The sequence below is a fragment of the Mytilus edulis genome, chromosome 2 (assembly GCF_963676685.1).
Source record: "Mytilus edulis chromosome 2, xbMytEdul2.2, whole genome shotgun sequence".
Classification (NCBI taxonomy): domain Eukaryota; kingdom Metazoa; phylum Mollusca; class Bivalvia; order Mytilida; family Mytilidae; genus Mytilus; species Mytilus edulis.
In genome coordinates this window covers 15,875,534-16,163,891 of record NC_092345.1, presented here as the reverse complement: position 1 = coordinate 16,163,891, position 288,358 = coordinate 15,875,534, and the positions used below count along the sequence as shown (strand labels likewise).

Below are 288,358 nucleotides of genomic sequence, written 5' to 3'. Positions count from 1 at the left end.
GAGGTAAAATATTTACTGCTGAATTAGACCATTTATTCCAATGCGAAGATATGCATATGAACGTTTAATCAGATATTATCATTTTTGATTTCCATTAATTACAATTTGATGGTACATTTCAAAATCACAATTATCATTTGGCTGATATGTACTTTTAATGGAGGTCATTGGGTTTTTTTTCAACTTCTATATTAGTTAATTAATTTGATATTCCCTAATAATTGATGTCATTTTAAATACAGAGGATTATCAATGAAAAAAATAATTTCACAACGGCTTTATTTTCTATCTTCAGAGCATCATTTTATCAAATTGCTCTCTCTTATGAAATTTAATCTAAATATGATTGGACTTGCAATTATCCGCATGTAGCACAAAGAAAGACTTAAGTATAAAACAAATGTTTAATTGATCTATATTTATTCAAATTCTAAGCAAATATACATTTACTTTCCTCAAACTAATCTCCAAGTCAAAATAGTAACTAAATCTACTAGTTGATACGAGTTTGTTTCGATAAGTAAGCAATGTAAAATTATAATACATTTGTACATAGAAGGCTTTTATTTATTTATCTAGATGTAGTGTTTGTGTCACGTCACATGTAAGATATTGAGTGATAATTTGTGCATATATTTCCAGAGGACAAACATAAAAAGTCAAATGCAATCAGATACAACAATATTCCTTCTCTTACAAGGAAAATCATTTATTTTCTTTAGATTTCAAAGGTCAACAATGATATCTAGTATAACATTTCTAACTTCAATCCAACCATATACTAAGTAACCTGATGGCACACATCGCGTCAACCTTTCCTTTTGGTTCGTTATTTTAACTTATATTTGAGTGATGTAAACGTTTCGCGAATGTCAATCAGATATATATGTTAAATTCATATTTTTGTCGGACAAGGTTAAAATGTGATGTTTTCTTGTAACGCAGATATTTTTTTACCAAACCCAAAAGATCGCCCATTTTGTACCATAGTCTATTCTATTTCATTTTTCATGGTTTGTCAATATTTGTTAAAACTTTAAATTATTAGCATCAATGTAAGTCTTTTTCATTCGCGTCATTTTTCATATACGCATTTTAATGTGAAAAGTTTGAAATTCCAAGGCAATGGAAGTACATCAGGGATTTCATCGTGCAGATTTTAAAATTCTACGATACACATAATCCTGACAGCAGAAACTTCTCCAATTGAGACGAAAACCACTGATATCGATCCTTTATGATAAGTTCGGCAAAAATTACAAATGTGTTGCCCGCTACGATGTGCGTGTCTTAACTCAAAAATTATATATTTTGTGTTTTTATATCTATAGGTACTAGATCTATCGTTTGAATTCAAAATGTTCCGATGAATTCTTATTCCTTATATTCCAATTTAACTAAAACGAGAACTGCCGACAGACGATTCATGTCAAACAGAAGAAGCTTCCAATATCGACGCACCGTTTTCGAATCGTTTTACCATTTTTGTATATAAAGAGTTAGTATTGTTGAAGATCAGTGAATTACTGTTTTTACTTATTTTTCATTGATAACTGTTATCACCAAACTTCTCATTGATAAGGATTGCTGTCAGATTAAACAGTAAGAATGATGAATACATATCAAAAATTGAATTGGATTTGTATACATCATTTTAACTGCTCCCGTCTAGTAGCTTTGTCAATTGATAACTATAATTTATCACAAATAATCGCTATCGTTTCTTCAGAACGGTCGGACCTTGGGCAATTTTCTTTCATGTAAAGGATTTTAATTCCGACTGCCGCTTAAGGCTAAGAATCAGATTAACTTCTACGAGATACTGAAATTAGATTTGAATCTTTCAAATCTAAAAGTAATTGTTTTTCTCTGTTATGATATTAGATTGAACCATAACTGTGTCAAATATATATTCAATTTTGAAGGCAATATACCTTGTAATTTGAAATTTGCGAATATTTATTTGATTATCAATTTTTTAATCTTTCTCTTTAACATTTTTGTCTCCTTTGTTTTATTTATTGGGACTGGTTTATATAATAAACATTTCACAAATAATGACATCATTTCATTCGAATATACAGTCACACATTCAGATTTTAGACTTGTATTCGAAAAAACATTTCCATTTACCAAATTATAGCCTGACAATAATATAAAGATCTCACAATTTCCTACTGTTCTAATATATTTTAATGTATTCATATTTATAGGAGTAAGTTGAAGAAAAAACAAACTTTTTCTAAATTAAACTTTTCTCATAATTCCTTTACATTTTTTAAAAATTATATCTAAGTTTTAACTATGCAATTAATGTATGCTTTATTGGTGACTAATTCTTCTTTTAAATAATACAAATTTGTTTTCCCCGATATAAAACTTAAGGTTCATCAACGGTTTTTTTTTTATTTGTACGTCCAACATCTTTACATTTAGTACTTCAAAGTTCTCATTTCAGTTTTTGATCAAACATCTTTAAAAGTGTTTTTTTTTCATTTGTCGTCTTACTTTATTTAAACTTGACTTTACTTACAATGTTATCTAACTCTTAACTTGTTATTGTTTGTCTAATAGAAGTGGATTTGTTCATCACGTTCATATAGTCATTCATTGAAGGTTATAATCTTCAATCTTCCTTAATTCCGGATTATTTTTATCTGTTTTCATAAAATACATAAAGTCAAGTTTGGATTTTAGAGTAAATAAAGGGAACAAACTACGGAAACAAATTACATACCTCAATTTAACTTTCTAATACTTCCCAAAGATAATTTAGTCCTTGTTATCTCTCTTCTTTTGTTCTGCAGTGAAGTTTGTCCATCAATGTGATGTTTTAAAACTTGTGTCCTCCCTCCCACGGTACACCTCTTAACAGGTGGGATCATCCAATGATTGCTGTCGACGTTTGAACAATGGCGTGTTAAACACAATCAGATATTGTATTTCTCTTTAGCTACTTAATGTTGATTACCAGAATCGATCTCGACAGAAATTTGTCAAACCAATGGATTTATAGATAATACTAGTTAAGGAAAAAGTCAAATATTTAAGTTTAATTAATGAGGTTTCTCTAAATTGACGGATTAATTATGGGAAATAAACACGTGTGAAAGATGCTGAATAAAGCCTTAAGATAATACTACTATTACAATATTATGTGCGGTTTGCTACAGTGTTAATACTATGGAAAATGATTTTTATCATGGTGATTTATTTGATTATAGCTATACAGAACAAGGATAACATTGTGCTGGTCATGTTAGAATGGAAGCTCGTTGTATCGTCTTTTTTTCAATATGATTCTTACTTATTTTTTTCATAATTCATCAAAAACTTTTATGTTTTCGTGAGGGTTTAACCAAGTATCTATATATCAATTGTACTACTTTAAAATTGTTTTGTGATGATGTTTTGTGATGAGGAAAATGATAGATTAATAGAGTTTTATAGCTAGCTAACCCTCTCACTTGTTTGATAGTCGCTTCAAATTTCTTTATATTGAAATAGTTTATCTATGTTCATATATTAAGAAGATTCAAATCAATGTAGCATAAAAATAACTAAGAATCACAATGTACATGTATCATAAAAGGTGCACAACTGGGCGCGTCAATAGTAAAAGCGTCCTCAGTGTACATGAACATGTATGCATCACTATCTATACGAGGTAACAAACAGTAAAATATCATAATCGGGAAAATCGAAGATCAGTCCTCCATTCTGATATCTAAAGATCCACGAAAACATGTTTCTATTTAGTTTAGACTCGGGCACTTCGTATCGTATGGATCGATTTACAATTTCGTAAAAAATGGCCGTTAGTTTTCTCATTTGATTTTTTTCTCGTTTTGTTATATCAAATCTTTTTAAAGCGCTTTTGGTATTGGTTTTCGTCAGAGTTGAAGACCAATCAGTGCCCTTCAGTTGCTAACATCCACGTAAAACTGGTGGATACATGTAGTTGTTTTATTATCAGTTATACCACATCACCGTGTTCTAAATCTCTATGTTTGAAAAATGGGATATTTATGAATTTACATAATAAAGGTATACAGGCGATATTGCTGCTTAAAATATCCGAAATGCTCGACAACAACTTGTGTAAAAGAAGTTATGAACAGATGTTTATATAACACTTTAGTCAACGTACCAGTTTCTTTATTATAAATCACGTGATCTACAAGAAAGTAGACATTTCATTTTGGTCTCTTAATATGCCAAAAGCCAAAAAAAATTAACTCAAAAAGAATTCAAATGAAGATATATACTAAATTGTTGTAAAAATAAGACTTATAAGATAGTTTTATTTTTACAACAATTTAGTATATATCTTTACTTGAATTCTGATTAAGTAAGAGGTCCATTTATCATAATTAAATTAAAGGCAAAGTTCTTCTAAAGACGCATCAGTACACTTACGTTGCAAATAATACTGCTGTAATATTACACATCATTTCCATCGTGCACCATTTAAAACTATTTCAGCATCAATAAAACAGTTTTTCAATAAATCGTTTCATAATATCCACAGTAGTTTTGAAATATTCCTTAAATATTAGTTTAAGATGATCACCTTAGCCGTATTTGGCACAACATTTTGGAATTTTGGGTCCTCAATGCTCTTCAACTTTGTACTTTTTTGGCTAAATAACTATTTTGAACTGAGCGTCAATGATGACTCTTTTGTAGACGAAACGCGCGTCTGGCGTACTAAATTATAATCCTGGTACCTGTGATAACTATTTACACCACTGGGTCGATGCCACAGCTGGTGGACGTTTCGTCCCTGATGGTATCACCAGCCCAGTAGTCAGCGCTTAGGTGTTGACATGAATATCAATTATATGGTCATTTGTTAAAAAAATTCCTGTGACAAAACTTTTAATTTTTCAAAAAACTAAGGATTTTCTTATCCAAGGAATAGATTACCTTAGGCGTGTTTGGCACAACTTTTTGGAATTTTGGGTCCTAAATGCTCTTCAACTTTGTACTTGTTTGGCGATATAACTATTTTGAACTGAGCATCACTGATGAGTTTTATGTACTAAATTATAATCCTGGTACCTTTAATAACTAATTATAACTAACATAATCGTCCGAACCACTTGGGATAGCGTTATGTAAGCTCTGTCTGGAAAATGTTGACAGTATAAAAAATAGGATTTTTATCTTGGAGATGAGTCTCTGGTGAATGTTGCTTAACTTGTACTCAAACAAAAGAATAAAAACGTCACATTGTCAATTATTTCGGAGTACTCTCGTATTCAGCGGGGACACATTAAAACATATCGCGTATTACAGATATATTAAATGTTTTATATTTCTTGTACGTGTTAAACTTTCATATATTTCATTCAAATTATTGATATAAGGCAAAATTGACCTAGGTGGAATCATGACAGTACTAATGGTACCATTAAAAAAAAAAAAAAAGTGATATCGATATAATGCTTGAAAATTAAAATTATATCATCAGTTTTATGCGTCCGAAGTGCGTTTCTAAATAGAATAGTACAAGACCATGTAGAAAAGAGGGACGAAAGATACCAAAGGGACAGTCAAACTCATCAATCTAAAATACACTGACAAAGCCATGGCCAAAAAATGAAGAAGAAAAAAACAGACAAACAATAGCACACATGACACAACATAGAAAACTAAACAACACGAAACCCACCAAAAACTAGGGGTGATCTCAGGTGCTCCGGAAGGGTAAGCAGATCCTGCTCTACATGTGACACCCGTCGTGTTGCTTATGTGATAATAAATCCGGTAAATAGTCTAATTCGGTAGGTCACATTCATGAAAGGGAAGGGGATTGTAGTTACGACGTAAGGAACATATCCGATATCATTTGTGAAACGGTTATTCCATAACGGTCAACCAACTCGTGATGGCGTCCGTAAAATTTACGAAGGGATGATTTCAACTTCACCATTTGAAACTCTTGCTTTTATGGCTTCCTTGAGTAGCAATCCTCTATCAAGGAAATCATGATAGGAAATACAAGCCTGGGCATATCGTATCAATTGAAAGATATATACTCCATATGCAGGCGCTGCTGAAATGTTGCTACATAGAAATGGAAAGTTCACAATTGGGAAGCTGAAATCATCTCTTTTGTCGTAGAGTTTTGTTTTTTAACCGACCCTCATTGTCAATTTCTAGATATGAGACAGACTGAGCTGTATCTGTAGTATCCTTTATCTCTAGTTCGATGGAATAGATTCCTTCAACACAGTCATCAAATTTTGTATTATTTAGTGAGAGAGCATCATCTATATAGCGGAACGTAAAGTTAAAGGATATTGCTAACTTTTTATCTTTCTTTATAACAAGTTCCTGTATGAAGTCAGCCTCATAATTATACAGAAACAAGTCGGCATGAAGAGGGGCACAGTTGGTTCCCATTGGAAATCCAACAGTCTGTTGAAAAACAGGTCCACCAAACGTAACAAATATGTTGTCAATCAAGAAATCACGCATCTTGATAATGTCAGTTTCAGAGAATTTTTTGTTTGAATTAGAGTGATTCTTTACAAAGTAGGATTTCTTCCTCCCCAAGACAAGATACTTTAATCTACGTTCGCCATTCTGTTTGATTAAACGAAGTAATACCAACTCTTTCAATTTGTCTTTTAGTTTGGAATGGGGAATACTTGTGTAAAGTGTAGAAAAGTCAAATGTTTTAATACTATTCCAAGATGAGAGAGTCTTAGAGTGTATGTACTCTAAAATATCTTTGGAATTTTTTAGTATCCACATCTGATTCACGCCGACTCTAGAAAAGGCAGCTTCACAATAATTTTGGAGCCCGGATTTCATTGCTGTCTAACCCGAGTTATGAGGAAGAATGACAAAAATCAGGTTTTATGTAACGATCACAAATTGATTTACCGGTACGACGTAGAGGTCGAATATCAATATAATCGTCTCATTTATAATTTTACCGAATATGACATTTTCACTGAGTGTAAATTCGAATTACAGACGATGCATGCATATATTAGACGAGTATCTTGTGGAAGCACCAGTCTTGCTCCATTTAGATTTCGTTCGATTTCCCTCAATTTTTGTTTTGAGAAGAAGAACAAAATATGCTTTATAGTTTTACAAGATCTGAGGTAGGTTAATGTCGCCTTAATTTATACGACATGCGAATTGTAAAATAACGTTAATTTAAACGAATAAGTCGAACTTTGAAAAAAGCTGGTAAGAAAGAGCTAATTGTGATAATAATCTCGTTGCTATATACAGAAAAAATAACTAAATAACGATAAAAAAAACAAACTTTTGTTTCAAGTATTAAAATGCTTCTTTCTTCGGTTTATTCCTACGATAAAAATTAGTATTTTATATATATCAATATCAAAAGAAAGGTTAACCCATTACATAGAAGATGTTTGATTAATTTCCGCACAAAAACAATATTCTCAAAGTAAAAACCACCTTTTACATAGTACCCAGTTGACCAATTTCCCACACTCGAGAAAATCTATATATAATAGATATCAATTAAAAAAATAATACAATTTTCCTACTTTTCTGTCTTTTAAATCCCCAAGTAACAGATCAAATATGCAGATTAATCATTCGATACCTTCACAAAAAGTCAAAACATTTAATTGAACAATTGAATGTTAAAAGCAATAAAGTTAAACATTTGGCTGATCGAAGGCACATGATGTCAATTCCTATATTCAATGCTCATCATGAAACGTTTCAATCAATCTATCTACACCCCTTTCCTCTCTGCAATAAATGGCATAAGACATATTTGCCACAACGATTTGAATGTTTTGGTTTTCAAGTGCTTTTGGTCGTGTGGATATGGAAAGTGTTGTAGGTGCACTAAAGTGTAAAGACGTGAAACAATAGTATACTGGTGTTCAAAAGTCATAAATTGATTGAGAGAAAACAAATCCGTTTTACAAACAAAAACCGAGAAGAACGCATCAACTATAAGGGGAAAACAAAGGAACAACAGAACAATGAAAAGCAAAAACAAAAAAGCCACTATACATAGAAACGAATTATGAGAAAACAACTGCCTTGGTATAGAACATTTTAAGAAAAACATGGTAGGTTGAACATGGTTTAATGGCTAGCCAAATCTCCCGCTTTATGATAATATTAAAACAATATCGCTAAAATGACAACAGTACGTGACAGAAATACAGAACACACACACGAACATTCATCACAGAGAAACGCACAAACAAATTATAAAATAGTCGACACAGCTTGAAAACTTCAAAACAACAACGAACATATTTCATCAACGACAGGATATCACAAATAGTGAAGTGCCTACGTAACTAACATGCTATCTCGAATTTTATACAATTATTTTCACAATATTCGCCCAAACAATTTTCATGATTATGATGGTATCGAAAGGCATTTCTACAATTATTTGGAATATAAACGATACTATAAACACACATTATCCAACTGAAACGTATCAGAAACATTAAAATTAATACATGCATTTTGGATGTATAAAATACCAAGACAAGTCGTATAGCAATGCATACTCACACACTGTAAAACATTCATATTCGAGAATGACAAGACTATTTCATAATTATTTGTTGAACAAAAATTAGTCATAACACATTATTCAACCGAAACCATAATAGAAGCATACACAATAAGTACATGAATGTTTGATGTACAAAATACCGCGACACGTCGTTTAGCAATGCAAATTCACACTCTGTTTAATTGTAATATTCGGGAAAAGGTTACGTTTGGTACTTAGCAGACAGACGACATCGATGTTAAACCAAAATCTAAGACGTGGTAAAAATGTTATTGTCTAGTTTAGAAACAAACATATTATAAAGATCAACCTTTTCGTGATGGTGTCCATAAAATTTATCAAAAGAGTATCAATTTTAATCTTCTCTCCTCATAACTCTGTTTATGAGATCAGTATAGTGTAAACATGCTTGAGCATAATGTATCAGATGAGATATGAAAACACAATAAGATGGAGCAGAGGGTATGTTACTGCTGAGAAAGAAAAAATTAATAATTGGTAAGTTGACATTATCCGTTTGTCATAGATTTTAGTGTGAAGTCGTCCATCTGTGTCAATATTGAGAAAAGATCAAGGTTTGAAGCAGTCCTTCTTGTATCTGTTGAATCCTTAATTTCAAGTTCACTGGGATATATTAGATGGAAGTTCTGACTGAAATATGGGTTATTTAGTGATAGGACATCATCAATATATCTGAAAGTAAATTTCGCCAGGTGCTTTTTCATTATTTTTCTTTTTGTCTTTTAGAAGGTTCTGAATGAAAGGCTGATACCTTTGACTGCTTTTTTCTATTGATAATATTAATTATTAATGTGTAACAAAAGTCTTCATTCATATCCGGATTGCATTCCATTTTTAGCATTTATTCTTAAACAATATATGCATACTCAGCGTCAACATTTTGATTCCATACGTATTTCATTTTTTGTGGGATAGGGGTATGTTATGCTCTACAAAAAAAGCATTTTTTATGATATTCAAAATATTTGTAACAATAAAGAGATTGTCAAGGAGACAACTATACACCAGAGCCAAAATCACGTGCACGCTATCAAGTAAAGAACATCGTACGACCTTTGACATTTTGAACAATTAGAAAACTCATACCATATAGTCAGTAATGACAACAGGCCGTGACACGACAAAATGCTAAATAATTAAAAACGTAAAAACTCAATACCGAGTTTTTGACAAAACAATTAACAATTAACGAAAAATAAATATGACAGATACCAACCAATGAGAACAACTACTGAATGTTAGGCTCCTGCAATAGGACATAAACTTTTAAAATATATTTATAAGCACTCGATCCCAGCCTCATAGCCATGCACAATGGTAGATCACCGTTGCTGTGTCTGTATACATGATCAGATTCCAATTATTTGCTGTTCGTAGTATGGACATTTTTTTAGAAATGTAATTACTCTGCATGTATTGTGATGAAACATTTATTAAGATGTTAAGTCGGGCAATCCAAGTAGTCAAGAAATCCATTATTGCTGTTTGAACAAACTTTTTTTTTATTTTTACAGCGGTTTATAAATCTATAATAAAATTTGTTTTACTACATTTACTTGCAGAAAATCTTAATTTGTTTTAATAAATTTTTTTTTAAACAATTTTGATTTTAATATCAAGTGAATATGAAAAAAAAAGATAAAGCTTGATATAACTGTCATTTTTTATATTACTTAAAAATATTACTTAAAAAGAAATACACAAAATACTTAATCCTAAGATAGTTGTTTTGATTCCCAATAAAATATTATAGGATCATATTTGAATCCTATCTTTTTTCCTTGTTCAATTATAAATATTAATTACAAGATCTCAAAATGTATTATAATTCGCAGTTTTGAGGTTTGTTATCAAGTGTCTCAAGTTGGCACGGTAGTATTTCCTGGCCCATAAGGGATAATGATAGCCTTTTTAGAATTTTCACCACTTTCTAACACTGCAAAAATTCTACATTCACAGTTAATTGAAGTACTTTCCTTTAACTATTCAGAAATGAATTTGAATGTGTATCATGACCGTTTACTTTTTTTTGCGATTTTTAAAAACCTAAGGCCCCTAATGTGTTTAGGTCTTTTATCATGCAGTGAATACACAATTTTAAAAAATTCTCAAAAATGCATTTTCATCTGTTTGTAAAATTATTTCATATTTTTCTACACCTGATTCATCCCTAAGTTTGGGAAAGTGTGTTCAGTTGATACTGTATTTTTTGACGAATCACACTGTTTAGATATATTGACTTAGGTAGGGTACACAAAAGAGCAACCTAATTTCTGGAATGCAAATACAACCGTGCAACCTTCAGGAGTGGATCGACTATGATATACAAAAAATGTTACCCAAGTTAACAATTTTACAGAATTTTGTATTGCGAACACCTGTTGGATGACATTCGATAGAATTATAATCTCTTTTGATACTATGGATGCATTATCATGCGTTGGATACCAATTTTGGTGGATTTCGTGGGAACAGTTGAACCAGGAAATTCTATATTCAACGAACAATAAATTTTCTGTTTGTAGACTTTGGCAAAACCACAAAATAAAATATCAGCAAACATGTTATTTTTCTTTATCCACGAAAATTTGTAACCACGAAAATAAATGAATCAACAGTATTCCGAAGTTAATAGACTTACATGGTAACAAATATTCTATCATAAATTGAAAAGTGCAATGTAAAATTGTTGAGGTCGATATTTAGGATAGTTAACGAAGTGATTGTTGACAGTGAAAAAAATGAAATAATTGAGAGCAAACTTAAGTATCTTACATATGCAGGAAGGTAAGTTGCATATCTAGAATGTTTTCCCAAAAAAACAAACATGCTGATACGTGAGGAAAATCTATATCGATTTTTCTGCGGTCAACGTTTTGATAGTGTACATAGTAGAAACATGACACCAAACAAAAATATTGCATTTACCAATACCAGTACATAAAGATAAGACAGAGCTTTGTCTCATCACACTTTTATCGGTAGTCACTATAAATTGGTTTAAAGTAAGAAAATGCCTTAGTTAAAATACTTCAACGCAGATCTTACATGACCAGTAAGGTCATTTGACCATTTCACCGGTGTTGTCATGTTGCTGTCTTTGACACTTTCTACTCGATTATCTTTATAAACATCTGACAAATTATTCATTTGTAGCAGTAATTGTTTCCTCTGCCAAAATAGTTTGACTAACCCATTCATGTAATTCAGATCTTTTTCGCAATCTATTTTGCCTGCTTTAATAGCTTAAAAATAGGTGAACAATACCAATCGAAAAATAAACCGACAACGAAATGGCAAAAAGTAAAAGACAAAAGGACATTAAACAGTATACAGTATACACAGCACACAACAGATAAAACTTTAGATTGAAAAACACAAAACCCAACCAAAACCAGGAATGATCTCGGGTTCCCTAAAAGGTAGATAGATCCTGTTTTTGAAAGAAGAAAAAAATAATTGGAGGATAGCGTGAGAAAAAAGTAGGATCGCAAAAATACTGAACTCCGAGGAAAATTCAAAACGTAAAGTCATTGATCAAATGGCAAACTCGAAAGTTGAAACACATCAAACGAATGGACAATATCTGAGCACAAATCATCGTTTGATTTTCATATGATAGCTTAAGTTGTTAAGTAATTCGATAACATATGTATAAATCCTCTATATTTGACATAGTTATGTAAGAATTTCGAAAAATCCTTATTTATTTCTTATGTACAGGAGAATGCTTCAGAAACATTGTTTTTGCTCATATCTTTTCAGCATTTTTCCCGTGAGTTTTTTTTAAATGTGTCTGTTACCCCAGGTACAACCTTTATATTTTATTGGTTACTTATAGTCGTATTAATGGTATGTGTTTTTTCTCATTGTTTTATACCGTAAAGTTGACTATAACTGATCACAACCATTGTTTCGTTTGAGATGAAAATATATCACATCTCCTTATGTATACTCCCATCAGAATATGATTGACTGATATGATGTGTCTCAACTCAATATCGAAAGTTTTTATGGTTATAGTATTAGATCTTTCTATACGAATATAGTCGTCTGATCTTGATATTAAGCGATATTGTACTAATCCCAATTGTGACGTTTTGCTTCGTGTTGTTTCGTTGGGAAGGCAATTGTTAAACACTTCCTTTTTATACTCCCATCATGATTTGATTGACTAATTCGATGTGTCACAACTTGCTATTGAACGTTTTGCATGGTAGTATAAAATCTTTAGATAGATAAGATTTTTTACTTTTTTTTTTAATTTTCTTACATTTTCTTTGTCGTCTGATCTTGCAATTTTGTCCTAGTTCATAACTGACATTTTGATTTCGTTGGAGGTGCAAGTTCAACGAAAGACGCAATCGTACAATGTCGAAGTACCAGCTCTTGCTCCTTTTGGAGTTCATACAATTTCCCTCAGTTTAAGTTTATTCCCTTAATTTAGATATTGAATATAATGAGATTTGAATATCAATACTGTTGCATCAAATGTTTTCCTTAGATTAGGAATCATTTCATCGCTGCAGAAGATAATTACATCATTGTGTCCTTTCAGTATTTATGTCTTTTAGATACAAAAAAGGCAAAACTTCTATGCGATCTCCATGAAAATATTTAGCACAATGGTTTCCATTAATGAAAGAGCACATTGATATAAAGGTATAAGGGTCAAATAAAAGTATTCCTTTGTGTCTTATGTTAAGCTTAAGCCATATAACGTATCTTACATCCCTTTAAACTTTTTAAAATAGTCTCGCTGAAATGATATTTTGCAAATGGTAACAGTAGGGTCATCGTCCAAAGATCAAAGACATTTTAAAGCGCTAAGGGCGTATTCAGATTACTTTGTGTGGTGATGACGAAAAGCTTCAATTTCTAGTACTTCATAGATCTATATGTTGTTACAGTAATGCATGATATACTACAATATTCTATATTTTGCAATCTCCTTCTTCGTGTGCGTTCCCTTCCTGCAGTTTACCCCCACAACAGCAGTTAATAATAACTATCGTTATATTAAAAGAAAGGTTATATCATAAAATTGAAGTGCTTAATTGCTTTTACAAGGACCTTTCCGTGTGTTACAAAAATTCAAATTAAAAAGTACAATGATTTAAGAACACAAAGGTTGATTAAAATCAATGAACATGTATTGCATTTCGTTTTCATCACTGATTCATGTCAATGTAAAATCCTCAAGTTTAATCTTGAAGTACCTGTCTCAAATCAAGATCATACACATGGCTGTCATTATTTCTATTTATATCATTGGGTATGCCTCTTAAATGTATAGAACTACTTAGAAGTCAGAAATAATTTACAGGAAAGTAGTACATATTTTTTTAATCCTTACGCATAACTGAAACTTATTCAGGTTATTTTGTTTTTAAATGAAAGCTAAGGGCCTCGAATTACTGTAGAACATGTGCTGAAAGTTTCTTATGCAAACTCATACAAAAAACAAATATTTGGAATAGTGATAAAAACAATATGTTTAATTTCAAAAGCAATGCATAGTGTGCCTGTTCAGATCAGAGGTCTGTGCTTTGTTGTATTACCAAACGCCCTGGAACCAGAACGATATTACAAGCAAAAAAGGTATGGTCGTGGTGGGGTTACTTTTTAACTTGTTGTTGTTATGTAAATGAAGAAGACCGTTTTAGACATCTAAATGCCTATTGTATGTTGCATCGTTGTTGTTGTAGCATTCACTTTCACCCCACATAGTATGTACTCCTAGATAAATTGTATTGGTATTTTCAAATAAATTTTGTATCAAGTAAGTAATATTGTTTTTAAAGAGGCGGTGCATACGTAAAGTGATTTGTGTAATAATTTTAATTAAAATTTTCCACTTAAAAAAAATCCTACAGGACAAAAATTGTTTTAAATGCCAATGAAAAAAATCACAATCTATTCACTGACATTTCTGCCTATTGTTCTTTAAGATCTTAACAAAATCTTTAATGATGTCAATCTTATGACTTCGCAGACAAAATGTATCATTTATAATGAAATTGGAAATGGAAATGCGGAATGTGTCAAAGGAACTACAACCCGACCAAAAAGTTAAAAAAAAAAAAAAAAAAAAAAAAAAAGGCGAAGGCCACCAATGGGTCTTCAATATGTTTAGCAAATACACGCATTTGTTTAAAGCCTTTCCTTTAAACAATAAATAATTTTATTAGTAAAGAGTATGCTACAGTATTTGTATACTAAGTAAATGAACTTGACCTAACTAATTCCAAAAGTATAGCTCTACTTTTTATACATAAATTGTTGAACTAGTGTTGAACTATTGTTTTTTTTCAAATTCCATGTAACTCAGAAACACGAAGCAAAGCTGTTCATTTGACTAAATACAAGTAAATATATTTTATTACAATTATTTACTGTTTTACAGTTGTTTTGCTTTCCTGTGGTTAGTTTAAATCTAACATGTGTATTCTTTTTAGAATTTAGCGTATTTCTATTTTATATTTACCAGTTGATCCGTTTTGAAAAAAACAACCATGCTGCAACACAAAAAGACAACAAAAGGAACTGCCACGTTATTAGTGATTTGAAAACATTAGTTTGCTGATAATGGTAGATAATATCTGTATTGCATGGGTTTATTTACATAGTTACATGGTTGATTAAAAGTAAAAACTATGATTGAATCGTCTGCTGCTTTAGTACATACGGTCCATTGATATTCATCCTATATTGTTATATTTTATTGTTAGATTTATACAAAGATAACAGCAGTTCTTTGTGTGATAGAATGTGTGGAAGGTGAATAACCTTGTGTTTCCGTCAATCCTAAAAATGACTCCATAGTATTTGTGACGTGTGATACAAAAAAGTTCTTGTATTTTATGAGATACACCATATTAAGCAATGTTGCTTTAGAATTTGTAATCATTGAGCAATTAAAGTGCTAATGTACTTTATATTAGTCTTTTCTATAAGGAACCTTTAATTATGCAACAAGTATTGGCTTTGGAAGAGCTTATTGAGACAATAAGTCAAGTGGTTCCGACATAAAAGGTCCATCATCAATCAATTGTCAGAAAACCTAGAACTTTATATTGTTATAACGGTTTCAGATTGTATAAGCAGAATACATCTGTGTAGTGAAGTGAAAATAAAAGGGGGTGTAGAATCAAGGTGTGAATAAGGGTTTGAACTCGACCCCTGTTGGCTAAGTAAATTTAAATGTGCATGTACATGTATCTACATGGTAACTACAGTTAGAAAAAAAACAGATGTACTTTGTTCTGCATATTCAATGAGATTTTTAAAAAAATCAAACAATAAACAAACAAACAAATGATAATAGCCCAAGTCCAATTGTCAGAAAATCTAGAACTTCTTGTTGTTATAACGGTTTCAGATTGTATAAGTAGAATACATCTGTGTAGTGAAGTGAAAATAAAAGGGGGTGTAGAATCAAGGTGTGAATAAAGGTTTGAACTCGACCCCTGTTGGCTGAGTAAATTTAAATGTGCATGTACATGTATTTACATGGTAACTACAGTTAGAAAAAAAACCAGGTGTACTATGTTCTGCATATTCAATGAGATTTAAAAAAAAAAAAAAAAAAATGGCCAATATTTTCAAACAATAAACAAACAAACAAATGATAATAGCCCAAGTCCACTCTGCGTTTGTGTTAGTTGTATTTCTATTTGTATTCTTCTGATGAGTTCAGCTTTTGCAACTGTTTTAAAGAGCCTGTAATTCAGTGGTTGTCGTTTGTTGCTGTGTTACTTACATATTTGTTTTTCGTTCCATTTTTTTACATAAATAATGCGGCAGTTTTCACGTTTGAAGTGTTTTACATTCGTCATTTCGGAGCCTTTTAAAGTTTGCTATGTGGCAAAGGATTTGCTCATTGTTGAAGGCCGTATGGTGATCTGTAGTTGGGAATTTCTGTGTCATGTTTAGAGGGTTGTTTTTCTTAACAATTACACCACATTTTCCATTGTATACCACAGGCACTTGTCGCAAAGTAAAAATCCTCTATACCTTAATATAACACAAGGTACTCAACTAAAAATTTTGAAAAATGTCACCCGGTCGCGAACTTCCGTTTTATTCCGATTTCTCGGTTGCCAAATCTTCTTTAACTTATTATGCCGTAAATCTGAATTGATGTATCTCCTGAATGGTGTATGACATAACTACCATTGTTGTCGGGATCATTCGTAGCATGCATCAGAAGCAGATCAACGTGAGATTTTTTTTTTGTATACCGACGCCAAATTGGAAACACTAAGTCCGTAGTGATTGATTTATTATAAAAAAATATTTACAAAAAACTTGTTTATAGTAAAATCAAAAAATGCAATAAAGGGTTAAATTAATGTCTTTTGTTATGTACAAAGTCAGGAATAAATTGTTTTCAAATAGTCTGTTTCTATGTTTATTGGCGTTTGTTTTTGTATCTGTTTCAGTGTTTCTGTCGTTACGTTGTTTTCCTCTTAAAAGTATTTTTTATCTTTATTGTAAGTTCGTAAAAGATTATGTGATGCAAACCCTAAGAAGTGTTGTTCGAGGTATGTCTAAGGGTCTAATGTGTCAGGAGTTTTATTTTTAGAACTAGGATTTTACAATTCTATTGATTTCATTCAGACTCTCCCTTGACTTAACGTATGAAACGAATTAAGATCAGATAACTCCGAGAAACTTAAGACCTTGAGAATGAGGAGATACCTTTTACTGCGAGACGTTTGTTTCCAAATTGCCGTCGTATCGGTAGACAAAATAATTACGATAGCCATACTTGGGTAAGATTGTTACGGGTTATTCTGACAACAAAAGTAGGCGTGTTATACACCACGGTGAAGAAAAATCAATTCAAATTTACGACATAACAAGTTTTAGTGGGGTTGGCAACTGAGAAATCGGCATATAACGGAATTTCGCGACAGGATGACATTTTTCAAAATTTCTAGTTAAGTATCTTGTGTTATATAAGGTATATAGGAAAAACATTTCAGACAAGTGCCTGTGTTGCATACTTATGACATGGTACCGGTACAAAAAATTATTCGCCCGATATGCATGCAAACGCAGTAGACGGTATGTGCATATACGTATTACACGTTGCACACAAATTAAACACGGTACATGCATATGCATCGCAAGGTACACATTTTTTTAATGTACTATATCAATCATTAAGATTTCCGATAGAAAAGCGACAGGTGTAAACATAGGTGTTTGCAAAAGGAGTTGACGTACATGCATATATGATCATATATGTAAAAGAAAATGATATTATTACGGTATTTTCACTAACTTTAAAGGAAAACTTCGCTTTTTTAAAATTTATCAGAAAGATAATACTTACTAGTATCTATTAAAATATCAAATTTGGTGGCTTGCTTATATTTAAGACAGACAGCTAGATACCATAAACATACTATGTAAACAGGCCAGAGTCTGAGCTTGCTTTGCTATATGATATAAAAACTAAACTGACGAAAAAAGGTCATTTATTCAAAATCATAAAATGCAAAAAATAATTTTTGCAAATAAAACATTTGACATAAAAGTTCATATTTAATATGAAATATTAATACATAATTAATACGAAATTACATCAACTAAATATATAATATCATATCAATTGAATAAATGACAAAGAATAGCAAAGGTGGGGAGAAAAATCTGCCCAATAAATAAACATATATACTTCAAAAGATAACATTAAGAGAGGTATGTGGGTGGGAATTTAAAAAAACATTGTTTGATAAGAATCACAAGTTAACACATCAAATGCCGATGATAAAAGGAAGTGACCACAATGCACTTACACGTGAACTCGTGCTGACCCGCAAGATTATTGACCAATGAGAAAGATGAATTCCATTATGCATTGGTTATAAGTGAAATTTCTCTGCATGTGAAAACATTTATTGTTTAATTAAGTAGGACACTTTCACCCTTTGACCAGACTAGAGACAGCATAAATTTACAGTCCAAATAGCTCACTCTTTAATTAAGTCGGTTAGTAATAACCAATTAAAACAAAATTACCTTCTCTGCTGTCTTAAATTATTTTATTTTCAATTAGCAATTTTACTATTTTTCTTATCATTGTTGCATTTCAGAACAAATTCTGAAGATAATTTCGTGGTATGTAAACACGTTCGTAAATAGCGTATGTGTTAAAACGGTTAATTATACGTGACGATGCTACTACGAATATTAACTCTAATTAATATTGACTAATATATAAATTATTGAAATCTAATTTGTTCTCACTTCTATGAGTCATTAGGGATAAACAAAAGAAGGGAAAGTATGTTTTTAGTGCATATCAACTATGAATGTAGGTAAATGTACCATCTGATATATATATTTTTAAAAGGTGCATTGTTTATAGTAAAATCAAAAAATGCAATAAAGGGTTAAATTAATGTCTTTTGTTATGTACAAAGTCAGGAATAAATTGTTTTCAAATAGTCTGTTTCTATGCTTATTGGCGTTTGTTTTTGTATTTGTTTCAGTGTTTCTGTCGTTACGTTTTTTTCCTCTTAAAACTGATGTACATGCATCTCGTTTTTAGATTGTGATCCGGATTTGTCTTCGCTGAATCAATGTATCCCTATTGAACAGTAGTATACTTCTGTTTCGTTATTCATGCATTGTAAAGGTAATAGCATTAATGTTTATTGTATACTTTGAAAGCGAATTTAACAACGATATTTATATAGATAAAAACATGCATGTTTGAATGTTTAACACTACCCTCACCTACATGTTGGACAGTGATGTACAAATATAGCAGCAGTAAATTAAAATAAACGTGAAAAACCGGTTGAAAAGGGATCAAACTGATTAGATGGTCACAATAAAACACATCTAATAAGCAGACTGAAGACACAAAGTACCTAATAGTACTTGCAGTTACTTACAAGGATTTGTATAGAAAGTCTTACTATACTTATCACTGCTTACAAGTAAAATTACAAAAATACCAAACCTACGAAAATCCAAAACATAAAGTCCCTTTAAGAAATGGCAAAATCAAAAGCTCAAACACGTCAAACGAATGTATATAACAAACGTTATATTCCCGGAAGATGTTTTACGTTTTTCTTATCTTATCTTAACGTCAGTTTCGTTTAGTACGAAGAATATAAGTTTCAATATCTTAACAATTATTTTAAAAGTCAAGAAAAGAATATGTTCTGTAAATGTTTGATGCGTTTCAATGGTTTTCAGCATTTGATATTAAAATGTGCAAATATAGATATAGAAAGATGTGGTATGAATGCCAATGAGGCAACTATCTATTCAGTTCACAATTTATAAAAGTAAACCAGTATAGGTCAATGTACGGTCTTTAACACGGAGCCTTGGCTCACATCGAACAACAAACTAAAATGGGCCCAAAATAATTACTAGTATAAAACCATTCAAATAGGAAACCAACGGTCGAATCTATATTGCTTTGTCTTTGATTACATGTCTTTGACCAAATTTAGTCAATATTTTGATCATGTCTAATTGTTTTGTTTTTAGTTTTAAAAAAAAACGTTATTTGCCAGACTTTCATAAGAAACGAAATCGGTCAATGCGTGCTTTGTAGGAAGAAGGCCATAAAGTGTTGGTCAGAAAAATGTTTTCCGGTTGTTTCAATATAACTTTTCATCAATATGAATGTTAATTTCCTGTCATACAAGGAAAACTCTTGACATCAATCATATTCAAACCAGGTTAATGAATACACATGTTGTTTTGATCTTTTCTATATTCGGAAAAAGCAAAAAGGCTTCAGTAAATCAAGCACTCCGGAACACTTATGAAACAAAAAAAGAAATAGTTGAGGAAGGTTACCGTATAAGTTATGTTCAGAGAAAATGTCAGATGCCACAACGCAATCGTAAGTATTACATCAAGTATGCCTAGGTCAAGTGTCGTGGACATTCCCAAAATAGAGTCAAATGCCAAAGTATATTGATGCTACATTAACTATTTCACGCAGATGAGAAAAACGTAGTGGTTAGTTCAAAAGGAAGTCAGTTTTTATCGGTGAAGAAAACCTGAGGTCGTAGAGAAAATCACCGTCTTTTGGTAGGAAATGCAAATTTAATTTTGTGTAACGCAAAATATTACGTAACTTTTCTTATTTAAAAAAATATAACCCTAACTAAAAGAGGGGCGAAAGATACCAGAGGAATAGTTAAACTTATAAATCGAAAATAAACTGACAACGCCATGGCTAAACATGAAAAAGACAAACAGACAAATAATAGTACACAAGAAACAACATAGAAAACTAAAGACTGAGTAACATGAACCCCACGAAAAACTTGGGGTGATCTCGAGTGCTTTCGGAAGGGTAAGCAGATCCTGCTCCACATGTTTAACCCGTTGTGTTGCTCATTTTATAACAAACCCGGTAAAAATTCTAATTCGGTAGGTCACATTTATGAAAAGGAAAGAGTATTGTAGTTCCGACGTAAGAAACATATCCGCTGTCATCTGTGAAACATATATTCCATAACGGTCAACAAACTCGAAAGGACGATTTCAACTTGACCATTTGGAACTCTTGGTTTAAAAGCTTCCTTGTGAGCAGCAACTCTCTATCAAGGAAATCATGATAGGACATACAAGCGCGGAAATATCGTATCAATTAGGAGATATATAATCCGTATTTAGGCGCTGCTGGAATGTTGCTACATAGAAATTGAAAATTCACAATTGGGAAGTTGAAATCATCTCGTTTGTCGTAAAGTTTTGTTTTCAACCGACCCTCTATGACAATTTCTAGATGTAGGTCAAGATATGAGGCAGACTTAACTGTATCTTTAGTATACTTTATCTCTGGTTCGATGGGAAGGATGCGCTCAACATAGTCACCAAATTTTGAATTATTTAGTGAGAGAACATCATCTATATTTCGGAAAGTAAAGTTAAAGGATATTGCTTATTTCTTATTTTTCATCCTAAGAAGTTCCTGTATGAAGTCTGCCTCATAATAATAAAGAAACAAGTCTGCAAGACGTATGGCACAATTATTTCCCATTGGAATACCGACAGTCTGTTGAAAAACTACCCTCTAAACGTAAAAAAAATGTTGTCAATCAAGTAATCAAGCATCTAATGGAATTTTGGATCCTCAATGCTCTTCAATTTTGTACTTGTTTGGCTTTATAAATATTTTGACATGAGCGTCACTGATAAGTCTTATGTAGAAATGCGCGTCTGGCGTACTAAATTATAATCCTTGTACCTTTGATAACTATTTAAACTACTGGGTCGATGCCACTGCTGGTGGACGTTTCGTCCCCGAGGGAATCACCAGCCTAGTAGTCAACACTTCGGTGTTGACATGAATATCAATAATGTGGTCATTTTCATAAATTTCCTGTATACAAAACTTTGATTTTTTTCCAAAAATTAAGGATTTTCTTATCCCAGGCATAGATTACCTTAGCCGTTTTTAGCACAACTTTTTGGAATTTTGGATCCTCAATGCTCTTCAACTTTGTACTTGTTTGGCTTTAAAAATGTTTTGATATGAGCGTCACTGATGAGTCTTATGTAGACGAAACGCGCGTCTGGCGTACTAAATTATAATCCTGGTACCTTTGATAAGTATTAACTAAGCTAAATGTGCTTTTTAAAACTCAGAATGCGAATGCATGTGTTCAAACTCTTCTATGTCATTTTTTAGTAGCAACAAAAGAACTTTGCAAACTGTTATCAAAGGAACCTGGTTTATAATTTGATGCGCCAGACGTACGTTTCATCTACGAAAGAATCACCAGTGACGCTCATATCAAAATATTTAGAAAGCGTAAAAGAAGTACAAAATTGAAAAGCATTGAGGACCCAATCTTTTTTTTTGTAAGACCTGCTTTGATACTATAACTCCCTTAAATTTTTCTTATATCACATTTTTGTTCGCTGTGGTGTTTCCGTATAACGTTCAAGTGGTCGGAATTCCAATGGGAACCAACTGTGCACCACTTATTGTTGACCTGTTCTATCTATAATGTAATAAGTTACAATTTGTGACTATAATCAACAAACACCTATCGAAACAAAATTTGATAAAAAAATTATATCACTATTAGATATTTGGATAATATATTCAATGTGGCTGTCAATAATGACTTTAATTGTTAAAATTATTAAAAATAAGAAAATAATAACATAGCTAAACATTAACTTCGACAGTCATACAAATTTATAAATAAACAAAGCCAGCAACAATGTAACTAATAAATTTAAAGATATTTGCTAACGATCTTTGTATTGAATCTTCATGAGGTTCATTCGAAAGGGAAATTTGAAAAAAAACTAATAAATATATAAAAAGTTGATACACTTTGAAAAAAAACGGTTGAGGCGTATGCAAATGAGACTTCATTTTAGATTGAAAATAAATATGAAAACTCATTTCCTGTCATACGCTGACTGACTACTCAAGACAAACATAAACAAAAGTGGTCAATTAATATAGTACATATACGTCTTCTCTGTCGACCTTTACCTCCGACATATGAAATACACTTCATTTATCAGACTTTTGTTTTAGTTTGGCTTATGATATGCAATTACTTGTAATTGTCTTGTTGCAAGGTTTGAATCAATTTCATTAAATTTTGTAAAGATCGCGTAATTAATGTGAAAGTTTTTAAAATCATTCTATATGGAAGCCTATATCTCTCTAAAATATGATGATATCGATTATGTTCCTTATGTCGTAACAAATCTACTTCCCTTATCACCACGAATGTGACATACCGATTAAGACTATTTACCAGGTTTGTAATAAAATGAGCAACTTGTTACAATACGGGTGCCACATGTGGAGCAGGATCTGCTTACCCTTCAGGAGAACCTGAGATCACCCACAGTTTTTGGTGGGGTTCGTGTTGCCTGGTCTTTAGTTTTCTATGTTGTGTCTTCTGTACTATTATTTGTCTGCCTTTTAAGTTTTAGCCATGGCATTGTCAGTTTATTTTCGATTAATGAGTTTGACTGTCCCTCTGCCCTCTGGTATCTTTCGAGCCCCATCCTTTCAAGACTTGTTGGACGTACATGCATCACACTTAATCAATATTAAAAGAGATGTAGCATGATGTTATCCCGTCTTCACTTATTTACCTTTATAATCAGAAGTTTATCAAGCTTGTCTTAGATATTTTTATAGAAGACACGTCTGGGAAACAACCATATAAATACAATTATACTGGGATAATTGGTAAGATCAACGGATAACACTTCTCATTCATAATTAAACACAGATTGTTATTACATAGATCACTGCTGGGTGTAGAAAATAAATCTGACATATGATTAGTCTGATTTGATTTACTTTTAACAAATATTCATTTCTTAAGATTCTTAGATTGTCTCGAATGGGATAGAGTTTATGACCTGAAAACCTAATTACAAAATTTCTCCTTCAATCATTTCATTGAAAAGGAAAAACATTGATTATATAACATTGTATACACCTTTGTGCCCTGTAATTTTTATTTACTTGGTTGACAATAATAAAATCAAGAATGACGTCATATGACCGGACTTCAATTGGCTATTTGTAAATAAAAGTTCAAGCAGTCATTTTATTTGATTAATATTTACAGTAGATATTGGTGATTATCAATAAATAAGTTTTTATCGTTTTACTCTTCAGAGCTTCGCCCATATGGATCTGTTAGTAATATTATTGAACACATATGTTTGAACGTACAATTCGATAGTGTAGGTATTGGATTTTAAGATAAGGACGGGCTCGTAAGCAAACTTCTTCCAGAAACAAATATAAGCAGACAAAAACATGAGAGCTGAAAACATAGGTAATCATATTGCATTCGACGGAACAAATCATTGTGCGTATGATAAAACGATTACTTTAGCCTGCAATTTCATTGTGTAGATATTGTAGGTGAAGAAGTTAATTTAACGGTAAGGCTGAGTTCTTAGCAAACATCTGCCGAAAACAAGTCAACAGAAAACATAGGAGAGAAAACAGTTTTGGAATCAACGAGCATTTCCTTCGACGTATGCTCCAACTGCAATACATTGTATGTTGCACTTTGCAAATACATCAGTTTCAGATGACTCGAATGGTGAATATTAACAGAGTTGCAACCTACTAGGATCTAAATAGTTGTGAATATAAATCAAACAGACACTATCAAAACTTGCCACAAATATCAAATTTACCAAATGACAAACAGTTTTAACACTTGATAAAATACAGCTACTTATGAGGTTCCTGGATTCGGACATGCACTTTATTACGTCTACAAATACTTTAATATATACCGCTCGAATAAAAAAAAAGATTGAAATATACCAAATAAAGTAAAAAGTTGAAGGGCATCGATGACACAAATATTCCGAAACGTTTTGCCAAATACAGGTTATTTGACACAAGAGATTCAAATCACTGAGACTTCTAATCATTTACTACAGTTTACATTTTTCCGCTAAATACTTTACACTAAAGTTTAAGAAAAATCAATTTGCTTATAACTGTATTATTATTATCGCAAAGTGCAACTATCTTTGACTTATTTGTTATGTTTTGAATAAACTAACGGATCTGGTTTCACTTGGAAAAAAGCATAGTACGTATATGAACACTTTAAAAAAAAAGTATAAAGTTCTAACAAAGAAATATCTCCAAGTCATTTAAACTATTCTCAACCTTAAACAAAAACATGAAAATTACCAAATAATCATTATGGTTCTCTATTTAAAGAAACAACGAGCTCCAAGAAATAAACGCAAATTCGATTAAAAAAATGGTTAAAAAAAACAAAGGCTATTTTGAACTCTATTGTAACATAGAATATCATTTATCTTAAATTGCAGGACATAGTCTGTTTTCCCGTAGAACATACTTTTTCTTCACAATAAGGTTCTTATATAGTTAATTGTGATGCATTCTTTTTTTAAATGCCTGAAGTGATAATAAGAATAGCAAAATTTTCTAAATGAGTCAATATCAAAACTGAAACAGTAATTGGATTAGTATTTCTTACCATACTTTTGCGGTTTCAAACAATTATTACAGATACAAATTTAGTAATTTCAAATGCCATACCATTGAATGATCATATAAGACACACAAGTTCAACCGAAACCAATGTTTTTTTAAATAATAAAGGTCGATCTGTTGTAAGAGAGTATAATAATATGAATGAGCTCCAAGGCAAATTTTAAAAAAGTGGAAGTCCATGAAAACAGACCAAATCAAACGCTTTCAAGCAACGGAACAAATGGAAAACAAATTCCATATTCCTCATTTAGCAAAGGCATTGTCAGATTTGGATTTTTTTTATTTGAGAAACGGACGTCAATTTTAGTGCGGTTGTCGATCTGAGTCATTCATACATTGTCAAATATATACAGATATGTTACTTGTTACAAACGCGCGCACGGACTCTTTCTTTTCCTAACACAACTTCTCTTACTAACTATAATCGCTATATCTTCCTGTTATTCTGAAATAATTTGTTTCCATGCAAACTATTGGCTGGTGTTGCGTTTTTCGGTCGCGCGTACAGAAAAACGTTTCTAAAAAGGTAAAAATTATATATTTGTAAAATATTGATTGCATTATAAAGGCAAAAATTGATGATACATGTAAGGCGCAGGAATAGTTTCCGCACAATGCAACTAAATATTTCTTTTTCTTTTCAACATACTACTACACGTTAGACTCATAAAAATTGAACCGACGACCAAGACAACGTTGCCACTCAATTTTACACATACTACTACCCTTCTCCGAGACTATGTTTTTTTTTCTAACAGTTAATAGCCATTCTGTTAGGAACTTGATAATAAACCATTATCAAAACAATTGGTGTTAAATACGTCGCTTTCTTGACAAAATCCATGATTATTCTTTTATGTCACTGTCACGTTTGTAGACAATTGTGGCACTGTGCGTTTGATGCCGTGCTATTTGTAGAATTACTACCGTGGATATTTAATAAAAGGTGTGGCAAAGATAAACACAACAAAACATTCCAAAGCTTCTAATAGAATCAAATCATTACAAATAAGGTTTAACCTCCACCAACACAGTGCATTGTGCCTGAAATCATAACACACTTCCGGAAATATTCTTTATCAATTATTCCTTTTTTTGATGATGATTTTCGTTGCTGCTTGTCTTAAACAAGTTTCCTAGTAAAAGTAATAACTATTATCTAAACTATCATAAACCTACATGTAGTATCTTGTTTAAAAGTAAGAACAATTCTTTCTACATGTTCGATAGCTTTTTACGGCATTAATGAAACATATCTAGGAATCTTCCAGGGCAATGTCCTTTTTACTTTTTCATTTCAAAAAAAAATTCAAGAAACTGTCTTATAATGATCACGCTTAGTGTTTATGGCATCTACACACTAAATCTGTTGGATGTGAATATGATTAAAGAAATAATTCTGTCATACCGTGCTCTCTACTCATTTAAACATTGGTTTGCATTATATTTGTTACTAACTCTAAAAAGTTGAATGTATTGCCTACTTACGTATAATGAGCAAAAGTACGAAATTGAAGCTTATCAAAAACACAACAAATTCCAAATCTGATAGAGATCATCTAATAAATGTGTAGAAATCTTAATAATTCGAATAATTTTATGTTTAGCGAACAGTAAATTAAAATAAGATATGCTCATGTCAGCACAAAAATGACAACTGCGCAGATGATACCTTAGGAGACCATGCCAAAAGTAGTAATAACTGAGGTTGCAAAACCTCATTATAAGGTAATTACGATTGTTACATCTATTGCGAGTTTTTCTTTTGAATACCTCTCACCAGTTTTTGGTTTTCAAATTTGAATATTTTATAAGTAGTTAGCAATATTCTTTAATTCTACTTTCCGCTATATAGATGATGTTCTTTCACTAAATAATTCAAAATGTGGTGACAATGTCGAATGCATCTATCCCATTGAACTAGAGATAAAGGATACAACAGATACAGTTAGGTCGGCCTCATATCTTGACTTACATCTAGAAATTGACAATGAGGGTCGAATGATATCGGATATGTTCCTAACGTCGTAACTACAATCCCCTTCCCTTTCATGAATGTGACCTACCGAATTAGACTATTTACCGGATTTGTTATCTCATAAACAACACGACGGGTGCCACATGTGGAGTAGGATCTCCTTACCCTTCCGGAGCACCTGAGATCACCCCTGGTTTTTGGTGGGGTTCGTGTTGTTTATTTTTTAGTTTTCTATGTTGTGTCATGTGTACTATTGTTTGTCTGTTTGTCCATGTCATTTTTTGCCATGGCGTTGTCAGTTTATTTTCGATTTATGAGTTTGACTGTTCCTCTGGTTTCTTTCGTCTCTTTTCTGTAGTAAGGAAACAGGAAACACGTTCTAGAATTATAAATCTTTGAAATACTGTCAAGCTTTCATATTTTCTCTAATAAAATGCACATCAACAGCTGATTAAGACTTTGATATTGTTTGCTGGTTCAGTGTAAAATTTAGATTCGTCAGCGTATTTAATTCAATTTGATATGAAATATCTTGAAATTAGAAAAACATTTTCGCACATTAAATATTTGAATGAAAGCGTTTCTGGATATATGATTCTATATATAAATAGAAAAAAAAACATTCGACAGGTTTATTAAACAGTAAAATCACAAAAATACTGAACTCCAATTAAATTTCAAAACGGAAAGTCCCTAATCAAAAGGCAAAATCAAATGCTCAAACACATTAAACGAATAGAAAACAATTGTCATATTCCTGACTTGGTACATGTGGAAGGGAATATCCGCCAAAATTATACAATTCTTAATTTGCGAAATGCAATTTCTTAATTCGTAACATGCAATTTCTTAATTTGTAAAATGTAATTTCTTAATTTGTAACTTTTTTTTTTCATCCGTTACATGAATTTCTACATTTCTTGATTTGTGAAATGTAATTTCTTAATGTGTAAACACAATTTCTTAAATTGTTAACGTATTTTATTCATTCGTTACATGAATTTCTACATTTCTTAAGTACATTTCTTGATTTGTGAAATGTAATTTCTTAATGTGTAAACACAATTTCTTAAATTGTTAACGTATTTTCTTCATTCGTTACATGAATTTCTACATTTCTTAATATGTGAAATGTAGTTACTTTGTTTGAGTCACGTTTTGTGAGATTTGTCTGTGTATTTGTTACCGCTGCCAGACAATGAGAAACTCCGTTTCTAAAGAAAAAATACAAGTTACAAATCAACATGTTACAAATCAAGAAGTTTGACAAGTCTCGAAATTTTACAAATCTAGAAGAAAATAGTACACGAGGTGGCTGTATAAACTCGTACCTTCGCAAACTCGTACCCAATATTTACCAACTCGTATTTCTACCAATGCAAAACAAGGAGTACAGCAGTCTACATTGTGTTATAACAATCTTAATCACTACACAACAAAATAATATGTCAACAACAACACAAAATGACATACATACATACAAAGCACATATTAAGCAAAAATGTAATATAAAAATATAAAAACATTTAACCCCGGCACATCCAAAACATGGCGGGATGCAATAAAAACGGAACCACACCAAAAAAGATATTACCAAACAGTAGACTAAACAGTAGGGGTAATTATCTCATTCAAGGTAATTACGATTTATTACATCTGTCTCGAGTTTCGTCTGAATACCTCTCACCAGTTTTTGGTTCTCGAATTTAAATACAGTTTGATACCCAAATAAATTTATCAGTTGTAGAAAAGCAAAAACTGAAGAGTATCAAAGTTGTGCCTAGTCGTCTTTATATGAAAATCAAACCAGACATATGACTTATAACAGTGTGTAAAAGCCATATAAAACTTCAAAATTTAAAAACAAAGTTGAAACATATTTTATATACTCGAAAAGCATTAAACTTGCGCTTTTTTTTTAAATCCTTTATATTATGAAATCTTCATAAATGTACCGATACATTGAATCATTGGTTTCCCTGCAGACACTGTCGGTCGAAATCACTTATATTTTCCCGTATGCAGTGACCTGAAATGCGAGATCTCTATTTATCGTATCGGCCAAAGCACAGCGCAAGTGCGAGGTGAATAATTTAAAATAACAAAGCATTTAACAACTGTCAAGGAATAGTCAAATTAACAAATAGGAACACACCGAAAATATACAAAATAAAAAATGACATGACTGTTTCAGTTCATTTATCTGTTGCGCTTTCCACGTACTTTATTTTTATTGTTTATCCATATCGCGGAAAACTTCGTCAAGAAACTCGAAAGTCAATCAGATTGCGATCGACAACCACTGAATGAAATATTATTTCTCGATAATCATTATAGAATCTGTTCTCAATAATTCTTTCAGGTGTGTGATAAGAAAACCGTGTTGTTGAAAATTACTTCATGTATGCCATCTTGACTGGGAATATTTAAACGAGTTCTACAATTACAAATTCTGAGTTATACAATGCATTTGATGATAAATCTTATATATGCATAGTAAGGAAACAGGAAACACGCTCTAAAATTATAAATCTTTGAAATATTGTCAAGTTTTCATATTTTTCCTAATGAAATGCACTTCAACAGCTGATTTAGACTTTGATTGTTTTTGCTGGTTTAGAAAATATGTCAAATTTCAAATTTAGATTCGTCAGCGTATTTAATTCAATTTGATAGAAAATATTTTAAAATTAAAAGACATTTTCGCATGTTAAATATTTTAATGAAAGCGTTTCTAGATATATGATTCTGTACATAAGTTGTCGTTTGTTTTATGCAATTTATACGTGTGTCTCGTTTCTCATTTTTTTATATAGATTAAACCGTTGGTTTTCCCGTCTTAACTGGTTTTACACTAGTAATTTTGGGGCCCTTTATAGCTATTTGTTCGGTGTGAGCTAAGGCTCCGTGTTGAAGGCCGTACATTGACCTATAATGGTTTACTTTTATAAAGTATTATTTGGATGGAGAGTTGTCTCATTGGCACTCACACCACATCTTCCTATATCTAAGTAAACATTCGACAACTTTATTCAAAAGTAAAATCACAAACATACTGAACACCGAGGAAAATTCAAAAAGGAAAGTCCCTAATCAAATCAAAAAAGCTCATACACATCAAACGAATGGAAATGACTGTTTTTCAATTTAAATTAAAATTCCATTACAGCAATGTGTGAACAAAACAAACAGACATAATAAGTAAAAATGTCAAAAATAGGAGTACAGTAGTCTACATTGTGTTATAATAATCTTAATCACTATAAAACAAACAAATATGTCAACAAAGAAAAACAAAATGACATACATACAAAGCACATAAGCAAAAATGTAAGACCAGAATAAAAAGCATCACCACCAGCATATCCAAACAATGGCGGGAGGCAAAAACAAAAACGGAACCACATCAAAAAAGATATTACCAAAAAGTGGACTAAACAGTAAGGGTATTTATCTTTAAAGACAAATAAAAGGACATCATAACACATTTAAGATCTCACTTATAATATGACAGTCATATAGCATTCCATTTTTTCACAACTGTGTGTGAGCAACAACAAAAAAAGACATAAGTAAACATGTCAAAAAATTAGGATACAGCAGTCAACATTGTGTAATAATTTAAAATGCACTATAAAAACAAACATCTTTTTAAAGAAGATAAACAAAATAGCTTATAGGCACAATGCATAGGCAAACATGGAAACAAGAATATAAAAATGACCATAGCACATTAACACAATTGCGGGATGTACAAAAAGTAAAGTATAGAATAGACAAAGAACACTATAACACTATTAACATGTGATTTAGATGATAAATAACGTCAGTACCTAGAATCTATACTTCAAGAATATCATGTATTATGATTGTGTGAAGTCGATACGGAACAAGTTCTTGGTATCTGACTATGAATTGTTTTAGAAAAAGGATGATCGTTCTTTGACATAATCTTGGTTCATAAACTTTCTGTCCAGACATGTCTTGAAGAATATTTTGGAACGAGACGAAATCTAGATTCAAATGCAATTATATAACATTTATATCGTGAAACTTGGTTTGGTTTGACATCATAAAAGATATTTGTTTTTCATTTTTGGGATTAAAATAAAGAATTAAACCGTTTATTGGTGATGCAACATTTAATGTTTTCCTCATAGAAGAATTTCGTGTTTTGTTTTCTGCATCTGTAGTCTGTATAAAGTTATGTAATACAACAATTATAAAAGTCGTTCTCCATATAATACATAATCTGTCTTAACATAAGCTATATTCTAAAGGGTAGTGATTAGATATTATGAAATATATTCTTTAATAAGGTTATTAAAGCTACGTAGTCTAGACATGGTTTTTAATATAAAAAAAATGAAAATTAATAATGGTGTTATTAGTAAGAGTTTAAGGGTGTATTTGTTGATTTTAGGTAAAATTGAATAAATCAAGAATTTAAAATTGATACTATATATAAGCTGGAGGAGTAATCATAGTTTAGGATCAAAATAAGTTGAAAATATTGATAGGTCGTGGAGCTTCTTTTCGGGAAATTTTATTTTTTAAATATGGCGGTAAAAGGCACTCGTAGTTTTACCTTATATTTGCATTGGTATGATTTGGAACTCAAATCAAAAGAAAGAAAATCAAGAATTTGCTAAAATTTAGTCAAATGACCTTTTATGAACTATTAAGTCTTATAATACAAGATAAATAGGTGTCATGGGGCAACATATTTTACCTTGTACTGTATGAAAAAACATCAAAAAGTTCGAACATCTGACACAAGTTCCAAAACATCACCTAAGTACATCCTTAAAAAGTAATTTTAAAGATTTTTTTTTTAAATTGTTGTTTTTTAAGGGAAAATACACAAACGTTTGTACTGTGTACATAAATAAACTCATCATAGATTGGTGGTAAAACTAATTTTCCTCAGAAGGCAAGTATATTTTTATTCTTGTTTTTCTATGTAATACCGTAATTTTCAAATAATGCTAATTAAAAAAATTATATTTTCACAAAAATAAGATACTTTTGCGCTGATAACTTTTATGTACTACATAATCAAGAAAAAAATCAACACATGAAGTTTTATGCTTGATGACCTTGAATTAAAGACAATAACCTTGAAATGACATTTTTATAAACTGCTTTCATTCATTCAAATTGCATGTTTTAAACTCCATATATTTCACAAGTTATATCAGTATGAATGTCATTCCTTACTGTAATTTAAGACAATCTATGGGGTATGAGAGATAAAATGTGACATAATTTTCTAACATTTCATTAAAAATAAAAAATTTCAAATTTCTGTAAAAAAAAAACAGTAAATTTACTCATGCTAAATTTTTAACATATAATTGTTGAATATCTTAATTTTTACTGGGATATATAATAAGCAATTTCGGTGGGAAAATCCCGAATTTTTTTTTTTTTTTTTTTAAATGTGTTTTTTTTTGGGGGGGGGGGGGGGGGGAATTCGGAGGTTCCCTATACTTTTTGAAAATCTGCAAAATTCACTGAAAAATTTCCTATTTTTAGCTTTCCATATTTCTTGTTGTTTTTTGCATGTTTCAGTAGACCTTATCTTATTCTTTTCATGTGCAAACAGTATATTAATATTTCAGCTCAATAAAATATGATAATTTTATCAAAAAAATACCAGTTTTTTGCTTCTTTGTCCATTTCCAAGCAGGTTCAAAAGGCCAAATTTGTGACCGTGCGTAACCATGGCAACAACTTAGAATTATCAAATTTAATTACTTTTTTATATTTAGGTTTAGTCTAACATATAAAACAAATATTACTTAAATCTGAAAATATGAGTGGCCATCAATATTCCTTATCCTTTGAATGTCTCTTAAGCATTAATGTGACGTGATGTACATGTATCTGTAAAAAAACACAGAATTTGAAACTTAGAAAATTTATGTCGAAGGATAAAGATATAAACAGATTATATTCATTCAAAAATGACCGGAAACAAAAAGAAGGATCCATAAATGTTAAGGATTGTATTCATACAAGGGGGACTGTGTGTAAAAGGAAAAATTCACTCAGATCGTTTATGATTGTGATGTAGGTCTAGTAGTGCTCTTGTGGTAGCACGGTAGCCTCGACTGCATCCAAGACAGATTAGTACGATTTAGTTTTTCTGTTTTTACCAATGAAATTGTATTTAAGCCATTGCATATACTTAACCGATAACTGTCAGCCATGCTCTTGAACAATTGTGAATCTTTTGAGTTTAACAACCAATGTTTTGAGCTTTTGAAGAATTCAAATAAGAAATTAGTTGATGAAGGTATCATTTTAATGATATCACCTGGTTAATAATTCAACACAGACAACAAGACTGACTTTAATATTCTAGTGCTCTTATATAGACTGTGACATTTGATCATTGTATTGATCTTAACTAGGCGGCTTTGATCTTCTTTCTCAGGGACACAAGCTTTAAATACCAATGCCTGCTACAAGTAAAACCATCGCTTTGGTTTATTTTCTTATCCAACCAAGTGTGAGTGTTCTCCAACTTGAGAAACGTATATGTACATGTGAGTTTAATGTTTCCCTAGTACTTGGACATAATTTCATGGATGTTTTATTAAAAATATTTCACAAGGGACAATTTTTAATAGTGCAGCTATTTTTTTCTGTCCCAAAAGAAAGGAAATAATTTAGCAATCATTGAAATGTTTTAATCAATTAGTTTAATCATAATTGAAATTTAAATCAAGACAACACTGATATAAACAAAAATGGATAGTGGTGAATAAACAGCTTTATGACTTTTTGTGTGATGGTCATTACCCTCCAGAGTTTAATAACAATGAAAGAAGATCATTTAGAAGGAAGGCCAAGCACAATGAAATGTTTTATATACATGTTGACAAAAAAAAAACACAGAAGAAAACATTAAAACTTGTTATTCATAAGGACAAACTGAAACAGGTGTTGTACCTATGACATAATGAGAGTGGAAGCATATTTTGCATTAAACAAGACTTTTATGGAATTTGGACATGATTTTATTACGAAAAAATACCCAACAAAAACCAAAATAGAATATCTTTTCAAGGGACACTTTTACACAGAAGTGGACAATATTTTATAATAAAATTTTGTCCATGAAACATCATTTAATGGGAGACACTATTTAATCCTGCAATCCTGTGTATATCAAAACAGATGTTTTATCAACAAATCTATTTACATATTTTTCTGTGGAAATACTTCATCTAAAATCACGAATCGTTATCAATTATAAAGATGAAATTAAACATGTAATCAACATACACATTGGTCATATTTACGTTGATAATCCCCTAATCTCGGATTTACACTTAGGATCCAATCATAAGAAATTAGTTTTTTATAATTATTATTTACCAAAATCATAGAACAAATGCATGCATATATTATCAAACTAAATCATATAGGGAAGTTTATTTTTCTAAATTCTTTACGAATTTATAAAGTCGTATTGACTTATAACATGCCATTCGGTTATTGTTGATCACAAGCTTTAAAAGTAAAAATTCGTGTTTTTTGCCAAAGCTCACCAGAACGTGACATTTATTTAATAATCGACACAGAGCACGTGGCACGCGTACAAAACAAGTCAATTGATAGAGCCATGATGCCCTTTTATGCTCTTCAACTTTGAAATTGTTTTGCTTTATAAATATTTTGATATGAGCGTCACTGTTGAGTCTTATGTAGACGAAACGCGCGTCTGGCGTACTAAATTATAATCCTAGTACCTTTGATAACTATTTATGCTTTTATTACACACCTTCTCATCTTTTAATCAAATTGTTCTTGACAGATGGTAAATTATTTGCTGTCTTCAATTTCTTCTTTAGGAATCAGGTAGTACTATTTACATTTAAGTTCACTTTCACTTATAATCTCTTCATCATGGTTTTCCCCTCTCACTTGCACTGTTCAACGGCCAAAGTTCTAAGCAGAAGTCTCGTAGTTAAGGACTCTGCTTTCGGGCAGACATCGAGAAGATTAAATCAGATTTTACCTAATTTTGCACTGTTGTGTTGAATGGACACTTTAATACTAAATTTAATTAAACCGTTTCAACCAGAAATGGCTTCGAATTTATACAATCCTTACAGCAAAATTGATTCCCCTTAGCAGAGGTCTTCCTGTCTAATCACCTTTGTGTTACACCTTTTAGCATATTTCTCAAATGTGTTTCTGTAAGCTTTAAAATATTGTGTTATTTTTCCTATTAATGTGCATGGTAAAGAGCATTTCATGGTCAGAAAAAGTATAACTATTGAGTTTAGTTCCAGTAAACCTGCAATTCTTCCAATTCTCATGTGATAAACTTTATTCTGTATACGCATTTACATCATATTCTGTTGTCTCATATATTCCGTCCTAAAATTATGTTTGCAATTAAAAACACATACTGTGAAACAGGCTGCAGAAATAAGAACTCATAGTTTTACCATTTTCTGCTTTTCTTTTATTTTCTGCCGCCTGTGTGATCAAAGGTTTTTATAATTATTATTCTGTCGATAATTAATACGTCATATCCTTTCTATTCTTAGACTTTTATGTTTTAAGATAGTTACATCCTTGCTTTGAGATTTATATTGAGACACCGAATCGTGTTCCTACCTCGTTTGAATCAGTACGCATAATTTAATTGATAAGAGTATACTATCTTGTATGATCTGCCTACATTTCGTTTTCGATACTAGAAATTAACATGAATTATTATATCGCACATTTCCGTTTTCATAATATAAATCTTTACAAAATTGAAAACTGATATTCCAACTTAGTTCCAACGGAAGTTGATACTTTCTTGCCTTCGTCAATGTTGGCCATCTAATTAATATATCTACTTTAACATTTCGTGATCCTCTAAGAAAATTTCAAAAATAGCGTCGGTCAAGAGGAAAGGTCCGGTTGTCATCTTCAGCTAATGTTTACTCAGTAGTGTTTGTCAATGAAGCATTAGGGAACTGTCAGATAAATAACAAACAGATTTTAATCAATACAGGTATAAATACAATCACCGCTCTTATTGATGTTCATGTAGGAATGTTCCAGCTTTATGACAGTGGGAGCTAGGAAATTGACGCGTTAAGTCTGTCTTTAATGCATGGATAGTGCTTCAATAGAAGCTGCACTAATTAACATAATGAACAAAGCCGAATCGGATCATAATATTTATATTTATATCTACTATTGCATCTCGTGATACTTTCAGTCCTTTTCAAAAATAGCGTCGGTCAAGAGGAAAGGTCCGGTTGTCATCTTCAGCTAATGTTTACTCAGCAGTGTTTGTCAGTGAAGCATCAGGCAATTTTCAGATAAAAAACAAACAGATTTTATTCAATTTAAGGAATGACTGTAAAAAAAATTCTATTAAGAAATGACATCAAAAATGTGGTGTACACAGAATAACCCGCGTAACGTGTTATTTTAAAGTGTGCACCACATTTTTTTATTTATTTAGAATAGACAGAAAAAATACTATAATCATTTCTTATAATTTAATTCTAAATTCCATTTTAAACTGCAGTAACCATGAAGAAATGTTGATGACATCACGGTCACATGACAAAATTATGTCTATGAGCTGATGTGAACAAAATAACCGATGATGTCCTCTTACAAGGTCAATATATAAACCCGGTTGTATGAAGGTGACACACACATAATACAGGTACACTCAATAAAAGAAAAACGCAACACATAAACACAAGGTGACTGCTGCTTTCTTTTTTTTTTTTGATAAAGTCTGTCCCTGTCTTGTAAGAGTGTAAGTATGTTTTGCCGAACGAAAATAAAAGACTTCAACAATTACAAGCACTTTCAAAATAAAACAAAAGTTAAAACAATGGAATTATATACGTATCGTGTCCGTCCCACGTCGAAAACCTTAATATGTGTTGTCGTGTGAAGTACTTTATTGGTGTTTTCTTTATCTTAATTCTTTATTTGGAGAATTTTATGTGGTTATCAGATCTTTTATTGCTTCATTTTAGACTCTGGACAATTTGTAGCATAATAAAAAAATTAAAGGATATTGGATATTCATCCATGAAATAAAATCAGTATACAAACACATAAAAGGCGAACAGTTCTTGAAGTGCTCCTCATTATCTCAAAATCACTTACCTTTTGGGTTGTTTTTTATTTTATTTTTTTATTTTTTTAAGGGGTCTTGTGTGTTATAGTTCTGTTGATGTACTTAAACATCTCCTTCTATCAATATATCTGTTCAATATCAACACATATCAAGTTTCAAACTTTGATCATTACCGATATGTACATTCCAAGCTACAACAGGGCATTATAATAATTAAGGTTTGGATTTTGATTTTTCAATTTGATTTAGATCCTTAACATATTTAATAACTGGAACTTCCAATCACACCCCAGTACGGAATCAATAATGAATATGTTTTTGTTAATTCTGAAAGTAATGATTACTTAACCTTGATATCTAAATTTATAAGTCAAAGACCAACTGACAATGCCATAGCAAAGACAATGAAAATCGACCATAGATAAAACATTCTACAAACAAATCATAATTCAGAATTTAGAAATGTTCCAGCTTTATGACAGTGAGAGCTGCTAAGTTTTTCTCTCGTTACACACTTCGTAGCCAATACGTTAATACAATATGCTTTTTTGCATCATTCTTTTCCATATAGATAGAAGTACGATGTGACCCCTGAAAAACAAAATAGGGAAACTTAACTTTATATACTGAGTTATATATGACGAAACAGAAGCCTAAGTGTAGTTTAATAATTTGCCATTATGCAAGTCTTACAACATATATAGCTAATATATCTATATATCTAATATGTAGCTATACATGTATAATAATGTTTTAAAATGACAGTGCTTCGTAAGCCTATAAGGCTGGCTGAAAATAACAATGTTCATATCATATGTATTATATAATGGCAATTCAGGTTGCACTTTAATAAATTATTTATTCATTCATTCATTCATATATGCACAAATTGGTCACATTATATATCTATAGATTAATTATCTCGATAAAGTATTACAATTTACGGAAATCTCCACAAAAAATAAACTTTAAAGATCAGCAATTTATTAGTGTCCGATGCATCATTTGCTTACAAATTGAATAGAAATCAGGTCAGATGTCAAACTGTTGGTAAAATGTAGAGAAATAAATCAATGCATCAGTTATTCGATTCATTAAAGATTTGATTTCAAGGATGGATTTAATTTAGTTATTTCTGATTAAAGAATCTTGAATGTTAGTTTAGACTACATTTTTTATGATTAAATATTAAATTAATTAATTTGGACGAACTACATGTATATGGTAATTAAAGATAAATTAACAAAATGAACACAGAACAAAACTTTTTAAACGTGGATTTAAAAGCTGTCACCATAGGAGTTATCTTAAAACCTATTACCTTAAACATGTATAGTTCTCAATTTTATGTAGATTATCTTATTGTCTGCACACTTTGAAATGTCCATAATCGTGTAAGCAAAAAATATCAATTTATTTATGATAAGGTTAAAAGCATAAATATAAAACAGAATAACCAAAAAATATCAGATTTCAGGTTTGACCAAAACGTAATACAGCAACATTTTAAGCTAGTTGCCAGAAACTGCGAGTACTCTGAAATTTGTACTAAGTGTCTTTGTGTTGTGGTGGCGTATAAGTACCTAACTACGTTATCTCTTTCGTTTTTAATATATGTATTTCTATTTGTATTCATCTGATGAGTTAAGCTCTTTTCAACTAATTTTTATAGTTCGTTGGTATCATGATATATGTTGTACTTTTTCACCACTGTCCCAGGTTTGGCGTAAAGTGGGGATCCTGGTAACATTTTAGTAAAAATATAATTTTTTTATAATGTTAAACATTGTGCATTTTTTACAGTTATAATTTTCTTGAAATGTTTACAACATATATTTCTATATTTTTACCGGGAAAGTTAAAACACAAATGTCATTAAATGTTATACAAAAAGGCTGTTCCACGGTAGTTATTAACAAGTAGAATATTTTTTTCTTGGTCAAAATGGCTACCATAAGGACAATTAATCCCATGTTCTCCTCCTAACAATGGACGAGCATGCTTTCCATCTGGTGAAAGTACCACGACATTGTCATTCCCGTAGGATACCACATACACATTTGAATCGTTATCGTTATCAATTGTAATTCCACGAGTCCCTTTCAAAAGTAATTCGTCTTTGTATTCCCAAATCTTCTGTCCTGTGACTGTGTAGCATTTGACGGTACCTGTATTTAGGTCTGTACGGTATATCTTGTCTTTTGATGTAGTGACATAGTTCGAACTTTGTTTGCATCCAATTTTAATCACTGTAGTGACACCACTTTCATTAGTGACGTCTACTGTTTGAATACCACTTCCGCATTCATAATATATCAATCTGCCATTCTTATTTGTAATGCCATAGCAGAGATTGGACGTTTGATCTTTTTAACAATCTTTTTATTTTCGATGTTGATAATTTCTATACGATAAGGTCGTGACAGCGACGGTGTTTTCATCAATACATATGACAACAACAGGATGCTGTAAAATACAGGTATTTCACGATCAGTATTCCGTTTTCATTGTGGATTACAAGACGATGGTTTTCATTATCTACAGAGACTACTTTTTCTTGATGGGACGATAGTGCAGCCTGTTATTAAAGGACAATTATCACATAAAGAACCTACCATGTATAGACTTGTTTTAGAACTTGTCTTGCTGATCACTTTTTCAATTCTCTCTATCTATCATAGTTTTCAAGGTAATAGGCAAATGGGAAAAAAATGTAAAATTTATTGTGTAAGGGTAATAACTGTTAGAAGAAGTCGCTCGAAAGTATTGACGGATATATACCATTGCAGAATCAACATACTGAACAACTAGCTTCGGTCGGATTTTTCTATCTATAACGGTTTTTAAAGTAATAGACAAAACTAACATTTTACCCCTATGTTCATTGTTTAGCCATGTCGGCCATCTTGATCAGAAGGCGGGTTCATCGGACACATTTTTGAAACTAGACACCCAAATGATGATTTTGTGAAAAGTTTGGTCACATTTGGTCTACAGTTTCAGAGCAGAAGTGGTGAAAGTGATAGGACGACGGTCAGTTGAGCTAAAAATAGAACAAGATCTTTGAAATGTGTGATTAACAGAATACAACATTTTTGTTATGAATAAGGAAAATTGATATGATTGCAAATGAGACAACCATACACTACAGCTCAAATCAAGCGGATGTTCATAATATTAGGAAACCGTGAGGCCTTCAACAATGATAAAAACCCATACAGTATAGTCAGGATGAAAAGGCATCGACATGAAAAAAATATTCAATTGAGAAAACTTGAGGCCTATATACACAGCTACTTTTGCATAGGTACTGTTTCTGTACTAAAACTAGTACTGTAGTACTGGAAATCTACTTTTAATATTAGTACTATTTTGTTACTTTAAAATTATTGTAATATTTAGGTACCTGTATGTTACAGTACTTAATTTGTACTTGAAATTTAGGTACTACAGATTTTTGGTTACTACCGTTACATTTTCAGCATTTTGAGAGTTTTTCTATTTCAAATCTCTTAAAATTATGATTTTCAAACATGGAATATTGTATAATTTATGTACCAAAATATTTAGTACAAACCAAGTACTGTAAAATACAAGTACCTAGATATTACAATAATTTTAAAGTAAAGAGATAGTACTAAATATTAAAAGTAAATTTCTAGTACTACATATTTTAGTACAGAAATAGTACCTATGCAAAAGTAGCTGTATATATATATATATATATATATATATATATAAAAGGAGATGTGCTCTGATAGTTCATTACAAAACAATTTACAACATAAAAATATGACGGACATGAATTTAGTATGAGATGCATGATTACTATTATTATTTGTCATTGACTTTTAACTAGCTGTCAGTAACTGAGTTCTCTCAGATCTATACTTAGAGGAAATCCTGGATAATCATAGGTCTGTTGTATGTTCCTTTGGAATTTCAACCTTCATACAGGAAGTTCTTAGGAAGAAAGATAAGAAGTTAGCATATAGTTTTAACCTCTCATCGAATCATTCAGAATCTGTCAGGAGAACTGTTCTAGGACATTATAAAGAACGGTCATCCTGACACCTTTAAGACAGTTCTAGCAAGAACAGTTCTAACCTAGAACTGATTTAGACAGTTCTACCTAGAACTGATCTAGAGAGTTCTACCCTGGAACAGTTTTAGATTATAACTGTTTTGGTCAGTTCTACGGCGAGAGTTGATTTAGTCAGTTCTATTCATAGAACAGTTTTAAGAAATATTTGTTTTAAATATAAATAAGTCATGGATAATGATAACACTGAATGTTGACCAGTGAGATTCCCTAACTGCAGTGACGTCATTAAAAACTGTTCTACAATCCTGACAGGTTTGGTCAGTTCTACGGTTCGAACTTATTTAGTCAGTTCTACTGATAGTTTTACGGTTAGAACTGATTTGGTCAGTTCTGCTGACAGTTCTACGACTATATCTGATTTGGTCAATTCTACCTAGAACAGTTTAAGACAGGTCTACCCTAGAACAGCCCTATACTTGGCTTAATAGATGTAAAAATAAAAAATACAAAGTAATGCACAAAAGTGGTGTGTTTCTTGCGTTGTAGTAGTACATTTTACTGAGTCACAATATTTCATAACATTTAGTACAAATATGATAAGTGAGACTGTAAACCAGTAATTTTCGCAGTAAAATTTGAAGAAAATGACATGTGTACTGTCTATTATACAAAATATTATTTACAATTTGATTATAAAATGTTTCAATTAAAATATAAATACTGAATTTGGTCAAATTTTAATACTAAAAACTAATAAATTAATTAGTACAGTGCACTTTTATATTTTGTAATTGCTTTTAAAAGTCTACAGACTGTTTTCAAGTATGATTTCTATATTTGCATTCGTCAGAAATTAAAAAATGTTGTCATGAAATTTTAAACAAAAATGCTTTTTCATATAGGTTAGTAACGAGTAGAATATTTCTTCTTTGGTCAAAATGGATACCAAGAGGAAGTTCAACTCCATCATCTTTTCCTAACAATTGACGGGCAACCTTGCCATCTGATGAAAGTACGACGACATTGTTATTATCCTTGGATGTTACATACACATTGGAATCGTTATCAATTGTTATTCCCCGAATTCCTTTGAAAATTGATTCGTCTTTTAATTCCCAAACTTTTTGTCCTGTGACTGTGTAGCATGTGACGGTACTTGTATGTTGGTCTGTACGGTATATCTTGTCTCTTGATGTTGTAACATAGTTCCAGTAATAGTCGCCTTTGACTTTAACTACTGTGATGACAATACTTCCATCAGTAACGTCTTCTGTTTGAATACCACTTCCCATTTCATAATATACTAACATACCATTATTATTGGTAATGCCGTAGCACGGTTTGGATGTTTTGATCTTGTTTGTAATCTTTTTATTTTCGATGTTGACTATTTCTATATGATAAGGCTGTGCATTATGGGTAACAGCGACGGTCTTTTCATCAATACAAGTAACCTCTACAGGCTGCTTTGATACAGGTATTTCACTATCCAATAATCCGTTTTCATTGTAGATTAGAAGACGATTATATACATTATCTACGAAGACCATTTTTCCAGAAGGCATGATAGTGCAGCCACTGATTACATTTCTTCTTTCCCCTTTTAGTACCTCAATTTTTTTCAATAAAGTAGGATTAATGTCATTAATTGTTTTTGATGTCGTCGGTACTATATGTTGAGCTTGTTTGTCTCTATCCATCGTCAAGGTAATGGTTGGTGGGTTTGTGGTAACTGATATCTCTCCAATCTTTGTCATGGACAGTATGTCAGATATCTTGTCATCAATTCTGCATCGTAGGCTTATTTGTTGTAAGCTCACATCTTCTATTAAAGACTGCATAAATTTCTCTTCTTTGTGGATCTCGGCTTCAAACATTTTACAACCAAAAAATGTTTGGAGGTCAGTTGCAAAACTTTTCGTAGCGGAAATATTCTTCTGTAGCTCATCTAGTGTTTCCCCATGGTCGGAAACTTGAGACAGAAAACTTTCTATTTGTGATTGCACTTTTTGTTCCGCTGCTTGGATATCCTGCTGTATTTCATTTTCAAGCTTATTTAGGTGCTTGTTTATTTTCTCTCGTATCTGTTGTATGTCTGTCTGGAAACTCTGTCGCTGTTTTTGAATTTTCCCCAAATTCTGCTTCTTGTCTTTAACTATTTTAGTCATGTTGCTCTTCATATCTTTTAAACTTTGTTCCATGGTCTCAAATAATACCGAGGTCTTTGACGTTTTCACAATTTCCTCAATTGCCATCAAATCACACGTTTTGTGGTTTGTCGTAATGCAAAGCGGACAACAAAGTTTTTCATGTTGGGGACAATAGTGCTGATATTTGCTCTCATGGTCAGAGCAGTATTGGTTAATACTTGCTATTTTCGGTGGTATTTGTTTATAGTCATCGACTGAAGTAACCTCATGATTCCTTGTTGCCCTAGAAGCTCGGTGATGTTTTACACATGATGAGCATAAGCCTTCATCGCATTCAGGACACCAAACGTCGGCGTCTCTCACCACATGTTGGGTTTCACACACACCACAAAATGTTTCACTGGCTGATGCCATTCAAATCTGAAAATATATTGCAAAAAAGTTGTTACTGAATTCGAAATAAGATAAAGAATACTGCAAATTCATTTTCATATATCTGTGACTCAATTTTGGACTGAAAATATTTAAACAAGAGGCTCCCATGATCCTGAACCGCTCGCCTGTAAAAAATATGTTGTTTTGTTACTATTTTTACTTTTATTGCAATCAGTTATGTTTGCTTATTTGTAAATGTTATTTAGTGAAATAACCTCAATTAAAGAATGCTTATTAATTATCATTTCACTGTTGAAAGTTTATACAGATCTATCATATTTTTTTAGATAATTGGCAAAATACTAAATATAAAAAATCTTAAATTTAGAGCAACAGGTCATATAAGAGGACTGACAATAAGGCCATGCTGACTTGCTTGTAGATCTTTATTTTCAGTCTGCTTTTTCTTTCTCTCAACCTACATAAGGTTTTGTTTATAAAAACGCAAAAAACTCATAATTATAGGGAAGTACAGATACAATTACACTCTTCAAATTGTCGGTGACAGATGAACTATTTTTCTAATTTACTGTTTCTCTCTATTTATTTAGTTTTTGTAGCAAAACGTTAAAATGGGTAAATATCACGCTAAAAGGTGAATTACTCATGTAATTATAGTTCAATTGATGATTTCAATCAGTTAGAAAACTTTGAATTTTTGAAATTCTAAGCCGTTTCCAACTCGGGAATATATCATCTAACCTGAATTTGGCAAAATTTTACTAATTTTTTGTCTTCAATGCTCTTCAACTTCGTACTTTTTTTTTAGGAAAATTAAAATTCGTTCCGTTTTATTGTAAATTATTAACCAACCTGGAAAGTGCCCCTTTTTATTTACTTGAAGGCAATATAATAATGTATATAGCTAAATATAACTTAAATAAGGACTGACAGTATAATTGGAACGTATCGCGACCCCAAAACGACATGAGCAAAAAAAATGTAAAACCATTCTCAAACAGATCGATATATGAGTACCAGGGTATTTTCATAACAGGCCATACAATGAATTCAAAAGTGCTTTTGATTTACACATTAATTCCTTGATTAGAGTCATTTGCTAACACATCCATTTGTAGATATATAAAAATTATCAGTGATTTTACCTTAAAATGTTTATGTCATCGTGTTAAAATCCCTAACATCCATATCTTCTTACAAGGTCAATATATCAATCCGGTTGTATTAAGGTGATACACACGTAAAAAAGGTATACTCTACATAATACACATGCACCACAACTTGACTGCTGCTTTTTTTTTTTTTTAAATATAATCTGTCCCTGTCGTTTAATAGTTTAAGTATGGTTTACCGAACGAAAATAAAAGACACTCGGCAATAACAAGCACTTTCAAAATGAAACAAAAGTTTTAACAATGGAATTATATACGTGTCCTGTCCCAGGTCAAAACCCTTAAGATTTGTTGTCGTGTGACGTGTGTTATATATGTTTTCTTTATCTATATTTCGAGAATTTGATGTTGTTAACAGATTTTTTTATTGTTTCATTTAATGACTCAGGACAATTTTCAGAATATTAGAAAAACAAAGGATATTGGATATCCTTTCTTGAAACAAAATCATTTTATATTCGCAGCGGCAAAAAACTCACAAAAAGCAAAGGAAAGTTTCTTGAAGTGCCCCTCAGACTATGATGACGACACATATTTGAACTTAGTTTTATTAAAAAGATTCTATTGCACGCTAACTGACCCCATACGGATCCATAGAGGGTTAGTAAAATCCATAGGGGGTGAGGCCGGATACGGCCATGTCTTGTCTTTCTTCAATGATCATTTTCAAAGTACGTTTTACACATTAAGTAAAATTATTTTTAAGTAACATGCAACTCCTCCATAGATGTCACTTGTCTGTTGCTACTTTACCACGGCTTTGTCAATTAAATCACTGTTTTAAATGACAAGGTTCTTGTGTTAAAACCGATATGGATTTCCTCTTTGTTAATTTGTACCGGAACATTTAACCATGCGTTGCATGTCACACAGCCTGTTTCATTTAGAACATTCTTTTTTTCTTCTTTTTCTTCAGAGTTCATTCTTCTTTTTCACTGTCTGTAATAATTTCATTGCCATGTGTGTCAGTCAAGTGGTCTGATGAAGGCTTAGAGTAGCTGAAACAAAGTGTGTGACTGTGTTAAATTTGAGTTCTAGGTAATAAGGTTTCAGATCTGTTGCAATCAAAATTATACGTGTGATATTTTCAATTCGGTTTTTTTTTTACATTCAAATTTGTTCTTAAAATGAAGGATAGTAAGATAAATATAATTTGTGTATGCATAATTTCTGTTGTGAAGGCAATATGATTCTATGAGATATAATAATTACAAGAGTCGACAGACTACCTTTCTCTAATTTTTTTTGTGTCTATTTTTCTGGAGATTTGGCCCATTATTCACTATTCTATAAACCCCATCTAGACCCCAATGAAAGTTCTATCATACGGAAAGATATACATGTATACATCAAACTACTGCAACCTTACAAAACTTTCATCATTTGCCCTTTTACACCGACTGGGAATTTTCGAAACGTTAAAAAAATGTATATTTAGTTATCGTCCTTATATCTTATTATTTTGACAGTTTTTTTTAATCAAAATACATACAACCTTAATACACTAAGACAATGTTAAACCTTTTGAGTGAACATTATTCATTCTATAATTATTTTGTGTATACCATTGAAGTATTAATTAATATAATACTTCCACGTGTATACTAATTTGAACAAAAATTATTGTGTGCAGTTATTTAAAATTCTAAATGAACTAAGAAAGATTATACATTTTTGTCTAACCTCAAAACGTGTATTGGTGGTCAATTGTTGCATTATCTTAGCACAAACAATATTGCTTTTCTATATCACAGCGGTCAGTTTTAATAGGTATTACTTAGCGAGAACCACCAACCATTGGCAGAAAAATTACCATTTTCTGGTAGATTAAAACTCGAGCAAACGTCGCAACGAGAGGATAGTGGAATTTGTTTGGTTTGGGGGGAGCTCGGATTTACAAAACGGAGTTGACAATTATGCCACCGATGCCACCAACAAAAGTAGTTATCTCTTCTTGAGTCCATCAATAGGCATTTTTGGTCATATTACTTGCGCACGACGTCTATTGTTGGTATACTGACTACGACGTGTGTAGTTATTTATCTATTTAAACATGTGACAGTGAGTTGATTTATTTGAAGGTAAATACGTCTACATGACAGGACAAAGCAGATTAAGGTTTGTATTACATGCTGAAGAAGATCATTCCAGCAATTAAATTAACGATTGGAACTATTAATAATGAGCATACAGTTCAACAATGGTGTCGTGTTGGGTTTTTTTTTTGTTGTTGTTTTTGTTGTTGTTTTTTTTTGCTATGAAACAATGTTGAATATTATTCCCACATAATGTTACAACTATAAAGAAAAACGTAAAAAAAAAGATAGTCCATAATGATTCCCAAAACTTCTAACCGTATGTCTAACAAGTTTAAGTTTCTGAATGTTCTTCATAGATTTAATTGATTAATATAATTCATATTTGAATCAATGTTATAATTGTAATACATGTATTAAACTATTTACAAAAATCTTACATGATTAAAATGAATGAACAAAAAATGTATGCTAAAAGTACGGTTGCCTTTAATTGCTTACATCACATTCATTTGATATTTAGTGGATAATTGTCTCGTTAACAATTATACCACATCTTCTTACTTTTATACTGTTATGTTATCGTTAAAATACGATAGCCTTCCCCAATCCTGGGTAATATAAATGACGTCTGTGTAGAAGTTTTCATTCTTGTTTTACCGGAAGTTAAACATGTAAATATTTAGAGTTTGATTGAACATTGATCTCATTGATAAACACACAGAACACACACCGAACTTCTACTTTATTACATATTCATGTGTATGTGCCAGACAATTTAGAAACTAACTAAAATAGTTGTTATAGTTTTGCACTAAATATTACATGAAAATACCTTCAGCACAATACATATCTAATGAAAGTAATACTAAAGAGAAGTAAAGGCCTCGATGACAGCCGTCAAACGACAGAAATTTCCAGCGTCAAAATCAATCAACGTTTTGTTTGGTCAGTTTATTTTCCATGTATAGTTTACTTATATTCCACTTTCATGTATATATTTAAACTGTCCTCTAAATAAAACTTTACTTGTTCTTCCTGTCATTTAATGTTGTCATTTTAACGGCATTTTTAACATTTTCATATAAGCGGGAGGTATGGCTAGCCATAACATCAGGTTCAATCCACCATTTTTACTTAAAATGTCTTGTACGAAGTCACGAATATGGCAGTTGTTATCAAATATAGTTCCTTTCTATGTATGTTGCATTGGCGTTTGCTTTTGTTGCTCTTCAGTGTTTCTATTCTTCCGTGGTTTTCCTCTTATAGTTGGTGTGTCTGCCTTAGGTAGCAATAAACAGTTAAGAACAAATACTAAAATTTGCCCTTATGAATTTTACCATCCCCTTTTCATTGCTTTCTTGCAATATCAAGCTTACTGTTTGTGTCATATATGGGCATATGTATGTAATCAGAATCTTCCATAGATTTTATATCCAGTATATTAAATGGTAAAATATAATTTCTTGTTGGTGTATTCATGGCAATAATCTGCATTTATTTGTTATAAAATATTGCAAAAAGGGGAGGAAAGATGTCACATATTTCCCCAAAATTTGGCTAAAAGTAGCATTTCAATCGCTTGAAGTTATACCTTTTCTGAAACTGTGTACATATATCATTCAGCAAATCCAATGAAAATCATATGTCTGTCATCTCATTTGTTTGTAAAATTGCGTCAAAAACTTCACGTAGAAAAAGAGTGTTTGTAAACAGTACATTAATTTCTGGACCGATGGCCGGTCTAGCTATGAAAATACGGATTGTCAAACAGAAAACAGCCCAGAAAACATGTAAATAGTAATCTTGATGAACTTATAAACCATATTTGAAGGCTAAATTAGCACTCATCTGTCTAAAAATGAATTTTATTACACAATAACTTTCTTATTTTAAAAATCCACAGGGGCCAAAATGCGAAACTAAACTCCTAACTGTGTATTGCTACCTAAATAGTAAATATTTTTTTCAAATTCTCCCTTTTAACTTATTTTCTGAGTTCTGCTTGCTAGCTAATACGAGTAAAACGGCTTTTTATTTTTGAAAATTGGTTGAGTAATGAATATTTTATGAAGTTAGCAGTTGACACTGAAACGTGACAAAAACTGATTTTAAAGAACGGTGCCAAGTCAAAGTGTAAAATCTTGTCTCTACCTCAATTTTTAGCCAAATCTTAAAAACTGTACCTCTTTTGTCAGTTTTTTAATGTTGAATATCTTAATAAGATCTCTGATGATGCAACATTGTATAAAATTTAGCAATTTCAAGCATAAAAATGTTAATCTTTATGCTTATTGCATACCAAAGTCTTAATTAAAAAACTTGGTGATAGGGAATCAATTTCTTACATCTGATTTAACTATATATTTAATATATGCCAAAATGTAACATGAAATCTTGATAAAAACAATAATTTGATATATTCGCAAGAAAAAAACCAACGCGTTCAATACTAAGGCTACTACATGCAGCTCAATCCATCAGAAGCAAGCGTTAAGCCGATAGAGTACAAATATAAGCCTTGTGTCAAAATAACTAATTTTGGTTGCTAAGGACTGTAAACAATAAAAATGACATATATATTGTCATTCTTAAACACTTAATTTACTCAGATATTGATTTAGAATCTAAATATCAATAGATTTGTGGCATGAAAAGTCTTAAAAGAGGGACGAAAGATACCAGAGGGACAGTCAAACTCATAAATCTAAAACAAACTGACAACGCCATGGCTAAAAATGAAAAAGACAAACAGAAAAACAATAGTACACACGACACAACATAGAAAACTAAAGAATAAACAACACGAACCCCACCAAAAACTAGGGGTGATCTCAGGTGCTCCGGAAGGGTAAGCAGATCCTGCTCCACATGTGGCACCCGTCGTGTTGCTTATGTGATTACAAATCCGGTAAATAGTCTAATTCGGTAGGTCATATTCAAGAAAGGGAAGGGGATTATAGTTACGACATAAGGAACATATCCAATATCATTTGTGAAACGGTTATTCCATAACGGTCAACCAACTCGTGATGGCGTCCGTAAAATTTACGAAGGGATTATTTCAACTTCACCATTTGGAACTCTTTGTTTAATAGCTTCCTTGTGAGCAGCAAACCTCTATCAAGAAAATCATGATAGGAAATGCAAGCACGGGAATATCGTATCAATTGAGAGATATATACCCCGTATGCAGGTGCTGCTGGAATGTTGCTACTTAGAAATGGAAAGTTCACAATTGGAAAGCTGAAATCATCTCTTTTGTCGTAAAGTTTTGTTTTCAACCGACCCTCATTGTCAATTTCTAGATGTAAGTCAAGATATGAAGCCGACTTAACTGTATCTGTAGTATCCTTTATCTCTAGTTCGATTGGATAGATGCGTTCCACATAGTCACCAAATTTTGAATTGATTAGTGAAAGAACATCATCTTTATAGCGGAAAGTAGAGTTAAAGGATATTGCTAACTTCTTATCTTTCTTCCTAAGAAGTTCCTGCATGAAGTCAGCCTCATAATAATAAAGAAACAAGTCGGCGAGTAGAGGGGCACAGTTTGTTCCCATTGGAATGCCGACAGTCTGTTGAAAAACACGTCCTCCAAACGTAACAAATATGTTGTCAATCAAGAAATCAAGCATCTTGATAATATCAGTTTCAGAGAATTTTTTGTTTGAATCAGAGTGATTCTTTACAAAGTAGGATTTATCACTCCCTAAGACAAGATACTTGTATCTACGTTGGCCATTCTTTTTTATGAAGCAAAGTAATACCAACTCTTTCAATTTGTCTTTTAGTTTGGAATGTGGAATACTTGTGTACAGAGTAGAAAAGTCAAATGTTTTAATACTGTTACAAGATGAAAGAGAGTTAGATTGTATGTACTCTAAAAGATCTTTTGAATTTTTAAGTATCCACATCTGATTCACGCCACCTCTAGAATAGGCAGTTTCACAATAACTTTGAAGCCCGTCTTTGATTGCTGATAAAATAGATGTTAATAATTTAGAAAGAGGTTTCGTGGAGCACTTGGAAGACCCAACAATATATCGTTGTTTGTAAGGACACTTATGTAGTTTAGGTATCCAATACAGTGATGGAAGATCCAGTTCTTCCTCTTTGGTTGAAATTCCAAAGGAACATAGAACAGACCTATGATTATCCAGGATTTCCTCTTTGGTAAGTGTCGTGAGGGTATATGTTGAGTTTCCATGTGAATTGTCAATACCTAATTCGTTTATCAAGCAGTTGATGTAGTGACTTTTACACACAAAAACGATGTTATTTGGGGCTTTATCTGCGGGGACAACAACATATGGAAGTCGGATAGGTGTTTTGCAACATTTGGGTCTTTAAAGATTGACGTAGCATGGGCATTGATGGACCCATTCAGTTTCTTAATTCTGATTTGTATCAACGACCTCACTGCCTTAATCCATTCGGAAAGAGTGTCTACGTCTTCCTTCTCGCGATTAGCCCATTGCCTGGCATAATCCTCGACAGAATCCATCAAAATTTTAAAGTTGTATTTCCAATTGATGGATTTAGGCTCACTATATTTGGGACCTTTCGATAACACATTTCGTAGAGAAGTGTTATTAACAATGTTAAGGTCACCGGTAATAACGTGGCCAGCAGGATTATATGTGAATTTGGAACTAGCACAAGTGCAATCAGGAGATTTAGACTTGAAGACGTCAATATCGAGATCCTGCAAAACGCGTTTGTAATTGAAAATTTTTGTTGCAATAGGTTTGGTATAGATATAAGAAATTATTGGTACAGACTGGTCTTTGAAATAAGGAGGTATTTTCGATTGCACTAATTTATGATGAAGGATATTGCCTAGGTTGACGCCATCGAGACCTTTGTTGGCAAAGGAAAGATTAAGAAAAGATCTTTTCTCTTTTTCATCTTTTCCAATGCGAACTGGCTTGAAAAGTCTGTGACTTGCAATATCCGAAATTATAGCTTCAAGTTTGTATTGGTTTGAATGAGGGTTTGTAACAGTGGATTCAAAATATAAATTGAACAGAGAATGAAGTTTTGAAAGAAGAAATGAATATAAAGTTTCGTGCGAATGTGATGAATACCTAACGGCTTTTGTATGAATGGCAGCAAGTCATTAATAGAGACATCATGCAGAGAAGGTGATGTATAATGACGATGACCATGACTGCGTCTACGTCGAGGAGTCGAGTTGAAAATATTCATCACATTCACCGAGTTACACGAAGGACTAGATAGAATACCTATACCATCAATTTTGTCATTGCAGCCATAAGGTGTTGCAGTTCCCAATTGTCTAATCCAGTAGTCTTCTTTTTGTCTACGGAGAGTCGTTGAAAGATAAGAATTGTTAGAGCTATGGTACATCTTTTCGATAATGCGAACTGTCATAGAAACGATGGAATGATCGGGCTAATTGAAATGCTGGTAAAAAATGTCGTTAGCATTAAGGTTAATGTCTGATCTATTAAATTATACAATTCTGAGCTTGGTAAGTATGCCATAAGGTAGCAATAAACAGTTAGGAAAAAATACTAAAATTTGCCCTTATGAATTTTATCATCCCCTTTTCATTGCTTTCTTGCAATATCAAGCTTACTGTTTGTGTCATATATGAGCATATGTATGTAATCAGAATCTTCCATAGATTTTATATCCAGTATATAAAATGGTAAAATATAATTTCTTTTTGGTGTATTCATGGCAACAATCTGCCTTTATTTGTTATAAAATATTGCAAAAGGGGGGGGGGGGGGGGGGGGGAAGATGTCACATATTTCCCCAAAATTTGGCTAAAAGTAGAATTTCAATCGCTTGAAGTAATACCTTTTCTGAAACTGTGTACATATATGATTCAGCAAATCCAATGAAAATAACATGTCTTTCATCTCATTTGTTTGTAAAATTGCGTCAAAAACTTCGCGCTGAAAAAGAGTGTTTGTAAACAGTACATTAATTTCTGGACCGATGGCCGGTCTAGCTATGAAAATACGGATTGTCAAACAGAAAACAGTCCATAAAACATGTAAAAAATAATCTTGATGAACTTATAAACCATATTTGAAGGCTAAATTAGCACTCATCTGTCTAAAAATGAATTTTATTACACAATCACTTTCCTATTCTAAAAATCCACAGGTGCCAAAATGCGAAACTAAACTCCTAACTGTGTATTGCTACCTTAGTTTTAGTTTCTAACCCGGATTTGCTTTCTCTCAATCGATTTATGATTTTTGAGCAGTGGTATACCACTGTTGCCTTTATTTATGTCAATGGCGGGACAAAAGCAACGATATTGGCTATAAATTACACGCTGAAGTGTTTATGTCATAAGGATAATTGATGTTTTCAAAAAATAAACGCAGAGTATTTCATGCGTATAATTGAAGCATCTTAATCTAACAAAATTAAAGTATAAGTACTTAACATCAATATAAAAGACACGAAAGCAACCTTTTGATATGCTATACGGACGAATTTATTACTCATATTTGAACACATTTAAGAGCTGTATACGTACATGTCTAAACGTAATAAAGCGGGGGCACAAGAAGTACTCGAACACATTTGCGTCATTGGAAGAATTGTAAGCAATTTTAACAGGGAATCTATATTTGCTTACTTAGAAACCTTACATTTAAGTCAGGAGGAAGTCTACCAAAACATTAAATCATTATTGTTTTGTTTATGATTGTAGATGTCGTAAATTTGTTCGAATTAAACACAAGTATATTTTCATTTATAAGATAAAACAAGATAAATGAAATGTTATTACAAAAAGATGTCTAGAAATTGAAAAATATAAATTAAATATGAAAATGAGAGAACACCATCCCGTTTCGCATTAACAGAGAGTCTATGTCCTTATGTGTTTAAACATGAGAACCATGCTCTTAATTTATTTTTCGAATGTTCCTAGAGGCTATTTACCATGTGTTGAAAATGAAAATGTTTATAGAATTCAACGATTAATCAACCATATGGTGTATATAATATTAAGACAGACCAAAAATTTAGAAACACCAGAGAGCCTCATTACTAACTTATTATAAAATATTTTAAAATATATAGCATCAAAGATTTACAGCATGTAACAACAACAATTAGTTTTGAAAAATAAAAGATCCAACAAATAGAACTAGTAAATCTAGCGAAGGCCATCTTTCCTTCGTATTAAAAAACCGGTGTGTTTTAGAATGAAATTGACCAAAACGAAAGTACAATGTATAAGTCAGAATGCAATAAGACTTGATCAGACCAAATGACCGTTTCAGACTTAATTCTGGCTACTAGTGTTCCCAATTACAAAATACAAGATTAATAAACACCTTGAGATAAATATTAGTATAGAATTAATTGCACATAAGTGAACAGGGGTCGAATTTATGCTTTTTTACGTACTGGCCAGCCGGACCAGTGGAAGGAAATACATACTGGTCCGGCTCTATATCTACTGGTCCTGCTAAAATGACATTCTTTTGACAAATGATAGATGCTTATAAAATTCCTTTCATTTACAAGTATTTATATGTATACAATTTTTCGACGTTTAACTTTTGCAATGAAATTAACAAAAGTTATAACTTGCTTGAATTTCTGGTGTGTCTGTCCAATATCTAAAAGGGAACATGTAAACATGGGAGGATTTTTGTAAAATTTTGATAATACGAAATAGCATGACAACTTCCAACATTCTAGCAGCCCCTGCATACGGAATATATATCTCTCAAATGATACGATATTCCCGGGCTTGTATTTCCTATAATGATTTCCTTGATAGAGGGTTGCTGCTCACAATGAAGCTATTAAACCAAGAGTTCCATATGGTGAATTTGAAATCATCCCTTCGTAAATTTTACGGACGCCATCACGAGTTGGTTGACCGTTGTAGAATAACCGTTTCACAAATGATATTGGATATGTTCCTTATGTCGTAACTACAATATCCTTCCCTTTTCACGAATGTGACCTACAGAATTAGACTGTTTACCGAATTTGTAATAACATAAGTAACACGACGGGTGTCACATGTGGAGCAGGATCTGATTACCGTTCTAGAGCACATGAGATCACCCCGGGGGTTTTTTTTTTTTGGTGGGGTTCGTGTTACGTAGTCTTTAGTTTTCTATGTGGTGTCTTGTGAACTATTATTGTCTGTTTGTCTTTTTATTTTTAGACATGGCGTTGTCAGTTTGTTTTCAATCTATGAGTTTTACTGTCCCTCTGGTATTTTTCGCCTTTTTTTTTGGAATGAGACAAAGTGCCACGAAACGTTTACAGCAAAATGCATTAAGTGTGTAGGTAACGGTAATATATTTGACTAGCTTGCTTGCTAGCTGGACAGTGAAGTTGTCAGATAAGGTGTGCTACCTTCCTTTCGGAGTAGTCTGTCTAGTCCTACAAAAAGCCAGATTAGTTACCTGTCGGACTAGTCTACACACAAATGAGGGTTTTATACCTTACCTAATAATGACTTCACGATTCAGCTAAGCAAACAAGCTAGTCATAGGAATTACCTTTACCTATACACTTAATGTATTTTGCTGTAGGTGGTTGGTTTAATTTTTTTTTATCTTCCTCCGACACCTGTCTTGATAATACCAAATATCTTTTAGTACATATTTTGTGTGTAACAGTAAATAGATTGATAAATTTGTGCATGTAGTTTTTAAATGATTCCTCATTTACCGTTCTATTAATATTTGAACTTATATCAATATGGCTTCGTACTTCTTAACTTGATGCCTATAGTTTGTTAATGTTTTACTCAAACTCTGTTTACAGATACAAATAAAAAAATAACCATAAAATAAAATCGTGTAAGAGCTCAATGACACTAGTTAAAAACAATCATTTTTCCCCCAAGGGTTATATTTGTTAATATATTTGGATTTTTCGCATTTCAGACACACTGATAGTTAAAACTGTCTTCGTTTTTGTATGGTACTTTTTATTTTTTTCATCAAAGTATACTGTTGCAACCACTGGCAGTTAAGTTTACGTTGTGTTGTCTGGCCAACTATGTTTTTGTATTTGATAAATTGAACTGTTGCTGTTATTTTTTCCCTTCGTGATATTTGATGTTTTTATATTTGCTCATGTACATTTTCCAAATGATTTTTTTTAGTTTAAAATTTGTAGATACCCTGCATGTTCCTCCAATTAATCATTTATACTAAAAAAAAATCACTTGCACATTTATTTTCATTGATGCTTATGAATGTTTATTTTTTATCAATTGGAATTTTGTAAAGTTGAAGTCTTTGTTCAAATGACAGGAAACTATAACGTTTGTTAATGGCGCAGAAGACATGTCAATTGAAATGGCGGGAATCAATTGAAATGGCGGGATTATTTTCTGTTAAAGATTTGACAATTTCAGTGTGTCGTCCTTTCCAAGCCATTTGCCATGGAAGCATACCATCATTATCCGGAATATCAGGATCCGCCATATACTCTAAAAGTATGTGAACTATTTCTAAGTGTCCTTCTCTTGAAGCTACGTATAATGCTGAACGGCCATTATTGTCACGTTTGTTAGTGTCAGCGTTTTTGTCAAGTAAAAATTTAACGATATCTGTGTGTCCCGCTTTGCATGCTAAAAGTAATGGCGTCTGGCCAGATTTATCTTCTTGTGAAATTGGGAAGTCATGTTTCAGCAAAAGCATCACAGGAGCAATATGACCTGAATAACAAGCTATATGCAATGCTGAGTAACCTTTGACGTCATGTAAAACATCAGCGTTTCTTTTTCTCTTAAGCAAAATATCGACCACCTCTGCATGTCCCCATGCACAAGCTGTATATAATGGAGATCTTCCAATGGGGTCGCACTGTGTAATGTCGGCATTATTGTCGAGAAGCATTCTAACCACCGATGCATGACCGCCTTCACATGCAGTATACAACGGAGAACGTCCACTTCTATCACATTTGGAAATTGAAGCTTTTTGTTGCAACAACAGCTTAACAACGTTCGTATGGCCCCCTTCACATGCAAGATGTAAGGGAGAACGCAGATTATGTTCACACTGGTGAATGTCAAAGTTTTTTGCAAGTAGCTGTTTGACTACACTTGTGTGTCCCTGTTGACATGCAATGTGCAGTGCCGAAAATCCATTGTTTGAACACTTATATACATCGAATGATGACTCGAGTAATGTTTTTGCTATTTCTGAATGACCGGCTTTGCATGCAACAAAGAATGGAGATCGACCAGCATTATCGCAAAGAAATCCAACATCTTTTCTTGTGAGAAGTAGCTTCAGTATCCTTAAGTGACCCTCTTGGCACACAATATACAATGGCGTTCGACCAGACATATCACACTTTGAAGAGTCAACATTTTGAGTCAATAAAGTTTTTACTATTTCGTAATGTCCGCCGTCACATGCTGCAAATAAAGCGGAATGTCCCATACAAGTACTTAGAGACGTGTCTGCACCTCTATCGATGAGCAGTTTGGCAACTGGGGAATAGCCCAACATGGCCGCCACGTGTAAAGCTGAACGCCCAAATTTGTCACAAAGGTTAATGTCACATTGAAAATCTAGAAGCATTTCTACGATGTCTACGTGTCCTTCAAATACAGATTCAATTAATGGTAATCGAATACTCCTGTAATCATTTTCCTTGTAATTTCGTGCTGATAGTTCTTGTCCTTGCTCTTCAATTTGTCTGAGGAGTTTTTCAACAACACTTTGTCTGGTTTTAAAATAAGCTATGAATTTTGAGCGATAAATATTATAATGTAGTTGTTGATTATGAAAAGCACTGTATGTTATGCCCCTCTTTAAATCTTCTATCAGTCTATCGAAATATGTTTCTTCTTCGTCGGAAGAGATAAATATTACATTTTCATCAGACGTAACTGCTTTACCGTTTTGATCTTCGATTGTGTCTTCGTCGGACGAGTAATCTTCTAGATCGTCAAATTTATCTTCTTTTATCGACTCGAATCGAAATCGGTCACCAATAAATGTACTGTCTGCGTGAGTAATGAAGCATTCTGATAAATGTTGTCCGCAGACGACAGCACCAATATCATATATTTTGTCATGTATCATTCGGTAAGAGTTGTCGGACTTTTTTATGTAAGTTTTTAAAAGCGAATCCAGGTGTTCTTTGAATTCTTTCCTATTAGATTGAGTCCTTAGATCTACAATGCACTCTCTGCAAATGTCTGAAATAACTAAACTAACTTCTTGTGAACTTGATCTTGGTTTTAACCACTCAAATTTAAACCGGTTATTGAATATGATAACCATCACAATGGCACAATATTGAAGCTTATTAAATTGTTGTATGACTTTAAGGTCTTCCCGAATACCGTCGATTGGTTTTGTGAAAAACATTCGTGCGTCTACAGTTGGTCGTCTATGGTAAAGTTTACAAAGCAAAGGGAAAAAGTCGTACGTTTCAATTAAGTCTTTGATGTAATTGACAGTACTTTTTGGGAAGTACTTGTCTGCGATTAAAAGTCTTTCTTTCTGAAGAACTGAGAAATCGGTTGACAATAGATTGCATTCATTATTAAAGAGTTGCTTGAGTCTTCGAAATTGTGGGTCGTTGTAAATTTGTAAACGACAGGAAGCTAACAGTTTGATCGTTCCTTTAGCTAAGATTTTTTCTATTTGGCCTAGATGTGTGTACCACCAATCAACAGTCTGCACATTTACGGTAACTTTTCCACAAATGTCATCAATAACAAAAACCTGGTGCTTTCTCGGGTCACTGTATCGAATTATGTCTGACAAATCTACCACAAATGGTATAATTTCATATTTTCTTTGTTTGTGCATTTGAAGTGCTACGTGATGAATAAGTGCAGATTTGCCATTGCCTGAACTTCCGGTTACGACGATACAGTTGACTGATTCTACAAGCTGTTGCACGTGATTTGTAGCTCTGGTTACACAATAACGCTCTTCTTCGTGTTCCCAATCTGTGATACATTCTTTAAAGTGTTCTAAAATAAGAATTAATTGATTGTTGAATTATAAAGAAGCAAAACGTGACAGTTTCTGCAATATAAAAAGTTGTTAATTGTTCTAACATGTCTTCTTCATAAGACAGAAGCCTTAGTTTTAAATAATATGATATTTGATACAAAATATAGCCCATCTTCTGTCTACGTATATATTAGTTTAAAGAAGGATGTACCTAACAAGGAAGTGATTATTAATTAAATACATGATCTAAAATAGCAAAAAACTACTCCTTCTTATCGTAGTGTAAACATGGAAAACAATAAGAAGGGGCTAGATGGGGTTTCCTGAATAGAGATTAATGTAAAGAAAGGAGAGAAAAAGAGCAAAAATTTCGTTTGAATCCGTATTAAGGCGAGTTCTATTTTACTTTAAGCTGTAAATAGGCTGCGACTGTTTAGTTATTGAAAAAAAAAGAATATCAACATTGAAAGCAAAATAATATGAGAGTCACCAAATTCAACCCAATTTCGAGTATATTACCTCTTATGCTTGAAGGAATTGGATCTCTCATTGTTTCCATCTCTGACCTCAATCTTTGGTTTTCGGACGACAATTTTTCAACTTGCTTCGACAGTTTTACCATTTGTTGTTCTGTTTTATCTGAAAACAAATTAACATATTTATCAAATATATTTAAATATACTTAGAATTATATAAAATTATAAAAAATCCTGACTAAATTTGATAACCCGTTTTGCGCAAGGATTCAACAGAAACTCAGTTTTGAACTGACGTCATATAAAAATCCGCAAAATAAACACAGGTTACATATAGTTAGCTGGTAAATATTCGTTGATGTGAAAACCAATCAGATAAATGAGATGTGAAATTATTTCAAAATATAGAAATATGGAGATGAGGTATGATGCCAATCCGACAACTATCCACCAGAGTTCAGTTGACATGGCTGTAAGCAATTATAGATCTTCAACAATGTCTTCCTTACCTGAAAACTGTTCAGCAAGTCGCTTTCGTTCTTCTTTAGTGACAACAGTTGTTTCGATATCTTCAGCAATGCTGAGACATTTATCTCCTAGTCTTAATGTGTCTACGAACTGTTGATAAGCCATTTCATCCTTCAACATCAGTATGTCAACTAGTTTTCGGTTTTGTTCTGTTAATGTTGCTTCAGACCGGATGTCGTCATAATCTGTGAAACTGAGTACGTCTTTTGCCAGCAGAAAATCAAACATGCAATGGAACTTCACACTGGCAATCTTTTTATAGTTTTTTTGAAGCCTGACCTTATATTCTGGTACCAGATTTTCAAAGTTTGACTCTGTAAAGATATAAGTTCTTAAAATTAGTCGTTTTCTTTCGTTATAAGAAAGCATAGCACGATATAAACAAACCAAATAGCTAGAAGTGTACACAACACGAGTTTGTAGTATAACCGTCATCAAATACGCTTGAGACTAAACGTGTATATTGTCAAACATATAATTCCAAAGGCCGTCAGTCGGCACCAGAAGCGACGAAGCAGCGCATCTATTTTGGGTGGGCAAATATCCACTTTTTGATATGGGACGAGCTCTGACGTCCCACGGCCCCAGCTTGTCTGGCAAAACAGCCGTTGGACGTCAGAGTAATCTCGGACTAAGAATGATATTGATCTTTTTATCATAATATACTGCCCACATACAACTAGGCTGTTAGCCCGACCAAGTGACGTCACATAAAGGCTAGTATGGATTATCAGTCTGGTGTGAATTTATGGCTACTTTACTTCTGCTTATTACAAATACGCAAACAATATCATAGTATTGCTAATTATATGATAAGGTTAGATTATAATCTTCATTATTGGGGTTCGAACTTTTCTATTCTTACCTTCTGGTAAATTCATAGGTGAACTATCAAATTCATCATACGCCATAGCATGTCGGTCAATTTGTTCTAGAAGGTTACTATAGTGGCTGTTTTCTCTTAGTAAATCTACGAATACTTCGCATGCTATGTCTCCTCGGCTAATTATTACTTCTAAGAACATTCTGTTCTTCCTGGCAAGGGTAGGCTGAGCATCAATAAAGGCTCTGTCGTCGACGGTCAAGGCACAGTACGACACCATGTCATCTAATATGTCGGCCAAATGGAGAGAATTGATAATTGTCTCAGACATTTCCTTTATCCGGGTCTTATAGTCTATCAAATGACCATCTGCCGTTGCCACTGGAATGACAAAATAATATCATGTGTTTTACGTAAGTATTATATGTTCTTGTGCATATAGATATAACAAGTGAAACTGCGAGCTACTGCTCACTGATGATACCCCCGCCGCAAGTGGATAATATTAATAGTGTAAAAATATGCAAGTGTTCAGTAAACAGGAAGTTGTCGAGTGATGAATCTGAAAACGCATCACACGGTATAGCTGACTTATATAAATCCTGAAACCAAATTTCAGAAATCCTTGTATTGTAGTTCCTGAGAAAAATGTGACGAAAATTTTCAACTTGGCTGTCATGTGTAAAATCATACAAGTGTTCGGTAAACAGGAAGTTGTCTAGTGATGAATCTGAAAACGCATCACACGGTATGGCTGACATATATAAATGTTGATACCAAATTACAAAAAGGGTGGATGTGTAGTTCCTGAGAAAAATGTTACGAAAATTTTCAACTTGGCTATCATGTGTAAAATCATACAAGTGTTCGGTAAACAGGAAGATGTCAAGTGATCAATCTGAAAACGCATCACACGGTATAGCTGACTTAGATAAACCCTGAAACCAAATTTCAGAAATCCTTGTATTGTAGTTCCTGAGAAAAATGTGACGAAAATTTTCAACTTGGCTGTCATGTGTAAAATCATACAAGTGTTCGGTAAACAGAAAGTTGTCAAGTGATGAATCTGAAAACGCATCACACGGTATGGCTGACATATATAAATGTTGATACCAAATTACAGAAAGGGTGGATGTGTAGTTCCTGAGAAAAATGTGACGAAAATTTTCAACTTGGCTATCATGTGTAAAATCATACAAGTGTTCGGTAAACAGGAAGTTGTCAAGTGATCAATCTGAAAACGCATCACACGGTATAGCTGACTTAGATAAACCCTGAAACCAAATTTCAGAAATACTTGTATTGTAGTTCCTGAGAAAAATGTGACGAAAATTTTCAACTTGGCTATCATGTGTAAAATCATACAAGTGTTCGGTAAACAGGAAGTTGTCAAGTGATGAATCTGAAAACGCATCACACGGTATGGCTGACATATATAAATGTTGATACCAAATTACAGAAAGGGTGGATGTGTAGTTCCTGAGAAAAATGTGACGAAAGTTTCATGGGACGGACTGACTGACGGACGGACGGACTGACGGACTGACGAACGGACGGACAGACAGAGGTAAAACAGTATACCCCCCCCCCTTTTTTTAAAGTTGGGGTATAATGATTATGATTATGTCGGTTAAAAGCTCATTAGAGATTTCCAATAAAATGACTTTACTCGACATGTCATAACCGACCTAACTCAACCTATTTCGTCCTATTGCATTGAAGCATGACGGAGGTGAGCATACACTGCATGCATGTTTTGCTCTTTGAACACGCATTGTTTTCTGGAATACACTTTAAGTAAAAATCAACCCCAACTATTTTTTTTAATCTTTAAATATTTTGTCTTTAAACTTTGAATGATTTTATTGACACACATATTTTATAATGGAATAAGTAAGTTAGCAACTCGTAATCAAATACACCGATCATTCTTGTCATTTCACTTGACCCATATTTTAGTTCTTCTCAAATTATGAATTTTTAAAACTACCAAGACAAAATTTAGCATGTGAATATTAAAAAAATGAATTCCGAACCGAGAAGGTTGCCTTTTTATTGTTTTTACAAGTTTTAACGTTTAAAGTAGATTCCAACACACCGAATGTAAAAGGTGTACTCGAATATTTAAAAAAAATGTTTTTCTATAATTTAATTCGAAGATAATTTGATGTGGGCAGAAATTCTTATCATTTATATATTACTCAAATAGTACTTTTTCGTCTTTACCTATACTAATGCATGTGACGAGGTTTTTGTCCATGTATACCTTAACGTGCATTCTATGATACAGGGGTAGATGGTGTACTCCCCCTCCCCCCCCCCCCCCCCCCACACTTTTGATCGCCAGATAATTTTGAAAATCTCATGCTTTCCACAATATGTATACACATTTTAGCGTATACTCGTCTAAATTATTTTTCGCATCGCTCCGCTCGTCAGTATAAATTATTTTTTTGGGAACTACACCCTCTTTGAAATATCTTGGATCCGGCCATAATCACAAATTGTATTGCACGAAAAAAAAAACTTTTTGGCGTTTGACTTTGATAAATACTTTTTAAAAACAACAATGTCTGAACATTAGGCATCTCGCATGATATTTGAAAGTTTAAGACAACATACTGAATTGGATTCCGTGATTTAGTAGCTCACTGAACACAGAAATGTGATACTGACGTGTAATCTAATGGACACATGGAAACTACATGTAATCTGCTATAGAGTTATGACCATTAATGGTCCTACATATACTATCTGCTTTTGACATGACAAAAGGTCTTACTTTTCTAGATTGTCTATGAATTTTTTATACTAAATTTGCGATACATGTATGTACAAACAAGAATGTGTCCATAGTACACGGATGTCCCACTCGCACTATAATTTTCCATGTTTAATGGACCGTGAAATTGGGGTCAAAACTTTAATTTGGAATTAAGATCATATCATAGGGAACATGTGTACTAAGTTTCAAGTAGTTGTGACTTTAACTTCATCAAAAACTACCTTGACCAAAAACTTTAACCTGAACTTCGCACTTTCATTTTCTATGTTCAGTTGACCATGAAATTGGGGTCAAAACTATAATTTGGCATTAAAATTAGAAAGATCATATCATGGGGAACATGTGTACTAAGTTTCAAGTGGATTGGACTTCAACTTCATCAAAAACTACCTTGACCAAACACTTTAACCTGAAGTCGGACGAACGGACGAACGAACGGACAAACGAACGGAGGCACAGACCAGAAAACATAATGCCCCTCTACTATCGTAGGTGGGGCATAAAAATAAAGAGTAGTATGATTGCCAATGAGACAACTCTTCACAAGAGACCAAATGACAAAGAAATGTTAACAACTATAGGCCACCGTACTGCTTTCAACAATGAGCAAGGCCCATACAGCATAGCCAGCTATAAGAGGCCACAAAATGACAAATGTAAAACAACTAAAACGAGAAAACAGCAAAATTCATATGCGAAAAAATGACTGAAAACACAACAACAAACGATAAGCACTGGATTACAGGCTCCTGACTTGGGACATGCACATCCATACTAGGACAATGATGTAACAACATAGTTGATCAATTTTATAAACTGGATAATTATTTTTTATTCATTTGTTGTTTTTGTTTTTAAGATAGCTTTCAGCAGATGTGGATACTATCAGATCGGTACATTTATTTAGAAATACTAGAAATTGCTGTTTTTATGCTTCGTTTTAGTCTCACGAGTCATTCCCTTTCTTACTGTTTTAAATGTTACATGATCATTTGATATACACACTTTATGATCTATATTGGCTTTAACACTTCTATAATCTTTATTGGCTTTAACTTGGATATTTATAAAAACTATGTAACATAGAGATGCATGCGTAAAATAAGTTCTCGATATAAATTGGCTAAAATATCAAATAAGATTTAAGCCTCGCGTTATAATACTAACGACGAAGAAGCCCAAAGCTATATATAATACATGTACTTACGACGGAGATTTAGCCTCAAGCTATAGTAATTATGATTATGATGATACTGATGTAAATCTTATATCCAGCGACAAGTATTACATAAATATTAAGGATGATGAAATGATAATGATAAATGCAAATACCTTTTTATACATCATGCCCAACACTTAAAGTCACATTTCAATATGCTAGGTAACAAGAGAGCGTAACCACTATAAAAACACACTTGTCTTTCTACGAGTAAACCAATACCTGTTCTTATGATTGGTGGAGAAGCCGAAAAATACAGTCTGACAATCATGCGATCAGGGGGTCCAACAAAATAATTGAACCCGTTTACGAGGCTAGCCTGCTACCAGTCAATCCCATATACAAGTATATAATCATGAATATAAAAAGTTTTTTTCGGTCGTGTAAACCTTCAATGGTGATCCTGTCCATGAATCCGTCGCATAGTTGTCACTTTTATATATATACCTCCAAAGCGAGACAAAAATTGAAACTAAATATGTTCGCTAACTCAATTGCATAGTTTTTACGTAAAAGTAAAAAAAAAAATCCCATAAAGACTGAAGTGACATTATAGTTGTCTCAAAAATGTAACAACTATGTTAATTGGCATTCTTACATGTATCTACTTTTAATCAGAGATCTTGGGGACAGGATATTTTTAGCCAATTCACTGGGGTAAAGCTGATGACCGTAACTGCATTCACGGTCAACTCAAGATGTCGGATGAAAAATTAGGTCAGTATCTGTTATGTCTGTTACAGTGTTTCTATATCATTTTCTTTACAAAGGAGACATTGATACGATGTAAATTTATAAAAGAGTCACACAGAAATCACAAATTACTACCGAAAAATGTTCAGGAAACGGGAAATTCAATTTGAAAAAATCGCTATGATGTCCGTAAATCATTATCAAAATATTTTCAAGATGACCGTATCATAAAACAAGGATGACCGTGATTGGTAAACAGATGACCGTAACTTGTTAAAGATGACCGTTATTTGTAAAGAATGACTGTAATTTATAAAGGATGATCGTAACTTTTAAATGATGACCCTCAATTCTAAGAATATCCGTATTTGTATTCATAGCTTTTTGTTGTGTTTGTTTCAATAGGGGCTCAGTTAGCGGATATAAACATGTTTCATCATTTATTTTTAACTATTTGCCACATTTTGAGTTCATGACAATTTTAGTTAATTGCAAATTTCTCGTAAACAATGAAATATTTATTGGTAACGACTTTAAAATTTTAATACAAATTGACTGATAGAGACACGACGAAAAGTTGAAGAAACAAGAATGTGTCTCTAGTACATGCCTCATCTACACTATAATTTTCTATGTTCAGTGGACCGTTAAAATGGAAAAAAAACCTGCAATTTGGCATTATGATTAGAAAGATCATATCATAGAAAACATGTGTACTAAGTTTCAAGTTGATTGGACTTCAACGTCATCAAAAACCTCCTCGACCAAAAACTTTAACCCGAGGTGGGACAGACGGACGAACGAGCAGACAAACGGACGAACAAACGAACGGACGCACAGACCAGAACACATAATGCCCATAAATAGAGCATAAAAAACACTTATTAAACATACGAATATCCGGTAATCGAGCCTGTGTATATGGTTCCAGAGGAAGCAGATTAAAATCTTAGTTTGTCTTTATATATGAATAATATTGCTGTATATACAAATTGACAAGGTTCACCTCAGTGGTGGATCCAAGGGGGGGGGGGGGGTCCGGGGGTTGAAACACCCTTTTTTATTTACCGATCAATGCATTTGAATGGGGACATATAGTTTTAACCCCTTTACCCTGGGTTGGGACCCCTTTTTAAAAAATGGCTCAATCCGCCCCTGCCCCTTGTGATACGCTATACGCACAAGACTATTTTAAAGATCTATTTTGCTGGAGCTCGCCTTCACTAGTTTGATCGTAGTATTTTAAAAACAGGTTCTGTTATTTTACTTGCAAGACAAAACAGAAGACAAATCAAAGACGATATAATATCAATGGGTGTACATCCATTGGCATTTTTAAAAAAGTGCATTTATTATATGTCATTATAAGGAATTCCAGAAATAAAAAAAATCTTTTGGCTTTTAATTGGAGGCTGTGCAGCACATTTTTTTTTTATTAAAGAATTGAATGCTTCTTTTTGTAAATTTATTGGGGTGTAAAAGCGTTGACCGAACTACATTTTGTATGAAGAGCGGAAGTGCTTCATTCTAAAAATGTACGCACGGTCAACGCTTTTACAACCGTATAAAGTTACAAAAAGAATCATTCAATACTTATAATTACATTTTTTAGCTATGATCATGAAAACACGAATTTTATATTTTTATTATTTGATTCACCTGTGCACTTTATTGTTGGAGCACGTGTTATCATGAGTGAAAATTTGTATTGAGCAATGCAACTGCTTACGGAATAACACGTGATGTGCAGTTAGCCAATCAGAATAAAATATTATAATGAAACATACATCTAATGTAATTATTTACTTGTAAGGTGTCATTTAATCGCGCTTTTGTTGCATGTTTTCCCCACTTTTTCATGTACATGTCTTGTTGTATGTTCATTTTAAAAATTATACCCTCTACCGTAAAAAAAAAGATATATATGGTGAACTATGTATTTTTAAAAAGCACGTCTTATTTTCTCCTACCTATAGGATAATACTCTCATATAAATACGTTTTATATCAACACCATTAATCATTTGATACAAAAAAGGTAGTTCTACAAATACGGATATTTCTTAGAATTGACGATCATCCTATAAAAGTTACGGTCATCCTTTAGAATTTACGGTCATCCTTTACAAATTACGGTAATCTTTTAACCAATTACGGTCACCCTTGTTATGAATTGCTGATTTTGTAACGGTCATCTCGATTGTGATCTACGGTCATCTAAGCGATTTTTTTAAATCGAATTTCCTGTTTCATGCACATTTCTCGGAAGTAATTTGTGATTTCCGTGTGAATCTTTTATAAATTTACATCCTATTAATGTCTCCTTTGTAAAGAAAATGATACAGAAACACTGTAACAGACAATACAGATACTGACCTATTTTTTCATCCGACATCTTGGGATGACCGTAATTAATAGTTATCCTTGGACGAGGTGTGTCAGTGTGAGATCACCCCGATGGTCGTAGGCCAGAGGCTGATCTAACACTGACACACCGAGTCAGAGTGGGATAACTATTTTACATCCTAGCTCTGTTAGATTAGACGAAAAACCATTTACAATTTATAAAATCTAGTTTAGAACGCCACACAACCATTACAATATACCTTATATATTACTATTTAATGTATACCCTTTATGACCCCCAAACACGATGAGTATATATCAAACAATGTCAACTCGCCCCACTTGCCAATCGGCCCTCACTATATCGCCACTTTATAAAAAAAAATCGCCCCACTCTTGTTTACCGACTCGCCCCACTTTTGAAAAAGTGTAAAATCAAATTGAACAATCAGTCTGAAAACTCACTTATTAACGAAAAAGGTTTAAACCCCACTGAATAAAGGTCTGACAGCTCGCCCCACTTATAAAAAGATCTTGCTTCCTTTAAGTATGTCAAATTACTGGTTAGGCGTATCCAATTGTCCTGGTGTGGTGGTATGTGTCGTGGCTTGATATGCTAAAGGTCTTGAGTTCGAATCCCAGCATATACACTGGCTTTTTTCTACGTGAATTTTGATAGATAGTCTTTTCCGTACATTTAATTATAAGTTTTATAGTGGATTTTACATTCCCGCCAAAATGTTACAGAACAAAGGAAAGCATGCGTAACAAAGAAACTCAAACTGGGGTGATCTGGTAGGGGTGATCCGGCCCTGTTAGAACAAAGGAGCTGGGATGTAATTAAAGTTTTGACCATGACTTTGTTTTTCCGATATACTAAAATGCTAAATTTAATTTTATTATTTGATATTTACATTGTTTTTGTTTGTCGTTATCACATACAGATAAATGTCCCTTCTTCTTTTCGTTTTTAATGTTTTATAATATTTAATTTCCGTGGGTAGTATTATTTTATAGGTTTTTTAGCCATTTAGAAAAAAATGAACTCAAAGTGTTAATTAGAATAAGTCTCTGTTAAAGTTGATAACTGGGATTGCATCATATTTTATTCAGCATCATTTCAAATGTTCTCTTCTTCTGCAGTAAATCTCCCGAATTTTTTATTTCCGATTTTTTATTTTCAACAAGGAAAACGTACATCAACGGTAAGTGTTTTTTAAAAAAAAAAATACAGGTCTTGTACTTCTTAAATTTTAATAGTTGATATATTCTTTTCTTTCAAATGAAAGTCAACGAACATTAAAAACAAGAATATTGTAATCGATAATAATGTATGTAAATAAATGTGTATACCAATTCATTATAAAGATTGTAATTTGGAAGGTGTACTTGTTTTGCGGGAATGTCAAATCCACTATAAAACTTATAATTAAATGTACGGAAAAGACTATCTAACAAAATTCACGTAGAAAAAAAGCCAGTGTATATGCTGGGAGTCGAACTCAAGACCTTTAGCATATCAAGCCACGACACATACCACTAAACCAGGACGACTGGATACGTCAGAAATCTATCAGAAATTTAACATAATTAAAGAAAGCAAGATATTTTTATAACTGGGGCGAGTTTGCAGACCTTTACTCAGTGGGGTTTAAACCCTTTTCGTTAAATAAATGAGTTGTCAGACTGATTGTTCTATTTGATTTTACACTTTTTTAAAGTTGGGCGAGTCGGTTACAAGAGTTGGGCGATTTTTTCATAAAGTGGCGATATAGTGTGGGCCGATTGGCCAGTAGGGCGAGTTGACATTGTTTGATATCAACTCATCGTGTTAGGGGGTCATCAAGGGTATACATCATGCAGTAATATATAAAGTATATTATAATGGTTGTGTGGCGTTCTAAACTAGATTTTATGAATTGTAAATGGTTTTTCGTCTAATCTAAAACAGCTGTGATGTAAAATAGTTATCCCATTCGGACTTAGTGTGTCAGTGTAAGATCACCCTCTGGCCTCCGGCCATCGGGATGATCTTACACTGCTGACACACCGCGTTCTTATAGGATAACTATTAATTATCCCACTCTGACTTGGTGTGTCAGTGTTAGATCACCATCTGGCCTCCGGCCATCGGGGTGATCTTACACTGACACACCAAGTCAGAGTGGGATAACTATTAAAGACAACTCAAATGAATCGTATGATAGATAAAAATACGTATATATACGTGGTCTTAAATTGACAGTTAAGTTTAGGCGTAAATCTCAATAATCACGTGATATATATAAAAAAATATGATTTCTTTCGCTTTTTTTTGGTATTGATAAAATTTATTATGAATGGGTTTCATAGTTTAGGAATACTTAGTTAAAACTTGAGTAACGCATTTAACCAAATTAATTGGTTAACAATAACTGGTCCCGTTCGTGCGTATGTCGAGTACGTATGTCATTTTATTGGAAATCTCTATTAGAGCTTATGTTTGTCTATGTTTGTATACCTTGCCGATTCTAAATAAAGCTTATTTATTATTATTTATTATAAAAAAATATATATGAAACCACAGTGTAAACCTGCATTGTATAACCTTATAGCCTTCTAAAAACTGAATATTTGACTTGAAGACCCTTTCATTTGAAGGATACGACACAAAGTGTTACCCACATTCCCGAATATTTCATCCTTATTGATCAAACCCAGCACCTATAATCTATTACAATAAAATCATAGTCCAATCTACACCCTCGTGGATGTATCGGTAGATAATAAACCGAAGGTTGCCGTTAAAACGGATTAAAAGGTCGAAGCTTTAGGTTTCTACCTCGCAGTCATAGAGCAAAAAGCGAAAACTTTTTTTTAAAGATATTGCTATTAATAGGAAGTACAAATCATTGCTGTGCATTAGTTTTCATCATGTTGTTCATGCCGCGCGAAAAATATTAACGAACTTAAGACAGTCAGAATTACCCGTCGTCAACCGGAAGCCATTATTTCAACATCAAATATATGTACAAACGACAGTTTCTGATTATCGGAAATCTAAGTATAGAAATAAAACGACTTACTGCCAGTAGAAATTTGAAATTCCGGGAAGAGAACGGAATTATCACTGTTAATCTCTAATATAGTTGATGAGTTGTACTAAAATCCCTGCAATATTTGCGGAACACGTCTGACACAGTCAGGTGACATCTCGAACGCTTTTTTACTGGTTTTTCAATAATGTGTCATATTATTTCTCATATGGTCAAAAGTGTGTAGAATTTAACGATATCTAAAGTTCATAAAAATAATTTAAAGCTGAGATTTACAAGTATATAAAGCTTAGCATGCAGTATTTAGTGTCTTTGCAACTGTCCCGTAAATAAAATCATTATTGTGAACTGAGTCTCCTTAGGATATTTTGAGGTCAAAGATGTGTGTTGTCCTATAACTGAGTCTCCCCCAGACAAATTAGGATATTTTGAGGTCGAAGATGTGTGTTGTCCTGTGGCCTTATATCCGGTTCAATTATGTTTGGTTTTTTTCTAAATGAACCTAAAAGTAAATAAGTTCAGTCATATCATGTCAACTTGACCTGTTTAAGTTAAAATCTTTTCTTAAATTACAAAAATGTATCAAAATGGATGCGGCGTACAACACTGATCTCAGAACCACCTATGTATACTAAATCAATGATGAGTGCTCCTTAAAAAAAGAATGTTTAATAACCTAATTAACAATGAACTTGTATCCCATATCTCTTGTTTATGTCAAAATAGGTTCCGTCCATCAAAAGAAAAATGGCGAACAACTTCCTTTCCCTGTAAAAAACACGCCCACTTTGTCTCGTTCGGAAAACACTGTTATAGACCATAAATGAAACCCAAATAACAGCCATTGTGCTACGAATGTAAACCCAAACAGCCTCCAGTGTATTCAAAAAAAAAAATTACAAATAAAAAACAAAAGAAAGCTGGATCTTTTGTCCAACGTTATACTAATAAAACTTCCGTTCCTCTGTTCTGAACCTCATATTGTTCGGAGGATTTTTTTTTAATCATGGTAAACTGGAGGAGATAATATTCTGTTTTGACGAACATTCTCACGTTTTGTTTTTGTTTACACCATTGTCATTGATTATGCTTACATTGGTATAACTGTAGGCACCAAATAAGGTAAAGCTTTTGGTTTGCTTTCAATGTGGTTCTCTTGAAAAGAAACAGCAGTAAAGGAAGATGTGAGTTAATATGTTTTCAAAGAGGATTATTCATACCTGAAACTTACAAAAACTGTATTTGCTCAAAGAGTAGGAGGTAATGGGTTCAATTTTCGTTTGGCTCAAACCAAGAACGTTGACATTAATATTTGCTGTCTCACTTTTGAGCACGTGGAATCTCACAGGGATCCGTGTGAGGGGTTTAAAGAAAAGAGAGTAACTGGCAAAAAGTACAGATCAAAGGATTAAGAATATAAAGAACAGAAAAAATAGGTCAAACTATGAATAATTGAGAATAATGGGGTGCTGAAATATAAATCTTAGAGAGTAAAGGTCAAAATTATACGAAGAAAAGAGAAAAAATGGTTTAAAAGGTCAGAAAATAAAGAAATGAAGGACCCCCTATACACAGATCCCTATTTTCAGAATAAGAACAGGGATAAAAGTCAGCATATTAAATGGAAGTGGTAACAAGAAATAATGTTATATTCATCGCTTCGTCCGATGTACAAATGTATGTCTCTTCGACCAAAAAAAAAACAAAACATATTTCCATTATTGATATCTATTAGAAACATATTGTCGTTCTAATTTATGTGTTAACTAGTAAATTTGGCAGCTAGCAATCGTTTAATAAATTTAGACATGATGATGCTCAATTATTCAACTTGATACCTTATTTCGCTTTTTGACAATTTTTTTATTCTAGCATCACGTACTGACGAATAGAAACGAGCGTCTGGCGTACATAATTGTCAGCTTGATCATGTTGATATCTTGAATGGTTGTTTGATTTTGTGTTTTGCCATTGTTATGTAACGGTTGACAAACGTGAGGACATGCATATTGAGCGTTCAGAAACAGAAAGCAACAGTCAGTTGTAGAGACTAACATTTACCCTTCAACCTGCCTAATGGTTTAATTCCTTTTATTTAGAAATGTATGTTGGACAACAGAAAGTGGGCTTCCGCATCACACAGCATGTTCATGACAAAGTAGGGAGATTTGACTAGATATGATTGACTATAAGACAAGTGTGATCTACACCACTGACCAAAGGAGGATAATGTTAACAACAGGAGGTCACTGTAAAGACTATAAGACAAGTATGATCTACGCCACAGACCAAAGGGGGATAATGTTAACAACAGGAGGTCACTGTAAAGACTATAAGACAAGTATGATCTACACCACAGACGAAAGGAGGATGATGTTAACAACAGGAGGTCACTGTAAAGACTATAAGACAAGTATGATCTACACCACAGACCAAAGGAGGATAATGTTAACAACAGGAGGTCACTGTAAAGACTATAAGACAAGTATGATCTACACCACAGACCAAAGGAGGATGATGTTAACAACAGGAGGTCACTGTAAAGACTATAAGACAAGTATGATCTACACCACAGACCAAAGGAGGATAATGTTAACAACAGGAGGTCACTGTAAAGACTATAAGACAAGTATGATCTACACCACAGACCAAAGGAGGATAATGTTAACAACAGGAGGTCACTGTAAAGACTATAAGACAAGTATGATCTACACCACAGACCAAAGGAGGATAATGTTAACAACAGGAGGTCACTGTAAAGACTATAACAATTAGCAAAACACATCCTGTATTTGATTTTTTTAAAGTGAGCTATAACATGGTCTTTTCATGAAAAAATGAGAACCAATTAAAATGGGAAATCTTACAGTCTAAGTTGTAGTTAAAAACAACCATAACCTTTGAATTACAAGCTTCCAAATCTTGTAGTCATTGACAAAGAATCCTGCGAACTAATTTCTATTTGAGTCTGACAACTGACTAGTCTCGGTTTGGTAAGTTACAGTGTCATACTAGTATGACTAGACGAATAATTGTATGTTAGGGAGACCGAAATAAACAATTTATATCTTTAACAGTTGTGTCTCTTTAAAATATAGATGATCTTAGATAAGAAATCAACAAATCTTTGTTTAACTTTGATTTTATTTTACTTGACAAGGTTTATCAATGATGTCATCATGTATTTGTTATTTAGAGTATCAAGCATACATTGACTTGCAAGGTTAGGGGAATAATGCACGGTTGTTCCAATTCTGTTTCAGAGTGAGGCATTTTTGTAAGGAGAACTCCGAACTTCCGAAGTCAATGCAATTTGACAGGGTCACTTTAAATAAGACAAGTAGATCATATTGACCTAAATGTTCGGAGTGTCTTTTAAAAGTGATACACCATCTTGAAAACAATTGTATTAAATGCCTCCATTGAAATGGATCGATGGGTCAGGTTTAAGAACGATTTTTGTTGCGAAACAAATCAATAGAATATTTCACTAGGTGAATGTTTCCATAAAAAATAGTCCAAATTATTAAATAAAAACTGCATTTTCAAACAAATTTACAGCCAATACTAATATGAGTATGTCTATATTTTCATTTCTAAAGAGTTGAATTGAAAGAAAATAACCTGAGGGTCATATCTATGAGTGTCTACATGTTTCGTAATTTGTCACAAACTTATTGTTTAAAGTTTTAAATTATATGGCAATACACATTGGAATTAGAATTTGAAATTATAATATGAAGGCAGCTTCGCATAATTATAAGGTTTTTTTTTCTATAGAATAAAGAAATACATAATCATGTTGGCAAGTTTGAAAAATAACATTTTGTGTTCGTGATTGGTAAAGTTTTGTATCAATAATGTTTTCCTACAAGCGGTCATGACATATATGTCATTTCCAAAAACATTTATAAAAAACTTACTTTTAGTTAATGAATTTTGAAAATCAGAACAGCATAAGGTTCAATGTATTGTAAGCCTTGGCACTAAGGAATTTTACACAAACGAGTGTGTACGTGAATAACGGGTAAATAAACGTGTGGACATTTAACAGGGTCGATATTGGAATATGTGTGTGTCAAATATAATCACATACCAAGATTACATGACGTCAATTCAAAATGAGATTCTATTTACGGCTATTCATATATATAGAATCAGAATAATATAATACAGAATAAAGGGGAAATCCCGTATTTACCCTGCATTCCTCTCTCTAACAAATTACGTGTGAAATAATCAAAATACTTTAGAGGATTGTTTTTTTTATTATTATTTCTCCTACTCATAAACTACGCAAAGATTTGAAAGAGAAAAGTTAATTAGTGATTGTGTTGTATAATAATTATCTAAACATTATAAATATTATTAACCTTTCTCTTTTCTAAACGCTGCACGTTCTTAAATGTTGTCAAAAATCTTTGGTGGGTCGGTAGATGTACCATGGCCTAGTGCAATGCTAAATTCATCTCTCTATCCAATATACCCTCATTATCCAGTACCTTTCTTAAATTTCTCCAACCTTCATCCGAGACGTCCTCTATTACAGCTCACCTTTCTAGAATAATTGCATTTATTTATAATGTGTTCTCGACCTAAATATTTATCAAATATTTGTCACTGGACGTAAAGCTACCAACAATCAATGATCAATCAATTTTGAACGAAACTCCGAATGATCTCCGTTGTTTTCTAAATCAGAAATTGTGTTTTTAAATAGTGCTAAAGGTCTTATCGACAATAATACTGCTGAACTGTACAAACTGGAACGTTCGAAAGTCGCTGGTCTTTTCATTTTGTAGTTTCAAAGATTTATGAAAACTATGCAGAAAAACGATGCATCTCATAACGCAATTATGAGTACATCTGATGTTATCGGAAACAGTCAAATGATTTGCAGCATATTTCGGTCGTAAACAATATAAAACGACATATCTTGGTCAAACGAGAAAATCTTGAAATGTTGCTTGCAGTTTGTAGATTTATATGTTTAAGTACATGAGCTACATTTATATAACGTTCAACAAAATTTTAGTATATAAATTACAGTTCCATTCCTTTGTAAAGAGAAGGTTACTCAGTGCATGTACACATGCACTGTGTTTGAACCTTATGAATTCAGTTCGTTAATAGCAAAATCTTGTTATTTAAAATAGTTTACCATCGTTTCAAAATATAACGGAAGTTCAGGAAACGGGCGATTAGTCCAGGAACATCGTCATTAAATATTTATCACATTTCTTAACTCGAACTTTCATGTTGGAAACCATTTAATTTTTAAACTGATAAATCAAAAATTGTAATTAGTTGTTTAAGAAGTAAACAATTTCCTAGAACAAGAATAAGATTGGTGTCTCACGCAGCAGAAGATAATGCATTGTCCAATGGCCGATCATTGAGGCGCGCTGAATTCTTCTTAACAATTACGTGAGTAAACATTTCCGATCCACGCCGGAAAATGTCGTAAATATATATTTATAAGATACTTTTTTGTATCATGATTTTCAAGGTAAACAGACAAAGAAACATCAACAAGAATTATAAGTTCTGTCACGAAACCATGAATGACGCACACTACAATGCCTGATCATACGTTAAAGGGAAACTTAGCAAAAAAATCAAAAATTGATATTATGTTCATTCTGTATAAAAATGCTCAAATTCAATCGTACGGTTGTTTTATCTAACTAACTTGATACGGAAAATATTCTTATTTTTTTAAATTACCATGGTCTGTTGTTTTTAAACTGTTGATAATGGAATTAGGTAAAAAAACAAAGTTGAAATCATAAATAAGTGTTCCGTGAAAATTGTTTTCGAAAATCTAATTTGTTCATAATTCTTTAAAGTAATAAACTTTTTTCAAATAAACTCTGATCTTCCCTCATCTGATCACCAGCATGGCTAAAGGTATTACTTCCAAAGGTATTGTGAGGGGTGTGAGGTGACACGTCCAGGTATTCAAGCGATTTCCTGTCGGGCTTGCAAGTTCATGCATCGTTTCACTTCTGCAGGTATTGATCAGTGTACACGGCCGATAACTTATAACTTTCCATTTTGAACTATCAGATGTATAATATACAACTCTGTCTTACTTGTCATTACTAAACTCATACGCTTGTTTATAAATAACATTTCTGGTGTAAAGAATATTATTCTAGCGCAATTTAAAATATATACAGCCCGTATCAGAGTAGTGATCGAATTCGCGTTTCTTTACCGTCAGAATAAGTTACGTTATCGACACACTTATTTCAGAAGTGACATAATTTAATTTTCTTCATCGACAAAATATTTCATGTCCAACGTGTAAGTTTTCATTGTTTAAGTCGAAGTTTTTTTAACACAGTAAAACATTTTTTATAATCAACCTCTGTTATTGGCATTTTCATTTTAACGGTAAAAGATCAAATACGGGATCTCCGAAATTTCTATCATTTGTTACGAGGAAATCATTATTCAATCGAACATATGTCTTTGTGCATGACAAATATTATGAAATACAAAGGAGTTGAAATGATCAAATCAGTGGCAGATCCAGATGGGGCGTAGAGGGCGTACGCCCCTCCCCCCTTTTGCTTGGACTCTTTTTTTTGTAAAAGTTTAATGATTAATCAGACTAGACGACGTGAACTTTGCCATTTCCCGTGTATTTATTTTATGTGCCAATTCTTTGCTTATAAAGATATTTTTCGCTGGTGTATACTAACTGAAAGTCATGTGATTCACTATGGTGGAGTTGACCAGTGCGTCGAAAAAACGTCACTCAGTCATTTTGAAATTTAAATTACTGTCACAAAATTGCTTAGGCTGAGCATGACAATCATAACACCTTCAAGGCGACACAGGATTGAGCAAGAACATATTGACTTCTATTTCATTAGTCCACAAAACAGTAATACTAGTTATATAAGTACACTCTCATGAAAATAAAATCCTCACAATATTATTTGAATGTAGGACAGAAAGTCACAGGACAAAAAGTCACAGACAAAAAGTCACGGACAAAAAGTCACAGGACAAAAAGTCACAATTATTTTTTTCTGATTATTTTCTTGGAATAAAAAATGTTCATTTTTACAAAAACATTTTTGTATTTTTCTTGAAGTATTGTATATTACCAACTTTGTAAGCAAAATTTATCAAAAAATATCAAAGATGATTAAAATTATTGTTAAGAAAACAAAATGTCAAAGTAGATTGGCACTTAAATGGCTTTATGGTGCCAAGAAATATGTCCTTTGCATGATTAAAATTAAATAAATCTTCATTATTCAAGTAAAATGATAAATATCATTAACTTTGATAGGAATATATGTATTAAAAAGTAAATATTTCTAGATATTTCTCTTATATATTCAAACAATTGTCAAAAAAATCTTTGTGACTTTTTGTCCTGTGACTTTTTGTCCTATCAAATTTGTGACTTTATGTCCTGTGACTTTTTGTCCTGTGACTTTCTGTCCGTTTACCTATTATTTACCTACGAAAACATGTTCAACTCGTAGCGCCCCATGATCGGCATCCTATTTTAAAATAACAGCTGAATAATGATCCCCAGTCAGTATAATCTCTAGATTTAAATTCTAAGGTACGAACTATTTGATTTGAGGAGGCAGTCTGAGATATTTGAGAGATAAAAAATTGACTCTAATTTTTGCATTAAACAAAAATTCTGGCCGTATCTGGATTGAAAACAATAATCTTGTCAATTCTTTTGCTATAAGAAACGAATATCCAACAGAGTTATTGAGCATTAAATGAACATGATAGATAAACACGGGCGTATTTTTTTTGGCCGGGGTTTGCATGTCTGACTGGAATGTCTGTTTCGCCGAACTGATATATTGAATACTTTTTTCAAGACCAGACTATAACCTTAACAGACTTAATGTCTACATTTTTCGACCGTCATTTATGTATTCGTTGTCCGATGATTTCAGACTCATTCGTAGCTTTTGGTTGATTTGGAATCCCTCACATCCCTTAATTTTGTTGGGTGAAACATATCAGCCAAACATTTGGATAAATATTGCTTGTTTGTCTTTTTTAGCTCGTGTCCGTAGTATTGTAAATTTTATCGAATAGCCCGACGTATATCTTGTTTACAACAAGAAATTTGTGAGGTTATGATAACTTAACTTACAGCAAACCAGCGAGAATTTTCCATGTCTTTTTTTACTGAAAAGTCCCACATCAAATTTATCGGTAAATAGCTTGAAATCCGTACTATCATTTAATGATAGACAATTAATAGGGAGAATACAGCATTTAAAATGTCCAACCCTTACACCTTTCAGGAACTACAAAATATACATGCGCCACGCCAGGAATCGTTTTAAAAGTGCATATTACACTTATTTCATGCTTTTTAGCCAAAAAAAGGTCCAAAAAAATTTTCACCTCGCTCCGCTCGGCAAATTTAAAACTTCGCCCCCCTTTCCACTCCTGGATCCGACCCTGGCAAGCGCAGTTTTCCGGACGATTTTCATTTGTACACTGCTAAAAACCTGTCAGGTCCTGGCCATGGTATATTTGGGAGAAAAAAAATTTACTGCTTTTTACTAATCAAAAATATTCTCTGTGCGAAGAAAAAGTTTTGCTCGTTATTTTGTCATATTAAAAAAAAATCTCAACAAAACTTTCCCGTTTAAACTGTACCAGAAAAAGTTTGGCATGTGAAACGGACGAAGACATATTCTAACAGAAGTACAAATACCAGTCCTCCCTTTTATGTATACATATGAGAAAACATTTCAAAGTCATTGATTGAATTCAAATCCATCACACATACGGTACACATTGTAGTCCGAAAAAATAAAGAACTTCATTCCTATCAAACAACTTTTTAATTGTTAACCAGTATATTTCTTTTAGTTTTGGGTAAAATTGTAAAGGAAATAATACTATTATAGCTGGGTGAAATGGCGTTCCAGCTAAATGTAAATCAAGAAGGAAGATTTCGCTCCTTAAACTTTTATTTTAGCAGTCCGGAAAGACCGAACAACAAACTCTAAACTAAATGTAATGTAACATACAAACAATAACAATATATATAAGCACAAGCAATTAAAGGATTAAGAAGATTAACAGAAGACAAATTAGAAATAACAATAGATTAAAAGAGTAATTAGTGTCCGACACGTATCTTCTTATTGTAAACATGCTGTGTGTTTTAAAACTAAACAGGTTATGATGATTCGAAAATGTTAAGACACTCTTTTGTCTGAATAAAGAAGTTCCTGTTTATACACTAATATATGCGAATGAACTTGAATTTAAAGAAATTTATTCAAAAATATTTACTAGAGATAATTTTATAGGAGTTTAATTCAATCAATACAAAACGGTATATGCATATTCATTTTCGTTCATTCGTATATTGTGGCTAATAACTACGACCATTCGTAAGCTGTGCGCTTTTAATTACGTATATTGTCGATAAGCTATAAAAGTTAAACAGATTTTATTTTTTCCCCAGAATTCAACACATCGGGCTAAAACGTCACGACCCACTCGAGAATTCAACCAAAAAAGTTACAAATACTTGATTTTCTCCCTTATTAGAAGGAATATAAATTTTAAACTTTGCAAATGTGTTTTTTATGTTAAGTTGAACATAATTAGATGATAAGTAAAAAATCGCGGAATTTCCCTTTAACCACTGATCGAAAAGTATATGGAGAAAAGTTCCACTATAAAATCTATACAGGAAAATAATTTTAAGTGTTTCGATATTGCGAAACACAATTTTAGACTGAAAACTCCATTCCGCAGACACACAACACACATGTATATGAGTCTATGGGGGCATAAAGACTTTGAACACACATAAGCTCAAAACAGAATTGCCACACATTTTAGTATGACTCCGAGATTACAATTTTTCACCCTTACTCCGTAATACTTGTTGCTTAATGGTGTTCTACAGTAAATGCCTTTTTGTGGAGTTTTTTTAACTGACGGTGGTCGAACCAATATAGTCTCATGCAAAAGAGACGAGCACGCTACCACGATACTAAGTATAAAAACCAGAAGATATGCGGATTCATTTATGTTCGTGAATATCAATTTTCGTGGATTGAGTGAAAATTGTATTTTCATGAATATTTGATTTCGTGGTTTTGCAAAATATTGCATATAAGCCAAAAAAGCAAATTTGTACGTTTTAGACATTTCAATTCTTGGCCTTCCTATACCCACGAAATCAATAAAAATTGGTACAGTAAGGGCTCTCATTTCTCCAAATATGTAGTCTTCTATTTTTGGCGATTCATGTCGATGCACAATCAGATTTATGAAGATGTAGTATGAGTTCTAAAGAGACAACTCTCCATCCAAGTCACAATTTGTAAAAGAACAACTATTATAGGTCAAAGTACGGACTTCAACACGGATCTTTGGCTCACACCAAACAACAAGCTGTAAAGGGCCCCAATAAAGACTAGTAAAAAAACATTCAAAGGGGAAAACCATCGTCTAATCTATATAAAAAACGAGAAAAGAAAAAAACACTTATGAACCACCTCAATAAAAGACAAAAAGGATGTTAAAATGTAAAAAGGTCGATTTAGTTATATATATGCCAACAGCTACCTTTATGTTCTTTCCAAATAAAGGTAGTAAATCATAATAAAAGCGCCTCGAACGCATTCAATTAGCGCCATTATCTGTTGTTCTCTCATGTCTATTCCCCTGTTTATGTAACTCTACATTGGTATATATTATTAAGATATCATAAAAGTAAACATGATTTTTGTGGATACAAAATCAGCATAAAAATGTCTAAGACTTTTTTATGCCTGCAGGTACCAGTAACTCAGACACAATTAATTATGTATAACTTCAATACGGTAAAATATTGTCGTCAACCAATTTGTGAAAAGAGCATCTGGACTTTCATCATTGCAGCAGATTGTGAGATTGGCGCAATCTAAACAAGAGTTCAGGAGTTCAAGTCGTCTCCAGTCTAAACTGGTACCCGGTTGTTATTGAAATTCTACACAATACCGAAGGCATACTGAATATTTTACGAAGGGAACCAACCTATCTTCAGTCTTGCTAGACGGGAATTTATATTTGTACATATAACATAAAATACTAAACAGATACCCGGTTCTCTTGACAAGTTTAACAATCCCTAAATTACTCGATCTATTTGTATATTCCAAAGGCATAGTGAATAGTTTACGAAGGCAACCAACCTTATTTCAAAAGAATATTATCTTATTGTAAAATATCAGTTCAAAAGGAGAGAAGTTCAGAGAACTTTCAATTAATCATTCAAATGAGCATAATACCCAATATCATTTAAATTAAATATAGATCAGAGATTTCGTTATACTGATAATAGTTGACGAAGTTAAACCAAATAGGATTAATGCTCCCCAATGAATTTCACGTTTCCATTTGAGGCTGGGAGTGCATTCATATTGGGGACGTTTTATTTTGCAGAATATTTAAGTTAATCTAGTCTTGGGCAATCTCTGTGCCACGTACATGTACATATTGCAAAACCAAATTTGACGTCAATTAAATAAAGAATAATCGAGGTGAAGATAAAGATACTACTATAAAAATAAGTAAATTAATTGACATATGCAGCATATAGAAACTGTCCGAAAATTATAAATTTTATGATTTTCGACAATGTACATGTACAATAATTGATTTTATTCTATAATTTACACCCTACACATCTGAATGTAAACAGTTGCCTGATTTTTCTAAGAAATGGGCATTGTTTATACGTGGACCGCGAAGAGAACCACAAAATGATATTTTATCCAAAAAGAAATATTCACATTACCATTTGACATGTCGCAAGCGAAACATATAAGAAAACAAGAATGTGTCCATAGTACACGGATGCCCCATCCGCACTTTCATTTTATACGTTCAGTGGACCGTGAAATTGGGATAAAAACTTTAATTTGGCATTAAAATTAGAAAGATCATTTCATAAAGAACATGTGTACTAAGTTTCAAGTTGATTGGACTTAAATTCATCAAAAACTACCTCGACCAAATATTTTAACCTGAAGCGGACTGACGGACGGACAAACGAACGATAAGACGAACGAACGCACAGACCAGAAAACATAATGCCCATAAATGGGGTATAACAACACCAAGTGAGAGGTTTTTTTATTAGACTGGTGAAACCCCGACTAAATGATTTGATTTATCGTTATACAAGATTATTTTCATTGATTTTCAACACTCAACTACAGACACGGATATAGTGATCGAGTTTGAAAAATAAACACCGTAACAACAGTAGTAAGGAGAACATCCCCTAAAAAAGGAAAGATAACAATGGATAATTTACTATCGCCTCTTTTCACGTTAATTTTCATTGTGAAATATGCGACTTTTGAACTTTGATCTTTATTTCTGTATTTGAAACACATGAAATGCAAGTGCAATTCATGTGCCTCCAAGGGCAATATATAGAAATTGGAGTCAGGACCCAGTTCTCCAATCGAGATGAACGACCCGAACATTCTGCCAAAGCATCCGCTCAGCTGTGCGGGATGCCTTACTCAGCAGTATCCGGCCGCAATAAGGACGATATATTGGTTCTGTGGAGCCTATAGTGTCTTGTTTCTTCGTAAAACTAATATTCATGAAACATTAAATAACGTTCGGAATTAACAAAACATAATGGTGCGGACGAACCAGTCGAGTTTCTAACAAATGACGGTAATCATTTGACTAAAAAGCCAGTCAAAGGGCGATAAATCAAATCTTGTTAAGCATAAAATCTTTCCCAAATTAAAGTAAAATCATACAAATTTTCACAAATTGGTGGCGTTGTGCAAACAAAATGAAATATAAGAATTTTCGGGAAGTATTTTAGAAGGTTTGTCATAGGATGTGAAAAATGAATGGCGCCAAACCATTCTCCTGATCTTTTTCAAATACCATTTTCATGGCCAGCGAATATCATCTCGTTTGAACTTTGATCTTTATTTCTGTCTCTGACCCTAAGCATGCTCATAACATATTAACAAGTTTTTAATTATTAATTGTCACCCGTGTTGAAGGCCGTACATTGACCTTTAATGGTTTACTTTTATAAATTGTTATTTGGATGGAGAGTTGTCTCATTGGCACTCACACCACATGTTCATATATCTAACAAATATTAACGCGAAAGTAAAGTCGTATATCTGCATTAAAACAAACAAATGCGGACATGCATCAATTGAAAAAAGACAAAAAATAGTAGGAGGACAACACTGTCTGTGCACTGATTGACATGGAAAATAGGTTTGCCCACTAGGTAACAATTTAGTGTTTGATTGATTTACCTACCATCTTCTGCAAGCTTGAATTTTTTTTTATTTCAAAATCCCCCCACAAATAGTTTCCGACACACACAGTTTATGTAACGTTTATATATAGTTCCTGTCATTGGCTTAATAATGTTTAAGGTACTCAGGTTTGTGTGTAATCAAGAGTAAATTTTGTAGTATTACCATCGCTTTATTTGCAATTTATTGCTTTCTAATATGAACTAAAAACTGGCGACATGTTTGCTATCTAGACAAAAATTCAAGCATTAGACAATCGTATGCAGATATTATTCATAGATCTCTGATTTCGTAATCCTTTGATAGATCTGAATTTATTTAGGTTGAGAAGGTGAAATGATATTCTCCCCCTTTTATTTTCTGTGTTTATTTTATTTTATTTTTTTGACCCACCGTTGATAATTAGAATAAATGATAGCACTAACGGCACGAATTATATTGTCAATGTATATTAGTTCCTCTAAAAAAGAATACCTGTGGAAAATTATTTATATATTTTAAATGAAAAAAATTTCAATTTACTAACAAAAATTAAACTCGGGAAAGCAAAAATGGGAATCCAAGGTCCCATGCCCCATGTCCTCAAATGGGCTTACTTTTAAAAGTTAAATTAATTAATAGATGGATTTATCATGCATGACATATCATTATAGATCGATAGGTCAGATTTTAGGACGATTTCTGTTGTGAAACAGATCAATTCTAGCACATTTTACTGTGTGAATATATCCTTTTACAATATAATTGCTTATTGAAAATAATGCACTATTAAAATATGAATTTGAAACAAGTTTACGGCCAATTAACAACATCTCGTTATGGTCATTTACAAAGACTTTAATTGAAAGCTAATAATGTGCATATATGTAGTAACAAGGTTGGTGAAGCATAACGAGGTTTAAATCCTCGGACTAAACTTATGTGTAAATGTTTGATAATGTGGCATGGAATTAATCAATAATTAAAACACGTTTTATGGTATGAACATGTTCATGGTACGGGTAGATATTCCCTGGTGATGAAAATATTTACGTGAAGACAAGGAAAAAGATCAGATAAAAACGCCAAATAAGTGAGTACATCTTTATTTAATAACAATCCTTAGTAACCACCTTTTAGATATTTTGAAGAATCCCAGGCGTAAGATTCGTAATGAAGTATTGACCTCGAAGTCAATGTTTACACTCAATACAAACGACCCAGCCTACTGGAATACAAGGCACGACTAGTCCATTCTTTTTTTCAACCTACAATTTTTTAACATAACAATATTCACACAAATTTCATTTGATACGCTCTATTTAGTAAAGCAGTTTAAAATACACATTATTTTGTATCGTACGTATGTAATATTTAGTTTCCTTCTATCATGTCTGTTGTCCATGTTAATCAAAACAACAAAACAATTTACAACAGTCATTTATTTTTACTTGAGAGAACATTTCTAGAAGCAGATATATTGAGGGGGGCATTTATAGAGGCAGATTTATTAGGGTGGAAGAGAGGCCGGAAGGCCTTTAAAACGCTTCATTTACAGGATTAACAGGTTACATGTCCAGCTTTAAACGTTTACTGGTTTGATCGCCCCCCCCCTTTTTTTTCAAATCCTGGGTCAATATCTGATTTTAAACATGTTTTCCATATTGAAGTTACCACAGGACAGGTACGAGAAAATGCACATCAAAATCCAGGAACTTATTTATTTTCTGAAACACTTTTTAAAATACCTTTGAATGTTATTTACAAATGTCCATCCATGCATTCAATATTACTCTCCTAGTACAGACAATTCTGAACTAGTTCACGACGAGTACATCTATTTCAATTTAATGTATCTGTGTTTCATTAAAAAAAAAATCAAATATTGGACACAGTATATGCAGAGACTAAGTTGGCAAGTATTTATACTTAGTCCTAAATACACACCTGTATGCATTGTACCTATAAAAAATATTTGCAGGGAAATGCCATTTATATCATTTCCATATTTTTGTTTGGTTATTTCCTAAAATCATAATCTTCATGGTATGCTCATGTTTTATATTACTATACTCTTAGGGTACCTCTGTGCCAGGAAACCAAGGGAGATGAGAGTTGTACAGTTAAGGTGAGAACTTGATCCAGGATGGGGCGTATAGGGTGTACGTGTAAAGCAAAATATTGTCCTATGAAATATTGTACCACAAGACAATATTTCATAACTATGTATCATGAAATATTGTCCTCGTCTATGGAAAAATGTCCAGAGAAGGACAAATTTTCATAGTGAAATTTTGTCTTTATATAGACAATATTTCAGAGATGAATACTATGGAACTTTGTCTTGTTAAAGGGAGATTATATTTTGTGTGAATTGAGACAATATTTCACAGATGAAGATGAATACTATGAAATTTTGGTCTGTTAAAGGGAGGTTATATTTAAGTAATATTTTGTGAGTATTGAGACAATATTTCATAGACAGATTGTCATGGAATTTTGTCTCATGAAGGGGAGGTTATCAACATATATATTCAAGTTAGAGAAGGTCTATAGGAATTTTTGTGTATATATTTACAAAATAAGTGATTGTCAGTACATTTGATACTTATATTTGTACAGTATAATGTAATACAATGAAACATGCAATGGAGAGTTGTCTAATTGGCACTGATACTTCATCTTCCTATATATTTGTTAATTCTTTATTCTATAATAAACCATTTGTAAAGTATCTATGCAAATTTGAAACTCACTATTAGTGATAATATAAATTCCTTTCTATACAAAACCATTTTAGTTATAAATCTAGAAATGTGCATAATGCATGCTTGTGTACTATTTCTAATTGTGTAAAAAAAATTGATTAAAAAAGATTTTCAAAGCCAATATTGATCAGTATTTCAAAGAAAAGTATTGTCATGAACAGAATTTCATAGTGAAATATTGTCCAGAAGGAGGTGACAAAATTTCATGGACAAAGACACTATTTCATAATAAAATATTGTCAAGGACAATATTTCATTATGAAATACTGTCAGTGGACAATATTTCATTATGAAATACTGTCAGTGGACAATATTTTATATGAAATTTTGTTGGAAAGACAATATTTCATGGAGGACAATATTTTATGTCACATACGCCCCTCAATATTTGATCGCACCAAAAATGATTATATGTTTTTTCACGTTTCATTTTTATCATAAAATCGTCCAAAATCATTTCGGTATATGATCCGTTTTATAGAATTACGCCCTTTTCTAAGATCCTGGATTTGCTACTGCTGAAATACATGTATCTATTCCAAATAGTCACAATTGTTTACAGCAAGCATTTTAGATATCAATTGGTTTTGGTTTTAATCATTGTAGAAGACCATACGATGTCCTATAGTTCTTTACACCTTTGTCCTTTGATCTCAATGGATAATTGTCCCATTGACAATCATTCCACTTCTCCGGCTTATTTTTATACATAATGTTAAAGAGAGCCGAAAGATACAAGAGTGACATTCGTCAAGGTATTTGACTTTGATAAAGATGAGAAAAAGGTGTGGAATGATTGCCAATAAGACAGCTATTCAACCAGTCGTGATATATATCAATGACGTAAATTTGAGTAACTATATATCACTGTGCGGACTTCAATAATGAACAAAATCCGTACAGTTCAGAAAGTTATTAGAGGCCCCGACATGAGGATATGTTAACACAATTCAAACGACTAAACAAACTTTACTTATGAACAAATCCATAAACATGATCAGACTTCAACCTAGCTGCGAAACCGTAGCTCTTTGGTCTTTTTAATATTTTTTTTACTTTTTGCTAAGCAAAGAGCTACGGATTTTTATTTTTTTTCTCATATTTTATTCTCATTTCTTTTTCTCAGAATGGTTTTCCTATATATTATAAGTGCTCGTAAATAATTACATGCATGTTAATGCTTATCTTAATATTTTAAACAGGAAATTCAAAGGTTTCCGAAGAGTGTTTGTTATTGTCATTATCTGTTTAGTTGCCTTGGCTACCATGCGCAAATTTTCTACAAGAAATATAACAGTTCAGAAAAATCCGGTACCATATGGCAGGAACGAAAAGAAAATCACAGTAGGGTTCCATGGGAGAGCAGGTAATCAGATGTTCCAATACGCTTCACTTATAGGGATTGCTAAAATGAATAACATGACCCCGGTCTTACTGGAGATTACAGAACTATGGAATTTGTTTGACTTGCCTATAAGTACTGCATATATGGATAAATCAGGGAAATATACTGAGGTAAAGGAGGAACATACGGCCGTTTACGCTCCAAAATTCGAAAATATTATAAGTAAGACTGATGTATATCTTAATAGGTATTTACAATCTTGGAAGTATTTTGAAAATGTCAAGATGGACTTGAAACAGCGACATTACAAAATAAAAAATGAACTTTTAGAAGAGGCATCGCCTTACGTTGAAGACATAAAGAGAAAAGTTTCTAAAGAGGCAGTTTTCGTTGGTGTTCATGTAAGACGTGGAGATATAGTGCACGAAAGAAAACCAGTAGGTCATATTCCTGCGCCAATACCCTATTTTTATAGGGCGATGAACTATTTCCGGAAACGTTATTCTATCGTTGTGTTTGTCATGATTTCTAATAGTATGATGTGGTGTCAAGATCATTTAGACGATTCTTCAAATGTATACCATGTTGAAACTGGCGACCCTTACATAGATTTTGCTATTTTACATAAAATGGATCACCTTATACTTTCGGTTGGAACATTTGGCTGGTGGGCAGGATATTTGTCCCCTGGTACCGTCATTTTTTATAAAGGCTACCCTAAAGCAAACACCACTATGAGCATTGAGATGAAACAAACAGATTTTATCCCACGTCACTGGGTCGGACTTTGATGATAATTCCCATATAGATAGTACAAAGCAAACCTATCTTCAAAGCCACGGAAAGATTCAAATTCCAAATAACTACTATTGTGGTTATAATAACTCGGCCAACATGACATGTTCCGTATGTTTGTGCTCAATGTTTTACAGCAGATTTCAGTGAGTATGAAGCTATAGGTAATGTCTTTGGTTAGCTTGCATGTTAGCTGAACCGTGAAGTCATTGTTAGGTTAGGTAAACTACCCTCCTTTAATAGTAGACTAGCCCAACAGATAACCAATCTATCTCTTTGTAGGACTAAGCTACTTTAAAAGGAGGGTAGTATACCTTACCTAACAATGACTTCACGGTTCAGCTAACAAGCAAGCTAACCAAAGATATTACCATTAGCTACATACTGACTGAAATCTGCTGTAAGTTGCACAATAGAGAGGCGATTGTAATAAACAATGTAAAGTGGCAAAAATCGAGTAGGTTGACCAATGGGATGGACGGGTTCGCAAACTCTGAGATGAACAGTATAATGCATCTAACAATTCACTGTCAATTGGCAGGACATGTTGAAAGACTACAAGAGCAATTCCGTTCAACATTGATCGTCATTCCAAAAAATTATGTGTTTTGCATTCATCAAGGCTTCGATTATTCTCTATATGTAAAACTAAGTGATAAGGCAGTAATCACGTTAATTTCTTTAATAATATCAGAGGTTACAATGTGCATATGCAGAAGAATACTTGATGAGTGTTACAATAAATAATCTGTTATATTTTAGAATATCTAGAATGATTTAATTGTTCGTTACAGTAAATGTGACGAAGCACTGAAGTAATTATACTTGGCCAATCCTTGTCTGATGCAATAGCATATGATTTGGAAATGTTTGTCTTGTAAGATTACTACGTAAATGTATGGATAAATATGTATTGAAACCTTTGATAACACCGGGTATTTTCATTTCTGATTTTTGTCTCTCCTTCGACCTTCGCCTGTAACGAAAGTCGCAGTATATTAGACTTAGATTTTACCATCCAGTGGTGGCGGCGGTTTAAACTTTTTGTATAAAGCTTTATTCAACAGACTTATGGATGCGTCATACCTTTTATGCAGATACCTTATGTTACGAATTAAGTTTCCATCTGTCATATCTCCATTTTCTTTGACCTCATTTTCATGGCTCAGCAACTGCTAAATAAAATATAGTTTCTTTGTCATGTAAAATTCCCGCTTATTTGAGTAATATGGTAACTATAATTGATATATGGGTTCCTTTTGAACGTCTACATGTTCACAGACAGGGTTCACCTGACCTCGACCTCATTTCATTGGTCCGTTATTAAAATTTAAGTTACGCGACTTGGTATGTTTCTCATATACCATAAGCAGTAGATGAACTATTTGTTTGGAATGATTGTAAGGGGTACATGTAGGTCTGTCAGGTTTCTTCGGACCTTGATCTCATTTTCGTGGTTCATTGGTCAATGTTTTGTCTTTTAAGTTTTTAAAGCAATCGGTCAACTATATTTGTAGTCCTATAATATATGCCTTCGCATTATGTATTCACTATTTAACATTTTCATGCTGATATTTTCATTATTCTTTTAAGGCACATTGATAATAATTTTTAGCAAAATCAGTAAAAATAAAACAGAAATAGAAAATAACGCCCCAAGTTCATAGTTGATGGGATAAGTTATAGATATTTCAGTGTATGGATTGATTGTAAGGTGTACATACATGTCGGTCTATGCGATATTAGTTGAAATGACCTTATTTTCATGGTTAATTGGTCAATGTTAAGTTTTTGTGTTTTTGTCTGTTTTTCAAATCATTAAATCAATAGGTCAGCTATTTTTAATTATGGAATAATAAGTTGTATAATTATATGTCTGTCTGACAGGTATCATCCGACCGTGACCTCCATGTCATAGTTCGTTGTTCAATGTTCATATCTTGTGTTTTGGTCTGGTGTTTAATTGCCATAAGCAACAAGTCAACTACATGTATAGTTGGTGTATATAATAATTGGTAGTGACTAAGTATGTCTATTTGAGAGGATTTATTTGACCTTGACCTCATTGTCATGAATCTTTAACCATTTAAGTGTATGTGATACCTGTAGTAATCTTTTTTAAGACTTTCAACATACATGTACAATCAATGGTCAGTAAGCAGGCGAGATATTCCAGCGTGTGCACTCTTAAATTTGGTGTTAAGGAAGTTAATTTTTCAAAACCTACCATGAAAACCAGCAAATTAAACCAAACGTAAAAAATAAAAGAGTGCACAGAAGAATTTAACTACAAGTATCAAGCAAAATCAATTACTATTATCAGCGATCAAAAACTAAATATATAATACTTGCAACAAATAATAAAATAATATACATTTGGACACATCATGCACTATAGGTGCAGTTTTTTTATTTACTTGGTTAATTACTTTCAATCATCGTGGACGAGGTTATGTAACTTAGTCGTCACTAACATGTTAGCAAAAGAGATGAATTGTAAAAGTGTGATACAGCAACCCAAAGACCCATCTGGCCAAGTGGACAATTAGAGGTAATCGTGTTTGGGACGTTTTGTAAACTACACAGTTTTCGCATAACCATAACATCAAGATAAGGAAACAAATTGAATGACGCTTTACAATTTACACGATAATTTATTTATGACATCTGGTAATTGTCTGAGGGTCGCTCTTAGTAAAGACAGAGAGTGAAGTTATTATACAACCGAGACCATTACAGAAATGAAATCACACAAAAGACAAACATTCGAAATTAAATCGACGAATCTAGCTTGACCTACGTTATAAGAAAAGTATAAACTGCGGAAATAGTATACACGACCGTATATATTAACTTTTACATGGCAAGTTTTAACGTACATACGTTAAATCTTCTTTAATTAATAAATAAATGTAGACAAAGAGCCGAATATTTGATTAATGAGCAAGTAAAACCGTACCAACTAGATCTTTTGTGAAAATATCTTAGATTTATTAGTTTATGTAGGTCAGAACTGCATTGTGTACATTGAAGCTATACGAATTGATCCGGCTTATTTTCAGATATTAAAAATAATGTGACCATAGCATTATCATAGGCGGATCCAGGGGGGCCTGAGGGACCCGCCTCCCCATTTCATGGTTAAAATTTGGTTGATTATATTGGAATCATTGAAGCATGGCTGGAGCGCCCCTTTATGAAAAGTTCTGGATCCGCCACTAATTACATTGGATGTGAAACACCCCTCCCTTGAAATTATATCAATACTGTCGAGGTTCAGATATGTAAGTACGTCATGCTGGATAATAGTCGAGACGGGTGTGCTGAAATTTAACGGGCTTAAACTATTAACCAAACTCATAATGTAGTCGGCTATACTAAGCCCGGACATGACAAAGTTTGAAACAATTCAAAAGAAAAAAAAAATGCCTGATTTGTATTAAAATTTTTTACAAATAACGATAAGACAAATATAGCAGATAGCAAACAACAACAATCATTGAATTATCTGCTCCCGGCGTGGTACAGACACAAACATATATTAATGTTAAATAACCAACTAATAAAATCAGTAGTAAATAGCTTGACTCTTATGATCGTCACAACGTACACACAGATCTAACATAAAGACCAACGAAACAAAATATCAATCTAAAAGTAATTGCAATTACTTAGCTAGTCTAAAACAAAAAAACAACTATATAACTCGATAATTCAGTGGTTGTCGTTAGTTGCTATCTACTTTATCTGTGATATTTGTTTTTCGTGAATTGTTTTATTTTAAAATAGGACGTTAGTTTTCTCAATTGAATTGTTTCATATTTGTCTTGTCGGTGCTTGTAAGTGCCAACCATACGGTTTTGATTTTTTCTCATTGTTGAAGGTTGAAGGTTGTACGTTTGCTTACATTCGTTTTATTTCAACTCATTAAGTTGTCTCATTGGCAATCATACCATATCTTCTTATTTCCATATAAATAAATCCTGTTCTCTCAGTCTTAACCATCATTCAGTATATACCCAACGGATTTAGTGAAGAGACATCATAAACATTATGAGTTAAGTATGGCTTTGCGCAATACATCTCTTCTCTTGCTGACCTACGGCTTGGAAATACATAGTTCTCCACTAGATGTCATATTTGATAAACTGACTCACCATCATTTTACTTATAGATCATTAACGACAAATCAAAGAATTCAACTCTATATAGAACTAATATAGGGCAATGGTGTAGATTAAACATTACACCACTCCAGACCCTTTTGTTTTCCACATAATTAATATTGCCAATAATTAACAAGTTCCGGGACGAATCCGATACCGATACCAATAGTATATTCGCCTGTTAGCTATAACCTTATCTGTACGTTCCGCATTTGACAGGCGCACCACCAAACGGTGTATTTAGGATTTTGTTATAAACACGGGTCATAATCAAAGGGCTGACACTACTAAATTCAATCATTGTCAAATTGTTCCCTATTGTAGTTTTTTTCAGCAATCAACAAGACTTTCTAAGATAACTAATATAGGACAATGCTGTTGATTAAAAAGTACTCCATTCCTGGATAGCCAAGACCTTTTGTTTTCCAAATAATTAACATTAATTTACCAATAATTGATAAGTTTCAGGTCGACGGGTTCAAACAGCAAGATTTGAAAGCAGAGAAAACTCTGTATCTTATAATCGACATGACTTTATCAGATGATAATACCAATTACTAAAATAAGGCTTAGGCATAGTTATAAACTTTAATTCAGTCACGGACCCGCGATATCACGGGCATGTACTTGTATACATAATAATCGTATGTACAATACCTCAGATATCTATACTGTTGCAGTACCTAATCTTGTAAGTAGGACGGCATTTGTCTTTTTCACTTACCATTTTGTCCCCGTCTGGTTCCATTATCTAATAAATTAAGACTTTTATCGTCATTGATCGTTAACGTAGAGTTTTGAATCTTTTCTAAATCTTTTCTTGATTCTCGTGACGTCATGACGAGATTCAATATGGCCGAATAAAATAGACGGAGAATGTATACAAATGGAAATAATTAGATAATAATGTTAAGGAAATGAATATTCAAACATAAATAGGTACGCCATATCCTAGAAAAATATCTAACGAAACGAACTATATATATTGACAAGTTTTGCATGGATTATAAACAATATTTTTTGAGAAACAAGTGCGACCTGAACCTGGGTCGCAATTCCGAACGTTTTGAAATAGGAAAAATCCGTAGCTCTATGGTCCGCAAATAGTCAAAAAATAACATAAGGACCTTAGAGCTACGGTTCCACAGCTAATCTGTTATTAATTTTCGTCAAGAATAAACGAATTATTTGCGTGATTATTCTATTATATCTCTTTTCTTGACCGTTGGAAGCAAAATGCTCTTGTCTTGGATACTTCGAGAAGAGCACACAGTTATTTTATTACCCTCCCATCTACACGTTTCTCTCAATCTGTATGAAACTCCATGGGACAACCAAATCATGAAATAGTGCTATCCATTAAAGCTTTAGCTACTATTTCAACATTCTGATATGACAAGGGACAACATTCCAACCACTAGGTGAATTGATCTATAGTATCTATATGTAGAACATACAAGTACTTATAATGTTGTTTAGTGACTGGTAACGGTCAATGTATATCCAAATGAATATGTTTAAAACGAACGCCCGAGAGGTACCTACACAATTCTTCTTTGGCTCTTTTCAGATGGTTTTTTTAATATTTTTTACATAGCAGACATGTGGAAAGTAAAATCACAAAAATACTGAACTTAGAGGAAAATCAAATCGGAAAGTCCATAATCGCATGGCAAAGTCAAATAACAAAACGCATCAAAAACGAATGGACAAGAACTGTCATATTCCTGACTTGGTACAGGCATTTTCAAATGTAGAAAATGGTGGATTAAACCTGGTTCTATAGCGCTAACCCTCTCACTTTAATGACAGTCTCATCAATTTCTGATATATTTATGTTATATTAAAATTTTGTCTTTGGCGATTCACAATTTTACTATAACAACTCGTTATAGTAAAATTGTGAATTGCCAAAGACAAAATTTTAATATAACATTTGCATTGATGCGTTAAATAAACAGACACAATAAATAAAATAGTCAAAATATGGGTACACCAGTCATCATCGTATAACAAATTTAAAAGGAACAATTTAACAGAACACAAAAACATCTACCATCTACGAACACATTCATTGATTTGAGTGTCTGACGTCAGAAAATTTTATGCGTCACATAAATTTGTCGTTCAATGTGCATACAAACAATTTTAAATTTTACATAGGAATGTTAGCATACAGGGTTAAAAAATTAAAAGTATGTAAGAATAAATTTCAGAAATAGACCGAGCTTTTTAAACTAGTCCAAAAGTTATATATAGAATTTATAAGAATCCAAAAATAGTTAATTCCACTACGCGATTGAATGATTTTGACGTATGTGGTTCAACGTATATTGTAATTCATAATAGAAATATATCATAATGACTTATAATAGAACAATATCATACTGACGGGATCTTTTAAAGTACAGAGTCACGTTATAAGAACAAAAGAAATACAAAAAGTCGCATATACAAAACAAACCACCAAAAAATGAAAGCCAATACAAACACATTGACGAGATGTATAAGTACTGAGCCACGTGAAAAGGATATCACATAAAACCATTCAACAGTAAACGTAATATTAATAATAGAACAAAGACAAATGAAAGAACTATAAAACACGTTGTTAGAATGACTAAACAACATCAGTACGCAGAATCTGTACATCAAGACCATCGTGTATTAATATTTGAAAAGTTGATACGGAATATTTATCAACAAGGTCTTGGTACCTTTCGATGAACTTTTTTAGAAAAAGGACGAGACGTTCTTTGACATACCCCTGGTTCATCAACTTTCTACTCAGACACTGATGACGTTTTACAAAGTCTGAGTAGGAGCTTCAAGCTCTTGAATATCGAATAAGTTGGGAAATATATATGCAGGTGAAGTTGGTATATTGCTACTAAGGTTGGGGAAATTTATAATTTCAAAATTACAATCGTCTCGTTTGTCATAGATTCTGGTGCTGAGATGACTGTGTAAGTCAAATTCGAGATATAAGTCTAAAAATGAGGCGGAGGAAGCCGTGTCTGTTGTTTCTTTAATCTCTAGTTCTGGGGGATATATTAATGGAACCCAATCAGAAAAGTTCGGATTGTTTATGGAAAGAACATCATCAATATATCTGAAAGTGAAATTAAATAATCTGGCTTCTTTGATCCTCTTGTTTTTGACAAGTGTCTGGAGGAACTCCGATTCATATGAAAATAAGAAGAGATCGGCAAGAAGAGGCGCACAGTTTGTTCCCATAGGAATGCCGACAATTTGTTGGAAAAGTCTACCGTCAAATCCAACAAATATGAAACCATTTGTTTACAATCCATTTATATTCCTTACCAATTAACTGGAAGTCTTAATTTCGCCAAAGTTTTATCTTGTCCTAAATGCTCTGCTAATTGTAAATCTTGCCAGAGATGTAGCATTTCATGTTTAAGTTTGTTTGGTGTTGTAAACAATAATCTTGGTGCAACAGCAACTTCGGAAAAAAGTAAAGTATTAAATTCTGAATTCAAGTTGAGATCTAGACCGCCACAAATATCTTACAAACAGACTACTCACCTGTAGGTCTTCTTTTGTAGAAAAGAAATCGGCGGAAAACCAGGTATTAATACTCATTAGATCTATGTAATTCTTTCGCGCATCTCTCAGTTCAGCTTCAGTATAAAACTGTTGCATCTTAATCTCTAATATTTACTGAATGAACTGATAGTGGTTTACACCAAAGTCTGTTTCTTCTATAAATGTGGACAATGATTTATAAGGCTCTTGTACAGTATTAACAACCTCCACACGGAAGATCATTAAGATAAGATAAGATAAGATAAATTTATTTTATTAAAGTCACGTATTGATCTTACACAATAGTAAAATATTTACACAAGTACAATCACATAAAAAAAAAGATCAACACCCAGCCTAAAAAGACTTATGAGGCACTGTTATATACATATAAAACAGCTCAATCACACAATGTAAAAAATGGAAATAATATAAAAAAAAACTTGCAAACCTGATAAATTAAACGGACTAATAAAAATTGGATTTTAAAGAAATGTAAGAATATTAAATACACCTAGTTTAAAAGTTGCGTCTAACGACTAAAACAAAATTATGGGTAAAACTGCGATAAGAACAAAATATTTCTATATATTATAATTTAAAATTAATAAAAGTGATAAAAAAAAGAGAAAGTAAATTGAATCATCAGTACATTTAAACCACTTTCAACAATTTTCAAAAAATATATTTAAAATATTCTATCGACATATTACTTAAACTTTTACAATACATATACTTTCATTATTTATGTACCAAAAGTTATTTCCCTTAATTAATATATATTTTCTTTAAATTATATTTTAACCCTGATAAAAAGAATACGCTTTATAGACAATTATATGTTATAAAAAACGTTTTCTCCCGACATAAAATTTGTGAATAGAGTAGAACAGTGTTACTTGAATGTCATTACATGTCATTAAAGCATTGAACTTGAGCTCTGTACTTATGTTTTCAAAATTTTCAATACATTGACGTGCCTTTTGAAACAATTCATATCTAATGTCTTCATACAGAGTGCAAACCATTAAAAAGTGAGTTTCGTGTTCAATATCATTCAATTTACAAAATTTACATACTAGTAGTCTATTATTTAATGGAATCTGCGGTCTGGTGTATCTCCCTGTCTCTACAGCTAGGGGTAGCGATCCACTGCGGAATAATGCCAAAGTTCGAGTTACGTTTCTTGGTAAAAGCGAAAGAATATACTGTTCTGTTTTAACACTTTGCTTGTAAATACGGTAAGTCCTTAGCTTGTTGCCGTTAGCATTGTTTCTGTCATTATATAAATCTTTCTCGAAATCAGCCTGGTCAAAGTTCGTTAGTTTTTCACTTATGAGGCGCATCGCCGTTTTAACACTGATAGTGGCGTTATGTTCATTATCAGCAACATGTACTAGTATATCGTATGCAAGTTTGTCTATTTGATGATGCCACCTTTTTCGTCGCCGCGAGGCCCACGCTGCTACTTTTGATATAAGTCTATCATCGTTAACTCGTATGATCTTACATTTTAGACGTAGGCATTGTTAATTACTCTGTGGGATTTGTATCCCCAAACAGCACTACCATAGAATAGAACTGGTTCTACCATCGTCGTATAAAGTTTGTGATAAACCTTCCAAGTCATACCACCTGTCGCTATGAATTTATCAAAAAGGGCTCCCAAAGCTCTACTGGTTGATTTAGAAAGTTCTGTAACTGCCTTTTAAGTGAGATACACGAATTGCACTCATTGAGTGTATCCGGGATTCGGTACAGAGCATCTGTTTTTACGTGTTCTTTTACCTGGTCTATGTTAAACTATCATATTGCATTGTGATAATTCGTCAATTCACTGGGCCAGATGACCTTAGTAATCTTGAAATGTAATAGCCAAGTAAGACTATTATGGTCTGTACGCATAACAAACTGATTACATAGAAGATAGTGGACGTATTGCCCTGTGAAAGTGATAATTGCTAATTACTTATTTTGAGTTGTGCAGTATTTCTTTTGAGCTGGTGTAAGAACTTCACTTGAATAGCTTATTGTTATCTCTTTACCCTTTTATAGTCTTTAGCTGTCTGCAGTTTTCTTCGGATTTATCAAAATACCATCTTTGTTTACAATTTTTCCTAAAAACGTGACTCCTTTTTGAAATAGGAAGCATATTTACGGTTTAAGTTTGTAGAACTCAATCTTTTAAAGAAGTTATCAAACTTTGTCAAATGATCATCATAGCTTTGACATTGAACGACTACTAACGCAAAGGTTCCTGGTTCGATTCCCGTCTGGGATGATTTCAGGGACTGAATTTTCGGCTCTACCTTGACACCATTTGCGAGCATGGTCTTTAGGAAACGATGATAGTCCGTCGGAAGGGGACGATAAATGGCTGACCCGTGTTATGAGAGAGACATATCTCTTGCACGTTAAAGACACACTTGTAGATTTCGAAAAGGAGCAGGCTAATGCCGCTAAAAGGCAGCGCTCGCACCCGTTTAAGTGGAAAGGGATTAATATAAGTTGCAAAACTTGTTTCCCAATCCATTATAAATAAATATGTTTAAACTAACGATGACATCATCAAGATATTGAAGAAGTACTTTCCATAGAACTCCTTTCGAAACTAGCTTATTGCCTCTGCTTAAATTGCTGTTGAGTCCAAAATGCAGTCGAACACGTTCGAAAAGTCCATATTTCGTTACGACAACTGTCTCATCGACTTTAATTTGCCAGTATGTACCTTAAGTACTCAAAAGACTCTTCCTCTTAATGTATTCAAGCAGGACTCAATTTTTGGCAAAGGGAAGACATCCTTATTCGTTAATTTATTTAAAGGACGAGAATCCATACAGTATCGCAGACTGCCACATTTCATTCTAAATTAAACAGGACAGGAACACCAATCTGACATTCATAAGGAAGGTTTGATAAACCTCGTATCCATATTTTGATTAAGTTGTTTTTCCCCTTCATTTCAAATTTAAATGGAGTTCTACGCATTTGTTGTTTAATGACTGCTGCTTCTCCTAAATGTATTTGATGTTTTATTTTTCCATTAAACAATCCTAGATTCATGAGTATTGTACTCATGCAGAGTGTAATGTTTTTTTCAAAGGTACTATATGTATTTGATTTTCATTGTTGTGACTTATTTTCATTTTTTAAACTTACCGCCACTATATCCGTAAACATCGAGTCTCTCGAATTGTTTTAAAGTACATTCGAACCGAATTCTGACACTAATTTTGTACACTCCTTGTAATGTCAAACTTAAAACCTTCTTCATTCGGGAATCATACGTACAGCTATCGGGAATCGTTCGTATATAGTTTTGTCATCGGTACACAATTGTTCATTTCTTAACTTTCAGTGGAACATAGTGCATACATGTTTAAAACAATAATAAATTTACAATAAAATAGTAGGTTAGATACTTAAATAAAGTTAACATAAGAATATATTATAAATCGATTGAGAGAAAATAAATACGGGACAAAAGAGGCCGTTCGGGATGAAGGTCAAGAAACTTAGATTCCTGTAACTGAAAACTTAGAATATATTGAATAGAGGCAGACATTTTGCCTTGCAACCCACAACCTCCGGGCATCTCAAAAAATTTACAAGAGTTCTTTTATTAATGTTGATTAATGAAATAACGATAGAACGCAAATATCATCAATTATTCCCTCTATTACCATTTTTAGATCTTTTTCCGTCATAAAATTTCTGTTTCAGATAAGAACGTTTACAGAAGTCTCTTAGATCATTTCATACTGCAAAATGAAGCCGCATCAGATGAGATGAAAGTTGTATGATCTCTATTTATATATTTTTAAGGGGGTACCCAACACTAAACACCAAAAAAAACCTGTCGTTTAATTTTTCTTGTTTTTATCCCATTGATAAACTAGGTTAAGCTAAACATTTTGTAAAAATTTCGAAGGATTTGAACCATACGTTAAAAAGTTTTGGCAACTTGAATATGACATATTTTACATGCTAATATTATCATAATTTTGAGGTTTTAGAAATATGGGTATAGGGGTATATATGTTAAAAAAAATTAAAAATGATCCTAAATTGACAAAAGCATAGTTAATAGTGAAAACTAAGGCAAATATTAGTTCACCAGTTCCATTTGCGTGTATTTTTTTTGTTCTGGATTTAAATTTTTGTCCGATTTAAAAAAGGGGGGTCTTAAATTCAGCCCGCAAAAGTGACTAAGTTGGGTCCAGTATTTGAAGACAAAATTAAAAAAAAAAAAAATGTGTCGTTTAATTTTTTTTAAAAACTAACCATTTGTACTGCTATATTAGTTTGTTAAATTTGTAAAATATTATAAACTTTTAACCACCAGATTTTTTTCAATTTTATTTTTTTATAATACCACCACCCTCAATAAATAAGAGCAATTTCCATTCTGATAGTATATTTGGGGCATAGTTTTCTTGTCTTTTGACCTAGGGCTTAGATATTTTGTATGTTGACGTAATATCATGAGGTAGAGTGTCACATTTCATGATGACTTCATGTGACCTTGTAATTTGACCTCAAGGTCAAATAAATGTATTTTTTGATAGAATAAAAAAACAAGGCCATATGCATTTTTTTGTCTTTTGACATAGGTCTTGCATCTTTCGTATGAGGATGTATAATAATGAGATGGAGTGTCCTGTGTTGTGATGACCTTCATGTGACCTTATATTTGACCTCAAGGTCAATTTTACTTTTTACTATAAACACTCTACCATGCCATGTTGTCTTTTGACCTTGGCCTTAGATCTTTGGTATGTAGATGAATCATCATCAGATAATGTGTGTTGCACCATGATGACCTTCATGTGTTCTCAATTTGACCATAAAGTCAACTTAATGTAGTTTTTTTTGCATGAAAATTACCAAGCCATAACTTTTGACCTTGTTCTTACATCTTTGGTCTATTAGATGGGTTAACATGAAGTGGTGTGTTCCTTGCAATTTTGACCATCATGAGACTTTAAAGTTTGGTTCTTATTTTTGTTAGTAGCTTCAGAGAAATAGTTTTTGGCATATCTATATGATAGGGTACAATATCCAACCACTAGTAATAAGAATGTTTGACTTTGGCAGTCATTTTTTCTGCAGACGAAAAATGGCAAATTCTTTATTATTCAGTGTCAATAGAACTGGGACAATAACTCAAAATATAAAATTATAATGCAGGGAATCAATTTTTCATATAACTTTGTTTTATGTACACACTAATTGCATTCTTACCACCTTCTAAGTTTCATTAAATTATGTTGTGCCGTTTGAACTAACAAGAAAAGGACAGACAAACTGACAGACTAAAACATCTTATCCCTGGCAAATGCATTGTGTTGGGAAAATAATAAAACAAGTATTCGGGTTGACACAGTCAGGTTATAAGAAAACGCAGACAGATATTTATTTTTTGGCCATACAAAATTCATTCCTCAGTCTGAAAGTAGTCCTGAATGCATTTCACACTCTTTGGTGGTATCTTATGGTCCTGTAAGACAAATTTCAATCCATTTACATCTCGTACAGATGCCAGTTTGAGGTGTTTCAACGATATACCATCTTTCGCTAGTTGCATGCAAACTGGCCTTGAAACAATTTTACTACTTAGTAAGCCAGAGTAGGAGTCCATGCAATTGTGGTATGACATGGCAAATACATCATCATCAGATTTCACTAGTAAAGCAAGTTTACTGTCATATAATGTTTTTAATGAATCCACATCCTCTATTGCATTGTGGGCGAGGTAATTTTCTCCTACAAACTGTTTGACAAGAGTCTGCTGCTTAAAATTTTCTACATCATGTTTGGGAATATACTTTCTAGCCACTTTCATTGTGTCAATAAAACCTTTCACTGTTTCACAAAATGTCGAAAACAAATTATATTCTTTCAATTTGTTAACAATTACAGGAATGTCAAAGTTACAAATGTTATGACCTAATATTATTGGCTGATTCTGTTCCTTTAAAAAATGTATGAAATCAAGTAGAGCTTTATGAAGTGATACCGGTTCAACTATTTGTCCTCGAACATACATTTTATTCGTTCCATGGCTGTAAGTTATACCAGTTATCTTACTGGCCTCAATCTGAATGTCCACTCTTGGAATGACATACCTATTAAAACTATTTGAATATGACTTAGCTGCTATTTGAATGATGTCGCTATTCCTTCCAAAGCCTGTTGTTTCTAAATCAAAAAAAAAACTTTGCATTCAGTGCCATCAATATTAAAAGGAAGTGGAATTTCTGTGGTAAGCTCAGGGTCCTGTTGTTGATCAAACTCCATTTGAGATCCATAATGGGTATATCAGCATCAGTATCATATGATCTATCTTAAAGTGGAAACACCGAATAGGACTCCTTTAGTCCATGACATCATGACTTTGAGTGCTTCTAATAACGGTGGGCATCTGTAAACAGGATATAAATTATTAATTATTATTTGCTTGCGTTTGTCTAGATGGTGATAGGGCTATATGTGATTTTAAATGACTGCATTCATTGACGGTCGTTTGCTTCTCTATTTCAACAACTTCTCAGTGTTATACATCAAGTTAAATGAAGCAAAACATTCCGTTGGGTATATTTACACTTTTGTAATGTATGTTTTTGGTTTTGTTCTTTTTCAATCTGTGTATATTATACATCCAAAATAATATGAAAACCCCTCTTATATATCGGATTTTTTTTTTGGCAAAAATAATAGTACTGACGATTATGTTTGACATTATGAAATATGATTCTTAGACTGATCTAAGATCAAGAATTTCTACTTCTATTGAACATGAATACATAGTATTGAGTATTAGTCTCAGACAGGACTGAACAGAAAAAGTACTGAAACAAGTATCTGAAAAGAAAATCACTTCAAAAAATTATCTTGACTCTTTCATATATCTGTGTTTCAAATTTATCAGATGACAATTTGAATACAAAATAGATTAATACTATAAAAAGGGAGTTTTACTATTTATCTAAGACAGGACTGAAAGGAAAAGGAATCATAATCATAATTAATGGAATTTCTAAAAAAAGAATCTTATTTTTCATCGCGAATACAACAAAATGTATGGAAAACGTCAACGAAACAACAACCTGACAAAGCAAGAAACAAAGACATCTTGGTGTATCTTTTGGTAAATGAAATATATGAGATATTAGAAAAGACTTGTTTTTTTTTTTATATATTTTGTTGTTATGAATGATTGGGGTCCTACTTACGTTAAGGAGACATCAAATGGTTTCTGTCATATAAACACTTTTGAAGATCTTGTTTATCTGACCTTTTTTGCAGTGGACAGATTCTACTTATCTATCATACTTTGAAATACAGTTTGCAAAAACAGTAATAGACAAAGTTTGTCGTTTTTGTGGATTACTCCTTACAGAATCGGCATCGGTTTCATAAGCATGATAGTGGCTCTTAATTTACTGTTTATTTACCGGTTTATAGTTGCTTCTTATCTTAGATAGGATTCAAGATGCAAAAATTTGCCAAAAATCGTCATTTAGGTACCGTATTTTTTTTATAGATTTTGTTTCGATGATCAATTTAAAGTTTTACATATCAAATTTTACTTTCGACATTATTGACAAAATATGAAATTTAGACAATAATTGTCCTTTAGCTATCCAAGGTGCCTTCCTATTGTTTCAGCAATAAGACATCAAATTCAAGATCAGAAAAAATAATATTTAAACATCGTCATGCAAGTGAAATTATTCCTATAGGGAGTCGATCAATAGTTTTATTGAAAACAAAAAGCAAATAGATCTTGACATTCTGACATACAGATAGAAGAAGATGACATACATTGTATGAGTGCCAATGAGAAACCTCTATCAAAATGGTTTTTTTTTATTTTAAAGTTATCTCTTATAGGTCAAAGTAAGGCCTTCGACCAGTAGCTTTGGCTCACACGCAACAGCATGTAATGAAGGGCCTAAATTTTTACGCTTTTTCTCCAAATTTTTTTGTTCTCTATCTATCATAGAGTCAATTGATGCATTTAAATGTAGAGTCAATTGATGCATTTAAATGTAGAGTCAATTAATGCATTCTATTTGTGTGTTCTCCTTTTAGGCAACGCGGCCATATGTGTTGAATGACAGGAATAAAATCACAACCGTTATTCTAGATACCATACGATTTAATTTATAAATGTAAACCACTTCACCTAAAATATCAGCTTTTTGCAAAGCATGAACACATCTAGAATGGTTATAGATGGAATTGAAAATTCACAAATAACGCCTTGTGAATGTTTTATTCTATGACTGTATCTGTCTTTATATATTCATAATCACTATAGGATATATGTGTGTATTTTTTCGAGTGTTGTTTTATTTTTTCTTCCTTTGTAACTTATTACAACTATATTGGAAGAGAGTACTTAAATTAAAAAAAAAACAGCCATACATTGTTACGTGTGTTGCGTTTCTACTGATCAAAAGTATAAGTACATGACGTGCTTTTTGCTTTATACATCCGGGTACAAAGGTATGTTTATTGACCTTGTGAACAAAGGAGGATTGATTTGATAACAGCTATTAGTCTTTATGTTGACTTACACATTTTGAGGTAAATAACGTAATTATCCCTTATATTTACAATTGACGAGAAAGCATGACGCATTTTTGGGATTGAATGCATTGTTACTGCTAAAGAAACACCTTAGAATATAAATATGTTAGTTATTTATAGATTTTGTTAGCTTACATAAAGCACGTATAATGAAGTTTTTACATAATCATACATTTTTACAATATTATATGTAGTTATACATCATACCTTTACGATGGGAAGTATGCTTTCGTGAAATCAACTGGCACCGTATGACAGAAATCTTACAAATTTGGCAGGATTGTGCTACCATGAGTGATTTACCATAGTATACTGTTGTATACAGCTTATGCTACATATATATAAAGTAGAATCCAAGTAAATACTAATATTTATTATACAACTCAAACAATCGAACTACAGTTACAGAATGATTATAATCCTAATAAAAGCCTTATTAAACTATGTGCAGAAAATGAACCCATGTGTGGTCAAAATGGTAGATACATAGAAACTGTCACAGTATCAATTATCAGCGGATGTAACTGTTTATATATATTAATGTCACTACAACTGTCTTTTTGATATGACAGTTTCTACGATAGTAATTGCATTGGCCTTTTCATATATTTTGGACTCAATTTCCTGAATGACTCCTTGTGAACTCAATTCCCCCGAGACTATTTGGCAAGATCGTTTGCCATCATAAGTAAGAGACCATATTTTAACGCCATGACGATTTGACAAACTTTTATGGGAGAAATGAAACTAACAGTAAGGTTTCTACAATACCTTCTGCAATCCATTTTACTGTGGTTTATGTTTTGCCGTTTGTACTGAATCAAAGAGGGTGTATTCTAATATATTTTCCTTGATCGAATGTAGTATCCAATTATAACCAATGATGAAACCGAACTGCTAAGGTGACTTCGAATTCTTATTCTTTTTTATATATGTGTTTCAAAGAATGTTGCTGCAAACAGATTGTTCCGACATACTAAGGACTGTCTTCCCCAGGATTATTAGCTTTGTTTGATATCATCGACACATACACTAAGGTTGTGTTTCATCAGTCGAAGTCCCCGTTCCGTCCTCTCGATTTTCTGTCACTTTTCATAAAAAAAAATAGCCTTAAGTTCCTTTAATTTCAATAATTTTAAATTTGTATTACAGATAAGAATGGCTTCATCCAATAAGACATTTTGTGGTGTTTGTGAAACTCAGGATGTGGTTAGAGACGCCATTTTCTGGTGTCCTGAATGCGATGAAGGTCTATGCACATCATGCGAAAAGTACCATCGGGCTTCTAAATCTTCAAGAAATCATGAAGTAACTTCAGTGGATAATTATCAACAGTTACCGTCATCCATAGCAAATATCAAACAATACTGCTCTGACCACGAGGAAAAATATCAGCACTACTGTTCCCAACATGAGACTCTTTGTTGTCCGCTTTGTCTCACGTCAAATCACAGGAAGTGTGATTTTTTAGCGATTGGTGAAATCATCAAAACGTCCAAGACCTCCGCATTTTTCGACATTATGGAACAAAGTATTAAAGATATAAAAAGCAACCTAGAAAGAATAGCAGACGATCGCAGGAAAAATTTGGAAGATATTAATCAACAGCGACAGAGATTCCTGGCAAATATAAAAGAGATACGAGAAAAAATAAAAAAACATCTAGATAAACTTGAACAAAACATACAACAGGATATCCAAGATGCAGAACAAAAAGCCAAATCACAAATAGACAGACTCCTTTCAAAAATAGCCGACCATGGTAAAACAATAGATAAGCTACAGAAGAACATATCTGCGACTAAAAATTTTGCCACTGACCTTCAGACATTTTTGGGCGGGAAAATATTTGAGGCCGATATTCAAAAGGAAGAGAAGTTCATGCAGTCTTTGATAGAAGATGGGGATTTACAACAATTAAACCTACAATTCAAAATTGATGATAAGTTGTCAAAAATACTGTCCTTGACAAAGATGGCAGAGATGTCCATTATAAAAAATCCACCAACCATTCAAATGACGACGGTAAGCGACAAACAAGCTCAACAAATGATACCGAAGATATCAAAAACAATCAAAGACATCACTCCTACTTTACTAGCGAGATTTGAAATACCTAAACAGGGGAAAGCAATCACAGGCTGCACTATCATGCCTACACAACAAATTATCTTTGTAGATCAAGCCAATGATCGTCTTTTAATCCACAATGAAAATAATTCATTTCATAGTGAAATACCTGTATCAACTTGTCCTATAGATGTTACATGTATTGATGAAAACACCGTCGCTGTCACTCATAATGCAGAGCCTTATCATATAGAAATCATCAACATCGCCGATCGAAAGATTGTTAAAAGGATCAAAACGTCCAATATGTGCTACGGCATTACAAATATAGAAGGGAGATTGTTATATTATGAAATAGGAAGTGGTATTATAACAGCAGACGTAACTGATGAAGGTACTGTCACTACAGTAGTTAAAGTCGATGGCAAGAATAACTGGACTTATGTTACAACATCCAAAGACAAGATATACTATACAAACACATTCCCAAATACCGTCACATGCTGCACAGTCACAGGACAGAAGCTTTGGGAATACAAAGACGAATCAATTTTGAACTCGATTCATGGAGTAACTGTTGATAATGATTCCAATGTGTATGTGACATCCAATGAGAGAAGCCGTATCGTCGTTCTTTCACCAGATGGAAAGGACGCCCGTCAATTGTTAGAAGGAAATGGGATTAAACAACCTTGTGGTATACATTTTGACAAAAGAAGAAATATTCTACTAGTTACTAATTTGTATGGAGCAACCTTTTTGTATAACATTAAATGACATTCTCCTGATTTTTGTTGGTTCAACCTTTTTTAAATTTGTAACTAAATTCTGAATGTAAATATTGCATTGTTATTTGACATTACCGAAGAAATAACGTTTTTAATTCATTGTATTTACTCTTCTAGTATGATTTTTGCATGATTTACTCTAATCATTTCACATAGATTAAAGTACGTGTGACTGACTTCATGTTCGGTTGTATGTGATAATGCATGAATTTTAGTTTTTAAAACACTTTTAAAGAATGGTATTACATAGAACATCTGAATATGAAATATGTAAATCATCCCAACTCATACAAATGACATCACTAAAAGATTGGAGTCAACAAACGGTTAATATAAGATTTCATATTTATTTTAAACATCTGGTCAAGTTGGTTAAAAGGCCACACGAGCTTTTATATGACTGCATCAGCATACATTGACAGTCGTTTGCTTCTCTATTTCAACAACTTTACGGTGTTATAAATTCAGTCAAATGAAGCAAAACTTCGCTGTTAGTTACATTTCTATAATGTATGACTTCGGTTTTGTACTTTTTTAATTTACATTCGAAATGATATGGAAACTAATCTTATTTATTGGTATTTTTTGTTTGAAATACGTAAACGAAAAATCTATCTGACAAAGCAATAAACGAAGACATCTCGGAGTATCTATTGGCAAATTTAATATATGAGATCGTAAGAAAAGACTTGCTTTTTATCATATTTTTTTTTTGTTATAAATGACTGCAATCCTACTTATTATATATTAACTTTTTGGGGTGTTATTTAACTACGTGACCATATTAAACCAAAGAAAGAAACTCAACACTTCTGTGCATTACTTTGTAATTTCAACGCGAATCGCTCACCTGGTGAAAATATTCATTTTGAAATGTATCTTAACATTCATTGCATTCAGTCTAAAGTGATCTTATTGAGTTGAACTTTAATTGATGGTCCTTCAAACAAATCAATTATTAATATATCTTACATTTTTTTCATAATTAATTATCATTCTAAAAAGATATGTAAAAGCAATCATCATTTTAGGGCGACTTAACTCCGATAAGAAGTCATCAAATGGTTTCGGCCATCAAAACATATTTGAAGATCTGATCTTTTTTGCAGAGCACATACTCTACCTATCTATTATAGTTTGTAATATAATTTGCCAAAACATGAATTATACAAAATTCGTCTTTTTTTGGGATTACTTCTTACGGAATCGGCAGCGGTTTCATTATCGTGCTAGTGGCTCTTAATGTACTGTCTATTTACCGGTTTATAGTTTCTTCTTATCTAAAATAGGCTTCAAAAGACAAAATTATGACAAACATCGTCATTTAGGGATTAGTTTTTTATAGATTGTGTATCGATGGTCACTACTATTGTTTAAAGTTTCTAAATTTATATTACTTTCGAGATAATTGAAAAAAGGTGAAATTTAGGCAATAATTTTCATTTAGCTGTTCAAAGTGCCTTCCTATTATTTCAGCAATTAGACATTTTTGTAGATATTGCTTATTCTTTTTTACATGTAAAATTTCAATTTATCTTAAATCATTTGTGAGATCAAAGGCAAAATCAGAAGAAGAAAAATAAAACATCGTCATGCAAGGGTAATTAATCTTATAAGGAGTCGCTCAATACTTTTATTGAAAACAGAAAGCAAATAGATCTTGACAATCTGATATACAATATGAGTGCCAATGAGACAATCCTTAATCTAAATAACATTTTTTTTTTAAAGTTAACCCTTATAAGTCAAAAGTACGGCCTTCATCCCGGGGTTTGACTCGCATCCAAAAGCATGTAATAAAGGGCACAGATTTTGAGGATATTTTTCAAAAACGATGTTCTCTATTTATCATAGAGTCAATTAATGCATTCTATTTGTATGTTCTCTTTTTAGTCAACGCAGCCACATGTGTTGAGGTACAGGAATGAAATCACAAACGTTATACTAGATATCATACGATTATTTTTATACCCCACCTACGATAGTAGAGGGGCATTATGTTTTCTGGTCTGTGCCTCCGTTCGTCCGTCCGCTTCAGGTTAAAGTTTTTGGTCAAGGTAGTTTTTGAAGAAGTTGAAGTTACATCAACTTGAAACTTAGTACACTTGTTCCCCATGATATGATCTTTCTAATTTTAATGCCAAATTATAGTTTTGACCCCAATTTCATGGTTCACTGAACATAAAAATTAAAGTGCGAAGTTCAGGTTAAAGTTTTTTGGTCAAGGTAGTTTTTGATGAAGTTAAAGTTACATCAACTTGAAACTTAGTACACATCTTCCCTGTGATATGATCTTTCTAATTTTAATTCCAAATTAAAGTTTTGACCGCAATTTCACGGTCCACTGAACATAGAAAATGATAGTGCGAGTGAGGCATTCGTGTACTATGGACACATTCATGTTTAAATATAAACCATTATATCTAACACATCAGCTTTTTGCAAAGCATGGTCACATCTAGAATGGTAATACACAGCTACTTTTGTATAGGTACTATTTTTGTACTATTTCTGTACTGAAAATCTGTAGTACTGGAAATTTAGTTTTAATATTTAGTACAATTTCTCTACTTTAAAATTATTGTAATATTTAGGTACTTGTATTTTCCAGTACTTGATTTGTACTTAAAATATTGGTACAAAAAAAATACCAAAAATGATACAGTATTCCATGTTTGAACATCATAATTACTTTAAGAGAATTGAAATAGACAAACTTTCAAAATACTGAAAATGTAACCGTGCAACCAAAAATCTGTAGTACTAAAATACAAGTACAAATCAAGGGTGTCTTCCTCGAATTCCCACATTTTATTTGTTACCTATTCCTTGAACGCCAACAAAAATATTTCAATAGATGTTTATATAATAATAATAATAGGTGTCTTTATAACTATTTAAATGTATTTATAAGTATCAAATTGTTAAAAATAATTAGTAAACTTGATAAAATTGCAACAATTTATCACTTTTTAAAATGAAAAATAGTAGATTTTGGGGTTGAAATCATTATTAAATTTAAAGAAATAAAGAAAATTAAAACATTTTTATTACTTTTTATTAAAAAAAAGATATTTTGGAAATAGAAATGTTTATTAACTTAAGACGTATTAGAAATATTAATGAAATTAGATATATTCAATGATTTCAAACTTAAAAAGGGATATTAGAGATTCATTTAATTCCATATCATTTTAATTAATTAATGAACTTACAATAAAAAAGGGTGTAATATTATAACCAAGAAAAATATTCTGAACAACTGGACAAAATAAAACATAGTAATTTAACACGAGATACAAAGTTTCAAGAAATTCGATCAAGTAATATGGGAGGATATTACAGCACACACAACTATAGAAACAAGTCCAAAGAGTCTAATGTAGAATTTGTGCAAAATGGAATTCCTGACAATATGCACATGTTGACTTTGTAATGTAACACTTTGAAAGTTTCACTTTAAGAGAATCCATATTTGTTCAAGTAGCAACAGCAAAAAATGATTTTCAACAACTTGACAAACACGAACTAGATTTAGCTACCTGTAATTTGCCTATCTGTGAATTAGTATGATTGTTTTGATAAGCATGCATTTTTGTTGTGATAACTACCTACACCTATTCCTCGAACACCAACATAATTTTACAGGTAAATTGTCGGTAGATCAAAGAATGTTGGCATTCAAGAAATAAACCAAATCAAGTACTGTAAAATATAAGTACCTAAATATTACAATAATTCTTAAGTAACAAAATAGTACTGAATATTAAAAGTAGATTTCCAGTACTACATATTTTTTGGTACAGAAATAGTACCTATGCAAAAGTTGCTGTGTAGATGGTATTGAAAATTAGCAAATAACCCCTTAAAACTGTTTTGTTTTATGACTTATTTATATATTTATAAACACTATAGGATATATATGTATGTTTTTTGTCGAGTGTTGTTTTATTTTTTCTTCCTCCGTAACGTATTACAACTATAGCGGAAGATCAGTACTTAAATAAAGAAAACACAGTCATACTGTGTTGCATGTGTTGCGTTTCTATTGATCCAGAGTATACCATGTATACGTACATGAAGTGCCGGATACTTTATACATCCAAGTACATTTAAGGAATTTGTGAACAAAGGAGGGTTGTTTCGATTGCAGTTATTTTTCTTGATATTTCCATACACATTTTAAGGTAAAAATCGCTTGTTATCTTTTATATCTACAAATCGATGCGTAAGCATAATGTCTTTTATTTAGGGCGAATGCAGATCTTGTTACTTTTATACTGGGTAATATTGACACCGTAAAATACACATATATTGGTTTCTTTGATATATTTGCATATATATCTAGATATATATATGCGAAGATTTCGTACATACTTATTTATTTTACATTATTATTCATATTTGTTTACAGCGTTCAAATACAATTGGGGTGGACTTTCCACATTGTTCATTAAGTACATAATTTAAGAAGAAACACGGAATGTAAATGTTACTTTAAACACCCGGGTATATGTATTGACCTTGTGAACAAAGGAGGATTGCTCTGATATCAGTTATTTGTCGTGTTAATTAAAGAATCAAGTTTAAGGCAAAGCATAACAAACAAGCAATTTATGTGGAATTAACGGCCACAGTTCACTTTGAATGACGAGGTCTGACATGATAACAGAATGCCGACATGATTGATTTAACTGACAAATCTGTGCACCATTGGTAGCAATGGATGCTCAAGTTCCTCCAGGTTAAATCCTAAAGAGAACGAGGGCCATGATCCCCAAATACGTCGGGTCTTATTCGCATCACCCCCTGGTTTCAGGGGAGTAAAGATTAACAATTTCTAGATTAAACAAACAGTTAAGCTCGAACTGGTACCAATTCAGAACCGGCCACTCAGGGTAGACATGAGATGGTCTCAACAGAACTTCCTGCGGTAACGCAGGAAAGTAAAAAACTAATATGATCCGACGTACAATACAGGAACGGATCATGACCCCTTAATCTTGCCAGACCCCGCCAAACAACCTTTTACTGTGACAAAATATTTTATTACCATATAATGAACAATTATACTAGTATTGGAGATATAAACTCTGAAAGTTCATAACAAAAATTTAAAGTTCTATATGTGTTCCAGGTGGATAAACTAAAATCATACTGATTGTTCCAATCGCAATGCTGGTGGCTGATTGTCCTGGTAAAACTGTATAACACTCACTCGAATATTTAGAATACGATAGTTCTCAAAAGTTTGTTCAGCAAGCAATTTCATCGGCTTAGTCTAGTCATCTTTAATTTGTCCAACAACGTATTTAGTATCAGGCTTCTCTCTGAACAGCCTGAAAAATGAATAAAAACAGCAGCAGACACAAGTAATTGTTGATAGAGTGTGAGGGGAGGTGGGTGGGTTTTGAAACTTTCACTTATCCAGAGCGGCTAGTTCAACTGTGAGGCTGAAGTCACGTGATGTTTATAAGCCGGAAGCGAGATGCGGATCCGATAAAATATGTCAATTAAGGAAAATAAATATATTAATCAAATCTCTTTCATTAAATTGGTTTATCTTATAAGTGATAAACCTTATTATGTTGACATACATATTTTAAGGTAAAAATTGCTAATTATCTTTTTATATTTGCAAATTGATGCGTACGCATGACAACTTTTATTGGTTTCAATGCATCGTTACTTCTAATTTGAAACACCTTGGAATACAAATTACTAATAGAAGTTGGTAGATATACTAGAACACCTTTAGAACAGAGAATTTGTCCAATTTGTAAGGATGGAATTAAAGATGAGTTCCATTTCCTCTTTCAATGTAAAGCGTTAGAACTTAATAGAAATGTACTGTTTTGTAATTTAATTGATATAGTTCCATCTTTTGTTAATATGTGTGAACAAGATAAGTTTAGTTTCATTTTGAAAAGTAATGATACGGACATTAGTACTGTAGCTGGAATAAGCGATATGTATGGTTTGAACATTCATTTAAAGCAAACATAATGTTGTTAAGAGCTTTTATAGTATTAAAGCTAATTGTAATAGCTTGAATTAATAATATTGTATGAATCACACCTCCACGCAATGTAAATATAAAATATGTATCTCTTATCATGATCATTGAGAAAATATGTTTGGTTGGTTTTGTTTGTTTGTTTGTTTGTTTGTTTGTTTTTGTTTTTGTATTTGTATTTTGTAAATGTCGGCTGGTATCATTTCTTTATAATAGAAATTTACACCAATAAAATTATTTGATTTGATTTATAAATATATTAAGTTATAAATAGATTTTGTTTGCATACATATAACACATATAGATGAAGTTTCTTTCATATACATATATTTTGTATTATTATATGTAGTGATGGAACATAGCTATACAATTGGAAGTAAGCTTTCCTCAAAGGTTCATTGGCTATATTGTACACATAAACACGGAATGATAAAACATAAAACTAGTCAAGAATTCAATAAAAGTTATTTATTTTTGGAAATCAATGTAAATAACTCATCCTAGATACCAGGATTAAAATTTTGTATTTACGATTAGCACAGACGCGCGTTTTGTCTACAAAAGACTCATACATTGCAACCAATATAAAAATATGTGTTATCATTAATGACATTCCTTTCATTTTGAATATAATCGTTCTTTTAATCGTCACAAAACTATATCAGGTTTATAAATCACGCACATGAACCGCGGTGGATATGGTAATGGTCTTAGTTCCTATGTCTGAAACACATCAATATCCAGTGACCGTTTGACAGAAGGTGGCATACTTGGTAGAATCAATTGTCATCATATTCTTTCAACAATATTTTACCGTAATCATGGAAATTTTGATTGTCCATTTCGTTTTAATAAGATATTTTAAAAATGAAATATTGCAAACATGATATCAGACGTTTTCACAAAACGATATCATACGTTTGTTTGTCATCCTGTGAAGTTGACAATGTTGTATCACTATTCTTATCTTACAACTTTTTCAGGAGTTTCAAACCTTTGACAAATTTGAAATACACAGGTATGATGACAGCTCGTAAAAGCAACTCAACAGACACCCTTTGACAGAAAGCTCTCATAAATGTCAAAATTGTTTGCTTCGATGAATGATTTACCATATTATACTGTCTTTTTAATATGATAATTTCTACGATTGTTATTGGACTTTTTCATAATGATATCTTGTGCACGCAACTTCCCAGAGACCATTTAGCAAGATCGTTTGCCCCCATAAGTTAATTACCATATTATGACGCAAATTTGATTTGCCAAACTTTTATCGGAATTATGAAACTAATAGTAAGGTTTCTACAATACCTTCTGCAAACCATTCTCCTGAGATAATTGGTTTTATATTTTGCAGTTTGTACTGAATCAAAGAGGGTGTATGCTAATATATCTTCCTTGATCGAATGAAGCACCCAAGTATAGCCAATCATGAAATTGAACGGCACAGGTGGCTTCGACTTCTTATTCTTTTATATATATATATTTTTTAAGAGGCTTGCCGCTAACAGATTGTTTCGAAATACTAAAAACTGTCTTCCCGAGGGCTAGATTATCGTAGCATTTTTGATACCATCGACACTTATACTAAGGTTGTGTTCCATCAGATGAAGTTCCCGTCCCGTCCTCTCGATTTACTGTCATCGCTTATAAAAAATAATAGCCTGTAGCTCTTTTTAATTTCAATATAACATACTTTTAAATATTATTACAGATATAAATGGCTTCAGCCTTTGGACCATTATTTGGTGTATGTGAAACCCAGGATGTTGTTATGGACGCCATCTTCTGGTGCCCTGAATGCACATCATGCGATAATTACTATCGAGCTTCTAAATCCTCAAAAAAAATCATGAAGTAACTTCAGTGGATGATTATCAACAATTACCGTCATCCATAGCAAATATTAATACTGCTCTGACCATGAGGAAAAATATCAGCACTACTCTTTCCCAACATGCAAAACTTTGTTGTCCGCTTTGTCTCATGTCAGATCACAAGAAATGTGATTTTTTAGCGATTGGTGAAATCATCAAAACGTCCATGACCTCCTTACTTTTCGACATTATGGAACAAAGTATTAAAGAAATGAAAATGAACATAGGTATTTAGGTGTAATACCACCAAATCATGGTACGTCACATCCAGTTGTATACGAAAGTAGGTCGAAAAATATATTCCCTTGAATTTGACTGTTGTAGGTAATTAATCCTAAATTTTATTGCAGTAAAACCATTTCTGTGTGATACACATATGTCTTGGGTATTTCAAAACACCATTATTTTTTATTTGGGATTTTTATAGAAAATTTTGTAATCTTGAAGTTACATGGTGACTATACCTTGTACACAGATAAAATAAGGGGAGAAATCTGATTGGTTAACTTCCAATAATGGTTATTTTCTTATATAATTATATGCAATGAAATGTTATGTGAATTTTTTTCTATAGAACTGGACAGGATAAAACTTTACTCATGCCAATTATTTCTTTATTTGAAACAAAGATAAATTCTGCACATTTTTTGAAAAGTGCAAATTTAACAAAGACTAATAGGGGAAAAACAATGGTGGTATTACACCGAATAGCAGACAATCGGGGAAAGAATTTGGCAGAAATTCAACAACAGCGACAGAAATTCCTGTCAGATATAAAAGAAATGCGAGAAAAAATAAACAAACATCTAGATAAACTTGAACAAAATATACAACAGAATATCCAAGCTGCCGAACAAGAAGCCAAATCACAAATAGACAGACTCCTTTCAAAAGTATCAGATCATGGTAAAACAATTGATTTGCTACAGAAGAATATATCTGCGACCAAACATTTTGTCACTGACCTCCAGACATTTTTGGGCAGGAAAATGAATGAGGCCGAAATTCAAAAGGAAAAGAAATTCATTCATTCTTTAATAGAAGACGGAGATTTACAACAAATAAACCTACAATGCAAAATTGATGACGAGTTGTCCAAAATACTGTTCTTGACAAAGATGGCAGAGATATCAATTATAACAAATCCACCAACCATTCAAACGACGACGATAAGCGACAAACAAGCTAAATAAATGATACCGAAGATATCAAAAACAAATCAAAGACATGAATCTTACTTTACTAGCGAGATTTGAAATACCTAAACAGGGGAAAGCACCTGCAACCAGAGGCTGCACTATCATGCCTACACAACAAATTATCTTTGTAGATCAAGCCAATGATCGTCTTGTAATCCACAATGAAAATAATTCATTTCATAGTGAAATACCTGTATCACATTGGCCTATAGACGTTACATATATTGATGAAAACACCGTCGCTGTCATTCATAATGCAGAGCTTTATCATATAGAAATCATCAACATCGCCGATAAAAAGATTGTTAAAAGGATGAAAACGTCCAATATGTGCTACGGCATTACAAATATAGAAGGAAGATTAATATATTATGAAAAAGGAACTGGTATTATTACAGCAGATACCATTGATGAAAGTAAATTCACCACAGTAGTTAAAGTCGATGGCGAGCATACCTGGAACTATATTACAACATCAAAAAACAAGATATACCGTACAGACCCAAATACAAATAGTGTCATATGCTACACAATCACAGGACAGAAGGTTTGGGAATACACAGACGCATCACTTTTGGAAGGGATTCGTGGAGTTTCTGTTGATTATGATTCCAATGTGTATGTGGTATATCCTGTGTCAGTTACAGTATCGTCGTTATGTCACCAGATGGAAAGGACGCCCGTCAATTGTTAGAAGGAAATGGGATTAAAAGCACTTATGCTATATATTTTGACCCAAGGAGAAATATTCTACTTGTTACTAACCTAAGAGGACCAGCGTTTTTATATAACATTAAATGACATATTTTTTTCTGTTTTTGTCGGTTGAAATATGAACAAAAGAACTAAGTATTCTAAATGTAAAAAAGTGTACATATTTGACATTACTTGAGAATTTAAAAATATCCTCTTTTAGACAACTCATTTACTAGTAAATAAAAAAAAATCCAACAAATCTACTAAAGAAATACCGTCGCCAAGCTGTCAAATGTTTGTCTTTTCTTTTTCTATTGTCTGATTTAGAAGTACGGCCATGTCAGCCTTATCATAAACGATCCGTCATCATAAACTGTCGTTCACTCTTCTATTTTAATTTGCATCTCAGTTGGCAGAAATGTTCCCATATCTTAATCAAAGCGCTAATATGTGTAAGAAGAAACTTAAAAGGAAAACTCGAGTAAAATAAAAACAAACTAAACGAACCAAAACTGTTGTATGTCATTCTTGCTTTAGACGTTATTTAGTCTTCCGCAAACTATATACTTACTGAAGTCTCCACCAAAACAGATTTAAACAAACATAAAATCTACTAATCCTTTGAGTGAAATCAATTTAAAAAAAATCATACATTACATCTCAATTTGAGAAAAGCTATATACAAGAGATTGATTAGGATTCACTTGAAAGGTTTTTTTTGTCTATGGTAACCGTAATGTTCGACTTGATATCTTTATTTACCAAAGATTATTACTGGCTTTGATAGTTCAAACAAAACAGTGCAGCTAAGTGATCATTATTTAGATCCTATCATGCAATTTATTGATGATATGTTATACTTTGATATTTTAGTTGCACTATTGTGTGTGTTAGACTAACCATACTAGTCAAGAAAACATTTTTTGTTGAATTACATATGTAACGCATGGTGTACGAATCTGTTAAAAAAAGGTTCAACTACAAAATATACAATCATGAACAAAAGAAGATAACTGCAACTATTTTTTTTTTCAATTTGAAAACCAAAAAATAATTCAATGTTTTATATACAAATTCATAAAATTGTAAAATGATAGCAATTTTTACCCTCACAAGCCTTCTGATTTCATACTAGTTGTATTCTGATGCTGTTATATAATTGTCCCTGATCAGGGGTTGGGTTTGATCGGTAATTCGCTGAAGTGCATATATGGGTTTTTTTTCATTTTTTATTCTAACACATAAATTTAAAACACCTTATCATAAGTGTGATGGCACTGTAGTTTTTTTCTTGATTTGCCTTCATCCGAAACACTCATACAACAAGAATGAAAGCCAATGGAGAGTTTTTCAAAAGAATGTTTATCTTACGTGACATTTGGACTGACACTCTTTGTAGATAGATTACCAAAATACATTTATATCAGTCTAATTCTATTATTTCATTATTAAATTAATTTACGTGTGTCAGGCAGTTGAACTAACATTGTAACATTTGTCAGACATTTCTAATGTGTATCGTCAAATAATATGGACTGAGTATTTATGGCGTTGTACTGTAGCGTAAGACCTAAGATGACAAATGAATAAGACAATACCAATCAAAACCAAGGAGTAAACAAAGACTAAAAAAACCAAAGGACATTTACATCAACAGTTATAAATAATAAATAAGAAACAACACAAACTCCACTAAAAACCGGGAGTGAACTCAGGTGCTCCGGAAGGGTAAGCATTTCCCGCACCGTATACGGCAACCGTAGTGTTATTTCTAAGTTGTTCAGTTCGGTAATGATGGAAGGTTATTATGACTGAGGAAGAACTAATAATCTTAATAGAGGATTTATTTCAGGGACTAAGCCTATATATACTCTTGATCGTTAAAGGGAACTGCTATCTACGAACGACTGATGAAATTCCGGTTCTATAAATACGATTCATGTGCAGCTTCAGAAGGTAGTTTTCTACTCGTGAACTGGATACTAGTATAAAAGAGGGGCGAAAGATACCAAAGGGACAGTCAAACTCATAAATCGAACGCAAACGCCATGGCTAATAAATAGCTGCCCACTGAGCGTATGATACGTCTTTCGTCTCGTGTGAGAAGTTTTATGCCATAATCATAAATAGTTTCTAAGATACTGCGCACCATGTGAAAATAATTTTACAAAAAACTCAATAACTCTAAAATAAAATTTTGAATCATCACCCTAAAATTTCAGATCTTTAGGTTAATATTACTAAGAAGTGTGTAATGGTTTTTAAAATACGATGTAACATGTAAAACACCCCTGGTTTTTTTTCACAAAAAACTCAATAAGTCCAAAATAAAATTTTGAATCATCACCAAAAAGTATACATATCTTTAGATTAATATAATCATGAAGTGTGTGAAGTTTAAAGCAATAATCAGAAATCGTTTTTGAGATACAGCGACATGTGAAAAATACACACCCCTAGGCCTGTTTTAATTATAATGTCCCGCAACTCAAAAAGTTTAAATCTTATTTTCATCAAAAAGTATACAGATCGTTTGACCATCATAAGAAACAACTATGTTAAGTTTCATGAAATTTGGATAAGCGGTTCTGAAGTTACGGTGCAACATGTGGACTCCGGACATTTGTATACCATAATACGTCCCGGTATAAAAATGAAAAAGATAAACAGACAAACAATAGTACACATGACACAACATAGAAAACTAAAGAATAAGCAACACGACCCCACCAAAAATCACTGGGGGTGGTCTCATGTGCTCCGAAAGGGTCAGCAGATCCTGCTCCTAAAGGCACCCGTTGTGTTGCTCATGTTATAGCAAATCCGGTAAATAGTCTATTTTGGTAGGTCACTTTCATGAATTGGAAGGGAATTGTAGTAACGATGAAAGGGACATTTCCGATATTATCTGTGAAACAGTTATTCCATAACGGTCAACCAACTCGTGATGGCATTTGAAAAATTTGCAAAGGGATGATTTCAAGTTCACCATTTGGAACTCTTGGTTTAATAGCTTCCTTGTAAGCAGCAACCATCTATCAAGAAAATCATGATAGGAAATATAAGAACGGGAATATCATATCAATTGGGAACTATATACCCCGTATGCAGGTGCTGCTGGAATGTTGCTACTTAGAAATAAAAAGTTCACAATTGGAAAACTGAAATCATCTCTTTTGTCGTAAAGTTTTGTTTTCAACCGACCCTTGTTTTTCTAGATGTAAGTCAAGATATGAGGCCGACTTAACTGTATCTGCTGTATCCTTTGTATCTAGTTGGATGGGATAGATGGGTTCAACATAGTCACCAAATTTTGAATTATTTAGTTAGATAACATCATCTATATAGCGGAAAGTAAAGCTTAAGTATATTGCTAACTTCTTATCTTTCTTCCTAAGAAGTTTCTGTATGAAGGCAGCCTCATAATTATAAAGAAACCAGTTATAGGTGTTGGTTTCAATGAACATATTCAAGGCCAAGAGCAGCCACCTGGGCAAACAATAGTTTCCAGTAGTCAGCACTTCGGTGTTGACACGTATGATGAATATCAATTATATGGTAATTTTTATAAATTTACTGTTTGCAAACGTTTAAATTATTCGAAATACTAAGGATTTTTTTTTATCCAAGGCATAGATTACCTGAGCCGTATTTGACATAACTTTCTTGGATTTTTGGGTCTTCAATGCTCTTCAAATTTATACTTGTTTGGGTTCCTAACTTTTTTCGCTGAGCTTCAGTGACGAGCCTTATTATGGTCAAAATGTGCGTCTGGAGTAACAAACAAACTCATCATAGATACCACGACTAAATTTTATATATTCGCTAGATGCGCGTTTCGTCTACAAAAGACTAATCAGTGACGCTCGAATCCAAAAAAGATAAAAAAAAAAAAAAAAAATGCCAAATAAAGTACGAAGCTGTAGAGCATTCAGGACCAAAATTCCAAAAAATTTTGCCAAATACAGCCAAGGTAATCTAATCCTGAGGTAGAAAAGCCTTAGTATTTCAAAAAATTTTGTAAACAGTAAATATAACCCTATCAATGATAATTCATGTCAGCACAAAAAGTGCTGACTACTGGGCTTGTGATACCCTCGGGAAAATAAATCTCCACCAGCAGTGGCATAGACCCAATTATAAGCCTGGTACCTTTGATACCTATTTACGTCTTAGTGTCAGTGATCTGATCTGGTGGCCCCACATTTATTGGTATGTAATGCAAGTTAAGTCTTGTGATGTTTTAGATATTACTGAATCAGCTCACAGGAGAAATGTTTCATCACGAAAACAAGAGAGCAGACACGGAAATATCTCACCTGCTATACTGACCACTGATTTTAAGTTGAATGTGTATAAAGTTTTTACTACAAGCAACACATAAAGTTAAATTCATAAAGATCCATAACAATGAGGTCAAGGTCAAACAAATCCTGTCAGCCAGACATGTGTACCCTTACAATTATTCCTTACACCAAGTATAGTTGACCTATTGCTATACTAGTTATAGAACAGATTTTCAATGTCCCCCGCTTTGCACATATTTTATCTATCCAAGGTACAAGGGCAATACTTAACAAGGATGTGTCCATAGTACATGGATGCCCTACTCCCACTATCATTTGCTATGCACAGTGAACCGTGAAATTGGGGGGTCAAACCTCTTATTTGACAATAAAATTAGAAAGATCATATCATAGGGAACATGTGTACTTAGTTTCAATTGATTAGAACTCAAAATAGCAATACTTTTAACATGTAAGTTATGCAAATATTCAAAGTTGATGAACCACCACTGAAAGTACATGGCTGAACAATCTCCATGGAAACGAGATGTGCCAATATACAACTACATACCAAATACCATAGACTTATCATACATTTTGTAAGTTATTACCTTTAAACAAACCTAAACAAAAACATTAAAATTGAGAATGGAAATTGGAAATGTGTCAAAGAGACAACAACCAGACCCGAACAGAAAACAGCAGAAGGTCACCAACAGCTTTCAATGCAGTGTGAAATTCTCACATCCAGAGGCGTCCTTCAGCTGGCCCCTAAACAAATATATATACTAGTTCAGTGATAATGAACGCCACTCCAAATTTTACACAAGAAACTAAAATTGAAAACAATACAAGACTAACAAAGGCCAAAGGCTATTGACTTGGGACAGGCGCAAAAATGCATTCATTCAAGAGAAGGCCGAGTCTGATGTCAGATGATGTAACCAAAGAAAATAAACAAATGACAATAATACATAAATAACAACAGATTACTAGCAGTTAACTGACATGCAAGCCCCATACTTCAATTAAACTGATTGAAAGATTATGTCTTCATCATATTAACTTGTTAATTATGTAAAAGTTTTAAGGTCAATGAAACTTGATGAGGGTAAGAGGCTGTATAATCTACATGGGAATAAGACTTGCAAATACCAATAAATTAGCATACCAAATATCATTCACTTTACATTAGCATTTCATTTAAACTGATTTTATCACAAACTAATACATAGAAACTAAGCAAAAGTTTCAAAGTCAATAAACATGACTGAGAGGACAGGGCCAAATATCTCCATGGAAATGAGATGTGCTGATGCTTATACAACTGATTTCCAATAAACATTGGCCTAACACTAATGGTGCCCCTTGAACTGACATAATCACAAACTTAATACATACTAGAACACACCCGTGATATCGCGGGTCCGTGACTGAATTAAAGTATATAACTATGCGTAAGCCTTATTTTAGTATTGGTATTGTCATCTGATAAAGTCGTGCCGATTATAAGATACACAGTTTTCTCTGCTTTCAAATCTTTCTGTTTGAACCCGTCGACCTGGAACTTTTCAATTATTGGTAATATTCAGGTCCTGGAATTGAGTATTTTTTAATCAACAGCATTGTCCAATAAAGTTCAAATCTTTGATTCGCTGTTTTGCGTCATGCCCGCTAACAAATTGAAAACTGTACCTATACGCCTTAGTCCAAATTTTTAGTATTCGTATTGTTATCTTAGAAAGTTTTACTAATTAAAAAACTACAATAGGGAACAATTTGACAATGATTGAATTTAGTTGTGTCGACTTTGTGATTTATATGACCCGTGTATATAGTAAAATCAAATACACCATTTGGTGGTGCGCCTGTTAGATGCGGAACGTACAGATAAGGTAATGGGTAACAGGTGAATATACTTTTGGTATCGGTACCGGATTCGACCCGGAGCTTGTTAATTATTGGCAATATTAATTATGTGGAAAACAAAAGGGTCTGGAGTGGTGTAATTTTTAATCTACACAATTGTCCTATATTAGCTAAAAATAAAGTTGAATTCTTTGATATGTCGTTTATTCCTGATGCCGGCTGATAAATTGGACCTCGTAATTTTAGTATTATAGATAAACTAAATTTTCAAAGTCAATAGACCATGACTAAGGGGTAGTCAAATAACTTCAATGGAAATGAGATATTCCAATACTAAATTTCATAATACACTAGATATAGTTGTGAAATCCGTTTCTCTAATGATTTTACCATTGAAATCTAAGTTTATCCTTTCTATTCAAAGATTTTCAGAAAATTGTGTTCTTTGTATGTGATGTTATCAGACATGGTCGCCTTTTAAGACATCACAACAGAAAATTCAGATGAAATCTAAAAAAATTGATGTCATTTGCCAAGAACATAATTTTTTTTGTCAGCTAATGTTCCTTGACACAGATAACAACGAGAAAACCTTGTATAAATGACCAAGATCAAAGAGTCTGAGCTATGTTTGCTGTTAATAAAATACAAGTTGAGTAAAATGTCATTTATTCAGAAATTAATTTAAATGCAACTTACATCTTAACAATTATAATAGTACTGCATAAATGACAATGACTTTAATAAGCAAAGGTGGGGTTGAAAAAGTGCCACACCGTAACAAAATAAACATAAAAAAAAAATGACAAAAATAAAAGTGAGTTGAAAAATTAACTCACCAACATATGTATATACAAATTATATAAACAAGTATACATGAATATTGTAATTAATTCATGTTTAAAGAAAAAAATAAATGTCCTATATAATAACACTTAAAAGGGAGGGAAATGGGAGGGTTTTCAGATAAATTCAAAACGATCTTTTCTTTCTCCCAAAACAAAGGCGAATGACCGCATGTCCAAGCACATGTAGAAATTTGATATTAATTACCGATTTTAAGAACTGACCAATCAGATAATGTAATTAGATGATCATGCATTGAACATGATGTAGTCCTTGACCTCATGTTGATATACTTAAACAAAGAAATGCCTTCTACACACATGGCATTAATAAAATCAATATTATCGGAAATTCCAGCCAAAAAATCTTTTATTTACAATAAATGTTATTTTGTCAGCTAATGTTCCTTGACACAGATAACAACGAGAAAACCTTGTATAAATGATCAAGATCAAAGAGTCTGAGCTATGTTTGCTGTTAATAAAATACAAGTTGAGTAAAATGTCATTTATTCAGAAATTAATTTAAATGCAACTTACATCTTAACAATTATAATAGTACTGCATAAATGACAATGACTTTAATAAGCAAAGGTGGGGTTGAAAAAGTGCCACAAATCCCAAGAGGGATCCCCAACCGAGGACTCTGTATTCAACTTAGGAACTCCAGAATTAGAAAATTGAGCAAGCCATGTTGACCTCAATAAAAAACACCCAAAATTGAATAAAATATACTCTTTTTAACTTTAGCATTTCAGTAAAAGTGTAGAGCAAACCATGTTGACCTCTACAAAAATAATAACGCATATTATAAACAAAACAAAACAAAAAAGAAATGATATATAAGTATACAAAATAATCATTGATAATTAAACTTGTAAGGAAAGGTAAAGCAAGCCATGTTGACCTCTACCAACCCAATAAATACCATTACATATAGTAAATGACTGAAATAAAAAAAAAAAAAAAAAACTTAAATTTGCAGAGCAAACCATGTTGACCTCTCTAAAAGTAAATACAAAAAATCACAATAAGGTAAAGCAAGCCATGTTGACCTCTACCAAAGTACTTAATAAGCGACTGAGATTATATTAAATCTAAGTGTGAAAATTATCAAGTCGAATATAATGTTGAAAAGCGTTCGACTTCCATCTACCCATGCTTTGGATCAAGGCTAACGGCACACCTCTGGCAGCTGCAGATGTCGCAGCTCCAATTCGGAAACTGTGGCCTTTATAAAAATTAGTGTCTAATCCTACGAAATTAAGCAAACTTTTTAGTGAAGAATTGAAATAAAAACCCGAAACAGGTTTTCCACATTTAAATCGAAATAAAGGACCATGTGGACAATTTTGTAACCTTAGATATTCCTCAATAGCTTTAACAGGACATAAATAATTTTCAGGACGTCTAGCTATTGATAATGTCTTACTTTGTAGATTACTATGTTTGTAGAACTTCATAGTAATTGTCATATTGCTCACATGACCATTTACGCTTTCAAACTTTATATCTTCCCTTTGAATTACTCTATAGATTTCAGACTCAGTTTTAACTGCAATTTCTCCAATCCTTAAGAAACAAAAATAAGCTGTAGACATCATAGCTTTTAACAAAACTTGATTATAAATGCCTACTATTACTTTTGATAAAGCCTTAACCAATTGTAAGAATGTCATAGGTTATTGGCAGCCGTGTATCAACAGAATGTCTCAACTGTTTTGTACCTTTTAACATTTTTTTAATAAAAAATGTGTCTGTTGGATCATGTAAGAACTTAATTTTATGCATAAAACTGATGGCTGATATGTAAGACGCAATTGTAGATGGTTGATAATTTTTTATAAATAAATGTGAAATAAAATTAGCAACCATGACATGAGTAGATGGAAGTACATTAACTCCTGGAAAATATTTCTGACAAAAATTTGAATACACACTTAGCATTCTATTATATGATGACTGAGTAGCAGCAGATAATGATGCACTAACAAGCTTATCAGTCATAGATGCAAAAATTGAGGTGGAATGGCCACAGGAGTTGGACTTAACCAAGGAGCAATCTGATGAGCTTCCTGAAATGAAAAACGAGACAACAAGTCACAAATAACGTTTGTTTTCCCAGGAATATGTTTGGCTCTAAAATAGATATTGTACTTTAATGCAGCTAACACTAATCTTCGGATCAGTCTCATAATATTCTTTTCCCGAGATGATGTCTTATTTATAATTTCAGCAACAGCTGAATTATCTGTTAAAAACAGTATTTTATGATTTGCTAATAGAGGGCCCCATATATCAATAGCTAACACAATCGGGAAAAGTTCTTTCACTGTAATGTGTAAATCAATAAACTCCGGTGGCCATTTCCCTGAAAACCATTTGCTGCCAAAAACTGCAGCAAAACCACCATAAGTACCTGCAGCATCAGAAAACAGTTTTAAAAAATCTGATGAAACCCATTCTTTGAATAAAAAACAAGATTTACTATTGTAATTTTCAATAAAACTGTACCATAACTTAAGATCTAATCTTGCATCAGAATTCAGATTGATTCTATAATGAGGAGATGTATGACCTATAGTCAGATCAAAAAGCCTACGTAAAAAGGCTCTCCCAGGTATGATAACTCCACATGCAAAATTTAAAAGACCCAATAAGGATTGCAATTCTCTGAGTGAGATACTGCGTTTACATTTGTATTTACTTAATAATTGCAAAATTTTTTCTATTTTCTCCATAGGTAATCGAGCTACCATCTGAGTAGAATCAATTTCAATACCGTAGATAGTAATGCAAGTAGTAGGGAGTTGTGTTTTTTCTGATTTGATGGGTACCCCCAATTTATCAGCAAGACAAAGAAAAGTTTGTAATGCACTATAACATTCATTTGAGCCAGCTTTTCCGACAAAGAAAAAATCATCTAACAGGTGTGATACGCCATATATTTGAAATTTAGCATTTAAAATCCAGTGGAGGGCTGTAGAAAAAGCCTCAAATAGCTGACACGAGGACGAAGCCCCCATGGGGAGGGATACATCATAATAAAACTGTTTGTCCCAATGAAAACCTAACAGATGATGATCTTTTTTAGCTATTGGAATTAAGCGAAATGCATGCTCAATATCGGTTTTGGACATTAGACAGTTTGATTCATAAGATTGGACTAAATCTATGACTGTTTCAATGTTTTGGTATTGTACTGCCGAAAATTCTGGGGAAATACCAGAGTTTACAGAGTCACCCTTAGGATACGACAAATCATGTATTAATCGATAAGAATTGGGTTCCTTTTTTGGAACTAAACCCAAAGGGGAGCATACAAAAAGAGGGAAAGGGGGCTTTGCAAATGGACCCTTAACTCTGCCTGCTTCAATCTCTTTATTCAGTTTCGATTGCACAACATGATAATTTTCCCTTGCACTTTTATGATTTGGAGGGAAAATCTTCTTATTAAGAGATGTAGAAAAACAAGAATTAATTGAAAATCCAAAAGAAAAACCATGAATCAATTTATCTTTCAACTGGGTTTCATAACCTACTAAAAAATGTTCCAAATTTTCAACCTTTATTGGTGTTGGAAGTTTTGATAAAGTTTGCCTGTTTTCCTTTTTGCTCTGGACATGTAAGGGTACAGTGTTTCTTGCTGCAGTGTACACATTGGTGTTTGAGTTTACAAAACTTTGCTGTGCATTCCCCTGATTTACAGAAGGCCCAGCAATAGCCATTTGGGAATTGATACTGATGCTGGGCCCTCCTTTGAAAAGAATTTGGGGCTGAGTTTGAGGTTTTAGCATACGACTTCTTATTTTGACCTGAAAAATCAGATTGTCTTTCATATAAAGCAGCAGATCGCCAAAGTTCATCATTGATTTGATCCCATTGTAACCCTAAAATTTTTCTTATCTTTCTAAATTTCTCATCATATACTTTAGCGGCTTGGAAACCCAAGGACTTGCATAATGACCGTACATTAAAACCATATTTAATCAATGCTCTAGCCGACCTCAAATTCTTTTCAAGATATATAGACATAAATATGTCAAAAGCATTTGTCCATTGGTGAACGGACAAAAGCTCTTTGTTAGACTTCCTATTTGAAATTGTTATATTCAAATTCTCAAATAATGTTGATTCATTACATGTATCATCAATGTTAGAAGGTAATAATAAAGCAAAATTTACATAGTTATCACACCAAACATCAGATTTAACCTTATTGCTGACATGGTAATCTAAAGGTATAGAATGTCTCATTATGTCACAAGCATAAGGATTCTCGGCATACGAGTTAGAGTTTAACAGCTCACCATCAGAAGACGTGTTAATATTAGGATCTGAAGACAATGGCGGTTGGAAGACAGCTAACATTTGTCCCTGAGAGTCATTATTTGATGAATTTTCTGGTTGTGTGGATGATGACGACAACATACCAGTTAAGTCATTAATTGGAACTGCTGTATTGTCTTTTACCAGTTGCACGCCGGAACTTTCAAACTTTCGGAATAAAGCATCAGCAATGTCATTTGCTGTTGGAACAGACGGCTGTTCAGTAATTGTTTCAGGAACAGCTCGTCTGGTCTTGCGTCTCCGCACTGGTGGCCTGTATAGTGGTGGTATCTCACTTTGTTCCTCCACTAAATTTGGAACATCTTCTTCAATGCTTTGAGGAGCAGCCTTTCTTCTTGTTCGGCTCTTCTGCTTTGGCATTTTGCTATAAAAACATAAAACAAAAACAAAATAAATAAAAATAGAAATCCTGTATATCACAGAACTTTAAGAATGTTACTACAAATGTAAATAAGTATAATTTTTAAACCAAAATGCTTGTCAATAAAATTAACATAGTTGATATGATGATATATCTAGCAAAATGTACTCATGTTAAAAGTTAAGTTTGACTATGATACATGTATGCTAATTATTACTCCAAAACCAATTTTATAAAACCAACCAATATGAATAAAATTCTTTAATAGTACCAAAATCGATCCCTATTGTGACACAACCATTATAGGGAAAGACAGGATTTATTCTCTGATTAAATAATTAACCTAATAATATACTAAAATAAAAGTATATAAACCATGATTATGGATAATCAATATTTAAATATAAAAAGAGACATATTATATTATATAACTCTGATATAAATGATGTAACCAACCATAATTATTTACAAATAAGACATCTTTCATGTCACCAGTGTCACAACCATGTGCGTATAAGCACAACCATGTGCATATAAGCACAACCACGTGCATACTAAGCACAACCACTCAGAGATAATTTAGATTATAAATCGTTACAAAAGGTGATGGAGTAATAATATGCAAATAATTCATAGATAACTACATAATTATAGTGTATGCTTCTTTTCTTCATATGTCCAAATAGGGACAATAAGTTTATAACAATCATAAACGGTAATTTGCAACGCATGTTTGCTCGACATTACATGTTCGTGAAAGGCTACCAACAGCAGCACGGACACTTCTAGCGTATATTTCCATACCTTCATCATTAAGATGAACTTTATCTTTTAATAACAAATCTGGGGTGTTCTTCCACAACCCCCTATGATGCCAGAAAGTCGCATTGTCTCTTTCTTTTACTAAATGACTAAGTTCTTTGTTTACAATGTAAACCTTGTTGTTATAATAAGCTTCCGGTCTTTCGGAATACCTCGGGAGAAGTTGACCAATAACCACGTGGTTAACATGATAGCAATTTATTATGTAATCGGCAAAAACACTGATATCTCTTGCTATTTTCACGGGCTCATTTTCAGAGGACAAATCGTTGCCTCCAACCTGAAGAAAAACCGAATGTGGCATATATTCTTCAATTATATGCATATATTGTTGCTTTTGAACACATTTATTACCGGGGCGAAGAGTCCCTCCCCCCAAACCAAAAAATTCCACCTGGATGTCGGTTCCGTCTAAACCTAAATTTAACCAACCTCGATCACAGTTTTCATGAGTAAAAGTTTCTAAACGACGAATATAAGAATTACCAAAAATTAAGGCACGCCGGACCATGGTTCAAAAGCAACAAACAATTCAAAAATAAATAATAATAAATTAAAAATTAAGTTATTAAAAATATATAAAATAATAGTTAAGGTTCGCTTTTACCTTCTAATCTGTGGATTCTTCGATGAATGCCTTTCTACAGTTTATTCGGTTTTTCAGATAAATTCAAAACGATCTTTTCTTTATCCCAAAACAAAGGCGAATGACCGCATGTCCAAGCACATGTAGAAATTTGATATTAATTACCGATTTTAAGAACTGACCAATCAGATAATGTAATTAGATGATCATGCATTGAACATGATGTAGTCCTTGACCTCATGTTGATATACTTAAACAAAGAAATGCCTTCTACACACATGGCATTAATAAAATCAATATTATCTGAAATTCCAGCCAAAAAATCTTTTATTTACAATAAATGTTAATCTGGAAATGAGAAATAATTTGTCTCACATTAATCCTGAAATGTGAAAAAAGCTTGAAAATAAGATCCATGTATTGGGCAAGGGTGAATCAAAACTTTTAGATAATTAACATCATTTATTTGTTCAAGCCTCCTGTTTTTGTAAATACTTCTAAACAAGAGAAAAAAGTTCTCATATATTCATCAGCAACAGGCTCTGTCAATTTTTCCTTCATACAGAACACCTAAACTTAACTTTTATCAAGTTTAGTAATAGAATATTACTATTTTATAAAACTCTGACTCTAATTAACTGTTCATGATATGTTTTTGTTGTAACTTTAGTTTTTAACTGTCTTGTCAGATTACTCTGTAGAGTATAAGATTCCACTGTTTCAACCATCATTCCATTGTTATTTCTGAAAAAAATTAAAAATAAAATGAATAACTACAGAACTGTATGCATACCCATTTATTATACCGGTAATCATACACATGGATTTTATGTTATTACAAGAATTTTACTAATGTTAACAATATGAAAAACTGTGACCTAGCTTGCCCAATATAGAGAAGTGTAGCAGGATCAAGTTTTTCTTTTTAAGACAAGAAACTATGCTTATGTCCCTTTCACTTTAAACTACCCCTCTGCTCATAAATCATAGAAAGAAAACTGAAATTTATATTTAGGATATCACCAACCCATTAGTCAGAAATTATCTGTTCACATGAATTTACACTGATTTTTTCATAATTTCAAATTTACTGTGATACAAACTTTTTTCTAAATGCTAAGGATTTTCTATCCCAGAAATAGATTATTTTAGCTGTATTTGGCAAAACCTATGTATGGCTGGTCCTCAATGCTCTTCAAATTCATATTTTATTTCGTGTTTTTAACTTTTCAGATTTAAGAATCATCAATGAGACTTTTGTAGACGAAATGCATGGCTGTCGTAAAAACTTTTATTCAAAATGGCATCAGATCGACACCTGTAAATGCACATGCATTGAAATAAAAGACTTGACATAGATATTAAGATAAGCATTTACATATAAAGCCTGTTCAGAATGAAAATATTGGTTGGTCACAGTGACCTAAATAATGTAGGTCACTGTGACCAACCAATATTTTCATCCTGAACATTCATTTTATTGCAAGCCCAATGCAATCATGATCTACATAAACCATATGTTCATGGACAGCTGGGGAATAACAAAATGGTAAACTGGACTTTTTACATTTAAGAATAACATTAATGGATACTCAGAATCAAGTGGAAAATATGACATGCATTTGACAATTAAATGAAAATGAACAAATTCATGAACAAATTCAGAAATATATATGTCATACAAACCTTCATTTGAATCATTTTAGGTTTTAACTACTGTAGCGGGTGATTGTTGTTACCATCAACATGCTTGAGATCCAAAACTGTGATATCTTCAAAGAATACATCCCAAGTATGGCGATACTTTTCTATGCTTCTTAACCACACAAGAAACTTTTTTTCTGAAAGAAAACAATCATTTCAGCATTTTTTTTAACTAAAATGTGCCATTAAAAATGTATTTTCCTTCCTACAAGCTTGCAGTTGAATTTGTACACTTGAGGAAATTTTATTGAAATGAACTTCATTGGTTTGATTTCAGCAAGAAGAAGAAACTAGAGGCTCTAAAGAGCCTGTGTCGCTCACCTTGGTCTATGTGCATATTAAACAAAGGACACAAATGGATTCATGACAAAATTGTATTTTGGTGATGGTGATGTGTTTGAAGTTCTTACTTTACTGAACGATTTTGCTTCTTACAATATTATCTATATTGAACTTTGCCCATTAGTAACAGAGAACTATATTTGGTAAAAATTTACATAAATTTACCAAATTAATGAAAATTGTTAAAAATTGACTATAAAGGGCAATAACTCCTTAAGGGGTCAATTGACCATTTAGGTCATGTTGACTTAATTCTAGATCTTACTTTGTTGAACATTATTGCTGTTTACAGTTTATCGCTATCTATAATAGTATTCAAGATAACCAAAAACGGCAAAATTTCTTTAAAAATTACCATTTGGAGGGCAGCAACCCAACAACCAGTTGTCCAATTCATCTGAAAAATTCAGGGCAGGTAGATATTGACTTGATTAACAATTTAACTTCTTGTCAGATTTGCTCTAAATGCTTTGGTTTCATAGTTATAAGCCAAAAACTGCATTTTACCCCTATGTTCTATTTTTAGCCGTGGCTGCCATCTTAGTTGGTTGACCAAGTCATGCCACACATTTTTTTTAAACTAGATACCCCAAAGATGATTGTGGACAAGTTTGGATTAGTTTGGCCCAGTAGTTTCAGAGGAGAAGATTTTTGTAAAAGATTACTTTAATTTACGAAAAATGGTTAAAAATTGACTATAAAGGGCAATAACTCCTAAACGGGTCAACTGACCATTTTGGTCATGTTGACTTATTGTTGATCTTACTTTGCTGAACATTATTGCTGTTTACAGTTTATCTCTATCTATAATAATATTCAAGATAATAACCAAAAACAGCAAAATTTCCTCAAAATTACCAATTCAGGGGCAGCAACCCAACAACGGGTTGACTGATTCAACTGAAAATTTCAGGGCAGATAGATCTTGACCTGATAAACATTTTTACCCATGTCATATTTCCTCAAAATGCTTTGGTTTTTGAGTTATAAGCCAAAAACTGCATTTTACCCCTATGTTCTATTTTTAGCAGTGGCGGCCATCTTAGTTGGTTGACCAGGTCACGCCACACATTTTTTAAACTAAATACCCCAAAGATGATTGTGGCCAAGTTTGGATTAATTTGGCCCAGTAGTTTCAGAGGAGAAGATTTTTGTAAAAGATTACTTTAATTTACAAAAAATGGTTAAAAATTGAGTATAAAGGGCAATAACTCCTACACGGGTCAACTGACCACTTTGGTCATGTTGACTTATTTGTAGATCTTACTGTGATGAACATTATTGCTGTCACAGTTTATCTCTATCTATAATAATATTCAAGATAATAACCAAAAACAGCAAAATTTCCTCAAAATTACCAATTCAGGGGCAGCAACCAAACAACCGATTGACTGATTCATCTGAAAATTTCAGGGCAGATAGATCTTGACCTAATAAACATTTTTATCCCATGTCAGATTTCCTCAAAATGCTTTGGTTTTTGAGTTATAAGCCAAAAACTGCATTTTACCCCTATGTTCTATTTTTAGCTGTGGCGGCCATCTTGGTTGGTTGACCAGGTCACCCCACACATTTTTTAAACTAGATACCCCAAAGATGATTGTGGCCAAGTTTGGATTAATTTGGCCCAGTAGTTTCAGAGGAGAAGATTTTTGTAAAAGATTACTTTAATTTACGAAAAATGGTTAAAAATTGACTATAAAGGGCAATAACTCCTAAACGGGTCAACTGACCATTTTGGTCATGTTGACTTATTTGTAGATCTTACTTTGCTGAACATTATTGCTGTGTACAGTTTATCTCTATCTATAATAATATTCAAGATAATAACCAAAAACAGCAAAATTTCCTCAAAATTACCAATTCAGGGGCAGCAACCCAACAACCGATTGACTGATTCATCTGAAAATTTCAGGGCAGATAGATCTTGACCTAATAAACATTTTTATCCCATGTCATTTTCCTCAAAATGCTTTAGTTTTTGAGTTATAAGCCAAAAACTGCATTTTACCCCTATGTTCTATTTTTAGCAGTGGCGGCCATCTTGGTTGGTTGACCAGGTCACGCCACACATTTTTAAACTAGATACCCCAAAGATGATTGTGGCCAAGTTTGGATTAATTTGGCCCAGTAGTTTCAGAGGAGAAGATTTTTGTAAAAGATTACTATTTACGAAAAATGGTTAAAAATTGACTATAAAGGGCAATAACTCCTAAACGGGTCAACTGACCATTTTGGTCATGTTGACTTATTTGTAGATCTTACTTTGCTGAACATTATTGCTGTGTACAGTTTATCTCTATCTATAATAATATTCAAGATAATAACCAAAAACAGCAAAATTTCCTCAAAATTACCAATTCAGGGGCAGCAACCCAACAACCGATTGACCGATTCATCTGAAAATTTCAGGGCAGATAGATCTTGACCTGATAAACATTTTTACCCCATGTCAGATTTGCTCTAAATGCTTTGGTTTTTGAGTTATAAGACAAAAACTGCATTTTACCCCTATGTTCTATTTTTAGCCGTGGCGGCCATCTTGGTTGGTTGACCGGGTCATGCCACACATTTTGTAAACTAGATACCCCAATGATGATTGTGGCCAAGTTTGGTTTGATTTGGCCCAGTAGTTTCAGAGGAGAAGATTTTTGTAAAAGCTAACGCCGGACGACGCCGGACACCGGACGCAAAGTGATGAGAAAAGCTCACTTGGCCCTTTGGGCAAGGTGAGCTAAAAAAGGTAATTGGAAAATCAATGCTGATGGTTTAGTAAGTAAGTACTAGGGCAATAATAAGGTCACATATTGATTCAGACAAATCATGGTACAAATTATCAGTTTTAAATTGTTTTGTAATTGATAAATGATGGTAAGAAGAGTGCACACGCTAAAATGTCTTGCCTTCTTTACTAATCATTGATACTATCTTGATAGTCCTTGTTGTGAACGTTAAATATCGCGGCAGTACCTTTTGGTAAACGTAACGTCGTTCCCAGCAAATTTGACAGTTGCCGATTTAACGTTACGAAATTCCGCCAACATGTGGCGTTCGAATAACATCTTTGTTTTCTAGCTTGTTATGAATCCTTCATTTCTTTAGTTACTTGTATTTACATGCTTTATATTGTTGAATTGGTGTAGAGACGTATGAAATTATGCTTGCTTTCTTTATAATTCATATGCATGTACGTACTGACAGTTATTTACATGATTTAACCTTGACCGGCAACGGACTATATTCTTACACGCATGGATAAGGCGTGCTAAGTGTTATAAAAACCGGATTTTTCTTATAACGAAACGAATTTGAACCAAGCTTGAAAGAATACAAGAGGTAATAACGCATACACGAAAAAGACATTCAAACGTTTTAACATATTGTATTTCATTTACCTGTATTTATTATTTTTGATAATAATAATCTCTGATACTTTTAAAAGTTGTTTAGTCATTATTTAATATCCAGAAACCAAAGATATTGTTTTAAATTAAAGATTGGCAACAATCTTTACAGTCCTAAATATAAACTTTATTACAACTGTCACATAAACCTAACATTAACCACAAAAGCTAAACATTGACCAATGAACCATGAAAATGAGGTCAAGGTCAGATGAACCATTCCATGCAGGAATGTACAGCTAATAATTCTTCCATACAACAAATATAGTTGACCTATTGCTTATAGTTTAAGAAAAACAGACCAAAACACACAAACATAACACTGAGCAATGAAGCATTAAAATGAGGTCAAGGTCAAATAAAACCTGCACTACTGACATAAATTTGTATGGAGAGTTGTCTCATTGGCACTCACACCACATCTTCCTATATCTAACTACTGACATAAAGATCATAAAATATTTTCATACACCAAATATAGTTGACCTATGGCATATAGTATTAGAAAAAAAGATCAAAACTAAAAAACTTAACTTTGACCATTGAACCATGAAAATGAGGTCAAGGTCAGATGACACCTGCCAGCTAGACATGTACACCTTACAATTATATTGCATACAGTATAAGAAAAACAGACCGAAACAAATTTTTTTAACTATAACCACTGAACCATGAAAATGAGGTCAAGGTCAGATGACACCTGCCAGTTGGATATGTACACCTTACAGTCCTTCCATACACCGAATATACTATAACTATTGCTTGTAATATCTGAGATATGGACTTGACCACCAAAACTTAACCTTGTTCACTGATCCACGAAATGAGGTCTAGGTCAAGTGAAAACTCTCTGACAGGCATGAGGACCTTGCAAGGTACGCACTTACCAAATATAGCTATCCTATTACTTATAATAAGAGAGAATTTAACATTACAAAAAATCTGAACTTTTTTTTCAAGTAGTCACTGAACCATAAAAATGAGGTTAAGGGCATTGGACATGTGACTGACGGAAACTTTGTAACATGAGGCATTCATATACAAAGTATGAAGCATCCTGGTCTTCAACCTTTTAAAATATAAAGCTTTTAAGAAGTTAGCTAACACCACTGCCTCCGCCGCCAGATCACTATCCCTATGTCAAGCTTTCTGCGACAGGCTCAACAAAAATGAAGGAAACCTAAAAAATCTTGCGATAAACTTAGGTGCTCTGTAAGGGCAAGTAATTACTGCTCTTGTCTTGTCTTGTTGGCTTGGCAAATAAAAATCTGGTTATAAATAGCAATTAAATCATACCTTCCTATGCAAGATTTTTTTGTAGGTATTTTTCCCTCACCCTTTCAATGTCTGTATTTTGTTGATATAAGAATGCCCGCCAAAACATTGTCCAATTTCTTTTTTGTATATCCTCTACTCTACAAGTCTACTGGTATACTGCAAGTTCCATACGTACTGTAATAAAACATTTAACATACTATAAATGTTTTTAATATTGCTTGTTATAGGTGGGACTGAGAACATACATTTTAATTCTTTTTTTTTATTTCAAATTAAAAAATTCTATGAATGAGATTTTTTAAAGGGGCAAGTGTCATGAGTATTTTAAGCCCTATAAAACTATATAAACAAGAATGTGTCCTCAGTACATGAATGCCCCACTCGCACTATCATTTTCTATGTTCAGTGGACCGTGAAATTGGGGTAAAATCTCTAATTTGGCATTAAAATTAGAAAGATCATATCATAGGGAACATGTGTACCAAGTTTGAAGTCGATTGGACTTCAACTTCATCAAAAACTACCTCGACCAAAAACTTTAACCTGAAGCGGGACAGACGGACGAACGAACGGACGGACGGATGAACGGATGCACAGACCAGAAAACATAATGCCCCTCTACTATCGTAGGTGGGGCATAAAAATGTATAATTAAAGGCAGTATGTCCATGGCTTTTAATTTCCCCTTCCCCCCTCTTCTAGATCTTTAAAACTGCTGAGTTCTCAGTGTGATTTTGTACTGATGTGCAGAGGGAACTATTATGTATTAAAACATTTGTTTTATCATTCATATATTTGTAATAAGTATCTATGTATCAGGCATGGGGTAATCGTAATCAGCTGTAATCGATTACATTTTGCAGTGTAATCCTATGTAATCAGTAATCATGCCATTTCTGATTACAAGTAATCGTAATGTAATCGATTACATTGCAAACCAGGTGCTCTGCAGGGCACAGCTTTATACGACCGCAGAGGTCGAACCCTGAACAGTTGGGGCAAGTATGGACAAAACATTCAAGCGTGATACAGCTCTGAATTTGGATTGTGATCAAATTTTTGACATTACATGGTTTTTTTTTACACAAAACAAATGTCAAGATTTTACAAATCAATTAAAGATTTCTTCTTCAAACTTTTTAAATCTAAAATTAAATAGTTGACACAGCATAGGTTTCTGACACAGAATGAATGTGGTCTAATGAACTTAAAAAGTTTTTTTTTGTCTTTGAGCAATTCACTATGCTGTTGAATATTAATCCTCTCAAAAAAACGTTTGAAGAAATTTTCTTTTTATTTATGAAATCTGAAATGAGAAAAATTTAAACCCCCCCCCCCTTTTTTTTCACATCCCCGTTTCCCTTTTTCCAAAACTGATATCAATTCAAATTTCTAATGGAGTTTGCAACAATAACTACTCTTTTAAATACATCATAAAATATTAAAATGTAAAATAAAGTGCTTGTTATCACTGAATGGTAAAGATTGGTTGGTAGTAAAAGTGAATATACATTGTTTATTGTATAAAACAATAAAAAAAACTTCATCAGCAACATTTTATATTGGCAAATTACCAATGAAGTTATTTACATAAAGTTATTGGCAAATAAAAATAGAAAATGACATCATAGTCATGTCTGGCAAATGTCCAACATACATTATCTAAAAACATTTTAAATAAGATAAGGAAAAAAAGCTTCATCAGCAACATTTTATATTGGCAAATTTCCAATGAAGTTATTTACATAAAGTTATTGGCAAATAAAAATAGAAAATTACATCATAGTCATGTCTGGCAAATTTCCAACATATATTATCAACTACTATTCTATACAAAGAAAGATAACAAAGTTCAATTTTGGACCCTTTGGGCCCCTTATTCCTAAACTGTTAGGACCAAAACTCCCAAAATCAAACCCAACCTTTCATAAACCTTGTGCTTAAATTTCATAGATTTCTATTTACTTATACTAAAGTTATGGTGCAAAAACCAAAAATAATGCTTATTTGGGCCCCTTTTTGGCCCTTAATTCATAAACTGTTGTGACCTCAACTCCAAAAATCAATCCCAACCTTCCTTTTGTGGTCATGAACATTGTGTTTAAATTTCATTGATTTCTATTTACTTAAACTAAAGTAATTGTGCGAAAACCAAGAATAATGCTTATTTGGGCCCTTTTTTGGCCCCTAATTCCTAAACTGTTGGAACCAAAACTCCCAAAATCAATCCCAACCTTTCTTTTGTGGTCATAAACCTTGTGTCAAAATTTCATAGATTTCTATTAACTTAAACTAAAGTTATAGTGCGAAAACCAAGAAAATGCTTATTTGGGCCCTTTTTGGCCCCTAATTCCTAAAATGTTGGGACCAAAACTCCCAAAATCAATCCCAACCTTCCTTTTGTGGTCATAAACCTTGTGTTAAAATTTCATAGATTTTTATTCACTTTTACTAAAGTTAGAGTGCGAAAACTAAAAGTATTCGGACGACGACGACAACGTGATAGCAATATACGACGAAAAAATTTTCAAATTTTGCGGTCGTATAAAAACAGGTGTAATCATGATTACTTTTAGATTACTTTAAGATTACATTCATATAATTACTTGCTGATTACAAATCTTGTATATATATATGAAAATAGTTTTTGATAGACAAGATGAAAATAAGAAAATGTAAAGCTTGACCGAAAATTATAAAACTAGTATTCACAACTATGGGAACTTGTTTAATGTGATAAATTGTATCATCTAAGTATCTGTGTCATTTTGGTCTCTTATGGTCAGTTGTCTTATTGGCAATCATCTCACATCTTCTTTTCTATATATAAAAAATTTATATAACCAAATGTTTTACTTTGTTAACAGATAACTAAAGGAAATTGCCTCTCCAATATTTTGTTGTAAGATTGAGCTCTTTAATATGATACAAGAATATCCCTTGAAAGCATTTTTTTCCTTGTTTGAAAACTTCTGATATTAACTCCAATTTCATATAAGTTTATCCAATATTTTTACATAACTACATTGAAATTAAATGCAGAAAACATTTAGTTCCAATTTGACTTTGATGGTCGACATAAATACATGTATTTGAGCCCACTTTATTCAAAATGGAAGTAAAAACCAGATTTCATTTATTGACAAATTGAATAAATTTTGTTTTCCATAAATTCGTGTATAATATGTGCTTTCTAGTTTTTTTTATTCTTTATCAACTTTGAGCCTTACTGCTCATCAGTATAAACAAGTACATGTACAGCATAAACATAATGGCATAATATTACAAACAAAAGGTGACGTCAGAAGTTTCATGAATTCAAAATACCCTTTATTACAATAAACTGTTTCTTAATTTAAAGAGAAATGTATATATCTTCCTAAGTTACAACGCTGTTTTGTGCTTTCACCTGACAATAAATTCTAGTAATTATTAATTAGATCAAGTATTAAAAATTTTCAAACAAATAATGACAATCAACCACTTTTAACTTTATTGATATTGTTATTAAGACAATAAAATTTTAATACCCAATGCTCAACTATAGTTAACGATCTATCTTAAAATTCTATTGTTTTTATATGCAGACGATACTATTTTGTTATCAGAATCAAGCAAGGATTTACAGTTTATGTTGGATACGTTTTCAAATTATTGTGAAAATTGGAAACTGAAAGTTAATATTGAAAAAACAAAAATTCTTATATTTTCTAGAGGAAGAATTTCAGAAAAAGAAAAATTTTATTTTTGTAATAAAGAAATAGAAATTGTCAAAGACTACAAGTATCTTGGTGTATTTTTTGCAAGAAGTGGATCTTTTTTAACCACAAGAAAATATTTAAGAGACCAGGGAACAAAAGCAATGTATAGTTTATTAAAAAAATGTCGAAGACATAATTTATCAATTGAATGTCAATTAGATATGTTCGATAAAGCCATTTTACCAGTATTACTTTACAGTTCAGAGATCTGGGGTTTTGAAAATTTAGATGTTTTAGAAAAAGTACACTTGCGTTTTTGCAAGCTCATATTAAACCTAAAGCAGACAACGCCAAATAGCATTATTTATGGAGAACTCGGACGATTTCCGATCTCGCTAACAGTTAAGATGCGAATGATAAAATTTTGGTGTAGATTAGTAAATGGTGAAGAGGAAAAAATCTCCTCAATTCTTTACAAATTGCTGTTTGTATATTTTGAGAATTATGGCTTTGAAAGCAAATGGTTGAAATTTGTTAAAAGCATTTTTGATAACTGTGGTCTATCAAATGTATGGAGATCCCAGTCTCATTTTTCAACAGAATGGATAGAAAACTGTGTAGAACTTAGATTAAAAGACCAATTAAAATATTCTATAACAAATTGTTTTACTTGAATTAAAAATGTCAGACGACCAAACAATTTGTTATAGAATATTTAAGAATGAATTCTGTTTTGAACGTTATTTATCGTTATTACCCACATATCTTATGTACTATATATGTAAATTCAGATGTGGCTGTCATCGTTTGCCAATTGAATCGGGCAGATGGCATAAAATTCAAAGAGACGTAAGAACATGCATTATATGTAACTCAAATGAAATAGGTGATGAGTACCATTATATTTTAGTTTGTAACTTTTTTAGTCCCTCCTGGTTAGTTAAATTGTGTTTAACATACACAATTAAATGAACTGTCTTTTTCCATATTTATTTACGCATGCACTATTATTATATTATAATTGTATACTAATTTCTCTGTAACTATGTATGTTTATGAGAATAAAATATTCGTATTCGTGTTTGTTAAAAAAAAATGAAAGAAGGGATTAACACCTGTAAAAACATTAAACAGGCTATTATTTGAACTTGGAATTATTTTTAATTATGGAATTTGCATAATTTCTTGTGTTTAAAATTTTTGATAAATTCCATGTAATATTTGGTATTATGATCTTTTGAGCGGTTAATAACACTTTCCATACAATGTATTTTGGTTAGATAGTGTTGTGCGCGGCACAGTACATTCTATTGAAAAATACTATTTTCTTTGTAATAGAAAGTGTTGTGCGCAGCACAGAACATTTCAGTACAGAATAAACATGGAATTTATTGAAAATTTCAATAACAAGAAATCAAGCAAATTCCATAATTAAAAATAATTCCAAGTTTAAATAATAGCCTGTTATTAATGGATGTGTCAATTATGTCCCAACAGACAATAAAACTATACTTAATTAATTTTTCCTTATTTCTTCAGGTTTTTTGTTAATAAGGCTGTTGGTTAAAATTTGTAGAATAAAATATAAAAGTTATATCTTTTACATGGAGAAAGGACTTGTCTATAGCTATTTTATCAAATTACACATGTTACACTGTACTTGTCTATAAATTGTTTTAAATAAGATGAATTAATTAAGGCTTTTCAAAAAATCACCAAAAGTAGCTTTTTTGTGAGGATATAAAGTTATAAAAAAAACTTTGATATTGTAATATATACAATGTAATCATAAGTAATCTAAAGTAATCGATTACATATGAAATAGGGTGTAATTGTAATGTAATCGATTACATTTTATTAGCAAAGTAATTGTAATTTAATCAATTACATTTTAAAGTAATCGACCCCATCCCTGCTATGTATGTGAGACAATAAGATTTCTGAAGTAACTTCTAAATTAAATAACAATGTTTATGTATTATAATAGATAAACAATGTTTCAATCTGTCAAAAGGAAGATTTTTATAAGGCAAGTTTTAGTAATTAGTATATTGACAGACTAATAAAAACAATTTTTCTTAGAAATTAAGGACCAATTCAAAAGTAATCTTTTGTCCTCCTAAGTTATGTTGCACAGTCTCAGCCTAGTCCTTTATGACATTTTGGTCAATCAGAACACCTAAACGACCTTCCCACAATGCAACACAACTTCTAAATTGGTAATTTACAAGTTTCAACATTTTAAAAGCGAAAATAATTCACAAATCTAACACATGCTGACATTTGTAAGATATATGTTCTATAATATATACAAATAACCTTTACTGAATTTATAGTAAACACATACCAACCAGGTTCTTTTTCTTGTAAACTGTTATCTTTTTTACTCTAGAAATGGTATTTCATATATTAAATGATCATAAAAATGATACTTCCAGTTATCTTTGAAATGTCTTCAAAACTAAATTCTTCTTCCAAACTGTTCTTGACTGCCTACAATTTATATCTAATCTGAAGACTGGTCCAGCTGTCTTTTTTCTGTTCTGTTATATCAGCTATTCAGATCACAGGGGAGAAAACTTTACTAGTTTAATTGGTTACAGCTTTTACACTCTGGATATATGTTCTCTTTTCAATATCTTGTCAAATCTTTATTTCTACTTTCTTTCTTGTCTTGATGAGGTCATAATATCCATAAAGTTCTCTCTTAAATCTTATTAGTAAACAAATATTACCTTCCCCAGCAACCATTAGCTGGGTGAGGCATAGATCAAACCAATCAGAACTAAACAAGCTAGAGCTTGTCCAAACTTTAATCTGCTATTTGGGCATTTTTCCCACATGCTAAAATTTGCCTATATTGAGCTGCAGTTCAATAACAAAAACCTCACTGAATGTCCAAGCATATTATTTGATGACAATGCTAAAAGAAGTTGTATAACAGATGATTAAGAAACTAATGGCGCATATGAAATCCTTGGGTAAATACCAGACCAAGAAATTTTAAAATAGAAACAGAAAAAGATTTTGATTTTATGTGATTTAAACTCGACTTTTAGGGTTATTTCGTGGCAGCCAGTTTTTATTGGTGGAGGAGGCTGTGTGCCTGGAAAAACCACCAACCTCCAATAGGAAAACTGACAATCCTAGTCAATTAAGATTAGAGTAAAGTGCACCCGCATGAACGGGGTTCGAACTCACAACCTCAGTGTTGATTGGCTTGGTGATTACAGTAGTAACTACTTAGACACCTTGACAACCAAGGTCCCAACAGAACAAGAACAAAGAGTACTGTTATCAAGTCATCCTCTCACTGCATGTCCAGTACAAATTCATTTAGAGTTTTCTCATATGGTACAACACTTGTTCCCCTATTTTAATCTTTTAGTCTAAGATGTCAATTGATAAAAAAAACTGGCTTGGGTTGCTGTCTAATCTCTGTTTACCCCACATCTTCCTTTACTCAATAAAGATAAAAATAAAGATAAACAAAAAGGAATAATTCAAGAAAATAACCAAGAAACATCCCAGAATCAGACACTATTGTTCTAGGATTTTTAAAGAAAAGTTTGCTGCTAAAAATTCAGAAAAAAAAGAAGCTCAAACCAGACGTAAACATTTTATCACAAAAATGAACTTCTTTGAAGAAATGGATACAATTTTTCAGAAAAGTTGGTCTCCATATAAGTAATGGGTGTATATATAAAAAAGAAGATGGGGTGTGATTGCCAATGAAACAACTATTCACAGGAGACAATTAATGACACAGAAATTTACAACTATATACATATTTTGTTATGAACTTAGAGATTAATATTCTTTGTAGGATCGCTTCTGAAAATCATGACAAATAAGAGATTATGTTATGAAGTTCATAAAATAACTTGTGTAAGCATATATAAGTCTTGTTGCAATAAATATATGATAAATTTGAGAATGGAAATGGGGAATGTGTCAAAGAGACAACAACCCAAACAAAGAGCAGAAAACAGTTCCATGTTTGCTTCAAGAGTAAAATCAGCAGTTGTGTCTGTCTCCAAAAACAATCATCACCACAGCTGAGAAGGATTAGAAATAATGAGTTATAAAATAACAGACATCTAAGTACTTTATAATCATGTGGTAAAAATCACATGACATAGCCAAGAGGCCATTGTGTTTTGAAAGCATAATATAGATTATAACAAATTGTCTCGATTTTTTCCCCAAACATGTTGATGAATGAATAAGCTATGTGTGTGCTGACTTGTTTCATTTGCTGTCCTCTCTTTCATAAGTAGGATCCTTCAATTTGACAGATTGTTCATCAGTCAATAAGAATTTGTATGTCATTTAAGAAATATTAAATGAATTTATGTCATTTGTTCACAAGCACATGAAACAGTGTCAATTAAATTCTTCTTGAAGTTAATGATTGAATACAGAAGAATCAGTTGTGGAACTGGATGTAATCAAAAACGGTAAAGCAATCAGAAATATTAGTAGTTTACACAATCCACATACACTTCATTAACCTGATGATCATTATCCTTTAAAAGATCTCACAATACTATAGAATATCATATTGTCATCATTTTCATAAGAGACAACAAATGGAAGTTTTTAACGACCTTGACTGGCTATACAGCCCTTGCATGGTCGGTTCATAAGAGATCTGTTACTGTTACATTTGTAGTAACAGTTTTCTTTGCTTTCAACATGTTTGTGCAATAATCTTCAACCTCTATGCTGGATTAAAAGTAAGAACTGTCAAAACCAATGAACTACTGTGATGATATGTTTGTATACTTGATGTCTATATATATTGATTTTATGGAAAATTTCTAATTTAGAAATGTGTGATAATACAGGTTTCAACTATAAACTCCTACAAATTTGATATTAGATGGATTTTGGCTATTATTTTGATGTCCTTTTTGGTACTACGGTATATACATGTAGCTCTTCAGCTGTTTTAGTTCTAATACATCCATGGCTTTCAAATATTTGGCTTTGAGTGTTCCTGATGAAGGTAAATCAAGGATAGCGCTTCTGATGCATAAAATTGATAAAGTGTTGATTTGATTTTTTTATCTGATTCAGATACTTTGGTGGAAATTAGTCTCATACCATGTAACCTTTCTTATATAAATACTTATTTTCTGGGAAACTGAGTATGCAATTTGAAAATCTTACAGAAGAGGGACGAAAGATACCAAAGGGACAGTCAAACTCATAAATCTAAAACAAACTGACAACGCCATGGCTAAAAATGAAAAAAACAAACAAACAACAGCACACACGACACAACATAGAAAACTAAAGAATAAACAACAGAACTATCTATGCAATGATTGAAGACTGCATAGCATCCAGCAGCAAATATTACATGCATACTCAGGATAACCACTTAGTAGAGAGATAAGTATATCATTCTTCGCACTAGACCTACACATCAAGTCTCAGACTAAACTCCTAGTTACAATGAATACACTAACTCAAAAGGTGTCAGCCTCGGTTGATTTGAATGCAATTTTCAGTTTTTAAGTATCAAGTTGAACCCAGCTTGAAATCACAAGCTACCAGAAAACTGACAAGACAGGGAATGTGATATCCTTAAACAAGGCATCAAAGTGTTATGAAATAAAGTATATATATCATGAATGTATCTATTGAATCATTAGTGTTAAATATACCTTACTAAATCTATTGTTCTCTGCTTACAAGCAGCAGTAGGGACCAACTAGACTTTTATTAGTCAATGTCAGTATATTTATTCCATGTGGGAATATGTCAATAACATTTAAATGTAACTAAATTATTGTGTTTACACAAGCACCCATAATTGTTTAAATATGGTAACTTTTTATCCTTGAAATATGGTTATATCCGGAAATGTTTCCTTTGAAATTCAAACCTCATCCATCTTGCTCTGCCATCAGTCATGTCTGTCAGTTGAACTTATATCAAAATGTCTACCAACCACTGTTGAAATATTTTCCAGCATTTCTTTTATAGAAAACAGCTACTTTTTGCTGTATACCTTATATCTCAACAAATCTGTATTCACAGATTGCAAATATGTTTCCAAATAAGCGTAAATGTTTATACTCATAGAATTAATTGTTTTCAAAAAACAATATTAAGCTAAAAGATTTTATACAGAAGCAGATAATCGTAAAATCCTATATAAATCTTTAGATGTTACACATTTTTTACTATGCATCCATAAGGAAATGACATCATGATTTTTCTTTATTCAGTCTCTGAAATGCAAAAACTATTGTAATACACAGAAGAAATGTGTTCAAAAAATCAGAGTTTACAAATTAAACTGTTTACCCTAACTTTTTGAAAGTAACCCAATCATGCATGAAGAACAAGCGCTCCAGTGTCATCAGGCTTCAACTTCCTGTCTATATAAAAAATAACCAATGCTCCAGTGTCATCAGGCTTCAACTTCCTGTCTATATAAAAAATAACCAGCGCTCCAGTTTCATCAGGCTTCAACTAATCCTGTCTTTATAAAAAATAGCACAGTATAAAATAGCATTTCTAGTGAATTAACCTTAAAAAATGTTTAATTATTTAAAGAAAGAGATCTCAGGTATACAGGGATGACACAGATGACACAATGTCTGTTACAAACTGAAGTTTATGGTTTGAAGGGGGTTTCTACAACAAGTCTCAAGTCTCTGCAGAATTAATCACAACACATCAAAGTCAAAAGGATGTTTTGGAAGAAAAACTAGAAAGCAAAATTATTACATCAGAATCATCAAAATCAATCATCATAAACAGAAACCTTCACGTCTTGCATTTTAAGATTCCAAATCTTGTAATCAGAAATACTTTTGCTGAAAAAAATACAGCAATTGAACGATACTTCATTCCCAGGTTTCATCCTATGTTTTTCTATGGAGAAAAATGAGACCAGATCTCCTCTTCAATTACATAGCACAGTGTCAGCAACCTCATATCTACATCATTACCGGTAATGTCTTTACAAAGTAAGTCACCCAAATAGGACTTTCTCAGACTCCAAATATAATTTCTGAAGTGGCACTTAATATTGACAGATCATGACCATCTCTTCTTCCTTCAATTTTCAGAATGTTCACAATCTGGTTTAATCTTCACTCTCATTTGAATCTTCAAAATTAAATAGTGAACTAACTCATTGTAACGTAACATCTTAGTAGGATAACCTCCAGTTCTTTTATATCACCAAGAAATCCATGAAAAACACTATATAAATGGTTTAAGAATATTTCTGTTTTTTTCTTCAATGGCTGTCAGTTTAAATCCTCTCACAGTTTGTTGATTTAACTACCACATTAATTGCAAAGTTTATTTTTTCAATTCAAAATCCAAAAAACATAAAGAAATAAACTCTGTCTACATGCCTCCTTTCTTTTATAGTATCTAAACAAGATTCCAACTGTGCTGCAATTGGACTGGTGGAGTTGCAAGTTACCAATTATGAATTACCTCCTACTACATAAAACTTTCGTATTTCCATATAAAATATAAATCGAGTACCTGTACTAGTATAAGTAATTTAATATTCTGATTGACAGATTTCTTATCTACTTTTTAAAACAAAAGCTATTCTTCAAAATTAGGTTCAATCAGAAAAAAAAGGCTGACGTATATGTGTCAAAATAAAGGACTCTAGTGTATCAGAGAATGAGTTTGACATCAGAGTGTCAGAGAATGAGGTTGACAGTGTATCAAAGGATGAGGTTGACACTAAAGTGTAAGACAATGAGTTTGACACCAAAGTGTCAAAGAATGAGTTTCACACTAGGATGGCAGAATGAGTTTAATACCATGCGTATCAGAGAATGACTATGACACCAACATGTAAGAGAATGAATTTGACACCAGTGTCAGAGAATGAGATTGACACCAGCATTTAAGAGAATGAGGTTGACACCAGAGTGCAAAAGAATGAAGTTGACACAAGTGTGTCAGAGAATGAAGTTGACACTAGAATGTCAGAGAATGAGGTTGACACCAAAGTGTAAAAGAATGAGGTTGACATCAAAGTGTCAGAGAATAAGGTTAACACCAAAGTGTCTGAGAATGAGATTGACACCAAAATGTCAGTGAATGAGATTGACACAAGAGTGCAAAAGAATGAAGTTGACACCAGAGTGTCAGAGAATGAAGTTGACACCAGAGAGTCAGAGAATGATTTCCATTCTCAATTTTATTGATACCAGTGTATCAAAGGATAAGGTTGATACCTGAGTGCAAAATATTGAATTGACACCAGTGTGTCAAAGAATGAGGTTGATACCAGTGTGTGTCAGAGATCTATTTTGCATTTTAAAGGTAGATAAATAATGAAAATATTTTCTTGTTTGTAGTATAAGATAACTATTTTTATTAAATGGTACAAGCAAAACACATTTAAACAAGCAAGCACAAGAAAATATTTAAATTCAAAGGGCATGTTCTAGGTACAATGATTTTGAAGGGTTGGAAGACACCTTGTAAAAATGGAGTATATTGGTAGTTAGTGTGAATTTAAATGGCTCTTTGAAAACAAACTCTTCAAATTTCTATCATGAATGATTGATCTTGAGAGGATGAATGACTTCCAACCCTTTAAATCTTTACATTTTCTTTTGGAACAAAAACCTTCAGGTGGGTGATACAATGGTTAAAGTAAATTCTGAATTTAACAATTTTAAAAAGATTTCATAGGAATAACAACACATAATAAATACAAATACATTAAACTTAAACATATAAGAAATATATTTGTAGACATATAAGTAAATTTTATTTTGCACCATGAAAATAAATCAATCATAAAGCATGATTCTTCTATTGCATTCTTCTTTTAATTTCGAAACTAAATAGAGAATTTCAAATAACTTATGCTCCATAAAAATTCATTCTCTATGAAAAAATATTGAAAATATTGCGCTAAAAGAAAAGCCCTTTTACACAAATAAAAAACAAAAATTCAGATAAAAAAATCTACTGGCCTCATTTTCAAATCTAAAAAAGCTACAGTTAATCCTTTAAGCACATAAAGCAATTTTTATTATTAATAAATGCAATATATATTTACTAAAAGTTTATCTCTGACATGAAAATCTGATAGTGAAACATGATGTTGTATTCTATTTTGAAAATGAAATAATTATTGCTGTATGAAAAACTATATTTATATTGATAAAAATAAAAAATAAATACTCAGTCTCTTGCAAAAGACTCCTAATAATTCAAACGAACATAATCAGTTTGAGTATAAGCAAAAGGAGACATTTCCATATAACATGAAACTTTTTTTCTCCAGCAAAATTATAATGAAAGAGAGCAACAAAAAAAGTTTAAACAAAAATCCTCTAAAAGCTTACTGACGTCGGAAGCATAGTAATATCAAGAGAAAAGTCTACAAAATATTTCTAATCAACAAGAAGGTATTCTATATTTGTAAAATATGCATTATACCCAAAGTAGTTTTCACTTTTCATTAATAAAGGGGTTTGGTATAAAATATATGTATACATGTAGCTAGCAATAAATGATTATTTATTTTTTTATCATTTTCCTCTGTAAAGCTGATGTCCAAAGTGAAGATAATGAATGATCATATTTACCACAATTACAAACTAATAAATACCTATTGAGTTGCATTTTATAGTTATATTCATGATAAAAAATGAAATATACTACAAAGAATCATATAATAAAACAATCAATGTCTTCAAATTAAGGTGATACAATGAAAATAAATACTCAACTTGGACTTCAGCTTCAGAAAATATAACATTCTAAGTTATAATAAGTTTTTTTTCTGGTTGTAAAGAGTGATATGTGACTTGTATGTCTAAATACTTTATGTAAGACATATAACAGCCATATAAAGGCTTATATTTTTTGGGCAAAAAAATCTACTTTCAATCAAGCTTTCAAAGAAAAAAATCCAAATAGATATAAAATCTGTGTCCTGAAAAATGTTATCATCTGAGATTCAAATTCCACTGTAAACAAATACAGCATCCCTTTACAAAATCTATGTACTATGTACAGATGCTGGATTTATAATTTCAACACAAAATGTCTTCTTAAATGGTGTGAGTGTTCTTGATCTCTAATGTACAGTAGCATGTATACTGGAAAACGATTTCTTGTGAATGAAATGCTTTTCGCATGTACTTAGTTCGTCTTTTCCCTCCTCTTACAAAATGTAAGAAAAACATTCAACAAATCTAGAAAAGTATCTTTACACATGTGTGATCCACATTCATTCTGACGGGAGGCTAGTTTCTTTAAATAAATATTCTTCTAGATATTCATTGAATCAAAATATTCTTATTTTACTTTTGAGTATAATTTATCCATAAAACTCAGAAGCTGCCTATTCATCCATCACTGTTTCCACCAAGTAAAGTGTTCCTGGAAATTTCATCATTGTGGTATTAAATAACTTTTTTCTATCACTGTTTCCTACAAAATAATCTTTTAAATCATTTTTTTCCATCAAATTAACTGGTCACATCATTTTTTTCCATCCTTTTAACTTTTACCATCCCTGTTTCCATCAAATAATTCCTCAATCACAGTTACCAGGAAATTACTTTCTTTATCACTGTTTCCATCAAATACTTTTTCCATCATTGTTTCAACCAAATATAACTTTTTCTATAGTTTCTACCGAATCACTTTTTCTGTTGCTTTTCCTTTAAAAAAATAATTTCCAACACTGTTACCATCAAAGAACTTGTTTTATCACTGTTTCCACAGAATCACTTTTTCAATCCATGCTGCCACCAAAACATTTCTCCAACATGGTTCCCATCAAATTACTTTTCTGTTCCTTTTCCATCAAATACATTTTCCATCACTGTATCCACCATAATAACTTTTTCCCTTGCTTTTTCTTCAAACAGTTTTTCAATACCTGTTTCCATCAAACACTTAATCCACCATGATTTTCCACCAAATTATCTTTTTCCATCACTGTTTCCTTCAACTTAACTTTTTCAATCATTTTTTTCCATCACTGTGAAATATGTCCAATTCTGGTAACATATCCTAATCCTGCATATTCTCTTTAGTATTTAAAAACACATCTAGCAGAAATTCTATAACTTCATCTGTAGATGCATCAGCAGGTTAAAGTGTAGAATTAAACAAATTATTTAATTGGTTGACAAAGCCTTTCCTCTTCATCTGATGTATCAAAAGGTTGTAGAGCGTTATTAAACCAACTATTTGATAGTTTCCTTTCGAACTTCAATTTTATATCTTGCCTTTAAAATGCATGCCAAACTGTATGTTACAAAATGTACATCAAGTAGCTGCACTATTATGGCTCTTTACAGCTTCTATTTCTATAGCATGGTTGCAGAGGGAAATTGATGTTAGAATACTAATTCCAAAAAAAAATATTGTCTGTGACAATTATCCAACTGTCTTCATAGTTTTTTTTTAATCTACGACCACCAGTTCATCATTTTTGTATCCTAATCTTTGGCACTTTAAATATGGAAGATTTGTTTTGATCCATCTATTACTAAAACCACAAGGCAGATTTACCAATCTGAGGAGAATTGAGATAAAACCCTGATTGTATATTGTAAATTATGAATCACTCTATATGATTTCCCCCTAAAAAGCTAAGAGTTAGTTATATATGTAAGTGTCTTCTTCGAACTACTATAACTGGATTTAGTTTTCTGGAACTACATGCCACTGATCAATGAAATTCATGTGTTTGAATCTGAATAACTGTAAATATTTGTATAACATGTCATGTTAACTGTTTGATTCTGGAGAAAATGATCTTTTATAAAAAGTTACAAAAGTACTTTTTAAATTTTCTATTGATCGTTTTGAGTTCATAATTCTAACCCTTCTTCATCCAATTTTCAGCTGCTGGTTTCAAATCAATATTTTCCTTTCTGTTTCAACTCTAATTTCCCCAAAAATTCTTAAAAGCTTCATTTTCATAAAACAGTAATCAACAACATGGGGTATTTTGCAGCATGATGACTCTCGTTCTGTTGTCTTCAGATATATCTGTGATCAAATACTGATGCTTGAACCGTCAGCTATAATAGCAAGTCTGTGTCCTTCCAAATTCCATGCCTACACTGGTCTAGTCTACCAGCTTAGAATATAGCTTCTAATAAAATAACTTTCAAACAAAAAATTATCTTTCATTTGTTCTATTGCTGATGAAGTTCATTTTAATTCAAACATTGTACATGTACTATATATTTTCTTTGCAGACTTCTGGTATTTTGTGGACTGTGTTCAAAGATATTTCATGTGTTATAGCATATTCTTGTTCAGGTGAATCATAGAAAACCAGTTAGAAATGGCTATGCAAAATTTCTATTAGGATTTCTGCCTCTAAATTTACACCTTATTTTAAATTTATGTATAAGCTTTATATTTCTTTGCTTCTATTTCTGGTCTATCTAAGGAAAATATTTGAAAATGTATGTAAAATTGAAAAACTCTAGTCTAGTGTCCAATGAGAGAGCCATGTTTTACATCTTCATAAGAAATTCTGGTTTGGTCATCATTATTTTGTTTCTCTGGACAGTTCTGTTCAATGTGTTCCGCCAACCATCCACAATAGTTCCACATGGATTCAATCCATCAAGCAATTTGTCCATTCGATACTTGGTCTTGTTCTTTTCTCTCTTGCAAAGGTGAGAATGAATAAATGGTGTTAGTAACTTCTGTCTTGTATTGACCCCTGTAATGGTATGGTTAATCTGTTTCAGCAAGCGATGGAGACTTTCCTGCATTTCAGCATAACTTTTCTCAAACCTGAGTGTGTATGTCTTTCGAAGCTTTTTATTGTTAGCATTATAATCTTTTAGACTCATGGTCGCAACGGTACCAAAAACAACATGACAATTATGAATTTTTAATGCCGCCTCTGTCTGCCTCATCTGGCTATAGAATGTGTCGAACAGATTGCGATCTTCAAATATAGTTTCCTCATAACCAGGTGATGTGAGAGTTGTCAAAAGGTCAGGTATACCTGTAATGAAGTAAACTGTCTTGTGACCTGGGATTTCTGAAGCTCTTTGGCATGCCTCATTGGTCAATTGGGAAAGAATGGCACCAGGAACCAGATGAAATTCATCACAATCCAGTCCAACGTGTAAATCTCTTCCTCCGATGCAGGCATAGATTAAAGTTGTATCTTTAAACATCTAAAATAACAAGCATTTTTTTCTTAGATCTTATACAGAGTACTGTGGATTCATTGTAATTTATAAGTTACCTATTCTCATGGATTTACAAATTTTCTATAGGCTTCAATACAAACTTCGGCAAAACCAAGAAACCAAATAGCCATAAAATTTGATTTTTACCTCAATTTACAAAGAATTGGTACCCATGGAAACTATTGAATCAACAGCATACTGAAGTTTTTACAACTTCTCATATTTCTACAAATTATTTACATTTCTGAAAATATATGTACTAAGCATTTGTCAAATAAAGCTGCATGCTAATAAGCATGTCATTCATAAAACAGATGATAAAGAGGAAAAGCTCCTGTTTTCCCCTTTTGGGCAATTACACTGGCTCCTGCCAAAGATAAAAGAGAACTTATACATGGCATTGGTATATTTTCTATTTTAAGCACCTTTTGGAAGTTACATTTCAATCAATTGTTAGTTTCTTATTCTAAAATAGTTGTTTTTCACTTTCCTATTGCAAATTATCCTATACAAATATGAACAATGTATGATTGCCAATGAGACATTTTCTGGCAAGTGTCCACCAGGGACCAAAAAGACATGGATGCATTGTTCCAAACAAATTTGCATATAATAATGATAGTAATTCATGCTGGTGTTTTTTTAAAGATAACTTTTATCTTTTATTTAATTTGTTCATAAAAAAACCTTTTTTAATCAAATTCAAAATTACTTACCGGTAATGCACAATGAAATAAGTTATATATATAACAAATTCATAATGCAAATGTAATATTAAAAGCTAGTCCAAAAACTACATAAGTTCATTCTGAAACTAATTTGGATTAATAGTAAAAATGTACTTCATTACAAACAGAAACACCAAACAAGTTAGAAAGCAAGTCTGAATGTCTGTAGCTTTATCAATGTCCTATAAAATTCAGTTATTTCATTTATGGTATAATTTAGAATGGGTTCGTCTACTTATTATTTTTTTTTATACCTAACACTAAAACATGATAATCAAGTATTAATCAATCATAGAAAGGAAAAGCTGTATGTTTAAATCAAATAATATGTTTTTCTTTTTTATGTTCACAATATATTTTTTTAGGGAGGAGCGGGTTGGAGAGCTGACAACTATGTTCTTTTTGTCTTTTCTCCCAAACTTGAAAATAATAATAATTTTGAGTACCTTTTTCAATTAAAAGAGAAAACTCTCATTGACTTTTTTTCTTAATAAATGTATGACTGATAAGTTAGACAAGAATGTTTGTCATTAGGTAATTGTGGCTCTTTTTCACTCCACTATCACTCCACTATCATAAACATGAAGCTGTTCAATCCACTCATTTCTTTAATCTTTCCATACAAACCTGCAGTATAACACTCTTCAAAATCAAGCCAGCACCATCCCTACTGACCAATACTCGCATTAAATGCCTTCAGAACTCATCAATACTCACAATTCAATGAGTTCAAAACTCACCAGTTTATCTCTGTTGAATTGAGCATCTGATGGAGTGCACCGAAGCCACTGTGGAATTTCCTCTTCTAAATCATCATAATATTCATTGAAGTCCGTATCAAGACCACTGTCTTCATCGTCACGATGGTATTTCTGTGAGACCTTACCACTATCCTTTGTCTTTAATTTCTTCCTTTCTGGGCTGTTAGGGTGAAAATTGGTTTGAAGAAAATTTCATCAATGTAACTAAAGTATAAATGTTATTTGTGTTTGGAAATTTAAAATGAACAAGAAAAATGTATAAAACTGAAATTTTAACAGAATAAATTATCAAAATCCTTGACTGAAACCTAAATACAGTTATCTGAGCGTGCTGCTCAATTACAAGGCCAATATATTTTAAATTTGATAACCCAATAAATGCATGGAAAATTTGTAATAACAAAGTTCTGTAGTATAAATTCTAAATAGTTGTTCTATGCTGTCAAGGCCATCCTAAACAAACTAAAGGGGAATAAGATTTGTTTTAAAAATATAATATTTTTTGTATGATAAGACTCAAACCTGTTGGTATGACGTTTGTCTCTGCTTGACTTGTTGTATATATTATTTGTGTCTCTGTCATCATCTCTCCTCCTTTTATCATAATTGTCATAATCTGTTCTGCTGACTTTTCTTGCATCTTCCTGTAATCTAGATCGATTATCTCCCTTTGGTTTTGAAGAATCATTTCCTCTTGTCCTGTTGTGTAAACAAACAATTTTGAATTTAACTATCTACTACTTTAATAATGCATATACAATGTATATATTTATATATTTGAACATATTTGTACATTTGTTTGCACCTGTCCTAAGTCAGGAACCTGATGTTCAGTGGTTGTCGTTTGTTGATGTTGTTCATATAAATTGTTTCTTGTTTCTTGTTTTAATAAAAATTAGACCTTTGGTTTTCTAGTTTGAATGGTTGTACACTAGTAATTTTGTGGGCCCCTTTTAGCTTGCTGTTCGGTGTGAACCAAGGCTCTGTGTTCAAGGCTGTGCTTTAACCTATACATTCTATAATGGTTTACTTTTACAAATTGTGACTTGGATGGAGAGTTGTCTCATTGGCACTCATACATGAACCACATCTTCTTATATCTATAAATAAAGAAGTCTATAAAGTTGCTATCCAAATGAAAACTTTTATGTTGTCATTTATGTGATATTGTGGTTTTTGAGAAATAATTTACTGAATAAAACTCCTGATAATCAAAATTATCAACCTAATCAAGCTAATAGTACCCACCTTGTCTGAAAGTTTGAATTACAGATTGATCATTAAAATATTCACCATTTTTTATGTAGGCATTATAAGGAATAAGTATTTCTAAAGGGAAAATAGGAAAAATATTTAATGACACACACACATTAGAAATTAATGAAAATTTATATTGAATTTTGACACTTTATAGGAAACATAAACTTTAATAAATTACAAACCAATTTTCTTCTCTCCAGGTTGTTTCTTTTCTTTCATCTCTTCTGTCTCTTTCATCTAGTTGATTAACTCTACTTCTATCAACAGGATCAGTATGTCTGCCTTGCTGTTGAGTATTTCTTCTGTCAACTTGTCGATCATCCAAACTATCATCATATTTTCTAATGTCATACCTCTCAACTTGCCGATTAACCCTCCTGTATTCTTGTTTTTTGACATCATAATTTCCAATTTGACGATCATCTTTTTTGTCATCCTGATTTCTGATGTCGTATCTCTCAATTTTTCGATCTTCTTTTCTGACGTCGTATCTTTCAATTTGTCGATCCCCTTTTCTGTCATCAAATTTTCTGATATCATTTCTCTCAATTTGTCGATCATCTTTTCTGATATCTTTTCTGTCAATTTGACGATCATCCCTATAATCATCTTGTTTCCTGATGTCATATCTATCAATTTGTTGATCATCCCTCCTGTCATCACGTTTTCTAGTGTCGTATCTCTCAACGTGTCGACTGCTATCTTTGTTGTCCATATGCTCCTCTTTTCTAAAACCTCTGGAATCACCGACCATATCTCTATGTTCGTATCGGTTGACATTTTTGTTGTCCATGTGATCACCTATATTCAAATCTCTATAATCATTGACATTATCATAATGACATTGATTTTTGTTGTTCCTATGATCAATTTTTCGATAATTTCTTTTAATGTCTCTATCATCAACATAATCATCTCTTCGATCAGTGTTTCTCTTGTCTTTCAATTCTTTAGAATAACTCCTCCTGTCCCTAGTATCATGATAATCATCCCTTCTTTCATCTCTTCTATCATCTTTTCTTTCTACTGAATAGTTTCTTCGGTCTCTAGAATCATGATAATCATTCCTTTCATCATCAATTCTGTAATCTTTCTTTTCGTCAAAATAATTTTTCTGGTCTCTAGTACTATAGTGGTGGTCTCTTCTTTCATTGCTAACAAAATCTTTTCTCTCTTCTGAATAATTTTTCCTATCTTTACCATCACTTCTTGGTCTATCATATGACCTATCCTGTTTATTGGCTGTTATATGGTCATGTGATTTAGAACTGGATGTTCTTTTACTAGTATCATGTGACTGATAATCTTGAGTTTGATTGGATATTCTGGAATATCTTTGATTGGTACCTGACTTTGGTGATAACTGTCCACTTCCTCCTAAACCAGTTTGTCTTTGAGTAAACTGTTCATTCACAGCTGCTTTACCAAGTATATTAGCATTTGAATAAGTACCCTGCAGATTAAATTAAGATCATTAACTTTCAAGTATTATATATATAAAATATGACATGTGCATGTGTACATTTAAATTTTCAGCAATTCTAAGCACTAAGTCATAAAAAAATGTATCACACCAGAAGGTATCATGTGTATATATATATATATTCTAAATCTTTAATGACTGAATAATAGCAAACGAAAAAATCTTACATGGCAATTGCAATGGATCATATAAATATGATACAGTTCATTACAAAATATAATATATAACCAGTCTAAAAGGTCAAAGAATCTCTTTGGGTCGTGTTTTGGAAATTTTTAAATTGTATTTGCGTCTCTATATTTTAGTTTGATGTTTGAGTAAAACTGTTTTACTGTTTTATTGTATAGAATTCAAGATTGTTATGATGCAATTTACATCGCAATCATACTGAAGAAGGATATCTGTTATCCCAAATATTTAACATTTGTTCATTTAATTGTTATATTTTGGTGACATTGTAACCTTTTAGACTGGTTATATATATATAATGTATACACATTCACATATATTTTACTGCAACTAATATAGTCACTAAGTTCTATGGAGAGCCCCTAAAACAAATACTTGATAAAATAGCTTCCAAGAACATGTAGTAAATTATAATGCTTTATTGACAAACTTTATTATTTCAGATATTTTTAACACTGCAAGTTGTAAGACATTAAATTGTCAAAAATGTTTTTGAAGGTTGGAAACAGACAAGATATTTTGTGGCGGTTTGTTCTGGTAAAAGCGACATTAATATAATATTCTGTAAAAATTCTGTGACTTCTATTGGTACATGTACATGTAATATTCTCTGTGAAATACGCCTCACACAAATTAGTGACTTAGTGTCCACATTTATATAATCACAATTTGTTTGTATACACAAAATTAAAAAAAACATTGTAACTCAAAAGGCATCCATGTACATGATGTATTTTCCATAAAAATATAAAACAAATTGATTTTTACCTGAGTTCCAAGACCTGTTGTTGCCATTACTCCTGGCTGCAGGAATTGCTGACTAGGATAGAATCCTGCAGAGCTAGCAGATTGAAGATAAGGGTTGGCATAGCTTACTACACCCGCTGGGGGAACATTCGGCTGCATGGGAGGGGGATGAATAGAATGTTGTTGTCCAGTGATACCAGTGGTCCAGGGAACAACAGCACCTGTAGCAGGGGCCAGCTGGGAATCCAATGCATGCTGTGCCTGGGCTATTACTCCTTGGATATGAACTTTACCCGATGATGATGAGAATGATGGCTGAAAGGTAGAGGTAGCTGCAGCATTATCCTGAAATCTGTTTGTTCTGACTGGTTGCTGTAGATGATTATATGAGGTTGTTGTTGATAATCCTATATTCTTAACTGTTGGCTGATACTGAAATATAATAGTACAACTGAACTAGTCTATATCTTACATGATTTTTTTCTTCAAAATACTGTAAATTCAGAAATTATTGCATTGTATTAATGCAAATAATGTGACAAGCTTAGTTTTGCAATAATCCAAATTTGCATTAAGTCATAAGATATCTGATACATACATCTGTACGCAAATTTTCATGAAATCGCAGTAATTAATAAAGCATTTAGCATCATTCTACAGAAATCGCAAAAATAAATGAATGCATTCTGAATTTACAGTATTCTGTTGTACCTATCCAATTGGTATATATATATGGGTATATTCTTATATCCAATATTCCATTACATAATGAAAAACATACATGTAGATGTGGGTTTGGTTTTTTGAAGTGATACTAGAACAGCTGATATAGCCATTTAACCGATATCAGATTAATAGGTGGAGTCTACTGTACCATTTTTGTCTTATGAACTAATATGATGATCAGCAAAATAAACAATTATTTATGTCTGTGCATGTACGTAGATGCCAAAAAATTTATTTATTTCGTGGTGGTTACTTTTTTATTGGTTGAGGAAGCTGGAGTGTCTGGAGAGAACCACCAAACTTCGATAGGAATACTGACAAGCCCAGGTAGCCAAATACAATTTGACAATAACATTTGTATGTTGCATTGTATGAACTTTTATAGCCCTGATAGAGTATAAATGTACATGTTCATATTTGACATATGTTTCAATGTAAAGACTTTTGACTCATATTTTACCCTGATAAGGTATTTAACATATATGTTACAATGAATTTTGACTTGAATTTTGTTATAACCTTAGCCTCTATCTAGTATTTTTAATTAGCATAAAACTGACAACCATAAAAAATAAACGTACTATTATGAGGTCCACTTTACCATCATATACAGGTCCCCATGTGACTTGATATGGGGTGTTTGATATGCACAAGCTTTTAACATCATCTTCATGGCTTCCGCTTGATAAGCGTTGATGAAATTTCCATTTCTGAACATGAGTCTGCAGCTGTCTTAAACGGAAACATCTGTACCCACAGAGAGAACAATAAAACGGCACTGTATGAATAGGAGCGTGTTCTTTGACCACATGATATATAGCTTCACCTTTAACCCCATCAAAGTTACATCCTTTCTTAACACACTTGAATCTTGCTGTTTCTTCATTCATTTTATATCTAAAATAATATAAAACATTACAAGCTTATGCAGAATTTTCTTGCTGGATTGAAGACCCATTGTTTCCTGAGGCTGTTTTCTGTTTTTTTGGTCTGGTTGTTGTCACAATCCCTGTTTCCTTTCTCTACTCTTTTAAGTTTAAATTGCATGAACAGAATACTGTTGTAAATTGTACATATAGTATAATACATTGTATCCAACTAACCGGTAGATGTCTTAAGTGTTTTTTAGGGGTTTATTATAAGTTGGTGAATTATTCCCACCCCTGTAATACTTCTATTTTCACTCTTTCATTAAAATTATGTAGTTCATAGTTCACATAAAGACATAGCAAATAAAACTTGATATATGTATAAGTGTTAATTTATAATCTCAGGCAGTTTATTACAGTATGTAAACCAGTATACATGACTTACCTCAATAAATATATACGTAGGCTACCAATGTTCCCCCTTCCCCTCTCCAAGTTAAACTGAAAGTTGTGATTTGGACTTAAGTGAAAGAAGTAGAGAAATTAGAATTCAGTATTTATTCAAGAGTGAAAATTCAACTCCTACCCAAATATGGGTCCTTTCGCCCAAAAACATCTTCGCACCTGCTTACAATCCCCTCCCCCTTTTTCTCTTTCACACCCTGCACGTTCTCAACCTACAAGTTTGCATCATTTTTGTTTTTTAAACTGCTTTGTAATCAAATTTTGGTATAATTATTTTTTTGTGTTGAATAAATCTTAATCATGCAGGGTTCTTGTTAAGACGTGTATATGTGTCCTGGGTGCATCATTTTGAACCTGTGAATCCCTGGGTCACACCCTGATTGTACAAATGTATCTCCCGAGTCCCAAACACATCGTTTTGCCTAGAATATTTATGTTTCTACATTGTTTTGACAAGAAATTAAAACTAAACTGGAAGTCCATGTCGAAAAATCTATGTGATGCTAGATCAATATTTTTGACAGCTGATTGATTTATAATTTACATTGTCTGCATGGTTGAACATGATATGTTGATTCATGCTTTGTTTAGTGTATTGCTATAAATATCTGTTTTCAATGGTTCAAAATAAAGTTACAGAGCATAGGGGTCAAGCTGTTTAATACAATTATCTTTCGTGTTTTTCATTTAAAATCTTCAATGTTTTTATATGCTGATGCAGTACAAATGTACATGTATTGACATCAAAGCAAGTTTAAAATTCAATAATCATAATTTTCAAACACACAACAATAATACCAAATCTAGCTACAACATGTAGCTGTGTATAAATACCAATTAGCAGTTATAATTAACATTTTATAACTGTAATAATCAAGTTGATAAAAAAAACCATTTCATGATAATTCCCTTATTTATATCCAAGAAAATATTTTGTTTGGGTATACATCTGTACCATGAATGGCATGATTGTATATATGAGGGTTTGGATGGGGTTAAATGATTCAAGAATAATGCCCTTAAAAAATGAAGATTAGAGAATAACGGGCAAAAAAAATGAAGATTAGAGAAATGTGTGGTCTAATTTTTGAAGATTAGAGAAAAAGGGGTTACTTTTTGAAGATTAGAGAAAAAGGGGTTAATTTTTTGAAAATTAGAGAAAACCAGATGCTCCGCAGGGCGCAGCTTTATACGACCGCATAGGTTGAACCCTGAACGATTGGGGCAAGTATGGACACAACATTCAAGCTGGATACAGCTCTAAATTTGGATTGTGATTAAATAGTTGACACAGCATAGGTTTTGACACAGTATGAATGTGGTCTAATGGACTTAAAATATTTTTTTTGCCTTTGAGCAATTCACTATGCTGTTGAATATTAATCCTCTCAAAAAAATGTTTGAAGTGGAGTTTGCAACAATAACTACTCATTTAAATATATCATAAAATATCAAAATGTAACAAAAGGTGCTTGTTATCACTGAATGGTAAAGATTGTTTTAATTTTTATCAGTTGGTACAGGTAGTAAAAGTGAATATACATTGTATATTGTATAAAACAATGATTTAAGTTGACTCAACTACTATTCTGGACAAAGAAAGATAACTCCACAATTAATTGAAAATTTCTTGCTATTGCACAATATTGTGCAATTAGATATTTCTGGCTATTGCGCAATATCGTGCAATTGAAAATATTTGCTATTGCACAATACTGTGCAATTGAAGATTTCTTGCTATTGCGCAATACTGAGCAATTGAAAATTTCTTTCTATTGCACAATACTGTGCAATTGAAGATTTTTTGCTGTTGCTGAATACTGTGCAATTGAAAATTTCTTGCTATTGCACAATACTTAATACAATAATTTTGGATCCTGATTTGAACCAACTTGAAAACTGGGCCCATAAACAAAAATCTAAGTACATGTTTAGATTCAGCATATCAAAAAAGCCCAAGAATTCAATTTTTGTTAAAATCAAATTTAGTTTAATTTTGGACCCTTTGGACTTTAATGTGGACCAATTTGAAAATGGGACCGAAAAATTAAGAAGCTACATACACAGTTAGATTTGGCATATCAAAGAACCCCAATTATTTAATTTTTGATGAAATCAAACAAAGTTTAATTTTGGACCCTGATTTGGACCAACTTGAAAACTGGGCCAATAATCAAAAATCTAAGTACGTTTTAAGATTCAACATATTAAAGAACCCCAAGGATTCAATTTTTGTTAAAATCAAACTAAGTTTAATTTTGGACCCTTTGGACCTTAATGTAGACCAATTTGAAAACGGGACCAAAAATTAAGAATATACATACATAGTTAGATTTAGCATATCAAAGAACCCCAATTATTCAATTTTTGATGAAATCAAACAAAGTTCAATTTTGGACCCTTTGGGCCCCTTATTCCTAAACTGTTGGGACCAAAACTCCCAAAATCAAACCCAACCTTCCTTTTATGGTCATAAACCTTGTGTTTAAATTTCATAGATTTGTATTTACTTATACTTAAGTTATGGTGCGAAAACCAAAATAATGCTTATTTGGGCCCCTTTTTGGCCCCTAATTCCTAAACTGTTGGGACCTCAACTCCCAAAATCAATCCCAACCTTCCTTTTGTGGTCATAAACCTTGTGTTTAAATTTCACTGATTTCTATTAACTTAAACTAAAGTTATTGTGCGATAACCAAGAATAATGCTTATTTGGGCCCTTTTTTTTGCCCCTAATTCCTAAACTGTTGGAACCAAAACCCCCAAAATCAATCCCAACCTTCCTTTTATGGTCATAAACCTTGTGTCAAAATTTCATAGATTTCTATTCACTTAAACTAAAGTAATAGTGCGAAAACCAAGAAAATGCTTATTTGGGCCCTAATTCTTAAAATGTTGGGACCAAAACTCCCAAAATCAATCCCAACCTTCCTTTTGTGGTCATAAACCTTGTGTCAAAATTTCATAGATTTCTATTCACTTTTACTAAAGTTAGAGTGTGAAAACTAAAAGTATTCGGACGACGACGAAGACGCCAACGTGATAGCAATATACGACGAAAAATTAAAATTTTTGCGGTTGTATAAAAAGGGGTGAAAATTAAATGTTTACAGAATAACAAACCCCCCCCTCCCCCCATCTAGACCCTCAAAAATATATATAGAGAATTTTTTTTAATAATTCAACTAGAATTTGAATAAAATTGAGTGCAAACGACTTGGGGAGCTATTAACATCTATTGGGCCTAAGCGAACCTGATACCCTTCTAGGGTGTTCTACCCCTTGCATGTTTTCAGCAGTGCAGAGCTCTCAATAAAGAGAAAACAGTGATAGTTTGTGCTGGGACAAGCATATTTTATCAGAATAGACGTTAACTATACACAGTCAAATTTATCTCATGTTTGAAATGCTGATTTTATTTAAATTCAATTGGACATTTACCAGACATAAAATTTTGTAGCTAATGGTCAGAGGCCTGACGAGAGAAGCTCTACTATGATAGTCGAGTTGACATATTTATAGACCCTCATTGATAGGATTTCAACCTCCTGTGACTCATCCAACGTGTGAAAATACCGGATTGATAAAACATAAACAGTCAACCCGGTATTTTCACCCCTTTTTCAATGTTTTTGTTGTAAATCAGTCAGAATTTTTATTTTTTAAAAGCCAAACAGGGTTTACTGAAGACTAAATAGTAACCTTAAGTATTTGGCCTAATACTTTCTTATCTTTTGTAAACATAAACTATTCAGGCTCTCTTTTCAGCAAGCACAAACAAAAATGAAAAGGTGCTATGTCCATGATATGGTCGCCGCCATTGTTGGAATATTAGGAGTTTGGTAAAACACGGAAACGTAAAGGAAATGTTTTATTGTCGTATAAACCTGAGACTACTATAACACAAAACAAAAGCAGAGACATATATACATGTCTCTGATAAAATCAAGTTGATTAAGGATGTACACCTCTGAGGAGCCAAAAATTTCTAGAATTAAACTTTTTTTCTTAACTTGAATTTTGGGTTTATACAAGGATTTGTATACTCACTGGGGTAAAGCTGATGACCGTAACTGCATTCACGGTCATCCCAAGATGTCGGATGAAAAATTAGGTCAGTTTCTGTATTGTCTGTTAAAGTGTTTCTATATCATTTTCTTTACAAATCATACATTGAAACGATGTAAATTTATAAAAGAATCACTCGGAAATCACTAATTACTTCTGAGAAATGTGCATGAAACGGGAAATTCGATTTGAAAAAATCGCCAAGATGACCGTAAATCACAATCGAGATGACCGTAACAGAATCAGCGATTCATAACAAGGCTGACCGTAACTGCTTTTAAGATGACCGTAACTGCTTTTAAGATGACCGTAATTTGTAAATGATGACCGTAACTTTTAAAGGATGACCCTCAATTCTAAGAAATATTCGTATTTATATAACTATCTTTTTGTATCAAATGATTAATCGTGTTGGTATACACATATTAATATGAGAGTTTTATCATATAGGTAGAAGAAAATAAGACGTGCTTCAAATGCAAAGATTACCATATGTATCTTTTTTACAGTAGAGGGTTTAATTTTTAAAATGAATTTGCCAAAAGACATGCAAATGAACAGGAAGGGAAAACATGCTACAAAAGCGCGATAAAATGACACCTTACAAGCATAATGAAAAAAATTGCGGTGCACAGTTCAACTGCTCGACATAAGATTTTTTTTGTTTCTGGGATTCCTTTTAATGACATATAATAAATACACATTTTTAAAAATGCCAAAAAAATGCATGTACACCCATTGATATTATATCGTCTTTCATTTTGTCGTGCAAATAAAATAACAGAAATATTTTGAAAATATCATTCGAATAAACTAGTAAAGGAGAGCTCCAGCAAAGTAGATCCTTAAAATAGTATTGTACGAAAAGCGTATCCCAAGGCGGAACGTTGTCAATTTGTATATACAATGTATACAGAAATGTTATTCATACAGTCAGGATTCTACTTCTTCAAAATTATCTCCCCATTACGCCAGTTCATGCTCACAATCGTAGAAATGGAAGCCATTGTAGGGATGACGCTCTGCCAATTTTGCTCTTGAAAACTGATAAATTTATCCACATAGCACCATTACGATCGATCGTTATATGTCAGTTATATTTTAAAAGACAAATGTATATACTAGCTAATGAGCATTAGTTAATGATCTTGTCTGCATTGATTCAACTTAAAAATATTGTCTGTTCGGATGTCAGATGGAAATTTTGAAAATTCTTCAGCATTTAAAAAAATTCTAATTAAATATTTCGTGGAAGGGCAGACTAAACAATTTTAGTGGTTGAAGATTATAAACCCTAGTTATCACACTCAAGAAAATCATTTTTTTTTTCGAAGATATCCATTTTCATCATCCAAATTAAAAGACTGTCGTCAAGTACTTTTAGAAAAAAATAGCTATTCGAACACACCTACTCTGTTTTTGTGATTCATTAGATAGGTATCTCACTTGACCCATATATTTCATCTTTTCGTACTGTCATTTTTTTACGTTATAAAGTCAACCTGTAGCTTTGATATATAATAATGATAGAATCTGAAGCGAGATGCTATATAAAATACTCTTGCTTTGTACGTTTTAAAGACAAAATATACACCCAAACATGCCCTAACATAAAAAGGTGCACTCGATTTTTCTCTTAGATACAATCGTTACCTGTTTTGGGGAATTTTTTCTTGATTCACATAATGGAAGGGCAGACACGAAAATTTCTGAACTATAAGATTGATATGTTCTCCGTCCGTGATAAAAAAAAATCGGAGGTTATGCATTTTCTACATCCAACTTATAGATACTATATATAAAAAAGAAGATGTAGTATTATTGCCAATGAGACAACTATCCAGAAAAGACCAAAATGACACAAACATTAACAATTATAGGTTACCGTAAGGCCTTCAACAATGAGCAAAGCCCATACCGCATAGTCAGCTATAAAAGGACCCAATAAGAACCATGTCGTCGACTTGATATCTTATTGTTTTGCATTACTATGTAATAGATACATTGAAAACTTATGCAAATGGTGTTTTTAAAATAAGAAAATTGTCGTTTTATTTGTTTCTATTAACTTTTTAAAATTTTGTTACTATATCAAACATTACAGTTAACATTTATCGTTTTCTCGATACACACAGAGCTTCGATTCTTTTGTTCTATTTCAAAAGTGTTTCCGCCTGCATATACCAAGACAAATTAAGATTTTAATCTGCTTCCTCTGGAACCATACACATGGGCTCGATTACCAAATATTCATATGTATTATTAATGTTTTTAATGCTCCATTTATTGGCATTATGTTTTTCTGGTCTGTGCGTACGTTCGTCCGTTCGTCTGTTTGTTTGTCCAGCTTCAAGTTAAATAAAATTGAAACTTAGTACACATTTTCCCTATAGTATGATCTTTTTAATTCTAATGCCAAATTACAGTTTTATCCCATTTTCATAGTCCACTAAACATAGAAAATGATAGTGTAGATGAGGCATCCGTGTACTAGGGACACATTCATGTTTCTTCAAATTTTCGTCGTATCGCTGTCAATTTGTGTTAAAATTTTAACGTCGATATCAATAAATATTTCATTGTTTACGAGAAATATGCAATTTACTATCATTGTTATAAATCCTAAATATGGCCAATAATATTATAGTTTAAAAAAAGAAATTGATGAAACATATTTATATCCGCTAACCGAGCCCCTATTGAGATCGACAAACTCAACAAAAAAGCTTTGAATACAATACGGATATTTCTTAGAATTGATGGTCATCCTATAAAAGTTACGGTCGTCCTATATAAATTACAGTCAGTCTTTACAAATTACGGTCATCCTTTACAAGTTACGGTCATCTTTTTACCAATCACGGTCATCCTTGTTTTATGTTACGGTCATCTTGAAAATATTTTGATTATGATTTACGGTCATCTTAACGATTTTTTCAAATCGAATTTCCCGTTTCATGCACATTTCCCAGAAGTAATTAGTGATTTCCGAGTGATTCTTTTATAAATTTACATCGTTTCAATGTATGATTTGTAAAGAAAATGATATAGAAACACTTTAACAGACAATACAGAAACTGACCTAATTTTTCATCCGACATCTTGGGATGACCGTGAATGCAGTTACGGTCATCAGCTTTACCCCAGTGATACTAAAGGATTTGTATACTATACAAATCCTTGGTTTATATAAGAGCTGTGACAAACTAATTGGTGAAAAAAAATATGGTGGTGCGCTTCTTTATTTGCTAAGGCCCTTTGAAAATGCCCAATTTTGATGATTTTCCGATTTTTCATCGATTTTTACCTATTTTTGGGCTATTATTGTTAAAAAAAATCACAGTTCTACAGTTAAACTATTTTTCATACTTTCTATAAAGATGAAGTGGACCAATCTGAATAAATTTTACTTAAAAAAAAAATAGGTAGGTGTTAATATAAGAAAGTTTTATCATATTTTGACGCTTTTTTTGTGTAAAATTTACCATGCTGTCCGTGAATTTTGTATTTTTGTGAATTTTCTTAGTTTTATTACAGAACAAAATGCATATTATTTATTTTTTTGTTATAAATGATTGAAAAAATACATATCTAAGAAATTTGAAAAGACCAAAATGATATGGGATGAACATGATTCTTGTAAAATCATTTTTTGTATCCCTCACCCATTTTCTCAAAATGTTGGCTAAAAATACTGACTTGATTGGTCGTAAAACTTGAAAACTGGATTACTCAAAAATCATTCATTGTAAGCACTCAATTTTTTCACAGAGTTATGTTTGATTATAATATTTTTAAAATTCATTGATATTTTCCACTTGTATCACATATTTTGAAAATAAATCAAAAACGAGATTTCAACGACACTGAACGAGACTGAAAAGCCGCCAGAAGAATACATCCTTAATTTGTTTTCCTGAAGATGAGGCTCTGTTTTTGGCTCTATGACAAGAAATATATGTATCCAAATATGTTACTTCTGAATTATAGGTCATAATTGGTTTTAGTAAAGAATCAAAAAGATTATTTGCTACTTTTATAGGTAGATTATTCAATGATTTAGTATAAGATTTTATTGCAAAAAAAATACTTTTTTTGCCTTTTTTGTCAGCTCTAGAGTACTTTGTGATAAATTTCGATTACATTTGATCAACATTCCCAAAAATGGATATTCTGTTACACTTTCTATGGCTTTATAGTAAATATATATTCTCATAGTAAATATGTGCTGTTTCGCTGACTATTATAGTTTGACTGACTTAAAATCCGGTTACTTGAAATCATGGATTTAGTTTTGTTTGTATTCAAAGAGAGTTGCCATTTGTTGCAATATAATTTAACTTTATTTAATACCACAGTTTGAATTCCATTAGGCCGAAAAAAAGGATACATGCCGTCGGGCGGATCCAGAGTGGGGCGTAGAGGGTGTACGCCCCCACCCCCTTTTGCTTTGACTTTCAGTTTATTTATATAAAATGATTAATCCGACTAGACTTCGTGAACTTTGCCATTTCCCGTGTATTTAATTTTTATGCGACAATTCTTTACTTATAAAATATATTTTTCTCTGATATTTACTGATTATGGCAAAGTCATGTGATTCGCTATGGTGGAGTTGACCAGTGCGTCAAAAAACGTCACTCAGTAATTGTGAAATTCAAATATACAGTAACATATTGCTTAGGCTGAGGACAACCATGATACCTTCACTGAAAGCGACACAGGATTGAGCAATTCAACCAAACCGTGAGAAAGTAATACTCTATTACACTCTCATGAAGAAAAAACCACAGCAATATTATTTACCTACGAAAACATGTTCAACCCAGTGGCGGATCCAGAAATTTTCATAAGTGGGGGCCCGCTCCAGTCACGCTTCAGTGATTCCCTATATAAGCAATTAAATTTTTTCCCAAAAAGGGGGGGCCCGGGCCCCCTGGCCCCCCCTAAATCCGCCTCTGCAACCCCAAACGGTCCAGCCTGTTTCAAAATAACATGATAGCGAATAATGATCCCCGGTCTGTATAAGCTTTAGATAGATTTAAAGTCTAAGGTACGAACTGTTTGATTTCAGGAGGCAGTCTAAGGTATTTGAGTGAAACAAAATCTGAATATGATTGTTGCATTAAATAAAAATTCTGACCATATCTGGATTGAAAGCAATAATCTTGTCCACGTTTTTGCTATCAGAAACGATAATTTCCAACAGGATTATTTAGCATTAAATGAACATGATCATTCGGAATAAAAAACAGGCGTATTTTTTTTTAGGACGGGCTTACATTTCTGACCGGAATGTCTGTTTCGCCGAACTGATATATTAAATACTTTTTTCAAGACCAGACTGCAACCTGACTGCTGAGTAAGGCCTTTGTGTCTCCATTTGTCGACCGTCATTCATAAATTTGTTGCCAGTTCAGACTCATTCGTAGCCTTTGGTTGATTTGGAACCCCACACCTCCCTTAATTTTGTTGGGTAAAACATATAAACCAAACATTTGGATAAAAAATGTTTGTTTGACTTTTTAACTCGTGTCGGTCGTATTGTTTCATCGAATAGCCCGGCGTATTTCTTGTTTACTGTGAACAAGAAATCTGCAATGAGGTAATGCTAACTTAACATACCGGCAACAAACGAGAATTTTCCATGTCTATTTTTTTTACTGACAAGTCCCACATCAAATATATCAGTACATAGCTTGGGATCCATACTATCATTTTATGATAGACAATCAATAGGGAGAATACAGCATAAAAATGTCCAACCCTTACACTTAACGGTAACTATAGAGTATACATGACCCACGTCAGGAACCGTTTAAAAAGTGCATTTTATACCTATTTTATATTTTAGCCCAAAAAAGGTTAAAAAAAAAAGGTCCCAAAATTATTTTTTTTTAAACTTCACCCCCTTTCCAAATTCCTTGTATCCGCCCCTGACATGTAGCTAACATCTCTTGATCATCTCTAAGCTTTCATTACATATACTTTCATAAAACACCTTGGTTTGTGATAGTGCATTCTTAAGTTTTTGGATTTATCTGGCGTCGTTCCCCCTTTTCTCTTTCAATAAGGAAAATCAGAAACATGTTCTTTAATTACTTGATATCTGCAGAGGCAAATAATTGTCTATATACTGCAACTACCTGCATGTGTTTATTTCCTAAATATAGTAACATAGCTTTATTTTGTATAATGTCAATTTCATCATGGAACACTTTCTCCACAATCAGCAATCTAATTAGATTGCAATTTGTATTCAATAAGAAACTCTAGCATACTGATTATTTGCTCATAGGTGTAGTATGTTTTATCTTTTTATACGTCCGTTTACAGACCACTATCTGTCTGTCTGTCCATCCGTCTTTCCCGTGTCGTCAGCACGTCGGACATTAACTCAAAAACCGCTCCTTTTCGTTTTTTTTTTTTGTTGTTTTTTTTGTTGTTTTTTTTTGTTTTTTAGATTTTAGATCATTACGTTTCAGAGTTATGGAATTTTTTCATAAAAAGGGGTGATTTCCCTGTTTTTTGACAATATCTTTAAAGTTCATAAATTTCTGATTTGACATGTACATTGAGAAGTTATTGAACTTTATTCTTTTAAAACACGACGGACGTATCATGCGCTCATGGCGCAGCTGTTTATTGAATTATAAGACTCTCAGTGTATAACACCACCGCATTTTTTCTGGTTGTGCCTGTCCCAAGTCAGGAGCCTGTAAGTCAGTAGCTGTCGGTTGTTGCTGTGTTACATATTTGTTTTTCGTTCATTTAATTAGGCCGTAGTTTTCTCGTTTAAAATGTTTTACATATTTAAGTATGTAATTTCGAGGCCTTTTGTAGCTGACTATGCGGTATGGGCGTTGCTCATTTATGAAGGCCAGTGGCGGATTCAGAGTGGGGCGTAGAGGGCGTACGCCCCCCCCCCCCCCCTCCCCCTTTGCTCGGCATTTTTTTTTGTAAAACTAAACTTCGTGAACTTTGCCATTTCCCGAGTATTTAATTTTTTTATACGACAATTCTTTACTTATAAAGATATTTTTCGCTGCTATTTACTGATTGTCAAAGCCATGTGATTTGCTATGGTGGAGTTGACCAGTGCGTTGCAAAAACGGCACTCGGTCATTTTGAAATTCAAATTACAGTAATACACATTGCTTAGGCTGAGTATGTCATGACAATCAGGAAACCTCCAAAGCGACACAGGATTGAGCAAGAACGTATTTACTTCTATTTCACTATTCCACCAAACAGAAAGTAATAGTAAATACTCTATAAACTATTACACTCTCATGAAAAAATAGTTCCACAATATTATTTACCTACGAAAACATGTTTAACCCCAAATGCCCCAGCCTATTTTATAAATAACAAAGTTGAATAATGATCCCCAGTCAGTATAAGCTCTAGAAAGATTTCAAGTCTCAGGAACCATTTGATTTGAGGAGGCAGTCTGAGATATTTGAAAGGAAAAAAATTGACTCTGATTCTTGCCTTAAACAAAAATTCTGGCCGTATCTGGATTGAAAACAATAGTCTTGTCCACTTTTTTGCTATTAAAAACGAAAATTTCCAAAAAAATTATTAAGCATTAAATGAACATGATGAATAAAAACGGGCGTATTTTTTTGTGGCCGAGGTTTGCATGTTTGATCGGAATGTCTGTTTCGCGGGACTTATATATATATTGAATACTTTTTTTCAAGATCAGACTAGTCGTCGAAGATCTAGTTTGCATTTTATTCTTACATGCATATCCTTCAGCTCAATTCTGGTTAAAATTTATCAAGTGAATTTAGAGGAGTTGCTGTTTTTGTGCATGCAGTAAATGCAATAGATGTACATGTTCTTTGGAATTTGTTGGTATCCACATCTGATTCATTAACAAAAATCGGGAATAACGCCACCGGCCTAAAAAATCCTGGGTCCGCCTACTTTCTTCAAATCTAAGATGATATATATAGACTTTATAATTGATGAAATTGTCTGTCGACACCTTATAAAAGTTATTGCTATTCAATTATGATTTTACATATTTTCATTATATTCTTAGCGAATACATTGTTTAATACAAACATCTTTAAGCATTGAAAAAGATGAACAAGACAAGATTTACAAATAGGTAAAAAAAAATCGACTCATTATAAGATTTATTTCTAATAATTTTTAATCCTTTTTCATTTTGAACAAAGGTTTTAGAATAACAAGAGAAAGTATAAACAACTAAAATTGCTAGTAAGACACATTAAACAAAAGTCAAGAGTTATACACTAGTCTTATTAGTACATGTATACATTATTGTATTTTGGTCAGCTGAAGCGTGCCCCTTTGATCGGAATTATCTTGTTGCTTTGATGTCGTTTTTGCTGTTTCCTGTTCTTTGGTCGGGATGTTGTCTCTTTGACTCATTCGCCGTTCCATTCCCTATTCCCGTCAGTGTTGAGAAGTGGTCATTGCTGAATATACACTCAGATAAATATAAAAAAGAAGATGTGGTATGATTGCCAATGAGACAACTATCCATAAAAGACCAAAATGACACAGACATTAACAACTATAGGTCACCGTACGGCCTTCAACAAAGAGCAAAGCCCATACCGCATAGTCAGCTATAAAAGGCCCCGATAAGACAATGTAAAACAATTCAAACGAGAAAACTAACGGCCTTATTTATGTAAAAAAATGAACGAAAAACAAATATGTAACACATACACAAACGACAACCACTGAATTACAGGCTCCTGACTTGGGACAGGCACATACATAAATAATGTGGCGGGGTTAAACATGTTAGCGGGTGAACGACACATGCTTTTTAATGAAGCCACTACTTACAATTTTACGGACGGACAATGGACGCCAAGGAATGACTAGAGCTCGCACATGGCTTTTTGGTCAAACAAGGTCACATATTCTGCCCAATTTGTAAATTAAGCGATTTGAATGCAAGTGAGATGGTTATCACGGACGGCGCGTCTATGTCATATGTATATGCGGAACATTTCTGTTTGTTGTAGTGTAACACTAAAGAAAGTCCCTGGTTATTTGTTGCAGTGTAACACTAAAGAAAGTCCCTGATTATTTGTTGTAGTGTAACACCAAAGAAAGTCTCTGGTTATTTGTTGTAGTGTAACACTAAAGAAAGTCTCTGGTAAAAACATAACTTGATTTACAAAATATGCATCGATATATAACTATATAAGTCATGGGATAAATATATATAGATACAAAACGATCGTTAGTATATTTTAATTAAGAGATGGTGACATTCAAAACCTAAACTTAAATCCGATATTCAAAGAAGACTCTGGTAAGTTATATATTTTTCTCACTAAACTAATTATTTCGAATGCCTCTATGCTTTTTTAGTAGCTTTATTGCTCTCTTTGTGATCGTCCACAACATAGCGACCATCCTTCAAGTAAATTGATTTTTGTCTACTCCTCGCACTCTTTACTCGGCTACAGTGAGTCTGTGTCATGTGCAACCTTGAGAAAATCATGTCCACCTCCTTAGGTGTCATGACGCACCTTGGTGAAGTACTTGATTTTACACGATTGGTCATTAAAACTGTAGGTCTCGGCGTTTGTCGATACACGTGAGCGCTCTCTGGTCTATATAATCTCTGTACGATATCATACACTGTATCTGAATCAGTTTCTCGGAAAGCAGGAGCTTTGGGGAGATCAATTCCTAAATCCTTATCGTAGTAATTCAGCCGATTGTCATATTTCGTTTTGACGGACATTTGTTTCTTACTTGACAACATGTCCATAAATATTTTTCTTCTTTCTAAAAGTCTGTCTACCTTTTTCTCTTTTAGAAGTATAACCGGAGCTCTTTCATTTCCACTGTATAGATTTTGTAAATTATGTGATGTGCATTGTCTATATGAGTATTGAAATCCAGCCATTTTGTCGGTCTTTATAACATACAATCGCAAACTATTCAAAGCTAAAATACACAGCTAGTTCACAGCTAAAATACAAAGTTAGTTCACAGCTAGTTCACAACTAAAATACAAATCTTGTTCATTTTCCCTTATAAAAACTGTGCTTGGCCGCGGAACATTCTTGATGAGTAAACGATTTGTATCTACACACAATTTTTCAATTCCATTTCAAAATATAAACATTTATTAATAAGAAAGTATTCCTTTATTTTAAATTATCAATAGGTTCTATAACACAATAGCCTCTGTTGCTTATCGATCCTTGTATTACAAACTTTAAATCTATTCTTTAAGTTTCTCTTTTGTTTTAGTCAAATGTTTCGTTTGACAGTTAATAGAGAATGACGACCGTTTTAAAACGCGATAGAATTTCTCCCGGTGCATTATAGTAGACGTGTTTAATCCTAATTTAATTGTTTAATCGCTTTACATAAATTTTATATTACAAATTAACGACAAGAATGTCGCAACAAAATTGATAATCATATATATTTCATAAGGATTAAATAAAATGTTAAAAGATCGAACGTCAAGGGCAGAAAAGGGAACTTCTTATATAATACAAAAAAATAGCTTAAACATTCCCCACTCAGTGGCGGATCCAGGGGTTGCAACCCCCCTTTTTTTGGACGATCAGTGCATTTGAATGGAGACATGTGGTTGGAACCCCCATTTGTCCTGGGTTGAGAACCCCCCTTTTTAATATGGCTGGATCCGCCCCTGCCCAGTACATGCTATTGCTGTTCCCCAGATGGATGGAAGGACAGTTCTTTTCTACTTTCAAGTTCGACTCATCTAGATTATATTAATTTTGTTCTTATGTGAAGTATACTTGCAGGGCGGATCATCCATTTCTAAAATGGGGAGGGTGTTCCAATTCAGGATAAAAGGGGATGTTGCATCCTTATGTTCTCATTTAAAAGCATTGATCACCCAATCCCTGTACCCCCCCCCCCCCCCTCTTTGGGTCTGCCTGTGACGTGTGCACCCCTTAGGTTTCATGTGAGATTGTAATAATGGTTAAAATACACGCCACGTAAGTTGGGGGTTTGATGGTCTTTTTTACACGTTTCCTCCTCTTTTGCGTAAATAACAAAATACCGCTGTTTGTCACTGTCATTGGGGATACCATCAGTTCAGTTCAAAATTATAAAATGATTCACAAATTGATATTGATTGGAGGTTTGGCATCGCTTGTAAGACAGTCTATCAGCTATATAAAGAGATATGCTAGTAACTTGAATTTGATCTTGATAACACAATATATTGTCATCTAAGCATTTAACACTACCATTTTTGGTGCCATTTATATAGCTTGCTGTGGCTAAGGCTCTGTGTTGAAGACCGTACTTTGACCTGATAATGGCTTACTTTTTACAAAATGTGTCTTGGATGGAGAGTTGTCTCATTGGCACTCATACCACATCTTCTCATAGGATCAATGAGCGAAAGAAAATCACGGTATATTTTTTTAAACTAAGTTTAGCAAATTATATTTTTATATACAAAGCAATCACGTGCAGTTGTCATTATTCGACTGGTTTGTTTTTTTCTCAACTTAAAAACAGCTGGGAAATAGCATATTCTTAGAAGTTATTTAAATAATTAATTAACTTTAATTACCATAGGCGGATCCAGGGGGGTTGGTTGATTATATAGGGAATCACTGACGCATGACTGGAGCGGGCCATCCCATTAGGTTAGTCAGCGGGCCCCCTTAATTATGCCGCACCAGAGGCGGATTTAAGGGGGGGGGGGCAGGAGGCCCGGCCCCCCCTTTTTTGGAAAAAAATTTGGTTGTTTATATAGGGAATCACAGAAGCGTGACTGGAGCGGGCCCCCTCTTAGGTCAGTCAGTGGGCCCCCACTTATGAAAATTTCTGGATCCGCCACTGCGCACGGTGAACAGTTCTCAGTGGATCCGACACTGATTACCGTTTTATAGAAATATCTATAAAGTTGAAAGACTCTACAGATTCGGTTTGACTTAAGAGATATTGACCGTTTAAAGGAAGTAAAAAACTCTTACCAGAGAGGAAATGTATATTTAGTATAATGCAGCTATTTTTTGGTCGTTAGTCGTATCTTAGGAGAAAACCGCGGGAAATTAACCAACCGATGAAAAAATGGGTGTGAAGACAAGTGATTCATTAATTGAAGACCCTAATGAAGATAAATTGGAGAGTGAAGGTAGATGTTGTTTGATAGAAAATCTCAGAGATAATAACAATATATATTCTTGTTTTTTTTTGTAAGAATCACCTTTTATACAGAAATAGGCGATATAGAAAAGATTTGCTAGAGAGTCGAGTTCACCGAAAAGAGCAGCGATGTTTTATACCAAGATTTAAAAAAAAAATTTAATGATGCCCAATTATGGTCCTTGACATTGTAATATGTCGTTTGTTGTGTTATGAAGTTGATCCATTTAAAAAAAATTTCAGGGGTTAAAAAATCCACTAGCCTGACGCACGGGACTAGAACATTTACGCCTCGGGCAATCAAAACTTGTAACCCAATATGCCCGATGGACTAGAAACAAAAATTCTTGGTGTTTCCAAAATAGCGGAAAATCCCTTCATTCCTATTCTTTCTTAGTCAATCAGATTCAATTACGTCATCTGAGATTCCAAGCATTTCAACTTGGCTGCGTTCAATATCGTAGCAGCTATGTTGTGCTACGAAGATTTTTACTATTGAACGTGTAGCTAAAGACATGTTATTACATAGATATTGATAACAGCAACGTAGCCGCTACGTAGCTGCTACGATATTGAACTCAACCCTGGTTTGTACAGGTCCTGTTGTACAGTTACATGTTTTAAAAATAGAACAAATAATTCAGGATGGTCCGGTATCATGTATTGACCACACTAACTCGTACTTTCAATATCGATCTCTAGTACAGGGGGGATTGTACATTGCTTCTGTCAAGATTTCCAATTAATGGTACCTGAGGTATAATGTATTGGTCTTGTCGGAAAACTGTTGAACACGAAACAATACAACAAAATATTTCAAAATATTTTAATACGGGCACCCAAGGAACTTTGTCAGTTTCAAAGCGAAAATCAGTAGATGAAAGGGGTACAGTATGAATGAGGTTGAAAATTCATCCCAAAAAAATGCAAAATACGATTGGGAAAAGAGGAAAATAATATTTATAGCGACATGGACAGAAAGATTCCCCTGGGCAAGGTCGGCTGTGGCGCCATGATGAAAAACCAGAGATCATGTTCTGCGAATATTGCGGGTGATTTCCCTATCACGACAATAAAAGGTTTGCCTTGCATTTGAGGACAACAAATACAAGAATTAAACCGCTTGTTTCACACGATAAAACCAATGAACATGTTATCTGTGCCAGAAGATATTTAACAACCCATAGTACTTAACAACGAATAAAAATGAAGTAGTTTAATACAGTGTATAATGTCCAATTCAAAACATGACGCCCACCCTGTATTGTGCAGCAAACTCTGATTTGTAAGGCATACTTGGGCTAGCAGGTCAGTTTTGATGGGCTACCAATTTTTTAAACAGGGCTAGTAAGATCCTGCTGCCAATAAGTCCGGCTAGTTAAAAAAATTGAACCCCTGTTTTTTTTCAATGCAAGATTGTTGTACCTAGTTTTGTGCTACTGATAAAACAAGAGTGCAGGGGTGGATCCAGCCATTTTAAAAAGGGGGTTCCAAACCCATGACAAAAGGGGGGGGGTTAACTATATGTCCCCATTCTAATGCATTGATCGGCCAAAAAAAAATGGGGAGTTCCAACCCCCGGACCCACCCCCCTGGATCCGCCAAAGGAGTGAATGAGTGCAAACTGAAATGATTAGCCTGATCAAATTTTATTTTAGAAATGGTAATTAAAGAAGGTCTAAATTACTATTCAGGTCCTAGCACAGGCATTTAAGCATGACACATCAATAATTCGTGTGGTTATGTTTGGAATTATGGACACGGCAAAATAGACATGTACAGCTCATGAGTGTATCCAGTCATTTTTAAAAGGGGGTCCAACATTATGTCCCAAAGCATTGATTTTACAAAAAAAAACAGGGTGAGGGTCCATCCCAATAAACCCCTGGTTCTGCCACTGTATCTTGCATTATTATTTTATACATATTAAATGTTTGACATAGTTAACATAACCTATAAAAAAATAATGAACCAACTGTAAAAATTTTGAACAAAGAAAATTAGGTCAAGGTCAATATTACTCTGCGAGATAGACCATTCATCTTAACATTATTCTATACTATCTTGAGGAAAGAATCTTGTGAAACATTATTCACTGATCAATAAATTGAGGCTGAAGTCTATTGAACCCCTTTGATCAGTCATCATGGTAATTTGCCTTCTTTATAAAATGTAATTGTCCCTTGTTAAAATAACCTAAACAGACAAAAATTATGTGATAAAATAAGTTACAGGGAATTTGCCTTATCAAATGTAATTGTCCCTTGTTAAAATAACCTAAACAGACAAAAATTATGTGATAAAATAAGTTACAGGGAATTTGCCTTCTTATCAAATGTAATTGTCCCTTGTTAAAATAACCTAAACAGACAAAAATTATGTGATAAAATAAGTTACAGGGAATTTGCCTTCTTATCAAATTTAATTGTCCCTTGTTAAAATAACCTAAACAGACAAACATTATGTGATGAAATAAGTTCGGTGGAATGATGGTATATATAATAATTTTGGAATTCATCAAAAAGAATTCGCATGAAATATGAGAAGATAGGTCGGTCTACAGGGACTGCTTCAAGATATTTAAAAGAAACAGGGGTGTCACCGATTTGTTTTTCTTTCTACAAGTAAAAAATGAAAAGTAACTATCATTCCAGTGTAAATTATTTACTTTAAGAGTAATCTCCCCATAAATGGCCAAGTTGAAAAGTTAATTCTAAAAAACTCAAATATTTATTTTACTTAAGGAGGCTCACGGGTACAAAAATTTCAACAAAAAATCAGGTCTTCAGTTTTTCATTACAAATTTTACTTATTACACTATTAGTTATTACTTTATGATATGGTACAGAAATCAACCAAAAAAAAATGATTCGGTTTGGTCCCAGATGACTTTTAAAATGTTTATATCATTGAAAAAGCTCCAAATTATCTCCCTTTGGTGCAAAAATGCCATTTTTTTGGCATTAAATTTGAAATATCCTTTTTAACTCATCAGTGACCTATATTTTTTATTATTGTTTTCAAATAAAATTGAGAATGGAAATGGGGAATGTGTCAAAGAGACAACAACCCGACCAAATAAAAAACAACAGCAGAGGGTCACCAACAGGTCTTCAATGTAGCGAGAAATTCCCGCACCCGGAGGCGTCCCTCAGCTGGCCCCTAAACAAATATATACTAGTCCAGTGATAATGAACGCCATACTAATTTCCAAATTGTACACAAGAAACTAAAATTAAAATAATACAAGACTAACAAAGGCCAGAGGCTCCTGACTTGGGACAGGCACAAAAATGCAGCGGGGTTAAACATGTTTGTGAGATCTCAACCCTCCCCCTATACCTCTAACCAATGTAGAAAAGTAAACGCATAACAATACGCACATTAAAATTCAGTTCAAGAGAAGTCCGAGTCTGATGTCAGAAGATATAACCAAAGAAAATAAACAAAATGACAATAATACATAAATAACAACAGACTACTAGCAGTTAACTGACATGCCAGCTCCAGACTTCAATTCAACTGACTGAAAGATTATGATTTCATCATATGAACATCAGGCACAATCCTTCCCGTTAGGGGTTTAGTATCATACCATCATAACATATATGAGAAGAACATAACCCGTGTCATGCCAATAACTGTTTTTAGAATAAATGTGTTTAGCTCCGATGCAAAGACCTTATCAGTGACTCAATATTAACGCCAAAATATGCAATCTTTAATGACTTGACAACAGTATCGTAATTATATCCCTTCTTAATAAGTCTATTCAAAGGTTTTGTAAGTTTCTGAGGTGAATACTGACACCTTTGTGCTTTATAAAGAATATTTCCATAAAAAATTGGATGTGAAATACCTGAACGTATTAGAAGTCTGCATGTTGAGCTATATTTACGAATGATGTCTTTATACCGATGATAAAATTTAGTAAAAGTTTTGACTAGTTTGTGATATCGAAAACCCTGGTGTAATAATTTTTCTGTAATACATAAATTTCTCTAGTTAAAATCTAAAACATTGTTACAAACACGAGCGAATCGTACAAGTTGAGATATATAAACACCGTAAGCTGTACTTAAACTAAATAATTGTAAAATTTAGTGATTTCTGTAATTAGGCTATTTTTTTATTACAATATTACCTATATTTCTCCTATTAGTTCAACAGAAAAAAGGGACATTAACAAAAATGTATGCTTCTTCCGGAGGTAGATTGTGAGCTTAAATGAAAGGTGACCTCATTTTTTTAATTTCATTTTTCTATTAAGTATATGATGAATTTCATTTATAAAATATAATATAGCGAAATCCGAAATCCTATATTAGATAAAAAAAAAATGATTTATACCCGGGAGCCCCCTTAAACAGTTTTTATTATGCAGTAAAACACTTATTTTTCTTTATACTAATAAATAGTATTTTTTTAAACTGCAAATCTGTTAAAATGGTAAATGGCTGACCCATGTTAAGAGAGAACCATACCCTTGTAGATTTAAAAAAAAGAGCAGGCTAATGCTGCTACAAGGCAGCACTTGCACCCGCAAAGTGGAAAGGGATTAATATAAGTTGCAAAACTTGTTTCCCAATCCACTATAACTAAATATGTTTAAACTAATGCGCTTTATTTTGAAAGTTCAAATGTGTTTTATACCTTTTTTGTCGAGCCTTCGACTTTAGTCGAAAAAGCGAGACTAAGCGATCCTACATTCCGTCGGTGTCGGGGTCATCGGCGGCGGCGTCCACAAATATTCACTCTGTGGTTAGTTTTTGAAATTTTAATAACTTTATTAAACTATACTGAATTTCTACCAAACTTGGACAGAAGCTTGTTTATAAACATAAGATAGTATCAAGAAGAAAATTTTGTAAAAATAAATTTCCACTTTTCCGTATTTTTCTTATAAATGGACTTAGTTTTTTTGCCAGAAACAAAACATTCACTCTGTGGTTTAAGTTTTTAAAAATTTTATAATGTTCTTAAACTATCCTGGATTTCTACCAAACTTAGACAAGAGCTTGTTTCTGATCATAAGATATTATTCAGAAGTAAATTTTTTAAAAAACAAATTCGCTTTTTCCGTATTTTACTTATAAATGGACTTAGTTTTTCTTCCAGTTAACATTACATAGTCTGCAGTTAAAGTTTATAAAACATTTATTAGATTCATAAACTATCCTGGATTTTTTTTACCAAACTTGGAAGCTTCTTTCAATCAAAAGACAGTATCGAGAGGGAAATTTTTATTGATGTTTTTCCTTATTTTTGTTGAGTCTGCGATTAACAGCAAAAGTAGGCGAGACACTGGGTTCCGTGGAACCCTTACAAATTTTTTTATATAGTATTTTAATTTTATCATTCTAGTTGTAAAAAACACCCAGGAAGACATGTGCATTTTACAATCATCCTACACTATCAGAGGAATGAGCCTTGTAGAAATATAACATTGATCTCTGATCTTTGAAATGAGGCTAAAGTCAAGTAAACATAAGGTACCTAATCTAACAGCCATATCATGGCCATGTGCTTTCATATATATACTAAATATATATTGTCTTTTACAGTTGATTATATGGTATAAGTTTTTGTCATTGTTGAAGGCGTATGATTGCTTACATTCACTTCATTTGATCTTTGGTGGATAGTTATCTCATTCGCAATCATACTTCATTTCCTTATTTTTGGGATACGATTGCTTTCTAGCAATCTGTAGACTTATAACAGTGGCTCAGGACAATGCCCTCATTCAACCGTTTTATTCTAAACATGAAGAACCATCTCAGATTCTTATGATTGTCTTGGTTTAAAAGGTAAAAAAAAACCCAAAGGGATTGAACTTAAACAACTTTCCTATAATGTCCTTTTCATAATCTTCATGTTTGATATTTCCCTTGACTTATATGCATGTTTTTAATAACACGGAAAATCAGAATCAAGCAGTATTTATTATTAGTGTTTTTATAAATTTAGAAACACGAGAGTTCTCTGAATTCCGATAAATCTATTTCTGTCATACAAGAACTGAAGTGGAGTTTTACTTATATGTCACCGTTATTAAACTGATATTTGATATTGTACTTCCATGAAAAAATAGAGAGCCATTTAGGATTAATATACTTTCTTACTACATGGTTTGTTTAGATAATTATGCGCATGCGTATAGTTTTCTTGACTTCAAGGGGTACTAGGTTAAATGGTTGCCCTGGATTCCCCACTCAATTGATTAATTTATAACTCATGGAATCCTTTCTATGTATGTCTGCTATTGAGGGTTATTGTTGTTGCATAATTTTAAATCATATGCATCATTTAAATTAAAATAAATGTAGTCCACATCGTAAAGGTAACTTTCAACACCCCTTCAGGCGAAATGGAGTCTTCCATATTATCGTTTCTAGTTGTCTCCCTTCCGGATTTATCACTTCTGTGAATTCTGAATCAAAACAAAACGTTGTGAAAAATTAACTCGTTCTGTCGATAAACATCGTATTATATTAAAACAATCGCAATTTAAACCGAGAAATGTGTACGGAAATGAGTCATGATCACTGACCTAAAGGAAATTAAATATTTAAAGAGTTAGGAATGGGGTTCCTCCTAGAATTAACATAGGAAAATAGGTGATAAGATACGAAGTGAAATACTTTTCTCACTCTTGAGTCTCAGTGACTGCTGTGGAAAGTAAACTTGGAATTGATAGTACAAAAAAAAAACACAATAGGCCTAAGTACATTGTTCATACACTTTTAACCGGGAGTGGCTATTTTGTAACTATTCAGATTATGTAAATTACATTTTACAGGTGCAGTTGAATTAGTTTTGAAAATAATAATATCCAGCTGCATGCATTTATACATGTGTCAATGAAAACAATGTCAATCGTATCCCTCAGAGCAATCTGCTCTTTGATTTATTGAAGTGGTTGTTTTAAGATTCAGAAATTGAGAATTGATTTGTTCTATTGGTATCTTTTTTTTTTTAAAGATGGCCAATTATTTTTCAATTAAATTTTTTTATTTTCCTTGTTTTTAATTATAATTTAAATTGAACCATGATAAATTACAGGTAAACCGATCACCTGTTATCAGCTATGGTTAAGATGTTTATTTCCTGAGTGGAAAGCCCAGCAAAATACACCTAACTTAGATAAGCTGAAAAATTTGGCCTTGATTGGCGTTCATGTACCTGTATAGGCAGTGATTGATTTTAAGGTGTCGTTTTTTAAACATGGCCTAAACTTGTAAAAAATGGGGAAAAAGGAAGTAAAGGATAATTCTGTAGAATTGGAAAAAAAATCAAGTGAGTGAAAATGTTTTATCTTCATGATACATGTACATGTATGATCAATTTTATCTAGTCACTTGATAATACATTAAGTATTTGAAATTGACTTATATATACTCTTAATCCTAGATACTAATGTGACCACAAACATGAACGGTCAGTAATGGATATGTCTTTCTTGTTTCCAATCTGAATATGTTGGTAGAGCTTCTGTGAATTTGAGGAAGAGGACCATATTTTGACCAAATAAATTTAACTATTGAGTACATTTTGTTTCTTTTTTTGAAAGGGGGAGGGGATTTATTCACTGGAACCTTTATGTTTTGTCTTCCAAGAGAAATTCATCACTCATTGTTTAATTCACCTGAACAAAAAAAAAATCTTCTTAGTAGACTAAAATACATGTATAAACTAATTAAACTGTATAGGATGTTGTAATTATCCCATATTGATAATATATTTTCAATATGTTCAATATAAACACAGATTTAGTTATACATGTATAAAAAAAAAGTTGATTTCTGAAAAAATTTTAAACAAATTGTTCCTATTTAAATTTGTTTTATTGTGTTTTAGTCATAAAAATACATTTAAGAATTAAGGTCTTACTTAAAAATCCACATTTTTCCTTTTGATTTTTTTTTTTTTTCAGAAATCAGACAGTATATCTATACAATGGGAAAAGTAAACATACAAAAGTTTGAATACTTTGACCAAGAGGAAGAGATTCTGTAGTTATGTTTTTTTATTTACAATATGTTTGGATTTTTTACAATCATTTTTTGACTGATATTTGGAAGAATATTTATAATTTTTATTGTCGAAGTAATCAATTTTACTTTTGAAGCTTTCAACCTTGTTTAAAACATGTACTAATCAGTAACAATTTATTTTCTACCTGAATTTTCCATATGAATAAAAAGATAAATATATAGGGGTTGTATACTCATACTGAAAATAACACTTTGGTCTTCCTTGTATCTGGCCAGTGTCATTTGAAGCAAAAAGTTATTGAAATTTCCGCAAAAGAATAGTCAGAATCATCATCTTCTTCATTAGAATGTACAATGATGACTTCTATTTGCTTTATGTGTCAGACCAGCTTGTTTGATTTGTGTTAGTCACATATTTTTTCATATTTTGTCACAAAATTTTGATTTTTTATTTCCAAAATTAAATTTCATAGAATTTGAAAGTGTTGAGATACTAAGACCCTTTGTGTACCAAAAAATGTATACATCTGCCTAACACTCGCATAAAATATGAATGATCATTCCCTACATGTATCCACATCATTGGACTGCTGTAAAATGTCACATTGACAATCATACCATATTTCCTTATTTTACACATTGTATGCAAAATTTTCAAAGACAATTATTGAGAAGATTTATTTTATCTCTTCTGAATTTGCATGAAATATTTGCCACTTAATGTGAAACCAGCAACAAATCAATTTTATAACTATCAATTGTACGATTTTAAGATCGATTTAAAAAAATCTCTATGGAAGAAAGGTTTAAGAAATCATAACTTGAGAGTAAAGCTAACATGTCTAATGTCATGGCACTTTAATTAGGAAAGAGACAGATTAACTCACACGACAAAATCACCCATTAAAAAAAGGGACACACCTCTGTGAAAAGACCTACTACCAAAGGCATACTACATGCAAGTTTATAACATCCTATCCTCGAAAGGAAATGTCCCTTACTTTATCAAATGTATATAAGAATGTGTTTTTGTCCATATTTATTTTAAAGAAAAAACAATGAATGTAGTACAGAAATTTAGCATGCCTGGGTCCTCCACCATAATACAAACTTGTGGAGACATGCAAATTTCTCATGCCACTCAACTAAACATAAATTGAGGTTAACAAAAAATATGTCAGATGCCATTGCACTTTAATTTAGCAAGGGACAGCTTACTTCACTAAACATAGGGTCACAACTCTCATGAGTTTACTGCAAAAACACATAAGACCATTCAACATACAAGTTCAGTAAATTCAGAAATTATTGCATGGCTTTTATAAATCAGTAAATTCAGAAATTATTGCATGGCTTTTATAAATACAAACAATGCAACTTGTTGAGTATGACAATTACAAGCACTCAATTTCTGATATCAATTACAATACGGTACATTTGTATTTGCTTTTCCTAAAATCACAATTTGTTCAATCTTTATAAATCACAATAATGTATGCACTCAATAATAAATTAATATCTGAATTTACAGGACATAATGTTATCACTCCTTTATGTAATATACAACATCTCAAATCTTTCAATCGATATAATCTAAGTAAAATATTACAGGTGTAAATATCATAACAGGATCTTATCTGAAAAAAAACCCATTTTGTTTGATTTAAGAAAAAAACTACATATTACATGCCATAAATTAGTTATTTAGGTATGCTTGGATTTTGTATTGAGGACATCGAACGTTGAGGGAAATTAACTGTGAAACAGATGTTCATATGCAGAAAATCTCTTCAAGATAACAAATAAAACTACACAACTCTTACATAGGTCATTTTTTCTTCAAACAAAATATTTCCTTTGAAAATTTTTCTATCAAAATATGACTGGAATAGATATACAATTAGACCATTGGTACTTGAATGAGCCACTTATCAAGAAAATATGTAAATTTGGCTGAGTCCAAGACTGAATGGCTAAAATTGACATAATAAATCGAAATACCTCGATTTTAGTAAAAACAGGAATTGTAATTACTTTAACCTTGAAGACAAATTATAATTGCAGAAATCCTACACCAAACTCTTTGATTCTGGTGAACCTCTTGCAAAAGAGGTAGGTGGGAATGGTGTATATTAAGACTCCTTTTTAGTCCCTTAAATTTATGCTTTATAAATTTATTCCTTAGTTTATACTTGAGTATGTAATGTAGTCATAATCATAAATTCTATTATATCATTTTTCTGTTTTTTGAAGAGGAAATTGATAATTATAATTATCTTCGGTCATCTCAACGAAATTGATTTTCTTGCTTGGAGTCGGTTCGGCAAAATGAGAAAAGCAATCAAAGTGAGATGGCCAATGATAATCTGTTTTATAATCGCCGTTTTACCGTTGCAAGGTTCTAATGCGAGGTTCTACCGAGCATTTTCCCGTTTCGTGCCGAATACAAATAAATTTCATATTTCAAGACACTATACGTATATTGTTTTTATACTGAAATCGATAAAAAAAACAAAAAAAAATAATAAAAATATGAAACAAATATTATCAAAAAAAAGTGTTAGGAATTTCCCCCTTTGGGTACCATTTTGGGGTATTTCCCTATGAGCGTAGTCTAGGCGGTAAGCATTGACAATTTAAGGAATTAGAAAGGGAAAATGAATTTGATTAATAACATTTGATAAACATGGTATATAAATTACCAATTTGAAGACATAACAGGTTTAAATTCATAAAAGTTTGACCATTGTTACTACACGTTGTCATGGTTGTGACGTGACGTTGTAAGTAGGCGGGGCTTATAGGTGAGTTGAGGTCATTGACGTATAAAGCTAACGTTTATACGTACATTTGTATAGCTTTATCTGTATAGTAAAATAGCTGATTGCAGTATAATGTTAATTTCATTACAGCTCTTCTATAAAAGCATGCAAAGCAAACCTTTGATCAACTTGCTTGCTATGTTTGTTTGATTGTTCGTAAACAACAGGTAGGTAGTCTGTTTACTATAGACCGGGATTTGATTGGACAATAAACATTCACTTCATTTCATGTCAATTTTTATTGTTCTATCAAATCCCAGTATATATAAAACAGACTGAAACTCCGCCTACCTATTGTTTGCAAACAACCAAGCAAACACAGCAAGCAAGTTAATCAAAGGTTTGCTTTGCATGCTTTTATAGAAGAGCTGTAATAGCTGGCAAATGCGCCCTAGCGGCCTTTGTCTCTAGTGATAATTATTCATATCACTACTGTGCTGAGAAAAGAAATTATTAGTCTGATCAAAAGAAAATTTTGTAAAATAGTACATGTAATAATAAGATGTTTTGTTATATAATAAATATGATTTTTTTTTTAATTGTTTGATTATTCCTATCAGTGTGAAATTAATCTCTTGAAATTTTTGCTTAAAAAAAGTTCATTAAGAATCCTTGCAACAGCTTGTATTGATGTTCTACAAATGTACATGTATTTGTCAGTATACAAATTTTCTATTGATTTACTTGTGAAAGGTGATAATTTTTGAATGATTTGACAGAATTGTGAGATAAAACATTCATTGATCTTGTCTGTCATTATCTAAATATTTGGTCTTTTATTTGACTGACAGCTAGGAGGAGACCTGCATTTCTCGATAGATCTTAAACAGACCACCAGAACTTGAAAAGAATATCCCCATTGTTTTTGATATCAGTGTATACGGGAATATTAGATAATGACAACTGATTATCTTAGGGCAGTTATAAATAAATTTAGATAATAGTACATGTACATGTGATTATAAGCTTGAAAGCTGTACTCAAATTAGACAATGTTGTTTATATATATGGATTTTCATACACGTTTATGAATATGGAATACCTATAGAAAGGACTTAAATTAAGATTTGTAAACATGACACAAATAGCTCCTGATGAAGGCAAGTTTATCATTCTAACTGAGGCTTTTGTGCTGACATGAATTATCATTGAAATGGTTACATTTGTAAATTATCTGTTAACAAAATTTTTAATTTTTGAAATACTAAGGCTTTTCTACCTCAGGCATAGATGACCTTAGCTGGATTTGGCAAAACTTTTAGGAATTTTGGTCCTCAATGCTCTTCAACTTCGTACTTTATTTGGCCTTTTTAATTCTTTTTGGATTCGAGCGTCACTGATGAGTCTTTTTTTAGACGAAACGAGTGTCTGGCGTATATAAAAAAAATAGTCCTGGTATCTGTGATGAGTTTATTCACAACAAGAACAAAATGGCTTGCCAAATTGTAACGTAGCTCTGTACGATTTGTTGTAACATTACTTTATAAAAAATACAAAAATAAATATATTTATATTTGTTTTCTGCCTTCTAACAAAAAATTGTCAGTTTTCCTATCGAAGGTTGGTGGTTTTCATGATCTCAAGCTTCCTCCACCAATAAAAATTGACCAAGACGAAATAGCCTAAATGTGGTGCTTAAAAGTGGCGTTAAAGCATCAAATCTAACAAAAGATAGGAAAGATAGGCCAATTTTTTCTCTTGGTTATTGGGACTGTGTTTCAATATTTTTCATGAGTTAAATAAGTTTATGATACAGAAACACAAGATATTATGTAGGTTATTACGTTAACATACACCTGTAACAGCTGCAGGTGTACACATTTTCTATCAGCAATGTTTAAAAGTATTAAAACTCTGAGAGCCCATCAACAAGAAGAAAATATCTGTCCCTTTGAAATATTAATTGTATGAAAATTTTATTGTTAGAACTTTCACACTTTGATTTCTCTAATATTATTTTGAAAATTATTTTAAGAACAACAACAAATTTTTTTTTGTAATTATTGTCTTGGACAGATAAGATATGAGCCACACAGGTGGCAAAGTAACTCTGTTCTTTTATTGTAAGTGTGACCATACTTGTTTGTAAACAATATAGTTTACATATAATGTATATATAGTCCTAATTGAAGTATTAAAATGAAATAAAACTTATTTTTACTTAGTATATTTGAAATTTCAAGAATAATCAACTTTCAGCACCTTAGAATATGAATCATTGTAGGTTCATCAATATAACTTGTACTAATTGTATAAACAGCATAATCAGTGTCTGAAACAAGGAACATGAATCTGAGCTCAATGCATTTTTAGCTCACCTGGCCTTTTACCTGGCCTAAAAGGCAGCGTGAGCTTTTCTCATCACTTGGGGTCCGGCGTCCAGCGTTGTCCGTCGTTGTTAACTTTTACAAAAATCTTCTCCTCTGAAACTACTGGACCAAATTTAACCAAACTATGCCACAATCATCTTTGGAGTAATCTAGTTTAAAAAATGTGTTCAGTAACCCGGCCAACAACCAAGATGGCAGCCATGGCTAAAAATAAAACATAGGGGTAAAATGTAGATTTTGGCTTATAAGTCTGAAACCAAAGCAATTAGAGCAAATCAGAAGGGAGTTATTAATAAATTGTTTATCAAGTTGAGATCTATCTGCTCTAAAATTTTCAGATGAATCAGACAACCATTGTTTGGTTGCTGCTCCTGAATTGGTAATTTTAAAGGAAATTTTGCTGTTTTTGGTTATTATCTTGAATATTATTATAGATAGAGATAAACTGTAAACAGCAATAATGTTCAGCAAATTAAGATCTACAAATAAGTCAACATGACCAAAATGGTTAGTTGACCCCTCGAGGAGTTATTGCCCTTTACAGTAAATTTTTAACAATTTTCATAAATTTTGTAAATTTTGGTAAATTTTAACAAAATATTTTCCTCTGTAACTAATGGACCAAGTTCATTATAGATAAAGATAATTGTAAGTAGCAAGAATGTTTAGTAAAGTAAAATCTTCAAACACATCACCATCACCAAAACACAATTTTGTCATTAATCCATCGGACTTTAGTTTAATATGCAAATAGACTAAGGTGAGCGACACAGACTCTTAAGAGCCTCTAGTTTTAATTTACGACATTCAAACAGTTTTGCTGTTCATTCTAAATAGAGTTGTACTTTTCTCTTTTCTTGTACAGATAACATTTAGATACAGCCTATGGTCAAATTGTTTTTAGACATCATTAAGTTTGTCAAACCTTTGTAGAATTTAATGAAGAATTTAATGAATCTTTGGCAGATGGTTTTTACATTTAAGAAATAACACCTGAAGCAAAATTTTGCAAGTATGCTTTATGTTCTTCTTTTTCTGTTCTTCAGTGGTAAAAGGCCATAAGATTTGACATTTCACAAAATTTAGAGTTTTTCCCTGAAAACAAAATAATGACTTTCATTTTCAGTTTCCTAAAGGAATTGTTGACCTCATAATTGAGTACATAAATGTATATATAAGATGTTTAATACAACTCGTCTAAACATCAACCCAACAATGTTAGATCTGTAAATTTGCTTTCACAAAGATGTTTAATATATATATATATAAAGTGCCTAGAAAATCAACCTAACGATGTTAGAGTAGATTTGATTCGTAAATTCCTCCCCGGCTCCGGGGCTGGAACCTGTACTTTTTATTTCTAACTTCTACGACAACACCGCCTAGCATTGCGCAGAGACCTTATCCCCTCCTCTAACTCTAGCTTATTAAAATAAGCTTTCGTTTCGGGAGGTGTTACCTTGTCGTAGGAATTAAACAAGGATCTCTGATACAATACACGAGTATTCTTTTTAGTGTACAGTAAATGATCATCTACTCATCTCTTCAGTATAATTACAGGATGCTAATCTATTTTTAGAAGCATACAATCACTGTAAATTAATATATGTATTGCCCATTACTTTTGATTCTACATTACATAAAGTGATTCTGTAAATTAAATCTGGAAGATAAATGATTAATGGATTCACAAGATCTTAAAAAAAAATGAAATAGGAATATAAATATATATTTTAAAAGGTATATAAGGCCTATAATTTACTTTATAAATTTCCAATAATCATTTGTAATTTATCAACTATTTATATTAGTTCACTTTTTGTTTTGTTTATCAGGAATTGGGTTGAAACAGTTTTAAAATTTTAAAACTTTTGATTATAACAAACCTATTCCCCATCAATCATTATTTCTATTTTAATCATTTGAATTTTTATAAGAAGTGAATATATATTTTCGCAATCAAGAAAGAATCCACTTTTCAATAAAATAAGTTTTTTAATTTGTTAATGTTAAAAAGGTACATTTTCAAATTTCAAAGCCCTGTGTTGAAAAATACTTTAATTTATCAAAAGGCATTCTACAACTTTTAATCTTCACAATGTCATATAACCTCTGTTTCAACTAACAAAATGCCCCAAAACAACATTTTTAGATTATTTTTGTTGACACTTTAAAGTTCTTATCTGTTGGTCTAGATTTTATGTCTTACAAGGATAGTTGGTAACATAAATTTACTAGAAGAATTTTTGATTTGCAGTCTTTTGTTTTTTTTGAAACATGTTCAGAACAGTCAACATTATTTGGATAAGATATAAACTGCAGTTTAGATAAAATTGTGCAAATTAAGAGACCCATATTTAATTTGAGCTTATTTTATCCTCATACTGGAAAAGCATGCTTCCTTCTAAAGACCTGCTGTTAATTCAATTTTCAGCAATAGTGCTTTATTAATGTTCATTTTGCCCTACCATATCTTAATATGAAATTTTTCAAACTACTCTTCTAATCTTTCCATGAGAGATTCCAATCACTTTGATTTAAAAAGTTATGACCCTTGAAAACAGAAATTATATGGAAAGTTGCATTGTTAGTCCTCATGATATGTATCTTTCTAGTCAAATTTTTATGAAACTGATGTCACTAAGGCTTAGATCAGCAATGTCTCAGATGAGTTTAAAATAAAACGCCTATCTATAAGAGTTCTACCCCTTAGAAATATTATTTATTTGATATATTGATATGTTAGTGCTCTCATGTTTACAAATCTTGCCAGATTTTATGAAATTTATATCATAGGTTTATAAAAGCTATGTCTCAGACAAATTTGAAAATCAGTGCTTATCAATTAATTTTAAAAGACTTTGGCCCTGACGAAACATTAATGGAAATTTCCATTGTAAGCACTCTCACATGTACAATTTATGTCAGATTTTTGACAAATCTATTATCAAAGGTAAAAATAAGCAATGTCACAGAAAATTTCAAAAATAATTGCTAATGTATTAATTTAATGAGCTATTGTTGCCACTTGGAAATATTAAACATATCAGAAATTGCTCTTATTCAAGTCTTCAACTATCTAAGATAATTTTAATAGATTAAAACCATTTTCTTAAGTTTCTTATTTTTCCTACACATCTAATTATATTTTTGGTACCATCTATAAATAAATTTTATAAAACCAAATTAACTGAATTGTCTCCCCTTAATCAAATTTTATGAAATTTGTTTGTGATAAAAAAAAATTGTGAATTTATTTTGATTTTTGCAAATGAATTAAATTTTTATGTCTAAATTTTCATTCAGGTGAAGAGATTATACTTATCACTTACAATTTCATTATTTTCACCCCTTGTTCTATAGCATACATTGTCTATATGACTACATGTATATGATACACACTATCATAGGTGGGGTAAAATACACCTGAGAGTTGAAAGATAATGGTCATTAATCAGATAACTTTTGATATATTTATTACAGTTTGGATTTATATTTTACTTTTTTTTTAAATCGGGAGGGGGGAGGGAGGGAGGTGATAATACCTTTACATTTTTATGTTCCATTTATGGGCATTATGTTTTCTGGTTTGTGCGTCCGTCCGTTTGTTTGTTCGTTCATCCGTCCATGTGTCCAGCATCAGGTTATAGTTTTTGGTTAAAGTTTACGGTCGAGGTAGTTTTTGATGAAGTTGAAGTCCAATTACCTTGAAACTTAGTACACATGTTCCCTATGATAAGATATTTCTAACTTTAATGCTAAATTAGGGTTTTTACCCCAAAATCACGGTCCACTGAACATAGAAAATGATAGTCCGTGCGGATGAGGCATCTGTGTACTATGGACACATTCTTGTTTATACATGTACCAAGTTCATGTTAGTTTAGTGAGGTTATAGTCTTAATAGGATGTTTTTACTCATTTGCAGAAATATGATGTCTACGGTCAAAAGTGTCCCACCTTTTGGGGAATTCCCCTACTATTTGATATTATAAAAAACACAATTTTTACTAAAATTTTACTGAAGATATATCTTGTCCAAATTGAATGATTTTTTTTCTCTCATAAAAACAGAATGTCTTCACTTTCTTGCAAACATTATAAAATATATTTATGATTTATACTTATAGAGAAATGCGAGTTTCTACACACAAAATATATTACTATAGAGGAAAAAGTACATTTTATTCCAATATTTGTATAGCAAATATAGTGTTGAAGACCCATTGGTGATCTTATATATAATGATAACTTAGTATTGACTGTATTTTGTAATAACTATAAAAAAAAATGCACACATTTGTGAGTTTAGGTTTTGAAATTTCTTCAAAATCCCACCACAAATAAGTTTTTGATGATGTTTTAAACAAAGGGAACATGGGACAGGTGACAATTTTACCTAAAACTGTAAGTCTACTTGTTCAGTGCATGTGAAATAGGGATGGGAGTACTACTTATTGAGTACATGTGAAATAGGGATGGGAGTACTACTTATTGAGTACATGTGAAATAGGGATGGGAGTACTCAGAATGAATGAATTAACAATAAGAGGAAGATAACTTAATATACATTTTAAACATTTTCTTTAAACAAAATCTGTATTTTGTTAATGCAGTTGTTTTACTAATTGAGATAACATTATTTTTATACCTCATCTGGCAGAAATGCTGTATCAGCTTTTATAATCGCTTCATTGTCCTTCATCTGTTGTTCTTAAACTTTCTAAAGATCTTTGAGGGGGATAGCAAAAGATACAGAAAGTCATGTATAAGTATTATCAGTCCAGCATCTGTCATTTTGCACTTATTAGTCCTTGTAAATTCTTAGGCATACTAGATATGATTTGTCACCTTCAATAACAACTTATGTGATATTGTAATTTCCTTTTCATTTATTTCACAAAAGAAGGATGAAAGAAATCCAGTTAATTCATGAAAACCGACAGCTGTTTCTTTGTATAGAAGAAGTAGAATAATAATGAGATGCAGGTACAAATAATTGTATTATTGCAGTCATGTACCAAAGGTTACTGTTCTGATGTGCACAATAGAGGGGCAGAAGGACCTTTTTCTGGACCTTGGAATTTGTATTTTATTTTGGGGGGAATTTGGGATTGGAAATTTATTGGTCAAGAATATGATTATAACATGCTCATGGGGAATATTTTGTTTGCCCTGCCCCTGTGGGGTAACTTCTTAATTTTCAAATAACAGGCTATAATTTGAATTATTTTTAATTATGGAATTTGCATAAATTCTTGTGCTTGAAATTTTTTAATAAATTCCATGTTTATTAGGTCTTTCAACTTCCACTATTCTGTTGAAAGACCTATTGTATTTGTTCTGATTTTTTTGCTTCTTCTTCCACCAAATTTTAAAACCTGTTTTGAGGTTTCGCAAGATGTCTCTTTGATTTGTAGCTCACACCTGGCCTTAAGTCAGCTTTTCTCATCACTTGTCGTCCGTTGTTCGTCGTCCATTAACTTTTACAAAAATCTTCTCCTCTGAAACTACCAGGCAAAATTTAACCAAAATGGCCACAGTCATCACTAGGGTATCTTGTTTAAAAAACGTGTCTGATGACCCTGCACGCTAACCAAGATGGCTGACATGGCTTTAAATAGAACATAGAGTTGAAATGCAGTTAAGTTTGATATACTGAACACCACATTTTAAAAGTTTATTTTTATCAATATCAGACATCAAAATACTCTGCCACTTATTATCTCTCTGAAAAATCCTTCTTATCCATGATGACTTTGCTAAAATGTTCTTTGTGTATCATTTTCTTTACTTTCAAAAAAAAAAAACTTAAGATCAAGGAGTTAAAAGAAGCTCAACATATTAATTCACGAAAAATGCTCGAAAACCTAGACTTAATTCTACCAAAAAAAAATTAGGGGAAAATGAAATCTTATTTTTATTTGAGGCTAATATTTTTTTTAACTTGTATATGAAGTAGATAATTATATACAATTTTCCTTATAACAGTACATTCAAATTTTAAAGGGGCACTAGCTACGAGATATATAAAAAATCTAAAGTTTGATTTTTTTCTGTTCAATCAATAATGAAAGTGAAATAGCAATTCGCTTTTTGCAGCCAAAATGGTTCAATTTTGTCAAATTAAGCGAAGAAACATTGATAATTACTGATTCACTTACAAGTGAATGAGTCGACCTCTTTAAATCCGTATTCATGTGAACTTCAATTTAACCCCTAGCTAGAGATTGACAACGTATGCATTGTACGTGTACTGGTTATTTAAAGAAAAAGAATGCCAACAATGAAAATGAAACTACGGTAAATCATTTGATTACTAATTCAATGCACATAAAATCATTCTTATACGGTTAAAAACAATGAGAAAAATCTATTTTTAATCAATAAAATCAAATCAAACAGACCTATAAAAATCCAATTGCACGTGTTGATTTAATCTATTCATATCTTTATTTATGTTTACATCGCTTATATGGTCATCTGAGGTCAAATCGATAGTTAATTAGATGGCGTCTGGACTAAAATACACACGTAACGAACCTATATATTATCTACCCCATGCTCTGTAAACTGTTTATTTTAGACTTTTGATAGTTTGGATAAATGTTTTACATTGTTATAAATCAAATACGAGAATTTTAGTCAAATCAGTGACCATAAATTTGACAGCTAGTGCCCCTTTAAACGTTTAGCTATAAATACATTTTTTTTTAACAATTGAAGTTAAAAAAAGCCTTTACAGGGCTGTACATGTTTATTGGGGTTCCTGGGTTTTTGTGGGTCTGTTTGAGTCATTTTGATATAAGTCAACCACAAATTGAAAGGTTCAACATTGTATGTATTTTATTTAGGAATGTATTCAGACAGGTACGAAAATATGAAATCAAGTATCCTTGAAAATACCATTTTGAAATTCCTGTAATCCTCAAAAACTGGTACCTTGTAACAAAAATAAATGAACCCAAAGTATTTAATCATTGCCAACAAAATAGATCACTTAATTATTAGGATCATTTAGTTTAATCAAAGGGAGATAATTGATCAAATGTGACAATTTATAAACACTAATGATAGACAACTTGGTGACATATTTTTGTTGGTCTTCTTTATTTAAACATTATAAATGAGTTGTATTGATTCAATCTCACAGAAATATTTGTTATCTACAAGGAAGTGTTGAAAATACATTTATTACCGTTACCTGCCAATAATTTGATTTTTTTGTATTCAAAGGTTTTATACATGTATATGTATCAGCAGGTGCAATTCAAATTTTGTTTCACCTGTTTGATGTTCATACATGTACCTGTATGGTTTTACAATCCCCATATCAGCTTAGAATGTTCAACAATACTTAGTTATATTGTAACGTACATTTCATGACATTAAAGACAACTATTATGGACAGCTGTTGGTTTTATACTGAACATTTTCATTAGTAAATTTATTTGATTTTATTTTGAAGCTCTAAATTTGTGGAAATTTTTAAAGGATAGGGTCGAAATAAGATTTACAACTTTAAATTTAAATGAATTCAGGAGGCTTAAGAATCCTTTAAATGGCATACTATTTAGATCATTTATGGACACACATATAGCATAATAACTTTGAATGCTTAACATTTATCTTTCTTAGTCTTTTAGGTAGGGTGGTCAATTAAAATTCTGGCAGATGTTATTTTGATTCCTGACCAGATAAATCTGCTGCTTTCCTTCTTATTATGCAGCAATAAGGAGTAAGGAAAATGTCTGGTTTGGTTGGACACAGTTTTTATAATAAATAGAATAAAACATTATCAACTAGGAAGGGGTTTATGACTTTCTGGTACTGATGTAGTTTGCCAGTTTTAAAGTCAAATTATAGTACTAACATTACCAAGTAAATGTATAATATCTAAATAACACGAAAAAATTACTTGTCGAATATAATAACCATGTAGATTATAAAAATAGAGAGACCAAAGAAAGCCAAAGGCGGAAACATCTAAAAATGTTTAATTACAAAAATTTAAATATGTTGCCTATTGGAATTAATACACAAAACTTAAGTAAAAAATAAAGAGTTTATATTCATATAATATCAACATGCTTTTATCTGGTTTACATTTATAAGACTTTCATGGAGAGTTTAAGAAAGGAAATGGGGAATGTGTCAAAGCAACAACAACTCCACCGTAGAGCAGACGATAACGGAAGGCAACCAATGGGTCTTCAATGTAGCGAGAAACTCCGTCATCCGGAGGAGTCCTTCAGCTGGCCCCTTAAAAAATGTATACTCAGTTCAGTGATAAGAAATATGTTTTTTTTACAAAATTTGAAAAGAATCCAAAGAATGTTTTTGAGTTATTGCCCTTTGACAGATCAAATAAGTTAAATTTCCTGGTGGATGAAGAATTTTCAATGGTTGTAAAAGTAAATGATGCAAAAAATGCAGAAGGGTGGAAAAAAGAATCAAAGTTCAGAATCAACATGAAGGAATGAATGTATATTGTACATGTATTTATATAAACACACAAACATGCTTTGATATGATACATTTAAAAACAGTTAAAACCTAAGTTCAACCTTGGAGTCATTAAGTTACTCGACTTCTGAAGTAAAGGTATATTATGCTTTTTGTGTCCGTTTGGTAATTTATTTTTCATTTGGTAATTTATTTTTCATTGAGCATCTAAGTTTTTTGTTGTTGCTTTTTTTTCTGTCTAAATTTTGTTTCATTGTTAATCTTCAAAAATCTTATAAATTTGGGCTCATAATGGTTCAAAAATTTGCAGGAAATAAGAAAGAAATTTTGAGATCATATATAATAAGATTGCCTGAAAATAAATTCAGTGTTCCTCTTTTTTTTTTTTAAATGTCAAACAGTATGAACTAATTGAACTATGAACTTTCAAACAAGACATTTGGCAAAAAATCAATCATTTATAAAGTCATTTAAGGGCTACTTTCTAAGAACTGGGATTGAAAGTGATTAATGTGAAATAAATAAAAGTTACTAATTTCTATGAATAGGAAATGTAACATATTTATAAGATCAGAAAATGTAACATATTTATCGTGTAGATTATAACGTAGAGGAAATACAGTAAACCATTGATATATGTATTGAAGGTTTTTCAGTGTATTTGTATCTTTTTCAACAACATCTACTTATAAAAACATTCAGTTGACAGGAAAGAGTAACTAAATTTTAGAAGTGTTGTTTTTTTTAATTGTCGTTTTTTATCTGCTTTTTCAAAAGGAAGTGGTTATTTTTGTTGGTCAACTTTTAACTTTAAAATAGAGGTTATGTTTATGCTATTCAAAGTGGTGATGCTAGGAATTTATGTGTTTATTTAATGTGACGAGGCAATGATTTTAAGTTAAATTTGAACCTTTGATGATAAGGAAAACATGGAAAACCATACAGATGAAATAGAAATTAACAATACAGACAGGAGAGCTTCAAATAATCATGATAGTGTAGATGAGATAGATTCAAAAAATTTGGATGAGGCTGATCCAACACATGGTGAGAGATTTTATATCAGATAGGTTCATTTTAGTAACTGAGCAGTACTGTATCCATAAGTGGCTTAATTCTAAGGTTTTCTACCTCAGGAATATATTACCTATAGCTATATTTGGCAAAACTTTTAGGAATATTTGGTTCTCAATGCTCTTCAACTTTGTACTTAATTTGGCCTTTTTGACGTTTTTTTATTTGAGTGTCACTTATGAGTCTTTTTTAAAAGAAAGGCACGTCTGAAGCTAATACAAAATTTCATTCCTGGTATCTATGATGAGTTTATTTGCTCTTTATGAAAAGGGAAAATGCCAAAAACTAAGGTAAAAAGATGAAACTAAGTGGTAGCTGTTTATCCTGATGCTTGAAGCACTTCCTTCCTATACTTTTCAACCTTTTTATTGAGCCTGTAACCTTTTATGGGTTGGAAGCAAGCCAATAATCCTACATTCCAGCTTTGTTGCCACTGTCAACATTTAGTTTGCCTGTTTAAAAAAAAAAAAAAAGAAGAAAAGCATCAATACTTTTGTCAAACCATCATGGAGTCTAATTAAACCTAAGATACATGCTTTGTACAATCAAAAAACAGTTTTGATATTGAGAGAAAAAAAAATTATGCCCCATTTATGGGCATTATGTTTTCTGGTGATTTCTGGTCTGTGCGTCCGTTCGTTTGTCTGTCCATTAGTTCCTTTCGTTTGTTTGTCTGTCCATTAGTTCCTTTCGTTTGTTTGTCCGTCCTGCTTCAGGTTAAAGTTTTTGGTTGAGGTAGTTTTTGATGAAGTTGAAGTGCAACCAACTTGAAATTCAGTACACATGTTCCCCATGATATTATCCGTCTAATTTTAATGCCAAATTAGAGTTTTGATACCCATTTTCACGGTCCACTGAACGTAGAAAATGATCCGTGAACTGGGGACGCATTCTTGTTTTCTGTAAAACAAAATAATTGATAAATGGACCAAAAATAGGCTGATTAGCTCTTTAACTCTTCAAATTTGGACGTTGTGTCCGTTAACTCTAACAAAAATCTTCTCCCTTGAAACAACTTGGTTAAAATAAAAAAACGCCTTTGCCAGTACCTTGTTTGAAAAATTATCCCACCTGATAACCAAGATAAAAGGGGACATGGATAAACATTAAGAACATATGTGTAAAATGCAAGTTTTGAAAAAAGCTTTAAAAAGACAAAATCTGACAGGGGCTGTAATTTTCAGAATATTTGCAACGGTATTTGAAATGATATAATTTTCTATTTGCAGGAACTCCCTTAAAGTATGATCCAAACTTCAAAGGGCCAATCAAAAACAGGTATGTAGAAGATGATTTATTGAACCCAAACACACCTTTGTGTAGTGTTTTGCAGCTTGGTACAATAAATTGTATATTTTCATCTTGGTTTTAATTATTTTATATGAAAATAAGAAGATGTGGTATAATTACCAATGAAACAACTAGCTAGAGACCAGATGACATTAACAACTATAGGTCACTGCATGGCCCTAAACAATGAACAAGACTCATATATATACTACAAGTAAGCTATAAAAGTTAAAAAAACAATGAAAAAATTGAAATATTTAAAGAAAATTAATGGTCTCATTTACATACAAAACATTAATGCATAAAAAAACACAATGATATACAATGATTTTAGAATTGCAGGCTCCTGACTTTCCTGAACAACAGGGGCGGATGCAGGAATTTTCGAAAGGGGGGGTGCTAACCCAGGGCAAAGGGGGGGTGCAAAACATATGTCCCGATACAAATGCATTGATCGGCAAAAATAAAGGGGGGGGTGCGCACCCCCGGAACCCCCCCCCTGGATCCGCCACTGAACAATAGATTTTTTTGTCGGGAACTTTTATCAATGACAGATTCACTTCAAATTTTGTTTTATGTCTTTCATTAATTATATAGTATCATGTTTATGATGCAGCAAAAGTGAGAAAAGCAATCCAGTTGAGATGACCAATGAGATAATCTGTTTATCGCTATTTTACCTATGATGACTTTGATAACTTCATTAACAACGAGTTTGTCTGTGCTGAGAAAGGAAATTATCTGTCAGTAAGATCAAAGGAAAATTTCGTTATATCAGTTTATTGTGGATTCATTATTTTTCTTGAGGTACCACTTTTCATGAATAGAGGCAAATTAAGAATTAAGGATCTCGCCAAATTACAAGTTTTCAGTTGCATGGATTGGAAAATATAACAATACCAAAATATTCGGTACCTATGAAACTTTAGCATTTTGTTAAACCACAAAAAAAAATTAGGGTTGTGACATTCACAATATAATGTATAGGTGTGCACATTTAGTAATTTCAAACTTAATTTAAATTTATTATAGACTTGGTCTCATCAGGTGTTTATTAGTGACTTGTCTTTAATTAAGAATAAGGAGATGTGGTATAATTGCCAATGAGACGACTATCCACCATGTTTCATATGAAGTGAATGCAAGCAATTATAGATAGAAGTACAGCCTTAAACAATTAGAAAAACGGCTATTAAAAGCCCTGGCATAAAAAAATATGAAACAATTCAATTGAGAAAACTAATAACAGGCTATTATTTGAACTTAAATTATTGTTGAGCCTGCAACTTTTGTCGCAGAAAGCTCAACAGAGGGATAGTGATCCGGCGGCTATGGCGGTGGCGGCGGCGGCCTTAGCTAACTTCTTAAAAGCTTTATGTTTTAGAAGGTGAAAGACCTGGATGCTTCATGCTTTGTATATAGATGCCTCATGTTACGAAGTTTCCGTCAGTCACATGTCCAATGTACTTGACCTCATTTTCATGGTTCAGTGACTACTTGAAAAAAAAGTTAAGATTTTTTGTAATGATAAATTCTATCTTATTATAAGTAATTGGATAACTATATTTGGTATGTGCGTACCTTGCACTGTAAGGTGTACATGTCCAACTGGCAGGTGTCATCTGACCTTGACCTCATTTTCATGGTTTAGTGGTTATAGTTAAGTTTTTGTGTTTTAGTCTGTTTTTCTTATACTATATGCAATAGGTCTACTATATTTGGTGTATGGAATGATTGTAAGCTGTATATGTCTAGCTGGCAGGTGTCATCTGACCTTGACCTCATTTTCATGGTTCAGTGGTCAAAGTTAAGTTTTTGAGTTTTTTGTTTTTTTTTCTAATAATTATATGTAAACTATATTTGGTGTATGGAAATATTTTAAGATCTATATGTCAGTCGCACAGGTTTTATTTGACCTTGACCTCATTTTCAAGGTTCATTGCTCAGTGTTAAGTTTTTTGTGTTTTGGTCTGTTTTTCTTAAACTATAAGCAATAGGTCAACTATATTTGTTGTATGAAAGAATTGTTAGCTGTACATGCCTGCCTGGCATGGTTCATCTGACGTTGACCTTATTTTTATGGTTCAAAGGTCAATGTTTAGTTTTCTTGGTTTAAGTTTATGTGACAGTTGTAATAAAGCTTTATATTTAGGACTATCAACATAATTTCAATGATTAGTAAAGAAGGCGAGACATTTCAGTGTGTACACTCTTGTTTTTAATTATGGAATTTGCATAATTTCTTGTGCTTGAAATTTTTAATACATTTCATGTTTATTTTGTATATAATATTATTTAATAGACCGCTCAAAACATTGATTGATTGATTGAAATATTTGCCACTGGATGTTAAGCAACCAACAATAAATTTTTCAATGTTTTGAGCTGTCCATAACACTTCCCATACAATGCATTTTGTATAGATAGTAATGTGTGCGACACAGTACATTCTATTGAAAATGACTATTTTCTTTGTAATAGAAAGTGTTGTGCGCAGCACAGAACATTAAAGTACAAAATAAATATGGAATTTATTAAAAATTTCAATAACAAGAATTTATGCATATTCCATAATTAAAAATAATTTCAAGTTTAAATAATTTATAACAAAACAGTTTATAAAAAACAAATATGATGGACATTTTATATAAATAAGGCCGTTTGTTTTCTCGCATGAATTGTTTTACATTGTCATATCGGGGCCTTTTATAGCTGACTATGCGGTATGGGCTTTGCTCATTGTTGAAGGCCGTACGGTGACCTATAGTTGTTAATATCTGTCATTTTGGTCTCTTGTGGACAGTTGTCTCATTGGCAATCATACCAAATCTTCTTTTTTATATTTATATAAGTCTGTTAATCGTGATCTTTATAAGTAATGTACAGCTATTTGTTTTTTTCTTTCCTGATCTGCCTGTTCATATACATATATTTAAATTCCTTTAAATCTTTAATTTTATACTTATAAATTACAGATCATGTACAGATATTATCTGTTGTCTTTTATTCCTGATCTTCATTGGTGGCCTGGTTGTGGTAGCGATCTTTGGTGAGTCCTGTTCATTAGATCAACTTGAAAGATTTTTAGAAAATATAAAATATTCGGATGTAGAATATAAATCTTATTAATCTTTGTATTTTATTAGAATAAAAAAATGTATTTACAAGGTATGCATGGTGAAATATTCATATGCATTTTTAATTTTGTACAGTAAAAAAAAAGACACGAAATGAGAGAAAAAGTTAATAGTCTATATATAATATATATAATTATAAACAAGTCTAAATTGAAAACAACGTTCAAACCTATGATTGTGTTGGATAAAAACCGCAATTTTTACATGTGTGCATGTTACAAATTCTTTGTAGAGGGGTCTAAATATAGCACAACATTTTCCAAAAGACCTAAAGAGTGAAAAAATATATTTTAACAAAATGCATTTGACCAACAGGTCAAACAACGGATGTTCTTAAACCCTGCTGACTGCCATTGATGATTGCCAAATAAATTGAACACAAGGTGTAACAAAATTGATCTCTATTAATTTAATACCAAGTAGAAAACAATAAACTTGCAGCAAAGATGGTAAACCACAACATGAGGTGCTGAATTTTTTACACAATTATGTCTCTTCAGTGATGTTATGGATCGAAAAGTATTTGGAAGGCCATTTAATTTTCCTCAATTTAGGATAGACTCTGGAATTTTAAAGAGTCAAAATAGGATGAACAGATAATATAAACCTGAGGGGAAATACATGTATAATGCAAGCCCAAACGAAATAAATATAAACAAGTCTAAAATTGAAAACAACGTTTGATCAAACCTATGATTGCGTTGGATAAAAACCGCAATTTTTATATGTGTGCATGTTACAAATTTAGTTGTAGAGAGGTCTAAATACAGCACAAACAACATTTTCCAAAAGTAAAGTTTGATTTCTGCTTTTTTAATGCCAAACATTGCAGATATTTGAAAAATTAAATAGTGAGTGCTAAAAAATTAAAGCTGGGGAATGTGGAGCATTGGGGATGAGACTAGGGGTTTCATCTAAAGCCATGGTGTGCAAGATCTGCATGGGGATAGCCCATATTCGATAAAATTTGTCACCAACATGCTTGGGGATGAATGAAGTTCTGGAAATAACCAGTGATAAAATTCCATCAAGGTCCAAAAACTCTGATAGAACAGATGATTGCCTCCAAGGATACCACTTTCCCAAGCTGTCTTATTGTCTTAAAATGCATCTTTTATGACGTTCAAAATCTATTCTTTATCAATCTTGTGTAGAGTGGGGTGCGCATATTCGCCGGGGACACAATTTCGCCGTTTTATAATTTTGAGGTGTAAATACTTCAAAAGATGGTTGAAATGGAAGAAATATGCCGGTAACTTAAATTTTCTTAAACAAATATGATTATTTTTTAAACTACAACGAAATTGCGGCACTTACCGCAATGGACCAAAAAACGGGCAACGATTTTCTGCCAATTTCCTGAATGAAAAACACGATTTGAAAGAAGTATTTCTTAGTAAATCTTTGACTGATTGCCCTAAATTTCAGTTCTGTACACCTTTAAAATGTCTGCTATTGCCATCTTTAATGAAATTGATTTGTAAAATATTGTTTAAAGCTGTAGTTTTTTGGGTTTAAATAGATATATAAAAACGGCGAATATGTGTCCCCCATTGACAAAACATCAGGCAAATTCAGACACTCTTTAATCTAACTTTTCAGATGATTATTTTCAAACAAACACGTTTTCAAGCTTAAGAATATTATGCATTTGAAGTTATCTTCATATAGAAATATCAGTTTACTTCAAAAACATATAGACCTGAACATAAATTGTAGAAAAAATGGAAATATATGGCGAAAATGAGCACCCCACTCTTGCTTTTTTTAATTCAGAAATTTGATATTGAATATCATTTTTGAAAACTTTTCCTTATTGAAAATTACATTTTAAGTAATTCATAATGTATGAATCTGTTGTAAAAAAATAATGATAAATTGCAAATGTACATCCATGAGCAAAGGAAGATAATTCTAACTCAAATTTATAGTTTCCTATGATCTAATTACAATTCAATGTTTTATTTTTAAATTCACAAAATTACAAAATGTCAGCAATTTTTACTATGCATTTGCTTAAAAGCCCTTCCATTGCTTTTTCAAATTTAGGGCTTGTAGAAACAACTGCATTTTTTTCTGAAAAAGGGATTGATTGTTTGCTACTACATTGAAGAATTCCTGCTGTGTAAATTTCATTTCATTGTCTTAAAACATGTAAAAAGGGAGATAATTTATTCAAAAATTTCTCTTTGCAGCATTTAAATATGGAGACCCCAAACTGTTGTTGTATCCAGTGAACTCAAATAATGAACTTTGTGGCTATGGAAAACAGATGTAAGTCTTATCCTTTCAAAGATAATTAATGTTTCCTGATTTTCTCATCACTTGGCGTCCGTCGTCTTCGTCTGTAGTCGTTAAATTTGACAAAAATCTTCTCCTGTAACTTCTAGGCCAGATTAAACCAAACTTGGCCACAATCATCATTGGGGTATCTAGTTTAAAAAATGTGTCCGGTCATACATGTCAACCTCTGACAGTTGGAAATCATGTCATGACATGATATGTCAAAAAGCGTGTGAAAACGCGTGACGTAGATGTGGACTTGTTAATAGGAATGTGGTTATGTTCATAATTTCATACAAATTTGTGAATATAAAAAAACAATATATATTCTACTGTGAACTTTTATTGTATTAAACAGTGGTCTGTTATGTTGATTTGAAAGCACCACCACTAGGCACATATTCAAAACAACTGCCAGTTTCAAGTTTAGTTACATTTTTTTGATAACAGCACACAATACAAATATAACATAGTCAAGTTCTGATAAGAATTCAGTGTCAATTTCTTTATAATTGAAAAGGCTCTCCCACAGTAGGAATTGATATTTGACTGAAATAGTTTCATCAAGATTTGAAAGAATGTCATAATGTTTTGTTTTTTTGGCAATGTAAAATGTAATCTATTATCTCTGCCATTGCTATTGCCTGGTTAAAACTGGGTAGTTCATCAGAAGAAAGCTGGTACTATGAGAGCTGATCCAACAGTTCTGTGATATTTTTATCCTCATGGCCTGTAGAAATCTGTTGCCGTGTTGGCCTAAGATTTGAAACTCACTCAGAAATTGAAAAAGAAAAATGTTTTATAAATTTGATTTCCATTAGATAAACATGTTAAATTCTTATTCAAATAGCTACATGGTATTTATCCTCTCACATGTATTGTTTTTTTTATCATTGTAACATAGAATGCACAAATTATGCGTTACTTGTCACTCAATCATTTAAACTCCAAAATATAATTTATAAAATCTTGAATCTTGCCGTACACATCGTTTTGGCTTAACAATCGGCACTTAAGACGACGGTACAGACCCCGAAAGTGACCTCTTTCTGTGAACATTTCCCCTATAGAGGGAATTTGAAAGAAAGTCACAAAATCGTTAAAACTAATCACAAACTACTTACCTTTTACGTGTTTGTCCATATAGAAAAATAAACAATATGGCAGCCAAATTACTTCGAATTTTTCGGAATTTATCGCTGAATAAGGAAAAAACCCGAGAATCACTAACGACCAAAAAATGAAACGAACGAAAAATCGCGTAATTGCTTGTAAAGTGGTGAAAAGCTTGTACACGCCAGGTGACAAAATCCTCGCGTGCAAACCGTTTAACAAGGGTGTATTACACGCGAATATCATGTCATTTGACATGTATGTGTCCGGTAACCCAACCAACCAACCAAGATTGCCACCATGGCTAAAAATAGAACAATGGGGTAAAATGCAGTTTTTGGCTTATATCTCAAAAACCAAAGCATTTAGAGCAAATCTGACATGTTGTAAAATTGTTTATGAGGTCAAAATCTATTTGCTCTAAAATTTCAGATGAATCAGACAATCCGTTGATAGGTTGCTGCCCCTGAATTGGTTATTTTAAGGAAATTTTGCTGTTTTTGGTTATTATCTTGAATATTATAATAGATAGATAAAAACTGTAAACAGCAATAATGTTCAGCAAAGAAAGATTTACAAATAAGTCAACATGACCAAAATGGTCAGTTGACCCTTTAAGGAGTTATTGCCCTTTATAGTCAATTTTTAACCATTTTTCGTAAATTGTAGTATTCTTTTACAAAAATCTTCTCTGAAACTACTGGGCCAAATTAAACCAAACTTGAACACATTCATCATTTGGGTATCTAGTTTAGAAATGTGTCCGATGACCCAGCCAACCAACCAAGATGGCAGCCATGGCTAAAAATAGAACATAGGGGTAAAATGCAGTTTTTTGCTTATATTTCAAAAACCAAAGCATTTAGAGCAAATCATGGTAAAATTGTTTATGAGGTCAAAATCTATCTGCCCTGAAATTTTCAGATGAATTGGACAACCAGTTGTTAGTTTGCTAACCCTGAATTGGTAATTTTAAGGAAATTTTGCCGTTTTTGTCGAGCCTGCGACTTTTGTCGCAGAAAGCTCGACATAGGGATAGTGATCCAGCGGCAGTGTTAGCTAACTTCTTAAAAGCTTTATATTTTAGAAGGTGGAAGGCCTGGATGCTTCATACTTTGTATATGGATGCCTCATGTTACGAAGTTTCCGTCAGTCACATGTCCAATGTCCTTGACCTCATTTTCATGGTTCAGTGACTACTTGAAAAAAAAGTTCAGATTTTAGTAATGTTAAATTCTCTCTTATAAGAAAAAGGATAACTATATTTGGTATGTGCGTACCTTGCACGGTCCTCATGCCTGTCAGACAGTATGCAGCTTATCTTGATATCCCAATATTTTATCTCGCATTTTTGGTAATTCTTAAAAAATCACTTAATAAATGCATGCAATAATTCCTTAATTTACAGTATAGAATTTCAAGCTTAAAAAATATGTTTTAATTTTAGTGGAAAGAATTACTAACAATTATCAGATTGTGGCAAATTGATAACACTACAGGGAGATAACTCTGTAAAAAATCTGTTTTTATTTTAGTGGAAAGAATTACTTGTTTTTCTTTGACCTTGTTTCTTGTGGAAGAATGGGGGTAGGAGTATTTGTTACTGGATGTCCCACACCCCAGGTAAGGTATAATATGAATAAAAGAAGGTGAGGGGTAAACATTAATGAAGACAGCAACCTTACAACATAATAAAAACCTAATAGACCTAGAGTTCATCATACAGATTTTAACAATAGACAGATGGCTTTTCTTAATTTAAAACTTGAAAGTAAAAAAAGTGGATAAATTTTTATTATGCCCCATTTATGGGCATTATGTTTTCTGGTCTGTACGTCTGTTTGTCCATCCGTTTGTTTGTTCAGTTCATTCGTCCGTCCGTCTGTCTGTCTGTCCCGCTTCAGGTTAAAGTTTTTGGTCAAGGTAGTATTGAAGTTGAAGTCCAATCCACTTGAAACTTAGTACACATTTTCCTTATGATATGATCTTTCTAATTTTAATGCCAAATTAGAGATTTAACCCCATTTTCACGGTCCACTGAACATAGAAAATGATATTGCAGATGGGGCATCATTATAAAATCCAAAGTTAAATTCTGTGTATATATATACACTTCAATGAATTAGATTGATTTGCTTACAGATTTGTGTAACTGAATGTCCTGAAAGCAACTTTATATACAATCCAGTTGGAAGCATTAGTCAGTTTGATTCAAAATATTGTAAAGCTGAATTTGAAGGTACAAGTATAAAGGTAAGAATGATTTATTGAAGTGAATCAAAACGGCAAAATAAGTTAAAATATTTCCATTTATCTATTTCATTCTATTTCATATTTCATTCTACAGATTTGTTTGCTTCATATCCATAAGCTGGCCGCTCCATTTAGAGTCCATGTACCATGTACTTTGCATAAGGCAAGGGTTCTTAACTTGTTAGTTGATAGATATATATTTTTGGTTCATTCTGAAATGACCTTTTATGTCCCATTTTAAGGAAATTAAATGACAATGAAATGCTTTTTTAGCTCACCTGGCCCGAAGGGCCAAGTGAGCTTTTCCCATCACTTGGCGTCCGTCGTCCGTCGTCCGTCGTCCGTCGTCCGTCGTCCGTCGTCCGTCGTCCGTCGTCGTCGTCGTCGTTAACTTTTACAAAAATCTTCTCCTCTGAAACTACTGGGCCAAATTAAACCAAACTTGGCCACAATCATCATTGGGGTATCTAGTTTAAAAAATGTGTGGCGTGACCCCGCCAACCAACCAAGATGGCCGCCATGGCTAAAAATAGAACATAGGGGTAAAATGCAGTTTTTGGCTTATAACTCAAATCCAAAGCATTTAGAGCAAATCTGACAGGGGTAAAATTGTTTATCAGGTCAAAATCTATCTGCCCTCAAATTTTCAGATGAATCCGACAACCCGTTGTTGGGTTGCTGCCCCTGAATTAGTAATTTTAGGGAATTTTTGCTGTTTTTGGTTATTATCTTGAATATTATTATAGATAGAGATAAACTGTAAACAGCAATAATGTTCAGCAAAGTAAGATTTACAAATAAGTCAACATGACCGAAATGGTCAGTTGACCCCTTTAGGAGTTATTGCCCTTTATAGTCAATTTTTAACCATTTTTCGTAAATCTTAGTAATCTTTTACAAAAATCTTCTCCTCTGAAACTACTGGGCCAAATTAAACCAAACTTGGCCACAATCATCATTGGGATAGATAGTTTAAAAAATGTGTGGCGTGACCCGGCCAACCAACCAAGATGGCCGCCACAGCTAAAAATAGAACATAGGGGTAAAATTCAGTTTTTGGCTTATAACTCAAAAACCAAAGCATTTAGACCAAATCTGACACTGGGTAAAATTGTTTATCAGGTCAAGATCTATCTGCCCTGAAATTTTCAGATGAATCGAACAACCTGTTGTTGGGTTGCTGCCCCTGAATCGGTAATATTAAGGAAATTTTGCTGTTTTTGGTTATTATCTTGAATATTAGTATAGATAGAGATAAACTGTAAACAGCAATAATGTTCAGCAAAGTAAGATTTACAAATAAGTCTACATGACTGAAATGGTCAGTTGACCCCTTTAGGAGTTATTGCCCTTTATAGTAAATTTTTAACCATTTTTCGTAAAATCTTAGTAATCTTTTACAAAAATCTTCTCCTCTGAAACTACTGGGCCAAATTAAACTAAACTTGGCCAAAATCATCATTGGGATATCTAGTTTAAAAAATGTGTGGCGTGACCCGACCAAACAACCAAGATGGCCGCCACGGCTAAAAATAGAACATAGGGGTAAAATTCAGTTTTTGGCATATAACTCAAAAACCAAAGCATTAAAAGTAAATCTGACAGAAGTAAAATTGTTTATCAGGTCAAGATCTATCTGCCCTGCAATTTTCAGATGAATCGGACAACCCGTTGTTGGGTTGCTGCCCCTGAATTGGTAATTTTAAGGAAATTTTGCTGTTTTTGGTTATTATCTTGAATATTTTTATAGATAGAGATAAACTGTAAAAAGCAATAAATGTCGGCAAAGTAAGATCTACAAATAAGTCAACATGACCGAAATGGTCAGTTGACCCCTTTAGGAGTTATTGCCCTTTATAGTCAATTTTTAACCATTTTTCGTAAATCTTAGTTATCTTTTACAAAAATCTTCTCCTCTGAAACTACTGGGCCAAGTTCATTATAGATAGAGATAATTGTAAGCAGCAAGAATGTTCAGTAAAGTAAGATGTACAAACACATCACCATCACCAAAACACAATTTTGTCATGAATCCATCTGCTTCCTTTGTTTAATATTCACATAGACCAAGGTGAGCGACACAGGCTCTTTAGAGCCTCTAGTTATGTTTAAGACAGCAGAGGAAAAATGTTTGGAACCAAATGTTTCGAAAAAGATGACAAAAAATTGAGGAAATTTAATGAGAAACAGTTATAAAGCTGAAAAATTATGTACCTATTTGTGTTATGTAAAATATTTGTTACTCATATTTGTTCCAAAGGATTAGAATCTTTCACATTAGATATCTGTAAACCAACAGTTTAAAAAAACCTGGTCTGAAGTATTAAGTATTCTAACCACACTGAAGTCTACTATGTATGAGATGTGTACATATCATAAAAGCATAAAGTAAGTGAAAGAGCAACCTGACTTGTCTGTCAGCGAAGAATTCTTAAACTTGATATCTTGTCTCTGTGGACTTAATTGTCTCTTTAAATGAGTCAAAAAGCAAGGCTAATATATGCTGTTTTCAGCCGCGTTGGCAGTAACATTAAGATTTTGTTATAGTTTGTGATTAGGTCAGTTGAAGGGGAACCTGTGTCTTAAGTTAACTGAGTCATATTTGGAATGCAGTTGTAAAAGAATTGACACATCTAATTTCTATGGCGATAATAATTGCCCTGCTCCCTCAGTTAGGGTCTATTGACTTTTAAACTTTTTAAATATTTTACCTGTTTGTGATTATGTCAGTTTAATGGGAACCACTTATGGTAAATCAATGATATATAGAATATGCAGTAGGATAATCAGTGGCATGTCTCCTTCCATGGAAATTAGTTGGACAAGCCTTAGTCATGGTGTTTTGACTTCAAGACTTGTGATTAGGTCAGTTTCAGGGGAACCACCTATGACAAGCCAATGTATTTAATATGCAGTTGCACTATATCTAAGATATTATTGCAGATATTTTTACATTGTCTTTTATTAAGAAGAAGAAAAATCAGGAAGGAACACTTTAGATGAGTTGAAATGAGATTCAGCCAGCAAGGCCTTTTTTAGCTCACCTGGCCCGAAGGGCCAAGTGAGCTTTTCTCATCACTTGGCGTCCGTCGTCGTCCGTCGTCCGTCGTCGTCTGTCGTCGTTAACTTTCACAAAAATCTTCTCCTCTGAAACTACTGGGCCAAATCAAACCAAACTTGGCCACAATCATCATTGGGGTATCTAGTTTAAAAAATGTGTGGCGTGACCCGGTCAACCAACCAAGATGGCCGTCACGGCTAAAAATAGAACATAGGGGTAAAATGCAGTTTTTGGCTTATAACTCAAAAACCAAAGCATTTAGAGAAAATCTGACAAGGGGTAAAAATGTTTATCAGGTCAAGATCTATCTGCCCTGAAATTTTCAGATGAATCGGTCAATCGGTTGTTGGGTTGCTGCCCCTGAATTGGTAATTTTGAGGAAATTTTGCTGTTTTTGGTTATTATCTTGAATATTATTATAGATAGAGATAAACTGTAAACAGCAATAATGTTCAGCAAAGTCAGATCTACAAATAAGTCAACATGACCAAAATGGTCAGTTGACCCGTTTAGGAGTTATTGCCCTTTATAGTCAATTTTTAACCATTTTTCGTTAATTAAAGTAATCTTTTACAAAAATCTTCTCCTCTGAAACTACTGGGCCAAATTAATCCAAACTTGGCCACAATCATCTTTGGGGTATCTAGTTTAAAAAATGTGTGGTGTGACCTGGTCAACCAACCAAGATGGCCGCCACGGCTAAAAATAGAACAAAGGGTAAAATGCAGTTTTTGGCTTATTACTCAAAAACCAAAGCATTTTGAGGAAATCTGACGGGATAAAAATGTTTATCAGGTCAAGATCTATCTGCCCTGAAATTTTCAGATGAATCAGTCAATCGGTTGTTGGGTTTCTGCCCCTGAATTGGTAATTTTGAGGAAATTTTGCTGTTTTTGGTTATTATCTTGAATATTATTATAGATAGAGATAAATTGTAAACAGCAATAATGTTCAGCAAAGTAAGATCTACAAATAAGTCAACATGACCAAAATGGTCAGTTGACCCCGTTTAGGAGTTATTGCCCTTTATAGTCAATTTTAACCATTTTTCATAAATTAAATTAATCTTTTACAAAAATCTTCTCCTCTGAAACTACTGGGCCAAATTAATCCAAACTTGGCCACAATCATCTTTGGGGTATCTAGTTTAAAAAATGTGTGACGTGACCTGGTCAACCAACCAAGATGGCCGCCACCGCTAAAAATAGAACATAGGGGTAAAATGCAGTTTTTGGCTTATAACTCAAAAACCAAAGCATTTTGAGGAAATCTGACATGGGATAAAAATGTTTATCAGGTCAAGATCTATCTGCCCTGAAATTTTCAGATGAATCGGTCAATTGGTTGTTGGGTTGCTGCCCCTGAATTGGTAATTTTGAGGAAATTTTGCTGTTTTTGGTTATTATCTTGAATATTATTATAGATAGAGATAAATTGTAAACAGCAATAATGTTCAGCAAAGTAAGATCTACAAATAAGTCAACATGACCAAAATGGTCAGTTGACCCCTTTAGGAGTTATTGCCCTTTATAGTCAATCTTTAACCATTTTTCATAAATCTAAGTAATCTTTTACAAAATCTCCACTGAAACTACTAGGCCACAATCATCTTTGGGGTATCTAGTTTGAAAAATGTGTCCGATGACCTGGCCATTCAACCAAGATGGCCGCCACGGCTAAAAATAGAACATAGGGGTAAAATGCAGTTTTTGGCTTATAACTATGAATTCAAAGCATCTAGAGCAAATCTGACAAGAAGTTAAATTGTTAATCAAGTCAATATCTATCTGCCCTGAATTTTTCAGATGAATTGGACAACTGGTTGTTGGGTTGCTGCCCTCCAATTGGTAATTTTTAAAGAAATTTTGCCGTTTTTGGTTATCTTGAATACTATTATAGATAACGATAAACTGTAAACAGCAATAATGTTCAGCAAAGTAAGATCTACAAATAAGTCAACATGACCTAAATGGTCAATTGACCCCTTAAGGAGTTATTGCCCTTTATAGTCAATTTTTAACAATTTTCATTAATTTGGTAAATATATGTAAATTTTTACCAAATATAGTTCTCTGTTACTAATGGGCAAAGTTCATTATAGATATAATTGTAAGAAGCAAAATCGTTCAGTAAAGTAAGAACTTCAAACACATCACCATCACCAAAATACAATTTTGTCATGAATCCATTTGTGTCCTTTGTTTAATATGCACATAGACCAAGGTGAGCGACACAGGCTCTTTAGAGCCTCTAGTTTTAGTGTGTAATAAATGTAAAAGTAGTATTTGACTTTTATTTTACATTCCAGAATTCAAGAAAAGTTGTTAATGATGACATTTGCTCTCCTTATTATTTCAAGAGTCGACCAGGTATGTAATAGGATAAGGATGTTTTATTTATTCAGTTCTATCATTAAAAAATGTTCAATTTATTTCTCTAAATATGTCCGTCTGCAGTTGACATGACACCTGCTCATTTCATTTACTGCATCAACCATCATGATCAAAGAGTTTAATTTTTTGAGGGGATAAATTCATTGGCAGTATGTAGCTAGTATAAAAGTATATTATTTTTAGATTTTTAGGACTTTCGAATAAATGATATGGTCATCTACATTTATTGTCTACCAAAGGAAGATATTTCTTAGCTTTTGTAGTAATAAGGGCTCCATCTAAAAATCCACAGTGTGTGTCTGTCTGTCCACAGTGTCTATATGTCTGCCATAATTGAGTTTAGCAGTAAAAACAATAAGGTCTTAAAAATTAACAGATTCCTTTGTAGTTAACAACCATTATTTATTGATTTTTTTTCCAGTTATAAATCGATGTGTTCCATCTTTTTTGTTTGATTTCCTTGATAAAGGCGGAAATCTTATGGAGAAGGTAAAAAATGAAAGCTTAGATAATGTAACAGACAGTGCTAACAATACATTAACAGATGAAATCATCAAAGAGGGATTAAAGTAAGTTGTACTATATCTACATACTGTAAATAAATTTAAGAGTCCCCAAATCCCTTACAGTTTACATCCAATTTATAATAAACAAAATAATAAAATTGAGAATGGAAATGGGAAATATGTCAAAGAAATTAAAGAGCAGACAACAGCCAAAGACAACCAATGGATCTTCAACACAGCAAGCAAATACTTCACCCTGTGGTGGTTCTCAGCTGGCCCCTAAATAGAATTGTGTACTAGTTCAGTGAAAATGGACGTCACATAAAACTCCAAAACATGTAAATGAACTAAAATTAAAAAAAATCTCTAGTTCTGTCAGATAATAGAAAAACAAATGATACTCTTATGAAACTCACATGAACAGATTTCACGTGAGTTTTACGTATAAGCTCGTTTGAGGTGAAATTCATGTGAGATTCACATTAATTTAAATTCACATGAAATTGATGTGAACGAAACTTGCCTGTGTATATTTACAAAGCCAACAACACAATTTATAGTTATTTATGTTCTAAAGCTAAATTTGAAGGATAAAAGTTAATGATATGGTGTATTCATGGATGACACAGAATCAGTACAGGCACAACAATTTAAAAAAAAAAATAGAAAAAGAACAGCTCAGAAACTAAAACTTAAGTTATTTCATTGATCTTATGACAATCTCAAGTATTTACTAAAAGAATTATTTTTTCTTCAAATTTTACTATGTTTGACAAAATGTATACAGATTTCACATATTTTTTCTTTCTTTGAGCTTTATTGCTGTCAAGTTAACATCCAGTATTAGGAGACGTGCTTTAAAACTAAAATATAAATAGATTGTATAGCAGAATAGTTTTGTATATTGCATGTTTTTTTTTTTAATGTTATAGTGTATATGGAATATTTCTGAAGGCCAAAGAGTATGGAGAGAAAATTGTTGAAGATGTTGTTACGTCATGGTGGATGATTATTATGTAAGACATGAATTAGAAAATGGTGCAAATTAAAATCAGTATTTGCTTGACATTTTAAAGATTTAAATACAAATAGTTATGTTATAATAACATCATGAAACTATTCAAAGACTTGGAAAGTTACAGAGAAAAAGGTATATGGTTAAAATTAAGGTTTCAGTCTGCTGCTGTTTATGGTCCACATTGGCCTTAACTGATAAGGTTTGAATTTCTCTCGTACTTGAAGGTCATGGTTAAAGGCTAAGTTGTTTATATTACAAATACTTCTAGCTAGGTTTGATTTATTAATTCTTACAATGTCAAATTTTTTACTGATGAATATAATGCTGAATGTATCTGTTACTTAAGTACATTGCTTTCCAGTTTAATTTAATGTCAAAAGTGTTAAAAAATATCCTAAAAGGAAATAGGTGATATATAACTAAAAACCTTAATAAATAAACTAGAATCACCATAAATACTGGACAGTATAACAGACCACATCAACCATTAACACCTAACTCCTTCCAAGAAATAACAATATACAAAAGAAGATGTGATATGATTGCCAATAAGACAACTCTCTGCAAGAGACAATATTACACTGAAATTAACAACTATAGGTCACTGTACGGCCTTCAACAATCAGAAAAAACCATATCTGCATAGTTAGCTATAAAAGGCCCAGAAATGACAAATGTAAAACAATTCAAACTAGAAGACTAATAGCCTTATTAAAGTATACTTCAACAAAGAAAAATAACACTTAGTCCAGACTAGCCTGAATGTACAGGTACAAATGTGAGAATGACTCTTTTCTGTACTGAAATGTTGCTTTGCTGATCCAAAATAGAGTGAAACGGTCCAAGAATTGTTTCTTTTGATGCCCCATTTTTATTATGTCCCATTTATGGGGATAATGTTTTCTGGTCTGTGTGTGTCAGTTCCTTCCGTCATTTGTTCATTTATCCTTCCATCTGTCCCACAGTTTTTGGTCAAGGTAGTTTTTGATGAAGTTTAAGTCCAATCAACTTAAAACTTAGTACACATGTCCCCTATGATATGATCTTTCTAATTTTTGTCGAGCCTGCAACTTTTGTTGCAGAAAGCTCGACATAGGGATAGTGATCCGGCGGCGGCTACGGCGGCTACGGCGGCGGCGTTAGCTAACTTCTTAAAAGGTTTATATTTTAGAAGGTGAAAGACCTGGATGCTTCATACTTTGTATATAGATGCCTCATGTTACGAACTTTCCGTCAGTCACATGTCCAATGTCCTTGACCTCATTTTCATGGTTCAGTGACCACTTGAAAAAAAAGTTCAGAATTTTTGTAATGTTGAATTCTCTCTTATTATAAGTAATAGGATAACTATATTTGGTATGTGCGTACCTTGCAAGGTCCTCATGCCCGTCAGACAGTTTTCACTTGACCTCGACCTCATTTCATGGATCAGTGAACAAGGTTAAGTTTTGGTGGTCAAGTCCATATCTCAGATACTATAAGCAATAGGGCTAGTATATTTGGTGTATGGAAGGACTGGAAGGTGTACATGTCCAACTGGCAGGTGTCATCTGACCTTGACCTCATTTTCATGGTTCAGTGGTTATAGTTAAGTTTTTGTGTTTTGGTCTGTTTTTCTCATACTTTATGCAATAGGTCTACTATATTTGTTGTATGGAATGATTGTAAGGTGTACATGTCTAGCGGGCAGATGTCATCTGACCTTGACCTCATTTTCATGGTTCAGTGGTCAAAGTTAAGTTTTTAAGTTTTGGTCTTTTTATCTAATTTTATATGCCAAAGGTCAGCTATATTTGGTGTATGGAAATATATTATGATCTATATGTCAGTCCCGCAGGTTTATTTGACCATGACCTCAATTGCACGGTTCATTGCACAGTGTTAAGTTTTTGTGTTTTGGTCTATTTTTCTTAAACTATAAGTAATAGGTCAACTATATTTGTTGTATGGAAGCTTTGTTAGCTGTACATGTCTGCCTGGCATGGTTCATCTGACCTTGACCTCATTTTCATGGTTCATTGGTCTTTGTTTAGCTATCTTGGTTAATGTTAAGTTTATGTGACAGTTGTAATAAAGCTTTATACTTAGGACTATCAACATAATATCAATGATTAGTAAAGAAGGCGAGACATTTCAGTGTGTGCACTCTTGTAATGTTAAATTAGAGTTTTGACCCCAATTTCATGGTCCACTGAACTTTAAGAAATGATAGTGCTAGTGGGGCATCAGTGTACTATGGACACATTCTTGTTAAAAAAAATAACTCAGATGGCACTAAATTGCCAATTCCATTTTTGATTTTTCAGCGGCCTATTTATTGCCACATTGCTGTCTTTAATATGGATCTTTACCATGAGATGGTTGGCTGGTATCATGGTGTGGTTCACAGTTTTAGTATTTATAGCTCTCTTCGGATTTGGTAATTATGCTTTTTTTTTTTTTGCACACTTAAATTTCAAGTTCACCAATACACATAACATTGATATTTCACAAATCAAAACATTTAAATCCATGAACGAAAATTAAATGTTTTTATCAAATATAACAAAATTTTTCACATGAATTTCGTGTGAAAAATTTAATGTGAAATTCACTTCACAGGAGAACTTGCATGAATTTCAAACTTGCATGAATTTTACATGAACTTTAACACAAAAAAAATTGGTACTTTTCATGATTTTAATCATATTTAAAAATTTAAATGTCATTTGAATTATTTTATTTTACAAATTCACGTGAATTTCACATGAAAAAGTTGATGTGATTTTCATGTGAAATTCATATGAGTTTCATATCAAACTCTTATGAAACTCACATGAACAGATTTCACGTGAGTTTTACGTATAAGCTCGTTTGAGGTGAAATTCATGTGAATTTCACGTGAGATTCACATTAATTTAAATTCACATGAAATTGATGTGAACGAAACTTGCCTGTGTATATTTACAAAGCCAACAACACAATTTATAGTTATTTATGTTCTAAAGCTAAATTTGAAGGATAAAAGTTAAATTTATTGGGTATTCTCAAACAAGTATAACAATTAATGTGACATGTTTTGTAGTGTTATAATTTTTTGCAGCAACTTGGTACTGTTTCTGGAACTACATTGAACTGAAGGACACAGATGCAAGTTTTACTGTACATTTTGCTGTAATCAATTTCAACTTTTCCAAGCCTAAGATGTTTCTGACATTTGGTATGTTAGAATTCTGAAAAGTTTTATCTTCATGATTATCATGCAGACTCCTTCCCAGAGGGGGCCTCAGTGGCCGAGTGGTCTTAGTAGTTACTTCTGTAATCACTAGCCTGTCAGCACTGAGGTTGTGAGTTCAAACCCAACTCGTGCAGGTACACTTGACTTGACAAAATAGCCTAAATGCGGTGTTTAAAAGTGGCGTTTAAACGTCAATAACAATTCATCAACTGCTTCCCAGAGAATTTTGTTTGTTTGTTAAAATATCTTTATACATCATATGGTCTTATAACAATTTTCAAAAACTTAAAACAGTTTTCTTCCCACTAGTTCAGTGGAGAAAGCAGAAAATTTAGACAATGACTTTTAAATTACTTTTAAAATATATCTATCCATTCATGATGCGATATCATTACATTGTAGCAAAACACACTTAAAGCAATAGAACAGTGCTTTTATTGCTGTTCTTCATCTCAAAGTCATAGTGAAGCCTTTAACACAGAGCAAAGAAAAAAAACCAAGAACTCTTGTTTGGATGTGTATTAATCTCTACTTTCTTATTATATATACACGAATCTTGAGTTGTTTTTTAGGAATGAACTACACAGATTGAATTTGGTTTAATGAGGTTATTAAACAATTGATTATACTGCAATGTAATATGACATAGGAAATGTACAGAGAAGTACATACCGGTAAATTTGAGACGTCTATTTGTTATATTGAAATAAGAACAAAACATGTCCTTCACCATTGATTTTGTTTGGAGTAAACATTTTGTTTTTTAATTGTAGGTATAATTGCAGCTATAATATTAGCCGTTGTATTATTGATACTGCTTATTCTGTGTGAGAGAATCAAAATAGCAATAGCTCTAATCAAAGAGGGTAGTAGGTAAGTTATAGTCTTTTGTTATAATTGTGGAAGAGTTGTTTCCCCTTGGTTATGTAGGTATATTTGTATGCCCCATTTATGGGCATTAATAATGTTTTCAGGTCATCCGTTTGTCCTTCTGTCTGTCATGCTTCAGGTTAAAGTTTTTGAACGAGGTATTTTTTGATGAAGTTAAAGTCCAATCAAGTTGAAACTTAGTGCACATGTTCCTTTTGATATGATCTTTCTAATTTTAATGGCAAATTAGAGATTTTCACCCATTGCCATGGTCCAGTGAACATAGAAAATGAGAGTGCGAATGAGGCATCCATGTACTAGGGACACATTTTTGTTTCTTCAGTGTCCATTTTGAGCACACATGGCCCATATCGTTTGAGCTTATTGTCATTAAGGTGGTACCCAACACTTTAAAAATTAATTTTGGTCGTTTAATTTTCTTAAAATTTTGACAAAGTATTTACTTTGACCCTTTTACAAAAATATAAAAATATCAAAAAATTTGAACCAACCGTTTTATCAGAAAAATTACACTGGTTATTTAGCAGTTTGACAAACACTTATTTTGATCATTGAGAAGCTTAATATTCCCTTAACAACACACCGTAATTAAAACGTTTAGCTGATTTTACAGAGTTATCTCCCTGTAGTATCAGGTACAACCTTAAATCATCAGTCCATCCAGTATTAATTAATTTACATTTTTATCACTGCACTTTTTAGAGCTGTCAGACATCTACAATTTTCCAATACATTACAAAAATATATATAATTAGTTCATCAATTATTTCCACAGTATTGCTTATTAATAACTGAATGACTCATAATTTATAATTGGCTTGACAGAGATGAGTTATAACTGTGACAGCTAGCTTTCAGATCTTTCTATAAGGCTATTTCTGTTTCAACAGGATAAAGAACTTTCTGTATTTGTTACACACCTTTTTTTATATATGCAGTATTGCTGAACTGAACAACTATATGTTGTAATTAATTTGACAGGGATGAGTTATTGCAATGACAGCTTTTCAGAACTTTCTGTCTTCTACTTCCTGTTTGCTCATTCTTTGATTTTTTTTCAATAGGTTAAGATACTTTATGTATTTGTGACACACCTTTCTCTATATATGCAGTACTGCTGAACTGAACAACTTCATATTTTGTAATGAGCTTGACAGGGATGAGTTATAACTATTACAGCTAGCTTTTCAGAACTTTCTGTCTTAATTCTTAGTCTGACTTCCTGTTTGCTCGTTCTTTGATTTTTTTCAATAGGTTGAGGAACTTTATGTATTTGTGACGCACCTTTTTCTATATATGCAGTACTGCTGAACTGAAAAACTTCATGTTTTGTATAATATTTTTTTTAATCCTGGAAGTTGCCATGCAAGCTATTCTTTTACTTGACCACAGTTGTTTATTTTATACAAAAATCTTCTCTTTTGTAACTTCTCCTCCAATTGGAACAACTAGTTGTACGTATACTTATATATCAATATGTCGTATATATTTTTTATCGGATAAGCAATTCAGGCTTCATTGAGCCTATACTAGGTGTCTGACCACCATGCAATTATTCCCTCCAATTTAGAATGTATGTGAAAGTAGGCCTACTTGGACAAAAAATAGTGCATTTGATGTTATTGTTTACTTGAACTAACCATCCAATTTGCAGAAATGAAACTTTTGGTGAAAGGGAGATATATTTAGACCATTTTGAGCCAAAATGCACTTGTCAATGACTTTGCATTAACAATTCAGGATTAATGCGCTACATAGTACACTCATTTAAGATTTCCAGAAAACCAGAAGTTATTTTGATAGTACCTGTGTTTTCAAGATCAGAAATTTCTTATAAGACTTTAAACATTGATTGAAAATTGGCATGTAGAAAGGTGATACATGTACAATTCAGGATATACCTGGTTTCCTTGAAGTTAAACTTAAGGTGACATATTTAGAAAGCTGTGAAAATTGCAAAATTTGGTTGAACAGATAGGGAATTTTAATTGGTGGTCTGACACCTATAGTTTTTAGAGCTGTTGGTACATGTTGTAGAATGTTTACACTGATTTTCTATTTAACAGAGCTGTTGGTATTTATATGTTTACAATGATTTTCATATTTTTTTACATTTATTTTTCCTATTTTTCAGAGCTGTTGGTAGTATGATGTTCACACTGATTTTTCCATTCTTCCCATTCATCTTAGAAATAGCAGTGATTGGTTTTTGGATAACTGTAGCTGTGTATCTTTTTCTGATTACCATGATGTGAAGAATTACATTTTGTTCTACAATTTCAACAATGAGCAAAACCTGTGCTGTATTATTTTACTATTAAATGTCTGTGGATGACAAATGTCTGCTTCCCTATTTAATCTATGTGTTAAATTGTATATTTAAAAAAGCCCTAAAACCCATACATTTATAATTTTATGAACATGGCATTCAATTGTAAGGTGTACCTGTTTGTCTGACTGAGTATTCATCTGACCATGGCATTATTTTAATAGATCATTGATAATGTTCTGGTTGTGCTATGCCTTAATCACAAACTTTTTTCAGCTTAATTGGTGCAGCAGACAAGACATACATTTCTGATGAATAATTGGTTGTCATCCTTCGATATACATAAATCCTTTATTCTTCCTTAATAGTATACAGCTTTTTAGCCAGCACAGGAAGAAGTCAGACATTTGAATTTAACAACAATACAGAATACCAGTTTGATAATCATACATGGGATTACTCAAAAATTAAAAAAGCATCTTCAAAGTACTTAGGTGATCTTGGTTGTAAAGACCCATCAGTAAGTATATTAGACACTCTGTGATACTGAGGTATGAGTATCAATCATAAAATGAGTTTCGTTACCAGATGGTTTTAAAATAGTGACAAACATTATCTTTGGAACATCAGTAAATTAATGTAGATTAAATTATTTTCTTGAGTACCAATGAGTGTGGATTGAGAGAAAAATTGTAGTTTCATGGATATTTAATTTTTGTAGTTTTCTTAAAAGTTTGTAAACACCACGCCTATAGAAAACCTACATAGGCAGGTATCATCTGACCTTGACCTCATTTATATGGTTCATTGGTCAATGTTAAGTTTTTGTGTTTTGGTCTGTTTTTCAAATACTGATAGAAATAGTTAAGCTATATTTGGTGTATGGAATAATTTATCTTTAAAATCTATGGTCAGTAAGGCAGGCGAGATATTTTTGCATGTGCACTCTTTTCTACAAGATAGATATAGGAAAATGTGGTGTTAGTGCCAATGAGACCACTCTACCTCCAAATAACAATTTATAAAAGTAAACCATTATAGGTCAATGTACGGCCTTCAACACAGAGCCTTGGCTCACACCGAACAATAAGCTATAAAGGGCCCCAAAATTACTAGTGTAAAACCATTCAAACGGGAAAACCAACAGTCTAGTCTATATAAAAAACGAGAAACAAGAAACACGTATAAATTACATAAACAAACAACAACTACTGTACATCAGATTTCTGACTTAGGACAGGGGCAAACATTTGCAGTGGGATTAAACGTTTTAATGGTACCAAACCTTCTCCCTTTTACCTTGTCATGAAAACAGATTGTAAATGAAAATTAACTTTTTTTTTTTTTTGAACTAACAAATATGCATGATTTTCCTTGTTGGATTCAAAAAAGTTACATCTTTTCATCTTGAAATTTAGTTTTGAATAATTTTTAAAATAATTTTATTTTATAACTACAGGTAAATGAAAGCAGAAGTGAGGTGTGTCAGTTTTTAAAGAACCAGGAGGAAAAGTGAGTAATTTAAATTAAAATTTTAGGGGTTTCTCTAAAAAATACTTTGCCCTAAAGCTAGCATAATGCCAAATTTGCCATATTTTGAATAACCATTTTGTTATGACTTGTATAAACCCCTTTGTAGACTTTATTAAAGAAAACATATCAGTTCATGAGAAATGATGGGGGGGGGGGGGGGGGAATTTTCCAATTTGGTTTTGATAACAAATTGAATTGTATTATTTAGCAGTTTTATAGATCTGCCGGATGCACCCACCCTTACCTGACTGACATCCATTACTTTTTAGCTCACTTGGCCCAAACTTTTCCCATCACTTTGCGTCCGTCGTCTGTCGTCCGTTGTTGTTAACTTTTACAAAAATCTTCTCCTCTGAAACTACTGGGCCAAATTAAGCCAAACTTGGCCACAATCATCATTAGGGTATGTAGTTTAAAAAATATGTCCGGTGACTCGGCCAACCAATCAAGATGGCCACCATGGCTAAAAATAGAACATAGGAGTAAAATGCAGTTTTTGGCTTATAACTCAAAAACCAAAGCATTTAGAGCAAATCTGACAATCTTATCAGGTCAAGATCTATCTGCCCTAAAATTTTCAGATGAATTGGACAATCCGTTGTTGGGTTGCTGCCCCTGAATTGGTAATTTATCTCTATAACAATATTCAAGATAATTACCGTTTTTGGTTATTATCTTGAATATTGTTATAGATAGAGATAAACTGTAAACTGCAATAATGTTCAGCAAAGTAAGATTTACAAATAAGTCAACATGACCGAAATGGTCAGTTGACCCCTTTAGGAGTTATTGCCCTTTTCAGTCATTTTTTAACCATTATTTTTTTAAATCTTAGTAATCTTTTACAAAAATCTTCTCCTCTGAAACTACTTGGCCAAATTAATCCAAACTTGGCCACAATCATCTTTGGGGTATCTAGTTTAAAAAATGTGTTCTGTGACCCAGCCATCCAACGAAGATGGCCGCCATGGCTTAAAAAAGAACATAGGGGTAAAATGCAGATTTTGGCTTATAACTCGAAAACCAAAGCATTTAGAGCAAATCTGACAACGGGTTAAAGACAAATCCTTCTATTCAGATCTACCAATAATATCTTCTTTATATTTTATTTTTACTTTAGGCTAGGTAAAAGCTTTAAAATAAGCAAATAAAAAAATGGGGTCACCGACCTCGTTTTCGATTTAAAACGCCATCTTTTTCACGGAATTTGGAAATTGGGACTTCTAGTCAATAGCAGTGTAATATTTTTTTTAAAGTCCGTATCCAATAAAAACTTGTCTGTTTTGTTAACCTAGTTGTTAATACAAACTATTTTAATAATATCACCCTTTACTGAATGGAAAACAATAATGATAAGTCGCTATAATAGTTTTCCCGCCCTTTTTTATTGTGAAATACCTATAAAAAATACGTTTAAAAAAAATTGACCAATAATTTCTCCATGAGTCTTCAATAGAATATGCGTTGTTTATATCTAAACAAAATAAGGAAATAAAAAGATGGGGTCACCGTAATGGAAAAAAAGATATTTCAAAAAAGGGGTTAACAATTTGAATTGGCGGGAACACATTGCGCCAATTCTAAAAACAACGTCGAAAGACGTTCGGCCGTTTTAGGCTATATTCTCACAAATTAGAGACAACCCAGTTCTCATTATTTGCTGTTTTGTTGTTTGTTTGTTTTAAACTACGATAAATTCACATTAATCTACACATGATAGTACTTAGTTTTCAGTCAGTATCACAGACACGTAATATAAATGCGGTGGTTGGAAAACAATGCGTTGTACAAATGTACACACGAATGCTTCTGTGAACATTTCATTTCAGGTTATTCATAGTGCTTATGTGTTGAACAGAAATTCTTTTTAAAATAGTGAAGACATTTTTATATAATATCATTGTTCAATCAAAGTACATCTGAAAGACAAGACAGAATTTTGCTTCCGGTATCATGAATTTTAATTTCGTTTAAGAATGTTGTTCCTTTTTATTTTGATGATAATTACTTAAAATCATTAGAAATCTAAGACTCCGTTTCCAATAACAATAAAGATCGATCATTTCTGAGATCGCCAATCTTTAGTATTGCAAAAATGAGAAAGATCGATCTTCAATCGGACGTAAACATTCCATCTCCAGACGTAGTTTTAAAAGACCGATTTTTTTATGAACCGATTTTTCTTCAAGTGAAAACGCTTTAGATACATCGCGATCGACTTTTCAATCAATCAATCGATATAAAATTCCAAGTGTTTTTTGTAGATATGAAAAGAAATCTGCTCATGGTCAGTTTAAAAATGACTTCAGTGTTTATTCTCAAATGATTTGACAAAACGTGCCATGGAGATAATAAAAACCAAATTAATATATTCGACGTTTTTTGCGTCATTCTTCTGAAAATATATAAATAGAAAAAGAAAATGTGGTAATACTATGATTGCAAATAATACAATGCTCCACAAATGACCAATTGACACTGAAAATTATTAACTATGGGTCACCGTACTGCCTACAACAATGAGCAAATCCCATACCGCATACACAACTATAAAAGGTCCCGAAAGGACAAATGTAACACAATTCAAACTAGAAAATAATAAAAAAAATAATTAATGAAAAACAAATGTGTGACTCTTTAACAAACAACAACCACTTTAAATTACATACTCCTGAGTTGAGACAGGACCCGTTACAGCGCTCGACTGATACCGTTACTTATTCGTTCCTTATTTGATTATTATACGTTGAAATACATTGCACCTATTACGAAAAAAATCTTTTCAATTGTTTTCTTGTCTCTGGTGTTAGCTATAGGTTCTTAAAAGTGAAATATACCTATTAGTGCGTATGTACCAGTTTTAGCGCTAGACCAATGACATGCTACTTATTCGCTTACAATATGTTTGTTATAGGTCGCACCTTTTTAAACAAATCTTCCATTTTTTTTTTCTTGTCTCTGATGTTATATATTGGTTCTAAGAGATAAAATAACCCTATTCTAAGGCGTAAATACTCGTTTCAGTGCTCGACTGATGCCCTGTTACTTATTCGTTCCATATTCTCTTACTATACGTGTGATATTCGGTGCACCTTTTTAAAAAAATATCTTTTCAATTGTATTCATTCAGTATTTTTTTTCTTTCTGTAGATTACTCATCTTCAAACAAAATGACCGTTATAAGTAATTTTTTTCTGACAATTCTTTTTTAATTACTTATGACATGTTAATCAAATATAATATTAATAAATGCAGAAGCATATAATTATCTAATGAACCAAATATTTCCTTATTCAATTTTTTACGATTTTTTGTCAACGAAATGGTTAGGCTAATTATTTTAGATATGCAATGTATACTAAATGTAAACGCACAAGTTCTTTTAAAAAGATCGAAAACGCGAGATGCTCTTCAGAGATCGATTTTATTTCAATTCCGTGCAAGTGATAACGGGGTCTAATTAACACCATTTCTGTTTTGATCACTCATCCTTAGGCATCTATGAATATCGAAATATTCCGTAATGTTGCTAGAAACTCAGTCTTAGTATACTCATACAGCTGTCATACCGTGAGTTTGAATAAAACCTAGTCCGACCTCTTTTCTCAAATCTCCTTTTAATTATTTTTTTCCCATATGCATTCATCTGTAATTCTTCATTCCGACATCTTTTTTACACAGACACGATTATGTTTTTTTTATACAAAAATTGCGCACCTTATACATAAATATCAAACAATCGGAACAAACTCGGAATGGTCATATAAAAAAACCTACAATGTTAGAAGATTATATGTTAACTTCTCTAGATGTACTTTGTTTTACATGTATGCGTCATTAGGTTGCTGTTTTGTTGGTGTTTATTTGAAATCCTAATTATCATATTCATGTAAAAATGTAAGTGCAGTACACATTCAAAATACGTCAGTGCAATTTGCCATATCCATACCTATTGCTAAAGATACAGTGAATTTTGAGGACATGATCAGAAAGATTGATGATTTTTGTACTTTCTTAATGATTTGTAAAATATCGATGTAATTAAGAACCTACAAAAGTCTATACATGTAGAAAATTAAGGAAAAAAGTATTATATTAAAATTTGATTGGCTCATCTTGTTGTCGAGTATCCAGATTCTATTTCGTTTCTTTACGGTCATTTTTGTGTACTTTTTGTTGTTAAATTGCTGTATAGTTGACTCTCTTTTCATTCTCATATTTTATCCAATTCTGGAACATGTCTATTATATAAAACAATTTTCATTTTTTTCTCGGCAAATTAACCTATCAAAACGATTGTCACTCTCTCCATCGGCTCAAAGAGGAATAACTCTAATAAACGTTTCCAGTTCGCGGAAACCGCGACGTCATAAACCACTGACGGCACAGTACTGTTGCGCTTGTATATGCGCATAAACAATAGAGGGATTTGTCTTTAAATTGTTTATCAGGTCAAGATCTATCTGCCCTGAAATTTTCAGATGAATAGGACAAGCCGTTGTTGAGTTGCTGCCCCTAAATTGGTAATTTTAAAAGGAAATTTTACTGTTTTTGGTTATTATCTTGAATATTATTATAGATAGAAATAAACTGTACACAGCAATAATGTTCAGCAAAGTAAGATTTACAAATAAGTCATAATGACAGAAATAGTCAGTTGACCCCTTTAGGAGTTATTGCCCTTTATAGTCAATTTTTAACCATTTTTTCGTAAATCTTAGTTATCTTTTACAAAAATCTTCTCCTCTGATACTACTGGGCCAAATTAATCCAAACTTGGACACAATCATCTTTGGGTTATTATCTTGAATATTATTATAGATGATAAACTTTAAACAGCAATAATGTACAGCAAAGTAAGATTTACAAATAAGTCAACATGACTGAAATGGTCAATTGACCCCCTAAGGATTTATTGTCCTTTATAGTCAATTTTTAACAATTTTCATTTTCCACTGAAACTACTGGGCCAAGTTCATTATAAATGGATAACTGTAAGCAGCAAGAATGTTCAGTAAAATAAGACATACAAACACATCACCATCACCAAAACACAATTTTGTCATGAATCCATCTGCTTCCTTTGTTTAATATTCACATAGACCAAGGTGAGCGACACAGGCTCTTTAGAGCCTCTAATTTCTGATGCCCTGCTTGATTTTGTGCATTTGGATAAGAAAAATTTATTGATTCTGATTTTGAACTTTACCCCAGGTAGACAATCATGATCAGCCAATTAAAATCATTGTTTCTTCTAAATATTTGGATGCATTGCAAACATGCTGAATTTTGGACTTGTTCAATGGAACATCGGAATTGTACAAATTGTGATTAGGGCAGAATTTCTTCTGGAAGACGGTGCTAAGAGAGCCTAAGACTAAAAAAGCATGGCTGATTTACAAAATTCAAAGATGTAGTATTCCCATAAACTTTTGACTTATTTCTATTACAATGTCCAAGCGGGAAAGACGTTTGAAAGATGAATTAGAAAAAGTAAAGAAACAAACAGGAATGGCTTTTGTACTACATGAGTGTTTTAAAAGTATTTGATTAACTATCTTATACAAAAAATCATTTTTAAGATGACTTCATAAAATTTTAAACTGAAATTAATTTTTTAAAATTGATAAAATTTGTTTCATCTTTTTTTATTCGATTATGTCATTAGAAATGAAATGGGTTAGCCTTATTCAGTTCCCAGATTAATCTCCAGTTAAGATGCATTTCATGAAAATTTCAGAAGACAGTCCCATCTTCAATTGTTTAATTGGTATGTATGAAGGCATGATTCTTATTATCAAAAACTACAGTTTGGTAGAACACTCTTTTGAGGAAAGTTGAAATCATTAAATTCAATGGTTTGATTTAAATCAAGTATGATAAACTTAAAATTAATATAGAAGCATTTGATACAGATAATGAAGCCAAGTGCATGGATTGTCATCTTAATTATTGCCATGTACAAGGGGATACTCTATTATGAATTTTTCAGGAGTTATACATTTAACATGCTATTATTAAATTTATTAAAAATTTCAATAACAAGAAATCAAGCAAATTCCATAATTAAAAATAATTCCGTGTTCAAATAATAGCCTGTTATTTCCACAAATTAATTTGCCTCTCTCAGAAACCTGGGAAACATGTTGTCGCCCATAGAAATGTTAAACATTGTATAATTTCTGCTGGATAAGTTTATTATTGATATAAAGTTAAAACATCATTACTTCTCACTAGATAAGGCTCCTCTCAGGTTTTAAGTAACACACACATTAACTGGCTATAGGCAGCAATTGTGCTAACAGCCTTTAAGGCTTTGATTCTGTTTTGTACTGGTGTAATACCACAAAATCATTGTACTTCACATCCACTGATGGTTATTTTCTTATATGCAATATTAGAATTATCTCCCCTCTATTGAATAAGAAACGTTTATAGGCAATATTTTTTCCCCCAATAAGACTAGTCAGTTATATCATTTGAATATTGTTAGTGAAATCAGTGTTGATTAAAATGACAAATAATTTCATACATGTGACAGATTTTTGAAGCAACAACTAGAGATTTGAAAATTTTCAGCTGGAGTTTGTTGCCCTAGATTGGAGTTATACATCAACATTTGTATCCTTTATTAACGGTTATTGATTTGGAGATGTCTGGCTGGCGGGCATCCAGGTAGGCGGCGCGAAACAGTGTCCATGCAATTACTCGTGTACCGTGCAACCAAAGCTTTTCAAATTCTAATACATACATTGTTACTGATGAAAAAATGGAGGTCAAGTTCAAAATTGACGATTTCCACTTTCACCTCTCATGAGTTATGATTTTTGAAAGGTTAAAAAATGGTGTTTTCCATATTGTTCAACTCGAGAACCATTCAGCCAAAGGTTTTCAAATTTTAATATGTTGTTATTTAGGGTAAAAAGGAGGTCTGTCTGGTTCAATATTGATGATTGTCACCTTTACTGTTCAGGAGTTATGGTTTTTGATATATTGGAAAATGCTTGGACACAAATCAATGTTAAAATATCCACTTTGCTGTCACTCAGATAGCCTCTTGTTTTGAAAATAAGCTACAAATTTTAATTTATTTAATTTTTAGCTCACCTGGCCCAAGTGAGCTTTTCTCATCACTTCGTTGTTGTTAACTTTTATAAAAATCTTCTCCCGAAACTCCTGGGCCAAATTTAACCAAACTTGGCAACAATTATCATTAGGGTATCTCAATTTTTAAAAAATGTGTCCGGTGACCTGCCCAACCTACCAAGAGGGCCACCATGGCTAAACATTGAACATATGGGTAAAATGTAGATTTTGGCTTATAACTCTGCATTTAGAGCAAATCTGACAGGGGTAAAATTGATTATCAATCAGGATTTATCTGCCCTGAAATTTTGAGATGAGTCGGACAAGCGGTTGTTGGGTTGCTGCCCCTGAATTGGTAATTTTTCAGAAAATTTTGGGGTTTTTGGTTATTATCTTGAACATTATTATAGATAAATATAAACTGTAAACAGCAACAATGTTCAGCAAAGTAAGATCTACAAATAAGTCAACATGACCAAAATTATCAATTTTTAACAATTTTCATTAATTTGTTAAATTTTTACAAAATATTTTCCTCTCCAACTAAAGAGCAAAGTTTATTATAAATAGAGAAAATTGTAAGTAGCAAAAATGTTCAGTAAAGTAAGATCTAGAAACACATCACATCACCAAAACACAATTTTGTCATGAATCCATCTGTGTTCTTTGTTTAATATGCACATAAACCAAGGTGAGCATCACAGGCTCTTAAGAGCCTCTAGTTTAAGATAACAGTATTATAATCAATGTATTCTCTTAAAAAAAATAGATTGTCACTGTTTTATCAGAAATAAGGTTATCAAATATCAAATTGTACTTAAAAAATTCTATCTTTCTTCATGTATTCCTCCTATTTTGAAATCTGCACCGCTTGACCTGAATATCTGCACCTATTAAACTAGTGACGTCATAAAACAATTACTTTTCCATTATGATATTAGATATTTTCTATTGTGACATCAAAATTTTACAATAACCTTTGTGATGTCCAGTAATACACCTTATCGCTAATCCCGGCTGACCCGGCCGCTTGAACTTTTGACGTCAACAACAATCATTTCCATTGTGGCGTCAGATATTTTGTTTTATGACGTCAAAATTTTACGGGAACCTGTGTGATATCCAGTAATGGCAGACAAATAGCGATAAGGTGTATGGAGGACAAATAGCAATACAGCGTATTGTACTACATGTTTCATAAAATAGTAATTTTCCAATGTAATTTTATTTAATTTTAACCTCATTTTGAATTATCACTCAAAGAAACAGAAAAACAAACAAAAATCTTTAGTATAAGTCAGTGTAGCAGTTCTAATCTCATCATTCTTGTATAAAGCTCTTGATAATTAAGAAATGAAGTGGAAATTGAAATGGCTTCTTTTAAACAAATTAAATTAAAACAGGAATGGTCTATGTTGTAGAAAAAAAACTCATCGCAGATACCTGGCTTATAACCAGAAGCAGGTTAAGTCTACTAAAGAAGTCTGTAAATTCAGAAATTATGGCGTGCATTTATATTTACGATTTTGTCTTTTTAGACTAAAATTCTATTTTAATTTTTGCCATATTGAGAAATATCCTGTTTAATTCATATAAATTTTTTTTAAATGGGAGTTTAGATTATTGTGATTATAACTCTGTTGCATTTTTTGCAATAATAAAAACATGGCAATAATTTCTGAATTTACTGTAACCCTTTGGAGCTCAAATAATAAAAACATTGATAACAATAATTGATTTCTAACAATTTTAATTACAGCTTTGTCTTCTACTCCCAGATCTACAACCTGTTTATGCTGTTTTGGTTGGTCAACTTTTGTATAGCCCTAGGACAGATGTCACTGGCCGGAGCATTTGCTTCTTACTACTGGGCATTCCACAAGCCTAAAGATGTGCCTACTTTCCCACTGATGGGATCTGTCTGGCGAAGTTTCAGGTAAGTTCTTTGGACAATTTTAAACGACAGGAACTTTAAGATTTATTTTTCCATCTGTAAGTACAGAAATTGGTTTCCCTTCTCAAACTTTAGTTTACATTAACCAAGTGTTCAGAAACTTAAATACTTGTTTCACCAGTACCATCAAATACAAACACTTTCACTGTTCTTGAGTTATGTCCCCTCATAAATGTAAAAAATTGCTGAATTTGCAGTATATTTTCAAGTGGGGAATATGGTATTCATTGAGAGCATTAAGTGTTACCCTTGAATGTCCTTCTATCTGTCCTATGTTTTCGTTTCTGCACTCTAAACTTACGTTTTACTTATCCCCATTTACCCAATGCTTAGAATCAAAACATGCAGACAGACTTCAAAATTTGGCAGCGAGTCACTAATTGTTCTAGAGTTATGCCCATTTATAACTTTGAAAATTGCAAATGTTTTCCATTTTCCCATTATTACTCAACATTTTGTCATTCAAATTTGGTGAAAATAATACACAATGCTAAGAACCAAAACTTGCAAACAGAGTAAGATTTATGGCAGCAAGTCACTTACCCTATTTGAGTTATCTGATTCTCCTTTATAATTTGGAAAATTTCCAATTTGTTCCTTTCCACACCCTCACTTAAGTTTGCCTCATACAAATTTAATGAAACTCATACAAAATGTTAATACATGTACCACAACACGCAGATAGAAATTTAATTTTGGCAGTACGTCATTTTTCAGTTTCCACACTTTAACTTAAAGTCATAAGAAACCTCAAATTAAAAAAAATAATGCATATGTTTTTTATAACTCAATGGATAGTTTTCATTTTAAAACTTATGTACATATACTTTTTTCTGAAGAAAATTCTTTAATTTGTTCATATTTAGAAGAAGCTTACTTTATTTTAATTGCTTCCTTCCAGGATGCAATTCCCAGACATATTTTCCGTATGCAAAGTGACCTCAGTGGGACCCGTCTCGTAAAAATCCAGTGATCGCAATACGCATTCCTTAAAATAAACTATTATCTGATTGTACATGTTAAACATGTGCTCAATATCCATGCTTTTTTGTTGTTTGTTGACAAACAGGTGACAATCATTAAACTTCGGCTACAAAACACGAACTGTAATTACCTGCCACATTTTCACAACAACACTGACACATTGAAAAAAAAATGACGATTATACAAAATTTATCGAAACAAATCGTGCACTGAAGACTAAGTTTATGATGTTTGTATGCATTGGTTCAAGAATTGGAATAACATTATTTTTCACCGGTCACTTGTTTATTATGACTTTAAGCTTGTTTCACACTCATACCCCATTCATAAGTACCACAACATGCAGACAAAGGTTAAACTTTGGCAGTGAGTTGTTTACAAGTCTACAGTTATGCCCATTTTTAACTTTGAAAATTGCAAGGTTGAGGAGGCATTTCTATCCTTAGGCATATTCTTCTTTCATTTTACGATAATTATTCAAGATTGAATGATGGTAAATAAGTTATGAACTGGTAACTTGTTGACTCAATAATTTAGATCGTGTACAGTAAATACTTGACTCAATACTTCAAATTTTGAACCAGTAATCTGTTGCTTTTTGAATTTTGGCTGGTATGCCAGGAACTTGTTGACTTTGTACTGCCGGTTGTGTTACAGAATTTACTTTACTCATTTTTCAAATTTTAAACTAATTCGTTTAATCTGACGAATTGTAATTTCTCTGATGACAATATCTTCATTAGCAGCAGGATATCTTTTTGAGAAGATTATAATTCTAATAGTTTGATGTCTGACAGATGAAGACAAACTTTTTGCTTTGTATATTGGTCTTGATTTAAAGAAAGTATTGATATGGATTTATTTTTTAAAATCTTTTATCTTAGAAAAGAAGCTAAATTATTCTGAAATAATTTTTTAAAATAAATATGTTTATTCTTGATTAAAAAAAAAAATAGAATTCTGGCTTTTTAATCAGCCATTCCAACATTTTAAATTAATGATCATGGAAGTAAATCTAAACCCTCGTCTCACAATCCAAACAACGCGAGCATTATGATGCAAATGCAAACAATGAAAAATTAAGTGAAAGTATTTTAACTTATCAGATATAATTTACAATCAGAGAGAACTTTTACATGCAAAATATCGGACGTCAAAAGTTATTTACTTCCGGTCAAAATGGAAACCTGAATAAACCACTGTCCAAAGCGGCCCTTTTTCATAGTCCCGTAACTGGCCGCTTTATACAGGTTTTACTGTATTTCGTCAATGCTTTTCAAATTAAAACTTTTGTTACTGAAGTCAACTTTGATATTGATGATTTACCCTTGCTGTTAATGGAAGTTTTGGTCTATGATTAATTGATAAAGGGTACTTTATGTCTTTTCCTGGATGATGCAATAACTTGAGATCTTTTCAACCAACCATTACTTTTCTAATTTTAATATTCTATTACAGATGACCAAAAAAAATTAGGTCAAAGTTCAATATTGACGATTTTATTTTTGTCATTCACCTGTAAATTTGTTTGACTTCAGTATAAAGTTGAAAACATTCAATCAATCCTTTTAAAAAACAAAATTCTAAACAGACAGCAATACCTACAGTAAAACTCAGTTTGTTTAAAAGAAGTCCCAAATCTGATGTCAGAATACTGGTAACAAAAGAAACCAAGCAAAATGACAATGATACATAAATTAACAAAGGACTACTAGCAGTTACGGACATGCCAGCCTCAGACCTGATTGAAAGATTACAGTCTTCATTATACCATATATTCTGTTCAAGGTTCTTGTTTGAAGAGAACTGAAATCAAATAGCCTGGATGTTGAGCAACCAACAATCAATCAATCTGAAATCAAATAAATAATGTTCCATTTCTTTATTTTTAATTTTTTCAAATAATGTACAGTGGAAAAATTTAAATATTTATTTAATGTGGAACCAAACCTTGACTTAAATAAATTTGGCTCGTTTAATTTTCATAAAATTTTGACAAAATGTTTACCCTTTGAAAAAAATATTAAAATTTCAAAAAACTGGTACCAATCACTTTCTGGGAAAAAAATTGATTGAATATATAGCAGTTTGACAAACACTAATTTTGATCCTGGAGAAGCCAAATATTTCCTTAACAATACAACGTGATTAAAACGTTTAGCTGATTTTAAAGAGTTATCTCCCTGTAGTGTTAGTACCACCTTAAACAGGACTTTAGTCTACATTGATAGAAACTGAAAACTGTAAAATACAGATTTATGGCATACATCTGTCAATGATAGTAGATTGATTAAAATTTGATACAACAGAACAAAAAGGAAATTATATTGCTGAAGGGTTTCTGCTTTGTTATAGGATATTGGTTCATAATTTATCTAAATATACAGTCCTTAAAAGTCATCATATTCAATATCTAAAATTTTAAAAGTGTGTTTAGCAAGACAAAATAAAAAAATATTTACTCCAGCTTTCGCTCATTTACTCAAAAAGTGCATGAAAAACCATTTTGCTGAGAATTTTTATGCCCCAGCCACTGTGTAACGACTTACAAAAGATAATATTTTCTTTAAAGTTACATAGCATATAAGTTATTGTTTGTATGCTATATGCCCTCCAGGGGCCCTAAGTTGGTAAATAAAATTTTTCTATTTCTAATAGCTGTCTGTACATCTCCGTATGTCAACCATTTCGGGGCCCTAACCACTAGATGGTCAAGCCCCCAGTCAAGCCACTTTAATTTAATTAGCAATGCAGCTGTTCATCGGATGGTAATTTTTCTTTATTTTATGTTTACAGGCTAGACATATTTCTGTGTCAATAATTTATTATTGCTTGTTACAGCTGGTCCCTTAAGCAGGTTAAACTAATTGTGTAATGTGAACTTACAGTTATCTTTTTACATCATCAAATGTAAAATAATTTAAGGAATATCAAATTATTTGTTTTAATTTTAACATATATTTAGCTGATGATCCTATATTTGCCATAGGTTTTCATATCGAAGGCTGTTATATAAATCTGTTCCTTAAGCCCACTGTTATATATTAAAGACAATAACTGCACCAAAGTCTTTAATGATCATATTACATTATCATTTTTAATCTAAGAAGATGGGGATAATGATTCTTTTGTATTTAAAAGCTTGTATCGTGTCTTATTATACTTAAATAATTGCTAAAAGCAGTATTAGAAATATGGTTTATGGCGTTCCAAGATGTCATTGTCAGAGTTTCAAAATGAATTTCTTAACCCTTTATTTTCAAATTTCCCAACTAATTATGTAAAAATTGTTTTTGAATATCTTGTTGTGATGTCCTGAAAAAAAGGCAATCATGATGTTTATAAAGAACACAGCTTTTGGCACATCTTTGAAGGAAAAAAAAACACCATTAGAAAAACAGATTCTACCACTATAACTAGTGTATTACGTTATTTCTCCAATCTCAACATTTATATTTTAATTATTCAGTTCACACTTTAAATATTAAAATGTAACTGCATGTCTAGAGTGGAGAAATATTGTAACACTCTTGTTGCAGTGGGGGAATCTATGGGTTTTTTTCTCTCCAAAATTTAAGCTTTCATTTGAGCAACAAGATTATAAAATGATAACCCATGGCTCCTACATTTAACAATCTTATCTGATCAGTAAGCTATGCAACGAGATAGAAATTAAGATTTGTCACTAGTCAGCTTCTATAATTACATAAATTGCTATGAATTTCAGTGCACCTGATATTTAGAATTTTTATTAAATAGGTAGTGCTTTGTATATTTTGTCTCAAGCACTACCTTCAGATTTTATTCATTAGGGTATTTTGTTAAAAATAAATATGCGTCCAATGACCCTGTTACCAACCAATATGGCAATAATAACTAAAAATAGAACAAAGGGGTAAAATGCAGTTTTTGGCTTATATCTCTGTATATAAAACATTTAGATCAAATATGATAGGGTTAAAATGTTCATCAGGCTTAGTTCTATCTGCCCTGAAGTTTTCTGACCGATCAGACAACACATAGTTGGGTTGGTGCCCATGAATTGGTAATTTTAAGGAAATTTTGCAGTTTTGAGTTATTATCTTGAATATTATTAGAGATAGAGATAAGCTGTAAAAAGCAATAATGTTCAGCAAAGTAAGATCTACAAATAATAATAATAATAATAATAATAATAATAATAATAATAATAATAATAATAATAATAATAATAATAATAATAATAATAATAATAATAATAATAATAATAATAATAATAATAATAATAATAATAATAATAATAATAATAATAATAATAATAATAATAATAATAATAATAATAATAATAATAATAATAATAATAATAATAATAATAATAATAATAGTAATTCTTTATTTAAAGAGGGTTACACAGTTAGCTGTAAAGCTAATTTTCCCTGAGGCCCTCATAAAATACAATGAAATATAACAAACAATTACAAAATATCAAACAGACACACATACATGAATAATGACATAAAAAATTGTTATGAAATATACAATTTTCAAAACAGGTAAAAGTTACAAATTCTATGTGACATGTATAGTATTGGCATCAACAATATCATAAGTAAGTGTGTGAAAATTATTATGCATATAAAAAAGCACAGCTTCTTAATGTTCCATCAAGTAATTTTTTAAATCTTTTTTGAATGAGCTTGAACTTGAGGTTGATTTTTTCAGGGATATTGGTAAGTTATTCCATAAAATAGATCCTGAATATATAAAAGATTTCTAAAAAACTATGTTTTGGCTTTTGGAACTTGTAAATTTTTGCAAGAGGCATTTCTCAAACAATATTGGTTTATTTCTGGCATTTCTTTAAACTTTTCAGTGAGATATACAGGGGCTTCATTCTTAAGGCATTTATGCATCAAAACTGATTTGTGGTATGAGATTCTGTTCTCTACTGTCATCCATCGAAGCTGTTTAAACAGTGGAGCTGATGATGAAAGTGGATCAGCATGTAAAATAAGTCTTGCAGCCCTTTTTTGCAATTTTATTATTCTGACTAAGCTCATTTTTAGCACAACCACTCCAAATAATACAACAATAATCTATCAGTGGGAGAATATAACCATTATAAAATAATTTTCTTAGATCAATATTTAGAAATTTCTTGATTTTAGAGAGTAAAAAAATTCTTGATGAAATTGATGAACATAAGTAATTAATATGGCCTGTCCAGGACAGATTAGAGTCAATTCTAACACCTAAAAGTTTTTCAATTGATGATTTTTGAAGAATATTATTCTCAATAGTTAGAACTGGATCTGCTTGATTTAAACGCAGCCTTTGTCTTGTACCTATAACCATACATTTCGTCTTATCTGAATTTAAGAACATGCATAGAGAAAAGGTGTTCAAAACTGCCCATTAATAACAAATTTTACCTTTTTTTAAATGTTTTTGTTGTTGCCTATAATTATGTAAAGTATGATATTTTGAGAGAAACATTTTTTTCTGTTATGCCTTATATGATTTAGATTTTAATAGATAAATAGACACCTTAAAATCACAAAAAGGATCAGCAAGGCAAGATCTGTTAAAAGGTCAAATGGTGTCTATATTGTTAGTAGAGTGTCTCTCTTCATAGGATGATTGCCCTTAAATGAGGATTATTTTTACCCTCTTTTGTGTTTTGAGCAAAAACTAAAGAAGATAAAGAGAAACTAAACAGACTAAAAGATCATTAATGAAGATCAACAAGTAGTGATTTTTGCAATGGCGGATCCAGAACTTTTTGTCAGAGGGGAGCACACTGACTGACCTAATGAGGGGCTTGCTTCAGTCACACTTCAGTGATTCCCTATATAATCAACCAAATTTTTCCCACAAAAGAGTGGGCCAAGGCCCCCCTCCCCTAATGTCAGACAAAATTAAAGTGATAAAGGTTCTACAACAAATTTCTATCCAGAAAGCTTTTCACAGAGGAATATAGCTTAATTATTTGAGCCTTCTTTTACTTTAGGGGTCCAGAAATATTTGGATTTTACTTTAGGGGTCCCAGTCCATAAAAGTATGTTTTTTGTAATATTATAACAAAAAAATTAGTTCCCTTCCTGTTCTAATTAAGTGTATTTAATTTTTGAATTTAATTTTCCAGAAAGTTCTTTTTGCTGTTTAAAAATGCACTTTCCTTTAGTAAAATGATTTAACATTCACTTTTCTTTAATTTTTGTAATACAAAATTTGGGACCCCTAAAGTAAAAGAGTACTAAAATGCCTTCATTTACTTTACTTTAGGGGTCCTACAACCTATATAAAAATAATCTAATTGGGACCCTTAAAGTAAAAGAGTGCTATAATGCTTTTGTTTACTTTAGGGGTCCCACAACCTATATACAAGCCAAAAACTATATAAAGATAATTTAACATGGACCCCTAAAGTAAAAGAGTGCTATAATGCCTTCATTTACTTTAGGGGTTCCACAACCTATGTACAAGCCAAATGCCATATAAAGATAATTAAAGTAAAAGAGTGCTATAATGCCTTCATTTACTTTAGGTGTCCCACAACCTATATAAAAATAATTTGATTGGGACCCTTACAAGCCAAAACCATATACACAGTTTTAATACAACAGCCATATATATACAAGCCAATATTATATAAACAATTAATCGATACAGCAGAATATATAATATTACAATTACAAAATTTATTTGAATACACTATACATAGTGGGACCCTCCATTTTTCAACAGTAATGTTGGGACCCTTAAAGTAAAGGAAGGCCTTTACTTGTGGGGCTTGAAAAGTTGACACAAATTAGATAATTGATAAATACAAGGACAATTCATAAGTAGCATAAAAAAGGCTTTCCGGTAAGGCTTAACAGTTATCATGCACATGATCGGATCAATGAGGTAATTCAGACATTGTAACAACACAGCATAGTCGTAAAAATGATCTCTTGTACCATTAGTCAGTCTGACGATTACCACCATTACAACTTGAGGGATAAATATGAGTACATGTGTTGTCACTAGTAACGTCAGCACTTTGAGAGCTTGGATTTTAAGTTTCATGTTACCTTGGACAGTTGGAGGCGGATAAATAGCACAGATACTTCCATCCGAGTCATTTCTGGTTCGTTGGTAACTTATTAAATTGATTTGAACTCCAATGATTGTGCAAGCTTTTTTGATGTTGACAAATGTAGCAATGCAAAGTGGTACTTCGACCAAAAATATACCGATAAGTATCCAAAATCCTGACAGCTGACTTATCAAACCTGTGGCATTGCCGTAAAATTGTTTTGAAACACAGTTATCGGTTCCGCTTACACCACCTATTATTGTGAAGATAAGAAACACAGATAAACATAGAATGATCGACACTTTACCTAATTTTGTTCGTCTTCTATGAAGAACAGATTTAGTCAGAAGTAGTGATGCCTGAAATCGATCAGCCGCAACTATGCATGTTTGTAAAATGGATGCCATTCTCATTCCTGATAATAAAACTGGAATCACGGTACATAGGATTTTGACATTTGTTTTGTAGAGAAAAATATAGTATTCTACAACTATTGCCAGCGAACTTAATCCATGGAACAGATAAATAACAAATAAAAGTCTGTAGTATAAGTTTAAACGCAATTCTTTTGATGTTATAAAGATTGTAAATACAGTAATGTTCAAAATTAGGGCTAACACTCCAACTCCAATGTTTATTCCCATAATTGGAAATGGTTGTGAATAGTTGTTATTTTCACTTATATTCATATCATTCACTGGATCCATGTTGGAGCAAACTTTGCTGTTTTGTTGAACTTATAATAAATTGTTATTATGGATAACTTTTTTTCCAAATAACTTCTAAATTAAACACTTATTACTTCAGTTATTTTCAGTAAACTCACTGGATCCATGAATATGTTTGAGCAAATTTTGTAGTTTTGACAAAATAATTAATATATCATCTTTTAAACTTATAATGAATTGTTGCTATGGATACCTTTTTATCCAATTAACCAATTGTTAATTAGTAAGTGTCATCTATTATAATAACATAAATATTATAAATTGTTCTTAAACACTGATTCTTCTGTTACTTTCTGTATATATAAATCATGAACAGATTCCATGTTTGAGCAAATTTTTCTGTTTTGACAAAACAATTATTCAATTTTGTTCAAATTATTTCCTGAATATAACACTTCTGTTACTTTCAGCATATATGTGCTAATTTGGCGAAATTACTAAAATATCTTTTTTTTTTAAACGTATAATTGTTATTATGCATACCTTTTAACTTCAATTATTTACCTTATTTAACACTTATTGCATCAGTTATTTTCCATATAAATACATCATACACAAGTTCCATGTTTCAGCAAATTTTGCTGTTTTGATGAAATAACTTCTTTAAAACATTTACTTCGTTGTCATCATAAATAACTCTTTTCTCCAATTATTTTCCTTATTTAACACAAATTTCTTCAGTTATTTTCTGTATATTAGAAGTACATATTTTTAATGGAAAATCAATGGTTTTCCTCCTTTTTATAAACTAAATTAATATCTTCATATGGGAAACCTTCATTCATCAATAACAGTTGCTTCTATAACAGATCTATGTTTGAAATATTCACTTATTTTGCCGCTATATATATTTCAGACAATTTAATGTCTCTTGATTGGTTATCTGGTAATGACAGTTATGTAGGTGGCTCTAAAATTTAAAAAATAAGTACCGTAAAATAAATATACCGTACTGAACCGCAAAAGAAACATCGCAGTAATTTAAGGCAAACATAATGGAAGAATAAATGCTATATTTTTTTTATTGAATAGGCGTATGAATACCCTTGTTATTTAACAAATTTGCATCATTTCAGTTCATTTACTGTTCATTGATAGAAAAATTCACTACCATATCACAGATTTATTTGATTTAGGTCCGCCATTAGCGTTGAGTACATGGACGGCCATTTGTACTGTTTGTTGCATTGTGGCGTTCACATAGATGTTGGGTGGTGCGTACATTGCAGTTAAATGGATTTGCAACGACTTGAAGTCGCTGCCCAGCATAATCAAACATTCTATTGCCTGTTCTCTTTATCGTGGGTTAAGTTGTCACCGACAGACAGGCATCAGTACTGCATCAAACAGATTATGATGACACAAAAACTTCGTACCTCTAAAATACCCTTATAGAGGCACGGATTCAACATGCATCTCATTATCATGAAATGTGACTGTGAAACGTGTCCCATGGACCTATCCAGACCACTATCAGAACGACCCAATTAATGAACGCAGTATGCCATAACGGAGATTTAAACATAATCTTAGCATCATTTGAAGGTAATTTACCTAAATCAAAAGGAAATAGATATTTTTTTCAATGCATTTGACACATTCCCCATTTCCATTCTCAATTTTATTTGATAATTTGGGCTTTCGATAAATACGACGTTTCTCTTGCGGTTCTGTATAGATAAAATGTGGAAAGAATAAAAGATAATCCAGTCAATTTTTAGAATGATAAATTACTACCTGTACTAACAAATTTTGGGGAAAATATCTGAAAACATGTGTCGTTGATTTGTGAAACTGAATCATATTCCCAAATTTTAACAAGCACTTTGCAAATGAAAGCTAAGTGGGTTGATTCAAATTTAGATATATAAAATTTTAAGTTGTTACTTTCTATAATTCTCAAATACAATTAAACAAGTTTAAATAAAGTCTTCAGAACTTGGAATTTATGCATTTTTTAAAAAGATTAATGAATATAGGAATATAGGAATATAATTCTCTCTGTTGTCTGATATATTTTGGGGTTTTGTTGATGTCATCATATATTTATAATATTACACTAGATGTTAATTTCATATGATAATGTCATATTCTGATTGGATGAATGTTTCATTATGTAATATAATTAAGCAATTGGATGGCCAATATTAACTGGGACTCTAGAGACAGTGGCAGATCAAGAGGGGGAAAAGGGGGATGGGAGTGGGGTTCAGGGGTTGGATTAATTGTTGGAACCCCATTTTTTCTCTGACGATCAATTAATGCATTTGAAAGGGGTCATATGGTTGGCCCCATCTACCCTTTTTTTTTTAAATGACTGGATATGCCCCTCAGAGATATATTATTTCTGCTCTTTGGTCCAGTTGTTGTCTCTTTGACACATTCCGCTTTTCCATTTTATATTCTTCATATTCTCTATTGTTCAAGTGAGATGTCCTTTGTTCATTGTTGTAAACCCAACATTGATAAAAGAAAATAATTTCTTAGAATTTTTTCAGAAAGGATAATACTTTTATATAGCTCTAATAGCATATAAGATTAGAAGAACAAATAATAATCAAAGAGACACCTGTATTAAAAGGTCATTGATTCATATTAATGGTCTCTAGGTGATTTTAGTAAGAAGATATGATAAGAAATTCAGTTTGTTCAATACAGGAAAATTATTTTGCAATCTTAGTTTAAACATATTTGTTTATAGTGGATTGTGAAATAAGTTATTTGCAACTTATATTAATCCCTTTCCACTTTGCTGGTGCAAGTGCTGTCTTGTAGCGGCATTAGCCTACTCTTTTTAGCTCACCTGGCCTAAAAGGCCAAGTGAGCTTTTCTCATCACTTGGCGTCCGGCGTCGTCCGTCGTCGTCGTCGTCCTGCGTTAACTTTTACAAAAATCTTCTCCTCTGAAACTACTGGGCCAAATTAAACCAAACTTAACCACAATCATCATCGGGGTATCTAGTTTAAAAAATGTGTCCGGTGACCCGGCCAACCATCCAAGATGGCCGCCATGGCTAAAAATAGAACATAGGGGTAAAATGCAGTTTTTGGCTTATAACTCAAAAACCAAAGCATTTAGAGAAAATCTGACAGGGGTAGAATTGTTAAACAGGTGAAGATCTATCTTCCCTGAAATTTTCAGATGAATCGGACAACCCGTTGTTGGGTTGCTGGCCCTGAATTAGTAATTTTAAGGAAATTTTGCTGTTTTTGATTATTATCTTGAATATTATTATAGATAGAGATAAACTATAAACACCAATAATGTTCAGCAAAGTAAGATTTACAAATAAGTCAACATGACTGAAATGGTCAGTTGACCCCTTTAGGAGTTATTGCCCTTTATAGTCAATTTTTAACCATTTTTCGTAAATCTTACTAATCTTTTACAAAAATCTTCTCCTCTGAAACTACTTGGCCAAATTATTCCAAACTTGGCTACAATCATCTTTTGGGTTAGTAGTTTGAAAAATGTGTGGCGTGACCCGGCCATCCAAACAAGATGGCCGCCATGGCTAAAAATAGAACATGGGGTAAAATGCAGTTTTTGGCTTATAACTCAAAACCCAAAGCATTTAGAGCAAATCTGACAGGGGTAAAATTGTTTATCAGGTCAACATTTATCTGCTCTGAAATTTTTAGATGAATCGGACAACCCGTTGTTGGGTTGCTGACCCTGAATTGTTAGTTTTAAGGAAATTTTGCTGTTTTTGGTCATTATCTTGAATATTATTATTGATAGAGATAAACTGTAAACAACAATAATGTTCAGCAAAGTAAGATTTACAAATAAGTCAACATGACCGAAATGGTCAATTGACCCCCTTAGGAGTTATTGTTCTTTATAGTCAATTTTTAACAATTTTCATAAAATTTGTAAATTTTTACTAACATTTTCCACTGAAACTAATGGGCCAAGTTCATTATAGATAGAGATAATTTTAAGCAGCAAGAATGTTCAGTAAAGTAAGATGTACAAACACATCACCATCACCAAAACACAATTTTGTCATGAATCCATCTGCTTCCTTTAATATTCACCTACACCAAGGTGAGCGACACAGGCTCTTTAGAGCCTTTAGTTTTAAATCTTCAAGGGTATCTTTTACGTGCAAGAGATATGGCTCTCTCTTAGAATGGATCAGCCATTTATCCTACCCTTCCAACGGACTATCATCATTTCTTAAGACCATACTCTCAAATTGTGTCATTGGAAAGCGAAATTTCAGTCCCTGAAATTGGCACAGTTCCTAATATGTAGCTTGTGATAGTTATCAATGACCTATTGTCTGTTGACTTAGTAAGTTTAACAATTAACCTAGATTTGTGCTGCTGGTTTTTAGCTCATCTTTCCAAAGGAAAAATGAGCTTTTGCCATCACTTGGCGTCCTTCGTGGTCGTCCGTCTGGTGTAAAATATTTCAAACATCTCCTTTGAAACTATACTGAACTTAAATTCCAACCAAATTTCAGCTAAATGATCCTTAGGGTATCTTGAATAAAGTTTGTGTTTTATTTACTGATTCATCAAAAAATAAAGCATACATTTAGAGCAAATCTGACAAGGGAAAATGTTCATTTTAGGCAAGTTCCATCAGCCTTGAAATTTTTAGATTAATCCAACAACCCATTGTTGGGTTGTTGCCACTAAATTGGTAATTTTAATGAAATTATGCAGTATTTGGTTATTATCTTAAATATTATATACGATAGAAGATCAAAATATAACAGCAAAAATGTGCAGTAAAGTAATACCAACAAATAAGTTTATTTAACCAAACTTGTCATTTGACCCCATCAGGAGTTATTGCCCTTTGAGAACAATTTTGTCCAATTTGTATATCATGTTTTAATCTTTTAAAAGTCTTCTCCGCTCTAAAACTACTGAACCAAATTAAACCAAACTTAAGCTGCCTGATTCTTAGGTTATCTAAAATAAAGTTGGTGTTTTATTTTTCTGTTTCTTCAGAAAACATGGCCGTCATGGCTGAAAATAGAACATAGGTTTTGACTCGTATCTCAAAGCTAAATCATTTAGAGCAAATCAGACAAGAAGTTAAAGTATTCATTAGGTCATGGTCAAGGTCTACCTGCCCTGAAATTATCAGCCAAATAGGGTATCAGATTTTTTCATTATTGTCCCTGAATTGATTTTAATGAAAATTTGCAGTTTTCTACTTTCATCTTGAATATTGTTATAGATAAAGGTAAACTGTATATATCTGAAATGTTCTGCAAAGAAAGTTTTACAAATCAGTTTTTAAATGATTAGAATTCACCCCTCAATGAGTTATTGTCCTTTAAAGACAATTTTACACAATTTGTTCATCTAGTTTGCTTACTTTTAAAAAATCTTCTATTTTGAAACTGCTGGATCAATTTGAATGAGTTTCATATATAGTATCTATAATACTAAAATAATGAGGTCCAATTTGTCAGCCGTCATCAGGTAAAAATGGCAAATCAAAGAATTCAACTTTATATATAGCTAATATAGGACATTGGTGTTGATTAAAAATTACATCACTCCAGACCCTTTTGCAGTCCACATAATTATAATAATATTATACAATTACTGTCTTTTGATGAGGTAAATGTGTAGTTTTATTGACTTTTGAAAAACTGATATTCACTGAGGCCAACGGCCGAAGTGAATATCATTTTTTCAAAAGTCAATTAAACCACATATTTACCGAAACAAAAGACAGTAATTGTTTTATTCCATATTCCGAGAGAAATGTATGTAATGGCAATTATTAACCAAAACCAATTGTACATCAATCGTTTTTTTACCAAAATAGTGCAGGTAAAAGCACGCGACGTTATGTGCGGTGAATATCCTTTTTCCGCAGGTGAATATGCTTATTTATTCAAAATCCCATTCATATAGAAAAACCTACTAAAGTTTTATCAATATGGAATAATGCCAATAATTGACAAGTTCCGGGTCGAATCTGATACCGATACCAATAGTATATTCACCTGTTACCTATTACCTTATCTATACGTTCCGCATCTTACAGGCGCACCACCATACGGTGTTTTTAGGATTTTGCTATATACACGGGTCATAACCACAGGGTTGACACTACTAAATTCAACCATTGTCACATTGTTCCCTATTGTAGTAATTTAATCAGTATGTTCACCTGTTACCTATTATTTTATCTGTACGTTCCGCATCTAACAGGTGCACCACCATACGGTGTATTTAGGATTTTGCTATATACACGGTCATTATACCACAGCGTTGATACTACTAAATTCAATCATTGTTACATTGTTCCCACTTGTTGTATTTTAATCAGTATGACTTTCTGAGATGACAATACGAATACTAACAATCTGGACTTAAATCAAGGCATATAGGTACAGTTTTCAATTTGTTAGCCGGCATGACGTAAAACAGTGAATCAAAGAATTCAACTTTATTATTATGCCCCACCTACGATAGTAGAGGGGCATTATGTTTTCTGGTCTGTGCGTCCGTCTGTCCGTTCGTTCGTTCGTCCGTCTGTCCCGCTTCAGGTTAAAGTTTTTGGTCAAGGTAGTTTTTGATGAAGCTGAAGTCCAATCAACTTGAAACTTAGTACATATGTTTCTTATGATATGATCTTTCTAATTTTAAAGACAAATTAAACTTTTGACCCCTATTTCACGGTCCACTGAACATAGAAAATGAAAGTGCGAGTTTCAGGTTAAAGTTTTTGGTCAAGGTAGTTTTTGATGAAGTTGAAGTCCAATCAACTTGAAACTTAGTACAAATGTTCCCTATGATATGATCTTTTTAATTTTCAAGCCTAATTATATTTTTTACCCATTTTCACGGTCCATTGAACATAGAAAATGATAGTGCGAGTGGGGCATCTGTGTACTTTGGACACATTCTTATTTATAACTAATATAGGACAATGCTGTTGATTAAAAAATACTCCATTCCAGGCACTTTTGTTTTCCAAATAATTAATATTACCAATATTTGATAAGTTCAAGGTCGACGGGTTCAAACAGAAAGCTTTTTAAAGCAGGGAAAACTGTGCATCTTATAATCGGCATGACTTTATCAGATAATATGCATAGTTATATGCTTTAATTCAGTCACGGACCCGCGATGTCACGGGTGTGTTCTAGTCTAGTATAAATTTTGCATTTTATTTGCTTTTACGTCAAGAAAGATTTAACCTTCTGTTGCTAATAAGGAACATGGGGGAAATTGTATTGGTTTGCTTTTGAAGAAAATATGATTACTTACTTAATGATACTTAATGATTTTTTCCGGTACAGGATCCTCATGGTTCCTCTTCACCAGACTCATATAATTGATTATTTTCTCCATTATTTCTGATGCTGCTTCCGGTTAATTCAGCTCGATAATCAGAATAATAGATTTCTTCGTACTCCCAGTATCTATCTAGTCTATTTTTGAATGAGTTTATAGATGGCACTTTAGTTACTTTATCCGGTAACTTGTTCCATAGTTTGGCTATTCTTACAGAAAAACTGTTTTTCCTCAGACTTGTTTTGAATCGTTGGTGAATGATTTTGTTACTGTTTACTCTTGTGCTATGTCTATTTTCAGTGCTTGAAATTAATTTAAGGAATGAACTCGTTTCTGGATCGTAATTACCATTAAGTATCTTGTATGTCTCAAATCATGTCCCCTCAGACCCTTCTATATGACAATGTTGGCAGCTTAAGTTTTTTCAGTCTTTCCGGGTAGCTCAGTTTATTGAATCCTGGTATCTGTCATGTTGCCCTTTTTTGTACATTTTCGATTTTGCCAATGGATTCCTTTTTAAAAGGTGCCCATACAGAACTAGCATAGTCTAAGTGTGTTCGCACTAATGTTTTGTATAGAGGTATGAAGATTTTTTCATTTAAGTTTTTAAATGTCCTTCTAATTGCGGCAAAAGTTGAATTAGCTTTGTTCACTTTTTCGCATATGTGTCTTTCAAAGGTTAAATCTTCATCAATTACTACTCCAATATCTTTCTCTTCTTTACATTTGCTTATATCATGACCTAATAGTTTGTAACTTGTCTCATCTTCTCTTACCCCTCTACTTATATTTATTTGTTTGCATTTTTCTGGATGGAACTTCAACAGCCATGTATCACTCCATTTCTCGAGATTTTTTAGATCATCTTGCAATATAGTTTGATCTGATTTGCTTTCAATTATTCTGAAGATTTTTGTGTCATCCGCGAATAAGTAGGCATCTGATGTCACGCAATCTGGTAAATCATTTATGTATAGAACAAATAACAGGGGACCTAATACAGAGCCTTGTGGAATTCCTGATGTTACATCTTTCCACTCTGATGTTTCCCCATTAACTGATACTCGTTGTTTTCTATACGATAGAAAATCTGTAATCCACTCTAGGAATGGATTAGTTATCCCAAAATTTTCTTAACGAGTCGTCTGTGAGGTACTGTATCAAAGGCTTTCATGAAGTCTGTATATATGCAGTCAATCTCATAGCCATTGTCTATAGCTTCTGCCCATTTATCTATTACCTCTAATAGTTGTAGTGATGTCGATCTCCCAGAGATAAAACCGTATTGTTTGTTTGAAAATAGTTTATTTTCTTTCATGTAACTAATTATATGTTCTCTTATAATTTTCTCCATTATTTTACAGACGACTGATGTGAGACTTACTGGTCTATAATTTTTAGCTTGTGATTTATTCCCTTTTTTGAATATTGCACTCATTAGGGCGCTTTTTCCAATCCTTTGGAACTACTTTTTGTGTTAAAGATTGGCTAAAAATTATGCCAAGTGGTTCAGCTATACCTTCTTTGACTTCAAACAGCCGTCTTGGGTGTAGATTATCAGGGCCGGGTGATTTATCCGTTTTTATTTTCTGTAGGTGTTTCAAAACCAAATCAGTGCCAATATTTAATTCCTCTATTGTTTTATCTAATGGAATATGCTTAGGCTCTGGAATATTGCCTTAATTGTGGTTCATTAGTGAATACGCTTGTAAAATACTCTGATAGTATCTCAGCCTTTTGTTTATTGTCATCTGTTTTTCGGATTTTACATCTTCTGTATCTACATGTAGGTCACCTATACCTTCCCTGGTCTTTGATTTGGATTTTATGTAGCTCCATATAGCCTTTGGGTTTCTTTTGGCATTTTCAGATAATCCTTTTTCGAATAATTTCTTTTGTTTATTGACTGATGTTTTGGCCTGGTTTCTGACTTTATTGTATTCAGCTCTTGTTTCTGGATCTTGTTTAATTTTTTTGGATAGAATATGTTCCTTCTAATTAACTCTCTCGTTTTTTTTTTTGTGTCTATTGGGAATACATTTCTCTTTCTTCCTATTTGTGTCATTATGAGTTTTTGTTGGTACAAATCTGCTCTCTAATTCTTTTAAAATGGTTAAGAAATAATTCCAATTTTTATCAATGGAATTTTCAGCATTAAGCTTATTATGCCAGTCTATTTTATTCAGCACCTGAATAAAATCTTTGTAATTTCCATGATTGTACAGATTAGCTATTCTCGGTGCTCTTTTTATATTTACATAACAGTTAAAATCAAAGGATAGGACGCAGTGGTCACTTTTTCCAAGCGGGCTCATATATTCTAGGTTTGAAATCATCTCTTCTTCGTTTGTAATTAGTAAATCAAGTGTATGGGGTGTGTCAGCTCCTCTCCATCATGTTGGTTTTGTTGTGTGTTGGTACAGAAAATTGTCTTGAAGTGCTTCCAGAAATTTATTTTCAATGCTGTTTGGTCTATCCCCCTTGGTGTTCCATGTTTCCCAATTTATTTCAGGATAATTAAAATCTCCCATAATGAGTATGTGTGAGTACCCCATATCTGTTGCTTCTGACATTAGGTTTACTAGCTTATCATTGTATTCCTTGGAACTGTTGGATGGGGTTCTATATATCAGACCCACAAGGAGTTTGTCATTTTGATTAAGTTTTACTTTTATAAATATATTTTCCTGAAACTCTGTCTTCATTGTAATTTCTGTAGCTTCTAGGTTGGAGTCTACATACATTAAAAGGCCTCGTCCTTCATCTGACTTTATGTTTTTCTCAAACATTTTGTAATTTCCTACCTCTGGTATTGAATTTTCCTCTGTTGATGGTTTATATCTATTAGCTTTCGGTTTTACTTCTGTTATACCAATGATATTTGGTTTGTTGTCTCTTGTACGAACGATCAATTCTGACATTCTGTTGAATAGCTGATCTGCATTAGTATAAAAACAGTTCAATTTGGGTAGAACTGTAAAGTTATTTACATTGCCGTTATAAACCTTTCCCTTCTTTTGCACATTTATATTTACATTTTTTATCTCTCTTTTCACTTTTTTATTTTTACTACTTTCCTCGCCCATGGCGGTCCCCGCACTTTGAACTGGAAGTCCCCCGAGTTGTTTTCTTGAAGTTTTTTTGCCTCAGTCCACAGCCTCTTTTCTTCTTCTCTCTCACTTTTAGTAAGGTCATTGCTTACATTTACCTTTTGGTATTTGGGATATGATCTAATATAATGCATGTTTCTAAATAGAGTTAGTTTTGAGTCTATGCTCTTCAAATGGACTAATAGAGGTCTGTTAGTTTTTTCTTTATCATATTTCCCTAGTCTTTGTGTTTTTCTGATGTTTTCAATATCCAATGTTATCTTGGCATCTTTAAAGAGTTGGACTATATTCTCTACATCATGTTCTATTCTTTCTTGTTTATTTTCCGACTCATTTTCTGTTATCCCAAATATGATCAGATTATTTTCCCTTGTCTTTCTCTCATTTATTTCCTCTAGTACTGTGGTTACTGTTCCTTGATTTGGTAGCACTCCACCTTCAATATCCTCGGATACAATATTAGCTACTGCCCCTCCATTCAAGCTAGGCTTCTTCTTTAGCTATTTCTCTTACTTTTTCCTCGTCACATTTATGTTTATTAATCTCCTGGCTTAAAATTACTATTTCTCTTACTTCCTCTTTATTACATTTCTTTTCTATGGCGATTTCTATATCATTTATTCTTTGCTCATAGTTGTCCATGATCTCTCGGCATCTCTCTTCAATTTTCAGATCAGTAACTATGTGTTCTTCTACCACTTGTCTACATGGGGCGCAGAACCACATTGTATCTGAGTTGCTTAATATATCATATTCAGTTTTTGTTTTATTTAAGCATTTTTTGCAAAAATGATCTTTACATCCATGACATTCAAGGAGTTTAGCGTCTTCATTTTTATATATCTTTTGGCATATTTTGCAATCCCATGGGTCTTCCTTTTTTTGATCGCTTGTTGCATTTGAAGTAGATTTATTCCTTCTTGTTGCCATTTCTTCTACTATAATTATTTTATTTTTAGATAGGGCTTCCCTAAATGAAAATATTTTAATTTATTTTTTTATTTCATATAATACAGCTTCTCTATTATTAAAATAAGAAATGAGTTATTATTATTTTTATCTAGTAATTTGAATTAGGGCTTCCCTTAAATAAAATTTCTCTAGATAATATTATTAATTTTCCTGATATTAGATAGAGCTTCTCTATCTATAATTTTTTTTTTTTTTCTAAGCTTATTATCCCTTTATTCCGCTCTTTCGTATGTTCTGTATTAGGGCTTCCCTAATAGAATTGATCGTTAAGTTATAATCTCCTTTCTATTTATCAGGACGAATAGGGCTTCCCTATTGGAACTAAATAAGTATGAAGTATGTTAATACTAGATAGAGCTTCTCTATCTATTTTAAGCCCCCTGTTAATTAAATTTTTTTTTTTTCTATATAATGGGGCTTCCCTATTCTTTTTATAGAGTAAAGGCGGTTAATCAGTTTTAGGTGTTCGTTAAAGTAGTCAATCTGTTCACTGAGTTCTTTGTCTATGTTTGTTGCCAGTTGGACTTTTCTGTGACCTTTGGTGGCTTTATTGACTAGGAGTGACGGATATATCTTTTTTTACTATTCACATTTAAGTTAATTGAATCTTTAGGTTTATTGGCTCTTGTGATCGAATAGTATGGACACTCTATGAAAAGCACTGTGGCTGATGGTTTTGTTGTTATGATTTGTTGTTTGAGATCCCTATATTGTGTTAAAGTTTCTTCTATATTTTGATACGGTGATTTTCTAAACTGGATGGTTTTGTTTTTCTTCTGTTTAATTTCACATGTACCTAGCCAGATCAGTATAATTGGGTGATCCAAGTCTTTCACTGTGTATACGAGTGATTTAATGTGTTTTTTATTGTTGATCGATCCTCCTCTTTTATATAACACTTTAAATGTTTGCCCAATTGATTCTGGGATGTATTCTTTTAGACCCACCCCTTTGCTGTCAGTGAACAAGATAGTGTCTCTTCCCAGGTGTGCTCCCCTCACCCTTTGGTATATCTTTTTCCTCTCTTTAATAATCTTCCTCACAGACATATATATAATGATTGTTACTATGACTGTATATTAATTTAATAGACTATAGGGGTCGTTTTCAAAAAATGTCGAATTTTCAGTACACCCATGCTAACTTTTTTATTTCTAATGGAAATTTCAGTTGTAATGGTTTAAATGAAAGCTTGTCGGATTTGTGATTCAGAACATTAATAATAAACACACCTTACATCTATTTTGATAAGATTAAACTGCATTTAAGACCCATTTTGGGGGTATTTGTCTGCGTACAGTGTCAGAAAAACACATTTCAAATGATTTTTTTGCGATTTTCTGATCGCCTTGATATCTGCAAAAGGGACTTTTTAAGAACGTTTAATATTACTCTAACGAAAAATCGTAGCTTCTATATCATTGTATGTAACATATTATCTACAAACTAAATTGAATCTGCGTACAGGAGGTTCATGTCTTTCCTGTTACCGCTACTTAAATCAGCCGTGAAATTATTCTCCCTATGAATATTGAATCAGTCAGTGTTGATCTCAAAAGTGCAAAGTAATCTTTACATTTAAAACGCCTCGTTTCTTGAACGACAGTGTAGAGAAAAGAAATTTCAAGAAATTTAGTGAAAAAAATATAGCGTACTTTTTTTCATGTCTATGCTGTTACCACCAATTTTGATTAAATACACCAACAGTATACTTGTAAAAAGTGCAATAACGTGTTGGAAACCAAATTCACAATAGAAAAACGTAATCACTTCACCAAAGGGAGTAGTTATTTCACAACAGGAATCAAAAACGAAGAAATTTGTCTATCCTGTTATGTCTATCCTGTTACTATGGTTGCTGTGGTTACAGTAACAGGATAGACAATTGTAGACAAAAACGTCGTTAATGTTTTTATCTTAACATATAGGTGCAAAACGAATGAAATATTTCGTTGTTTGAAGTCATCTTAAGGTTATAACGTATTAATCTTCCCAATTAAGCATTCGCAGGTGCAATACTGATATCGGTAACAGGATAGACAAAAAGGTAACAGGATAGACTTTTATATAGTAATATATCAGAAACGTACGTTCCTGTTACCAATGAAATATAGAGAAAAGTAAACTAACTTAGGAGGGATTTACTTGATGTTGGGTTCATTTGAAAGGGTGAAAAAATGCCGAACAATATATATTGCTATCTTAGACTTGCATTACTGGTGGTAATTTTTACAACCTTTGAAAACCAATTTTTAGAGGCATTTTTCAGTACAACCTTTTAAATTGGCAAATAATCTATTATATTACAGAATGAATATATATAGAAGTTTATTCTCTTGAAAACCATCTAATTGTCTACGTAAAACAAGCTTAACATTTTATCTAAACCTTTTCTTAATAACCCAAAATTTCTTTTGAAAATGGTAACAGGATAGACAAAATAATGTACCACCGATCAAAAAATGTTTCAACATATTTTTGTATGACATCATTAAGATTGCATCTTTTAATATATTGTTCTTAAAGTACTGTTTGTTTTGATTTGCTTATGTAGAGGGTTGTTTGAACAAGTAACTTTTAATATTTTTTTCAATTTCAAAATTCGACATTTTTTGAAAATGACCCATAGCACAAGCGTTGTAAATGAAAAATAGGGCTTCCCTATTTTTTTGTACACAAACAATATTGTTCTAGGCGAACGCAAAAAACGAAGTATATAAATACAAAATATAATAATAGGGCTTCCCTATATTATATAATTTAAATATCGGAAAGGAAAAGCGTAAAATACAGAATATAAATGTCAATTTACAATATGAATGTACAACTTTCCGGTAACGTGGTTTGACCACCAAAATACATTTTGGTATTGGGATGATCAAAATTTTGTGTATATGCTATATAAAGGTTTGGATGATTCGTAAATGATGTTTTAGTTTATGGATGTACACTGATTACCAACAATAACCACGGATTTAACTCTGATTTCTCTTAGCTTTATCTTTCACCTGATTACATGATTGATACAAAGAACATTCAAATGGCATAATTAAACCACTCTTTGATATATAATTATTAATAAGCAAAAATAATCATTGATGAAGGATTTAGGCAAAAAATAACAGGTGAGTAATTCAGGCTCTTGAAAACTTCTTGTTTATTCTCCATTGGCTAGATATATAGGGGAGGGTTGAGACCTCAGAAAATCATGGTTACTCTAACCCCACTGCATTTTGATCCTATCCCAAGTCAGAAGCCTCTAGCCTTTGTAAGTCTTGTATGGGTTTTTTTTAAGTTAAGTTCATTTATATTTTTCGGGGTAAAGTGTGATGTTCATTTTCACTGATCTAGTACTCATTGACGAGTTTTGGATGTGTCTATGGGCCACTCGATATCTCTCGGCCGGAAGTCAGAATAAAATTCTTGGAACGTCTCTAAAGTTTTCGGTCATTTATACAGGTCTTAACAGGTTGTTATCTACGTCTTTGATATGGTCGCTTGATGGCCCTTGACGACGCAATTATATTTGTTTTAAAACGACCACTGTGCAATGTATGTATCTGGGTCAATTATAACGGGGTATTGTCTGTTGTCTCGATAACATGTAAACTAATTATGTTTGAAGATTTAACCACGGGATACTGTGTATTTCATCATACTAGACTTCACGGGAGATAACAATCTGGTTAAAATATTAATATTAGATTAACTCGAATGATTCAGCGCCCTCTATCGGTCAGTGTCCTCTCGAGGTTAATGTAGCGATAGTGAGTCGGAATATAACGACTGGATTATTTGGGTTAATATTAGATCGGAAAACAGAAAGATAATATTCTTATCAAAAGTATTTAATTCAATCGGAATCAAACAAATATATACAAAATAAATACTGTATTTATGTTTCTGGAGAAACTAACAATGATTGAAATCTGAATATTTTCAGAGTTGCAATTAAAGTATTTTATATGACAAGAAATTCTGCTTTGGTATTTTTAAATATTCATTTGTAAAGGAAACATAAAAATTAAATCTAAATAAATTCTTGCATCCTACCAAAAAAAATGTGTATAAACAATAATCATTATATTTCTACATTAATTATTTCATACCATTCAAGTTTTTATGTTTTATGAGTAATTATTATTTTTTTTTGTATTGTAATATATCCATAAAACGGAAAGTAAGATCAATTTATTAAATATTTACATTTTAAACGGTCGTGAATAAAAATACTTATGTGTTTTCAATTCATAAAGCATGATTTTAAATCCTTGCAGCTCACAACAACCGTACAAATAATTTACAAAATTTAATTTACAGCCCCAATATTGATTATTTTATACTGTTAGTATGGATTTAGAAGTCTTAGCTTATATTTTGTACAGTAATATATTCACATAGTGGAATGTTAGAATTTAAAGATTCATTCGATAAATAAAAAGTCCATCCGTAAATACTCAAGACGTTCGTGTTTATTTTTATTATATAGATTCAAAAGAATTTGAAAAAAATTACTAACAGGAACGTTAGTATATTATAAAATTTTAATTCAATTTTTGTATTTTTTTGTTTTAATAGTAGCATCTAAATATTTGTACTATGGTACGGTTTTTGAAAATTGTATTTATTGTGTTGACCAACTATTCTACACGTCTTGATTCATTCACATCATAGATCACATTTCAAATCACGCTATATATATCGGTTTGCGTTATCAAAAATTCCGGATAAAATGTCAATTCATCCGGAATCAAAACATTTAATGTAGGCCGTTTGACATTCGATTTCAACTATTAGATTAAGATATGTGACGACACAAATGCGTATTCTTTTCCTGAGTATCAGTGAGATGCCGCCTATTTACTATTTCGTGCGCTAAAATACTGCTTGCATGCAATACTATTAAATTCACTCGTGGAAGCTTATTTTCGTTTTTGTTATCTAAATTCAGGACACGGCAGAAAGAGCTTTACATGTGACTTTCAAGCACGGTCATCATTACTAACGGTATTCTGACCTCGAGTTGTTTCTCTTTTGTTTCTTTTTTGAGTCACTGTCCTATTTTAAACTTTGACCTTTTCAAAAAGCTGAGGATTGTCTAACCAAGTAATGGATTCCTTAACTTTGTAAGGTATAAAGCCTTTTAAATTTTTTCATCCAACGTCACTGATGCTTTTTATCTCACCTGGCCCAAAGGGCCAAGTGAGCTTTTCTCATCACTTGACGTCGTCGTCCGTCGTTAGCTTTTACAAAAATCTTCTCCTCTGAAATTACTGGGCCAAACTTGGCCACAATCATCATTGGGGTATCTAGTTTAAAAAAATGTGTCCAGTGACCCGGCCAACAAACCAAGATGGCCGCCATGGCTAAAAATAGAACATAGGGGTAAAATGCAGTTTTTGGCTTATAACTCAAAAACCAAAGCATTTAGAGCAAATCTGACAGTGGTAAAATTGTTAATCAGGTCCAGATCTATCTGCCCTGAAATTTTCAGATGAATCGCACAACCCGTTGTTGGGTTGCTGCCCCTGAATTGGTAATTTTATGGAAATTTTCCTGTTTTTGGTTATTATCTTGAATATTATTATAGATAGAGATAAACTGTAAACAGCAATAATGTTCAGCAAAGTAAGATTTACAAATAAGTCAAGATGACCAAAATGGTCAGTTGACCCCTTTAGGAGTTATTACCCTTTATAGTCAATTTTAATCATTTTTCTTAAATCTTAGTAATCTTTTACAAAAATCTTCTCCTCTGAAACTACTGGGCCAAATAATCCAAACTTGTCCACAATCATCATTAGGGTATCTAGTTTGAAAAATGTTTCCCATGATCCGGCCATTTAACCAAGCTGGCTGCCACAGCTAAAAATAGAACATAGGGGTAAAATGCAGTTTTTGGCTTATAACTCAAAAACCAAAGCATTTAGAGCAAATTTAACGGGGTAAAATTGTTTATTAGGTCAAGATCTATCTGGCCTTAAATTTTCAGATGAATCGGACAACCCGTTGTTGGGTTGCTGCCCCTAAATTTGCAATTTTAAGGAAATTTTGCTGTTTTTGGTTATTATCTTGAATACAATTATAGATAGAGATAACCTGTAAAAAGCTATAATGTTCAGCAAAGTAAGATTTACAAATAAGTCAACATGACTGAAATGGTCAATTGACCCCCTAAGGAGTTAATGTCCTTTATAGTCAATTTTTAACAATTTTCATTTGGCCAAGTTCATTATAGATAGAGATAATTGTAAGCAGCAAGAATGTTGAGTAAAGTAAGATGTACAAACACATCACCATCACCAAAACACAATTTTGTCATGAATCCATCTGTTTCTTTTGTTTAATATTCACATATACTAAGGTGAGCGACACAGGCTCTTTAGAGCCTCTAGTTTTGTAGACTTAACTCGTGTCTGGCGTTTTTAATATCTACATACCTTTTTATCTAAATTGTTTATTTTGAAAGTGTGTATTCATAAACTTCTGAATTAAGAAATTCTTTGGCAAAACTAAGTTTCTCTGTATAACTTTTGATTTAAGTAAACTCAGGAAATCCTTAAAATTTGAGATGTTTTATGAGACCAAAAATAAGTCTCTTCATAAGAGGTCCCAATCAATTGCATGCCACAGGTTTAACCGCATACAACATCTACCCTGAGTAAAGACAGCTTCAAATATAAGTTGAGAATATATTTAAGGCATTCATTTAGGAAACAAAATATAAAGATATATGATAGATAAAATAAATGCATCCAGAATTCCAGTTTATAAAGCAAACTGAGTGCATAAATTCATATTGCGATAGGTTTGTGCAATTTGCATAAGTCATCCGGTTAGTAGAAATTAGGATTTGCTAATGGGTTATTATCGGAAAAAATATGTACATTCCCAAGTAATATATAAAACAGTCGAGCTTTAAAATAACTATTTAAATAGAAGCTGTAAATATATACGTTCAAATGGCTTCTTCTATTCACAGTCAATTATTTCAATTCAAAAGCAAACAGAAATTCAGCAATGATCTTTTGGTGACCCAGCAGTCAGCGGTTTTAGGTTCATGTATTGCTTTTCTTTTTTTTTTAAAGAAAGCAACTTGGTTTGTTTAGGGGCCTGCTGGATGCAGAATTTCTCGCTATGTTGAATACCCATTCATGGCCTAGTACTGATTTCTGCTCTTTGGTCGGGATGTTGTCTTTTTGACACCCACCCAATTTCCATTTTCAATTTTATTGTATCCTGTCTTTCAGTACCTTGTCATAAGCTATAAATTCTAATATTTCAGCTTGAATTTATGCAAGCCATATAAAATGTTGCTTTTTGTTTTATTGACAGATTTATCCTTAATTATTGTACTTTAAGATCATAATTTGATCCAATATAACAGCAATTTTCCACTTCTATTTAAAATGATAACCCTTTAAGTAGTAATTAATGTTGGATTAATTTTCATCGTCAGATGTCATCGACCATTTGTTGTCCCCGGAGGGTATATTCAACTGAGATGTTTTAGGAAACTTGTTTTTAAAAAATCATTAAGTCACCAATATGAAAAAGAATAAAATTAACCAACACAAATTGATGATAATGATGATGATTCTAAACCTCCAGAGGGTAATAAATGCATATTCAGGATTAGAACATGTAAATGTAATAGGTATGTTAAATACCCTGCTTTGTACTTTGGACGATAGCTACTGGTAAGTGATTATTAAGTGCTAGTTCACAAGGTAATAGTCTGCATGAAGATCAGTAACCATACCTGGACACAGATTGAAGTTTTTATATATGCCTTTTTTGGCAATAGGATAATTCAAGATCATATATTATTCCACTGCATTTTGATTTTGATAGCGAAATCAGCATTTGATTGGTTGAAACTATTACATGTGACCTTGAACAAAACTTCATATTCCCCTCTGAGTATCATACTTCCCCTCTGGATTGCTTTGTGCGTTGTTACCCACAGTTAATGTTTAAATACAATATTTTGATAGAGTTAATTTATATTAAAAATTATTTCAAATCTAAAAACAAATAGAAAAGAATAAACAATTAACTTTAAATCGGTACTGATTATTAAGTGCTACTCTTAACCATTTGTCCAGGCTTTCCCCAAAATCAGATTCCGCTCTCCAACTTTAGTTTCCATCAAACAAATGTTATAAAGCTTAAACAAAATGCTTATTTCCGCAAAACACAAATCAAGTTGGAGTTGTAACTACAAGACTGAGTGGTACTTGTAGAATAACGTCTAATTCATATTTTGTTGAATCCTCTTAAAATTTGGAGGATAATTTTCATTGGTTAAAATCTCAAATGAGTTCAATATTCACAAATATCTGAAACAGGTGCCATTTTTAGTGGAGGGGACCTTATAAAAGAGTATCTGATAGTAATCATTATGGATTAGGGTTCTCGAAAACTGGTCTTTTATTTTCCTTCTTTATGACAAAACAGTCATTGTTAGCGGCGGTTTGGACATAAAATGATGTTATCTAATTGTGACAGAAAATTACGTTATATCAAAATCCATCTTACATTTGGAGAAAACAAAATGACTGCCATAGATTTATGAATTGTTGATGTTTGGGACGTCCTATTTACCTTAGATTAGGAATTTGCCATAGATGTAGAACCCACCATAGATTTGAATTCTACATATATTTTTTTTTAGCTTTTATGGTACACAGATTAATTTAATTCTGTTTAACATAAATGCTTCAGAATCATTGGACAAAACTGGTGATTGCAAACACATTATTGATGTAAAGAGTTATCTCCTCTTACCTCCCCTTTATTTTATGAAATAACGCAGACTACAAATAACACGACTAGAAACTAGATACTCAATTCAAATAACATTTGTGTAGTACTTATTTATGTGGGTATGTGGCGTTCATTATCACTGAACTAGTATATATTTGTTTAGGGGCCAGCTGAAGGACGCCTCTGGGTGCGGGAATTTCTCGCTACATTGAAGACCTGTTGGTGACCTTCTGCTGTTGTTTTTTTCTATGGTCGGGTTGTTGTCTCTTTGGCACATTCCCCATTTCCATTCTCAATTTTATATTATGAACAAAAAAATTAAATGTTATTTGACAAAATATGCTTTCATATAGGCTTGTATGAAGCATTTGTTATTATTCACTGCCATGAAGAAACCTCAATTGTTTGCAGTAAACTTACCATGTACTTTTTTATGACATTTCATATAGTAAAGTTTTATTTTTATTTCAGGTACCATCTAGGATCTCTAGCTTTTGGATCTCTGATAATAGCCATTATACAGATCATTAGAGTGTTACTGGAATATGTAGATGGTAAATTAAAAGGATCTGAGAACGCTGTTGCTAAATTTTTTTTGAAGTAAGTTTTTTTCCATTGTAGTATATCAGAAAAGTTTTAAAAAAAAACTAGCTGGTCTATTGATTGATAGTTTTAACTTAAAAACAAAGATTTTGTGTAAAAAAAATTATATTTTTAAACCTACTAACATCATTTTGGTACATGTATATAGATGCTTAATGTGACCAAGTTTCTGTCATGCATATGTGACATATGTCCCTTGTCCTTGATTTCACTTCCAGGGTTCAATGATGAATTTCTCTCTTATTATGTGGGAATAGGGTAACTATATTTAATATTTTTGATCTTTGCGAGGTCTTCATGTCCATCAGGCAATGTTCCCCTTACCTTTGCCTCAATTTGTTTGATCAAGATTAAAGTTTTGTGATTTTGTTTTTCCCATGTAAAGTGATCGTAGGACAGATTTCCAAATAGCAATAAGGTGTATGCATTATCTAACAAACAGGCTGTTGTTACAAAGTGTGATACAAATATCCTGATCATTTGTGTGTAAAAATGCCTTGAACGTGTTCTCGTGCTTACAATATCAAGATGGTCATTTAAAGAAAAATATTTTTATCATATTTTCTGAAGTACCTGCCCAACAGTTTGAGTTAACTTGATTAATTAGACATTTTAAACATTTATGTGTCAATCAGTTGTAAGGTATATTTGACACACTTTTCTTTTTTAAATCTGATTGCTTTTAAGTAAGTTTTATTTTCAATAGGCTTCATGTTTTCTTCATCAAAGAATATTACAATTCAAATAAATATCAAGGATGGTTCTCCCTTCTCATTTCTTATGTTTTTTATTCTCGCTTCTCATTATGTTTTATGTTTTTTGTTTTTAATTTTTTTAAGATCTAACAGAATTCCCTATAGTATAATTAATTATACTGACAATTGATCTGTTACACAGAGGCATACTGGTGTTTTTTTTATGAGATGGTAGCTATTTCTGTTTAAAGTAGTATGGTTAAGTGAAGATTATAAAGTAATTTGAGAGATCATACAGGAGGATTTTTTTAGGAACTTTGTCTTTTTAGCTCACCTGGTCAAAAGGTCCATGTGAGCTATTTGAAATACCATTACTTCACTTTGTCCTCTTCATTGACATTTTTCTCAAAATTATTCTCCTCTGAAACGGCATGGCCAATCCTGGACAGGTGCAGGATTCTTTAATCATTGTAATCTTCTTCTTCAAGTAAGTGACCACCCTCAACTGGTTGAATATCCTGCCACATTTAGAAGTTGTTATGCCAGACTCCAGACACTTTTTATTTATTTTTTCTTATTGATGAAAATGATAGTAAATTATGAGTAGCAAAAATGTCAACATAACTTAACAGACAGTGACTTTTTGTATGTTGTTACCAAGCAATACTTTACAATTATAACTAACAGAAAAAGTTGATAATCGAATTGATATGACCTTCTTTGGGACATTTTACATTGGGTGTGACCTTGTTCTGTTTTGAGAAATATATATACAGTGTCAGTAACAAATTATATGAAAATGTATTGTCGTGAGAAATACATACTGTAAATTCAGATATTATTGTGATGTTTTTATCATTGCGAAAAATGCAACAGGGTTATAATCTATAATTTAATAAAACTCGCATATTGATTTTTATGCCCCATTTGTGGGCATTATGTTTTCTGGTCTGTTCATCGGTTCGTTCGTTCTTTCGTCTGTCTGTCCGTCCGTCCGTCCGTCCGTCTGTCCCGCTTCAGGTTAAAGTTTTTGGTCGGTAGTTTTTGATGAAGTTGAAGTCCAATCAACTTGAAACTTGGTAAACATGTTCCCTATGATATGATATTTCTAATTTTAATGCCAAATTAGAGTTTTTACCCCCATTTTCACGGTCCACTGCACATAGAACATGATAGTGCGGATGGGGCATCAGTGTACTAGGGACACATTCTTGTTTTTATATGAATTAAACAGGATTTTTCTTAATATCGCAAAATATAAATTGCATTTGAGCCTAAAATGACAAAATCGCAATGATAAATGCAAGCAATTATTTCTGGATTTACAGTATACAGTATCAGAAACAAATCATGAATACCGAAAATTTGTCTAACCACATGTGAAAGAATATCTTCAGTTCTTTAGTACTTTGATTTTCATTGTAGATGTATGAAGTGTTGTTTCTGGTGTTTGGAGAAGTTTTTACGTTTCCTGAACAAGAACGCCTATATAATGGTACATAAGTTTGTATATGTATATTATAAGTTTTTGCAATTTGCAAATATCGACGGGAAATTGCGATTCAATTTTTTTTCTAGGAGTTACGCCCCTTTGAACTTACTTACTTTAATGTACTACTGCAACAGTTTGTCATCGCAACTCCTCTCAAACCACACAACAGAATTTCAAGAAACCTTTTCAGATAATAAGGACATACTATGTAGTTGTAAAATTGAGAAAGGAAATAGTGAATATGTCAAAGCGACAACCACCCGACCATAGAGCAAACAACAGCCGAAGGCAACCAATGGGTCTTCAATGTAGCGAGAATTCCCGCACCCGTAGGTGTCCTTCAGCTGGCGCCTAAAATATGTATAATAGTACAGTGATAATGGACGTCATACTAAGTTGTGCATATCGACGGGAAATTGCGATTCAATTTTTTTTCTAGGAGTTACGCCCCTTTGAAGTTATTTACTTTAATGTACTACTGCAACAGTTTGTCATCGCAACTCCTCTCAAACCACACAACAGAATTTCAAGAAACCTTTTCAGATAATAAGGACATACTATGTAGTTGTGCATATCGACGGGAAATTGCGATTCAATTTTTTTTCTAGGAGTTACGCCCCTTTGAACTTATTTACTTTAATGTACTACTGCAACAGTTTGTCATCGCAACTCCTCTCAAACCACACAACAGAATTTCACGAAACCTTTTCAGATAATAAGGACATACTATGTAGTTGTGCATATCGACGGGAAATTGCGATTCAATTTTTTTTCTAGGAGTTACGCCCCTTCGAACTTATTTACTTTAATGTACTACTGCAACAGTTTGTCATCGCAACTCCTCTCAAACCACACAACAGAATTTCATGAAACTTTGTAGATAATAAGGACATACTATGTAGATGTGCATATCAACAGGAAATTACGGTTCAATTTTTTTTCTAGGAGTTATGCCCCTTTGAACTTATTTGCTTCAATGTACTTCTGCAACAGTTTGTCATCTCAACTCCTCTGAAAACACACAACATAATTTCATGAAATTTTGTAGATAATAAGGACATACTATGTATATTGACAGGAAATTATTATTCAATATTTTTTCTTATACTTATTTAATTTCTCCAATGACAATGTGGGGACGTGGGGTATGTGAGCGTGCTCACTAAGGTTCTTTAATTTCATATACTAAATATGTGAACAAACAATTCTTGCAGATAGCAGCTCATGGGAAGAACTTTTGTACATCAGCTAAAAATGCCTTTATGTTGATCATGAGGAATTGTGTCAGGTGAAGACCATTTTATGTTTAAGAGCAATGAATTTTATTATAAACTTTTTTTTTACAAAATTACACAACAGACCATAATATGAAGCAGGTGTTACCTGTGAAAGAGGACAAAGTCAATTTTACAAATGTTATTTTCATATTATTGTTGTCACTATTCTTTTTGGTGATCAGATATATGAATTGTATGAATTGCAACATAGCAACAAAAATTCTGTTAATATACCATATTTAGCTGTGTAAAATACTCTTTTGATTCCTCCCAAAATGTGAAATTAAACAAAAAAACAAAAAAAACTTGATTAAAAATGATTTAAGGTCTAGTTAACAAAAAAATAGGTAACACAAACAGAGTTTTTCAGACACACATCTGTTAGAAAAGAAAGTAACCGATTTTATTGCCACGCTTGACGGAGTCAAAAAGCGAGACATAGGTATGCTGTTTCCAACGGCTGCATCAACAATGTATTAGTTTTTGTTTAGGTCTAGTTTATGGTGAACCACTAGTGGTAAGTCAAAGATATTTGGTATGCAGTTGTATTATAAGTATTGGCACATCGCATTACCATGGAGATTATTTGACCCGCCCCCTCAGTTATGGTCTATTGACTTAGTTTTGCTTAGTTTTCATGTACTAGTTTGTGATTAGGTCAGTTTATTGGGAACCACTAGTGGTAAAGTTGTATAAGCATCAGCATATCTCATTTCCATGGAGATTATTTTGCCGAGTCCTATCATTCATGGTCTATTGACTTTGAAATTTTTGATTAGTTTTAAAGTATTAGTTTGTGATTAGGTCAGTTTATGGGGAACCAGTAGTGGTAGGTCAATGATACTTGGTATGCAGTTGTATTAACATTGGCACATCTCATTACCATGGAATTATTTTACCCTCCCCCTCAGTTATGGTGTATTGACTTTGAAATTTTGCTTAGTTTACATGTATTAGTTTGTGTTTATGTTTGTTTGAAGAGAACTCTACTTATGATAAGTCAATGGTATTTGGTATGCAGTTGTATTAATTAGCATTGGCACATCTCATTTCATGGAGATTGTTTAGCCATGTACCTTCAGTCATAGTTCATTGACTTTAGATATTTGCTAAACTTACATGTTAAAGTGTTGCTATTTTTTATTTCAACATTTGCATTATCGAAATTACAAAAAAGCGGGACATATCTCTGTGATAACAGTTTATATTCATTACTATATTGCTTTTTTGGTTTTATTGATTTTCTTACTGCAATAGGGGACTTTGTTGCCGTATAATTGATACCTTTTGTAACCCTCCCCTCCACCAAAAAAGATAATACATTTGACCATGAATATGCTGAAAATTCTTCGAATTAGATTAACAAGTCTTCTAAAGGTTGTACTGTAGTTATTAACTTTGGATGCATTTTTGAAATTTCATAGGCATTATTAATCTTTGTGACAAACTTTTGCTTTATTATGATAATAAACAGCATTTTATTATTGTTTTTCAGGGTAGTTGTGATAGATAAAGTAACAGATTTCCTACTCTTTATAGGCAAGCTTGTAATAGTTGCTGGCTCAGGTAAGATTTAACACTATAAGACGTTATATATAATTTAGGTGAAGTTTTAAGTTTGAATATAGATTCAGTGACCTCAAAAAGACATCTAGAGGACGGTCCACATTCAGTCCAATCTATACAATATTTTAAGCTTTTATCTCTGAGGGGCAGAAGGACCTTTTTTTGGTACGTTTGGAATGAGCCTTTATTTTATTTTCCCGAGAATTCTTGATTCAACGTTTGTTTTCCAGACAACCCTTATCCTCTAATCTCTGTAATAGCTGTTAGAAACAAAGAACATACAATTAAAAACCATTCAGAATAACCACTACACTGAGGGTATGGATGGGATTTATAGAATAGAAAATAACCAACAAATACTATAAAAATACCGTACATAGAAATAAACAACAAATACTATAGAAATACCGTACATAGAAATAAACAACAAATACTATAGAAATACCTTACATAGAAATAACAAATAAATACTATAGAAATACTGTACATAGAAATAACCAACAAATACTATAGAAATACCGTACATAGAAATAACCAACAAATACTATAGAAATACCGTACATAGAAATAAACAACAAATACTATAGAAATACCGTACATAGAAATAAACAACAAATACTATAGAAATACCTTACATAGAAATAACAAATAAATACTATAGAAATACTGTACATAGAAATAACCAACAAATACTATAGAAATACCGTACATAGAAATAACCAACAAATACTATAGAAATACTGTACATAGAAATAACCAACAAATACTATAGAAATACCGTACATAGAAATAACCAACAAATACTATAGAAATACCGTACATAGAAATAACCAACAAATACTATAGAAATACCGTACATAGAAATAAACAACAAATACTATAGAAATACCGTACATAGAAATAACCAACAAATACTATAGAAATACCGTACATAGAAATAAACAACAAATACTATAGAAATACCGTACATAGAAATAAACAACAAATACTATAGAAATACCTTACATAGAAATAACAAATAAATACTATAGAAATACTGTACATAGAAATAACCAACAAATACTATAGAAATACCGTACATAGAAATAACCAACAAATACTATAGAAATACCGTACATAGAAATAACCAACAAATACTATAGAAATACCGTACATAGAAATAAACAACAAATACTATAGAAATACCGTACATAGAAATAACCAACAAATACTATAGAAATACCGTACATAGAAATAAACAACAAATACTATAGAAATACCGTACATAGAAATAAACAACAAATACTATAGAAATACCTTACATAGAAATAACAAATAAATACTATAGAAATACTGTACATAGAAATAACCAACAAATACTATAGAAATACCGAATACTATAGAAATACCTTACATAGAAATAACAAATAAATACTATAGAAATACTGTACATAGAAATAACCAACAAATACTATAGAAATACCGTACATAGAAATAACCAACAAATACTATAGAAATACCGTACATAGAAATAACCAACAAATACTATAGAAATACCGTACATAGAAATAACCAACAAATACTATAGAAATACTGTACATAGAAATAACCAACAAATACTATAGAAATACCGTACATAGAAATAACCAACAAATACTATAGAAATACCGTACATAGAAATGAAGAATAGAAAAAAATAGGCAAACAAAAAAGGATGCAAAATAATGGGTTGCTAAGATGCAACGAGGGAAGAAAAAAATTACCTGAAAATTTAAATTGGGCATATACACAAAGTATCTTGGCTACAGAAACACAGATAAAACAATTACTGTACAATATTATGCTGTATTAAAAAAATTGTGTTTTAAAAATTGGTCAAAAAGAACAAAGATCTTCCACTAAAAACCCTACAAAACTTGCTGTGTATGATCCACTGGATGTTGGAACTGTTTCTAAGTCCTATTTTCTGTCAAAGGATTTTATAATTGCCTTCAAGCAAGCTGTATTAATTAGCTTTTTTCATGTATATTTTTAGCTGCCTTGTCATTTTTCTTCTTTGATGGAAGAATAGATTTTCTAAAGACGTATACACCAACTCTAAATTTCTATGTTGTTCCTATTGTGGTAAGTTAACTTATGACTTTTAAATGTACAGTGGAATCTGTGTTGTTCAAAACACTTGGTGACCAGAAACAAATGTCGGAATAGTCAGGTTTTTTCTGCAAGGATAAGCATATTTTAGGACCAGAAAAATGTGTTGGTTAAAGTAGGATGTTTGAATACTCAGGTGTCAGATTAGGCAGGTTACATTGTATTTTCATTCTGTGAATTATTACAAATTTTAGAGTACATTTTTACTATCATTTTATTGTATGGTCTTAATTTGATATTGAGATGTTATTTTTTTCACCTCATAACTAAATGAAATTGGACAGTATCAGCTGCTGATTCAGGTGCACCCACTAAAATAGAAAACAAAAAGGTTTCCTATTCTCATGAGCCCCTTTAAGGACATACGATACAGTTACAGTGAAGGTAATGACGTTGCTAACGTAAAATGTTATTTTCGCGACGTCAAACTCTGACATATCGGGAAAAGATGCATTTTTCGACTGACTTTTATCATTCAAACTGATTTAATTTGAAAACGAGTGCATGGACCCCTATTTTTTAAAACAGCAATTTGTTTCATTTTGCAAGGAGATTATGTGACCCAAATTTTATAAAACTGTAAATAGCGCAATTTTTTTTAATTTTGATAAACATGCAGCAAAAATGACGTTTTTTCCTCTATTCATGAACATTTGATAAATATAGAGTTATTTCGGAATAAAAATTGCATAATTTTTAATGATACTTATAAAATGCAGAAATTACCGATTATTTAACAAAAACCATTTTGTGTTTATCTTTTAAAACAAAAAAGTTATGTCTTTCTTTCGAAAAAGATAATACGGACACAAATCTGAATTTTGAGCAAATATACAAAATTTCGACCTTATTTTACTCAAAAAGTAGCACATGAAGGTATATTTTTTATTACATATTTGATTTAATCAGGTAAAAAATAGCCTATATGCAAATTTTCATCAACTTGTAAATACAGGTTCAAAACTGTATCGTATGCCCTTAACATCAAATTCTGGATCCGCACCTGAGTTTATTCAGTACTTTTTATTATGAACATTTTTCATTAAATCTTTTGTATACAACTGGTTGGGTCTTATTTCTATCCCTCAAAGCATTTTATGAATAATTTGAAATAATAATTTCAAAATTGATGATTATTACGTAAAGTGAAAAATATTGCAATAAAGATTTAACTCAAATTTTAGTATTCTAATGCAGCATATACTAAAGTCACATTTATATTTATTTCATAGTCAGTTGTTGAAGGTTCAGTCAATAATAGATTAAAACATAAAAAGTTGATTTTAATTAGGTTTTTCCAACCACCTTTACCAAATGGCAGTTTGATATATGATGCTAATCAATTTTCATAATCTAGGTATTATGGGAGTATAATTTGAAGATTTCTTTACTAAAATGGTTGATATATGGGCGTTTTTCAATAAAAGGGTGACTTTCAGACCTAAAAAAATGGAAAATTAACTTGTCTAAAATTTTATTTCAAGAGTTATTTTAAATACCTCTATTATAGACATGTTTGTAAACAAAAAGTGCAATCTTAAATACTCTTTAAAATGATATTATTTTCCTAATTTATGTACTGTTTCGTAGGGGAATTTTGTCCACTTCAAAACTGCTTCTAAACACACATCTTCTTGCAATTTTAATTGTCTTCTATAGACATTCCAGTTTGTTTTACTTTGTATACTAGAAAGATCTCATCATTGTCTGAATTGGAGAAAATTTTTTATCGATAAAGATAAGACAGTACTTCACATATGAAGGTACAACTCATGTTACGTAGTGGACATTTTGATGTGTTTCGTAGTTGACAAAAAATTTCGTAGTTGACATCATCCCTATTCTATGTTAATAAAAACATACTGAAAATTACATGAAACTAACACTTGTTATTTGTTTTGCACGAATACAATTGAAAAAAGAGTAAAAAAAGACTACATGGTAGTGGTTACACAGTGGTGTCCACTACAAAATGTTTTTCTCCCATACTTGTTTCGAAGGTGACTGTTTCGTAGTGGACATATTCACATGTTTTATTTTTTTCCTACAATCCCTATATTACAATAGTAACAAGACTGATTGTATTCATCAAAGCAGGTATTAAGCTGTACACTAATATTTTTTCATAATTTTAAAACCAAATACTGAAGGAGATTTGACCTATTTCGTAGTGGACATTAAACAAAATATGGTATCACTCCGGTCCATTTGATGTGCTCAAATTTTTTAACCAACAATTTAACTGCCATAATAAAAGCATCACTTCTTTTGTAAGACCCTAATGTTTATACCTCTTGCAAACATTGCAAACATTGATTTTAAAAACTGTTTATTAAGCAAAATTGGGTCCTACTAAAATGCGCCTGGGAGCCCCCGGGTGAAGAAAAAGCGCCCAGGGAAGAAAAATTAGCACCCGGGGAAAAGAAAAGGCGCCCGGGAAAATATTAAAAATATTTCATAGGCATGAGACAACTTTATGTCGATGAAATAAGTTATGAACATTGATTATTGGGATTCGATTGCTTTCAAGCAATCTGTAGACTTATACCATTGACTCAGGGCCGTGCCCTCATGTCAACTGTTTTATTCTGAACATTAAGGAACATCCTAGATTCTTATGATTGTCTTGCTTTAAAAGGTAAAAACAAACAAAAGGATTGAACTTAAACAACTTTCCTATAATGTTCTTCTCATTATCTTCATGTTTGATATTTCCCTTGACTTATATGAGTGTTTTTAACAACACGGAAAATCAGAATTGAGCAGTATTTATATTCAGTGTTTTTATAAATTTAGAAACACATCAGAGGGAATTCCCCAGTTTTGATAAAATGCGAGAGTTCTCTGAATTCCGATAAATCTTTTTCTGTCATATAAGAACTGAAGTGGAGTTTTTCTTTTATGTCACCGTTATGAAACTGTTATTTGATATTGTACTCTCATAAAGAAATGGAGAACCATCTAGGTCGTTTAATTAGCATTTAATAAACGTTCTTGTTCCAAATCACAAGTCTAGGGTTTGTTTATGTAATTATGCACATGCATATAGTTTTCTTGACTTCAAGGGGTATCAGATTGAATGGTTGCTCTGGATTTCCCACTCCATTGATTAATTTGAAACTCATGGGATCCTTTCTTTGTCTGTCTGCTATTGAAGGTTATTGTTGTTGCATAATTTTAAATCATATGCATCATTTGAATTAAAATAAATGTAGTCCACATCGTAAAGGTGTAACTACAACACCCCTTCAGCCGAAATGGAGTCTTCCATATTATCGTTTCAAGTTGTCTCACTTCTGTAAGCAGGTAAGTAACTTCCGTCAAAATCAAAATAAGATATGACTCGTTGAGAAATATTAACCCGTTAGATGTTGATAAACGCCATATTATATTAAAAACGATCGCAATTTAAACAGAGGAGTGTGTACGGAAAGGAGTCGTGCCCTTGACCCAAAGGAAGTTAAATATTTAAAGAGTTAGAAATGGGGTTCATCCTAGAATTAACGGTGATAAGATACGAAGTGAAATACCTTCTCTCACTCTCAGTGACTGCTGTGGAAAGTAAACTTGGAATTGATAGTACAAAAATAAAACACAATTAAAAACCAATTCTTCAGAGAACAATTGAAGGTCTTTCCACCTTTGGTAATAAGAATGAAATTTAAAAAACGATGTTAGAAAATGTCACTCCGTGTTGATGTAATGTGGTAAATCAAACTGATATAGAAAAAATTAAGATTAATAGGTTTATGCAGTAGACTTAATTGTTTTATAATGAACCAAAAGGAATTTTAAGCAAAGGTCAAAATCTAGAACGTCAAATGACCTTTGACCTTGACCTCAATTTTGAGGTCATAGGTCAGTGATCTCAAATCAAAAGACCCCAGGTCAATCACTTGTATGGTTGTGGAGAAATACTGATTTCAAATACATAAGGGGAGAAAACTCCTATTTAACCAAAACTCTTTGACTTAAATAGGTTGAAGTTGCGCCTTATGGTAAATAGTTATTTGGCAAACAGATTATATTATTTACTGTGACAGTTTCTTTTGAATAACGATAACAAGCAAAATTTAAAGTTTATAACATGACCTTGACCTCAATTTCCTTCAAATGGACCAAGGACTTCATATCTAAAGACTGTAGACCTCTTCGACTTATAACGTATCTTCTATATACTCTTATTTATATTTATTTACTTACTTATATACAATTTTGAAATCAAAATGTAATAGTGTAACTTGACAACAATTTAGATGTAGCATCATACATATCCCCATTTATATTAAGGACAAAACAAGCAATGATTATTTTTTATTAAGGAAAAAATTATTGTTGTAGGACCGACAAAATTTAATGACTTTGTTTCGTAGTGGACATTTTGTCAGGGACACACTTTCTAAAATTAAAAATCCTTTGTCAAAAGCTGTTTATTTAAATATATTGGCTCTAAACATACTTTTAAATAATCAAAGAACTTATATTTAGTTAAAATAACATTTATTTCTACCTTTTTTTACGATATTTTAGAGTATGAAAGTTGAACAGGCGGTCCACGGACATGCCATTTTGGTCATTTTGAATCATTCAGGAATCAATATCTTATTAATCCCTCTAAAATTAGTATGTTTCTTTGCTTAAAAATGTTAAATCTAATTCAATGTATTGACTGCACAAAAAATTACTTGTAAAGATCAAACACATTTTTTTTTAAAGTGGCTGGGACAAGAAATCATGATTTTATTGAAAAACGCCCATATCAGGCTTATGGGTTACCTAACTTGTTTGAAAGCTATATGCTGTGAACATTATACATGGAAAGTGCATTGTTATGTGAATAGAAAATTTTAATGACAAAACTATCTAATAAAATATGAAAATAAAAAAATGGGTTCACTCGTTTCTTTTTCTATATATAAAACAATTGTTTTACTGTACATTCCATTATAGATGAAAAAAACAAAACAATATGCATTAATTAGACAAATGGACATTGTTATCTTCATTTAGATAAAAAGTCTTACAGATTAATTGGTTTATTATAGTTATTTTTCTCTCATTTTAGCTAATAACAGTGGGATCATATGTTATAGCCAGTTGTTTCTTCAGCGTATATGACATGGCAGTGGACACACTTTTCTTATGTTTTTGTAAGTTATAGTATATATTAAATTTGTTGGATCCATATTATGTGGAATGCCTATAAATATTCACAGTGGTCAAGTTATTTGCATATTTTTGCAAATTTTTAAAATACCTAAGTTTCCTTAATCTGGGGGTCAATTCGGTTAATAGAAAAACTGTCTTTACACAGGAAGAAATTGTCCTTTGCAATTGCAGGAATGCCATTTCTTCCTGTTTCATTATACTGATCCTTCAAATGAAAATCAGTTTTTAATTAGGTTTAAACCTGTTATCCTAATGCTAGTAAATTAAAGTTTTGGTTGGCTTGCTTGCTTTGTTTGTGTTAATGTTTTCTCAAGCATTGTAATTAATATTGACATCTGCAAACAAATAGGCGGAGTTAACCCTGTATATAGGTCAACATTGGCAGATCCCGGGGGGTTTCTGGGAGTTGAAACCCCCCTTTTTTTGGCCGATCAATGTATTTGAATGGGGACATGTGGTTGGAACCCCCCCCCCTTTATCCTGGGTTAAGAACCCCCCTTGGCTGGATCCACCCCTGGTCAATTTGATTACTAGTATTTAATAATGTCCAATCAAATTTTAGTATAATTAATACAAGTTTTTATATTGTTTTCAGAGGTCAATCTTGGTTACAATGCTTGAGCAAACATTGACACAAGCGAATAAAGCAAGCAAGAAGCCAAACCTTTCTTAGTTACATGTGACTGTTATATAAAAATATTATTATAATATATAACAACGACCAGAGTATACTGATTTGTACCACTACAATATAATAGTTATTACTGTGAGGTTGAATTTCCTGTCATTTATTCCTCATCCACACACGAAGTTGTCTCAGTAAAAAATAAATATCTGTACATTAACCTCACTCTCAGGTATAGTGATGTAATTTACTTCCTGAGACAAGTGCTTGTGACCATCCACAAGAACTTACAATCATCTAATGTTAAGTACTTCAGTACTTTGATATTTTCTGAGACAAGTGCTTGTGACCATCCACAAGAACTTGCAGTCATCTGATGTTTAGTACTTCAGTATTTTGATCATATTTGTTAACCTAACAGTAATTGGTGGTTTACTGCATATATTGTTCGTTAGCAGGTGTTCCATATTTTCTCCGGATGATTTGATTTATTTCGACCATACTACCTGATTCCCTATTAAATTGTTAACAAAGACAGTTATTCCCTATTAAATTTTTAACAAAGACAAGTTATAATGGTTTATTTATGGATCTGTCTGTAATAAATAGTCTGGAATTAACTTGTTTTTCTAACAAGAAATCAATCTCTATTATCCTTCGGTTTAAAAAAATATTTTGTTTTTATACAAATATATACATAAAAAAATATTTTTGCTGATATAATCGTTAGCTCTATTTTCTTTAATAGAATTATTCTTGCTGATATAACTTTTTATCACTAGGCGTCCGGCATCCGTCGTCCATCTTTGTCGTCGTCCGTCCTTAGCTTTTACAAAAATCTTCTCCTCTGAAACTACTGGGCCAAATTTTACCAAACTTGGCCACAATTATCATTGGGGTATCTAGTTTAAAAAATGTGTCCGGTGACCTGGTCAACTAACCAAGATGGCCGCCATGGCTAAAAATAGAACATAGGGGTAAAATGCAGTTTTTGGCTTATAACTCAAAAACCAAAGCATTAAGAGCAATCTGACAGGGATAAAATTGTTTATCAGGTCAAGATCTGTCTGCCCTGAAATTTTCAGATAAATCAGACAACCCGTTGTTGGGTTGCTGCACCTGAATTGGTAATTTTAAGGAAATTTTGCTGTTTTTGGTTATTATCTTGAATAATATTATAGATAGAGATAAACTGTCAACAGCAATAATGTTCAGCAAAGTAAGATTTACAAATAAGTCAACATGACTGAAATGGTCAATTGACCCCCTAAGGAGTTATTGTCCTTTATAGTCAATTTTTAACAATTTTCACTAACATTTTCCACTGAAACTACTTGGCCAAGTTCATTATAAATAGAGATAATTGTAAGCAGCAAGAATATTCGGTAAAGTAAGATGTACAAACACATCACCATCACCAAAACACAATTTTGTCATGAATCCATCTGCTTCCTTTGTTTAATATTCACATAGACCAAGGTGAGCGACACAGGCTCTTTAGAGCCTCTAGTTCTAAAATCTTAGTAATCTTTTACAAAAATCTTCTCCTCTGAAACTACTGGGCCAAATTAATCCAAACTTGTCCACAATCATTGGGGTATCTAGTTTGAAAAATGTGTCCAATGACCCAGCCATTTAAACAAGATGGCCACCACAGCTAAAAATAGAACATAGTTTTTGGCTTATAACTCAAAAACCAAAGCATTTAGAGCAAATCTGACGAGAGATAACCTGTAAAAAGCAATAATGTTCAGCAAAGTAAGATTTACAAATAAGTCAACATGACTGAAATGGTCAATTGACCCCCTAAGGAGTTAATGTCCTTTATAGTCAATTTTTAACAATTTTCATTGGGCCAAGTTCATTATAGATAGAGATAATTGTAAGCAGCAAGAATGTTCAGTAAAGTATGATGTACAAACACATCACCATCACCAAAACACAATTTTGTCATGAATCCATCTGCTTCCTTTGTTTAATATTCACATAGACCAAGGTGAGCGACACAGGCTCTTTAGAGCCTCTAGTTCTAAAATCTTAGTAATCTTTTACAAAAATCTTCTCCTCTGAAACTACTGGGCCAAATTAATCCAAACTTGTCCACAATCATTGGGGTATCTAGTTTGAAAAATGTGTCCAATGACCCAGCCATTTAAACAAGATGGCCACCACAGCTAAAAATAGAACATAGTTTTTGGCTTATAACTCAAAAACCAAAGCATTTAGAGCAAATCTGACGAGAGATAACCTGTAAAAAGCAATAATGTTCAGCAAAGTAAGATTTACAAATAAGTCAACATGACTGAAATGGTCAATTGACCCCCTAAGGAGTTAATGTCCTTTATAGTCAATTTTTAACAATTTTCATTGGGCCAAGTTCATTATAGATAGAGATAATTGTAAGCAGCAAGAATGTTCAGTAAAGTATGATGTACAAACACATCACCATCACCAAAACACAATTTTGTCATGAATCCATCTGTTTCTTTTGTTTAATATTCACATAGACCAAGGTGAGCGACACAGGCTCTTTAGAGCCTCTAGTTTCATTCACAATAGAATAATTGGTTTCTTACAAAAATCCCAATTAACTGTAAGAATAAATCTTGTAACCAATCTGATTAAGGATGTTTGCCACTCTGTTTCAAACTAACAAGCTATCTATTAGACTGTTATAAATTAATAGTATAGAAATAAAGGAAATAAAACAGAGGAAATAGAGGAAAAAGATGAAGGAGGTCCAGATATTAGCCGTTAAAAACTTGGCCAGAAATGATTCTCAGTAGACTTTTCTTTACTGTAACTGTGAAAAACACAACAATGAGTTTATAGGAAAGGGAGAGTCACACAATTAGAATTATGAAACAGATTTTACCATAAAACATTTAAATAAGATAAAAAAAAAATTAAGAGTGTATATTATTTTTCAACAAACAAAATGCTTTTCTTGTAATAGAAACAAATTGAAATGTATCCAACGTATAAATAACGTCTAAATAACTATATGATATTTGCATTTAAGAATTGAATGCTTCTTTTTGTAACTTCATTGGTGTGTAAAAGCGTTGACCAAAGTACATTTTGTATAAAGCGCTTCATTCTAAAAATGTGGGCAAAGTCAACACTTTTACAACCCTATGAAGTTACAAAAAAAAGCATTCAATACTTATAATTACATTTTTTAGCTAGGATCATGAAAACACGATTTTTATCAAGTTTTTATTTAATTTACCTGTGCACTTTATTGTGCGACCTTGTGTCATCATGAATGATAATTTTATTGTGTAATGCAATTTCTTAAGGAATAATGGGAGACTGCAGTGTAGCCTATCAGAATAACATATTATAATGAAACATACATCTAATGTAATTATCATGAAATAATGGAATTTAGTCACCCCAAAAAATTTAACTTATGTAATTAATTCTGTACTTTTTTTTAGTGGAAGATTTGGAGAGAAATGATGGAACTAAAGAGAAACCTTACTATATGGGAAAAGAACTGATGAAAATTTTAGGCAAGAAGAATACAAAGCCAAAAGTATCAAAAAAGGAGAAAGATGAGGATTACTAATTAAATTCACCATTGCATCTTATAATCTGTGATAATACTGTACAATCATTTATATAATCACGACAGTCACATGACTTATTAGCGGTTACACATTTACGCTGTCTCTATTGTACATAACTGTGTTATAGAAAATATTAAACAGATATTGTAATGCTATTGTATGAAGTTTAATCACTAAGAATATTTATATATCTTTAATGTATTTATCAGTATTAAAATTATGTATATATTGTAAATTCTTAAATTAAGGTGATTGTTTAAAAAAGACATTCTTATTCCTATCATGTATATTTCTGTTTAAAATTTGCCAAGAGTTGTATGAATAAATTTTGTATTTCAATCAATATTTATTTCAAAGGCTATTTGGTTTACAATAGATATCTGGTAGATATGACACTACAACTACAAACGACTGAATGTGAAACAATTCAAACAATTTCAAATAAGAAACATGTTTCACCACAATTCAAAGGCTATTTGGTTTACAATATATATCTGGTAGATATGACACTTCAACTACAAAAGACTGAATGTGAAACAATTCAAACAAGAAACATGTTTCACCGCAATTCAAAGGCTCTGGTTAACAATAGATATCTGGTTGGTATAGTTCTATAACAACACATGAGAAAATGTGAAACAATTTAAACAAGAAACATATTTCACCTTATTTTAAATGCACCTTAGTTCCCAATAGATATCTGGTTGACATGGCACTATAACTAATTGGTAATATTGTAATTAGTATAAAATGAGGAGATGTGATGTGATTGCCAATGAGACATGATTACTTTTCACCAGAATTCAAATGACATGAATATATACCTAAGCAATTATTGGTCATGGTACAACCTTCAACAATGATGAAAAAAACATACCATGTTGTCTTTTAAGTGTTGCTTTGTTCTTGTCCTGAACATGCATGAAATATTTGCCACTGGAATTTTAAGCAACCAACAATTAATCAAATTGTTCTGAACTTACATGAAATATTTGCCACTGGACAATTGGCTAAAAACAACATTCGATCATTAATTAGGTGTCACAGATTTTTAAATCCTCTAAGAAGGTATCCAATATCATTTTGAGTTCAAGATATAGAAAAATAACATTCAACTATGGACAATTTTGCTACACACAAAATAAGTCCCAGAAGAACCAATTTTGTCTTTGTTCATCCATCTTTAATTTTTAATTTTATTTTGTTTAAAATATTGTATTTGTTGTTGTTGGTTTTTTTTTACTTTGCATTGTCCCTTCTATAATAACTTTTTTCCCTGTTGAGTTCTCCTTGTATTTAACCTTTTATGGCTTGAAAGTTAAGACATATATTCCTTTGTGTACATATATACAATTAAAGAAGACAAATTACTTAAAGACTGTGATTTTATTGGTATCAATGTAAAAAAATGTCCATTTATTTAAATACAAGCTGATGCCAAAGAAGAGGGTCTTAATGGGGTTTACAGAATACAGAATGAAGGGCGATAAATTGGGAAATTTTTCCAACATAAAAAATTTAATAATAAAGAATAATGATAAAAAAGATCAAGAATAAAAAAAAATGGTTAATAAAAAGATTATAAAATAAAGGTTAAAAAAAATAAAGAATATAAAAGAGATGCCTAGAAAAATAGGATCTTTAGCCCTATGTTTCATTTTAGCCACAGTGGCTATGCCACTGCTGGTGGACGTTTCGTCCCCGAGGGTATCACCAGCCCAGTAGTCAGCACTTCGGTGTTGACATGAATATCAATTATATGGTAATTTTTATAAATTTTCTGTTTACAAAACTTTGAATTTTTCGAAAACTAAGGATTTTCTTACCCCAGGAGTAGATTAGCTTAGCCGTATTTGGCACAACTTTTTGGAATTTTGGATCCTCAATGCTCTTCAACTTTGTATTTATTTGGCTTTTTAACTATTTTGATCTGAGCGTCACTGATGAGTCTTATGTAGACGAAACGCGCGTCTGGCGTATACAATTATAATCCTGGTACTTTTGATAACTATTTACACCACTGGGTCGATGCCACTGCTGGTGGACGTTTCGTCCCCGAGGGTATCACCAGCCCAGTAGTCAGCACTTCGGTGTTGACATGAATATCAATTATATGGTAATTTTTATAAATTTTCTGTTTACAAAACTTTGAATTTTTCGAAAACTAAGGATTTTCTTACCCCAGGAGTAGATTAGCTTAGCCGTATTTGGCACAACTTTTTGGAATTTTGGATCCTCAATGCTCTTCAACTTTGTATTTATTTGGCTTTTTAACTATTTTGATCTGAGCGTCACTGATGAGTCTTATGTAGACGAAACGCGCGTCTGGCGTATACAATTATAATCCTGGTACTTTTGATAACTATTGCTAGATGTACAAGGAGATAAAATACAAAATTTATACTCGATTCTCTGAAACTCATTCAGTCCAAATTTAGCTGAAATAAATTCGGCAGTTTCAAAGGAGAAGGTTTTTAAAGTAAGCAAACTAGATGAACAGATTGTGAAATATAGTTTTTAACTCCTCAAGGGGTCAGTTGGCAATATTTGGTCATACAAACTTATATTATATCTTATGGCATCAGCTTGAATTTAAGTAAATGTACATTTATACCAATAAAACACAGAATCAAGAGTCAAGAACACAGAAATTAAACTCCCTGAACCATCCAAACTCCTTGTATAATCGTGCCCTTGTCTTAATTTAACTTAAGGATTAAATTGTGTTGAAATGAAGCAAGTAAATTTAGAGATATTTTTATCCCATGTACTTTATATAAACACAAAGAGATGTGGTTTGAATAGTTCAATACCAAAGAGACAATTTAATCTTCAACCTGCAGAGAACATTTGAAATCTGATCCCTATTCTTTACTAAATAAAATTAAGAAAGATCTTTCTGTGTTGGATCAATTTATCCAGTGCTATTGATAAATAATTGCTTGAAATTCTAGTAAATATCATTATAGGAGATTCATTCCCTTTTGTAAAGGTACATTAGTTGCTTATGTACAGGTTAATTAGGTGCATGTGTTTCTGGAAATCTCACAACAGGCAATATCATTGGTGTAGGTTAAAATATTTTATGAAGAAATAAAAAAATAAATATTTGAACAATATTTTGATATAAAACCCATTCATAATATGTATCAGCATTTCCTGCCTATTTTTGTCTATATGTTGACTATTTAACCATCATGTTGACCTTCAAAGACTGCAGACTTGTCATATAACTAACTAATGTAAACATAACTAAATAGATGAATAGATAGCAAACTCATGCAATTGGATTTTTCGAGGTCTGTTTATTTTCATATTATAGGTAAATCATCGTTTTTACCTGTATAAGAATGAGTTTGTGGATTGAATTATATATCAATGGTCACCTTTGTTTGACATTCTTTCTGTTTAATAACTTATTTTTACGTGAACGCGCCTGAGTCATGTGTAATCAATCTCTAGCTAAGGGGATTAATTTGAAGGTCGCATGAATACAAAATCAATGAGGTCGAAATTATTCACTTGCAAGTAAATAATTCCACAGCCATGTTTCTTAGCTTGTTTTGACAAAATTAAACCAAACTGGCTTCTAAAACTAAATTATTGTTTCACTATTTCACTTTCATTAATCATTGAAAAAAAAATTCTATCTTGGAGTTAATGCCCCTGTAAGACCATATGCTAACCTCTATATGTCTTGTGTCAGTTAATTTGTGTTTCTTGGTTATTTTCTAGGAGATATTTTAATAATTAATCTGGCATGTTTAAAATTTCTATTTTGAAATTTAAAAACAGTCATTTGTCATGTTTTTAATATCGTCTTGCCTTTTCAGAGAATACAGAAATCATTAAAATGAATTATGAGCAATATTTTCCCCCTTCATGCAGTGAATAATGAAAATCATTAAAATGAATTATGAGCAATAATTTCCCTTTCAGTGAATGCAGAAAATCATTAAAATGAGTTATGAACCAATTTTTTTTTTTTACTAAACTGTTCTATATCAATGTCATATAACGGATAATTCACTCTACCAAATTTTACATTAAATGAAAACTTTTCTGCATAAATGGTAAGCCTGTGGTTCATTGACTTTGAAATTTTTGCAAAGATTGCATGAGTAAATAAAATGTGTGAGATTAGGTCAGTAATGGTTTACAGTCAAATGATTTTAACCCTTTTCTAAATGACCCCTTTTAATGCCACTCCCTTTATTCCATAATGACGTCAGTTGATACCTGTGTACTGCCTTAGTTGAAACGTCTTTACTATGAAAAATCTGTACCAGACTTAATAAAATTTGTATCTAATATAAAAAGTATATTCATGAGAATATCTGACTGTAATTTCAGTGATGAAATATTCATTTTTGCAATGCATTAATACTTAAAACATGATGGGTTTTTTTTTATTGAAAAAAAAACCTATTTGAATCAGGTATGTAAAAAAAATGGCATGGAAAAAAAGATAGATATATCAGTAACAATTTAATTTCTTTATTTGATTAACTATAATACTATACATAAAGCACTCAGGTGTTTTTGAGGACTGAGTGACCTTACTATTTTCATGATACTTTTTGATACATTTGTATTTAGATAATACATATTTATTGGGAGAGTGTATACGTATGCTTTACATAATGGCACAGCCTCTGTTAACAGGGCACCAGTGAACAATTGTGAATGTCTTATCACATGACTGGGTTTGTGCAGACCTTATTACACCAATACTATAAAACCTTAAGGAGATCTTTTATCAAGTCTTTTATGCATTATTAAATGTCAGTTTCCTGAATTGAACTCTAATAAATCTAAAAGTGAAATAATAAAGGAAATAAGAAATGACCATAAATCTTGAAAACAGCTGATTATTAGCCAATATCAAGTTTTACATGACAGTTTATTATTTTTCCTTGATATTAACAATCACAGGGGGACACAACAAAAATCGTGCTATATAATATACAATTACTAGTATTAACTTTTGAAGAGGTTGAAACAATTACGAGTTATACCTTAGTATGTATTTTCTTAATAAAATTATTCACAAATAAATTTATTATGGAACAAAATTATCTGGATTTTTTTTTTTTTTACTGCATATGAATTGTTAATATGGAATTGGAGAGTACTGAAAGTTGATAGCCTATAGTTGGTAGGGATTTTAATAGGATTTTTATATGTCAAATAATTCCGATATTTTACTAAAGGTTACTAAGTGTGGGAGTTTAAAAACTTTTTTTTATAATTTGCTTTTTTCTTTAATATAATATAAATTCATTGTTGAATGCCATACTGTGACATAAAGTTGTTAATTTCTGTGTCATTTGGTCTCTTGTGAGTTGTCTCATTGGCAATCACACCACATCACACTTTTTTATATTAGATCATAGCTTATTTTCAAGTCTCAGGTAACGTGAAAAATTGACACATTTTGTATGCTTTTCTAGGGGATATAATATTAATAAACATAGGAAAGAAAACTAAATTACAGAATTTTAAAAATCAGAAAAAAATGTACTTTTCATTCCTTTTTAGCTTCCTCATTAACTTTTTAAATAATCTCTTCTGAAACTTTTGGGCTAAATTTAATCAAACTTGGCTACAATCATTTTTGGGATATCTAGTTTTCAAAGTATGTGACTCAGTCGGCCAACCAAGAGGCTGACATGGCTATAAATAGAACATTTTTATGCCCCACCTACGAAAGTAGAGGGACATTATGTTTTTTGGTCTGTGCATCCATCCGTTTGTTCGTCTGTTCGTTCTTCTGTTAGTGCCTCCATCCTTTCATCTGTCTGTCTAGCTTCAGGTTAAAGTTTTAGGTCAAGGTAGTTTTTGATGAAGCCAATAAGCAAGTCAATATCTATCTGCTCTGAAATTTTCAGATGAATTGGACAACGGATTGTTGGGTTGCTGCCCCTCCAATTGGTAATTTTTGCCGTTTTTGGTTATTTTCTTGAATACTATTATAGATAGAGATAAACTGTAAACAGCATTAATGTTCAGAAAAGTAAGATCTACAAAGAAATCAACATGACCAAAATGGTCAGTTGACCCCTTAAGGAGTAATTGCCCTTTATAGTCAATTTTTAACAATTTTCATTAATCTGGTAAAATTTTTGTAAATTTTTACAAAATAATTTCCTTTGTTACTAATGGGCAAAGTTCATTATAGATAGAGATAATTGTAAGTAGCAAGAATGTTCAGTAAAGTAAGAACTTCAAACACATCACCATCACCAAAACACAATTTTGTCATGAATCCATCTGTGTCCTTTGTTTAATATGCACATAGACCAAGGTGAGTGACACCGGCTCTTAAGAGCCTCTAGTTTATGTTCAGTGGACTGTGAAATTGGGGTCAAAAGTTTAATTTGGCTTTAAAATTAGAAAGATCATATCATAAGTAACATGTGTACTAAGTTTCAAGTTGATTGGACTTCAACTTCATCAAAAACTACCTTGACCAAAAACTTTAACCTGAAGCAGGACAGACAGACGGACGGACGGACGGACGAACGGACGCACAGACCAGAAAACATATAACAAAAATTTTAAAAAGAGAGATCCCAAACAGACTTAATGATAAGTACATGTGATACAAGATCAACAAAACAGATATTTATGTCATGAATTCTATTCTCATCTACAACGTTGGAGAATGTTAAATATGCACATTGACCAAAGTGGATTACAAGGGCTCTTTCAAGCCTCTAGTTTGAATTAAATCATAAGTTATCTTCTCATTTGAATCAAATGATATTCTGTGTAAATTTTGTAATAAGTAAAAATTAAGATGAAATCACATGATCTTCTTCAATAAAATGAAATTTTTATACAAGAATTGCATTGCTGCCTCACAATTTGCTTATTTTATTAAAAGTCCATAATGATTGTTTTTTTTTTCAATTTG

General features: G+C 32.2%; 8 protein-coding genes and 1 pseudogene across 14 annotated transcripts; 3 read left to right on the top strand and 6 right to left on the bottom strand.

Moving 5' to 3' along the window:
* Positions 1–42,562: 42,562 nt before the first annotated feature.
* LOC139510499 (uncharacterized) lies at positions 42,563–45,535 on the bottom strand. The gene is made up of 2 exons (XM_071297074.1): positions 45,436–45,535; positions 42,563–44,314 (listed from the first exon to the last, which is right to left on the bottom strand). The coding sequence occupies exon 2, from the start codon at positions 44,306–44,308 to the stop codon at positions 42,611–42,613; it is 1,698 nt and encodes a 565-aa protein (XP_071153175.1). The 5' UTR covers positions 44,309–44,314; positions 45,436–45,535; the 3' UTR covers positions 42,563–42,610.
* Positions 45,536–56,686: 11,151 nt separating this feature from the next.
* On the bottom strand, positions 56,687–75,449 carry LOC139511572 (uncharacterized). Its single transcript, XM_071298415.1, has 5 exons — positions 75,283–75,449; positions 61,325–61,663; positions 60,441–60,773; positions 59,975–60,094; positions 56,687–59,472 (listed from the first exon to the last, which is right to left on the bottom strand). Coding segments are annotated over exons 1-5 (3,447 nt in total). The 5' UTR covers positions 75,284–75,449; the 3' UTR covers positions 56,687–56,818.
* A 9,900-nt stretch (positions 75,450–85,349) lies between these two features.
* On the top strand, positions 85,350–90,331 carry LOC139511571 (galactoside alpha-(1,2)-fucosyltransferase 2-like). The gene is made up of 3 exons (XM_071298414.1): positions 85,350–85,750; positions 86,737–86,785; positions 88,628–90,331. The coding sequence occupies exons 2-3, from the start codon at positions 86,766–86,768 to the stop codon at positions 89,559–89,561; spliced, it is 954 nt and encodes a 317-aa protein (XP_071154515.1). The 5' UTR covers positions 85,350–85,750; positions 86,737–86,765; the 3' UTR covers positions 89,562–90,331.
* A 12,383-nt stretch (positions 90,332–102,714) lies between these two features.
* LOC139510739 (uncharacterized) lies at positions 102,715–103,326 on the bottom strand. Its single transcript, XM_071297265.1, has one exon. It carries the CDS (start codon positions 103,324–103,326, stop codon positions 102,715–102,717), a length of 612 nt encoding a protein of 203 aa, XP_071153366.1.
* A 2,449-nt stretch (positions 103,327–105,775) lies between these two features.
* LOC139511570 (uncharacterized) lies at positions 105,776–108,942 on the top strand. Its single transcript, XM_071298413.1, has 2 exons — positions 105,776–105,872; positions 107,028–108,942. Exon 2 carries the CDS (start codon positions 107,034–107,036, stop codon positions 108,720–108,722), a length of 1,689 nt encoding a protein of 562 aa, XP_071154514.1. The 5' UTR covers positions 105,776–105,872; positions 107,028–107,033; the 3' UTR covers positions 108,723–108,942.
* Positions 108,943–126,037: 17,095 nt separating this feature from the next.
* On the bottom strand, positions 126,038–129,581 carry LOC139511569 (integrase/recombinase xerD homolog; annotated as a pseudogene).
* Positions 129,086–131,940, bottom strand: LOC139510738 (uncharacterized). Its single transcript, XM_071297264.1, has 2 exons — positions 131,665–131,940; positions 129,086–130,238 (listed from the first exon to the last, which is right to left on the bottom strand). The coding sequence occupies exon 2, from the start codon at positions 130,232–130,234 to the stop codon at positions 129,086–129,088; it is 1,149 nt and encodes a 382-aa protein (XP_071153365.1). The 5' UTR covers positions 130,235–130,238; positions 131,665–131,940.
* A 1,389-nt stretch (positions 131,941–133,329) lies between these two features.
* LOC139511568 (uncharacterized) lies at positions 133,330–166,342 on the bottom strand. Of its 4 annotated transcripts, none has more exons than XR_011662046.1 (8): positions 166,196–166,342; positions 161,741–162,056; positions 160,455–160,865; positions 158,197–159,467; positions 157,277–157,453; positions 156,734–156,914; positions 138,390–138,545; positions 133,330–133,484 (listed from the first exon to the last, which is right to left on the bottom strand). XR_011662046.1 is itself a non-coding variant. In XM_071298411.1 (7 exons), the coding sequence occupies exons 2-7, from the start codon at positions 162,047–162,049 to the stop codon at positions 154,573–154,575; spliced, it is 3,027 nt and encodes a 1,008-aa protein (XP_071154512.1). In that variant the 5' UTR covers positions 162,050–162,056; positions 166,196–166,342; the 3' UTR covers positions 150,412–154,572. The 4 variants fall into 4 exon arrangements, 1 of the variants encoding a protein (XP_071154512.1); XR_011662047.1 differs by having other exon boundaries at positions 138,430–138,545; XR_011662045.1 differs by lacking the exons at positions 133,330–133,484; positions 138,390–138,545 and adding exons at positions 150,412–151,476; positions 152,457–155,250.
* Positions 166,343–178,532: 12,190 nt separating this feature from the next.
* On the top strand, positions 178,533–281,782 carry LOC139511566 (choline transporter-like protein 2). 4 transcript variants are annotated; one of them, XM_071298406.1, is made up of 23 exons: positions 178,533–178,703; positions 202,633–202,681; positions 205,669–205,742; positions 208,026–208,104; positions 210,762–210,849; positions 211,369–211,479; positions 216,849–216,909; positions 217,355–217,502; positions 218,372–218,455; positions 220,764–220,876; positions 221,540–221,656; positions 222,448–222,547; positions 224,700–224,792; positions 225,210–225,354; positions 226,294–226,346; positions 235,213–235,389; positions 264,779–264,907; positions 267,031–267,100; positions 268,312–268,385; positions 269,870–269,940; positions 271,955–272,043; positions 277,136–277,220; positions 281,308–281,782. In XM_071298406.1, exons 1-23 carry the CDS (start codon positions 178,640–178,642, stop codon positions 281,436–281,438), a joined length of 2,205 nt encoding a protein of 734 aa, XP_071154507.1. In that variant the 5' UTR covers positions 178,533–178,639; the 3' UTR covers positions 281,439–281,782. The 4 variants fall into 4 exon arrangements, with proteins under 4 accessions (XP_071154507.1, XP_071154508.1, XP_071154509.1 ...); XM_071298407.1 differs by lacking the exon at positions 178,533–178,703 and adding an exon at positions 185,868–186,013; XM_071298408.1 differs by lacking the exon at positions 178,533–178,703 and adding an exon at positions 190,257–190,633.
* Positions 281,783–288,358: the final 6,576 nt, after the last annotated feature.

What these genes read in the sequence shown, in the direction of transcription:
- LOC139511566 (XM_071298405.1), top strand. Translation starts at nt 201,259, where the DNA reads ATGGAAAACCATACAGATGAAATAGAAATTAACAATACAGACAGGAGA. An exon ending in AAAGGGCCAATCAAAAACAG is followed by an intron (nt 202,682 to 205,668) that starts GTATGTAGAAGA and finishes TATAAATTACAG; the next exon opens with ATCATGTACAGATATTATCT. An exon ending in TCTGTCTGGCGAAGTTTCAG is followed by an intron (nt 235,390 to 264,778) that starts GTAAGTTCTTTG and finishes TTTTTATTTCAG; the next exon opens with GTACCATCTAGGATCTCTAG.
- LOC139510499 (XM_071297074.1), bottom strand. Translation starts at nt 44,308, where the DNA reads ATGGCATCAGCCAGTGAAACATTTTGTGGTGTGTGTGAAACCCAACAT.
- LOC139511570 (XM_071298413.1), top strand. Translation starts at nt 107,034, where the DNA reads ATGGCTTCATCCAATAAGACATTTTGTGGTGTTTGTGAAACTCAGGAT.
- LOC139511572 (XM_071298415.1), bottom strand. An exon ending in ACTTGCTGAACAGTTTTCAG is followed by an intron (nt 60,095 to 60,440) that starts GTAAGGAAGACA and finishes ATTTGTTTTCAG; the next exon opens with ATAAAACAGAACAACAAATG. An exon ending in AATTCCTTCAAGCATAAGAG is followed by an intron (nt 59,473 to 59,974) that starts GTAATATACTCG and finishes TTCTTATTTTAG; the next exon opens with AACACTTTAAAGAATGTATC.
- LOC139511568 (XM_071298411.1), bottom strand. Translation starts at nt 162,049, where the DNA reads ATGAATGAAGAAACAGCAAGATTCAAGTGTGTTAAGAAAGGATGTAAC. An exon ending in CAACAGGTCTTGGAACTCAG is followed by an intron (nt 159,468 to 160,454) that starts GTAAAAATCAAT and finishes TTTAATCTGCAG; the next exon opens with GGTACTTATTCAAATGCTAA. An exon ending in AATTCAACAGAGATAAACTG is followed by an intron (nt 155,251 to 156,733) that starts GTGAGTTTTGAA and finishes TTGTTATTTTAG; the next exon opens with ATGTTTAAAGATACAACTTT.
- LOC139510738 (XM_071297264.1), bottom strand. Translation starts at nt 130,234, where the DNA reads ATGCCAAAGCAGAAGAGCCGAACAAGAAGAAAGGCTGCTCCTCAAAGC.
- LOC139510739 (XM_071297265.1), bottom strand. Translation starts at nt 103,326, where the DNA reads ATGTATGTTCGAGGACAAATAGTTGAACCGGTATCACTTCATAAAGCT.
- LOC139511571 (XM_071298414.1), top strand. Translation starts at nt 86,766, where the DNA reads ATGAGAGTTGTACAGTTAAG. An exon ending in ATGAGAGTTGTACAGTTAAG is followed by an intron (nt 86,786 to 88,627) that starts GTGAGAACTTGA and finishes TATTTTAAACAG; the next exon opens with GAAATTCAAAGGTTTCCGAA.